The sequence below is a fragment of the Choloepus didactylus genome, chromosome 4 (genome assembly GCF_015220235.1).
Source record: "Choloepus didactylus isolate mChoDid1 chromosome 4, mChoDid1.pri, whole genome shotgun sequence".
NCBI classification, from domain to species: domain Eukaryota; kingdom Metazoa; phylum Chordata; class Mammalia; order Pilosa; family Megalonychidae; genus Choloepus; species Choloepus didactylus.
In genome coordinates, this window is record NC_051310.1 from 139,098,270 (window position 1) to 139,386,627 (window position 288,358).

Genomic DNA, 288,358 nt, shown 5'->3' on the forward strand with positions numbered 1-288,358 from the left:
ATAACTGTGATACAAAGATCAAAACTAAGAAATTAATCTTGGTACAATACTATTAACTACACCACAAGACTTTATTCTGATTTCTACAGTTTTTCCTCTAAGTCCTTATTCTGTTACAGGATCCAATCCAGGATCCTGCATTGCATTTAATTGTCATGTCCTCTTAGTCTTCTCCAATCTCTGGCAGTTGCACAGTCTCTCGTTCTCTCTCATGACCTTGACACTTTTGGAGAGAACTTGTCAGGTATTTTGTAGAATGCCCCTCAATTTGGGTTTGTCTGCTGTTTTCTCATGATTAGACTGAGGTTATGGATTTGGGGGAAGAACATCACAGAAGTGATGTGGCCTCATCAAATCATATCTGGAGGTACATGAAAGGGGTATGTTTTAACACAGGTGATATCAATATTGATGACTTGGTTAAGGTGGTGTCTACAGGTTTCTCCACCATAATGTTACTATTGTTCCCTTTCCATACACACAGAGTATTTTTAATCTGTGTGACAACCCTGCAAATTTGTCTATTCCTTTTTATAATTGAGGAACTCTGAAGCTATCTGCTCTATTTTTATAGTTACATCATGGAAAACTCAGAATTTTAGGATTCTGTCTCTTATTTAACAAGTGACGAAATTAAGACCCAGTAAGGTTAAATGAAATGGCCAAGATCACCGAGCCAGTTTACTGCAAACCCAAACTAGACCCTAGATCTCCTGATTTCCAGTGTAGAAATAAATGCATGACCAAGACTCCATTAATGTGAATTATGCATAAAGATCTCTGGGACTCTCCTTTCCTTACCTCTGATTGGAGAGGAATCCAACACCATCCACCCTTTTGGAAATAACTGCCAAGATGCAGCTGTCTAATTCTGGCTGGCATTGCTATGTTACTGCAGCCTTTAGCAAGGCTGATCATAAGACACACAGATCTGATTTCAGGTGCCACTGTCTCCCCTTCCTTATTTCTCCTAGAATGCTAGCTACATGGCTGCCACTGTCTGTGGTTAATATGGTAACCTATTTCCAGTGGAGCTGCTGAAGGCTTTCTACCCCCTAAACTGAGAAGTTATTTTAGTCTAGAGTGGCCTCTAGAATTAAGCTTAGAAGTAGAGTGCAAGCTTGGTATTGTCATAAGAATTTCGTTACTCAGAAGGCTTTTGGGTAGGATGGTCAACTATAAGCTAAATCATTAAGCTCCAGTTATTTGTGTGCTTTGACTGTGTTTATGCTGCCTAGCTCTATGATAACCTGATGTTGAAAAGGATGTGAAAAAGTGAATGTATTCTGCACACAGACCAAACTCCAGAACTATAGTCTTCCCTAGCTACAGGGGTCTGATAGGCTGGTTTTAGTAAACCAGACTACAAGGCTCTGCAAACTCTCAAGGCAAGCTCATGGCAACAGCTGTGCTTTCTGGTTTAGGGAGCATTTAGGAGAATGGCCTGATCTGGGATTGGCTCTGGTCACAGGACCATGACCTTGGAGTTCGTTTAGTTATGGTTCTGAAGTAAGCCGTACCCCCAGAACGTAATTAGTCCTACAGGTTGATCTTAAGTGAAACAAACCTCCTTGGTAAAGGAATGTCTTGGTATGTAGTTATATTGGCAGTTACATCCTGGGATCACTTCCTTTAGGAACTGTCCCCAGACCTACCATAGCCTGTATCTGAATGTCCATGGTGACCTAGACTTTGGAGAATAAAGAAAGTGACTAAACTGGCCTTCCATGTGCATAAGGACTTCCCTTGCTCACTCTATAGGGTATTTGTCCTGATTAAGTGTTAGTCATAAAAAGGTATTTCTTAGTGTGAACACCCTATTCCAGGTCCCCTGGTCAGCTCCTGGTCAGAAAAGACCTCTGTAGTGAAATAACACACAGTGGTGCCACAGTGTGTGCAGTGTTGAGTTGGGGGTTGATGGCCTGGTGCTCGGAGTACGGTATTTGTGTTCCCCAGGGAAGGGAACTTGAGTAGAGAACTTGGCTTGGCCTATCACTTCTCGGGAAGAATAATCTGATGAAGATTCTGAAATGGTCTTCAGCATCAGAAACAGAGAGATTCTCTTGTACTTGGTTCACTATTAATTCCATTTGTATCATCTAAATCCTGTTTACATACCACAGTTTATAAGCCTTCACAACAACAGAAATATTTTTTAGCTATTAGATACTATAGAGACATAGCCCAGCAGCTTTGTTTTCAAACTTTTTATTTTGAAATAGGTTTCAAACTTACAAGAACAGTGAAAATAAGAGCTCCTCTATACCCTTCACCCAGATTCCTTCCCCAATTGTAACATTTTACCACATTTTGCCTGTTCTCTATGTATATGTACATACATGCACACAATTTTTTTTCTGAACCATTTGAGAGGAAGTTATAGATGATGGCCCATTACCACCCCTTAATATGTCAGTGTATATTTCCTAAAAACAAAGAAACTCCTCTGTATAATGGTAACACAACCTTAAAAATTAGGAAAAACACATTTAATCAGAAGTTCCCATTCAAATCTTTCCAATTTATGGGTCCTGAACCCAACCTAGGATCACATATTTGCTGTCATTTCTCTTTAGTCTCCTTCAATCTGGAACAGTTCTTCAGACTTGTGTATCATGGCCTTCATGTTTTGAAGTGGATTGCTGTGTTTTAACTTTCAGTTAAATGAAATTACTCAGTAAAGATTTTATCAAAAATATATTTCTATTTTGATATATAATTATTTTTAATGGTTGTATAATATTCCACTGTATGAAAGTACTATATTAATTTAACCAATCTCCTGTTAAAGGACATTTAGTTTATTTCCAGTTTTCCACACTATAAACCACATTGCAATGGGAAGTTCTGATTCGTCTGAAGTGGAACTTCTGGGTCACAGTATGCAGATTAAAAATGTTGGTATCACCACATTGTCATCTTGAAAGAGGATACCTATTTATAATTCCACCTATGATGCATCTTGAGAATACCCGTTTCCCTATGCCAACATCAGCACTGGACATTTCACTTTTTAACCTTGGCCAATAAGGAAAAAAAATCATTTCTTTGATTCTGAATGAGGCAGAGCATCTTTTCATATGCTTATTTTGCGTGTTTAAATTTCTGTTATGATTGCATTTGCCCATTTTTCTGTTGGGGATTTTCTGTTTTTCAACTATTTGTCAGCTCATTCTCTGGCTTCTAAACCTTGAAGGAAAGGCACAGTATGCACTTATTTTAAAGCTTTGTTTGAATCCCTATTAAAGTTATTCTGCTTACATAAAATTCAGTTCCCTGAGAAAACACATCAAGAATTAGCCACAACCAGATAGCTAAACAGCTGTTGGGCTACATCAAGCCCACATAGCTCTCTGCTACAGTCTAAGAAATAGGAGGTGGGTAAAGTGTGAGAAGGAATAAGAGAGAACAATTAAAAATATTCAGACTATTTTGTCTCTACTCAGTGTCCCTAGTCAAGTATTTTAATATAGACCTGGGTCAAGACAGAACAGTTCCTCACTTACTTGCTCTAATAGTTCTCATTTTCTTCTCTCCTCCAAAATTTTTAAATGGAAGAGCAGACATATAATATTAACCTGAAGATAGGTCTTAATTATTCAGCTTTAAATGCTACTGAAAAACCATTATTTAGAGAAAATAATATATTAGGTCTATTAGGAAAATTTGAAGCTGGGAAATATGAACTCAGCTCAAGAAATAATGCTTCCTTGCTCCTTAATTGCAAACCTTATAGAAACAGGTACAAAGAATCCACGTGTCTATGTGAGCGCATATATGCTGCAAAGCTCAAATCTCAACTGATAAAATGATATGTGTCCATGAGGAAATGCACAATGTTTACTGTATTTGGAGGGTAGAGTCCTAGGTCTGAAAAGTGAATCAGAAGCAAATTCACTCAATTTTCATTTTTTAATCAATCAAATCCATCAGATAACCAATCATAGTCAATCATTACTAAAAGCAAAGTATAATGGTGCTCTGGCAGATACAACTATAATGTGCTCTTAAGGAGCACACAATCGAGTAGGTGAACAAGATAAACATACTTGACACATTAAAGGCCCATCCCTGACAAAGCTAAGCAGTAGAGCATATGTTACAACTCGGGCAAGCATTTCAGAAAAGGGCAGCATCACTGGCAATGGGCACAGGGGAGTGGAGATGTTAGGACAGTTAGAAAGGCTTCATTGAGGAAGGGGATTTGAGTTGAGCTTGGAAGAATGGTAGGATTTGCATAATGGAGGAAGGGGAGACATTGCAGCCCAGGGGAAGAGAAGGCACGAGGTGGCAGCTGGCAAGGTGCTTAGAAGAGAAAGCCTGATAAGAACATGTGCATGTTGGGAAGTGCTGAAGAGATGAGGTGGCCCCAAAAGGGGCCATGGGGTTGGGCAACAGGGAGTAACTGGAGGCTCGAGAGCACAGAGTGTCATGATGACAGTGGTGCCCTGTAATGTTCTATCCCATGACAAGCCATATTGGAGACTGAGACAAAGGGAAAAATCAGTAATACTGATCTTGTCTTTATTTAAAATTCTAATATTTTATTTATCATGGATTTTTGCTTTAATTTTGATTTTTAAAAATACTGCATTCAAATATTACCAAGATTGTGGAGTTTTTTGGAGTCCCTTAATTTTATGCCCAAGGGAAGTGCTTCACTCATCTCACCCTCATCCCAGCCGTGTTCTATTTCTGAAGTTTGGTGGTGGGGACATGGATATTTATTTCATTATTATTATTTATAGCTTACTCATGCTACAAATATTCTTTGGTTAGTAGACACTTTTTTTTTTTAATTTAAAATTACTTTATCAAATAAAAAAAAACATTTCCAAACAAAACAAAGCAAAGCAATGGGAAAAACAAATATCCTGAAATAACTTCATTCCTCTAATAAAAACAATTAAGAACAAGAAACTAGAGCTTTAATAAGATTAATTTGTAAATTTTAAGCCTGAAAAGCATGAAAGGGAAAAGACTTTGTGCTCCCAAGTTAAATCTCTAGGGGAGAATAACTCGCTGTTGCTGCTGAAAAGGGCTGTTGCGCCCACATCTGAGTGGGTGAAACATAACTGTGAGGGTTACCAGAGCCTTCCATCCACTTGGAGATAGGCCTGGAACAACTCAGCTGCTGCAGTCAGTTTGCCTCTGCTTCACGGCCTGAGTCAAGCCCAAAAAATGGGTCCCAGGAGGTGGGTTTGGTCCACATACTACATAAAACAAACCCCTCCAATCCTGCTCAAAGAGAGGCCATTCACTGGGCCACAGCATTTTACTTTGGCCCAAAAGGCAAAAGAAGATTCATGAACTCTATAAATGTCTCAGGACTTGTATTCAGGAGAAGAGGCAGTGTTTGACACAGTGTTATTAGTACTCTGAAAATGTAAAATCTGAAAAATAGTAAATCTATTGTTTATTAGCACGCTGTATGGTGACTTCACTATGAGCCAATGAAATCAGTCAGAGTGCAGCACAAATCTCAGAACAGGCCAGGGAAGGGGCGAGAGGTGCAGGCTGCTTCTTGCACTTGCTGGTCACTGGGGTCACTTCTTTTTTATTTGATGTGGACCTCCCAATCAGTGCCAATGTTTAGCGAGAGCTTCTCTAGACTCAGGGAGGATGTTTTGGCACAGTATGTAAAAGCCACCGTCTGTTCTTTCCCATCTAAATATCAAGACAATAAAAGAGAGAATATTTGATGAATATCTAGGGGGGAAAAAATCTTCTCTTTGACTCTGACGATGTTTTCTGACCCTATCATAAAACCCTTCACCCCATTTAGGAGAATCCAAATTAACACCTAGCTCTTTTACACATGGATTTCCAAGAATTTTTTTAAACACCAAACACTTCATTGTTTTGAGTGCAAGATTGGTTGAAAAGAAACCATAAAGAACACAGTGACTTGTTTAAGAAATTCCTAAGTAAGAAAGGATGTAAATCCCATCCTATGCCCTTTAATAAACTCCATAAACATAGACATGATTCTCCAGGGCTTCAGATATCTATATTCAGAAAAAACATTCAGAAATGCTACAATATTATTTCAAACCCCAAACAGCTGCTCTTAGAAAAGTATTAATAGCTTATAATAGGCAGCAACATCAATTCATGAAGAGAAGCAGGATTGCCTGGCCCAGGCTGGAGACTAGTATGTTTGATCTCTATGCTTGGACTAAGCATAGTACATCAGCTTGGGACTATTCATCTCCTCACTGGGGATATTCTATGTTTACACACACACACACACACACACACACACACACACACACACACACCAAAACAAATAAGCAAAAAGGTAAGAATAGCATGTTTCCTCACCAGATGAGTAGGTAGTTATAGAAGATGGCTGCTTCCTAAAGCCTAGGACCAAGATCTGCTCCACCACACACTTGCTGGGGTAATGAGCACTCTCATTGGCACAACTGGAACAGACATAAATGGTATTAGGAGAAGGAGAGGAATGGACATTGGATTTGTCACTAGGTCAACATGCTCAGCCTTGTCAGTTCTTCTATTTGTCCCTATGCAGGCATGAACTATAAAAGTGTCATGTTTAGAAAAGAAGATGAAAAGATGAAAAAATATAATTCTATATGCCAAGGAATAGCTAACCAATGGCCAAATCAATCTCTTCTAGCAAGCCATTTGGAGAGAACACTGAAGGACAAATGTGACTTGGGCACCTTGCAGTCAAATTGTAAGAAATTGGATACTTAATGCATTACCAAATGGATGAATGAGTGGAATTAATGCGAGCTTAGATTGTGTCCTTCTTTAGTTTTTAGAGAGAGTGGGAGAAAGGAAGATGTAAATAATAAGGAAGGGACATTCACAGTAAAGTGACTGAAAAATACTCTACTAATGTCCTTCATGATTCCTTTCTTTAAATGGAACCCTAAAACATCAGCTGTGCATTGCGGTTGAGGATTCCAAAAGGATAGCATAATTTATTTAAGAAAGCACAGAGGTTCTTTAGTTGCCATTACCTGTTGATCAAAACACCTGAACAGAATGAAAATTTCCTGTGTAAGAACTGCTTCTTGTGGAGGTACTGGAATGAATGTCCATCATCAAGATATAACTCACCTTCTGCAGAACCCTGGAAAGTGAATCACAGGTAGAGAATGTGCTTATAGCTTTATAGGAAAGGAACAACACATTAAAAAATTGTGAAAAATTATGTCAAACAAAGCTTGATATTCAAGCTGTACAAAGTAGTCAGTCTACAAACATATACATTGAATACCCAATCTCTCCTGACTAGATAGTGAAACAATATGAATAGGGAGTTCATATAAGAGGAGCACAGAATTAGGTATTGCTGAAAGAAATTTAAACCATAAAGCATGGTCAGTAGCATAGGCAGTTTCCCTGAATATACCATGCTAGAATGTGGCAATAAGGTCAAGAAAAGTTCTCAGAATGCTACAGAAGTTAAAAAAAAAAAAAAAATCAGTATATAATGGATGAGATCACCTATTTCTAGAAGACTCTCCATTTAAAGAATGGTATCTGGTTCCTACTGTTTTAAGGAGGACACCTTTTGCATATCAAAAAATGTCACAGCACTCCATGTCACAGACAGTGCTTGATGTTTTTGTATTCATTCCGTGGACTCTCATGTATCTGAGGCCCATAGCTTAGCCCTGAGAAGACATGCCTAGGTGAAACTGATGGAAAAGAAAATTGTAACTTAATTATTTTACAATATTTGCATAAGGGTAAAAATTTGTGTGTGTTTGGCTCTGTACTGTCTTTAGCAAATGAATAGGGACTAGGAAGGAGTCTGCTTTAGGGCTCATTTGGCTCAAAAGATCTTCTCAAAAGGATGATGAGTTCTGAATCCTCCCAGACCTTACCCAAAGAAACTTGAGTTGTCTGAGTCACCTGATAAGAAAATAAATCATTGTGTGGGTGCCCCTGAAATGGTGCACAGGCATCCTTTTACAGAAGACTGGTTTCAGGGCTAACCCATGTGGACTGGCTGCCTCTGGTCCAATAAGCTTTCAATCCTGTAGTATTCAATGCCAAGCTGCAGAGTGCCAAGGGTCACAGTCCCCCAGAAGGACATTTTTGTCATTCTGAGATCTCCGAGTTCCCTTAAGAACAATCCCAGAAAGTTGGAGAAGCTGGGTAATGATTCAGAAATGATTCAAAACCTTGATTTTTAAATAAACATCCGAAATAACTATCTCAGAGATGGGGTTCCCCACTTCTACATAGTTTCCCACACTCAAAAGGCTATCAGTGTAAAGAGATACAGGAATAACAAATGAGATGTGCAAAGGTAATAGATTTTCCAAATACCTTAGTGCTTAGAGCAACCCACAGTCCATATGGGGAATCAGTCATCCACCCAGCGGCTTTTCCTACTGTTGTCTTTACCGGTATCACACTTCCACCTCGCTGAAACACTGGTATCTGTAACAGAGCAACACTCTCATGGAAGAATATTCATACAAAGAAATTTCAAAGTAGAATTTTTAGATGTTTCATTGTACAAGACCCATATTCTTTACAAGTACAGACTTAAGGGCAAAATGAATTTGTGGGCACGAAGATGGCATTTCCAAATATGGATGCCCTGACATTAAAAGGAAAAGAGTTCAAACGATTTCTTTTTTTAAACTGTTAGGGAAATTTTTCATCCTTCATTATCCATACCTCTCTTTGTTGTTTTCTTCTATTAAATGCTGAACTATATTCTACCTCATTTATAAGTGGCCTTTCCTATTTTGTATTTTGTAATTCTCCTGTCAATATAGTAAACATATTTATTTTTAAAGCCCTGCCAGATAGTGAATTTTCCTGTCTGTGTAAGTGGGTCCATATGTAAGTGTGTATGTGTGTGTATATAAAAGCTGGTGGTTTCTTGGCTTAGAAAGACGACTTTGTTCTTGCAGCCATATTCTTCTTGTGCCTGGTTTCTCTGGATCTTGATGGTCTCATTTCTGAGGGAAAATCTGTAAACAGCTTCTGTTATGGAAGCCACCATGGGGGGCAATAAGTGACTGTAATGAACAGGGTTGTAGGCATGGGCATCCCTATGGATCTTCTAGAATGGACTCCTTCAGCAGGGAAAGCCCAGTAGGTTCCTGTCTCCCAGTATCATACCCGATGAGGAAGCTGTATGAATCACATTAGGACTTGCACTTTGCTCTGAGTAAAGTACAAGCTGGGAGAAGAGTACAAGAACATATGTGAAGGAGGGGAAACTAAGATGGCGGCTAGGTGAGACCAGACAAAAAACCTCCATGAAAAGCTCTAGATAAAAACCAGAAAGAGACCCAGAATACCGGTTACAGCAATGCACCAGCTGGACGAGGTCTGCTAGTTCCCAGGGGCCATATACTTGGTGAAACCGGGAGTCGGCATTCTGAAACGAGTGAGTAAGCTGGCTGGAAGACCCGCAGCCGCGCGGCAGTCTGGGGAAGCCAGGGTTTGGTGTTGGGAGACCGATGGGCTCTTTTAAAAAAAAAAAAAAAAAAAAAAGGGAAAAACCCAGGAGCGCCTGCAGCAGCGATAGTGGGAACCATGCAGTAAAACACAGCAAGAGGGGGCTGGGCCGGCCTCTCGGTGTCTGGCCTGGAAGATAGCCCGATGCAGATACCCTTGGGGCCAGGGGAATGGACGGGGGAGCCGAAAGCAGAAAGAAACCCCGTGGCTAGCAGCTGGCTCCCCGGAGGCCTGGATAAACTCCTGCCCGGGGCCGTGCCCACAGCCCAGAGCCCCACCAGTTGTCCTGGAGCTGGGAAGGAGGAACTGTGTGAGGAGGGTGGTGTTGAGACGCCCCGTTCAGCCATTTTTGCATCAAGCTGAAAGCGCCCCGGTACGGCCAGCGGCCCGGGGCTTCCCTTCAGGGACGGCGCACACTGGTGACATAGCATGCCATTCCCTCGGCAGAGGCACTGGAGGATCGCGGCTAGGCGGGGGGACCCGCTCGGAGAACCCAGGGACACTACGCCAAGTCCGGTGGTTTGTGGGACAGCGAGAGAGAGGGTCTGGGGCTGAAATGAAATGAAGGCTTAGACTCTTGCGGTGGCCTTTAATCTCTGGTAACCTGGGGTATTTGAATATTAAAGTTGTCCTTCCTCCCTGGCCACCCGTACACATGCCCCACATTCAGGGCAGACGGCTCCAGCAACACACCCAAACTGAGTTCTTCAACCTAACCCCACAAGAATCATTTCCCCACACACCGCAGGAACAAGGTTGAGAACTGACCTGAGGGGTATAGGTGACTCACAGATGCCATCTGCTGTACATCACCAAACTGTTTCTGAAAAATTAGATAGGTATTTTTTTTTACCACTTGAAAGAACCCTATCAAGCAAAACAAATGCCAAGAGGCCAAAAACAACAGAAAATCTCAATGCATATGATAAAACCAGATGATATGGAGAATCCAACTCCAAACACACAAATCAAGTTATCAGAAGAGACACAGTACTTGGCAAAATTAATTAAAGAACTACAATCGAGGAACGAAAACATGGCAAAAGATTTAAAGGACATCAAGAAGACCATGGCCCACGATATAAGCGACATAAAGAAGACCCTAGAAGAGCATAAAGAAGACAATACAAGAGTAAATAAAAAATAGAAGATCTTATGGAAATAAAAGAAACTGTTGGCCAAATTAAAAAGACTCTGGATACTCACAATACATGACTAGAGGAAACTGAACAACATCTCAGTGTCCTAGAAATCCACAGAACAGAGAATGAAAGAACAGAAGAAAGAAAGGAGAAAAAAATAAAAAAAAATTGAAATGGATCTCAGGGATACAATAGATAAAATAAAACATCCAAACTTAAGACTCATTGGTGTCCCAGAAGGGGAAGAGAAGGGTAAAGGTCTAGAAAGAGTATTCAAAGAAATTGTTGGGGAAAACTTCCCAAACTTTTTACACAATATAAATACACAAAGCATAAATGCCCAGCGAACTCCAAAGAGAATAAATCCAAATAAAACCAATCCGAGACATATTCTGATCAGACTGTCAAATACTGAAGAGAAGGAGCAAGTTCTGAAAGCAGCAAGAGAAAAGCAATTCACCACATACAAAGGAAACAACATAAGACTAAGTTGTAACTACTCAGTGGCCACCATGGAGGCAAGAAGGCAGTGCCACGACATATTTAAAATTCTGAGAGAGAAAAATTTCCAGCCAAGAATACTTTATCCAGCAAAACTCTCCTTCAAATTTGAGGGAGAGCTTAAATTTTTCACAGACAAACAAATGCTGAGAGACTTTGCCCATAAAAGACCTGCCCTCCTTCAGATTCTAAAGGGAGCCCTACTGACAGAGAAACAAAGAAAGGAGAAAGAGATAAAGAGAATTTTAACAGACATATATAGTACCTTACATCCCAAATCACCAGGACATTCATTTTTCTCTAGTGATCATGGATCTTTCTCCAGAAGGGACCATAAGCTGGGACATAAAACAAGCCTCAAGAAATTAAAAAAAAAAAATTGAATATACTCAAAGCACATTCTCCAACCACAATGGAATACAAATAGAAGTCAACAATTTTTGAACTGTAACTCCACTATTTACTTCCTACATGATATAAAATACACAAACTCTAATGGCAAATCAGTGGTTTTGAACTCAATGTAAAATATGTAATTTTAGACAACTATATAAAGGTGGGGGAATGGAGGAGTATAGGAGCATAGTTTATGTGTCCTATTGAAGTGAAGGTGGTATCAAAGAAAAACAAGATTGATATGGATTTAAGAGGTTAATTTTAGGGCCCACAGTAAACACAAAGAAATTATCAGAGAATATAACCATAGAGATGAAATGTAGAGTTTGGGTTAAGAGAAATGGAGGAAGGGGCAATGGGGAGTTCAGAAATGAGTGCAGAGTTGCTGTTTGAGGTGAAGGGAAATTTCTAGTAATGGAGGGTGGGAAAGAGCATTATAACATTCTAAATGTGATTAATCCCACTAATGGAAGGCTAGGGAGGGGGTGGAATGGGAAGATTTAGGCTGTATATATGCTTCCACAACTGAAAAAAAAAAAAAAAGTCTAAATAGATGACAATTGAATGCCAAGAATGAACTTGGATGGGATTGCAGGATAGAGGACAGGTGGCTCAAAGGGACACAGATGAGACATAAGGTAAAGGAAATATAGAATGTAAGCTTTATATCATTGTTGAATCTCTTGTACTTCTTAGCTGCGCTTAATGGGATTGCATAAAAGAATGTTCTTGTTCATGGGAAGCGTATATGTGAATTATAGTGTATGTTCAAGGATGTGTGCAGCTAGCTCTCATATGTTCAGAAGACAGAGCAATAGATGATGGATGATAGATAGGGAGGGAGTGAGGGAGGGAGGGAAAGAAATAGCGATGTGACAGCATGTTAAAGTTGGTGGATTGAGCTATCGGGGGAGGGGTGTCAGGGTATGCTGGAATTCTGTGTATGGGGTTAGTATTGTTTTTGCAACTGTTCCTATAACTTTGAATTTATTTCAAAATAACCCCCCCCCTCCGAAAAAAAGGAACATATGTGAAGTTGGGAGTGATGGTAGAGTAGTTAAGATGTCTACCTTCCACTTGACTCACAGTTGGCAGGAAGAAGTAAATTATACCTATCTACCTCCTCAACCCCCTCCCTGCCCCACTCCCCCCAGCAAATCTTCTTCCCCAAAGAGTGGAATGGGCTCTGGAGTGGGAGTCCAGCAGACCTGGGGGTTTGTCTCAATTCTGCCCAAATCCAGCTGTGACCCTGGACAAGTAATTTAACTTCTCTAAACCTCCATTACTTCACCTGTAGGTGTGGGGGATTAGAGTATATGATTGTTAAGGTCTCTTCCTAGATCTTAAAGTTGATATCTAAAATAACTTTCTTTATACTGAGTTTCATATTGCTGCTCATGATTTTTTCTTTTTAGTTATTTAAATGCAATGCTATTGAGATATATTCACACACTGTTGTAGTTTGCTAATGCTGGTGGAATGCAAAACACCAGGAATGGATTGGCTTTTATAAAAGGGGGTTTATTTGGTTACACAGCTACAGTCTCAAGGCCATAAAGTGTTCAAGTTGGGTACCTTCACTTGAGGATGGCCAATGGTGTCCGGAAAACCTCTGTTAGCTGGGAAGGCACGTGGCTGGTGTCTGCTCCAAAGTTCTGGTTTCAAAATGGCTTTCTCCCAGGATGTTCCTCTCTAGGCTGCAGTTCCTCAGAAATGTCACTCTTAGCTGGACTTGGGATATTTGTCCTCTCTTAGCTTCTCTGGAATAAGACTTTGCTTTCAATGGCTGTCTTCAAACTGTCTCTCATCTGCAACTCCTGTGCTTTCTTCAAAGTGTCCCTCTTGGCTGTAGCTCCTCTTCAAAATGTCACTCACAGCTGCACTGAGTTCCCTCTGCCCATCAGCTCATTTATATGGCTCCACCGATCAAGGCCCACCCAATGGGCGGGCCAACACTCCATGGAAATTATCCAATCAGAGTCATCACCCACAGCTGGGTGGGGCGCATCTCCACAGAAACACTCAAAGAATTACAATCTAATCAACACTGATAACGTCTGCCCACACAAAATTACATCAAAGATAATGGCGTTTGGGGGACACAATGTATTCAAACTGGCACACATACCATACAATCCATCCAAAGTATACAATCCATGGCTTATTATCACATAGTTGTGCATTCATCACCACAATCAATTTTAGAACATTTTCATTACTCCAAAAAAAAAAAGAAAAAAAAGAAACAAAAAGAAAAAAGAAAACCCAAAACATCCCATACCCCTTAAACCCTCTTATTATTATTTTTTTCCTTGCATACTTTATTTTATTACTCATCGAACCATACATTGGATAAAGGGGGTGTCAGTAAGAAAGTTTTTACAATTACATGGTAAGAAGATAAAAGCTGTATAGTTACACAATCATTAACAAAGATCAAGGCTATTGGATTAGAGTTCAACAATTTCAGGTACTTCCTTCTGGGTATACTGATACACTAGAAACTAAAAGAGAATATCTATATAATGATTCTGTAGTCATACTCATTTGTTAAATCCTAACTTCTCAATTACAACTCCTCCCTCTCATTCGATCATTCTCTCAATCTTCAGGGATATCTGGGCAATGACCATTCGAACTTCTTCATGCTGAAAAGGGGTGTCAACATTACGGTGTAGAGGAATGAAACTGCTTGATGTTCTTGGAGAGACTGGTATGTCTGTGTTTCAGGGCTTATCTGCTCATGACTTTTTAAAATAAGATCATTATCTATTTATCCATTTTCACATTACTTAGGACCTGTGATAATGGTTGTGTCTGAGATGCAGGAGAAAACTTTTCTTTAGAAACTCAGACAATTTGGATGGACCAGTCTGATTCTAACATCATAACTGATAACATTCCCTTGGGCCTAGAGGCCCAGGTGGAGGACACTCTGTATGATATATGTGGTAACCACCACCACGTTTTCCCTCTGTTTTCAATGTCATTATTTTTCTCAGACATTCAAAAGTAAACACATGAGGAAGGGGTGTGTGTTCCCTAATGTTTCACACTGTGAAATCACAGTATATACTATTTTTAACTTTTTTCCACTTTAACATAAAATTTGCAATATTAACCATTTTTAAGTGTACAATTCAGTGGCATTATTACATTCACAGTGTTGTGCAACTATCACTACTACCTGTTTCCAAAACTTTTTCATCATACCAAACAGAAACTTTCCATATTAAGCAATAACTCCCATTCCCTCTGCCCACAGCCCTTAGTAACCTATAATCCACTTCCTGTGTCTATGAATTTGCCTATTCTAGATATTTTATAAAAGTCATCTGTACCAGTTTATATATATTATGTCCCCCAGAAAAAGCCATGTTCTTTGATGCAGTCTTGTGGGGGCAGACATTAGTGGGGATTAAGTTGTAATTCTTTGAGTGTTTCCATGGAAATGCACCCTACCCAACTGTGGGTGATAACTCTGATTGGACAATTTCCATGGAGGTGTGGCCCTTCCCCTTCAGCATGGGCCTTGATTAGTTCACTGGGGCACTATATAAGCTCAGACAGAAGAAGCAGGATTGCCACAGCCAGGAGGGACACTTTGAAGAATTGCACAGGAGCTGAGAGAGGAACTGCAGTTTACAGAGACATTTTGGACATGGCCTTTGAAAGTGGACTTTTACTCTGGAGAAGCTAAGAAAGGACAAATGCCCCAAGAACAACTGAGAGTGACATTTTGGAGGAAGCAGACGCCTAGAGAGGACTGTCCTGGGAGAAAGCCATTTTGAAACCAGAACTCCGGAGGAGACACCAGCCACGTGCCTTCCCAGCTAACAAGTTTTCCGGACACCATTGGCCATGTTCCAGTGAAGGTACCTGATTGTTGATGTGTTAACTTGGACATTATGGCCTTAAGACTGTAACTGTGTAACCAAATAACCCCCCTTTTATAAAGCCAATCCATTTCTGGTGTTTTGCATCCCAGCAACACTAGCAAACTAGAACATCATCCTTAAGTCAATCACACAATATTTGTCCTTTTATGTCTGATTTATTTCACTTAGGATAATGTTTTCAAGGTTCATCCATGTTGTAGCATGCTCAGAACATCATATCTTTTTATGGCTGAATAACATTCCATTGTATGTATATATCACATCTCGTTTATTCATTCATCTGTTGATGGACATAGGTTATTTCGACCTCTTAGCTTTTGTGAATAATGCTGCTATCAACAATAGTGTACAAGAATCTGTTTGAGTCTCTATATTCAATTCTTTTGTAAATATACCTAGGAGTGGAATTACTGGGTCGTATGGTCTATGTTTAATCATTTGAGGAACTGCCAGACTATTTTCCACAATTGCTGCACCTTTTTACATTCCCACCACCAGTGCACAAGGGTTCCAATTTCTCTACATGCTTGCCAACACTTGTTATTTTCTGCATTTTTGAAAATAGCAATCCTAGTGTGTTTGAAGTGGTATCTAATTGTGGTTTTGATTTGCATTTCCCTAACCACTAATGATGGTGAGCTCTTTTCATATGCTTACTGGCCATTTATGTATCTTCTTTAGAGATATGTCTACTCAAATCCTTTGTTCATTGTAAAAAAAAATATATTTTGGAAAACTTTCAAATTTATAGGACAGTTACAAAAATACTACAAACTCCATACACAGAACTCCAACATACCCCTACATCCCCAGTGTTCCGGTTTGCTGATGCTGCCATTTTGCAAAACACCAGAAATGGATTGGCTTTTATAAAGGGGGTTTACTGGGTTACACAGGTACAGTCTTAAGGTCATAAAGAGTTCAAGGTAACTATCAAACTACAACCCAGAACCCATGAATCTCGAAGACAGTTGTATAAAAATGTAGCTTATGAGGGGTGACAATGGGATTGGGAAAGCCATAAGGACCAAACACCACTTTGTCTAGTTTATGGATGGATGTGTAGAAAAGTAGGGGAAGGAAACAAACAGACAAAGGTACCCAGTGTTCTTTTTTACTTCAATTGCTCTTTTTCACTCTAATTATTATTCTTGTTATTTTTGTGTGTGTGCTAATGAAGGTGTCAGGGATTGATTTAGGTGATGAATGTACAACTATGTAATGGTACTGTAAACAATCGAAAGTACAATTTGTTTTGTATGACTGCGTGGTATGTGAATATATCTCAATAAAATGATGATAAATATAAAAAAAAAAAAAAAAAAAAAAAAAAAAAAAAAAAAAAAAGAGTTCAAGGTAAGGCATCAGTAATAGGGTACCTTCACTGGAGAAAGGCCATTGGCGTCCAGAAAACCTCTGTTAGCTGGGAAGGCACATGGCTGGTGTCTGCTTGCTCCTAGGTTGCGTTTCAGCTCCTCTCTCAGCTCCTGTGCATTCTTCAAAGTGTCCCTCGTGGCTGCAGCTGCTCTGAGGTCCCTATGTTTGTGAGCTCTTTTTATAGGACTCCGTGAACTAATCAATATACAAAGGAGGGACATTTATAAGATAAACATCCCCACTGTCATAAGGAGAAACTGAAAGGAAAACAGGGCTTAAAGGACAAAAACAGTTCCTAAAACCTGCAGAGAAAACTTCATTAGATTTCAAAATCTGAGAGTCATTTACACAATGATGTTTTATCCTTGGGACTTGGGAGACAAGGAGTCCAACCCTTTCTAAGGGCCTCTGTGGCAGCCCTTTTCTGTCCAAACACTGTTGTGGTGAGTGCTCCAACATATTCACATACTGGGGAGACCACCTTCTTCTCAGCTCCACCCTCCTTAAGCTTCGGGGTGCCACCCGGACTCTGCCTCTCTGGGGAAAAAAGGTTCTCCCCTCTCTGAACAGTGGAGTGGTGGACAGGCTCTCCCCAGTTCCCAGGGAATGTGCTCCACCCTCTCTGGGGCCTGGGATGGCAGCACTGTTTCTGAGCACGGAACCCTGTTTTCCTTTCAGTTTCTCCTTATGGCAATGGGAATGTTTATCCTATGAATGTCCCTCCTTTGTATATTGGAAGCAGATAACTTGTTCTCAGTTTCACAAAATTGCACAGCCAGAGGGGAATTTTGCTTTTGGACAGACCAAGCCTGTGCCTGATTTTGACGAGATCTTGTACTTACCTATTGTTACTGAAATGATTTATTTAAGTTTTTGTGATATTGTGATTGGATGAATGCATTTTGTATTTGGAAAGAATATGTTTTTCTGGGGTCCAGGGGGTGGAATGAACTGGTTTGTATATATTATGTCCCCCAGAAAAAGCCATGTTCTTTGATGCAATCTTGTGGGGGCAGATGTATTAGTGTTGATTAAGTTGGAACCTTTGGATTAGGTCGTTTCCATGGAGATGTGACCCACCCAACTGTAGGTGATAATTCTGATTAGATAATTTCCATGGAGGCCTGGCCCCACCCATTCAGCATGAGCCTTGATTAGTTTACTAGAGCCCTATATAAGACTCAGACAGAAAGAGCTGCTGCTGCAACTTAGAGAGACATTTTGAAGATGGCCGTTGAAAGCACAGTTTTGCTGACGCTTTGGATGTACTAGCCCAGAGTTTGCCTCAAGAGGCTGATACAGAGACACTTTGGAGAATGCCACTTTGAAAACACAACCAGGAGCAAGCAGACGCCAGCCATATGCCTTCCCAGCTAACAGAGGTTTTCCAGACGCCAATGGCCTTTCTCCAGTGAAGGTACCCTATTGCTGATACCTTACCTTGGACAATTTATGACCTTAAGACTGTAACTGTGTAACCAAATAAACCCCCTTTTTAAAAGCCAATCCATCTCTGGTGTTTTGCAAATGGCAGCAATAGCAAACCAGAACAGTAGCTTTCTTGTGGATTCTTTAGGATTTTCTATATATCGGAACACATCATTTTCCATTCTTTTAATTTTTTAACAGCTTTATTGATGTAATCCACATGCCATGCAATTCTCACCTTTAAAGTGTACAATTAAGTGGGTTTCAGTTGTTCTAGTTTGCTAGGGTGCCAATAGCAGATACCATAAAATGGGTTGGCTTTTAGTAATGGGAATCTGTTAGCTTACAAGCTTACAGTTCTGAGGCCATGAAAATGTTCAAATCAAGGCTTAATCAAGATGATACTTTCTTCCTGAAGACGAGCTGCTAGTGATCTTGGACTCCTGTGTCACATGATAAGGCATCTGCTGGTCTGTCCTTTCTCTTCTTGGTTTCTTTGCTTTCAGGTTCTTGCTTCCCTGGTTTTCTCTCTCTTTGTCTGAATTTCATTCTCTTATAAAGGATTCCAGTAAGAAGATTAAGACCCATCCTGAATGAGGTAGGTCACACCTGAACTTAAGATCCTACTCACCAAAAATCCTACTTACAATGGGTCCACAGCCACAGAAATGGATTAACTTTAAGAACACACTTTTCTGGGGTACATATAGCTTCAAACCATCATGTTAGTATACTCACAGAGTTGGCAACCATCACCACAATTCATTTTTAAACATTTTCATTACTGCAAAAACCCTCTACCCATTAGAAGTCACTCCCATTGTTCCCCAAATCCTCCCCATGCTCCAGTCCCAGGCAACCACCAATCTACTTTCTGACTCCATATGTATGTGTTATGATGCAGAACACTAACATCCTTGGTTCCTTCTACATAGGTGCAATAGGTAAAAATAATAGCCTGAAAATAACTTACAGTGTCCAAAGTTACTGGGATCATCACAGTGCATGCTCCTTCCCAATGAGAAAATGTCTTAGAGTCATACCAGATCTAAAAAGGAAGAGACACAATGAAAAAGAGTATGTGTGCAACTCTGCTCACAATTTCATTATGTAGTAAAATATCTACTTATTTGGATTTCAAGTAACCTGAAAGCTAAAATAACCGTCATATATATATTTATATAATCATCTTTGGCAGAAGTTAGGAAGAATATATCCTCTTAAGAAGATTCCCAAAGGACTAACTAACCAAGTATCCTGACTGATTAATTTGACTAAAAGACCATTCATTTCTCCATCCATCCACACAAAACTTTTTTTATTGAACACCCCTTTATGTATTAGCTCCATGCTACATGCTGGGTATATACGAGTGCATAGAAATGACATAGTTCCCTCCCTTATGGATCTTACAGTCCAGTGTCCTCATGAAAATCTAACACTTCTAGCAGTAGAAGAGGGGGTGGAAAAGAGAAAACAACCATTTTTCAGGCAAATAATTTTACAAATATACAGGAGAAAAGGAAAACCTCAGAGAAGGAAATAGATCTCCTGGGAGAAAAATAAACGGAAAGTTAGTCATAGCAAAACTACCTTAGGTTACTACTATGTATCATTTTTTTTCTTTCAGAGTACAATTCAGGTGTACACGGCCCAGGGATTTAGTCGATGAGGGACCAAAAAGGTCCCACGATGTAATTTGATAGCATAAATCCTTAAGATACCATCAGAAGCAGCCAGAAAACAAAAACCCTCTTTTTTCTCTCTTCTAGCTCAGTACAATTTTTGGCAGCCACAGAGTCTGTTTCACATTTTCACCTCCTAGGATTACTACATACTTTATATAGCAGGTTGCTGAGTCTGTCACTGTCTTGCTGTGAATGTGACAGGGCTATGACTTGGCTATCATTAGCTACAGTGAACTTTTAAATCAACAGGATTAACCCTAATTTGGTCTTCATGTATTATCTTTGGTTAGATTCAATTTGTTAGTGTTCTGCCAAGGATTTTTGTGTCTATGTTTATAAGGGATGTTGTCTAAGTTTTTTTCTTTTATAATAATTTTCTCTGGTATCTCAATCTATTTCTCTCTCTCTTTTTGGTCAATTTCAATAGCTTTAGATAAAGAGCTGGTGGGAGTAGAAGGTACAAATTTGGTTCAAACAAAGTTTGGGGATCATCTGTCTGCCATTTCCAGAACTAATTAAAATGAGAGGTAAATGATATATGCTCTGGTGTCCAATAAAAAGATCTGTGGCCTATGAAGGTCTGAGATCTGGTACAAAATACCATGTGATCAAGGCTAGTGCTCAATCACTAAGCTCCTCATTCTGCAAGTACTTAAGTACTTACAGAGAGCCTACTATATGCCAGGTACCCATCTAGATACTGGGGATTCAGCCTTTAACATAAAAGATAAAAATCACTGCCCTTAAGGAGCTAACATACTAGCAGGAGAGACATATACTAACCAACAAAAATAAGCAAATATATGGCATGATAGAAGGTGGCAAGTTCTGTGGAGAAAAATAAAGTATGGAGGAGGGCTATTCAGCACCAGAGGGCAGTAGGCGTACTTTGTAATTTTAAATAGGTGGTCAGAGAAGGCTTCACTGAGGAGTATTTGAGCAAAAACTTGAAGGAGGTGAGAGAAAGAGCCATACAGAAATGGAGGCAAGAGTGACAGTGAGGGACTTCTGACAGCCCCTTTGCATGGTGTGATGTACTAGCTAGATAACTGAGGTAAGGGACAGGCCTGGCAAGAAACAAATAGTGGCTCTTTTATCTGGGGTTTGTGGAGATGTAGCAAGAGAAACAATCATAGAACACTCTGGAAAATAGTGCTGAAGGAATATCATACAAAGTCACAAAAATGTGCTTGCAGTGATAATAGGTTATTAGTTAAAATTTGTAGCCAAGTAAGAAAGGGAACAGGTTCCTCTTAATGGAAGCCTACTGTTTTGACACAACCTTTGTTGGAACTGACTTGAGAAACTCAGCAGAAATGCTAGGTAGGGCAATTTATTTAGCTGTTACTGTATTTAACCTCTGTCTCAGTTTCTACTTGGCAGTGAAACCTGTGCAAAGAGCCCTCATTTCAGAACTACAAATTCCTGGAGAAACCAAGAGGAAAGGACAAAATTCATTAACATTCTGGAGAAAAGCTTGGTTACTGTCATAGCAATAATGACAACTGTAGTGAGCCGAATGGTGGACTCCTCAAAAAGATAAAATTCACTTCCTAATCCACGAACCAGTGAATATTACCTTACATGGTAACAGATTTGAATGAGTTAAGGATCTTACAATAAGGAGATTATCCAGGATTATCCAGGTAGGGCCTAAATGCCATCACAAGTGTCCTTGTAAAAGAGAGACAGAAGAGGAGACAGACACACAGAAGAGAAAGAGATATGGAGGAGATGGAGGCAGAAAATGGAATGATGCGGCTACAGGCCAAGGAGCACCAAGGACAGCAAGAAGAGAGACATTGGAAGAGGTTTTCCCTCAGAGCCTCCAAAAGGAACTAATCTGGTTGCCACTTTGATTTTGCACTTTGAGCCTCCAGAGCCGTAACAGAACAAATTTTTGTTGTTTTAAGCCAACAAGTTTATGGTAGTATGTCACAGGAATCTCAGGAAACTAATACAATAACCAAACCTGTAAAACTGGATCAAGGGAGAACACTGGCACTGCACATGGTTTCATGTATGTTGCCATCCACTGCTTGATGGTATTGAGCAGGGAGTGTGGCCTGGTTCAGCTACCTCACTGTTTGCTTGGCAGTCCAGGAATACCTTGACACAGCGGTCAGTTCCACATCAGCTCAGAATCCTTCACGGCTTCTGTCTCTTCCTGCTGAAGCCTGGGGTAAGGCCAAAGGGCTCAGGCACTCTCTCCAAGGCCTGTCTCCTTCCTGCTCTCCATTCCACACCCTCTTACCCTGGTCTGACACCCTGAGTTTCTGCCTTCTCTCTCTCCTGGTCCCTTTGGATACATTCTTGGCCTGTCTCTGGAGGCCGCTGTTTTTATTTCCCATGGCTCTCTGCCCTGGTGCCCTGACTGAGTTTAGAGTCCTGGGCTTCAGCAGGTCCAGGATGATATTTCATACAGTGACAATGCTCAATGACAAAAACTAACAAAAGGGCAGAGGAAAGCTGGAGGGGCAGAGAAGGAACTCACCATTGTTACTTTTTATTTACTTTGGTGGTTTTCTGAAGATCATCTTTTGATAGCAGCAACTCTCAGGATTCAGAGAAGGCCAGAACAAAAGAATTCGATACCTCATAGTAGATCCTCTTTGGGGTCATCATCTATACATCTCCCTGTCCTCCATTAAGTATCTTGACCTCTGAGGACACTGGTCATGACTTACAAGAAATCTTCAATTGTTACAGTCATTTGGGCTATATTAACAACTGCATGCTTAAGAAATCACTTTTCTACAAGGAGCATATTCATCAGAATGAAGGGATGAGAGACAGACATATAAGCTATGTGGCTGTATTTTACTCTTACCTCATTGGATCCTGGTAGAAACACATCAACAATGGTGGCTTTTGGTTGTGTGACTGGATGAACCAATAAAGCACTTCCTAAAAAGTGAAGAGAAAGAAATACAGTTGAATATCAGTATAAAAGGTCTGAGAACATTCTTCCTCTTTAATTGAGAGCTCCTATGATTTGAAAGACTACTTCATTGTGAGCTTCTTGACGGTGAGTTGAACAAATAATTCATCAGAGAGGCATTGTTAGAAAGAGGAAGGGTGCTCAAAAAGGTGACTATTTTATCACCTGTCAGTAATCCACTTACGGCATATTAAGATTATGGGAAGGGGCCCTGACACAGTCTACCGCAGCCTCATTTTGTGCATAACTGCTAGCATGCCTATAGTCTGAAAGCACCATGGTACCTCTCCAAGTGCTTCAGTGTTTGCTGTGAGTGACTCTGATGATGATCAATCAGCCCACAACTGTTATCCAAAAGTGTGGTCAGTGTGGATGCTCAGAGTCTCTTGCTTGGGCAGGTATCACTGGGAAGGCTGCAGTCCCCTCAAAGGCAATTTGGGTTATTAATTTTGTTTTGACCTTGGCATCACATGTATGTAAAATTCATCCACTTATGAATTCATTCTTTTATTCAACAAATATTTACTGAGTGCCTACTGAAGCCAGGCATTGTGCTAGGCTCTGCGGATACAGTGGAAAATATCACAGACATGGGTTCCTACCCTTATGGAGTTTATAGTCAGTAAAGACATATTAAACATAATTGCAAATTAATTTGAGTTATGAGAAATACCAAAAAGGCAAAAGTACAAAATGAGATGAAAGTTATAGAGAGAAGGTACTGACTTTGAGTAGGGTAAGAGGAATTAGGTACAAGCAAGAAGTGATGGGGGAAGGTTTCTCTAAGGAAATGATAATTAAATTGACACCTAAAGGATGAGCAGACTTAGAGACTTTTTTTTTTTTTAATATTTTGGGGGTTTCATTGTTTAGAAACAAGGTTCACCTTCGGGAAACTCTTTGTTAAGCCTGGCTTCTCCAGCCCTGCTCCCAAGATGACAAATCCCCATGTTCTAGACTTGATGATTAATTCTTGTTAAAGAAAAGACCAACCAAAGAAAGGTTCTATTATTGCATATGAAATAAGCTCTTCTGGGTCTTTATTATATTCATCTGATCTGCTTTTTTTTATTTCCTGTCCTTGTAGTGGTCTCACAGGGCTTAGGAGTGAACAGGGTAAGAATTCATCCACAAATAGAATCGATTTATTTGAAGCTAATGAGAACATCATTATGAGATGTGTTACACCACAACAAAATAGTGCTATGATCCCATTAATGCAAATAGGTACTAGGAATCTGGGGACAGAATTTCTTTTATTTTTACTTTTTTTGCTTTCTTGGGATTAGGGATTTTTTTTTTAGTGCTTTTACACTATAAAATGTAATAAATCCTAATTACAGTTTTATTCATAAATAAAATTAATTAAGAAATGCTTACCCAGCATGTATTCATCTTCCACATCAAAAGTCTCTAAATCATCAGGGAACTCCACCCACAGAGGCCTGGAGAAAGGAAAAAAAAAACATTTCTTACTTGAGCACCATTAAATGTTTTAATTACAATTCAATGACTTTTAAGTTTTATAACTATTCAAAGGAAACTGGAAAGAGCCAAAGAGCCAAGACTCTTTTTCACATTATTCAAGATTTTATAAGCAATTGCTATGATTACTATATATTTTTCTTATGTGAAAGAGCTATCTATTAGTTCAAATATTCAGTGAAGGATTGAGAATTCTGGCAACTGCAACTTTTACTTCTGATTGCTGAGCACTAAATACTATTCTGATAGGCAGAATCAGAGCTTTGTGTGTCTCTAAAGGTCTAACACCTTTGGTATAAAACAAATTAAATATTTGTAAAACAGTATTTTACAATGATGATAATTCTGTGCCAGTTTTCATGCTGTCACTGCCTTTGATGTATCACTTAATCTTTACCTGTTTAAATGACAAGAACTGGCCTTGTTCTCAAAGCTGACACATTTTTGGAGGGTTAAGAAACTGCTGTGTGTACTGTTTTGATTATTGTTACTGTCACAGCTTTCTAGGAGGTATTGGCCTTATAGAAATAACAAAACTCTCATTAGCAATGTATCTGGATATGAATTTAATGGTTATAATCATTTTCTCAATTTCATGAGGGAAAGATAATTTTAGTAAGAGAAACTTATTTTTAGTTTATTCACTAGCCTTTGAAATAATATATTCCTTTCCTACTGAATGGTAACAAAGGAGTGGTCTCTAAACCTGGCCGATGTCTAGAATTACCAGGGAAACTTCTAACAAATATAGATACCTGGGACCTACTTCAGGTCTGGAGGTAGCCTTCAGACTTGTATTTTAAAAAATCTTCCTAGGTGATTCTGATCTGAGCCAGGTTTAGGAACTACTTGATCCAGAAGGTTTAGTGAATTATGTATATCTCTGTGTACATGGTTCTCTAACCTAGAAGGTTTTCATATCCTGACTTCAAAATAGAATTAGAATATAATTTACACACCAGGAAAATGTTCACCTCAAACTTGGAATGGTTTAGCCTTAAGGGTAAGGTAAAATCCAAGACTGGGAGAATAAATTATTCTTCAAGAGAGGATGCCAGTGAGTAAAATACGGAATGAATTCAGTTATAGTCAATTACCTTTTCTTTGAAATATTTCTATTTCTGTTTCTTATCAAATATTAACACTTAAATCACTGAGTAGGAGGGGTCTAGTTTTAATCTTCTGGGTCTCCTTGCTCACAGTTTGTGCTCAATAAATGGATTGAAACTATTCTTCCCTTTTTCTCTTGAAATCATTGAGGAATCACTCTGCTTCCCAGCCACCCCTCTGTTATAGACTGGTTGCTGAGGCACCTGGTTGGATGAAGCTTTTTTTTTTTTTTTTTTTTTTTTACCTCATGACAGGTTCAGAAGCCACATGTGCATGGTAGAACAGAGAGTACCAATAAGGCAAAAGGGTGTAGCGTGCTCTGATGGCTTCTCGGATGAGCCGCGTGTATTCCTCTCCAAAGAGCCAGGGTTCTCGCCGCTTGGTGTTTTTGGTAGCATGGCCACGGAAGAAGGGCTGGTAAGCTCCAGCCTGGTACCAACGCACAAGAAGCTCTGCTTCTGGATTCCCGATGAACCCGCCTACATCAGCTGGTTAGTCAAAGAAAGGCCAAATGGGGCTACCAGGTTTCCAACAAATTGTGCACACGGGTAAATTAAGGCCTTTGAAGACTGACAGCAATCAATTTTGCATACTCAAAATGACAAGACAAAACTGCGGTCTCAAAGAAGGGAATGCATTCTAAAAAAATGCAGCCTGGTTGGGATCTGACAATACGCTCTTTGGATATTCACTTTGACTGCATGATCAGCATTCCTGTATGTTCCTGAACACAGATAATAACAAAAATTGCAAAATGTCTGCCAGATTAAATAAGTGTGCATGTATGATGATGATGATGGGATTGGCAATTGATTTCCTTTGAAAGAAACAGTTGAACTAAGATAAAAATTATAGAAAGAACTAAAGAAAAACAGATAATCAGAATTAGAGGTTTAGGTAGAATTTCATGCTAAGCCTTTGAGCAGAATATGTGTTCCTGTATTGTAATGTGAACCTATGCCATAAAAACTCATGCATCAGAAAGAGTAGATATTAAGTTACTTCTGTTCCTACAGAAGACAAGGAGTAGCCGAAACTGTAGTAACGCTAAGTACCTTCCATATGTGGATCTTTTACCCGAAGGGACTTACTAGGATGCAGGGAAGGCAGCCCTTTAGAGAATTTTAACTAAATTTATCTTTCTCATGAACATATCTTTTTTTTTCCCCCCACAGATAAAATATGTCATAGAATTTTAAACCTGCTGAGTGGACAGGATTTCTGTAAGGCTGACTTTTGATCTGCTAAATTCTTTGCAGTTCTCTCCATTTTTCTTATTTTCAAGAAGAAAAGATGTTTCAGGAAGAGAAATTCAGTTATCTAAATCATCTAAGGAGGAAGTGACAAGAGAATGAGGGAAAAAGCACTCTGGCTCCCTTTTCGATGGTATTTCATGTCTTTAATTCAGACAAGACTCAACAGCTCTGAAGCATCCTTTTCACTTTTTTTCCTCTAATCTACATCCCTTCATTTTCCTTCATTTTCTCTTTCCCCAATTTATTTCTGTCCAAAGCAGCTAATGAGAAGGGATCTGTGAACAGCTTTGACAACTATATCCTGGTTTTTAATTTTATTTCACTTCAAGTCTCAGGATAGGACTCATCTCACCTCCACAAAAAGAGATCCCAGTGATGCTGAGAGTGAGTAACATTGGTATAGAAATTTTCAGGTAACTCCATTTGGATCTGTTGTCACCTGTCCACACAGCACCTTTGATCACGGGCAACAAGGTATTTAAAAAAAAAAAAAATCACAAAGCAACCTATGCATTCAATTTCATATTTAGAGATTCTGATTTTCTACAATGAAAATGTAGTAATTTTCTAATTAATACATTTAAAAAGTTATTAAAACTTGTCACACAATAGCATTTTATGATAATATTCTGAAATTGTACTTAATTTTGAAGTGCAATCAAATCTGATTTTAGAAGCATTTTTAAAAACCAGGTTTATTGAGGAATAATTTACATACAATAAAATGCACCTATTTTAAGTGAAGAGTTTGATGAGTTTTGAAAAATGTATATACCCATATAGCCACAACCAAAGAAAAGAATATTTCCCTTACTGCAAAAGTTCCCTGTTGCTTCTCTGCAGTCAATAACCCCCACTTTAGTCAACCACTGATTTGATTTCTATCTATTCTAGATTAGTCTTTTCTAGAATTTCATGTAAATGGAAACATACAATAAATAATCTTTTGTGTTTTAGCTTTTTTCACTCAGCATAACGTTTCTGAGATTCATCCATATTGTAGCTCACTTGCTGAGTAGTATTCGTGGTATGACTATACCACAAGTTGTTTATCCATTCACCTATATGGATTCTTTCCTGGTTTTAGCTATTATAAATAAAGTGGTTATAAACATTTAGGTATAAAACTTCGCAAGACATATGTTTTCATTTCTCTTGGATAAATACCTTGAAGTGGAATTGCAGGGTCATACGCAAATTATATGTTAAACATTTTAAGAAAGTTCCAAACTGTTTAGCAAAGTGGTTGTATTATTTTACATTCCCAACAGCAATTATGAGGGCTCCAGTTGCTTTATATTTTTCTCAACACTTGGGAGTGTCAGTCTTTTAAATTCTAGCCTTTCTAATGGGCGTACTGGTAACTCTCTGTGGTTTAATTTGTATTTCCCTAATAACTAACGATGTTGAGCGTTTTTCATGTGTTTATCATTCATTCATATATCTTCTTTTGTAAAGTGTATATTCAAATTTTTGCACATTTAAAAATTAGTTGTTTGTCATTTTATTGAGTTGTAAAAGTTCCTTATATATTCTGGATATGAGTCCTTTAACAGATATATATGTAAAATATTTTCTCTCTCTGCTTGCGTTTTCATTTTCCTAACAATGTCTCTGAAAGGATGGAAGTTTTTGGTTTTGATAAAGACTAGTTCATCATTTTTTTCTTTTATAGTTCATGCTGTTTGTGTTCTATCCAAGAAATCTTTGCCTATCTCAAAGTCACAAAGACTTTTTCTATGTTTTCTTCTGGAAGGTTGTTTTGTTTTGTTTCAGTTTTAGCTATTATTGCTTAGACCTATATTGCATTTTGGGTTAATTTTTGTTTATGGTGTGAGGTAATGGTCAAGGTTTATTTTTTTCCATTTTTGTTGAAAAAATCATCCTCTCTTCATTGAATTGCCTTGGCAACTTTGTTGCAAATCAATTGCTCATATATGTTTTGGACTACTTCTGGATTCTCTATTCTGTTCCATTGATATATATATATTCCTCCCTTCCCCCCAAAAAAAACCCTCTAAAATTTGAGAAGAGTGGTACAGTCCATACTGGGGAGACAAAACAACAGTCTTAATAACAACAGCTAACATTTATTGAGCCCTTACTGAGCCAGCATGTGCTAAATACTTAACTTCGATTATCCTACTTAATTATCATGACAACCCTATCAAGAAAATACTATTACTGACAATATTTTTATAGAAGGGGGAACTAAGGGAAACAGTGGATATATATAATCTACCCAGAGGCACAGTTATTAAGTGGCAGAGCCAGGATTTGAACCCAAGCAGTCTGATTCCAAAGCCAGTGCTCTTGCTCACTGTATGAGAGTTTGTAAAGACAGATTATATAACACTAAAAGGGATCCATAAGGGAAAAAATCCTTATTTTACTAAAACTGGATTACTCCTGTAGCATTTCTGTCTATCTCCTACCAAAATAGCTTTGGTGACTACTTTTGTCTTAATCTTCCATAGAAATTTTAGGCTGTGCTATGGCCAGAAAAGAAACATATTTTCAAGGGGCTGTTCTTTTTAAACAGTACTATAATAATTTCTCCTTGAATTCAAGTGAAATATGTATATATCATCAACATTATGGATTTTGAAATCCACATAACATCTTCACCAAGAAAGAAAGTTCATGTGAATATGCAGGTGCTTTTATGTCTCATATGGTTGTTTCATCGGAAGCTCTGTCTGGTTATTTGTCTCAGTTTATGACTTAACAAAATAGTGTTCTTTGTAATGCCCTGCTATATGATGGGACAAAGCTGAGAGCTTGACACAGAGTACTGAAGGCTAGGCAGTGGTCCAACATTTAAGACATCAAAGATAACTTAGTATTCATATCTTATGTTATCTTAACTATTGATTGTAAATGTTTTCATCAAAAATACTTTATAATGATTAAAAATGATACTTAGAATGTGGCAAATAGAGAAAAAGAAGAAAATTAAAATCACTCATAATCCTAAGGTACTGTACTTTCATGTATTTTATCTAAATATCTACCTACTTACCGATTTAGATTAATACCTAAATTTTTTTTTAATTGGGGTAATATATAAATACTTAGGCATTCTGCTTTTTTTTTTTTTTTTCCCATTTCTTGTCACATTTTCTCATGCAATTAAAGCTATCATTTTAAACAGTCTTATGATGGTCTATGGTTACACAATACTTTTTTTAAACCTATTCTCTTATTGTTAAGTATTTAGATTTTCTTTTCTTTCTTTCTTTTTTTTTTTTTTTTTTTGATTTTAGGAACTAATGCTTTGGGAGTGTCTCTGGACATGAATCTTTGCCTGAGATGACAATATTTTGGCTTTTTCCATGGTACCCAGGGGCTGGTATCCAGGGATAGGTAGAGTGGGAGACCTAATGTCCATGGTACAGTAGAGGCTGAATTCTTTAAACTAGAACCTAAGCTCCCAGTTATTTGGGCAAGACCAGGGTACTTAAAATAGCCTTCCTGCCATGGGGTGGTTTCATAGAACTATATCTGCAGTAGCTAGTACATCAGATTCAGTTATAGATGACCCTGCCCACCAGCAATAGCTAGATCGATTATTCTAAGCCATATTACTAAGTGGAACAGGTGGGCAAGAAGTGGAAGGGATGTGCTAGAAGTATATTTTTCCTGGTTTTGATAAATCAAACAGATAGGATCAGAGATAATCATCCCAGCAAACTGAGAACTTTTTAAGTCACTCTCCCAATGACTAAGCGGCCAGTGCATCAGTGGGAAACAAGTAACCACACATTATTCAAATTGGTTTATTCTGTCTCACAGGACAAAACACATACTTCGAGGCACATTACTCTGTATAAGCTAAGGCCTGCCCAATGGCTTCTGAAAGAGGAGGTATCAACACAGTAGCATAAATGGTAAAAAAAGACAGGTTGCCAATTTGAATTTTGAAGTCTGATAATATGAACTATTCCTTACCATACTTTTGTGATCCAGCAAAGAAAGAACGTGTAAGAACAAAGGGTCTCTCTTTCCCCTTAGATCGCTGTATCAGTCCTTCTGCAGTAGCCATTTGCTGTAACGTCAAATTTCAAAAGAGAAATAACTGGATTAGGGCATTGTGCAGACATCCCCAATAAGCGATTTAAAATGCAAAAAGCAAACAGTAGATGGGATTAGGAAATGGAAAATATTAAAATAAATCCAACAAAAATTTTTCATGATGTAGTAAAACTACTCTAAATTCCCCTATTTTATTAACAGTAGCAATGAAAATAATAGTAAATAATAACCTAAGCTAGCACTTATTCAGTGGTTACTATTGCTAGGCATTTTGTAAGATTTCTCTCGTATAATCTATACGACCTCCTTTGAGATACGTGGTTTTCACAGATGAAGAAACTGAGATTCAGTGAGGTTAAGTGACAAGTCCTGACCTATATAAGAAAATTCTCTAAATAAGCAGTTTGCAATTATAGCAAAAGGCTATTACAGAAGTAAAAAAATACTATTGGAAAACTGTGCTGTATGTAGCCAGTAGCTCACCCTGGAAATACCAATTGGTGAGACGACCATAGGAATAAAATTACATTCTAAAAAACCATTTGTATAAAATTAGGACAAATGACTGCCAAATCTTTCGGATGTGGCTGGCAAATGGCAGACAATTCTCCTTCTTTCTTTGAGAAGGCTAAATACTTAAGGAAAGCCTTATACATTTAAAAAGTATATTTATTACAATGCAAATGGTGATCCCTAATATAGACAATGGACAACAGTTAATGGTATAATTATAATATTGTTTCACTCACTGTAACAAAGGTACCATGCTAATTCAAATGCTTAATAATAGGGAAAACTGTGTATGTGTGAGGGAGGTATATAGGAACTCTGTGTTTTCGGCATGATTTTTCTGTAAATTGACGACTTCTCTAACAAGAAGATTACATTTATTGAAATCGTAGATCTGTGTTCTAAATCTTGCTTCCCTGGTATGAATGTAAGAGTGGAATTGAGAAATAATTGTTTTAATTCCCTTTGTTCTTGTATTTATACACTGCTTACTTCAATATAAGTTTTGAGGTAGTATCCAGCACCACTTACTAATTGCTCCTATCAAGGCTGAAGTTTCTGTCTTATCATTAGTTCCACAATTTTTGCAAATTCATCAAACTCATTATGGAGGGAAAAGAAGCAAAAGGAAATGTAATAAAAAAATTCTTGTATTAGCTACAACCTGGTAAGACTCCTTGTAGTTACTGAGAAAGATACACAAAGGAAAATGAATAGTATAGTATGGCTATTACAAAGCAAATAACTTTCAGCCCAAAAAGCAGGTACAGGTGACTTTTTTTTTTTTTAAGTTCAATTTTATTGAGATATATTCACATACCATGCAGTCATACAAAGCGTACAATCAGTTGTTCACAGTAGCATTATATAGTTGTGCATTCATCACCAAAATTAATTTTTGAACATTTTCATTACCACAGACACAAAAATAATAAGAATAAAAATTAAAGTGAAAAAGAACAATTAAAGTAAAAAAGATCACTGGGTGCATTTTTCTTTTTTTTTTTTTTTTTGCCCCTGTTTTTCTACTCATCCATCCATACACTGGACAAAGGGGATTGTGAGCCACATGGCTTTCCCAATCACATTGTCACCCCTCATAAGCTACATTGTTATACAATTGTCTTCAAGATTCAAGGGTTCTGGGTTGTAATTTGATAATTTCAGGTATTTACTGCTAGCTATTCCAATTCATTAGAACCTAAAAAGGGTTATCTATATTGTGCGTAAGAGTGCCCACCAGAGTGACCTCTCGGCTCCTTTTGGAATCTCTCAGTCACTGAAACTTATTTCATTTCATTTCACATCCCCCTTTTAGTCAAGAAGATGTTCTCCATCCCACAATGCCGGATCTACATTCCTCCCTGGGAGTCATATTCCAAGTTGCCAGGGAGATTTACAACCCTGGGTGTCAGATCCCACGTAGGGGGGAGGGCAGTGATTTCACCTGCCAAGTTGGCTTAGCTGGAGAGACAGGGCCATATCTCAGCAACAAAGAGGCATTCAGGAGGAAACTCTTAGACCCAATTGTAAGCAGGCCTAGCCTCTCCTTTGCAGTAACAGAGGTGACTTCTTTTTGACTAATACTTCTTACCTGGTAAAAACCATAGATGTTGTGAAGTTCTCTGTGCTCCCAATTGCCATGATGAATGGCATTCTTCTGCATGGTTTGCTCTGGCCCTCTAAAGACAGAGGGTTCATTCATGTCGTTCCATATGAAGAGGATGTCAGTGGATCCCTAGCAAGTAAATTTTATAATAATAATCTCCCAGTGATAATGTTAACATGGTAGTTGCTCCCATTCCTCTTTCCTACTCCATTTAATTTACTTATTTATTATGTTTATTATCTATCCTCAGTCCTTCTGCTCTGCTGCTAGAATATAAGATCCACAGGGCAAAGAATTTTATCTACTGTGTTCACTGATAAATCCCAAATGCCCAGAACAGTACCTGGCCTGCAGAAGGTTCTTAATAAATATTTGTTGATAAATGAAATAATGCTGTATTTAACTGTCTGGTAAATATATATTGCCCAGCAAGTCCACTCTGAGACCTACCCTAAAGAATCCCTATGGGAAAAGCTGTGAGTATTCTCTACATCATCCGTCATCTGCTACAACTTTTAACTAAAAGCAATTATAGCTATACATGGCAAGATTCTATCTTCTCTATAATATTTTGAAAGATACTTGTTTGTTAACATGATGATCTACAGTTTGTATTCTAAATAGAATTGTTTAATTTAGAGTGAGAAGAGACAGTTGAGTCATCTAGTTAACATGGTATTGCAACCCCTTTTATAGAAGCACTGGTCTCTCAGCATTTGACTGAATAGTTACAATGACAAGGCAAAATTCTGTTATTTTCGGAAAGTCCTGCTCCTTATAACATACCCTCACAGGTCCTAGCTTGCCTTCTGAGACACCAAAGAACATCTGCTTTCTCACCCATACAATAGTTTTTCAAATGCCTGGAGTGGCTTACATGTTTGTTTGTTTCTACTGTTTCTAAATATGTGTGCTTCCATGAATATGGCTATATTCCAAATATTTAATTACCTTGTCTGCACTTCTTTAGTACTCTCTAAGGCAGGATTTGGCAAACTTTCTCTGTAAAGGGCCATATGGTAAATATTTGTCTTTGCCGGCCATATGGACTCTTTTTTTCCATCTACTCAACTCTTGCCACTGTAGTGTAAAAGCAGCCATAGAGTATAGGCAAATGAAAGGGTGTGATCCAGTTTGGTCCAACGGTTGTCTATCCCTGCTCTGAGTTATTTATTGGTATCCTAATACATGATGCTAAGAGATTAGTGCTAGGCTCTAGGCTCTTAACTAGGGTTAAGAGCTGGGCTTGGCAGACAAACACACCTGAATTCAAATCTTAGGCCTAGATGGGAGACCTTGGAGGAGTTTTAAACTCTTCCGTGCCTCAGTTTTCTCATCAGTGAGTTAGAGTTAACTACATTTCCAACTTCAGAGGATTATTGTGAATGAAATAGTATAATGCACATAAAGTGTTCAGCACATAAGTGCTCAAATAGTATTTTGCAGTAACATCATCATCATCATCATGACTGGCTAAAAACAGTTCTCCAAATGTGGCCTCTCTAGTTCTCTCTGTGGTTCTTAGAAGATTTTAATAATTGATGTATTAAGATACTTTAATTTTTCTGACACATTATACTTTGCAAGATATATTTACATTATGCCACCATCTTTAAATAATAGTTGTAGAATAATATTTTATATAAAACTTTATATAATAATTTGAAAATATAATAAATCTCTGTTGTAAGGTACTTTGATATGAGTCTATTATAACAGATGTCAAAATCACAGCTTTTGTGCATTTGGTAATAGGCATGGCACTTCTTCTAGCACCACCAAATCTGTAATGTGTATGCCATCCTCGTCTTTTCATCTAGGCATTATTTATCAAGAGCTACTCAAGGGAGCAATGTACTTCTATTCAATCACTTTTCTCCCCCTTCTTTCATCTTTTCAAGTAACTAGGAAAGAGCAAAAGAATAAAAACAAACCTGATAAACAGGGAAGGCAAAAAGACCTGAGTACCACTCTCTGACCTTGGGGTTGGTGAAATCCAGGTAAGAGGAGAGACCTATAGAGGCAAAAAATAGACAGCATGTCAGGAGCTGTGGTCCTCATGGTAAGATGTGTTATAAAAAAGAATACCAGTGCGAGGGCTGGCTAATCAATGCATACCTTATATCAAACATAAAAAATAGCTGATACAGAGGTATGGTGTAGGAAGAAGTGAATGAAGGTGATGTGGGACTCCAGTGACAATCATTAGACCTTTCAACACCAGGGGAATGCCAGTAAATGTGTCAGGATGAAGCTTGTCCCTCACTAATGGCCTAAGATATCCCAAGTAAGGATGGCAAATATCCTGGAGTAAACCCTCTGCTCTTAAAGAGAATGGAGAAACGTTTTATAAGTGCTGTAATGGGGAAAAGGTACTTTTCTATGTGCATGGATTTATGATAGAGTGCAACCTAGAAATTAAAATCAAATCATGCCTTTAGGCTATTTCCTTTCATCCTTGGAAGAGTTTCTAACAAGGCTTTAAACTAATGAACTTTTTAAATGAAGAATCTGGAGTTGCTAGAAGCAGCTGAAGTCACTTCAAGAACTTCATGGAAGGCTGAGAAGTCAAAGCTATGGACTAAAAAAGCAGAGGAATCACAAAGAATGACACTGCAGGACCCCTTTTTGCCTTTGTCCTCCTCCCCTTTTCTCAATTCCTGTCTTTTAATCACTATTTGCTTAGAGAAATAGCATGCCACTGAGGTTTGCTTGTTTATTTTTCATTCATTCATGTTCTTTGATGGATAAATATATATAAAGCACACTGTAGCAGGAATTACAAAAGACTCTAAAGGCAATATAATCTCTTCCTTAAAGGAGCTTACAATGTAGCTAGAGGAGCAAGAGATATCCGTAAGGAATGAGAATAATAGCCATGTGACCTTCATTAATTGGGAATGAACAAGCAGAAATAATAAGTGCATAAAGTGGTATCTTACCAGGCCAGCATATCCCTTCAAAATCTCCCCCTTCATGATTCCTCACAAAGAAGCCCTGCTCTTTGGCTTTAGCATACAGGGCATAGTTGGGATCAATCTTGATGTGGGGGTCACTGATGACCACCAGCTGTCAGGATATAAAGGTTTGAATATATTGTCAATTTTATATGGGCCATATGTGTACCTATATGTTTTCACTGTAGTTTTGGGATTTCAATTCTACTAAAAAACAACTACTACGAGTACTGAAAGCTTTCAGACACCATTAAAACCGTGTAATCTTTCATGTGCTTATGGAAATGTAAATTGATATTAAAATTAAAGCCAATACTCTTTTATAATTATTGCTGTCCAACCAATACATGTTCTTAGATGTCATTTATTACACTTCAATCTGTATGTGGTGCTAGGTACTATGTATTAAAGGATTAAGTAGGCAGGGTCCTTATCCCATAGACCTATAGGCTAAGATGACACTGACAAAAGGAAACATTAAAGAAAAAAAGAGAATAATATGTTAAAAACAAACCAAAAAACCAAACCCAAGGGTACAGGCATATTTACAAAGGAGGTTTGATAAAAGCTGTGATCCACAGGCCCATGTCTTGGCATCTCTCCTTGTCTTTCTATTATCAACACTTCCACCTAGCCTAGGGCCTCAATATCACCTTATTTTACTAGAATAGCCATCTAATCATCATTCTTCATCTCTATTCAAATTCATCCTACATACTAAAGTTTCCTTCTCCATTGCTTAAAAACTTCTAATGTCTTCATATGCAGATAAAGAAACCTACAAAAAAGAGCCTAATCTTTACAGCCAGATTCCCCACTACTCACCTGCACATGCCTTATTTGCCTCATCAAACCAGCCTGCTGGCTTCTTTCCAAACACCCCTGGGTGCTTTAGCCCTTGGCTGCATTCTTTCCCCCCAACCCCTTCCTCTATCTCCTCTAATCAGAGATTCATCTTCAGAGCTCATCTAAAATGTACCTCTGGCACAAACCCTATTTGAGTCTTCCAGCAGGATACAGTTTTCTTTCTCTTGACTGGCCCCCCACCCGACCTTTTTTTGGCTCTTATGTTACTGCCCTGTATGGTGGCTATTGTGTACTTGCCTTTCCCCAACTCACTGTAAGACCCTGCGGGAGCTCCTCTCTGCACCCCCTTCAGCACCAGCACAGCATCTTGAGCATCAGAAGACCTCAATAAATAACTCCTCAGAGTTAGGCAGGTCAGGGTTCAGATTCTTGCCCTGCCACCTAACGGGCTGTGTGTTTTTGTGGAAACTACCACATCTAAGACTCAGTTTCCTCATCTGAAAAATGATGGTAACTTACAGTTTTGTGATAACTGGATGAAATGTGTGTTTTATCAAGCTGACTGGCCCATTGTAAATCCTTGATAAATGGCAGTTGTTTATTAATTGAGAAATTAGGAGTTAACAGGATTGGCTCAGGTCACCTGTGAAAGGCCTGGGTATCAAAGCAACGGGTTGAAAAAGCAATTTTAATCTCACAGAGAGGGACTACAGGGATCCACTTTCAGGTATGTATGGGTTCTCCCCCCCTTCTCCTATCTCCATTTTCTTCATTCCCTCCCTCTTTATCATTAGTATTTCTACCATCACCACCCTGGGACAGGAAAGCAGATTTATACAATGAATTTTCAGTGGCTTTTCCCCCCTCATTTTCTTTTCCAGTTCTTCCCTTGGCCAGATTGATGGGTAGAGTCTATCAGGGAAGCCAGCATGAAAAATGGTGTAATAAAAAAACTCACATAATGTTTGACTGCTAAAAGCTTTCAAACCCCACCGCTCTCCAGAAGGGTAACTTCTGCCTACATCTGGGCAAACTAAGAAAGTCCTGGTGTTTATTCATTTTGTGCTAGCAGAAGTTCAAACCATGTAAGCCTGGCCCATGCTCAGGAATCCTCACCCCAGCCCCACCCCCCTAACCACCATAATAGCTGAACTAGTCTCCTTTCTCAGCAATTTCAAACATTTTTGGACCAGCTTGGGAGCCAGTCCTTCTCTTTTCAGAAAACCTCATTATATGAGTAATAAACCTTTTCATATTCTCCTAGTGTATGTGTGATGTCTCAACATTGGAACCAAATGGGGGGTGGTGGTGGTGGTGGTGGTGGTGGTGATCTGTCTTGTTACTACAGGGTAGCCACAAAAAATGGGACCGGGATGGGACTGGGAAGGCTTCTCATCCTTATGGGGACCTGACGACCAAGACAGGGATGGATGGAGTTACCGTCTATTATCATAGTTATGATTCTATTTGAAGACACTATCTTCATGGTCAATTTTTTTAATCAGATAGTTTTCCTCAATCAGTATGCCAAGGAAAGTTTAAAACATTTAAAAATGCTTTGTAATTAAAAGGTGCAGAAGTGTAGACTTGTTTTACCTTACGTTTTTTGCTCCTGAGCAGCTCTTGCAACCTTTTGGGGTTTGGGAATCTTTTCTTGTCCCAGGTGAAGTACCTCTTGCCATTGGTGTGCTCTATATCCAGCCACATGACATCATAAGGAATGTCATATTCATCAAATCCTGCATCCACTGCTTTTACATCCTGTTCATCTTCATAGTTCCAGCGGCACTGATGGTACCCCAAGGAGAAAAGAGGGGGCATGGCTTGGGTACCTAAAAGTGGAAAATGACACTGAGCCATCTACCACAATGATCATTAGTAATTCAATAACCATTTCTAGGCTGAATATAGTACTAAGCACTGAGCTTAGTTCTTAGAATATCAAGGAAAAGAAGACACAGCCTCTGCTCTCAATGAAGTGACAATCTGGCTGATGAGGCAGGAAGGGAAATAAACCGCTCTGATCTGAGGTGTAACTACTAAGTGAAAGGTATCAGTCCAGTGCTAGTGGAGCACAGAAGGGTTAATAAATTCTACAGGCAGTGAAATGTGGAATATTGGAAGGCTTTACAGAGGAAGTAACATTTGGTTTGGACCTTGAGGAATGAGTAGTATGCCAGAGGTTGAGAATGGATAGGGCATTCCAGGCACCAGGAATAGAAAAGACACAGAGGCAGAGAAGTACATGGCAGACTTAGGGAACAATAAATATTGCAGGGTGGTTACAGTGTGAGAGACCAATAGATGAGAATGAAGAAGGTATGTTTGTAAAGGACCCTGTAGTTTAGGCTAGGAATTCTGAATCTTCTTTTACAGGAAGCCATCAAAAGTTTGGCAAGATGTAACCTTAGCAGATCTATGTTTTAAAAAATTAGCCAGGGAGCAGTGTTGAGACTGACTCAAGGGAAAGAGATTGAAGGCAGAAAGAACTGTCAGGAAATTATCATCAAAACATTTACTGCCGACCAAAAAAATAAGGAGTATTGCATCTTAGCAGTGATTTTTATTCAATCTTGTTTTCACAAACTGTATGTCTGCCAGGGCCTTAAAAGCCATCATGTAAATTACCAGTAAAGTAAAACATATGCAAACATAACAAAATCACTTCCATAGTGACGATACTCCAACCATATGGTATTAGTCAAAGAAAACTAGAAGTTTTACGAAATTTTTTTAAGGTTTTTTTCTTTTTGGTCTAGTCCGTACTTAAATATCGATTTTCCTTTTCTGCCTCTTCCCTTAAAATTATATGTATTAGTACGTTTAATAGAGAAATGTATGTTTTCTATTCCACTGTATTTTTGTTTTATTTTTAAATTATTGTTTATATTTTCAATTATTAAATGTATAATTTAATATACATTTAAACATTTAAACTTGTATATTTATACATTTAAACTTGTATTTATACAAATATAAATATTTATACATTTAAACTTGTATAAATGTATACAAGTTTCCTAAATGTGTACCTATAACTGCAGCAGTTCACCTATTTCAAAAATTTGGAATTGTTCATTTTTTATTCTTAAGACCACCTCAGATTTAAAGGCTACCTTATTGTAAGTTTAAAGTGTATTATAATAGGAAAAAAAAACAAACATTTATTGCAGACATGGAGGACTTCTGGTCAACCACTTGCACTTATCTCCTTCCTTTCCTAAAGTTACACTAAAATCACAGTAAAGAAAAAATAAAAGGAATGAATCCACAAGAAAAAAGAGAATGAGAGACTAGACTTTAGTGGATGAGTAATTTCAACAAAATTTTGTAAGGCCACAGGCAGGGGTAGGAGTGGTAACTGTTGAGCAAAGCCAGTGAAGCTCTTATCAGAGTGCCTATGAGGGATGGAGGGACTCAGGAGGTGGAGGCACCAGGTAAGGGTGAGGAATGGGGCTGAAAATATGGACTCCTTCCCGCACCCCCATTCCTGCTCTCAGAACACTAGCAGCCAGGAGAACACTATTCAGCCACTCCTCCCTCCCCCATCCAATACTAGCTTGTAAAACTCATCCAGGCACACAAAACTTCTAGGCACTTATATATGAGTGATGTGCCAGTTTGGATGTATTATATCCCCCCAAACACCATGTTCTTTGATGCAATCTTGTGGGGGCAAACTATTAGTGTTGATTAGGTTGGAATTCTTTGATTCAGTGTTTCCATGGAGATGTGACTCAATCAACTATGGGCAAGACCTTTGGATAATTTTCATGGAGGTATTACCCCACCCATTAAGGATGGGTATTAATTGAATCACTGGAGTCCTATAAAAAAGTTCACAGACAGAAGGAGGTGCTGCAGTCAAGAGAGACACTTTAAACAATGCATAGGAGCTGAGAGTGGAGCTGGAACACAACCTGGGATCAGCAGATGCCAGCCACATGCCTTCCCAGCTAACAGAGGTTTTCTGGATGCCACTGGCCTTCCTTCAGTGAAGGTATACTTGGGTTGATGCTTCATTTTGACATTTTCATGGCCTTCAGACTGTAACTTTGTAACCAAATAAACCCCCTTTATAAAAGCCAATCCATTTCTGGTATTTTGCATAACAGCAGCATTAGCAAACTGGAACAAGTGGATAGCAAGGATCACAAGATATTTAAGGAAAAGTCTCCAAAATTAGACAAGGACTCAAATAAAGAAATAAAACAAAACGATTTCTGAGAAAACAGGGAGAATGCAAGGAACCAAAGAAAACATCAAAACATTATCATGATTGTATGATGTGTAACTATCTCAATAAAATTGCATTAAAAAACATTAGCATTAGTATCTTCAGGAAAAAAGAATAGGATAGTACAAAACAAATATAAGATATAACAAGGAACAATCAGAGGATAAGAAAGCGCTCTTGGAAATTTGAAAAATGATAACAAAAATGGAAGGCTTGGAAGACAAAATTGAGAAAACTGCTCAGAAAATAGATAAGAAAGGGGAAGAAAATTATAAAATCAGTGTACAAAAAAGAGAAAAAAAAAGAAGAAATTATCAAAGGAATAATACCAGGTTGTTTCCCAGAACTAAAGACACACCTCTCAAGATTGAAAGGATCTGCATCTAATAGCTAGTGCAATGATTATAAAAAAGACCCACATCAAGTCGTTTCATTGTAAATTTTCAAAATTACTTTTCTAACAAAGTCCTTTGATGCATAAAACTGTTCAATTTTGAGGCGATCCCATTTATCTATTTCTTCTTTCATTGCTCACACTGTGTAAGATCTAGGAAACCACCTCCTATCACAAGATCTTTAAGATATTTCCCCAGGAAGAACCCAAGATGGTGGCTAGGTAAGACAGGGCAAAAAAACACCTCCGTGAAGAATCCTAGATAAAAGCCAGAAAATGACCCAGAACACCAGTTCCAGCAATTGCTCCTTCTCTTCAGTATTTGAGAGTCTGATCAGAATATGTCTTGGAGTGGGTTTATTTGGGTTTATTCTATTTGGAGTTTGCAGGGCATTTATTTATGCTTTGTGTATTTATATTGTGTAGAAGGTTTGGGAAGTTTTCCCCAACAATTTCTTTGAATACTCTTTCTAGACCTTTACCCTTCTCTTCCCCTTCTGGGGCACCAATGAGTCTTAAATTTGGACATTTTATTTTATCTATCATATCCCTGAGATCCATTTCGATTTTTTCAATTTTTTTCCCCATTCTTTCTTTTGTTCTTTCATTTTCCGTTCTGTGGTCCTCGAGGAGGCTGAGTTGTTGTTCACCTTCCTCTAATCTTGTATTATGAGTATCCAGAGTCTTTTTAATTTGGCCTACAGTTTCTTTAATTTCCATAAGATCTTCTGTTTTTTTATTTACTCTTGCAATTTTTTCTTCATGCTCTTCTAGGGTCTTCTTTATGTCTTTTATATCCTGTGCCATGCTCTTCTTCATGTCCTTTATATCCTGAGCCATGCTCTTGTTGCCTGTCTGTAATTCTTTGATTAATTGTGCCAAGTACTGTGTGTCTTCCGATCTTTTGATTTGGGTGTTTTGGTTTGGGTTCTCCATATCGTCTCATTTTATCATATGTTTTAGGATTTTCTGTTGTTTTTGGCCTCTTGGCATTTGCTTTACTTGATCCCTAATTTGACAGAACTGCAGCTTGGTGGCGTACACTTTCTCTATCTAACCAGCAGATGGCGTCCGTGAGTCACCTATTCCCCTCAAGTCAGTTCTCCCCCACTTTGTCTTTGTGGTGTGTGGGGGTCTGATTCTTGTGGGGTCCAATTGGTGCAACAAGTTTGGGTATGTTGCTGGTGCTGTCCGCCCTGAATGTGGGGCGTGTGTCTGGGTGGCTAGGCAGGCAGGGCAGCTTTAATAATCAAACCTCCTAGGTGTTCCCAGAGATTTAAAGCTGTTCTCTGCCGCTGACCCACAAGTCCTTGGTATTGGTGTAGGTTCCCTGGGATTTCCGAGAGGTTCCCTCTTCCCAGCTGTGCTCCTCCAGGACATCTGCTGAGGGAGGGCCGCGCCACATCACTAGTGCACGCTGGCCTCCAGGGAAGCCCTGGGTCGCTGGGCCGCACAGGGACAGTTCCAGCCCGCTTCAAAGATGGTTGAATGGGAAGCGTTAACTTCCCCCTTTTTGCACAGCTCTGCCCTCCCAGCTCTGGGACAATCAGCCGTGGGTGTATTAAAGGCCACTGTCTATGGCTGATATTGTGGCTTGTGTGTAGTGCTGTGGGAAAGATTCCCCATCACACTGGGTTTCTTGGCGTGGCTCTGGGCTGTGGGTCTGGCCCTGGGCAGGAGTGTCCCCTGCCCGCTGGGGAGATGGCTGCAAGGAATGAGGTTTTTTTTTCTCCTTTTGGCTCCCCTCTGCTCCTCTTGTCTTGAGACAATCAGCAGTGGGTGTGGGAAGGGGTATCCTCCACGCCAGACACCGAGGTGTTAGCCCAGCCCGCTCCCGCCGTGCTTCACTGTGTGGCTCTCCCCGTCGTATCTGCAGCCACTCCGGGGCTTTTTTTTAAAGAACTAGTCCATCTCCAAATGCCAGCCCACCGTTTCCCCACACCGCAGTGCGGCCGCCAGACTTTCAGCTGGCTTACTCACTCATTTCAGAATGCAGGCTCCTCGTTTCACCAAATGCACATTCCCTGTGGATTTAGCAGACCTTGTCCGGCTGGTGCATTGCTGGCAGTGGTGTTCTGGGTCACTTTCTGGCTTTTATCCAGTATTTTTCATGGAGGTGTTTTTTTGCCCTATCTCACCTAGCCGCCATCTTAGCTTCTCCTCTGCATAGTTTTTAAGATACACAGAAAGTACTGTTTCTACAGCATCCCCACCCAGGACTCCAAAACTCTTTGACTCCAAAACTTTCTTGAATAACCAAGGGGTGTCATGTTAAAAATGTTTCAACTTAAATGAAATTATTTGTCCTATGAAAGATAACTGATTCTAATGTATGAGTCTTAGTATTTTCATATAAAATAAACTCAGCACCACAAATTCTCTCCTGAAAAGGGAACTGAATCAAATTCCAATCATCTTCTGCTTTTCTTTAAATTGCAGCTTCAAAGGTTTCTTTACTTTCCAGATGCGCCAGGATTGACAGATTAGCTGCTGCGGAGAAAAATTTAAACCTTTTAAACTAATATTTAAGACCTTTACCTTATTCTGTGCAAGGCTACTCTTGGACCTAAAAAGACTATTCATATCTTATGCTGTAAATTGACATTTTCTTTGCTGATGAGAACAAATAATATTTTTGATGCCTTGAATTGGACGAAGTACTTTGTTAGCTAACTAATTAGGCTGAGGAGAAGGTTCCAAGTAAGATTCAATGTCACACCACTCAATTTTCTCTCACAAATTAGATTCTTTCTGTTCTGTTTTCTGATCTTCATTGTAAAGCGTTATCAAGTCTCTGATTGTTTTATAACAAAACAAGATTTTTAAATTTAATTTTCTGAAATTAATGCAGTACTCAGTTACTTCCTACAATTTTACTAGTTTTTTTGAGAATCCTTTCAGAGGTATTTTATGCATACACAAGCAATTCTGTATAAATATTGTTACTGTTTTTTTTTTCCCCACAAATGGTAACAAACTATATGCACTGTTTTGTACCTTTACCTTTTCTTTTTCACTTAATAATATATTTTGGAAATCTCTGAAATCCATATTACTACAAACAGCATCCTCCTCTCTCTTTTTTTTTTTTCCTTTACAGCTATACAGTATTTTAGTATATACCATAACGTATATAAGAGAAATCTTTTAATGGACCTTTAGGTTGCCACCATTCTTCTGTAAAGAGCCTGTGCCTTTATTCATCTGGAATATAATTCCTGAACCCCAAGACTTGTGTTAATTCCAAAGCCTATATAACACACTTTAGAAAATTTCAGGAAGTATAAGAACATGTCTATTACTCCAAATAGCTCATGAAGTATGTCTGTTATTTATGCACTTAAGTCGTAAAGAATTTCACTAGTGGGTTTTTCCTCCTTTTCTTTGCTTCTCTCTCTCTGTCTTATGTATGTATGTATGTATGTACATGTATGTTCCCCACTCTGTGAAACCTTGGGTTAAAGAGAGAGTAGTGTAGTTTGCCTTGCTCTCTGACCCTGTTTATATCAAGATTGAATGAAAGGTACCTCTGGAATTCTTGTGAATCACATAAACTTTATTTCTTCCAAAAGGATGTGTGAGAACACAGGAATTTTAGTGATTATTTTGTTTAAAAATAACATGCTTTAATGAATTCACTGAACTCACTGCAATTGTGTATATTTGTATATTTCCTTTTACATCTTTTAAAGAGAAAATTCTTTAGTATTGAAGCCAGTAGTATATTTTAATGAAGACAAGAACACTGGCATTGGCTATCTGAGATAAGGGTAGGGAAAGCCCAGGAGCTATAGCTCCAAGGAAGGCAGATGGCAAGTATTAAGGATTAGAGACTGAAGAATTCTAGACACAGGGTAACATTTAACCAAGCTGAATGGGATGAGGCTGAGAGCAGGAAATGCTTGATTCTTAAAAAGCTTCTTAAAAATTTGTTTGTAAATTCTACATGGTATATGTTCTGGTTTGCTAATGCTGCCGTTATGCAAAATACCAGAAATGGACTGGCTTTTATAAAGGGGATTTATTAGGTTACAAGTTTACAGTTCTGAGGCCATAAAAGTGTCCAAACTAAGGCATCAACAAGAGGATACCTTCACTGAAGAAAGGCTGATGGTGTCTGGAACACCTCTGTCAGCTGGGATGACACATGGCTGGAGTCTGCTGTTCTCTTGCTCCCAGGTTATGTTTCAAACGGCTTTCTCCAAAACATCTCTGGGCTTGTTTCTCTTAGCTTCTTCAGCTCCTGTGCATATAATCGTTGTCCTCTCTTAGCTTCTCTGGAGCAAACTCGGGGCTAGCATCTCCAAACATCTCCAAGCAATTCCAAGCATCAGCAAGTGTATGGGCCTGTGTGGCTCTTTTTAAAGGACTCCAGTAAACTAATCAAGACCTATGCTGAATAGGTGGGGTCAAATCTCATGGAAACATTCAATCAAGAGGTCACACCCTAATCAAAAAGATTAATCAAGCTGCTCTCACAAGACTGCATTAAAGAATATGGCTTTTTCTGGGGGACATAATATATACAAACCGGCACAGTGTATAACAAACATTAAATTATAGACTATTAAATTATATACATGGGATAGAGGAAATATAATGGAACTAGAAAATGGACCTTCTATACATCCAAGTACCTGTAAGGTGGGAGTACTGCCTGAAGACATCAGAGGGTGTAGGTCCTGTCAGCAGAAAAACATCAATGATTCCACTCTCTGACATCCAGCGTACATCAGTTTGAGATTTGACATCTTGTTTATTAACAACTGAGTCCATCTGGGTCGGTGTGCTCTGGAAAAAGAATGAAATGAAAATCTGAAAAACTTCCCTCTAACCTGGAACACCCATCCATCAGTATTCACTACTTACACTGCAATGCCTTTGGTAGCAGAGAATTCCCACTACAAAGACGAGAGCTACAACTACAATGCAGTGGTTTTGTTTCCTGTATAAACATGACATACAGTAAGATCCACAGCTCACCTCTACTGCAGGCTCTGTGTTGATCTCCACTAGTGTTTCTGAGGCATTCAGCCAGAAAATGCCTACTGTCCTGCCCAGTTTGTGGGCAATGAGATATGGCACTGAACCATATACACCCATTTTGTCATGTATCTTATATCCATAAACATCCAGGTTATAAAGACGGTAAGCATCCCCATCACTGAAACACACAAATAAGGATTATCATCAATTATCATCACAAATGTATTATCAATGAATAGACTATCTCCATTCTCCACCACAAATACTTAGGTTTCATGCAACTTTCAAAGCTCAACTCTCACCACTTCCATAAAGGTTTCCTGACCCAACTTGGGTGAATGTGACCTTCCTACTGACTCCTATGGCATGCCCTCATTAGGACAATTAGCATGCCTGATCACATATTTTAGATCTCTTTTCTGAATATTTCTTGTGAGGGAAGGATGGTTCCCTGTGAATCCTCCACAATTGCAAGTACACAATAAGCCTCTGCTGACAAATTCTGAGTACTTCTGGGCAGCTAAAATAGATGGATGGTGTCCTAACAGGCTTCCACAGTGCTGAGCAGGGAAAGATCAGGAACTGAATTGGGGTGAGAGGCACAGAGCTCAGGCCGGTGTGAGAGCAGCAGGGTTTCTGATTCATTTGTCACCATGCCTACCTTCAAGTAACCAGAGCCTGAACTTGGCAACTTTGATCAGACTCTGTTTCTCTTTGGTTTCCTGATTAAGGCTCCCTTTCTCTCTAAGATGGCATATGTCAGTAGTGTTAGCCTGAAATGATCTCCCTAAATGAAGCAAAGGCGATGTGAGATGTCACACTTTTCCATTCTTTGGCTCATTGCCCCCATTTGCTAAAAGTATTTTTCTAGGTCAGTGATTTTCACACTGCATTCTTGCAGTTTCCACAGGCCTTGAGAGGCAAAAGTGGCAGTACTGAAGATTCCATACCTACTTCAACTACAGCAGCTCCATATTTTTACTTCCTCTATTATTTTTAGGTTCAGCATTACAGTTTTTTAAATTGTCTAAGTTTTGCCAAAAAAAAAAAATTAAAAACCACTGCTCTGAGTTATCACTAAGGGAGGCTCTTAAATTTCAACAAGCATTATCAAGGAGGAAAAGGTCAGATATATTAGCACTGGTTCAGATATCTCACATGTTCACTTCAAACTTTTTCAATCCAAAACCAGAGCCACCTGCAAGAATTCCTGATTTTACTTTACCCAGTATTTTTAAGTTTGTGTGATTCTGCATGTTGTGGGATCCCGTAAAGATGCTCAAATCCATGCAAGGAGAAATCCAAACCAATGGAAGCAGGACCTGTAGGGACAGCAAACTTGAGTTCTGCATCTCAATAGAACAATAAATTAAAAAGAGATTCAGTTAGCTGTGAGTGTAAACAAAATCACCAAATAAGGAGTATTGACTATCCGTAAGATGTTACATTAAGGTGTTACGGGGGAATACAAAAATGCATAAGGCAAAGTTCTGGTCACTTATTATGTTTCCTTAGCTGTATTGCTGAAGCTCTCTGTGTCCTTGTTTATAATTAATCTCTTATCCATCTGTAAGACATGGTTAAAAATTCTTAGATATTTTATCCTAATCAAAATTTTCCTAAAATACATGACATGCTTCTTTGCTTTAGGAAGCAGAGGATATTGAGCAATTTCAATCTTCACTAGATGAATGACTGGATGTTTTCAGCTTGATCACTTATTCTTTGTGCCAGGCTTGTCTGGTGGTGACTGCCTTCAGGGCCTGTAATTTCCAGGGTACCTGAAGGTCCTTTCATAGATACTCAACATACTTCTCCCCTGTAATCATAGATATGTAAAATTCCTTTAACCAAAGACAAAGTCCTTTTTTGTTAACAATCATTTTAGAAATAAGGGAAAAATATAAATAACTCAGGAGATAACACTGACCTAAATTCAATCTTAGGTAAAATATATTTATGTCATCTAGTCTTTATTTGTAGGAGTTGGTGAAAAGGGAGTGTTACAGAGAAGGTAAGGAAAGATTACAATGTTACAGAAAGGAGAGCCTGAGGATACCTCTAACTTTTAAATGTTGGGCATATTGTCAGCCCTGATCATTATCCTCAAGGAGTTAAGAGAGGGTTTGTCATTCTACAGGGTAGAGAAGAGGAAAGAGAAAAGTGAGTATTTTTTCCAACTATAAAAGCCCCTTATCCCACCACCTATCACTAATCCTAGTGAGAAATGTCAGAGATGGGTGTGTGTTGTCCATGTGAGTGAGGGAGGCCTGGAATGTTGCAACTGTGATGTTGGAGCTGATGAGCTCTAGAACTTATTTTCTTGTCACTTTACTCTTACAAAAATGGAATGCAAGAAAATGTAAATGCCTGATCTAGTGGATAGTGCAATCAGTAAGACCATAAGCTCCAAGAGGCCTATACTTCTCTTACATGCACCACAAAAGACATATAATCTCTATTTCTCTGTTGCAATGCATTACTGGAGGATAGGGGACCCAAATCTGAGATTTCTGTTCACTTTATGGAAGTCATTTGTTTAGGTGCAAAGTTCAAGGGACTTTTAGATAAACACAGTTAGCCATTTAGGAAAGACCTGTTTACTACTATATCAGTTTCAGCATTACCATTGGGTTTGATATCTACAAATTTTCGGAATTTCTCCTCCCATAGACCAAGATCCTGTTGATATTCCTGTAGGAACAAAAAGGGAACAAATTGAGTTTATAAACTACAACAAATGTGGTATATCTGGATTATCAAAAAATTACACTGAAAAAGTGAGTTCATCTTTTAGAATAACAGTTGCTGTCAATACACTTAATAAATGAAGTCTATTCTAAATATATTTCAATAATGATCATTATGAACCATAGTGGACATGAATATCTTTACATGAGCTAAAATGATGTGAAAGCACTGTGAAAAAATTCAGTCTTTACATATACGGAAGAACTTGTATTATTTTCTCGTCATTCCCAGCCCCCCCCCCCCCCTTTTTTCTTTGCTTATAAACATGAGAGGCAAAACATTTGGAACCAAGTAACTTAGGTCTGTTTTGGGAAACCCTAGGCAAAGATTTGTTTTGCTGAGTTGGATATTTTTACCCCTGCTCCAATTAGCCAAGCTGTTGACTATACTCTGGGTGTTGGTTTGAGAAGTTAGGTCAACTGGGATGGAAATGATTACACAGGTCCATAATCTTTTGATCTGGAGCCATACACTTTTCCAGCTTTACAAGTCTCTTTTTCCCTAGTGGAATAAGAAAGTTCTTCTAAAAAAGTGTGTGTGTGTGTGAAATACACATATCTCTAAAATGAGCTCTTTGACCATTTCTAGGTTGTTTCTTTATAATTAAAGCTTCGGTAAAGTAAGAATGGGTTCCCCCACCTCCACCTTTCTCAATCACATCTGAATCCTTAATTTAGGGGATATTAACCCAGGGTTCAAGGATGGACTTTAGAGGCTGTGAACTCTCACACAGTATGGATCTTTTTTCTAAGGAGATAGGTCATAGTTTCCATGAGATTCTTGCAAAGGTGTCTATGACTCAAAATCACTACATTGGCTTTTCCTCCTTTGGGGAATGCTGACTCTTACCTTCTTCAAGCATGTACTTTTACTACGTGTTAAACTTTTCTTGGCTGTACACATTGACTAGTCCTTGAATTCTTTCCTGTGACTAAATCAAGAACTGTCACAGTCTTAGTCCCTGGTTGAGGTCTTGACCTCTCTGAGAACTCCTGGGGGCTCTCTGGCATCAAACTTGGCAATCATGAAGGGACCATGCCTCCTTTTTTTTTTTTAATTTACTATGTCTTGAGCACTGATATTGAAAAAAACAAACAAACAAACAAAAACCCACATCTGGCACAAACTGTAAAACATTGTCTGAAAACACTGGAAGAACTTGGAAAGTAAATAAGATTTTTTTTTTTTTTAATTTCCTCTAAGTAATCTTTAGTAAAACAAAAGGTGATCTTTGGCATAGATTCATACTTTAGAGGCATTAATATTGCATTTATATCAGGTAAGCAACTATACAAATATGCTGAGGACCTTGAAAATAAGCTTCACTAAAAAAGAAACAGGAAGCCTGAGTGTACAGGATCAACTTAAGACAAGTTTTATACATTCAGTGTTGAGATCTAATACAAATAAAGGGTTGGAGGGAAAGACATTCAGACAATGGTGCTTATTCCTTAACTCAACTGGTTCTGGCTTTGGGAAGAATTATGTCCTTTCACATGCCAGGGAACACTTTGACAGCAAAAAAAAAAAAAAAAAAAAGAAAAGAAAGAAAGAACAATTGCCCCCCTCTTGCTTTGCCTAATAGGAAATTTATCCTAGCGATAATTAAACATTATATCCTTTTTTCTCTTGAACAATTATATTGGATATGAGGAGGAAGCAGAGGGCTTGGCTACAGTGGGGGTAGTATTTCCCACTGATTCATCATTTAAATCCCCAGCAGTGCCAGAATGTTGCTCTGTCTTTGTCCTCCTCTCTTCTCCACCCACAGAACATAATCTCAGCACGCGTGTTTGACCATAGCTCCCTTCTTCCTCGGAGGGTGGTGGAGGACAAGCTCCTGGCACCGTGTAGCTTCAAGGGTTAAATGAGTAAAGGCTGACTGTGTTCTTTGGGGTTTGATTGGAGGAGCCCCAGTCCAGTTGTGCAGGAATTTGCTGGTCTGTCTATGTGCTATGCCTTAGCCTTTCTTTAACACTTTCACACTCTATGATACTCGCCCTTTTTTCGCCTGGGGATTTGACCTTTGTTCTGGGGTCAAGTACAAGGGAATTCTTCTGTCACCTGTGGGGCTTCCACTGTCCCACTCATAACTCGGGAGGGTGGGGGGGGGGGCTGGGCTCTGCTGCCTGTGTGGGAGTCCCAGGACAGGATGTTTTTATTCCAGGCTATGGATGTCACATTTACAAGGCTTAGATGACCCTCTCGTTGGATGCTGGATGTTTCTTTAGGCACCTCCTACTTTTCTGGATTCCCAGTCCAGCCAGGGACCTAATTTATGGTTCACATTTACACGGCATCAGACTTCCACCCCTCACAAGACACAGTCCCTCCATAACCTTCTATACTGTCTAGAGAACTACCCAAATACCTTTGAAGACTCCCTTTGGGGATGAGTTCTCCTATGGTGAGGACTTCCTATCCTGTGCTCACCTACTTATGAGCCACGTGACTCCTGGGCAATGGTGGATCTCTGGGGATGTCCAGAGATCGCGTCTGGCAAGTCAAACTGACCCAGGACTCTGAGTCTAGGACCAGGCTTGTGTTTCTCAAAGAGACTCAATCGGGAGCCTTCTGTGAAGACCCACTTCTCCTTAATACCCTCCTCGTATTCTGTCCTTCTCTCTTTTTCTCCCTTTCATAGACAGAGACAAAACCAGCAGAACAGCAAAACATAGGTAATTCTTCTATCCCTACCCAACTCTCCCCTTGGATGTCTCCTGAAACACTGGGACACATTCCAGCTTGGCCTAAAGAGGAAGAAGCTAATTTCCTTCTGCAACACAGCTTGCCCCCAGTATAAATTAGAAGATAGAGAAGTTTGGCCAAAAAAACATCACCCTAAGGTTTAACACCATTCTGAAACTAGACCTCTTTTGCAGAAGACAAGAGGAAGACTTGAGAAGAAAAGAAGACTGAGAATCCATACTCCAGGCCTTCATGACCCTTTACCAAAACGCTAATTTGCAAGGGACCTGATGCCTGTGTTACGCCTACATCTCTCATGACACTCAAGCAGACATTCTAGGCAACCCGCTCTTAAGCACACCTCCCGCTAACATGGGAACCCCTCCTGCAAACCCTGAGGCTGCTCCCTTAGTGGTCCATGAGGCTGCCAAGCACCCTCCCACTGTCCCCCAGCCCCAGCCCTTCAGCTCTCCCTCTCTAAGACTGGGGCAGAGAAGTCCTGCCAGAATTACCAGGAGTGCAACCTCCTACCACTCTCCTCCTGACAAACTTCTCCCTCTCCAGGAGGTGGCAAATGGAGATGCTGGGGCCATCTGGGTACATGTGTCATTTTCTGTGACTGACCTGGCCCAATGTAAACAAAAATTAGGGCACTCTTCAGAAGACCCAGCCAAATTCACCATGGAATTTCAGTCTCTCTCACTCTCCTCTGACCTTACCTGGGGAGACATTCACATCTTCATATCCACCTGCTGTACCCTGGAGGAAAAACTCCATATACAGGCAGAAGCCCAAGCCCATGCAGATAATCTGGTGGCAGCCCAGCCAAACCAGTATCCAGTAAGAGCTACTGCAGTCCCTAATAGCGACCCTTGAAGAAATATACCAACATAGACCCCAACTCCAAGGAAAGGCAGATTTTATTAAGGACTGATTTTATTAGCCAATCATACTCAGATATTCAGAGGAAACTGCAAAAATTGGCTATGGGACCATGGACTCCCTTTATTCAAATGCTAGACCCTGCCTTTAGTGTTTTTAATAATATAGACAGAGTTGAAGAACTGGAAAGAGCCCAAAGGGGTCGGCAACAGGACAAAAGGCAGGCTCACTTGATAGCAGCAGCCGTAAACAGCGCCCTCCACCCTCAGGGTCACCCTACAGGTTGGATGGTTCAGAAAGCAGCTGTTTTAAATGTAGGAAATCAGGACATTGGAATAGAAAATGTCCTGGCCTGGAGGGACCACTGGGACCCAGCCCTCAGTACAAACAAGAGGGTCACTGGAAAAGGGACTGTCCCCGGCTCCGAAGGGAGAAGAGGAGAAATCCTGTACCAGGGATGACCCTGAACAAAGACTGAGGAGGCCCGAGATCCCACATGGCTCCCAACTCTTAGCTGACCATTACCATGGAGGAACCTCAGGTGACCCTTGATGTGGCAGGTAAGAACATTGTTTATTAACACAGGAGCCACTTAACTCTGTCCTTAGCTATCACTCTGGAGCTCTATCCTCAAAGACTTGCACCATGGTAGATGGAATCCAAGAACCAATTGCTTCACATCACCCTTAAGTTGTAGAATAGGGGATGTTCTTTTAAGTCATGAGTTCTTTGTAGTCCTTGGGTGCCCAACCCCTCTACTAGGCAAGGATATCCTACAAGCCTTAGGCTTTATATACATCCTTTACCTTCTTTTTACTCACATGCAGACTCAACCTTAACTTAGCGTTGTCCAGCATGCAGCTGATCTCTTTAATCTATCCTCCTGCTAGATATGTGTCCCTCATTCTGGGCAGTCTGAGGCGTGGCCCGCTGATGTGAAACTCTAGGTCTCTGTCCACCTATACCCCTCAGCTACACATGAAGCTAATAAATCCCTTTGCAGGGTCGCCGCATGCTCTTGATTACCTCCTTTATCTCCTGGAGAAATCCAACATCACCCCAGCACTTCCTGCTATGCCTGTTGAAGGTATTCTATCCACAAGTACCCACATATCACTCCTAGTAAAGACAGTAACCTTCCGCTTATATGCTAACTCCATACATCCCAATCAAGTAGATCTAAAGAGCCTTAATCCATCACTCTGCAACTACATCTTTTAGATCACTGAGGACCCCACCTCTGTCACTATCAACACTGGCCACAATACTATCCACCAGAAAGAAGGCACTATCATATATGACAAGGGGCACATACTCACCATCTCTAAGTTCCCCAGGAAAATTACACTCCTAGGGAAAACTGTCACTCACTCCTGGGGTGAGGTCAACCCAGTTTCTGCCAGGGTTAGCCAAGAGACAGATCCAAATCTCCCATGTTATCTTCAGACTTTTGTGTCCAAGGCTTGCATAAAAATCTATGACCACCTGACAGGAACGCTGGGAATGGTCTGGGATAAAAATCAAGGCATCATATTCGACTCTAACAACAACTTCCTAGGGCCCTGTCTTTCAGCATGCAATGGAGCACAGATCATCCATGAGTGAAAAGAACTCCAGCTGGCCATACCAGCCACCAGCAGTACCTCATCTGGACCAGCAGGCAATCTAACATTCACTGTCTCTCTAGACTCCAAGGAGTATTCTTCTTTTGTGGGCATAAAACCTATCTTAATCTACCCCCATGGTGGTCAGGGACATGCACTTTAGTATATGTGGCCCCAGTACTCAAGTTTAACGGTAGAAATGAGCCGTTTCCACTCCCAGCTCCCAACCTGTTATCCCAAACTGCAGTCGAAGAGCAGTCCCATTCCTAATCCTACTCCTCGCTACCATCGGCATTGGGGAAGCTGTAGCTACTGAAGCCACAGGAATAGTCCACGCAGAGTGGATCCACCATAATCTCTCCCTTGAACTATTCACTAGCATATCAAATGAACAGCCTCCACTTTAGCCCTTCTTCAATTCCAGGTAAGTTTGTTAGTTGGTGTCATCCTCCAAAACAGAGGAGCCCTAAATGCCCTTTAAGCAGCCCATGGAGGAACATGTGCATTCCTGGGAAAGGACTGTTGTTTTCATATTAATCAGAGCTCAAAGTTAACATAGGATATTAACTCCCTTAGAGACCAGCCCACTCGATTGTCCCCCGAGTCCCAAGGCCTTCCATTTGATTTATTCAATTTCTGCCATCCAGGATAAGTGCCATTCTTTGCTCCATCCTTTTCTGTTTAATGGGGCTAGCCATCCTAGTTTTCCTTGGCTTTGTGGGCTTTTGTCTCTCTCTCTTAGAATGACGCACCTCGACAGTAACAGCATGAGTCACAGTACAGATCGGTCTCCCTTATAAGATGTAGACAACTAAAGGGTCACGCAAGAACAAGAAAGATGCAAAAACCCCCAAAGCCTCCCAGAAGAATTGTTAGATATGATAGCTAGAGAATTCCGCTCCCATTATAAGCAGGGACAATGCCCCCTCTTTCAGCAGGAAGCAGTTATAGGAGACTTGACCTACCCTCTTCAGCCCTTAAGATTTAGGGACTGAATTCTCTAATAGGGGAATGAGGCAATTAGATAAGGAAGGAAGGGGGGAGAGTGACCCCAAGACCCATAACAAGAAGTTTCTTTTGACACTGCATGCCTAGTCCTCACTCAGGTCGGCGCCCTGAAAAGAACCAATGAAAATAGCTCATCAATCCCTCATTAGCATAATCAAAAGAGAGGGGCCCCTCCAGTCCTTATAATGCAGGAATCCCACCCTGGAGTGCGTCTCCTCCTTTGGGATGCCTCCGCTTACCCTCTACAAGTGTGTACTTTTGTTAAGCATTAAACTTTTCTTGGCTGTAAAAAGATCACTACACTCATGGCTCTCAATAGGTTGGCTCCCAAAAGCTGATTTGACTATGGTCACAAACTTTGTAAGGCAATGTCTTAGTTGCCCTTATGTGCTTTATTTGGAAATGGAAAAACTGTTCTCTCTCTCATGCTCATCAGTATGGGTCCATGTCAACAAGAGGAAGAAGCATTTGTCCTTACTGCACTGAGAAAAAAAAAAAAAAAAAAAAAAAATATATATATATTATATATATATATATATACACAACACACCACACACAAACACATATATATATAACAATTTCTGGTGCTCATAGCTACAATCAGAGCTCCTATAAAGATACATATGGAGCTGGATGAAGGAGAAAACTTCTGGAGTGTCCATTCTCTATGGTGCAGCTAAAATCATCTTTAAAAAACAGAAATTTGACCAAGTCTGTCTGCGGCTTAAAAACCTTCCACAGTTTTCCTTGTTCTTAGAATTTAAAGTCCAAAAAAGCCTAACATGGCTTAAAAGAATGTAAGCTCCATGATAAAAGAGGCTTTGATTTGTTCAATGATGTATCAACAATTCCTTGAACAGTGCATGGCATATAGGAGGTGGCTCAACAATACCTGTTTAAAAGAATACCAGACCTTCCACACAATTGCCCTGCCTCTCTGTCTAGCCTCAATACACACCACCCTTCTCATTCTTCCCCTTTTTCTCAGCTAAAAGAATTTATTTTTTCACTTCTTCAAATGTGCTTTTTCCTATCTTGGGTTCTTTGATTACACAGTTCCTCTACCTGGAATATTCTTTTCCCCACCTTTTTGACTAGCCAATCTCAAAACCTCAAGCTTCAGGTTTCAGCTTTAACATTATTTCCTTTGGGAGGTCTTTCTTGACCCTTATCTTGGTCAGGTTTGGCAACATTCTTCACACTTGTAATTACTTAGTTAATGTTTGTTTTTCTGAAAAGATTCTAAATTCCATCAGGACAGGTTTGGGATTTGTTTTATTCACTACTGATTCTCTTTTGCTTAGCACAATGCCTGGCACAAAGCTGGCACTCAGAAAGTATGGGATTTATAAATGAATGAATACATGAATGAACACATAAATGAAAGAATCAATAAGATAAGGAGAACAAAAGAAATAAGTGTTCTCATTTATACATGCTAGACGTTTGACAGGTACATGCTTGTAGAGGAAGGAAGGAAGAGAACTCACTATATGCCACATAATGATATGATGGTGAAGAAGATAAAAAAAGATAAATTTCTTAAACTGGATTACCTGAGAGGTGTCAACTGGTACATCATTCTCATTTTTCCTTTGGTAGCTCTGTTTTAAAAATAAAGTAGTTTCATTCATGGTGAGTGATAGAATTTTGTATAATGATGATGAATTTCATTTCAATTTTTGAGAATGCATAAACATATTATGTTCTTCTCTTTGCAAGAAGAAAATAAGACACTTTTAATTAAAATTTAAAAACTGAATAAGCTGAAACCCAGAAAAATATCACTATGTGGGGAAAATGAATGTTGAACGCTTTCTCCAGATATATGATATGTCCATTAATTTTGATAAAAAACAGATCACAATCACAGACTGGAATATTTAAAAGCAACATTATAAAAAATGGAAGAACTGCCCCCTTCATCACCACCTCCCAATTCATGTGTCCCTCTCCCCACTCCCAAACAGCTTTGATCAAGTGGTTGGTCTCCGAAAATTTCCCAGAGAACTATTCAAGTCTAAGGTAACTCATGTTATTATAAGGAATGAGGTGAAACTCTGAAGATATTTTAGTTCACCTGAACATTTATTAAGTCAATACAGTACTTTTTGGAGGGATGTGGAGGATAGAGGATGGCACCAGGCAAACACATAACACATGTTAAGAGTGTCACATTCACAGAAGCTCAGGAATCCTTCTTGTCATCAAGCCTGAATTCATCTGCACAGGCTAAATAAAAGGTGAAATTTTTCAGAACAATACTCCAGCAAATCAGGCAAACCAATTTTTATAAAATAACTTTTTTATTAAAGAAGTTGTAGGTTTACTGAAAAATCATACAGTAAATACAGAGTTCCCATATATCTCCCATTATTAACATTTTGCATTACTGTGGCACTTTTGTTACAATTGATTAAAGAATATTATAATAGTTGTACTATTAACTACAGTTCATAATTTACATTAGAGTTCACTGTGTGGCACAGTTCTAAGATTTAAAAAAATTTTTATTCTAAGAACAAATATACAACCTAAAATTTCTCCTTTTTTTAACCAAACACACACATATAATTGAGTGGTGTTTATTACATTCACAATGTTGTGCTATCATTACCACCATCCATTACTGTTTTGGTTTGCTAAAGCTGCCAGAATGCAAAATACCAAAAATAGATTGGCTTTTACAATGGGGTTATTAGTTCACAAATTTATAATTCTAAGGCCATGACAATGTCCCAATTAAGGCATCAATAGGACAATACCTTCTCTGAAGAAAGGTCGATGGCACCTGGGGATCCTCTGTTACACAGGAAGGCACATAGCTGGAGTCTGCTGGTCCTCTCCCAGGGTTAGGTTCTGGTTTCCGTAGCTTTCTCCAAAAGTCTCAGGGCTTCTGTCTCTCTTAACTTCTCCCAGGGGCAAACTCTGGATTACATATCCTAGCTTCTCTGCTTGTTTCTCCCAGAGCGTTTCTGTCTAAGCAAACTGGCAACTCCAATGAAGGTGTTCAATGAACTCCTCAGGAAATGCTTCTCTGGCTACCCGAAGAAGTGGTGAAGGTCCTACCTGTCTTGCTTGAAAGTCTTCAACTGATTGAATTAAATCCACCTGATTGAATTCTCTCATTCCCTTCATAGATGCAATCAATCACAACTGCAGCCAACTGACTGATGATTTAATAAACCAGCCATCTGGTTTACTAACCAGCCACAAATGTCCTTGCAGTAATGGTTAGGCCAGTGCTTGCTGGACCAGACATCTGGACACCATCACGTGGCCAAGTTGACACATGAACCTAACCATCACACCTGATATCCTTTTGTTCTTTCCCTGTGTTTTCCTTTATCTTCTTGAGCATACTGAGAATCATTAAAAAAAAAAAAAGTCTTTGTCCAATACATCAAAGTCTAGTCTTCTTTAATGATGATTTCAGGATTTTTATCTTTTTCTTTTGGATAGGCATCATTTCCTGTTTCTTTGTCTTGTAATCTTTTCTTTCACAGGGTACATTTGGTATTTCAAAGTATTAACTCTAGGATTTAGTCCCTGGGCTGTTTGTTCCCTACATTTCTATCTACCTAGTGACACAACAGAGATTTCCTGGAGTGCCAGGAGCTAACAAAACCAAACCAATACATAAAACCCCCTTGTAAGTTGGTTCTTTATGGACTGATGCTCTCCCTCAGAGTTTAGTCCTTCTATAGAGAAAATCAGCCCAAGACATATGTAAAGTGCAGGGTTCTCTGTCTTTCTGAGCCTGGGTCTTGTCCTGGGCTTGTGCTTGGTTTGTGGCCTTAGGAATTGCTCCATTTACAGGAATTTGAATGTTTCCCATACCCCCCATGGAATACTCCCTCCCCCTCCTGGGTTCTGTAGTGTATGACTTAGAATAAATAATCCTTTGCCCCAGGCCACTTAGGTCTTAATTGTTTCCTACATTGCTTTAGCTGTCCAAAAGCTGCTTCTTCCTGGAAGGTAAGTTCTGGGAGAGTGAGCCTGAGATAAGTTTCCCGGTTCAGTCTTTCAGGTAATGACTTGACAGATTGACACTGATATGCACAAGGGTTACTCTGCTCTGACTGGATCAAGACCAGGAACCCAAAATGGGAGTGCAGGCCAAGTCCACACAGTGCTGGAGAGAGGTTGGGGAAAAAACCCACAAAGGTGCTTTGAGGTTCTCCTACTGTTTTTATAATTGGGCTATCTGTACTATTGTCGTTGAGTTGTAGGGTTTCTTTATATATGCAAGATATAGTCTCTTATCAGATACATGGTTTCCAAATATTTTCTCCTATTGAGTTGACTGCCTCTTTACCTTTTTGACAAATTCCTTTTAGGTACAGAAGCTTTTGATTTTGAGGAGTTCCCATGTATCTAATTTTTGTTCATTGCTCGTGCTATGGGTGTAAGGTCTAAGAAGCAACCTCCCAATACTAGGTCTTGAAGATGTTTCCCTACATTGTCTTCTAGGAGTTTTATGGTACTGTCTCTTATATCGAGGTCTTTAATCCACTGTGAGTTAATTCTTGTATAAGGTGTGAGGTAGGGGTCCTCTTTCATTCTTTTTGTTATGGCTATCTAGTTCTTCCAGCCCCATCTGTTGAAGAGACTGTTCTGTCCCAGTTTGGTGGATTTGGGGACCTTATAAAAAATCAGTTGACCGTGTATCTGGGGATCTATTTCTGAACTCTCAATAAGTCTCTTTGGTCAATATGTCTCTTTATGTCAATACTATGCTGTTCTGACCACTGTAGCTTTATAGTAGGCTTCAAAGTCTGGAAGTGTAAGTCCTCCCACTTTGTTCTTTTTTAGGATGTTTTTGGCAATTCGAGGATCCTTTCCCTTCCAAATAATTTGATAACTAGCTTTTCCAAGTCTGCAAAGTAGGTTGCTGGAATTTTGATTAGAGTTGAGTTGAATCCATAGATCAGTTTGGGTAGAACTGACATCTTAACAATATTTAGTCTTCCTATCTATGAGCATGGAATATTTTTCCACCTATTTAGGCCCTTCTTTAATTTCTTTTAGTAAAATTTTGTATTCTATGTAGAGGTCTTTCATGTTCTTGGTTAAGTTTATTCCTAGGTACTTGATTTTTTTAGTTGCTATTATGAATGGAATTTTTTTTTTTTTATTGCCTCTTCAGTTAGGTCATTACTAGTGTATAGGAACATTACTGACTTATGTGCATTAATCTTATACCCCACGACTCTGCTGAATTTGTTTATTTGCTCAAGTAGCTGTGTGATTGAACTCTTCAAATCTGGTGTTAGGTGTCTGAAGAGTATTTTCAATTTGGTCAGCAGTATCTTTTATTTCCATAAGATCCACTGTTTTTTTATTTTCTCTTGCAAATTATTCTTTACGCTCTGTGCCAGTTTGAATGTATTATGTCCATCAAAATGCCATAATCTTTGATGCAATCTTGTGTGGACAGAGTATTAGTGTTGATTAGATTGTAATTCTTTGACTGAAGTGTTTCCATGGAGATGCGACCCACCCAACTGTAGGTGATAACTCTGATTAGATAATTCCCATGGAGTTGTGGTCCTGCCCATTCAGTGTGGGCCTTGATTAGTTTATTAGAGCACTATATAAGCTCAGACAGAAGGAACGAGCTTGCTACAGCCAAGGGGGACACTTTGAAGAATGCACAGGAGCTGAGAGAGGAGCTGCAGATGAGAGACAGTTTGAAGATGGCCGTTGAAAGCAGACTTTTGCTCTGGAGAAGTTAAGAGAGGACAAACACCCCAAGAGCAACTAAGAGTGACATTTTTGAGGAGCTGCAGCCTAGAGAGGAATGTCCTGGGAGAAGGCCATTTTGAAACCAGAACTTTGAAGCAGACCCAGCCACGTGCCTTCCCAGCTAACAGAGGTTTTCCGGACACCATTGGCCATCCTTCAGGGAAGGTATCCAATTGGTGATGCGTTATCTTGGACACTTTATGGACTTAAGACTGTAACCTTATAACCAAATAAACCCCCTTTATAAAAGCCAATCCATTTCTGGTGTTTTGTGAAAAGGCAGCATTAGCAAAATTTGTTTGTTTGGCTTGTCCATATCTTCTGTATCCTTCAAGTGCTTCAGGGCATTTGCTTGTCTTGATAGGGTTATTCAGGAAAGTGCAGAATCAATTGAGTATATATAATTTGGTTTGGTGGAGTGCAGTTTCCCAATCCTACCAGCAGGTGGCACTCTTGAGATACAGCTTGCTGGACTGCAGTTTCCCTAACCCACCACAGGTGGCACTCTTGAGATACAGCTTGCTAGAGTGCAGTTTCCCTAACCAACCAGCTGATGGCATTCTCAAGCAGGTCTTCCCTGAACTTCTGTGTGGGGAGGCAGAGTCCAAACTGGATGGAGAACCAATCAGTGTACTGGATCACTGTGTGTGCTGGGGAATCCGGGTCCTGGGGCTGCAAAGTGGGACCCAAGCAGGTAGGCAGGGAGCCTGATCAAGGGTGCCCCGCAGGTGAGATGTGGGCCCTGCCTGCCGGTTCTCTGCCTGGGATGTGCAGTATGTGCCTGGGATGATAGCCAGTATGGTGCCTCTCCCTTCCCCACTTCTCGCTGTTGCACTCCCCCCCCTCACCACCCGACTTACATGGGGGAAGACAATCACTGCCCACCAGGTTCCCTCACAGAAGCTCCCCAATGTCTGGCTGTGGAGGATCACGCCCCAGGAAATTGTCAAGGTAGGTGAATGGGAGTAGAGAGACACTGCTAATTCCCTTGCCTGGTGGTGTTTTGCTGCTGCTGGCCTGGGGTGGGAGGGGGTGGTCCGGATGGGGAACACACTCACTGTGTCCTTCCAGCCACCATTTCTCCTCTGTTTTTGTCAGGTGTCCCATCCACATACTGTGGGGGACACTCCATGGCCGGTCACACCCTGAAACTGCGGTCCCTGGTGTCCTCTGGCCCTTTCTAGTTACTCTGACGGAGGAGAAGCCTGTTCCACCTCACCTACTCTGCCATCTTCCCCTCTCCTACTGTTTTTCAAGCTGTTTTCTTGATTCAGTGCTTGCCCAGCTATTGCGACCCTGTAACTGTTTTCAGGAGTTTTGAGAAGGATGACTCTGCCAGTTTTTGTTAGTTGTTCAAATATTTTGTGGGGGAAGAGAACCCTCGAGCCTCTTATGCTGCCATCACGGTTGACTGCACTCTCTAGACAAACCAATTTTTTATGGTGATGTTATCTATTCACGCAACTGGTATTCATAAACAGGTTTTAAGTTCTTTAAGCATCAAGTAATGTAAATAAATACCTTTGTTTTGGAGGAATCTGTAGGTGCTCAAAGTATAATTGGCCTAAGGAGTTTATGCTCATCACAACCTCTTCTGCAGATACCAAGTCTATCTTGAATGGGTTTGCTGTGACATGAAACTTCAGATCTCCTTTTCCATATGCCAATACCAGACTGTCTGCATCCCCTGAGCATGAAATTAGTCTAAAATATGAAACAGGAAGAGAAAATAAATTTTATAGATTTACTTGGCTCTATGTGATTCTCAATTTAAAGTAATTAATTAGTAAATCAATAATCAAGTAACATAGCATAAATAAGACAGTACAGAGCTGACAACAAGAGCATGGGCTTTGGAGTAAGAGAGCCTGGGAGTGAACATTGCTCTACCAAGCACCAGGGTGTAACTATGGACAAGTTAATTAGCCTTTCTAGGTCTCAGTTTCCCCAACTGTAAAGTAGAAATAATTAAGAAAAAAACAAATAGAGTTTTTTGAGAGAATTAAATGACATCATGCATGTAAAACACTTGGCACACTGTTTGACATATAATAAACTGTCAATAAATGTTAACTATTATTATTAAAGTTATTACTACCTTGGTTTATACAGCTTAGAAACAGCTGCATAGAATCTAAGCATTTTGTTTTACTTTCTCATTCCAATTGTATTCTCAGAAACTGAGGAATACCATGGATTTGATTACTGACCCATTAAGTATACAGTGAGATGGAACCAGGTCATACTTTTATTTATCCATTTATTGCCTGACTTCCATTAACCCCCACTTTGACAGATGGGCTGTTGTGTTTTGGATGCCCAGGGATTATGTTGGCTCAGAGCCAGTACCTAAAATCTGTGAAAGGTCTAGATATTTCCTTTTCTCCAGTGCATAGTCACTTTGGTAAATGGTCAAAGAACCCTTTGGGGAAGGTTAGGAGGATGAGTATATATTCCTGTTAGTCCTTGAAGAGTTCTTCTCCATGGATTCCTGGCTTCCCCTTCAAGCAAAGGCTCAGAATCTGGAAACTAACACTGTCTGGGGTTGGTTGAGAGGCTCTGTCTCATGTATTCACCAAATACAGCCTGAGTGCTTTTGGTCATTCCTTCAAGTAGGATCTTAGTCATTCATTTCAGACCAGTGGACCTATGATGAATTCACTGCCCTTAGGGTTAAACCATTTTGATTATCATATGGGTCCTGCTGCATATTATGGAACCATGTCTACCCTGCCTCTGGCAATTAAATGCTGCTGCCTGTCCTCTGCCACCTGAAGTCTCATCTTCTCCACTGAAATCAGGGAGCTCACTTCAATAGCATCATTTCCCACCATTCTCCCCAGCCTTAAGAAGACATCCACAATGCTTTTTAAGTGTTCCCTTCATCAATGCATTTTTCCATGAAGGCAGCATCTTTGGGGTCCTCTTGGGGGATTTAATGAGCTGGCTGCATATCATAAATTCACTTCAACTATCTACCTAAGTGTATGGATTCCTCCTACATTGTGCCAAAGAATTGCTGGTGTGTCTGCTTCATTCAGTAAATTCCATAACTGAGTCCAAATAACAAATTGTGGCCCAACTTTATGAGATTGGGCCTTATCCTATTACTGAGGGCTTTATGAAAAAGAAGCCACATGGAGGAATAAGAAGCTGGAAGTCAATGGAAAGGAGAGGATGTGGCCGTGTGCATTGCTATGTGTCAGAAAAACCAAGGACCCAAGGATTTCTAGCAGGACACCTCAGAACATGACAGTCTTTGGAGAGAAAGCATTGCCTTGCTAACATCTCTATTTTGGACTTCTCCTAGGCTCAAAATGGTGAGCCAATAAATTTCTGTTGTTAAGTCAACTGTAGCATGGTATTTGTCTTAGCAGCCTTGTTATTAGATTTTCATGGAAAAACAATCTATATAAAACCATGGTAATGATGTAGTGAAAATCAAAGCATCTGGCATAATTTTATATTTCCTTAGAGAAATTATATGGAACAAAATAACATAAATCCAACAGGCAAAACCGAGTTGAAATATCACTGGAATGTGTGGGTGAGAACTGATGAAGATTTTACAAGTATTTGAAAAATGCTTTAGTCCCCAAAGATTTTTTTTTTCACCTAGACACTGATTACTAATTTACCTCTGACACTAAGTAAAACTGTATCTAATGTACTTCTGAGACTACCCTTAATTAAAAGTGAGTCAATCCAACTGTATAAATTACTGTAAGCATGGGAGTTTGGCTAATGCATTAGATCTCTGGAGCCCTGCTGCTAATTTGAGTGAGCAAATTAAATAGCTCTCCTTATACTTGCTTCCACAGTCTGGATGACAAACAGCTTCTTTCTAAGAAGTAGGACAGAGATCAATAGTTCTGCCTCTCCCCATTAAAAAGGACTGACGAGTCACATGTGGATGAAAAGAAAACAGAATGGAAAATATACAAAATGAATTAACTGATCCCCAAATAACTGAAAACTGAAAATGATGGTAGCTTTGAACAGACAAAATAGGAAGCACATAATACTACTCAAGGTATTAAAAAAAAAAAATCACATTGAGGATTTATCTAAGATATCTTATTGCTTGGCTTACCTGACAGTGCTTGGCTTGCTTGTCAGGACATCAGGAACTTCATATCTGGGCTTCAGAGGAGCTTCTTCATTGATTTTAAGCCTGAAAATGTCTCCCTCTATACCATAAACTTCAGCCGAGAGAGGAATCTAGGTATAAACACATGAGATTAGCTATAATAGGTTACCCCAATAATGGTCAGTTCTACACAAATTACAATCTTTAGAAAAATAATTGTTTAAATTATTACAGGCTAAGAAAACTGGAGAACAATGGCAATAATAAAGGAAAAAGCTTCTTAATCTATAAACGGACTTGCTTGGCTATACCTGTGGTAGGGACAAGAAACACCTTCCATATGGCTAGGGTAAATATAAAATCTATTGTCCAAAACCAGGATATTTAGAGAATAAAAAGGGTCTCTATTAATAATTTCACTGTATTAATAAACTGTAACTGCCCTTGGAAAATTGGGACATGTAGCCACTAAATATATGACAAACTACAGATATCTTAAGAACAAGAGTTTAGCTACAAATATTAGCTATCCAAAAATTTCACTGAAACTTGAAATTTCACTTTTAATATGATGTTTATCTTGAAATACAAACACCCCCAGAAGGTACTAAATTGATTCCTCATTTTGACTGGGGCAGCAGAAAGATGACTGGTATAGAAGAAGGATCCAAATCAAGAATTGTTAAAGACAAATTTTCTGCACTTTGATTTTGCTTGGAGTTAGTCCTCAATGAGTGGCAGAGAGTTGTCTGCTGAGAAAGGAGAGAGGGAAGGCAGCTTCTGAAAAGATAAACATTTTCCAAAGCCATCATTTGGAGACCAGGTAAAACACCCTATGGGAAACTCACTGTATTTGGAACTAGGTAGGTTCCCTTCTACTTATTTGAGAACCAACAGTCCCAGAACAATGAGTTTTGTTTCCACTGCACTGGGATATTTCTCTGCAAGGTTTCAAACTGAGATCATACAATGTTACCTCCCCCAATGGGGTCTTAAAAGAGAAACATCAGTAAAACACATACACACACATACCTATACACACACACATACTTATATTTTTGAAATAAAGAATATGTTAGTTCTCCATTTTAAAATTGCTTCATATTTTGTAATTCCTCTCTTTGTCAAGTTATGAGTTAGATGTATTGAGAAATTACATCTATATCTATATATATAAAATTAAGATTTCTAGAACAAATCCAATTCCACTTTGGGGATTCAAGTGTGGCTTTTTGTTGTTGGTGTTACAAACATTGTCTATAAATAATTAGAGAAAGCTGTGAATAAGATACAAATTTCTGGAAGAAATAACTAGCTTTAGATTTCTAAATTACAGAGCACAGTCCTTTTTCTCTATCAAGCCCTTTCAAACATGTCATACTCTTCAAATTAATCAGTGCAGTCATCTTAATACTATATTCAAAAACAACAACAAGAGTTTAGGTGTTAAAACCAGAATAAATGGATTCCAAATGAGTGAAAGATGAAGGGTAACAGGCCACAGAATGAATAGAGTAATATGGTGATCACTGGGGTCTAGTGGTAGATGAAATAAGGCTTGCTGCCCTAAAATCAAGGAATTCCTCTTTGGAGGGTATAAGTCTTAGGGAAACAGTCAAGAACTGCTTTCTGAAGAGCCTGGGCAGTTTAGGTAAAATTCCACCTGCAATGGGATAGGGAGGCAACATAGAACTATGAAGAGAATACAGAATTTGAAAAATAAATCAGCAGCACAAAAAAACCAAAGGAGAGTAGAAATGGCTGGATTCAAGTTACAAAACAAGGCATCTAGAGGGAAGAATATTTTAAGATAGTGGTTTTCAACTAGTGTGCCATGCCATACTGGTCTATTGCAAACCCTTCATAAATGTGCTGCCTAATTTTGGTTGCAACAAGATTAGGTACATGTTACTGTAATGTTTGTTAAATGAAAGGCTAAGCTGGGCAGGCTGTGTTAAACAGTCTAGAATAGGTATAATGTGGTTTAAGAGGTAGGAAGCATGGCTAATACCAAGCTAGCACCAAAAGAAGTTACTGACACTTTATCTTTTGGGAATACAGGAGTGCAGTCAGGACACTTAATTAGCGACATGATACTAAAGCATGGCCAAGGAACTAGCGCTGTGGCTAAAGATCCTTTTACTCTAAGACAGGGTTATGATAAAGTAGTGATCACATTGTAATTACTGCTTACATTTAATGTTCTTTTGCATATTTGTTACTTCAAGCATACCATCACAATTCTAGTATTTTAAAATGTGTCAAATGAAAATAAAGCTGAAATCCTATTAGATTATATTTCTCTCTCAAGTTAGACATATACTTCTAATACCCTTTCAAAGTCAATTCAACTAGCATTTCTTTGGCATCTAATACTGTGATGTACTGTGAAAAGATGACTAAACCCTGAGAGAGAGACTGCAATTTAGAGGTGAAAAAACAGGTACACAGGAAGCAGTTTATGATAAATGCCGAGAAGACAAGAACAGTTCTGTGGGAAAACAAGGAATGGGAATATTAATGATGAATGTAAACTGAAGGGTACTGGGATGATTCTCTGGAGGAGGGACAGGGACTTCAGCAGGGCCTTCAGGGATTAGTAGGACTTTGGGTAGGCAAAAATGGGCAAGAGCATTCTAAGCTGTGGGCACAAACTTTGCCTGCCTATATACGATTAACAAATTGCATTTAGTTTGTGCCCTCTGAGATCATTCCACTTTTAGTAAAAGAGCTTTCTTTTTAATAATATCTTTTGTTTTTTTTTTTGTCTGTTTATCCTGGTCTTGAAGTTGCAGCCCAAGAAAAAAATCCTAATTATATAAGAGGAGGTAGCAATAATCCTGCTTTCACCATAATGAACTAATGTAACCAAATGTACAAAGTTAAAGTTCCATTTTGTTTTAACTTTTCAATTTCACAAAAAAATTTTTTTCCAATAGGTGACCTTTTCCAAAGCCTATATCTAAATTTATTTCTATCTCTTATTATCACCAACGTAACTTTCATATTCCAAGCACATAATTTCCTTAGTCCTTAGTATGCATTTGCTCCCATGATCTGTTTTTTCTATCAGCTTAAAAAAATTTTTAAAGTGGCAACACCTCTTTCTCCAAGGAAAACTGAAATAAACACAAATCCAAGGAGCCCAATAAATAAAGCTACTTGGGTTGAAGGCAGTAGGGAGTGGCTCAGAGCCCCTACTATTTAGCCCCCTCCTCTCCCTGAATTGACCCACCTCCATGGAAAGCGCCCCCTCCCCAACCCCCAACCCTGTGGATGATGGTTTAAAACCACTTCCTTGGGATTTCTTAACTGCCAGTTGTTGCCCAATCTTTTCACCAAAACCTTGCTGTTTCAAAAAGTCTTGGCAAGAATGTTATATTCTTCTATCTAACTCATGTAAGAATTTCTAGCTATTCTTTTTCTTCTCTAGGAACCCATTTGGACATTTTTGAAAAAAATAAAATACAAATAAATTTCTGTATCTCTTCCTATTAGAAAGTGATGATTAGAAATGACAATGAAAAAATACGTTAAGCAGATATAGAAGTTGGATTGCTTAAACTAAGAATTGACAACAGTAGTTACACTCAAATTGCAGTAAGATAGATTTATGTTAAAATAAGCAAACATATAATTAAACATTTTTAATAGACTGATATCAGAAAGCTCAGGTTTTGCTCCCTCAGAAATATTTAAGACAGGTAAATATCTACCTATACAGAAAAGCAGAGATAAATCCTCACAAAAAGGAATAAATTTTGGAGGTTCTTTTTAGTATTAAAAGTCTCTATTTGGTTTTCCACAAATCTGTACTCAGAGGCCCATCTCCCATAGTTTGGGAAAAAGAGTATAAATTCCCATTTCTATCTTATTTCTCCCATAGTCAATGGAAACAACTAAAACCTAGTAGCTGGACACATGGGGAAAAATATCAGACAAGCTGTAAAAGTCACAGTGGTACAAACAGCTTTGTCTATGTATTCAAGCAGAACATCATTATATTAAACCAAAACCTTTTATTCACCCAGGACTAGAAGTCACAACTGGTAGAGACTCTTAAGACAGCCCTAGAACTCAAATTTAAATGGCAGTTAAGTGTTAAGAAGAAAATTATGATGCTATCAACTCCTCTTTGATGGGTATACCTTGTTTTCCCTCTGCATCCATCTCTCCACTATAATTTAAGGAAGAATTAACACAAAAGACCTAGAAGAGTGAGCTCCACCTCTCCCAGCTATTGATTAGGACCTCCCAGGATTCTAAGAATGTTGTAAGAGTTCATTAAATCGCTGCAAAGTACCAACTGCCCCCTCCACAGCTGGAGCCAGTTGGTTTATTGCAACCATCTATTCTCTACAGAGAACACTGGTGATTTTACACAGGACATTAGCTCGTTCCCCATGGACAATTAGTCTGTCGAGGTGTGCTTCTGGTTGTCTGGCCAGTTCCCAAGTTAGCTGCCTATTTCTGATCATTTCTGCAGAAACAGTACTGGCAAACAAGCAGTACTTAAGCCTCATCTTCCAAGGCGATGGCTGATTGGGAGAAGCCCCATTTTCCTCAGGCTTACGTGAAGAGGCAAGGGGTAACTTCATGGAGGTGCTCTGAGATATCCCTGCATCCTTGGAGAAGCTATTAGAAGTGTTGTTTCTAGCAAAATCTTGCAGTCAGTCTGCAAAAGTAAATATGTTGTCATATGGTCATTCAGGTCATGAGAAAGAATCAAAATTAGCAATATAAAATAGGTTGAAGACAAAGGTCTATTCTAGATAGCCTTGCCAGCAGTGATCTTTTTTTAAATTCAGTTTTACTGAGATATAGTCACATACCCTACAATCATCCACAGTGTACAATCAATTGTTCACAGAACCATCATACAGATGTGCATTCATCACCAAAATCAGGTTTTGAACACTGAATAAAATAAAATAAATAAAATAAAAATACAAGTAAAAAGAACACCCAAAATATCTCATGCCCCCAATCACCCCCTATTATTCGTTTACTTTTTGTTCCCATTTTTCTACTCATTAGCCCATACACTGGATAAAGGGAGTGTGAGCCACAAGGTTTTCACAATCACATGGTCACATTGTGTAAGCAACATAGTTATACAATCGTCTTCAAGAATCAAGGCTACTGGGCTGCAGTTCAACAGTTTCAGGTATTTCCTTCTAGCTGTTCTAAAACACTAAAAACTAAAAAGGGGTATCTATATAATACATAAGAATAACCTCCAGAATGACCTCCTGACTGCATGTGAAATCCCTCAGCCCCTGAAACTTTGTTTTGTTTCATTTCTCTTCCACTTTTGGTCAGGAAGGCTTTCTCAATCCCCAGGAGCCACGTCCCACGTCACCAGGGGGTTTATGCCCCTGGGAGTCATGTCCCACACAGGGGGGAGGGCAGCGAGATTACTGCAGAGTTGGCTTATAGAGACAGGCCACATCTGTACAACAAAAGAGGTTCTCTGGGGTTGACTCTTAGGCATAATTATAAGTAGGCTTAGCTTCTCCTTTGCAGGAATAGTTTCATAAGGGCAAGCCCCAAGATTGAGGGCTTGGACTATTAAATTGGTAGTCCTCAATGCCTGTAAGAATATCAGGAATTCCCCAGGTGGGGAAGTTTAATTTTCCATACTTTTCCACAGTCCCTCAAGGGGGCTTTTCATATACCTTTTTATCCTCTGCCCAAATTACTCTGGGATGTACCAGGGCTTCACACTAACCCGTACAAACAAACCAGATCTCACTCCCTATTCAAGGTGCCATGTAATTATGGTGCTTGAATAAACTGACCATTCAAGTTATATAGCATGCTACAGAAAATACAGATTTTCAAACAAATAAATATTTCTTCCTTTGGTCTCACACAGAAGTTGAAGTTTTAGAACACAGTCAATATCATCCACACCCTTTAGTCTGATTTACCTTAGTCCTAACCAAGGCATTTCATTCATATCTCTAATTGATGTCTGATCTCTTTTTCAGCTTCTTTAATATTTGCTGTATGGGGTAATGTAGACATTCATAGCTACTGAACTCTAACTCTACATCGCAGGTGTCATACACATACCCAAAGTTCCAGGGACCAATCAGGTTATACACAAGAGCTCAGCATCTCAGAATCTAGAAATAACTGTTACAACTCAGGAATAGAGGTAACTGCTCTAAGAGCTTACAATCTAGGACCCATTACAATAAGCCTTCCCCTGACAACCTATGCTCTCAGATTCAATTCTGAGTTTGCACATTATAGTTAGTCCATATCAATGAGGCACTATAATGTTTGTCTTTTCATTTCTGGCTTATTTCATGCCACATGTTGTCCTCAAGGTCCATTTACCTAGTTGCATACGTCACAACTTCATTTCTTCTTGCAGCTGCTCAATATTACGTTGTATATATGCAGCAGATTTCACCATTCCATTTATCAGTCGATGTACCCTTAGGCCACCTCCATCCGTTGCGAACTGTGAATACTGCCGCCATAAATACCAGTGTGCAAATGTCCATTTGTCTCCCTGCTCTCGGTTCTTCCAAGTATATACCCAATAACAGGGTTGCAGGACCATACGGCAACCCCATACTTAGCTTCCTGTGGAACCATCACACTGCCCTCCAGATGGGAAGAGCAGTGATTTTTAACAGCTAGATTTGGAGGACAGCATAATGTTCTCTGCTCCAAAATCACAAGACTAGATCTTCTCTGTTCTTCAAATCAGGTCAAATTTTCACTGATTGAACATTGAAAATTGAAAAGAACAGTTCTATAAATGCTGTCAACACTTTCCTGATCACTCCTTTCTTTTAAGGTTTTGTTCAGGATGCTTCTTTATCAAATTTCCACCTGATTATTCTGTCATCAGTAGTAATAGGCTATACTGTGACCCTATGTGAGAAAATGCATGCATCTAAACCTACAAACTTTTCTTCAAAGTCTCGAAGTCCTGAACCAGTGGTAACACAAAGGTCAGCACTTCAGCTTGTTTGGTAACATTACTGTGTCCCAGAAACATCATGTTGAATGAAGCCTCATTCTGTTTCCTGGTTGTTTATTAAGGGCTGATTGAGGTCAGGGGATGTGAAGGGACTTCAAAAATTAATAACAAATTATGACAATTCAAAAATTACTGCTTTTAGGAGTTTAATTGTGTGAGAGCCAACCGGCATTTAAGAGTGCTGGGTTTATCAGAATCTGCCTCATCAGTGAAACCTGAGAATTGCAGCTGTGAGGTGAATATGATTCTCTTTGACTTTGGGCTCTGTCTCTCTGAAGCTGTCATTCTGACTAAATGGATGTATGTAGCTTGTTTTAAATCTACAGACCACCCTTGTACCATATCCTAATGGGAAATCTCCCTTGAAATACCCATCTCATTTCAGGAACAGGCTACAATGGAGGCTCCTTGTCTCTACAGTAATTTGGATACAAGATCCAGACAATTTGAAAGATTACTGTCTGGATTTTCGTTGTCCCTATCAGGCTGACAATGCTGCTCTTACAGAGGGCATAAAATTTTAAGTCCCTATTAGTCATCTGAACTCCAAATGACAGGGAAGACATTAAGGTAGGTTCGGCTCAGACGGTGACCTCTAAAAACATATGTATTTGCATGCATTTGTCTGACATCAGAACACTGCCGATTCCCTACGCAACTCTGAAATTTCCAATACCTGACAATGGAGTTTGTTCCAAGGGGTTCTCAGAGTTCTCAGTCATGGGAGCTATGTTGCTGACATCCTGGATAATTTGCCCTTGCTTGTTGGGCTCCTCAGCTCCCATCTGAGTTGGGTGCCAACTTGTGTTGAGATCCTGTGGGTCCTTCTGGACTGTGGCTCCTGTTCTTTCGAAGGCATCCAGATCTGCTAGGCTCTGATCCTGGCACCTTACCTGCACAGTATTGTCCCTCGAGTTTTCAGGATCCAAGGAGAGATGTGTGCAGAGAAACTGGTCTAGGGTATTGTAAAAGGCCAAGTGATGTGGAGTCCACTACTAACTGCACTGGCATCAAACGGCATTGAGAATTTTCAATTTGCCCCACCACTGGTATTCAGGATGCTTCTGCCTCATTCACTTTGCTTCAGCATATATCCTTATGGCAATGGATTGTCCAGATGTTCAATATATTGTACCTCTGCAAGGACAGAAAGGTCTGTTCATGTTCTTGCCCAGCCATGAGACAACTACACCTCTCTGGGGTTAGGCACAAAGGAAGGGTTTTGGTGGACTTGCTATATTTCCTGGAGACCACTGCTTCTGCTGACCCTTTGCAGAGGGGTTTGGCTGGATGTCAGGCTGTTAGCCCAACTTGCTTAGAAGTCAAAACTGGCAGATGGCTCTCTAGAAGGAAATTAGTGCCGCCCCATTTTTTCCCAGGAACAGTTCTCAAACTAGGTTACAAAAGGATGTATAGTATAACTAGAGACCTGGATCAGCAATACAAGACCTATGACTTTGAGGATACAATGAGCTGAGAATGCAAAGGAATCACAGATGCAAAGCATGGAGACAAACTCCTCCAGAAAAAGGACAAGTAGAAGAAACTGCAGCACTAGGTTACGGAGAAAGGCTAACCATTCCATCTGCGCAGCTAAGAGAGGTGAACTTAAGTGTACTGCCACCATAACTACATCCTTATATTACTAGAAGTTGGGGACAGGAGAGGTAGATAATGAACACAGAATTGTTAATATGATTCCTAGCCCCTACTTCGTATTTGGCCAAGAAAGCCATGGTTGAGGATTCTACAACTATTAGATGGCTAAAATCTAAAACTTCATAAGGAAAGTTGCCTTCCTGATTTTGCAATTTTCGCATATGTGGGAATTAAGTTGGGACCCCTTCTAAATTAAAGGCTTACAAATGTATAGAGAATCCTATATAGGGCAGTTTCTGTTCTTCTTCTCTAATGAGTTTTCTCAGTCCAGAGTTACAGGGCATGAGCTACGGTAGTCATAAGGAGACCTCTCAGAGCTCTACAGTGGAAGGAGGGACTTCTTCTCAGCCTGCTTCCCAGAAATGGGATTTGTTAGAGGTAGTGGAGTTACTATCCAAGCTTTTAGGGACCTAGAGAGCATGGATTTAACTTTATCTTTCAGTCACATAAATTACCACTTTAGCAAGGCTGGTCTGAGTGGTCTTAAAGCATAGGATGCCTTTAGGGGATGAGGGAGAATCAAGAAGTAAGGGTCACACTGAGAGCATTAGGTACTTGTGTACAGTCACACTTCTTAGTTCTGCCCACAGGATTTCCTCTCGGACTACCCCTTCAGTATGGCACAGGTAAGAAAAAGTACTGATGATATTCTGCTCTAATCCTTTCAGTATGATAATCATTATGGTGACTTGCTGGTCAAGCAGCTCAGGAGAAGGAACAGTTGCGACTTGGGTTTTCAACTGTATAGTCCTTTTACTTATCCCCTTCTCCTGTGGCCTTCCCATGTTTTGAGGAAGTCACTATGTACCTTGCTCAGGTGACATGCTCCACTGTGCAATAATGCTAGAAAGAGCAAGGGTGTTTGATAGCATCTAACAGATGCAGGCGATGATTCTGGTTATTAGCTGCGTGACTTTGGACAAGTGATTTTCTAAAATCATTTAATTTTCTAAAATCATTTCATTTTCCTCATCTAAAAATTGGGGATAATACAATGTACTTCTTAGGGTATTAAGAAGACTAATCAAAAGGAAATAACATTTGCAAAACATCTAGGAAAGCATCCGATATGCAGGCAATCTGTATGTTAACATTCATATTATTAAAGTAATAGCGTAGATATGAGAAAAATGACCCTCCTTCTCTGAGTTTATTTTTCAAGTAAATATAGTTGGTTAACCTTCATGGAAACTTATTTCATTCAACCCAAGTTAATGTGGAAACAAATAATCCTCTGTAGAAAACATTCCTCTTACCTTAGTTGCTTCATTGATGATTTGGAACCTGGTGCTGTCTTTGTCTGCTGTGACTGAGTCTAGTAATGCCTGATAGGTAGACTTCTTTGAGAGCTGCTGCTTCTGACGCCTACAGATATGAAATACACAGATGTTTGAGAATTATTGGTGATTGTCAGCATCCAATAGATTATATTATCAAGTGGAAGCCACGTTAAATTTACTATTATTTTAGTTGATTTGGATACAGAGTATTTTATTATTTGAGAGCTAATAAAAAAATCAGTACTAGCAAGAATAATAATGAAATTGTTCACCATAACATTGTGCAAGGATGGCATCCAGTCTCCTTTATCGAGAAGGTGGGGCAATTTTCACAGATGACATTTATGAGCTTGTTAACTTCCCTGCCTCTGTCCATGAGACAATATATTCTAGTGGAAGCTCAATATATTCTAGCGGTTTAACAAGGTGATCAGTTGTTCACTACTGAATTCTAAGGTAACTGCTCAGAATTAAAATGATATGATTTTCTTCCTCTAGAGCACAGAGTGAATAAATTAGAAAGTTATAATATATAATACAATTTTTGAAGATTTTCAGGATCACATAGTTCTTTTTTTAAAATAATGATTTTTAAAAAATCTTTATATGAGGCTTCAGGAAAATAAACACTCTTTATCTGGTGGTGATGGGAGTAAAAATGGTATAAACCCTATAGAGGAAAATCTGGTAATATTTAAAAAAATTTCAAATGCATTTACTCTTTGACCCAGTAATCCCACTCCTGGGAACCTCTCTTATCCTGCATGTGTAGGAAATGACATGTGTATAGCTCTACATTGTGACAGTGCAATTACAGCAAAAGATGGGAAAAAACTCAAGGTTTCTGAGGATGGACTGAATAAATTATAGTACATTTACTCAATGGAATACTATGCAGCTGTAAAAAGGGAGAAGGATGCTCTCCATCAACTCATAAGCAGAGATCTTCAGGATAAACATGAAGAAGAAAAAATGAGGGATTCAACAGCACATACTGAAATCTACTTGGGGTAAGAAAGGGGTGGATTTTAGAATATATAAGTATTTACAAAAAGAAAGACTGTAAGGATAAATAACAAATTAATAAATCAGATTACTTATAGGAACAAAATGGGAAATGGAGTAGAAAGGCACAGGAATGGGAGCAACATTTTTCAGTGCATATCTTATTACATTATTTGATTTTTGAACCCTGTAAAAGTATTACCTTTTCAATGACTTAAAATTTGAAAATAAATTTACAAACATTTTGGCATTAAAAAGAAAATATCTATTTATTGAAATATTAAAAAATACTGAAGTATATAAAATTAAAAGTCAAAGGCCCCTTTCTGACAAACTCCTCAATCATTAAATTTCCTAACTCTTCCCTTCCTTAGAAAGCCTTCAGTTCTCAAAAACTTAGTATCAATTTTGAAATATTTTCAGAAATGTTTTGATCTAGATAATACATTTTCTTTCCTTACCTGTAAAAAGCAATCTTGCTGCAGTCTTTGAAATTTTTTTTATCCACAGCCTCATCTTCAATGCTAAATAAAAAGACATAAGAAAATTATTTTACACAGGGTTTCTGAAATAAATTTGTGTACCTTCTTTAACTACATTATGAACATGGAAAGTAAACCTTTGAAGTCTATTCTGTAATGCAAAATTGTGTCGTGGACATAACATCATAGCATTTGTGCTGCACTGCAAATCATCCAAGGTAAACAGCAAAATGCCAGGTTCTGGGATTGCCCTGAAAGCAATGGAAAAAGAGCAGTGCCTGTATCTTGTGAATTTGGCTCAAAAAATTACAACTTAAGGAAGAGCTCTTTCAAAAATTAAAAATAATGACTAAATGCTATGGCTGCAACAGGAAAATCTGAAGTAGCAAAACTAATAAACAAACAAACAGATAAAAAACAACTACCTTACTCAACAAAATTTTTTTCAGAAAATTCTAATTGGATGCTGGGCTCTGAGGAAGATATAAGAGCTGTATCCCAGCTTTCTGCATTAGAGAGCCTGACCAACAACCACAATGCTATAATAAAATATATTCAAGGAGCTAAAATAAGAATAAGAATACATACAGAAGAAAATTCTCTTGCTTTTAAGATGATGCTGTCAATCTAGAGGTCAATTGTTTTTTAAAACCAAGTTTCCAGAAGAACTGTTTCTGGAATAAAACATGAACAAGATGTATGTATACTGCTACTTGAGTTTATGTATTTAAATTAGCCTACATCTGATTAGACAACTATACACTACATAAAGAAAAAAACATTGTCATGCAGAAGTGTGGCTGTACACATTTTAAGTCAGCATGTCCTAGATTATGTAGGAGGCTATGACTGACCACAAATTTCAAAACATTATGAAAAGCCCAGAAAGATACGCTTGGCTATACTAAAAAAGTATCATGGAAGTAAATCATGTACTTCATCATCACACTCAGTCTTTGTCACTGTTCCTTTGTCACTGTTCTTGGAGTCCTAGACTTGAAGAATGAGTTCCAGAGTGATACAGGAAGAGATGTGTATAGCTGAACCCAGAAAGCTTGTAATTCATGTGTTAAGGAAGTTCTAATCACAACTCTTCCACCACTATGTTATTTAAGATTCCTGAAAGTATTTTATGAAGAACCAGTTATAATCAACTAACTCCCTGGGGAACTGAGAAAAAACAATAAACATTAAGTGCATAAATATAAAACATACAAGAAAGTGCAATCAATCAATCAATCAAACCCTCAAAGCCAAAATGTTGCCGTTAGATACTTGCGGGTACTACTACCTGCTTCCGTGGGCCCTGAAGCCAGCCCCTGCAGGAGCACTGGGCCTTTACCTGATTTCCTCTTTTACGGCTGCTTCCATGGTTTCCAGTCGTCGGGGCCAGCTCCCTGCGCTCTGTCCAAGGATGACTGCTCGACTTTCTAAATTACAACTAACATTTCAGGTACCTGGGAACTCTCCAAGTTCTTAATTAGAGACGAATCTTGCCGCTTGCTCCTGGGATTTCTGGGTCCCAGCTAGCATTTCTACAGGGATTTAGGTAGAAAGTTTTTGTTGCTGATGAGCAATGTGCTCGTCCGCTGTTCTTGCAGCGGAAGGGGCGTGTACGCGATGAGCCCTGGAGAATAAAAATAAAAAAGATTAAGAAGCAGTTGTCTGGGAAAGTATCGAGAAGGCCTCTCTGATTGGGGTGAAGCTTCCGCATCTCAGTGGCGCTTATGCCACAGATGGAGGAAGCTGACTCGCTCTCAACCCGTTGTTAGTTTTGAGTGGGGGAGTGCAGGCCAGGTCTTGTAGCATCATACTTCTCTGGACTATAAGAGGCCGAGGAATCGCCATCTACCCGCCCCCCATTCCAGCCTTTACGTAAATACCTCCGAAAACAGAGGGCTCACTACCCGCTCTCAATCACGGAGCCAGATTTAACAACTTTCCCAGCCCTTCAGCCCGCGCATCTGACTTTGACTTAGAAGGGAGGAAGAGCTGGGGCGAGCGGGAAGAGAGAATCAAAGGCGGCACGGAATGACTGCCTGGTCCCCAAATCCGTCAATGGCTGGGAGAGAGGGTAAGAGTAGACAGAAGCCCGGGGTGTTCTTGGAGCTCATCCTAACGCTCCAAAGTGACCAGGTACAGCAAGACGACGCCTGCGCAAAACGACCACAAACTCAAACGCACAGGGAATGACTGGCGGAGGGTGGAGCCGTTGAGTCGCAAAACAAACAAGCCCCGCGAGCTTTCGAGGACCCGGATGATCCCGCCCCGAAAGGAAAGCCGGAAGAGGGCGGGACGGACCGGAAGAAGGTGAAATGCTTTCGGTAGACACTCCATGGTTGTGAAGATGGCGGTGGCTGCGTGGCTTCAGGTGCTGCCTGTCATTCTTCTTCTTGGGGCTCAGCCGTCCCCATGGTCACTTTTCGGTGTAGGACCGGGGACCGTCTCTGCTGCCGATCGATCCAAGTGGCACGTTCCGATACCGTCGGTGAGTGTTCACTTCAGTAGCGACTGAGCCCAGGGAAACAAGGGGTAGGGCTACGGTGGCCCACGGGGTACACGAAGTTTCCTCTAAAGTCTGCTCCCCAAAGAGGTGGGATTGCTGGGAGCGTCTGTGTTGCTGGCCTGCAGGGACCCATCTCCCTGGAGCAGTCTTGAGCTTATGTGGTTAGAATAGTCACTTCAGGGAAGGAGTTGTGGAGCGGTTTCTTTTCAGGAAACTAAAAGAACTCTTAAGTGCCTGACTTGGGATGTGTAAACTTGATGTTGAATGGAAGTGGAGAATGGTCTTAGCCCGAAGTTTCACAGAATCCAGCTACCCGGGCTTGGATGAGAGGGATATATAAATGATAGCGTCTTCATTTCTGTTTCTTTTATTTTTTTTCCTTGCATTTTTTTTTTGTTGTTTCTTGGTAATTTTATTTTGAAGTAGTTTCTTAACCTCAATTGAGTAAAAGGTATAGCTCTGTGAGTAGACAAGAACCAGATGCAGGCAGGAAGTGCCGAAAAGTGCTAGACCTGTTTAAAGCACGTTGGCCTTTTCGTGTCATTTTGCTCTGCTCACTGGCTGTATTGCCCACATCTTATTTGGTGAGCTTTATACCTCTTGTTCATTTGGTGAAGATCAACAGGTTCTTATTTTTATGTTTTTACCTGTTGTTACTAAAGGGGTTAATAGTTAAGTTCTTTTAGATTTAACCGGCTCTCTGCTCATAGACGAATTCATTTGGAAAAAAAGAAGATTGGTTATTCCAGACAGTGATAAGTGAGCAAAGGGAATGAACTGATTAAGGGAAACCTTCCATGGTGATTTAAATTAAGTTGGGATTTTTAGCAGCTTCCCTTCTAGAGTTCTTGCTTCACGGCCTGTGGAAAAACAATCATGTCCTTGCACCAACAAGCAAAATCATGCAGATTGGATATGGTCAAATTTTACTAAAAGGAGAGGCATTGATATCTTTTTTTGTTGTTAAATCTGATTTGAACATTTTTTAAAATACAGGTTTTCATATCAGCCATAATTCTAATATGCCTTGGGCATTAAAGTGGTCCAATGCTAATTATCTTTCTCTGCTTTATTTTTGCAGGGGAAAAATTATTTTAGTTTTGGAAAGATCCTCTTCAAAAATACCACTATCTTCCTGAAATGTGAGTTTGTGAATTTCATGAGGTTTTTATTAGAGTTTTTGAGTGATTTTTAAACTTTTAAATTACTTACGTTCTATCTCTGATCTGCTCTCAACATATTTTTTTAAGTTCTGAAATTGAGTAGTCTAGCATGATCTAGGATTATATTAACACATAGTATAACAAAGGTCCTTTCACTGATTAGTTTCAGAATACTTATTTATTTCTTTCTTTGTTTTCTGGTGTTTACATTATGTGATTAAGTTAGACAATCACATCTCAGTTGAATTCAGTTAAATATGTAGATCACTTGCATGGTGTTTTAAGCTGTTCTGAGTCATAAAGATACAACTGTTTTTACTTTTGTGTGCTTGTTAAATGTTTGCTGAACACATGACCTAGCTTTGTCAGGCCCTTGACTATGAATGAATATATTCAGTAAATCTTTTATTTACCAAAGGAGTACTTTACCATCTGGTTCTTTGGAAGAGGATCCTCAAAGATATTATCAGGAAATAGAGATTAGGTGGAGTAATGCCAGTCCATCCAATGGGAAAACCACTGCATCTGAATAAAGTATCCCATCGTGTACTGAAGAAAAGTCATGAAACTGGTTTCATTTTAAAGAATGAATGATCATGGGCAGTTCTGTTTAGAAATTAGGGATGAAATGTGTGCGTATGCGTATCTGTCTCCATAAAAGTGCAAATCTATAAGTCATAGTTGGATGATTAATCATTTAGTAAGTAGTTATTAAATACCTACTGTGTGGAAGGCACACAGGAAAATGATAGAAAATGGGATCAAGGAGGCAGTTAGAACTTCTGTCAGCCTCAAATCTACTCTGGACACACTGGCCTTTCTTGTAAGGTTGATTTACTAGATAAACGTAGCTTTTAGGGACAGCAGGAGGTTGACTTTTGTAATAACCTGTCAAGTAGGTAACTGTGTTTTCTTTTCTGTCCTTTAATTATGTACAGTCTTTTCTCGTCTGTATTTTGATCTTATGGTGTTTCTCCAAGTTACACAAGCTGCATATTTTGAAGTGCCTACAGTTCATTGTTTCTGGCGGATTTGAGGCTCCTTGATATTTACATGAGTTTTCTCTTTGTTACTTCTTTGCTTTCCCATATTTATTAATTGTCTCTGGTTTTGTAGTTTTGTAGCTTTACAATCTTTTGATTGAATAGGCAGACCATTTTTATTGTTTCTTAAAGTCTTCTGTTCAAAGTTCTTAAATCTCTTTTAGCGTAAATAGTAGTAGATTTTTGCTCCCAAGTTTCCTTGCAGATTTACTGTTTAGAGGATGTTTTCTTACTGGCTTTTAATTAATTTATCTGATCTCTAGTTATTCTTCTGAATAGTTCTTAGCAAGATTGTAATATCCTTTTTATCATTTCCATAAATTCTATTCAACATGTCCTGTCATTTAAAAATGTCCTGGTCGTTTAAAAATTAGTTAGAGAAAACAATTTAAAACAAAAATAGGGGAAAACTTATAATTAGATATATCTCTTTTCTTAAGATCCAAAAATAGGTTCCTTCATTGTTCATCTTTGTCACATTTGCATAAAGTATTTAGTCTCCAGTGTATATTTTCCTTTCCACATGAGGAAGCAGAGAAAAAGGGATTATTGACTTTCCTAGTTGATACAGCTAATCAGTCAGATAGTCAGAATTATATGCCCATGTCTTCAGACAAATGCCTTGATCCACTAGAAAATTGCATTTCAAACTATAATTATATGGAACTTCAATGATTTCATGAGGTTCCTTGAGGCTTCTCTTAAAGTGGGCTTTGAAAAAAGTCTAATACTCTTTATTGTTACTCTTGGTGTTCCTAATTTCCCTAACCAGGTGTTAGATCCCAGAAAGAAAGGAACTAACATGTAGAAGGAGTTTCTAACCCAGAGGCCCCGCAGGTTATCTCACAGAAAACAGGCGCCCCATAAACTAAAGAATGAAGGCTGTTTAAGGCTGTCCCTGCCACAGTGGTGCCCCAACCCCAAAAGGCGGGTAAAAGCAAGATCAGATATTTCTGTAGGACAAATAACTGAAAAGTCCTGCTCTCCCTAGATAGATAATGTAGCTGCTTTTCTGAGAAGAATAATGGGCTAGAATCCTAACAACCTATCAGCCTAGAGGTTGACAGACACCCACCCAATGGAGGCCCAGAACACACTCAGCAGGACCCTTCTCCCCCAACACCCTTCCCTCCCCACTTGGGTTTTTCCTTTAAAAATGCTGCTCTCAGATAGAGGGCTGGAGCCATTTTTCCTTTCTTTCTTTTCTGATGGCTCCCACCTGCTTTCTTCTGCTTTCTTTCTCTAATAAACCTTAAACTCTCTACTTAAACCATGACTCGCTGCGTTTGTGTGGATTCTTGAACGGCTCTGAACCTAACACCAGGCTTGCTTTCTGTTCTTCCTATCCAGTCTTGTTATCTTCAAGGTCCAAGCCATGAATTTTTCTGTCAGTGGAACTACTATTGATGCCACCACTTGATAGTCATATGAGTATTTCCTTGTGACATCCCTAATGTTGTTATTCCTTCTTTTCCAACTGGAGCTTAGCCTTTTTAAGGGTCTTTAACAATTTGTTTTCTCTCATTCTCCTCTTTGGCCTAAAGCTACGGAGTTAGTACCTTTGTTCACTTAAGCATTCTGCTCAGTAAATGTTTGAATGATAGTAGATGTGTTTTAACTTAGGACTCTGTTATCACTTCCAGGTATTTCCCAGTAGAGAACCAGAAATAGAGGTTTTAAGGCATAAAATAGAGCCACAGTTTCAAAAGCTTAAAACTGCTTAACAGGTATCTTTCTTTCTATGAACAGAAATACTTTTATTTGAAGAATGTTCGATTGTTTTAAAGGGTATTACTCCAATACCTTATGTTTAGAGAAGGGATGGTCTTTGAGTATCTCAGTTTAGGGCAGGAAATAAATAGGATATGTGGGAAAATGCTTTGTTTGGGAGTTATCTTTTATTCACAAAGATTTATTTATTTATTTTTTATAGTTGATGGAGACTCTTGTGCTCTATCTTTGAATGTAACCTGGTATCTGAAAAGTGCTGACTGTTACAACGAAATCTTCAACTTTAAGGTAAGGATCATAATTGCAGACTTTTCTTGGATCTTGGAGATCATCTGGTCTCAACCTCTTAATTTTATAGAGGAAAGAGTGTCGTGTAGTAATGGGGGAGCAGAGATGAAACCAGAATCCTTGCTTACCGATTGCCAGATCTACTGTACTAGCAGTTCTCAAACTGTTTGGTCTTAGAATTCTGTTACATTCTTAAAAATTGTTGAGGACTCCAGAGATCTTTTGATTATGTGGGTTACTGTATTAGAAATTTAAAAATACAGTATTTATTTATTTATTTTAAAGCAATTATAAATGTTTTACATGTTAGTGTAATATATTTTTAATGAAAACCATTTTTCAAAAAAAATTGAGAAGAGTGACATTGTTTTGCATTTTTGCAAATCTCATCAGTGTCTAGTTTAATAGAAGAAAGCTGGGTTCTTATATCTGCTTCATTCAATCTCTTGTGATGTTTTATTTTGGTTGAAATATGTGCAGAAAATTCAGTCTCACGTAGATACATAGTTGGAAAAGGGAATGATATTTTAATAGCCTTTTCAGATAATTATCGTTTACTTTGATTCTAACACCAAAGCTCAACAAGCAGAGTTTCTTTGTAGCAATGTGGAATCTGAAACCACATCAGTGAACTTTTTTGTCCTCTATTATATTAAAATTCATTGTGTATCTGCACTTGGAATGGATCTTTTACCCATGCATGATTTTGTAATATCATTTATGAGTAATTTTGAAAATATTGGTTGACTGAGTCATATAAATCTTTGAAATGCTAACTGATTTCATTTTACAATATTAAAAAAAAATTACGTTTGTTACAATTACCTCTAGTCTCATCAGGAACTGCTTAAGTGTTGGGAAGCCTTTAAGCTCACAGTGGCAGACAAGTTTCCCAAAATTCCAGCTTTTGCTTATAAGCTCAAACTTTATCATTGGCATGGAAAACTATCAGTTGTCTTCTCTGAAGTGACTTACTCCCTTTGCCAATTTCCAAGAAAATGTCTAGTTTTCTTGTTGAGTAACCATAGTTTATCAGTCATTCTTTCTAGTAAATATGTGTTCCATGAAAAAAAGTGGCTAGTTCAGCTTGCAAGTCAAACAATTGTGTAAGTGCTTTTTCTAGAGGTAACCATCACACTTTTTTTGCTATTTTGTGTATTTCCCATTTTGTCATCTAGAATATTTTAAAAGGCACATAGTCAAGGGTCCAGATTTAATAACATAAATAAGTTTTACTGCTTCATCAAGGGCATTCTTAGGTGAAATTGGCATTTTTTTTTTTAAACTACTAGTTTGTGGTGATAAAGAGTATAACAACAAGTACAGTTTGGTGCCATTGACTTGATTCCTGCTAAGGGGCAGTAGTTTTACTTACCTTTGTTTTGTACTGTTAGGGAGAAGCAAGTAATATCCTGTTATTATTATGAAAATAGTTTTGGCTTCTCAGACCTCATGAGAGAGATCTTGGGAGCCCTCAGGGATCCATGGACCACACTTTGAGAATTGCCATACTATACTCTATTTCAGCATTGAAAATATATTGCTCCATATTGGGTTTTTCAGGCTTTTTCCATTCTGTTTCCATCTCTTCACATTGATTTCTTTTCTTTTTACGACTCCCCTGCTATTTTTAAGGTTTCTTCCCAAAGATAGTTTAACTGGTCTTTAAAAAATGCTCACTGTCCAGCCATCTCAGTTTTCAAAACCCAAGCATTTTTAATCTTTTCCTAGTACTAGCATTTTACATTATGTCAGTGCTGGTGATTGTTTTTTGCTTTTGTTATATATAAACATTGGATAGGATTGCTTTGATGGGGAGGATAGAATGAACTGAAGAATTTAGAGAAGTGATAACATCTTCAGTATACAGTTGAAGTATTGTTAGTGTTTTTCTTTTAATTGATTGCTAAAAGAATTTATAGCAAAACTTCATATATTTGCAACTTGGGATAATCTGTTCAAGATGTTAGCAGATCCTGTCTTCTTAGGTAGTGCAAGTTAAGAATTTGAAGATTATTTCAGATTGCCACAGGACAAAAGTGTAGAAACAACAAGCAGACAGTTGGAGACATGAGACTGGAGCTTAGAAAAAGGAGGGCAAGGTTAGATATGGTAGAAAAATCACAGAACTGGTTAGGTGAAGCCACAGAAATAGATGAATTTTTTGAGAGTATCAGTAGTGACTACAGTGGCTACAACAGCTTTGTTCTCTGTCTTAGCTTATGAATATGAATATGTATTTTTGTTGATATTGTTAATTAGGTAAAGTAAATCTTGTAAATTTATTTTAACGTGACAAAACCCTCTGAATTTTGACAGTTTCCCAGTCTTCCTGAATTGTTAGAAGAACTTTACTTTGTTAACAAAACATTAGAATTCTGTACTTTAAAGTCTAATTATTTTAGATTCTTGGAGACTAATATGTAGAGTCTTTATCTGATGTTTTTAATTTTTAAAATAGCAAACCCCAAATTTTATTTGTATTAAAGGTGATCTCTTTGTTATCTTCTAAATATCTTGTTTTTGAAACCTAAGTTAATTCTTTATTTTTCTCTGTTTTTCCAGCCAGAAGAAGTAGAGACGTATTTGGAAAACCTTAAGGAAAAAAGAGGCTTGTCTGGGAAATATCAAACGTCATCAAAATTGTTTCAGAACTGCAGTGAACTCTTTAAAACACAGGTAGTGTTTGGAAGTTGTTGGAGGGGAATAGAAGGGATAAACAATGTGATGTCTGTATTTTTGGCTACATCTACTTCTCACTCCTCAATTACTTATTCTGGCAGAAGTAAATTGGAAGCATGTTCTGATATGTACATATTCAGCCACTTATATGTTTATCTCATAAGAGAGAGGATGTGGTTTCCTTTGTACATAAAAAGCAAACCCAGATTTAATTGTTTTTTTTTCCATTTAGTATAAAAGAATATTTGAATTCTTGTCCTTAGAAACTATAAAGACTATACATGATTTGGAAATGAGACTGTACCAATCAATGGCCAAAGAAGAATCATTCATTCTATGCCTTCTCTTTTCTGTGGTCACTCGGGAATATGTTATCAGCTATGATTGTTGTTGCCTGTCATCTCCCATTGTTTTTTCCCGTGTATTCACCATAGTCTATTTTTCCTTCCACATAAATTCATGACCCCTTCTTCACATACTGATACGCTAACTCTCTGAGGCCTGGCTGGAATACAGATATTCTGTGCCATGTTGTTTTTTGACTGACATCACCCATTTGGTATGCTTCACTTTTCCCTGATCACCGCATCTTATTTGTTGCTAGAGAAAATGTGACTGGGTTTTTTCCTTCTGCTTGTCTCATGACAGGGTCCTGACCCACTCGCCCATGTAATTGCACACGATATAGAGATCTTTCAAGAACCAAATTGCTAGCTACTTCAGACTCATGTCTTACAAATTGATGAAGTGCCTGTAAGACAGGTCTTCGAAACATGGTTTCTATTTTCTTTTCTTAATCTAATATGTGGTCTTTTCCCACACCTAATGCTGTGGCCCCCACAGAGAAACAGTTCAGGTGAACCGGTGATTCAGGGATCATGCTAATTCTTTTAAAATATAAATTTTTTTTATTACAGAAGTTATAGGTTTACAAAAAAATGCGGAAAATGCAGTTCCCATATTCCTCACCCTTTTTAAAATGCAACTTTATTGAGGTATATTCACACACCATAGAAACCGTCTGAAGTATACAATCATTGGCTCACAGTATCATCACATAGTTGTGCATACATCCCCATGATCAGATTTAGGACATTTTCATTACTCTAGAAAAGAAATAAAAATAAAAAAGAAGACCCTAAGTCTCCCACACTCCTTATCCTCTCCCCCTCCATTATTGACCCATAGTATTTAGTGTGGTACAGATGTTACTGTTGATGAAAGAGTATTAAAATATTACTGTTAATTATAGTCCATAGTTTGCAATAGGTACCTATTTTCCCATATACCACTCTATTATTAACTCCTTGTAATAGTGTTGTACATTTGCTCTAGTTCATGAAAGAACATTTTTGTATTTATACAGTTAATCACAAATATTGTCTACCACAAGATTCACTGTTATACAGTCCCATGTTTTAGCCTCCAACTTCCTTTCTTGTACCACCCCCCTTTTATTAATACCTTGCATTAGCGTGGTACCATTGTTACAGTTGATGAAACAATATTATTATAATTGTGCTATTAACTATAATCTGTAGTTTACATTAAAGTTCACTATGTTGTACTGTCCTATGTTATTTTAAATAATTTTTATATTAGTAACATATAACCTGAAATTTCCCCTTTAATCACATTCAAATATGTAATTCAGTGTGATTAATTACATTCACAGTGTTGTACAACCATTACTACCATCTGTTACTAAAACTTGTCCACCACCTAAATAGAAATTCTGTACCAATTAAGCATTAACTCCCCATTTCCTACCCCACCCTGGCCCCTAGTAACCTGTATTCTAGTTTCTTACTCTTTGAATTTACTTGTTCTAATTATTTCATATCAGTGAGATCATAGAATGTTTTGTCCTTTTTGTCTGCTTTCTTTCACTCAACATGATGTCTTTAAGATTCATCCATGTTGTCACATGTATCAGAACTTTTTTCTTTTTTATAGCTGAATAATATTCCATTGTGTGTGTGTGTATGTGTATATATACCATATTTTGTTTATCCATTCTTCTGTTGCTGGACACTTGGGTTGCTTCCATCTTTTGGCAATTGTGAATAATGCTGCTATGAATGTCAGAGTGCAAGTATCTGAGTCCCGCTTTCAGTTCTTTTGGGTATATACTTAGAAGTGGGATTGCCAGGTCATCTGGTAATTCTAGACTTAACTTTCTGAGGAATTGACAAACTATTTTCCATAGTGGCTGTACTATTTTACATATCCCTCCATATCCTGTCCTACATTTGTTATTTTCCATTTTTTAATAGTAGCCTTTCTAGTGGGTGTGAAATGGTCCCTCACTGTGGTTTTGATTTGCATTTCTCTAATGTCTAATGATTTTGAACATATCTTCATGTGCTTTTTGACCATTTGTATATCTTTGGAGAAATATTTATTCATGTCTTTTGCCCATTTTTAAAATTTGGTTGTCTTTTTATTGTTGGGTTGTAGGACTTCTTTATATATTCTGGATATCAAACCCTTATCATATATGTGATTTCTGATATGAAATTCTGTTTCCTTAGAAAAAGGTTCTAACACCAGTTTTTTGAGAGAAAGGAAATTATTTTATATATATTGAAAGTATTTATTGTGACTAAAGCCTTTGCTTTGTTCTTGCTGCATTTAAAAATTACGAACGAATATTTAGCAAATTGCTTTAAAGAGGCAAGCAAGTCATGGGAAGCTAGATTTTCTGCTTAGTTATTGGAATTAAAGTTTATTGATAATGAAGACTTTAATAATTTATTGAAAAGTAGGTGAGGTAATTGATAATTGGACTATAGGGATTGAGTACTTGTCATAGCTGAGGTTTTATGGACTTGTAGGGAAAAGAAAATAGCTTAAAATGTTGGAGGAATAGTAGAAAAGGAAAGCTAGGAAAGATGTAATATTGAGTAGTTGCTATGATTTCTGTTGATTCTTCAAATTTATCCTCCAGGCTAGGAGGATTGGTTGGCCCTTTAAAAATTTGATTATGGAAAGCTACAGGCATACCTCGTTTTATTGTGCTTTGCCTTATTGCGCTTCACAGATACTGCATTTTTTACACATTGAAGGTTTGTGGTAACCCTGTGGCGAGCAAATCTATTGGCACCATTTTTTCAATAGCATGTGCTCACTTCGTGTCTCTGTGTCACATTTTAATTAAGGTATGTACATTGTTTTTTTAAACACAATACTATTGCACACTTAATAGATTACGATATAGTGTAAACTTTTATATGCTCTGTGACTTGCTTTACTGTGATATTTGCTTTATTATGGTGGTCTGGAACTGAACCCGCAATATCTCCGAGGTATGCCTGTACTTGTTGCATCCTGCTGCCCAAGGTTTACTGCTTTTAGATATGCTATAATCCTTCCAGTGTCTTGGCATATGTCCCTTTGGTAAGATTTTCTCTCCTCCAGTCTAATGTAACAGACTTAAATTATACACTCTAGTAAGGAGAATGCTTCATCTACTGATAACTGGTAGGAAAGGTAATTAGTGTAGTTTATTTTTACTGGCAGGGAGTGTAATGTGGTGGAAGGATCAGTGAACCTAAGAGAGGAATCTTAGGTTCAAATCCCATTTCTGCTTCTAAAGTTTTAAGAGCTTTGAGCCTCAGTTTTCTCATCTGTAAAATTAGAGGGAACTTGTCTTGAGATCCCTTTATCATAAGCATGTATCTTACGGTTAAGGTCTTGTTTGTCCTAAATGTCTATAATTCTTATAGAAAAATTGTGTGGGCAATTGGATTTGATATTTTTTTAGTTCCTGGCAGGGTTTTATTTACTTATTTGTGGTTAATTGGAAATGCTAATGCCTATGCCATATTATTATATTTACTGTTAAAGTATTATGTTTTGCTGTAAGCATTTCTATGTTTGTTTTTTTAAATTCAGTTTTATTGAGATATATTCACATACCATATAATCATCCATGTTGTACAGTCAGCTGTTCGCAGTACCATCATATAGTTGTACATTCATCACTGCAATCAAGTTTTGAACATTTTCCTTACACCAAAAAGAATGAAAATAGGAATAAAAAATAAAAGTTAAAAAAAAATGCCCAAATCATTCCATCCTCACCATCCCACCTTATTTTTCATTTAGTTTTTGTCCCCATTTTTCTACTCATCCATCCATACACTGGATAAAAGGAGTGTGTTTTGAGCTATGCTTTTTGCTAGTATTATAAAATTTTTCACTAATTTTAGTTTATATTTGTTTTATAGAGCTTTTCTGGCGATTTTGTACGACTGCCTCTTTTAGGAGAAAAACAGGAGGTAATTCTTTTTCTGGTTATCATGAATTTTTGACAGTAAAGTAACAATTCTGAATTCCTTTTTTTTTTTTTTTTTTTTTTTTTAATATTTAAAGGCTAAGGAGAACGGAACAAATCTTACCGTTATTGGAGATAAATCTGTAAGTGTATTTGGGAATTTGGGGTGGTGAACAGATATTTCAGTTTTCTTTTGTTTGTGTATTTTTAAATTATTCTCTTAGTGTGCTAACATTTAAAAAGTAACTTAGAGAATGGAAGTTATACACCAGAAGGCTGATCATGATGGTTGTCTCTGGATAATGCTATTATGAGTGATTTTAGTTTTCTTCTTTGTGTTTTCAGTATTTTCTGTATTTTCTGCAATAAACATGTATTGATTTTGAAATTATCTCTCTCTCCTTCAATAAATGTTATTTGTAAACAGGAAGAGACTTATTAAAAGAACCTTCAACTCCACCTAAAAATATTTTGTGTTTAAATATAATTGGGACAAAGTTTGTAAAACTGAAATAAGGTTGAAGCCTATGCTTTAAATCTTCACAAATACACATTATATGGATGTTTATTTCACTTTCTAATTCATAATAATGTATTCCTCAAAACTTTGCCAGTTAAAAATATAAAAGAAGAAAGGTAGGGAGGATGATAATTTTATTCTACAAGTTATCCATGTTGGGTCATGCTTTTTAGAAAATGATCAAAGTTTTTAATTGTCTAACAGCTTTATTAAGATATAATACATATGTCATAAATTTTACCCTTTTGAAATGTACAATTGAGATCAGTTTTTATCTTACTTATGCTGTCATGTTGCTAACCAGTGAAACATGTTAAAAGTCTACTGTGTATGTTGTGTGTAGTGTCACCACATCCATTACCACAACATTTCCATCATTCCAGTAAAGGAACCCTGTTTATTTAGAGCTTTTTGTTGTTGGGTTGAAGGATTTCTTTAAAAAACAAAAACAAAAAAAACCTTATTGGCTGTAAAATGTACAATTGAGTGGTTTTTAGTATGTTCATAGAGTTGTGCAACCACCACCACTAATTCCAGAACGTTTTCATCACACCCCCAAAAAATCTTTTTACTCATTAGCCATCACTCCCTATTCCTCTCTTACCCCAGCCACTGGCAATTACTGATCTACTTTGTATCTCTATGGATTTGCCTGTTCTGGACATTTCATATAAAAGGAATTGTATACTGTGTGGCCTTTTGTATGGCTTAATTTACTTAGCATAACGTTTTCCAGGTTCATCCATGTTGTAGCATGCATTAGTACTTCATTCCTTTTTATGGCTGAATATTATTTCTTTGCACAGATATATCCCATATTGTTTATCCATTTATCAGTCTTTTGAGTTGTTTCCTCTTTTTTGGCTATTATGAAAGTGCTGCTGTGAACATTCAAGTTTTGTGTCGATACATGTTTTCACTTCTCTTGGGTGTATACTTAGGAGGGGAATTGCTGGGTTATAGGGTAGCTCTGTTTTTAACTTTTTGAGAACCTGCCAGACTTTCACAGCAGCTTCACCAATGTTTTGTTCCCACCAGCCAAGTATGAGTGTTCCAGTTTTCTCCACATCCTCATCAACACTTATTTTCTATTTTTTTTTAATGATAGCCATCTTAGTGGGAGTGAAGTGGTATCTCATTTGGCTATGATTTGCATTTCCCTAATGACTGATGATGTTGAGCATCTTTTCATGTGCTTGTTGGCCATTTGTATATCATCCTTGAAGAACTTTCTGTTCAGATCTCTTGCCTGGTTTTTAATTGGGTTGCTTGTCTTTTTGTTGTTGAGTTGTAAAACTTTTTAATATGTTCTGGATACTGGATCCTTATCAAATACTTGATTTGCAAATATTTTCTCCCATTCTGTGAGGGTTTTTTTTTTTTTTTTCCTACTTTCTTTTTACTTTCCTTTGCAGAAAAATTTTAAATTTTGATGAAGTCAAATTGATCTAATTTTTATTTTATTGCTTGTGCTTCTTTATCTAAAAAAACCATTGCTTAATCCAAGGTCTCGAAGATATTTACCTCTAGGTTTTCTTCTAAGAGTTTTATTGTTTTAGTTCTTAGATTTAGGTCATTGATCGTTTTGAATTAATTTGGTATATGGTCTGAAGTATGAGTCCAGCTTCGTCTTTTTCATGTGGATATCCAGTTTTCCCAGCACCATTTTTGTTGAAGAATATTCTTTTCCCATTGAATGGATTTAGTACCATTGTCAAAATCAATTGAATGTAAATGTGAATGTTTCTTGATTCTCACTTCTCAATTTCTTGATTCTCAGTTCTATTCCGTTGATCTTTATATCTATCCCTGTACCAGTACCACCACACTGTCTGGTTGTAGGTTTGTAGTAAGTTTTGAAATTGGGAGATTTATGTCCTCCAAATATTGTGGCTATTCTGGGTCCCTTGCATTCTATAAGAATTTTAGAATTACCTTATCAATTTCTGCAAAGAAAGTCAGTTGGGATTTTGATAGGGATTATGTAGAATCTATAGATCAGTTTTGGGGAGTTACTGCCATTTTAACAATACCAAGTGTTTCCAAACCATGAACATGGAATGTCTTTCCATTTATTTCAACCTTTGTTAATTTTTTTCAACTATGTGTTTATAGTTTTCAGTATAAAAGTCTGTCACCTTATTTGTATTATTTCTCAGTATTTTATATTTTTCTATACTAAGTGTAATAATCCTTTTTTCCAAGTATATAGAAATGCAGTTGATTTTTGTACTTTGATCTTGTGTCCTGCAGCATTGCTGAACTCATTATACTAATAGTTCGTGTGTGTGTGTGTGTGTGTGTGTGTGTGTGTGTGTGTGTGTGTATGTGTTTTTAGGAGTTTTTAGGAATTTGTACATACATCATCAACTGTGAAGAGAGGTAGTTTTACTTCTTTTTTTCCAATTTGGATGCCTTTTATTTCTTACTTGCATAATTGCCCTGTCTAGAAGCTTCAGTGAAAAATTGAATAGAAGTGGCAGTAGTGGACAGCCTTGTCTTGTTCCTAATCTTAGGGCAAAATCATCTAATTTTTTACCATTAAGAATGATGTTATTTGTATATTTACCTAAAGGGTGTTGAATTTGGTCAAATGTTTTTTCATTTATTGAGATGATCATGTGCATATCTCTGAACTCTCAATTCTATTCCATTGGTCTCTACTTGTGCCAGTACCATGCCTTTTTGAGCACTATATCTTTGTAATATGCTTTAAAGTCAGGAAGTGTGAGGCCTCCAACATCAATCTTCTTTTCCAAGATGGTTTTGACTATTTGGGACCCTTTACCCTTCCAAGTAAATTTCATGATTGGCTTTTCCTTTTCTGCAAAGAAGGGTGTTGGAATGTTGATTGGGGTTGTGTTGTATCTGTAAACCATTTTGGGTAGAATTGACATCTTGACAATATTTAATCTTCCAATCCATGAGTATGAATGTCCTTCCATTTATTTAGATCTTCTTTTAATTCATTTAGCAAAGTTTTGTTCTTTTCCATGTATAAGTCCATTACATCCTTGGTTAAATTTATTCCTAGATATTTGATTCTTTTAGCTGCTATTGTAAATGGAAATGCTTATAGTTTAGGGACCCTTATGGTAATGCTTCCCCTGATAACCTGTGCTCTAAGAGTCAATTCTTAGAGGTTGCACATTATAGTTAGTCCGTATTAGTGTGGTATTATTATGTTTGTCTTTTCGTTTCTGGCTTATTTCACTCAAAATGCTGTCCTGGAGATCCATTCACCTAGTTGCATGCCTTATAACATCATTCTTTCTTGCAGTCGCTCAATATTCTATTGTATGTATACACCACAGTTCACCATTTTATTTGTCAGTTGATGTACCCTTTAGCCATCTTCATCCACGGCAGAACGTGAATACTGCTGCCATAAGGTGTGTATGCTTGGAAGTTCTTGAGCACCTTGGATGTGTAGATTTATGTTTTGTATCAAACTTCGGAATTTTTCAGCCATTATTTCTTCCAATATTCTTTCTGCCCTTTTCTCTTTCTTATTTCCTCTGAGACACTCTGATTATGCTTATGTTGGTATCCTGAATGGTCTTGAGGCTCTTGTTAATTTTTCTTCATCATTTTATATTTTCTTCCTCAGATTGGATAATCTCAATGAGCCTCTCTTAAAGTTTGCTGATTCTTTCTGCTGCTTGTTCACATATGCTGTTGAGTTTTTCTAGTTAATTTTTTTTTTTTAAGAAATTTTATTTTGAAATAAATTCAAACTTACAGAAACAGTTGCAAAAACAGTTCAAACCCGATACATAGAACCCCGGCATATCCCGACCCCCCTCCCCTGATATCCCAATCCACCATCTTTAACATCCTGTCCCACCACCATTTCTTTCTTTCCCTCCCTCTCTTCCTCTCTCCCTCCCTCCCTATCTATCATCCATCATCTATTGCTCTGTCTTCTCAACATATGAGAGCAAGCTGCACACATCTTTGAACAAACACTACAATTCACATATACCTTTCCCATGGACAAGAACATTCTTTTATGCAATCCCATTAAGCGCAGCTAAGAATTTAAGAAATTCAACATTGATACAAAGCTTACAGTCTATATTTCCTTTATGTCCCATCTATGTCCCTTTGACCCTCCTCTCCTCCATCCTCAGATCCCATCCAGGATCATCCTTGGCATTTAATTGTCATCTATTTAGACTTTTTTTTTTCCTTTTTTTCCAGTTGTGGAAACATACATACAGCCTAAATCTTCCCATTCCACCCCCTCCCTTGCATTCCATTAGTGGAATTAATCACATTTAAAATGTTACAGTGCTATCACATTCCCACCGTCCATTTCTAAAAGTTTCCTTTCACCCCTAACAGAAACCCTACACTCATTTCTTAACTCCTCATTGCCCCTTCCCCCACTTCTCAGAACCCCTACTCTACTTTTCATCTCTATGGTCATATTCTCTGATACTTTCTTTGTGTTTACTGTGGGGCTTAAATTTAACATCTTAAATCTGTAACAGTCTTGTTTTTCTTTGATACCATCTTAACTTCAATATGACACGCACTATGTTCCTTTACTCCCTCATTCCCCCACCTTTATGTAGTTCTTGTCAAAAATTACATATTTTACATTGAGTTCAAAACCACTGATTAATCATTAGAGTTTATGTATTTTAGATCCTGTAGGAAGTAAATAGTAAATCAAAAATACGGTAGTATTGGTATTTATATTTACCATGTGTTCTTTACTGGTTATCTTTATTTCTTCATGTAGTTTCAGTCAGTTGTTCAGTGTCCTTTCCTTTCAGTCTTCTCAGCTCCCTTTAACTTTTCTTATAGGACTGATCTACTGGTGATGAAGTCCCTCAGCTTTTGATTATCCGGGAATGTTTTCATCTCCCCTTAATTTTTACCCTCTAGGTGTTTGTGATTTCTCCAAGTCTCTGATGGTTATTGACTTCTATTTGTATTCCATTGTGGTCAGAGAATGTGCTTTGAACAAATTCATTTTTTTTTTTTTCTAATTTATTGAGGCTTTTTTTTTTTTATGTCCCAGCATATGGTCCATTCTGGAGAAAGATCCGTGATCACTAGAGAAGAATGTGTGTTCCAGTGACCTGGGATGTAATGTTCTATATATGTCTGTTAAAATTCTCTATATCTCTCTCTCCTTTCTTTGTTTTTCTGTCAGTAGGGCTCCCTTTAGTATCTGAAGTAGAGCAGGTCTTTTATTAGCAAAATCTCTCAGCATTTGTTTGTCTGTGAAAAATTTAAGCTCTCCCTCAAATCTGAAGAAGAGTTTTGCTGGATAAAGTATTCTTGGTTGGAAATGTTTCTCTCTCAGAATTTTAAATATGTCATGCCACTGCCTTCTCAACTCCATGGTGGCCACTGAGTAGTCACAACTTAGTGTTATGTTGTTTCCTTTGTATGTGGTGAATTGCTTTTCTCTTGCTGCTCTCAGAACTTGCTCCTTCTCTTCAGTATTTGACAGTGTGATCAGAATATGTCTTGGAGTGGGTTTATTTGGATTTATTCTATTTGGAGTTCACTGGGCATTTATGCTTTGTGTACTTATATTGTGTAGAAGGTTTGGGAAGTTTTCCCCAACAATTTCTTTGAATACTCTTTCTAGAACTTTACCCTTTTCTTCCCCTTCTGGGACCCCAATGAGTCTCACATTTGGACATTTTATTTTATCTATTGTATCCCTGAGATCCATTTCAATTTTTTTGATTTTTTTCCCCATTCTTTCTTTTGTTCTGTCATTTTCTGTTCTGTGGTCCTTGAGGATGCTGAGTTGTTGTTCAGCTTTCTCTAATCTTGTATTGTGAGTGTCCAGAGTCTTTAATTTGGCCTACAGTTGCTTTAATTTCCATAAGATCTTCTATTTTTTTATTTACTCTTGAACTTTCTGTTTTGTGCTCTTCTAGGGTCTATTTATGTCCTTTATATCCTGTGCCATGCTCTTCTTCATGTCTTTTATATCCTGTGCCATGCTCTTGTTGCCTGTCTGTAGTTCTTTGATTAATTGTGCCAAATACTGTGTGTCTTCTGATCTTTTGATTTGGATGTTTGGATTTGGGTTCTCCATATTGTCTGGTTTTATCATATGCTTTAAGATTTCTGTTGTTTTTGGCCTCTTGGCATTTGCTTTACTTGATCCCTAATTTATCGGAACTGCAGCTTGGTTTCTCTAACTAACCAGCAGATGGCGTCTGTGAGTCACCTAATCCCCTCAAGTCAGTTCTTCCCCACTTTGTCTTTGTGGTTTGTGGGGGTCTGTTTCTTGTTGGGTCTAATTGGTGCACCAAGTTTGAGTGTGTTGTTAGTGCTGTCCACCCGGAATGTGGGGCATATGGCTGGGTGGTTAGGGAGGAAGGGCAGCTTTAATAATCAAACCTCCCAGGTGTCCCCGGAGATTTAAGGCTGTTGCAGGAGCCTAAGCCTTCATTTCAATCTTTCCACAGATTGTCTCTGCCCTGACCCACAAGTCCTTGGTATTCGCGTAGGGTCCCTGGGGTTTCTGAGCGGGTTCCCCTTCGCAGCTGTGCTCTTCCAGGACCTCTGCTGAGGGAGGGCTGTGCCACGTCACAAGTCCACGTCAGCCTCCCGGGAAGCCCTGGGTCGCCGGGCCATGCAGGGGCATTCCTATCCCGCTTCAAAGATGGTTGAATGGGACGTGTTAACTTCCCCCTTTTCGCACAGTTCCGCCCTCCCAGTTCCGGGACAATCAGCTGTGGGTGCACTAAAGGCCACTGTACATGGCCGATATTGTGGCGTGTGTGCAGTGCTGCGGGAAAGGCTCCCTGTCGCACTGGGTTTCTTGGTGCGGCTCTGGGCTGTGGGTCTGGCCTGGGCAGGAGCATCCCTTGCCTGCTGGGGGAATGGCTGCAAGGAATGTGTTTTTTTTCTCCTTTTGGCTCCCCTCTGCTCCCCTGGTATCGAGACAATCAGCAGCGGATGCAGGAAGGGGTATCCTCCACGCCAGACACTGAGGCATTAGCCCAGCCCACTCCCGTCGTGCTTCAGTGTGCGGCTCTCCCCGTCATATCTGCAGCCCCTCCCGGGCTTTTTCTTTTTTGTTTTTTAAAGAACTAGTCCGTCTCCAAATGCCAGCCTGCTGTTTCCACACACCACAGCGTGGCCGCCGGACTTTCAGCCAGCTTACTCACTCGTTTCAGAATGCAGACTCCTGGTTTCACTGAATGCACGTTCCCTGTGGATTTAGCAGACCTTGTCTGGCTTGTGCTATGCTGGAAGTGGTGTTGTGGGTCACTTTCTGGTTTTTATCTAGTGTTTTTCTCAGAGGTGTTTTTTTGCCCTGTCTTGCCTAGCTGCCATATCAGGTTCTCCCTTCTAGTTAATTTTTATTTTCAGTTGTCTTACTTTTCAACTCCAGAATTTCTGTCGACTGCTGTATATTCTGTGTATGGGCCACATTTTCTTTTTTCTTTGAATACCTTGTCATTTTTTGTTGATATCTGTGCATTTAAAATAATAAAATATGGCAACTATGGAAATAGCATTCCCCAATTCCGAGGGTTTTTTTGTTGCTGTTTGTTGGTGTTGTTCCTGTTTGTTTAATGAAATTTTATTGGAATAATTCTCTAAAATCTGTACTCTTTGCCAAGTGCAGCTGCTAAAGTCCTTCCTCAGTTTGCTTAGAAATGCTACTGATTGCACAGAGATTTCCTCAAATGACTTTTAACCAGTAAGTCTTCCAGCTTTTGCTGCAGGGCTCTATGTGTGTCCTGCGGCCCTCCTTCAAAACACCTGAGGCTCTATTTTGCCTTTACTTTCTGCTTTCACAGAGCCTCAAACCAGTCTCAGTTGAGTGATTAAGACCTATTCAGGTCTGTGCTGGGCATGTGCACAGCCCTGGGCATGTGTATATATTCCTGCACTATATGAATGTCCTTTTATATTTCCAGGAATATTTTGGAGCTATTCAGAGCCCCTATGGATATACCATTCTCCAATTTTTGATTTTAAGTTTTGGGCCCACTTCTTGACAGTCCCAACACTGCCTGAAGCACCTGTGATATTTAACAATTGCCACTAATTTTTTTCATCAAATGCTTTAAGGATTGGATTGTTTATACAGAGTAAACTGAGTTAGATCAAATAAAGACAGGCAGTGAGAATGGAGCTTCTCAGCCATCTGCCAGATACCTCTGGCAGTTGAGCTTTTTGGTAGCTACAAACCTGTTCTGTATTTTCCAGTGGCTGCCAAGCTGCTGGTTTTTACAGCTTTCATAGTTGTGAGGCCACTGACTTCAAAGAACTTGGGTGAAGAGGATGGTATTAGGGTAAGCTAAAACAACATAAGCCTGCTTTTCTTGCCAAAATTCGGCTGCTGTCCTTAAATAACTTCTGTATTGTTACAAGCTTTTAGTTAATTTCAATAGTTTGTAAAAAAGTTCATTGACAGTTTTTGCCAGTGTTCTTTTTGCCTTTATGAATAAGTTGAGGGAACATTCCAAATGACTTTTAACCAGTAAGTCTTCCACCTTTTGCTGCAGGGCTCTACGTTTGTCCTGTGGCCAGAACATTCCAAAAATGTTCCCACTCCCGCTACCTGATTTTAGTTTTACGGCATTTTAACTGGAAAATGAGTTAGGCACGGAGTGTTCATTAATTTTTCTTCTGGGAAAAAAAACTAAAATAAATACAAGATTTCCATTGGCTGTTTTCTTATTAAAATACACAAAAGATTATATAAGATAAAAAGAAGAAAATAGTCGTCCATAGTACTACCACACTGAATTACTATATTTTCTAGTGTTTTATCTATGTGCATATTTAAAAATGGGTATCCTACAGTACTTATAATCTTGCCACCTTTATTTTTTAAACTTAGCAGTATAACATGGGCATCTTTCTAGTTCAGTAAAATGTTGTATTGCTCCATTATTCAAATGTCTGTATAGTAGTTTTTCTACAAGCACATTGTAATTTGTTAACAAACTCTATTTGCATGTTTCATTGTCTTGCACTTTTAAAGCAGTGAATATTCTTGTAACTACAATTGTTTTTAAGTATTTTTTTATTTCAAAAGAATTCCATGCTAGTTAGAATTTTCCATTCTGTATCATAAAAGTAAAAATCCTTTGTTATTTTATTTTCTAGCAGTTTGGTTTGATAACACAGACCACATGCATATTAACCAAGATGGGTTCGTATTATGCATACTGTTGTGTAATTTTTTCCTTTTATTTAACAAAATGTTTTTTTCCAAATTGGTACATAGAACACGACCTCACCTTTTCATGGTTGCATAGTATTCCATTTTATCATGATTTTTATAATAAAAATCCCATTTGATAAATATTTTAGTTCCCACATGTTAACTGTTACGCATAATGTCATATTCATAATGTCTAGTTGTAGCTTAAAAGTCTTTTTCCTGTGACTTGTTGAATTGCTCTTCAGAAAAGTTGTTGCATATTATGGTCCCAAGACAGGGAGAGTGACTGTCTTTCTTCACCAATAGTGGCTGCTATTGTTTAAAACAGATTTTATACAATTTGTCAAATAAAAGTAACAACATGTTCTTATACGTTATAATTTTTAAAAGTTTTGGTGACACTGAACATTCATTTATATCAATTTTGTCTGGTTGTATTTGTGCTTTATTCTCTTCTATTCTGGGCATAATATACTTTTAAGTTTTACTCAAAGCTTGACTCCAGTTTCTAGTGCTCAAAGCTGACTGAAAGATGAACCTGTGGAATATTACAACTAATACTTAGAAATATTTAGTTAGATTGTAGTCGAAAGAAGTCAAAAGAATTATCTGTCCTTGGTCTTTTGTTTCTGAATATTTGGCCTAAAAGGAGAATTGCTTGTAATCCTATTTAAAGGATACCCAGAAGTTCGTTTCCCTTACTCCATTTTTTAAAGCTCTTATAAAATATATAAATATGAGGAGAAAAGGTCTTCTCACTGTCGCTTTCCTGAAGAAAAGTTGATAAAAGAGAAAGCTTTTACTCATTTGTTTAACTCAGTTTTCTAATTCAATTTAAGCAGTATTATGCTGTGTTTATCATCATGATCTTGACACAGGAGTGCTTAATCAAAAATATAAGCTAAATGTATTGGGAATAAAACCACCTTTGTAGTGTATCCTTCTAACTGAATTACCTATAAAGCTTGAATTTTCTCACCCTACTAAATGCTGATGGGGTTAGAAAAAGTTCTCTTGAAGGGAAGTTACAATTTTTGCCTCAATTATCATGGAGACAGAGTGTAAATAACTCATAGTTAATACCATGATAAATATACCTTGCATAATATTCTGTTTTATCATTATTTTTATTAGAAAATCCTAAGTGATATAAATTTGAATTCAATATGCATTTTAAATATCAGTGCCAAGATAAATAATATCAAGTTTGGCAGTTAAAAGCACAAGCTTTGGAGGGAGAAACTAAGATCGCGGCTAGGTGAGACAGGGCAAAAAAAACACCTCCGTGAAAAACACTAGATAAAAACCAGAAAGTGACCCAGAATACCGGTTACAGCGATGCACCAGCTGGACGAGATCTGCTAGTTCCACAGGGGCTGTATACTTGGTGAAACTGGGAGTCTGCATTCTGAAACGAGTGAGTAAGCTGGCTGGAAGACCCGCAGCCGTGTAGCAGTCTGGGGAAGCCAGGGTTTGGCATTTGGAGACCAACTGGCTCTTTAAAAAAAAAAAAAAAAAAAAAAAAGGGAAAAACCCAGGTGCAGCTGCGATAGTGGGAACCACGCAGTAAAACACAACAAGAGGGGGCTGGGCCGGCCTCTTGGTATCTGGCCTGGAAGATAGCCCACTGCAGGTACTCTTGAGGCCAGGGGAATGGAGAGGAGAGCCGGAAGCAGAAAGAAACCCCGCGGCTAGCAGCTGGCTCCCCGGAGGGCTGGATAAACTCCTGCTCATGGCTGTGCCCACAGCCCAGAGCCTCGCCAGTTGTCCCGGAGCTGGGAAGGAGGAACTGTGCGAGGAGAGGGGTGTTGAGACGCCCCATTTGGCCATCTTTGCATCAGGCTGAAAGCGTCCCTGCATGGCCCGGTGGCCCGGGGCCTCCCATAAGGGATGGCGTGCACTGGTGACGTAGCACGGCATTCCGTCCGCAGAGGTACTGGAGGATTGCAGCTGAGCAGGGGACCCGCTTGGAGAACCCAGGGACACTATGCCAAGTCCAGTGGTTTGTGGGACAGCGAGAAAGAGGGTCTGGGGCTGAAATGAAATGAAGGCTTAGACTCTTGCGGTGGCCTTGAATCTCTGGGTACCTGGGGGATTTGAATATTAAAGCTGCCTCCGTGGCCACCCGTACACATGCCCCACATTCAGGAAGGTTGAGAACTGACTTGAGGGGTATAGGTGACTCACAGACGCCATCTGCTGATTAGTTAGAGAAAGTGTACGCCACCAAACTGTGTTTCTGAAAAACTAGATAGGTAATTTTTTTACAACTTGAAAGAACCCTATCAAGCAAAGCAAATGCCAAGAGGCCAAAAACAACAGAAAATCTCAATGCATATGATAAAACCAGACGATATGGAGAATCCAACTCCAAGCACACAAATCAAGGTATCAGAAGAGACACAGTACCTTGCACTATTAATCAAAGAACTACAATCGAGGAACAAAAACATGGCAGAGGATTTAAAGGACATCAAGAAGACCATGGCCTAGGATATAAGTGACATAAAGAAGACATTGCAAGAGTAAATAAAAAAATAGAAGATCTTATGGAAGTAAAAGAAACTGTTGGCCAAATTAAAAGGACTCCGGATATTCACAATACAAGACTAGAGGAAGCTGAACAACATCTCAGTGTCCTAGAAGTCCACAGAACAGAAAATGAAAGAACAAAAGGAAGAATGGAGAAAAAAATCGAAAAAATCGAAATGGATCTCAGGGATACGATAGATAAAATAAAACATCCAAACTTAAGACTCATTGGTGTCCCAGAAGGGGAACAGAAGGGTAAAGGTTTAGAAAGAGTATTCAAAGAAATTGTTGGGGAAAACTTCCCAAACCTTCTACACAATATAAATACACAAAGCATAAATGCCCGGCGAACTCCAAATAGAATAAATCCAAATAAACCCACTCTGAGACATATTCTGATCACACTGTCAAATACTGAAGAGAAGGAGCAAGTTCTGAAAGCAGCAAGAGAAAAGCAATTCACCACATACAAAGGAAACAACATAAGACTAAGTTGTGACTACTCAGTGGCCACCATGGAGTTGAGAAGGCAGTGGCATGACATATTTAAAATTCTGAGAGAGAAAAATTTCCAACCAAGAATACTTTATCCAGCAAAACTCTCCTTCAGATTTGAGGGAGAGCTTAAATTTTTCACAAACACATGCTGAGAGACTTTGCCAATTAAAGACCTGCCCTACTTCAGATTCTAAAGGGAGCCCTACAGACAGAGAAACAAAGAAAGGAAAAAGAGATATAGAGAATTTTAACAGACATATATAGTACCTTACATCACCAGGACACTCATTTTTCTCTAGTGATCACGGATCTTTCTCCAGAAGGGACCATAAGCTGGGACATAAAACAAGCCTCAAGAAATTAAAAAAAAAAAAAATTGAATTTACTCAAAGCACATTCTCCAACCACAATGGAATACAAATAGAAGTCAATAATTTTTGAATTGTAACTCCACTATTTACTTCCTACGTGAGATAAAATACACAAACTCTAATGACAAATCAGTGGTTTTGAACTCAATGTAAAATATGTAATTTTAGACAACTATATAAAGGTAGGGCAATGGAGGAGTATAGGAGCATATTTTATGTGTCCTATTGAAGTGAAGGTGGTATCAAAGAAAAACAAGATTGTTATGGATTTAGGAGGTTAATTTTAAGCCGCACAGTAAACACAAAGAAATTATCAGAGAATATAACCATAGAGATGAAAAGTAGATTTTGGGTTAAGAGAAATGGGGGAAGGGGCAGTGGGGATTTAAGAAATGAGTGTAGGGTTGCTGTTTGAAGTGAAGGGAAATTTCTAGTAATGGATAGTGGGAAAGAGCATTACAACATTCTAAATGTGATTAATCCCACTAATGGAAGGCTAGGGAGGGGGCGGAATGGGAAGATTTAGGCTGTATATATGTTTCCACAACTGAAAAAAAAAAAATCTAAATTGATGACAATTGAATGCCAAGGATGAACTTGGATGGTATTGGAGGATAGAGGACAGGTGGCTCAAAGGGACACAGTTGAGACATAAGGAAAAGGAAATATAGAATGTAAGCTTTGTATCATTGTTGAATCTCCTGTACTTCTTAGCTGCGCTTAATGGGATTGCATAAAAGAATATTCTTGTTCATGGGAAGTGTATATGTGAATTGTAGTGTATGTTCAAGGATGTGTGCAGCTAGCTCTCATATGTTGAGAAGACAGAGCAATAGATGATGGATGATAGGGAGGGAAAGAAATAGCAATGTGACAGCATGTTAAAGTTGGTGGATTGAGCTATTGGGGGAGAGGGCTTAGGGTTTGATGGAATTCTGTGTATGGGATTAGTATTGTTTTTGCAACTGTTCCTATAACTTTCAATTTATTTCAAAACAAAACAAACAAACAAAAAAAAACCCACAAACTTTGGAGTCAGATGCCCCAGATTCAAAATTTAACTTCACATCTTCCTATTTCTCTTGGAAAACTTACTTATTTTCTCATGCCTTGGATTCTTGCACTGTAAAACAGAACTAATAGGAGTGATGTCACTGAAAATGGTGCAGTAGCAAAATCCATGGCTTCATTCTTCCACAAAAGCAGTTAATGAGCTGGCAAAAACCATCAGACTCAACTGTTGCAGATCTCTGGAATCTTGTCAGGACTGAGGGGTAAGAGCTGGGACAACAATAGACAGACCAAAAAACCTGAGAAGGAAGAAATTGGGAAAAGAAATATGTGGGAAAATAAGGGCTTTTAAAGTTCCTTCATATACTAGGGAATTGAGAAGGCCATGCACATGGCCAGGGCTGGATGCATGTTTAGAAAAGTCCTAAAAAGACCATAAGCTTTTGCCTCTGGTTGACCTTTGGGCCCACGCAAGCAGGAAGTGAGAGATAATTCAGAGTTGTAAATGGCCTGGCTAAGTGCTGAAGGAGTGCTCCAACACAGAACCAGTTTTCATACTGGCTGGGAGAGCCTTATTTTCTTTTTTGGCTTTAGGAGTTTAAGGAGCTCTTTTATTAAAACACTAGCTGACAGTTAAGCTAATGGACTACACAATTCAGTGGACACACACAAGAAAAAATATCTGATTTTACAAAAATAATTTAGGAAAGTCACTAAACTAGAAAACAACCCACAGTAAGTAACAACAAACCCTGGAGAAAGGGGAGAATCTGATTTCCACAGTTGACACATTGTAATACTCAAAATGTTCAGTTTTCAACAAAAAATTATAAGGAATGCAAAGAATCAACAAAGTACAGTCCATTGACAGGAAAAAAAAAAAAATACTGCTCCCAAGAAAGCCCAGGCATTGAACTTATTAGACAAAAATGATAAATCACTCATGTTAAATATGCCACTGAGCTATAAGAAGCAATGACCAAAGAATAAATGAAATCAGAGTTCTCTGTTTCATCACATAGAGATGTTATAAAAAGAAACTGTTTCAGTTTGCTAAAGCTGTTGGAATGCAGTATACCAGAAATGGGTTGGCTTTTACAATGGGGCTTTATTAGCTACAAATCTACAGTTCTAAGGCCTTGAAAATATCCAAATTAAGGAATCAACAGGACGATAGCTTCTCTGAAGAAAGGTTGCTGGTTTCTGGGACATTTCTGTCACGTGGGAAGCCACATGGCCGGTCTGCTGATCTTTCTGGACCAGGTTTCATTGCCTTCAGCTCCTATTTCCAGTGGTTTCCTCCCTGAACTTCTGTGGGACCTCTTTTAGCTTCTCGGGGGCTTTTCTTTATGAACTTGTCTTAATTTTATTTCTTAGCTTCTGTATGTGTTTTGTCCTCTTATGAAGGGCTCCAGCAACAGAATGAAGACCCACCCTGAATGTGGTGGGTAACGTCTCAATTGAAATAACCTAATCAAAAGGTTCCACTCACAATAGATGTATACCCACAGTAACTGATTAAAAGAACATGGGCTTTTCTGGGGTACATAATAGCTTCAGACCACCACAGAAACCAAACAAATTCTGGAGCCCAGCAAGTACAGTAATTGAAATGAAAAATTAACCAAAGGGGTTCAGCAGCAGATTTGATAAGACAAAAGAAAGAATAGGCACTTGATTTTAGGTCAATTTTGATTGTCCAGTCTGAGAAGCAGAATGAAGAAGAATGAAGTGAGCATAAGAGACCTGTGAGACACCTTCAGGCATACCAACATATGCATAATTGGAGTCCCAAATGGCGAGAAGAGAAAGAAAGGATTAGAAAGAATATTTGAAAAATTCCCAAATTTGATGCAAAACATTAATGTGCACATCCTAGAAGCCCAGCAAACTCTAAATAGGATAGTCTGAAAAGATGCATTACTAGACACATCTTAGTAAAAATGTCAGATTCCAAAGAAAGAGAATCTTGAAAGCGGCATGAAAAAAATCAGTTGATCATATGGAAGGGATCCTCAGTAAGAGTAACCATTGATTTCTCTTCAGAATCCATGGAGGCCAGAAGGGACTTGGATGACAGTTTTAAAGTGCTGAAAGAAAAACTGTAAACCAAGAATTCTATATTCAGCAAAAAACTGTCCTTCAAGAATGAGGGAGAAATTAAGACATTCCCAGTAAACAAAAGCTGAGGGAGTCCATTGCCAATAGACTTGCCATACTAGAAATGCTGAAGAGAGTCTTTCAGGTGGAAATGAGTGTTCACTAGAGAGTAACTCAAAGCTAAATGAAGAAGTAAAGAACAACCATAAGGTAGATACATAGCAAAGTATAAAGTTTTTGCATTTTTGTTTGTAGCTTTCTTCCTATGATTTAAAAGAGATATGCATAAAACAATATTATAATATATTTTTTTGACAGGAAGTGTAAAAAGATGTAATATGGGGCAACAACAGCATAAAAGGGGGAGCAGAACTGTAAAACAACAGAATTTTTTTATGCTTATTGAAACTATGTTGGTATCAATCCAAATTTGATTGTTATAAAGTTAAGTTAATTGCAACCCAAGAGATAATCCACTAAAAATAATCTTGTAGATAATATACAGATAAGGAAATAACAGGGCAACAAAATAGAATACTAGAAAAAAAATCAGTTACTCAGAAATTCAATTAGGGCAGTAGTGGAAGTATTGAGGAACAAAAAAGATGTGACGTGTATATAGAACACTAATGGCATATAGCAAAAGTCTTTCCTTATCAGTAATTAACTTAAATGCAAATGGAACAAAGTTGCCAATTGAAAGACAGATTGGCAGAATGGATTTTAAAAATTGATCCATGTATATGCTATTGAAGTCACTTGTAGGTTGAAAGTGAAAAGATGAAAAAGATATTCCATGGAAATAGTAACTAAAGAGAAAAGGTATAGCTATACTAATATCAAAGTGACTTTAAGTCAAAAATTGTTACAAGAGACAAAGAAGGACATTTTCTAATGATGAAAGGGTCACTCTGTCAAGAAGATATTAACAATTACAAACATGTACATATCTAACAACAGAGCCTGAAAATACAACAGGAAAGAGGAACAGAATTGAGGGGAGAAATAAGACAGTTTTACAATAAAATTTGGAGTTTTTAATACTCCACATTCAGTAATGGGTAGAACAACTAGACAGATTAAAAAAAAAAAAAAAAAAAAAGCCTTGAACAGCACCAACTAGACATCACAGACATACATCAAATATTCCACCCAACAACAACGGAATACACATTCTACTTAAATGTGCATTGAACAATCTCCAGGATAGACCACATATTAAGCCACAAAACAAGTCTCAGTGCATTCAAAAAGATTGAAATTATGCAAATTATCTGCTCTGACTATAATGCAATGAAACTAAATAACAGAGAACTAGAAAATTCCCAGATATGTGAAAATTGACAACACATTTTTAAACAACCAAGACCAAAGAAGTTAGAAGTGACATTCGAAAATACTCTGAGATGAATGAAAATGAAAACACAACATAAAACTTATAGTATGCAAGGAAAGCAGTGCTGAGAGGGAAATTCTAAAAAGAAGAAATGTCCCAAACCAAATTCTTAAGGAACTGGACAAAGAAAAGCAGGCTACACCCAAAACTAGCAGAAGGAAATAAATAATAAATATTAGAGAAGAGACATATGAAAAAGAAAATTGAAAAACTATAGAGAATCAATGCAACAAAAAATTGGTTCTTTAAATAGATCAACAAAATTGGCAAACGTTTAGCTAGAATGACCAAAACAAAAGAGAAAAGACTCAGATGACTAAAATCAGAACTCTACGTGTGGATATTACTACAGACCTTACAGAACCAAACAGGATTATAAGAATACTGTGAATGCTTGTACATCAGTAAATTAGGAAATCTAGATGAAGTGGAGAAATTCCTGGAAAATTGCAAACTACCAAACCTTACTCTAGAAGAAATAGAAAATCTCAACAGCCCTACAAGAAAAGAGATTGAATCAGTGATCAAAAAGCTCCCAACAAAGAAAAGCCAGGACCAGATGTCTTCAATGGTGAATTCTACCAAACATTTAAAGAATTAACGACTTAGAGCCAGGTATCTGAAACCAGATAAAGACATTACAAGAAAAGAAAATTAGGTTTCAATATACCTCATGAATATAGATACAGAAATCCTCAACAAAATATTACAAATCAAATCAAGCAGCATATTAAGAGAATTATGCATCATAACCAACTGGGATTTATCACAGGGATGCAAGGGTGAATAATAGAATGAAGCATGAAAACCACACCATCCTCTCAATAGATGCAGAAAAGCATTTGATAAAAGCCAACACTCTTGCATGATAAAAAACAATCAACAAACTAGGAATAGAAGGGAACCTCTTCAACCTGATGAAGGGCATGCCATTTACATTCTTTTCTTACTAAGGTAAACTAAAAAATGTGTAGCTGAAGTATTGTTTCATCTACTTAGTTTGACACTTTGGATTTGTATCGTGGGAAAATGAATTTAGAACAGTTAGTCTTTTCTTCGGTTGTTGAATCTTTTGAGATTTGGCAAAAGGTATGGCTCTCCAGGATAATTTATAAATGTGCAAAATTTGGTATCCACTTTGAGGGATTTCATAGATCATTGTAGCTGATTTAGTTTCCTAGGTTGCTTAAAGCAAATGCTATGAAATGGTTTGGCTTGAACAAAGGGAATTTATTAGCTTACAGTTTTGAAGCTGAGAAAATGCCCAAATAAAGGCATCATCAAAGTGATGCTTTTTTTCCAAAGACTGGCTGCCAGCAATCCTTGGCTCCTCTGCCACATGACATGGCACGATAGTGATGTCTGCTGTTTTCTTGCTTCTCTTCTGGGTTTCGTTGATTTCAGCTTCTTGCTTCCATGGCCTTCTCTTTGTCTGAATTTCATTCTGCTTATAAAGGGCTCCAGTAATAGGAATAAGACCCATCCTGAATGAGGTGGGTCACACCTTAGTAGCCTCCTCAAAAGGTCCTACTTACAATGGGTTTATACTCACAGGAACGGATTAGATTTAAGAACATATTTTTTGGGGATACATACAGCTTCAAACCACCACAGTAGTTTATCCAGAAATCCCTACATAAATGCTTCTCCTTTTAAGAGCAGAAGATAAGTTGCAAGTTTTAAGTCAGTAGTACTTCCTTTGAGTCATTAGGAAGAAGACACCAATTGTTTTCTAGGTACCTTTCCTTTCTCTTTGTATCTTAGTCTTGTGGTTGTGAAGGTCAGTAGTCCATCCCTAGCGTGTATGGCAACAGATCCTTTGAAGGGCTTTTGCTAGAGCTATGCATAAGCTTACTGACCTTGAGAGATCAAATTCTTCCAGAGTAGCCAGTTCTATCAACATGGAGGGTGTTAACTTGACTTTCTTAACTTTATGGGACAGTGACTCTTGCTTTACACATATACTAACCCAGGACTAAATTTTGGATGTACATGTAAGACCTTGTCAGCAGAAATTCTGTTAGTTTTGGGGAGGGCGTTGAGCAAAGGGAATTAGATTCAGGAATTGATGTTCATAATTCCTGTTTATTGATGTCATTATGGATTTTCTCCTTAGTTTGTTCAGGACATCTGTATAAAATATAACCTGATATCCTGAATGGTTTAGCTAAACACAACTTTGACTTAATGGATTTAGTTGGGTTTTTCCCAATAATAAATATAGTAAAATGTATGTTTTTGTGTTAAACAAGATATGAAATGTCTTGGCCTTCAGTAATTTATCATCTAACCTACTTTATTATATATATGAGATTTCTGTTTTGTTGTGTATACTGTTTTAATGGATGAAAGTGAAGAAATCTACCATGTTACAGGAGATTTCTAGAGCAAAGTTTTCATATTGTATTATTAACCTGTGTTCTAAATTCTTAAGACTTGAAGGTTTGATCTCTTTTTTCCTCTCTAGGCAATGCATGAACCATTGAAAACTTGGCAAGATGCACCATACATTTTTATTGTACATATTGGTATTTCATCTTCAAAGGAATCATCAAAGGAAAATTCACGAAGTAATCTTTTTACCAGTAAGTTCAGTTTGTTTCATTTAAACATCTGTGTTGTTATAATCTAGTTGTGTCATGGGTAATGGGTAGTGTAAAATTGCTTTTAGAGAGGGAATAACTTATTATGAATATTAGTTGTGAAGTGGTGAAAATGAGGGAGAGGAATTAACATTTTTTTTCTGTACCTAGTATATACCAGGCACAGTCCTAGGCATTTCACATATGCTTTCTACTAATGTATTCCACACACTAGATTTTGTTTTCCTTCATTTGATCTCCTGGACTTTTTTTTTTTTTTTTCTTTTTTAAAAATTAGGATCATCTTCCCAGTATTCTGAACTAGGCTTCTCAAAACCTAGTGAATTGTGCTTGCTTTCTTAGCACATATACTAAAATTGGAATGATGCAGAGAAGATTAGCAGGGAGAATGTGGTTACCAAGTCAAAATTTAGTAATTTGTATTGTTTTTGTTTTTTTTATTAGAGCATTTGTTGGTTTACAGAAGAATCATGCAGAAAATAGACAGTTAAAACTTAAAATTTTAAAATTATTTAACTTTCTTAATTTTTTAATGTCTCGAATTTTTTTTAGCTTCTCCTTTCCACCATTTCTAACCAGTTCATGAAGTCATCACAATCATCTCTTACCTGGATTTTTGCAATAACTTTTAAACTGGTCTTATTTTCTGTGGTATCTTTTTCGTTTTTCCTTCTTTGCAGTTTCCTTTCCTCCCATGGTTTCCCATGTACAGTATTGCCTAGAAACGGTGGTGGCAGCCATTGTTATCTTTTCCCTGACTTTACTGGCAATATTGGTATTATTTCTTCACTAAGTATGATGTTTGCTATACTTTTTTCAAAATATTCTTTATTTGATTAAAGATATTCCTTTCTATTTCTAATTTTCTAAGAGTAATTGAATTGCCTTTTTATTATTAAAAATGAGTGCAGTTTTATCAAATGCTTCAGTTGTATCAGTTATAGCAATTCAAATAATCATGTAGATTTTCTCACTTAATCTGTAAATTTGGCACATTGTATTAATTTGTTTTCTTATGCTAACTATCCTTGAATTTCTGGAATACCACTACTTGGCTTTGACGTACAAAAACACATCCTCACTCACACTCATATACATACATACACATTCCTGGATTCTATTTTTCTAGTATTTTATTTAGAGTTTTTTAGTCTCTGTTCCAAAGTGTGATAGGCCTATAATTTTCTTTTTTCATGCATCCAGGTTTTGCTAGTGTTGTCTAATGAAATGAGGAGTGTCTTCTCTTTTTGTATTCTTTGGAACAGTTTATGTGAGATATGAAGACTATCCATTCCTTGAATGTTTAGTAGAACTCACCTGTAATACTGTTTGGGGGTCAGGGGGGTGTTTTGTACTGTTTTGTTTTGTACTGTTTTGTTTCCATGCAGATTTTAAGCATTTGATTTATTTTTGTTAGTAATAATAAGTGTACTTAGGTTTTCCAGGTGTCTTTGAATCAAAAAATGTTTATTTTTTTTGAGAAATTTTTCATGTCATCCAAGATATAAAATTTATTAACATTTCAAACTTTTTGGTTTAATTTTTAAAAATCTGTATCTGTAGCCTTTTTCATTCTTAATATTGCTTTTTTGTCTTCTCTTTTTGATTTGCTAAAGCTTTCTAGAATTTTGTTTTATGTTTAATCTTAATGAACCAGCTTTTGTTTTTGTTAATTTTCCCCGCTGTTTCTTTGTCTATTTCAATTAACTTCTACTTTTATCTCCATTATTTCTTTGCTTAAAGTTTATTAAGTTTCCTGTTATGTTTAAACTTTTGTTTTTTGTGGTTTCTTGCTTTGAATGCTTGACTTCCAATCCAGAAAAGGGTCTTATAATACCTCATAGGATATGGGGGCGTGTAGCAGATCTAGGCCAACCAGTGTGTGGCCTGGCACAATTTGTCATCTCGAAACTATCTGTGTCTTCCTGTCTATGTAGGCCCATTGCTTTCTATTGATTAATAGTCCCAGGTAGCATTTGCCAGCATTTTTTTTTCTTATTGTTCCCAACCTTTCATGGATCAGGATGGAACATAAGCCCTGCTCCATTCCAGCCCTATGTTAGCCTCTTTATTCATCCACCCTGGCTCTGGTCCCCTTTTCTTGGATTCATACTGGTTTCAGTGACCCTACAGGAACTGAACTCCCAAACACCACACCCTACTTTTGGGCTCAGAGTCCAACATGACCATAGATACAGTTTTATGCACTGCTCGGTTTCTGTTCAGCAGTGATTCATGGAGATGTTAATCTTGGCTTTGAGTTTAGGTCCTTTTGGTTTTTCTTATTGGTGTTTAATCCCATCTGTTGTTTGGAGCTGGCGGGGGTGGGGGTGGGGGTACATTAAAGCATGGAATTAACTATTTACACCATCTGAAAGCCCTAAAATTATTTTTCTAAAACAGCTTTATCATCTTACTTCCCTTCATTAAAACCTTTGAAGGCTAACATTGCCTGTAAAATGTCCACATTCTGCAACAAAGCTTATAAAACTCTTTACAACCTGACCAAGTTTGCCTATTGCTGCCTTGTGTCAGGACATCACTGTATGTTACCGTGGACAGTCTTGGATTACACGTTCTTTATTTTATTATTATTTTGTAATGCATTTTTAAATTGTGAACTTTAACAGATGTACCTAACAGTGATAACTTTCAAAATACGATGTAACAAGTAGTTAGAAAGCAAGTTTAAAAGAATGTCATGGGTCACAGTTCCATAACTTCAGTTATTGCCATTATTGTAAAATATAACATACATACAGAAAGGTGTTAACTTTTGATGTACAGCTCAACAAGCAGTTATGAGTTGCCATTCCACAGTTTCAGTTCTTTCCTTATTATGCAATATAGGATATATGTAGAAAGGTGAAGACTTTCAAAGCACAATTAAACGAGTAGCTGTAGAGCAAATTTCAAAGCATGTTATGGGTTACAGTTCTACCATGCATTTACCTCCTTCCAGCTATTCCAACACCCCAGCATCTAAATATATATATATATTTATTTATATAACTTTATATGAAGTTTCAGTATTCATAGACCTTTGTTAATCTTACCTTGTTTGTTGCTGCCCCTTCCTCTGAATCTCTTTCTCCATCTTCAGGGATGTCTAGGCAGTGAGCACCCTAACTTGTTCATATTGAAAGGGATTGTCGACAGAATGCATCTGATTGTTGTTCTTAAAGAGGCTGTTGCCTCTGGATTTTAGGACTTGTCTGGCATAGGAGCACTCTGGTGGACTTAACTTTCTGAGAGATAAAACTTAGTGAATGAATCTTTTACTTGCTCTTTACATGTTCTTTTATTATGCCATGTACTTTCACACCTGTCTTTGTTTATGTTATTTCTTCTGCCTGGAAAGCTTTTTACTTTTTCCTGGAAAATGCATACTCATCTTCTGGGTCTGGCACAGAGGGACAGTTCTCTGTTGCTTTCCAATTCCCTATTAGATGGTAATCCCCTAGAGAGCAGAAAACATCTTATTCATCCTTTTATCTCCTGTGTTTTCCATAGAGCCTCTTACATAGTTAAAGTGTATGATATATTTTATGATCAGGCAGAAGTTGGAAAATTTTTTCTCAAAGGGTGAGATAGTAAATATTTTCTTTATGGCAGCTAGTCAACTATGCCACTGTAGTACAAAGGCAGCCATAGACAGTATATAAATGAATGGGTGTGCCTTTTTACAAAAAAAGTTTTGTAAATTTTATTCACAAAAACAGGTAGAGGCCCTACTTCACACCTTATACAAAAATCAGCCTAGAATGGACGAGAGACCTAATTATTAGATCAGAACTATCATACTCCTAGAAGAAAATGTTAGGGAAGCATCTTCAGTACCTTGTGTTAGGCAGTGGTTTTTTAGACTTTACACCCAAAGCACAAGCAGCAAAAGAAAAAGTAGATAAATGGGACTTCATCAAATTAAAAACTTTTGTGCCTTAACGGACTTTATCATGAAAGTAAAATGACAACCTACACAATGGAAGAAAATATTTGGAAACCACATATCTGATAAAGGTTTAATATTCAGAATATATAAATAAATCCTTCAACTTAACAAAAAGACAAACAACACATTTAAAAATGGGCAAAAGACTTGAATAGACATATCTCCAAAGAAGATAAAGAGATGACAAGAAAGCACATGAAAAGATGCTCAACATCATTAGCCATCAGGGAAATGCAAATCAAAACCATAATGAAGTTACCATTTCACACCCGCTAGAATGGCTGCTATTAAAAAAAAAAAATGAAATAACAAGTGTTGGAGAGGATGTGGAGAAATGGGAATACTCATTCATTGTTGGTGGCAGTGTAAAATGGTGGAAGCAACAACGATGGAAGACAGTTTGGCAGTTCCTCGTAAACCTAAGTATAGAACTACCATATGACTCGGCAATCCCACTACTAGGTATATACCCAAAATAATTGAAAACGGGTTTCAACAGATATTTTGCTCACCAATGTTTATTGTGGCATTATTCACAATTGCCAAAAGATGGAAGCAACCCAAGTGTCTATCAACCAATGAGTGGATACATGAAATGTAATGTTTTTCAGCCGTTAAAAGGAAATGAAGTCCTTACACATGCAGAAACATGAATGAACCTGTTAAGACATCATGTTGAGTGAAATAAGCCATACACAAAAGGACAAATATTGTATGATCCTACTGATTTGAAATAATTAGAATAAACACTCATAGAATCAGAATCTAGAATTTAGGTTACCCAGGGATGGGATGGGGATAGGGAATGGGAAGTTAAGGCTTAAAGACATACAGCTAAATGAAAAAATAGAGTGGGGTGGGGGGATGATTTGGGTGTTCTTTTTTACTTTTATTTTTTTATTCTTATTTTCACTTTTTCTGGTACAAGGAAAATGTTCAAAAAATAGATTGGAGTGATGAATGCACAACTATATGATGGTACTGTGAACAATTGTACACTTTGGATGATTGTATGGTATGTGAATATATCTCAATAAAATTGAATTTAAAAAAAACATACAGTGTTCCTATTTGGAATGATGGAAAAGCTTTAGTAATTGATGATGGTGATTGTAGCACAACACTGTGAACATTATTAACAGCACTGAAATATCTGAATATTATTAAAAGAGGAAATGTTAGATTGTATGTATGGTAACAGAATTAAAAAAAAAAATCCATGGAACTACACTTCACAAACAGCAAACCCTAAGTTAAATCATGGAGTATAGTTAATAGTACAATTCTAAAAATGCACTATCATCAATTGTAACAAATATTCCACACTGCAAGGTGTTAATAATAGGGTGGTATATGGGAATCCTGTATTTTATGCATGATTTTTCTTAAACCCACAACTTACCTATTAAAGAATTTTTAAAGGACCAAAAAAATAAAACAGGTGGAGAGCTGGGTTTGGCCCATGTGCTGTATTTTGCTGACCTGTGGCATAGAGTAGAATAAACATAGAATTTGACACAAATGTTATTTTATTTGCCCTTTTATTAAATTAAGAACAATTCTGCTATGAAATTATGATTGCTATTATGGGATGCTCTTTTTGTTCGTAAAATTATTGGGTCTAGTTTGCTTTTAATAATGGCATGTCCTTTTTGCCTAATAAAAGCTGGTGGGAAATTTTTTTTAATGTGCAGTTATTGGTCTGTCTCTGGAGATCATTAATTATCAGATACATCAAATTTTTATTTATTAATCATACCTAGAGTTTAACCAGATACTTTTATCAATTATAGACAACCTTAAAACTGTCAAAGTTTGCTTTAGTGAGGCAAATCTGTCTTTCAGATTTGTGTGACTATCACTTGTTCTGTTTTACTACTTTGTTATTAACAGAGTATTTTAAAAATGTTAACTAGCAAGTTTTGGGGAATGCCAATTTTGTGTTTATTGGTTGGTGATTTGCTTCAGTCTGATATTTTGAATTTTCATTTTGGAGTGGGGATCTATAGGGTACATGATTTGGAAACTATATTTTCCCATATTTTATCAGGGAGAGTACACTGTGAGTTAATATGAATTCCTAGTTGTTGTTTTCTTTATTTTAATATCTCATTCTGAAAAGGATCTAAGGTGGCTTACAGAGATCCATGAAAATGGCAAGATCATGTAAAAATTTAAGTAGGTAAAAAAAAAAAAAAGCAAAAAAAAACAAGCAATAGGAAAATATGTAGGTAAGAGGGATAGAAAACAAAGGTAGAGGCAGAATGAAAGAATGAAGTCCTGTACCTTTCAAAGGATATTAGTTATGTAAAGAAAAAGTACATATGAATTGTATTTGGCATTTAGAGGAGGTAGAAAATAGTTCCAGTTAGGAAGCTCAGCGATGGAGGGAATAGCATTCAATCTAGGCTTGAAAGATGTGAGTAAGGGAACAAAGTCTTTTCCACTTCAGATACTGACAGGAGCAAAGGCATGGAGGACTATGTGGTGAGAAGCACATCCTGTGGAAACACTTAATGAATGTTGAAGTTCTGTACGATTATAATGTAATGTTCAACGGGATTTTATTTATTTTTTAAATTAAAGAAGTTGTGAATTTACAGTACAATCATGCATGAAATATAGGATTCCCTGTACCACCTTATTATTAACATCTTGTATTTGGTATGGTACATTTATTACAATTGATGAAAGAATTGTACTTTTTTTTTATAATTGTAGTATTTACTATAGTCCATGGTTTAACTTAGGGCTCACTGTTTGTGTTGAGTAGTTCCATGGATTTTTTTTTTTTTTTAATCTTTATTCTAGGACCATATATACAACGTAACATTTCCCTTTTAACCACATTCAGGTATATATATTTTTCATTGCTGTTAATAACGTTCACAATGTGCTGACATCACCACCATCCATTATCACATGTGTCCATCATTCCAAATAGAAACTCTGTAGAGGCATACCCTAGAGATACTGTGGGTTTCGTTCCAGACCACTGCAATAAAGTAAATATCGTAATAATGCGAGTCACGTGACTGTTTTTGGTTTCCCAGTGCAAATGGTAAATGAGCACTGGCTTCAACTTAAAGTCACCGGCTGTATTCACCCCTAACAAGAGAGTTAACCTGTCCTCGAAAACTTTGAAACCAGGCATTGATGACTTCTCTCTAGCTGTGAAAGTCCTAGATGGCATCTTCTTGCAATAGAAGGCTGTTTCGTGTACATTGAAAATCTGTTGGTTCGTTTACCCACTTTCATTAATTATCTTAGCTACATCTTCTGGATAACTTGCTGCAGCTTCAGCGTCAACACTTGCTGCTTCATCTTGGTTGCACTTTAATGTTATGGAGACGGCTTCTTTCCTTAAACGTCATGAACCAACCTCTGCTAGCTTCAAACTTTCTTGTGCAGCTTCCTCATCTCTCTCAGCCTTCATAGAATTGAAGAAGATTATGGTCTTGCTCTGGATTACGCTTTGGCTTAAGGGAATGTGGCTGGTTTGATCTTCTATCCAGACCACTCAGACTTTCTTCATACAATAATGCTTTTTCACTTTATCATTCAGGTGTGTCACTGCAGTAGCACTTTTAATTTCCTTCAAGAACTTTTCCTTTGTATTCACAGCTTGGCTAACTGCTTGGCACAAAGGCCTATCTCAGCTTCCAACTTGCTCACTAAGTTTAATCATTTCTAGCTTTTGATTTAAAGTGAGTGACATGTGACTCTTCCTTTCACTTGACCACTTAGAGACCATTGTATGTTTATTAACTGGCCTAATTTCAATATTGTTTGTCTCAGGGAAAAGAGAGGCTGCAAAGAGGGAGAGAGACAGAGGATTGGTCAAAATACACGCATTTATCGATTAAGTTTGCCATCTTATATGTGCATGGTTTATGGTGCCCCCCAAACAATTGCAAAAGTGACAACAAAGATCACTGATCACATATCACCATAACAAATATGATAATAATGAAGTTTGAAATATTGTAAGAATTACCAAAATGTGACAAGAGACATGAAGTGATGAGCACTTATTGTTAGTAAAAGGGCACTGATAGACTTGTTCAACACAGGGTTGCCATAAACCTTCAATTTGTAAAAAATGCAGTATCTGTGAGGTACAGTTAAGTGAAATGCAAGAAAATGAGGTATGCCGTATATTTTAAGCCATACTCCCTATTTCTTTTGCCCATCCCATCTCCTGGGAATCTGTCTTCTAGATTGTTATTATGAATTTGCTTATTCTAATTATTTCATATCAGCGAGGTCATACAATATTTGTCCTTTTATGTCTGGCTTATTTCACTGAACCTGAAGTCTTCAGATTTCATCCATGTTGACATATGTATCAGAGCATCATTCCTTTTTATGGCTGAATAATATTCCATTATATGTGTATGCCACATTTTGTTTATCCATTCATTGGTTGATAGATACTTGGGTTGCTTCCATCTTTAGGCACCTGTGAATAATGCTGTTATGAACATTGGTGTGCAGTGTCAGGATATAAGTGGTTTAAAGTAAATGATCCAATATAGTTTTCATTACTTTCACTAAACAAATATAAGATAATGCTCGTTTACTTTCTGCATTCTTTAAATTAATTCTGAGGATTTTGTTTTGGCAGTGACTGTTGAAGTCAAGGGTCCCTATGAATACCTCACTCTTGAAGACTATCCATTGATGATTGTAAGTGAGTTTATGTTCTTTAACCTCCATATTAAATGAATTTAGCTTAAAAGAATTTGTACCAATTTTCTTTTTAAAACAATTGTTCCCGAGAAGTTCAGAAAATAAATATTGTTTGTAGTTCTGAACTTATTTCTTATTAAAATTTGACCTAGGGAGGATCAGTGAACCTCTCTGTACCTCATTTTCTCATATAAAATGAAGGTGTTGATGACTTACGGAATTTTAGATTTGGAAAGTACCTCAAAGATCATCTCATATTCTCTCTAGGATCCAAAGCCAGGGCATTTCTTAGTACAACCTTATAATTTCTGATCCCACTTAAATAATTAAATGTTGAAGTTTCCTTGTTTTCATTGTTGTGTGTGTGTGTGCATGGTATCTGTGTTCTGTTTATCTATTATCTATTTGTGTGTTAGTCTATTTTCTGATTTTTGGTTTTTGTTCATGATTGTTTTGTTTTTGTTCTCCCTTTCTCCTTTATAGTTTTCCCATTTTGTTGTGTTTCATTGCCTCCAGATGTATCCAACCCTGCCACGCCTATTTTCTTCCTCAGTGTTGTCTTCATTTATGCATCTTTAGGTTATGAGCTGATAAAGCTCCTTTAATAAAGAAGAGCAGTCACTGTTCAGAATAATTCCTTATGATGTCTCCCTTTGCTCAAGAGGAGACAATTCTTCTGTGTTAATTAGTATTGAATTCCAAAGAAATAAAATGATTATTTTTTAATAGAAGTTATGTTTATTTTTTTGTGGTTTGGTAAGACTATATAATAATACTAAATCTAGAAACATGGCTCTTAGCCCTAATTCTCCTTTTTATCTTTTATCCACTTGAATGACAGTTTTTCATGGTGATGTGTATAGTATATGTCCTGTTTGGTGTTTTGTGGCTGGGCTGGTCTGCCTGCTACTGGAGAGATCTCCTGAGAATTCAGTTTTGGATTGGTGCTGTGATCTTCCTGGGAATGCTTGAGAAAGCTGTATTCTATGCAGAATTTCAAAACATCAGATACAAAGGAGAATCTGGTATGTAACCCAAAAGGCTTACCATTTTGTGAGTGATGGCAGGTGAGACAAGTGAAAAGTTTCCCAAGGTCAGCAGTCATTAAATAGGTCTAGCTTTAAAATTACTTAGTTATTAGAATAACTTCAGCAGAATCACCACGATTGTGACTTTTGCTTTTTTTTTTTTTCTTTCAAAGTGTTAGAAATTTTATTGAAGCCAACATTCCATAAGGTCATACTCATACAAGTCAAACTGCAAGAAATTCTAGACACACAAACTATCATCTATGTTAACAGGCCATGTTTCTTCTCCAAATGTCAAAATGTACTTTGTTTTAATGATACAAAAAGTCATTAAAAGGCAAGTCTGCTGTCCAGTTGTGTTGGGTAAAGTATGTTTATTTCATGGAATCCATGTTAAAAGAACCCTGTCATGATTGTATATTATCACAGCACTTGTATATTAATCCATTTCCTCAATTCCTGAAGTTGAACAGCCATCTTGATTTCTCCTTGGTTGGTTCCATTGGAGAATCTTTTTTTTTTTTTTTTTTTTTAATTAAATTCAGTTTTATTGAAATACATTCACACACCATACATTCATCCATGGTATACAGTCCACTGTCCACAGTATGATAACATAGTTATATGTTCATCACCACAATCTATCTCTGAACATTTTCCTTACATCAGAAAGAACCAGAACAAGAATACAAAATAAAGTGAAAAAAGAACACCCAAATCATCCCCCCATCCCACCCCATTTGTCCTTTAGTTTTTATCCCCATTTTTCTACTCATCCATACACTAGATAAAGGGGGTGTGATCCACAAGGTCTTCACAGTCACACTGTCACCCCTTGTAATCTACATTATTATATAATTGTGACTTTTGCTTTTAATCTTGTAACTTAGGTGTTCAGTGATATAGTGTCATTTTACTGAAATATGTTCTTAAAAGTTATTTTAAGCAGTAGCGGTCATTTTGGGAAGGGCTATTATCATCATGGAATCTCAGTCATTATTGATTTGCAAGGCACCATTGTTTTATAAATCTAAGAAAGAAACACTGCCAATTTAATTATAATTATGCCATTGATTGTAAGACACACCCTTATTTCAAAGATGTTAAAATGTGGTGGGAAAGTGCATCTGTGGATTGATAATGCACAGTAATAATCAAGAAAAATAGAAGGATGCTTATGGGTTACTAAGGTAATTGGTAATGATAGAAATTATTGTGTTGTGAAGTTTTTGTGATTTTCAGTTCCTTCTCATCGGACAGTTTCATTGATAATAATCATTGTTCCAAGATATACTAATTAATCTTTTTCTGGTCTTTGAAAGGGATTAAAAATAGTAGATGTGAAAACTGAGTTGAAAACTACGTATATTTCTGTTCTGTGCTTTTCTATGTATACCTATATTTCACAGTTTTTTTAAATGGGGAAAAAAATTTCCTGTCCTATGCTATAACCTGTCCATACAGGGAAGGGTATTCTGTTTGTTTTTTAGTGTAGGGTTGGGGTGTGGGGGTGCTTGTGAATTGAGCACAGCAGATTGCTGTACAGGTGAGCAAGATCACAAATGGTGTCAGCTTGTATACTTGTAAAAATTGCAAAAGAGGTTTTTGTTTATTTGTTTGTTTTTAAAATTAGGACTAAAACCAGTGCAAATTCTGAAGAATGTTAGGGATTCTCCTTCTGGCAGTAGAATCATGCCTTTTGCCAAACCTAGATTACAGTGCCCCTTCTCCTTTTCTTCTTTCTGGTAGTCCAAGGTGCCCTGATCCTTGCAGAGCTGCTTTCAGCAGTGAAACGCTCATTGGCTCGAACCTTGGTCATCATAGTCAGTCTGGGCTATGGCATAGTCAAGTAAGTATTAATTCGTATATGAAAGAGCAAAGTGAAGTGCTGATTAAATTGAAACAGTGTTGTAGGTTCCCAGTGTAGTACTTCTGAAAGACTTGCTATACGAAATAGTTAAATCATAGGTTTATAAACTTAGGAAAAGAATTAGTGTTTCGTTTTACTCGTTAGAACTCAAGGAGCATCTGCAGGAAATGAATGACATTGAACCACCAAACTATTAGTGATTTTACTCTTCCAAAATATTATTACAAATCAAGTTTTTCTATGTGATTCTAAAGCATTCTGAAAATTTTTTTATTCAAAAATGCTACATACTTAGCATTGTTCTAGACCCTGGGGAATACAGCAAGTAAACAAAAGACTTGGAAATTACATTTGTGGAGGGAGGGGCACAGACAGAAAGAAGTAAGTGAAATATCTAACATGTCAGTGGTAAGTGCCGTGGAGCAAATAAAGCAGGGAAAGGGGATGGGAAGTGCTAGGCAGGAGGCAGAGCTTGCAATTCTAAATAGAGTGATAAGGTAAGGCCTCACTTGCTGACATTTAAACAAAGATCCAAAGGAGGTGAGGGAGCTATATGTACACCATGGGAAGAGGTGCTGAGATGTGATTAGAATCTGTATAGATTTTGAAGGTAGAGCCAGTGGAATTTGCTGAGGGATCAGATGTGTTGTGAAAGAGAGGAGAATCAAGGATGATGCTAACCATTTTGGAATTAGCAGGTGGAAGGATGGAATTGACATTTACTGAGTTCAGGAAGACCTTAGGTGGAGTAAGTTTGGACCAGGGGCATGATTAGGAGTTCAGTTAGACATCCGAATAAATATAGGAGAAGTGAGGGAGATAGGTTGGGTGTAGATATAAATTTGGTAATCATCAGTTCATAGACTTTATTTAAAGCCATTAGACTGAATGTGATCTCCAAGCAAGTGACTGTAGGTAGAGAAAAGGTCCAAGGCCTGAGCCCTTGAACATTTTCTGTTATTTAGAAATCAGTGAAATGAAGTAGAATTAGAATAAAGGTGATTCAGAAGGAGTGATCAGTGAGGTGGGAGGAAAATTTGAATAATGTATTTCAAGGAGGGAATATTTAATTGTGTCGAATATTCCTGATAGGTCAATTAATATGAGAATTGAAATTGACTGTTGGATTTAACATCCTGGAAGATACTAGTGACCTAAGCAAGAATGGTTTCAATGAGGTGGTAGGGACAAAAGGCTGATTAGAGTAGATTAATGAGAGAATGTGAGGAGAGGAGTTGGAAACAGCCAAGTATAGAAAGTTAAGTTAGTTCAAGGAGTTTCATTTGAAATAGTATTGAGAAAAGAGTTTTGTTTTTTTTTTTATATTTATTCATTCAGCAAATTCTTGCATACCTCTGATAGATCAGGAAGTATTCTAGGTATTTAGGATATACCAGTAGGAGGTGGGGGGAAATCCCTGCCCATTTGAAACTCTTCTAGTGTATAACAAAAAATTTAAGAACAAATATGGCTAAGGCTTAGGTAGACATGATCTAGGACAGTGCATCTCAAACTATAATGTACTAATGAATCATCCGGGGATCTTACTAAAACGTAGATTCTGACTCAGAAGGATTTTGGATATCAGGGATCCTGAGGTCTTTCCTCCTTCAAGAGAAGTTGCTCAAAAGACTTTTCATATTTTGTTGGGTTTTGAGCTTGCAAATGCACTATTTACTTAAAATGCAATAGGACATTTGATGGTATTAAGGACTTAACTTTTTTAGACTTGATGATGGTATTATGGTATGTTAAAAAAATAGTCCCTATCTTTTAAAATTATGCTCTGAAAATATGCAAATAAAAAGATTAGGATATTTGGGATTTGCTTCAGGATAATATGGGAGGATGGGAAATTGATGGTGTGTATGGGGCAGGATTGGCTTTGGCTGTATTTCCAAATTCTCCGTAATAAAAAGCTTAAAAAAATGTAGTAACCAAGGTCCAGATATAAATTGTTCACTGTCTTGTTTTAAGACCATAATAAGTTCTTGTGACTTTTTTCTCCCAGGTGAATCAAGTGTTATTTAGCTCTGTAAAGTATTGATTTGAAAATTTAACATGAGTTCTTGTTTCTTAGCCTGTCTTGGGTTTTGTCGCATTTGCACTCAGCTATCTCTTTGCTTCCTCTTTAGGCCTCGCCTTGGAGTCACTCTTCACAAGGTTGTGGTAGCAGGAGCCCTCTATCTTTTGTTCTCTGGCATGGAAGGGGTCCTCAGAGTTACTGGGGTCAGTACCGCTTAATTGGAGTTTTTGTGGTCAGTTTAGATGTATTCTTTTCATCTTCATAAAGTGGATTGGAAATATTGATGGGCTTCTTTGCTGTTTTCTCTAAGTCAGCTTTGGACTCTAATTTTCAAAATGTAGCTTTAATTCATTTTTTCATTTTAATCCATCTATTAGAGCTTTATAAATTTAATGGGGGGCTGGGAATGAATGCTTTCCCATCTGTCCCCAAATTGGTAATTACTTAGTTCCTCCTTCCAGACAGCCTACTCTCTTCCTCATATAAGTAACAAACTTTGGAAACATGTGCTTACTGGTTAAAAGAACAAGTGCTCTTTGCTTAACTGGCATTTGCATTTCAGAGCCTTTCTAAAATGCAGGTGATTAAGTTTTATACCATTCTTGAGAATTACATAATTATTCCTTTCATCAGTGAAAGAACCAAACACTGAGATACAAGTGATTAAGAAAGTTATGTTCGAGTTAGATTAATGTGAAGACAAAGTGAATCTTCTGGGCCATTCCAAATTTTTCTATTTAAAAATTTGTATTCTATAATAGCCTGCTAAATTCAAGTTGTAAATGCTATATGCTTGGCTTTGCCCTCAAGAAAACAGGGCTCAGTAAGTTTTGCAATAAATTGCCTCTTAAATAAAGCACCTTATTGGATGCAATTTTTTTTTTTTTTCAAATCACTCTGTCCTCTGTATGTAATTTCCTTAGACTTTTAGCAACTCTAACCCTCTATCAATTAATTTTCTTCCTTCTTCTGCTGTAGTATTTTTCTTATACCTTGGCTTTGATAGTAAACGTGACCCTCTCAGCAGTTGATGCCTGTATTATTTTATGGATATCCTTTTAATAAAGCCCTGGTCGTTGGGTAATTAGGGTTATATACAATAGTATCTTCTATATTATACATTTATGAAAACAAGCAGCATAGTTTTGGGAACAGATAATTGCCTTACATTTTGGGGGGGGCGCTAAGCGCTTGTTTGTAAAATCCCATTGTATTTTAATTCTGGACATCAATAACTTATATGAATATGCGGTAATTTTTTTTTTAATATGAGAAGGATCTTTTTAGACTTGTATCCAAAATTACGATAGGAAAGTATTGATAGATGGGGCTTCTAAACATGGTAACTTTTTCGGTGTGTTCACTTTTCAACATGATCTTAATATGCATTATGGTTGTTGCCTCTTATTAGTTAGCAGCATGTTTCATTGTTTTGAGATCGTAATTGATAATCTGTATGACATACTTATAGCTATATATTCCAAGTGATGGTTTGTCAGAAGGAAAGAATGATATAGGTGCCAAGTGTTATTCCTTTTTATTTTATTTTTTTAGTTCTAATGCTAACCATTCCAGATGATTTTATAAATGCAGAATCATGTGCTGGTTTCTTCTCTGTGCCTTGCTAGACATCTCTTTTTCACCACCTCTTTTTCTTTGTCTGCAGGCCCAGACTGATCTTGCTTCCTTGGCCTTTATCCCCTTGGCTTTCCTAGACACTGCCCTGTGCTGGTGGATATCCTTCTCATTGGCTTATTTGATGGCGGTCCATTTTCTTCCTTGGGAATGGGTTTCCATTGATCTTTCTGCAAAGGGTTTTTACCAGTTTTTTTGATGACTCCTTAGTGTGGGAAATAGGGTATTTTAATTCTAACAACCTGAGGGCTCAGGTAAGCACTTGTTTTGTTGTTGTTTAAAATTACATCAGAAGTTGGTGACTGGGAACTTAACTTAGCAGAAGATACAGCTTCTGTCTTTTCTTTTTTAAATGAGCATTTCACTTTGATTTTCGACTTATTTGTGCACCCCACTTAGTGTTAAAATCACTGGCTGCTCTAGTTTTACTCTTTATTTCAGCCTCTAGCAATTATTAAATGCTTTGAAAATTATGAAAAGAGTTTGAATCTTAAAATGTGGTTTCAGGAACTACATAGGTTGTTTAACTCTTCTAAAAAGATATATAGGCTTAGCAGGCAAATGTTTTTTTTTCCTTCTCAAAAGCTGATGGAATTGTCTGAAGACTTACACCCTTCAAAATAAATATTGATTCATTTGCAGGCAAAGTCTTCCAGCAGTTAACAAACAAATTTCTATTTGAACAATCTTTTCTCCTGCTTCTTAAAAGTAAATATTTGTTTGTTAGGGACTTGGCCTGTTTGGTGAAGGATTCAAGTTTTTTGACTTATCTTTTTGAAGGTTATTTTGACTTTTTTTTTTTTTTTGTATTTATTTGGTTCTATGTGCAGTTGTGCAATCTTATTGTCTTGATAGACTGTTAACTGTTGCAAAAATCTGAATGCGAACAAAAGTGTGTAATTTTGTGAATTTGAGTGGACTTCTGAAATGTTTGAAGTTGAAGTATCCTGTGTCCAAATGACCAAAACTTTTCTAGGTCAGTATCTTTCCATGTGTGTGTTGTGAACTACTATGATGGTTGGGAGGAGTGGAGAGAGGTAGGTGGGACTGGCCCATTCGAAGAGAAAACCCATTAACTAGGTAGCAGCCAAGGCTCTGTCAAAGGGCAGAGTAAGTTCCAACTCCCTTATTTTCATATCTGCTCCTTCTTCTGAAAATTGGATATGAGAGCAGAAATCCTCTTTAGTTGTCATGGTTCTCCTTTTCTCTTTTTCTGACTATTTAGGAGAGTCATTGCTTTTGGAGCCTGACTACCTGGGATTCTCAGACAATTGTAGGGTCCTCTTAATTCAGGGTAGCACAGGCAGTACATGACAGGTTCCTTAAGATGGCATAAGGGAACTGAGTGTAGAACTCTTAGGTGGTAGGCACAAGTGTAATTATTGCCCTAGGCCAGATTAACTGGGACAGTTGAGAGCAGAGTCACCCACATTTAAGGAAGAGAGAAGATGGTGTTGACTCCTTGTCCCTTGCCTGTTACTCATTTTCATTTCATCTTCCATTTGCCTCTTTCTTTTTTTATCTTTTCTGTTGTTTCTTTAGAAAGCTGCATCTTGTCTTTATTTTTCTCCTTTTAATTTTTTTCCCTCTTATTTTATGCAGTCTTATTTTCTCCTGGTTCTGTCTTCTTTTCAATGTCTCATCAAAATTGATGGCTTTCTTACTATCTTCATGAGGCTTGAGGGTGTTTGTGAGCTTGAGAATAAGAGAGCTGTAAGGCTCTAGTATCCATAGCTCTATTAGTATGATCCCAGATCCTCAGAGAACTTAAGGATTAATTTACTGGTTTATTGTTTTTTTCTGAATGTTGATTTCCTTGACCTGCAAACACATATTTATTAGCTTGACTCAAACAATGAAGCTATTAAAACTTCGGAGGAACATTGTAAAACTCTCTTTGTACCGACATTTCACCAACACGCTTATCTTGGCAGTGGCAGGTAAGTCAGGAACTTTCTTCCTTCTTAAATGAGTGCCTTCTGGAACAGAGATTCTTAACCTGCAAGGCCATGGGTAGACTTTCCAAAATTACATAAACAGTTTTGCATATTTCACTTGGAGAAAGGGTCCTTAGCTTTTGTCAAATTCTAAGAACCATTTATTTTTTTAAGTATATATCTCTTGGGGCGAGTTAGCTTGAGGGTCAAATAGGGTTTATATTCTTTCTTTGAAGACAGTAGCCCTTGCTTATTTGGGTTTATTGAATAGCTATAGAATTTAAGATTAGGGTACGTTGCTAGTATATAGCTTTTATGTATGTCGCTAAGAGTGCATAAAATATCGACATTAGGTAGACCATAGCCAAACTGGGCTTCTTTATCTGCCTCTTGGCCGTTGTACCAGCAATAATGAGGTCTGCCCTATGAGTGGAACCAGTTCTTCTGTTTGTGTTGCAGTTATTTTATCAACCTGTTTATCCTGTTTTTCATCTGACTAGACAAAGAGAAATTATTGTTACTATGCTAAGGATAAAGGAAGGAAAAAAACCCAATAATATTAGTCAGGAGTGGTTAACAGGAGGCCCTTAACTTTTCAAGTGTTTCTGGATTACCATTTTATGTTATTGATAATACTAGAAAAAGCCATATTGCCAATAACTTGTTTTATACTGAAGCAGCAAGATGGCAGACAAAACTGTTCTTAAGCACAGAAAGGGTTGACAAGACAAAGTGGAGTTTTACTCAAATAGCTTTCTTTTTCTCTATAATTAATATTTCAGTATGTAGCATGGACGTTGCTCATAGTAGGTGTTCAGTAAATTTGAAAATTAAAGAAAATTTATTGTAAATTAGTAAATTTGGTAAATTTGTATTGAATAGATTTGTTAAAATAACTGATAGAAAGTGATTTTTGATGTATTAGGGGCTAGGGGTGTGAGGACTTCTACTTAACTGGAATTAGAGAATATAATTGGGGATGTAAACAAACATACTCTGACCAGGTTTTTCATTGCTTGACAGCGTCTATTGTGTTTATCATCTGGACGACCATGAAGTTCAGGATAGTGACTTGTCAGTCGGTGAGTCATAAGCACATGCATTAATGAATAAAGTAAGGTATGCACCATATACAAAGTTAGTGCTACATATCCACTCTGAGGGTTTGATAGCCCTTCCTGTACTCTTATGGTGCTTGGTATTGTAGGGATTTTTAAATTTTTTCGTTTGACTACATATCCCAATACTGAGAGAGAATTCTGCATTTCTGTCACAGTCTGTCATAATCCTCTTTTGCCTTAACTAAAAATTCTCGGACAAGAAATCCAGAATACTGAACATTAAGCATGTGCAAATAATGCTAATCTCAGTAGAAACCGTGTCCTTAAGATCCGAATACAAAGACTGTGGCCAATCAGGTAAAGACAGTGTAGCATTTCTTTGGTGGCACCTAGGGCTCTATTTTGGGGAAAGAAAGAAAGAAAGAGAGAGAGAAAAGAAAGGAAAGGAAGAAATAAAAGAAAGAAAGAAAATAAAACAAAAAATAATCTCATGTTACTTTTCCTTCCCTGTATAAAAATCCTTCTCTAAGAAGTCTCAGAGCTATAATGAAACTTTGACAAGTGCTCGGTTTAGTTGGGGCCTTTTCTTTAATAAAATAAGCACTACAAAGGAAAAAAAAACTATGTTTATTCATTCTGCATCCCTCAGCACAGTGCCTAGCACATAGCAGACTTTTAGTAAATATGAGTTTGATGAATGTATAAGTGATTCTTGTTCTGTGGCAAGGGCTTTGTGGACAGAGTGCTAACATAAAGTATATAAATGAACTTTTCCCCTTTTGTTAGGACTGGCGAGAGCTGTGGGTAGACGATGCCATCTGGCGGTTGCTGTTCTCCATGATCCTCTTTGTCATCATGGTTCTATGGCGACCATCTGCAAATAACCAGAGGTTCTTAGACTCTTTTTGTTTATTGAACACTGTATAGCCATGACATCAATTGAGGGTGGGGGACAGTGTCATATAGTGGAAGGGACACTGGTTGTGGATTCAGAAGAATTAGGTTCCTGTTTCAGCTCTGTTACCAATTTGCTTTGTGAGTTTTTGGCATGCTGCTTCTTTTCACCTCTCTGAGCCTTCGTTTCCTTTTCATATAATGAGGGGGATTTAACCAATTATATGAGCTTCCTTTCAGCTGTGGCATCTTCTGATAATACAAGTATTCATATGGGTAAATAAGGAAGGTAGATAGATTGTCACACTTGTAATGAGTGTCTCTCCTGCCTAGTGTCCAGAAGGGAAGAACAGTTTCTAAAGTCAGCAGCCCATCTCATTTGTAATGGTAGAGAGGATTAAATGAAAACTTATGTTACTGACTTTGGAATTAAAAATCCATATGCAAATTTGCTTTGTCCAACTGTTGACAAATCTCAATTATTTAGGAACTGGCTGTCTTTGGTGAATATCCATGCCTTTGTTTCCCTTGTTTTTCCTCTTTTGCATTTAGACAGTTAAGTGCTGATATAAAGCAACCCAAACTCCAAAGAAGGAAAAGAGTGAAATGGTGTAACTAAACAGCTAATTTTATACTCAGGCATACCAGTAAAAGATTTGGAAAGAAAATAGGTGAGATCCTTCTCTTATCCCGTGAAAATAGCTTTGTTGTCTTTTCAGACTGTAATCTAGATTCATCGAAAAATAATTAAACATTAGAAAAAAGGTGTAAAAGAAAATAAAGGAGATCAGAAATCACACTGTTCAGAAAGAACCTTGACATTCTGATGACTCCTATGTCAATATATTATTGCTCTGCTGCTCATTCAATATCTATAATATCTATATAAAAATTTTCCCTTTTTCAGTCTTTTATTTTTCCTTTTGCTTTAAGCCCATCTTTTTTCTCTCTCTTTTCTTTTAAAACATTGCCCCTGTTCCCAGTAACTCCAATGTTAATAGCCTAATAGGGTATATCCTTGCACATTTTACTCCCTGTACATTCTTGTATAAATAAATAGGTTTGTTTTGTCATTTAACAAAACTAGAATCTTATTTACTCAGTAGTATGTTGTGGAAATTTCATCCAAGGCAACCAGTTTAAATTGAACTCATCCATTTTCATGGATGGCATATTACATGATACAGATGTAATGTGGTTAATTCAGTTTTTCCCCTATTGATGGCCTTTTGGAGTATTTCCGGCTTGGGGTGTGTGGGGGTTCCCATGGCCACCCATATGTTCATTAATTCACTGGAAGGACTAAGCATATAATTGCACTTATGGGTAAGGTTTATTACAGCAGAATCGTAAGTCAGCAAGGTAAAAAGACACACACGGTGTTCTGGTTTGCTAGAGTTGCTGTTATGCAAAACAGTAGACATGGATTGGCTTTTATAAAGGGGATTTATTAGGTTACAGATTATAGTTCTAAGGCCATGAAAGTGTCCACACTAAGGCATCAACAAGAGGATACCTTCACCGAAGAATGGCCGATGGCATCCAGAACACCTTTGTCAGCTGGGAAGGCACGTGGCTGGTGTCTGCTGGTCCTTTGCCTCCTGGGTTATATTTCAAAGTGGCTTTCTCCAAAATGTCTCTGAGCTTCTATCTTCACTCCTCTCTCTCAGCTCCTGTGTGTCCTTGCTTCTTTCTCCTAGGGCGTTTCTCTCTAAGCATCTGGGGGTCCTCTCTTAGCTTCTCTGGGGTCAACTCTGGGCTTCGTCTGTTAGCTTAGCATCTCCAGACATCCCTCTGTCTGCAACTCCAAACATCAGTGTCTGTGTCAACTCTTGAACTCTCTTAAGTATGCCAGTGAACTAATCAAGACCCACCGTGAATGGGCAGGGACCATACCTCCTCGGAAATAATTTAATCAAAGGTATCATCCACAGTTGGGTGAATCACATCCCCATGGAAACAAAATGTTCCACCCTACAAGATGGGTTAAAAGATCATGGCTCTTCAGGGGTCCATAACAGTTTCAAACCGGCACACATGGAGTCTGAAGAAATCCGTATTTTCTTTCCTTATGTTCTTTCCCTCCTGTGAAGGATTTCATTAAGCATGCTCCTTTCCCCAGCAGTAAAATATGCAGTAACTCACATGCCCATTAGAGACTAGGCCCAAGGTTAATGGTGGCTAGTCACATAAGCACCCTCTGTCTAGTATGTACCAAAATTCCAGACCCTCAGAAGGAAAGCAAGCATTCCACATAAATCACATTGTACAGTCTAGGCATGTGATATACTCATATTAGTTAGGGAACAGGTTAAGTGACAAGTTCCCAGACACCAGCCATGGACGAGCTTTGCAAGTAAGCCCTTCTAAAGTCCTGCTGTATTTTTTCTGCACAGAGGATATTAAAATAGGAACAGGCTGCAGTAATGTATTAAATATTCTTTTGTATCTATTCTTATGTACTCCAGTACTCCCTTGCCCCATTCTATTTTTCCCCCATAGTATTTATTACCTCCTAAATCCTATTTATTTATTTAGTATATTTATTGTACTACTATACCCCAAATCCTGCCCCTACCCCCAAGCAAATATAAGCTCCACAAGGGCAAAGAACTGTTCGTGGCATATGATGGATGCTCAGTAAATGTCAGTTTAATGAGTAGGTTTGTGATTGCTGGGTTAAAGTGTGTGTGTATTTGTAATTTTAAAGTATAACTAGAATGCTTTTCAAAAAATGGAAACAAATTACGTATCTACTAACAATGGTATGAGAGGTACTCTCTTCTTTCCCCTACACCTCCCATTTTATTTAATTTTTGCAGATCTGGTGGATGAGAATTAATGTTCAGTATTATTTTGATTTACATTTAAGGCCAAGTTGCTTTTCTTGTCTTCATATATTTATTGGCCATCTACAACTTTTTCTACTGTGGATTAACTTTTTATATCTTTGACTTAATTTTTATTGGCTTATTGATCATTTTCTTATTGATTTGTAAGTATTTGTAATATATTTTGGATGCCAATATTTTGCCTGTTTTAGGCATTGCAGATATTTTCTCCTAGTTTGTTGATTACTTTTTTATTATTTTTTTTATGGTATTTTTGGTCATACAGAAACTTAGAAATGTGGATTCAAATTTTCATTCTTTTCAGAAACTTAATGCTTTAAATATTTTATGTCTTGTTTAAAAAATCCTTTTCTAGCCTGAGTCATAAAGTTATTCTCCTATAGTTTCTTTGAATAGTTTTACATTTATTTTTCATAATTGAGACTTTCATCCATAAAGAATTGTTTGATTCTGAGCTCTCCATTCTCTTCAAATTCATCAGTAGCATTCTTTCTTCATTATTCTAGCTTTCTGATAAGTCCTGGTATATGGAGGTACTAAGACCCCTTTTATCATCTTTTTTAAAACCAGGCTTTGCTATTAGGTCTTTGCTCTTTAATATTAATTTTGGATTGTTAATTCTAGGGAAACCATGTTAGGATTTTGATTGGAATGTAATTGAATTAATGAATTGATTAGGGACATTTATATTTTTTAAATCTTTTAAAATATGACTTTTCTAAATATGTATAAGAATGCCACTGATTTTTGCATATTTGTCTTATAACCATCGACCATCCTACATTATCTTAACTCGAATAGTTTCTAGAGTTTCTCAACAGAGAAAAATAGTCTTTTTGTTTAAGGTAATGAGTGTGTTGTTCGTTCCTTGTCAAATAATCTTCCGTCCTCATTTCTGTTTCTTGTATTACCTCATGGGCAAGAATTATATTGAATAAAAGCAGTGAGAGTGCACTTCCTCATCTTATTCTGATTTTAAAATAAATACTCCTTAAGTATTATCAGTAACAATGACATTTACATGAATTTTTGTTAGTTACCCTTTAATAACTACTATTCTTAGCTTATTAACAGTTTTAATCATTAAAGGGAGATTCTCAAAACAAGGTAGAATGAAAATAGTTAGCAACAGTAAAATGAAAAGTGCAGAGTGAGGTCAAAGCTAAAGCATTTTAGGAATTACCTGTCTGGCAGCTTCTTTGCTGAGTCTCTTAGAAGTTGGGAAGGAAAGGCAGGGAGGTGTGCAAGATCAGACCTTCATCATCTCAGGTTTCCACTTGGAAATTGAGATTTTAAATTACCTGATACACACAAGATCAGGCCTCCATATTCTTAACTCCCAATTTGAAGGCTAAGATTTTAAATTACATGAGAATTTACTTATCTCTGTATGATTCATATTCTTATAAATGAACATTTATTGAATGCTTACTATGTGTCAGGTATTGTTCTAAGTACTTTATTTGTAACTACTTATTTAATTTTCACAAAACACCCCTATGAGTTATATTCTATTATTATCTCCATTTACAGATCAGGAAACTGAGGCACAGAGAAATTAAATGGTTTAAAATAATATATGGTGAGCCTATGCTCTAAACATGATAATGTCCATGAAAATGTTGATATAATAAGCAATTGACAGTTTTCTGAAGGGGAAGAATATTTCATAATTCATTAAACTGATTTTTGAATGACTAATTGCAGTTTCAGTAATTAGTCCTGTAAAATCCAAATAATGGAGGAGTTTAGCAGTTTTCTGATTTTTTCCCTTCTATTCTATGTTTGTTCTGCCAGGTTTGCCTTTTCACCATTATCTGAGGAAGAGGAGGAGGATGAGCAAAAGGAACCTATGCTGAAAGAAAGCTTTGGTAGTGATAAAATTCATCTTTTATTTTTGCTTTACATATTCTTTTCTGGTTTATACAAATAAAGTAAGTATGACATTTGTGGTATCAAAATCAAGATACTTTGATACAAATACATTGTTTATTATTTTACAGAGTATCATTCCTCAGTTTGGTATTTGATGAAGTTAGGGTGAAGAGAAAATAAGGTTATGAAACTTCAGATAAAGCCAGAGTAAATTCAGTAAATAAATGCATATTAAAGGTTGAGTTTACTTGATGGAGATGAGCTGAAAATTTAGCTTTGAACTTTACGGCGTAAATTTAAAGATGGAGAAACATTTGTATAATCAGTCAGTAACCTTAAAAATAAAGTTCTGAATCCATTTTTGCAAGTTTTGCTGGTCTGTTAACGTTGTTTTAACCAATCTACATTTTTTTTCCTTCCACAGAAGGAATGAAAATGAGGAGTACCAAACAAGAACCGAATGGAAATAGTAAAGTGAACAAAGCAGTAAGTATGACTTCTTTTCTGCTTTTGTCTTTGCCCTGTCTCCCAGCCCTTAGTGAATCTCATCAGTTGTGTATAGGCCTTAATGATTTTTGTACAGACACTTAAAATTATGCTTGTTTTAGAAATCGTTTTTTATATATGTCATTTACATTTTTACAAACAGACAAAAGTGATTCTAAGGCCTAGTAATCTTTAATTAGATGATTTGTATTTGGAAAAGTACTAGACAGATCTGATGGTTCTGTTTGTTGGTTTTCATCAACAAAGTCATAGTTTCATTAACAATGCCCAAGGTTCTTTTCAGTCAGCAGTTATTATAGAGCTGTATGCATGCACCCTACATTTAAAAGCTTTAGAATTTATCTCAGTTTTAAAGAACAAAGCCTGCCTGAAGCAAATGCTTGGTGTTAGGCCATTGAGAAGAGAACATTTGATTATGTAGAACATCATTTTCTATTTCTGTTATATGGTTTTTTTAATTAGATCGACTTTTCTGTTAACAGTCCCATTTATGTGACTATACTATTTCAGAGTGACAAAAGATTAAATTTAAAGATTTTAAGACTTCTTTAAATCCTTACTTGAGAGGTATTATTTGGTGCATTTTATTACAACTGGTACCTGTATGTTCCCAGCAGGAAGATGATTTGAAGTGGGTAGAAGAAAATGTTCCTTCTTCTGTGACAGATGTGTAAGTTTTTTAATCATTACCACAAGAATCTTATATTATAGTTAGTACTGTTTTTATTATTAAACATACATTGGCTGAAAAGCATACAAATGAGAATGCTTGTAATTAACTTTAAAAGAGAACTATATAATTAAAAGATTATAAATGATAAATGGACCAAAGTATATGGAATTAATTGTTCAGATGATATTTCTGCTTAGAAAGATTTAGCTGTGTCTTCCTAAAATCAGTGGGACGATTCTTTTAGAATTTTTTATTTCCCTTCCAGGGCTTTAATTTTCATGAAACGTTGGTCCTATTAGAATGCAGTGTGTGTGTGTGTGTGTGTGTGTGTGTGTATTTATAATATAATATATATATACACATACACCATATATACAATTACTATATATATTATATATATATGTTACATATATTTTACTTTTTCTTCCTTCTCTCCTGAAAGGGCCATTAATAAGATGTAAATCTTAGATAATTACAAAAAATTTTCATATTGCACTCATCATTCCACTGTCCTTTATGAACCATTTATGGCTCTATTTTATATTGTCCAATTTGATGTTTTGTCTCCCTGCAGAGCACTTCCAGCCCTTCTGGATTCAGATGAGGTTAGTAATCAAATCATGTCATTATTCTCTTCAGATAATTAGAATTATAGTTAATACCACTGATATTTATGTTGACTTTTAATTTGCCTCCACACAGTTCATTTAGGAGGCTTCAGATGAAGTCTTATGTAAGAACTGTAGTCTGGGTTCATGAGAACTAGTTCTGGACAAATTCTGAATAGTTGGTTATTCTAGAACCTCTTGATTTCAGAAAGCCTTTTAGGGGAAGCATCTTGCCTGATTCATATTCAAGGTGTTAGGATTGGTTGTTATTAAAATGGTTTATGCATCTTGCATCTTGAAGACGATTGTATGAAAATGTAGCTTATGAGGGGTGACAGTGTGATTGGGAAAGCCATATGGACCACACTCCCATTTGTCCAGTGTATGAATGGATGAGTAGAAAAATGGGGGCAAAAAAAAAAAAAAAAAGCACCTAGTGTTCTTTTCTACTTTAATTGTTCTTTTTCACTTTAATTTTTATTCTTATTATTTGTGTGTGTGTGTGGTAATGAAAATGTTCAAAAATTAATTTTGGTGATGAATGCACAACTATATAATGGTACTGTGAACAATTGAATGTACGGTTTGTATGACTGCATGGTATGTGAATATATATCAATAAAATTGAATTTAAAAAAAAATGTTTGTGCATTTCCCACTGGCCTGCTATGTGATACAGGAAACAGTGTCACATTTCCTTCACTATTGTATGCATTGAAATAATTTAAAACCCCTATCATTCAGAGTTAAACCTACCAATATAATATTTTGCTTTCTGTGGTATGTTCTGTAGTTCCCAGATCATCTTGTACTGATATATCTGTAGTACTTCTTTTGGGGCTCTCCTCTGCTAATTATTTTTGGTGCTTCCCTATGGCTTTAGCTCTATATTTCAGCCAGAGAGGGCTAATAGGTGAAACCCAATTGTGCTATTCCTGGAAATACAGGTTTACTGTACTACTTTTAGCGGCACTGACTTTACCCATCTGTTCATATTTTCCTGCATGAAAAAGCTATGCAAGACTTTGCAAGTATACCCAGTAACTATAAAGTCCTTTCTTTTTTAAAACTGTAAAATAACTTAAATGAATTACAATAGAATCAAGTTACATAAAAGACCAGGAGTGAAAACATCATCAGATTCTTTAACAGTAAATTTGGAAATTAGAAAATAATAGAACAATGTTTTTGAATTGTGAGGAAACTTATTTTCAGCCTGAAAACTATTTCAATATGAGGGTAAAATAAAGATGTTTTCACACAGGAAAAAAAAAATCTTAGAAATTGATGTCCTCTGTGTACTTTCTCAGGAAAATAGTGGAAAATGTTCTCTACAAAACTGAGGAAATCAACTAAGAAATAAGAATGCTTGAGACCTAGGAAATAAAGGATCCAACACAAGACAGAGGCAAGGATAATTCTGAAGGTGGCAATATAAGAAACTCCAAGGGTTGACAGCTGTGTGACAGCTTTGACGACCAACCATCTAGAATGGAGCAGGAAAAGAGAGTTTAAGGAGGGGTATTTGTAAGAAAAAGTGGGAAGGATACATTATCTGATATGATTAATCAGATTGAAAAGGGATTTACATTTCAGTTGGAGTTTGGGATAAATCTGTGCATAGGTACTTAGCAAAAGAATAAATGGAAAAATGAAAAAATTAATTGTAAGGTTAAAAATAGGACAAGAAAGGAAATGGTAGTGCGTATAATTTTGTTAATGGAAAAAATACTGTAAATACTATTTTATAATCAAATGTGATTTTAATAAGTATATATTTCATTGTAAGGGTATACCATCCATTTGTTTATACAGTCCTGTATTTTTGGACACTTACTTCTTTCTCATATTTTTCTGTAATGCTGACTGAGTGTTTCAGTGAATATGCTTGTGGCTATATTTTTGCCCATATCCTTAATGATATCTTCAATTTAAATTCTTCAATCAGAGGAGGTACACATTTTTACTTAAGCTCAATTTTAAATAAATATTTGTCACATTATCCTAATTGACTCTAAAATATACAATTCCATTTGATTTGTGGTTTGATGTCCAGAGGCTTAAGAGATTTTGATTCAGTTGTCTTGTGTGGGGCCTGGGCATCTGTATGTTTCAAAATCTTCATAAATGGTTAGGAACCATTGCTCTAAATATTTAATTAACCTAAATACATACTTCTGGAAAATGTGTGTGGAAGATATTTGGAATGTAGATGGTTTTAAATTAATATACTTAGAAGTAACCTTTTCTTTCTTCCAGGAACGAATGATTACACACTTTGAAAGGTCCAAAATGGAGTAAAGATTGGGGATATTTGCAGTTGAAGATGGCTAATATCAGGGAAGAGATCAGCTTCTGTGTCAGGTTTCTACGACTGTTCCACGGAGTTAAAGGAGGCAATGACATCCTGATCTGTTCCTTGATCATTTGCATTGGAGCTGGCGAGAGATGTCAGAACAAGGAGAACATTGTTGAAAACAAGTTCATAGGATGAGAAAAACCTACAAGTTTCCTATATACAGCATTGATGCCTCTTTCCCTCTCATACTCTGACATGGATGTTTATGCAACTTACGTGTGTTGTTCCTGAACCTTCTATAATGTTTCAGTTGTTTAATCTGTCAAACTAAAAAATTTAACATCTTCTAAAGGACGATGACATCAAGACCATAATATGTAATCTCCAGGAGCAACTGCCTATGATTTTTATTTATTTAGGGAGTTTAGTAGGTGATAGGAGGAAATTGTTAATTGTCTTTTCAGTTTCCTGGCAAGCCAGGGTTTACAACTTGCAGAGGTAGTTTTCAGAATAAAGGGCCCTTCTGAGTTAAAGAGCCATGTTTCTAACAGTGATTAAAAGAAGAAAAGAGAGCGAGACAGAGAAAGTGTTACAGTGTGATTCAGATGATCTTAAAAAAGCAAAATCAAGTGCAATTTTGTTTACAAATGGTGTATATTAAAGATTTTTCTATTTCAGATGTAATTTAGAGAGAAATATTAGCTTAACTCTTTCGACATCTGCTATTGTGACACATCCCATTGCTGGCAATGTGGTGCAAGTGCACACTCCAGGACTTTTAACTACTGTTTTGTAAGCCTCCAAGGGCAGCACTGTGGTGTCGTAGGCAATGCCATTCACTGTAGGTCCAGAGAGGCACTCCCATCTAGGTGCTTATGAGTGAGCACCCTGCTAGAGGGACTGTAATGCTTTAGAAATGGGAACTTACTACAAAGGAAACAGGTCTTTCTGGCTTAATTTAAAATTATCCCTGCATAAGATGGTGTGGAGGCCCTGGACTGCTGCTCATTCTGTAGGATTGACTGTCCTCGTAGATAGTGTTGGTTAATAAACTGTTTATAAGAGGCATCACAAGGTGATGGGATTCATTTGAAACATTGTATTTCTGTTTTAATGGTTTTATCCAGTTTTGGCTTCCCAAGATTTTTGTTCTACATAAAAAGTTCATGCCACTTTTTAATATAAAAAATTTTAACAAAATGATATTTTTTCTCATTTTTTTCACACTATTCTCTAACGATCCTTCTTTCTCCCAAATTCCTTCTTGAGGAAATTTTCCTTCCATGACTTTTATTCTAGGTAGTCCTATTTTCCGTAGAATCCAATGACCGACAACATTAACTAATGTCCTAACTCATACTCTAGTGAAAGTGTTAACATTTTATGTAGCATTTCTCTATAACTTTCTGTTTGATGGTTATTTTTTAAAAAAGTCACCTAGGTTATATCTCTAAGGAACAAACAGTGTGAAGAACTGACTGTATTCTCAGCCAAAGGCTGGTGTTATTGTCATGTATACTTCTGCTGTTGCATATTCTAACTTAGCAAGTGAATAATAGTTATAATGCCATAGGAGAGTTGGTTCAAATATTTTTTGAGGCTGGTAAATGTTGACTTGAGACTAGGAAAAAAACCTACTATGTCAAATAGGTTTGAATGGTACAACTTCTATAGTTTTCTCTCAGGGCATTCTTATGGATATAGCGTCGTATCACTTCTTAGGACAGGTTCAGAAGGAATTTATAGTCTCACTTTGACCTATTACCTTCGAGTTTACATTGTTTACATAGGTCTTGGCTTTTGAGCCTGGAACTAAAAGGTGTTAGGCTTTCTTCCAGAACAGTAGCTGGCAATTCTAAATTTTCAAGAAGGCGATCAACTATGATGAAAATCAGCCATAACAAGATTTGTTTAGCATTCTCTGCCTTTCTCACTACTTGAAAATATGTTATTTGATTCTCACAAACAGTATTTGGTAATGATGGGATAGGTATTCCTGATGTACAGATAAAGAAACTGACATTGTGTACAAATAAAGTGCACCAGTACCGGTTTTCTGACTTCATATCATAGACTACCACCCTTTTTTCTTTTCACATTTTGCTTTAATCCCAAATGCTTAATTTTGTCTTGTGCCTGCCGTTTTCTTCAGGGGAAATTGCCAGTTACAGATCATTCTTGCAGCTCAGACTTAGTTTTGTTGTTGTTGTGCTTGTTTCCTTAAGTCTCCAGGGGGAATACCTCATACTGCACAGGACCAATAGGAGGAAAGAGCTATGTCCCTTACCATCTTAAAAGGACTATCAGGATGTAAGACAAAGCTTGAGAGTCAAACTGGTGAGAATAGGAAGAGCAATTTAAAAAGCGGTTTATGTTACTGAATCCCAAGGGTTACTGAATCAACTCTTGTTACTCAAAATGTGATCCAAAGACCAGTAGCATCAAAAACACCTGAGAGCTTGTTAGAATTGCTCAGTGAGGGCCTTACCCTGAGCCTCCTCAATCAATCTACAGTTTAACAAGATCTCCAGGTGATTTGTATGCACATTAAACTCTGAGAAGCATTGGCATAAAACATTGGCTCTTGACTGGAGTTATTTTGTCCCCCAGCAATATTTTAGTGTCTGGAAAAATTTTCAGTTGTTGTAACTCGAGGGAGGATGTTATTGATATCTAGTGGATAGAGGCTAAGTTGCTGCTAAACGTCCTACAATGCACAGAAAAGCCCCTCACAACAAAGAATTATCTTGCCCTAAATGTCAGTAGTGCTGTATTTGAGAAACCCTGGCCTAGAACAGTAGTTCTCAAGATTTAGAGGGCATGCTTTCACCTTAGTGATTTATAAAACACCAATTACTGGACTCCCATTCCAGAGACTTTAATACAGTAGGGCTAGAATGAGGCCTGGAACTGAATTTCTGGCAAGTTTCCAGATGATGCTTGTTTACAGAGACCACACTTTGAGAACCACTGGCCTAGAACAACGTTGAAAATACATGGTAAGGTACTTAACCTAGTTGGGATAATAATGGAAATACTAACAGTTACCATTTATTGAATGCTTAGTGTCAAGCATTGCCAAGCGCTTACAACACTAGGTAGAAGGTAATTGACATTACCGTCATTTTGCGGGTAAGGACTTGAGAGACCAATTTCCCAAGACATCTGCTTTCCTAAATGGCACCTCTCCATCCCAGGTCTGGCTGACGCCAAAGCTCACGCCACATTACCTAAAACAGTTCTAATATTAAAATCTCTGGTCCTCCTTATTAAACCCATGGGTAATAGGGCCTACGAGGGAGGAGCTCTGGGTCTAAAGGAGAAGGTAATCCAGAACCAGTTCGTGTTTTGACGGTCCATTGGAGCCAGGGCGGAAGGGGAGAGGCTTCGGCGGCGGAAGGGGCGGGCTTAACCTAGCAGGAAATCCGGATTGATGTCTGCTCTGTTGCTGAAGGCCTTTTAGCTGTCGGGGGATCCCTGGCCGGATCCGGGTCTACCCTACCTGGGCCTGGTGTCCGCCTCTAGCCCGGCCCGACCCCCACGGGGTGAGGCGGCTGCGGCGCCGACTCTTCTCGCCGCCATGCATGACGCCTTCGAGCCAGTGCCTATTCTAGAAAAGCTGCCTCTGCAAATCGACTGTCTGGCTGCTTGGGGTGAGCCAAGGAGCCATGGCGCGGTAGTGGGGTCAGCGCGGGAGCGGTCCAGACCTTTAGCGATACTGCGAAAGTGGTTTCAGGCGTCTGGCTATGTGGGCTCCGGTCGAACTCTGTCCGAGAGGGGCCTGGGATGAGGGATGGCGGAGAAATGAGCACAAGCTGTAGACAGCGAGAGCGGTGGGACTGCTTGGGAGGTCCCTCAGGGACCCAGGCATTTTAGAGACGTTCCACATGCCCTTGCAGAGTGGAGCTTTCCTTCTTAATGGTGCTCAGCTTTGGCCCATTTCGATTTCCAAGAAGTCTTCAGTTTGGAGGGACAGTGCATTGGGAAGTTCTCAGCCTGTCAGGGGCCTGGACTTATCCAGATAGTTGTATTGTTTCTAGGTGAAAGGCGACACTGTTTTTGTTATTGTTGTTTTGGTCGCGGAACAAATTACCACCATGTGCGTTTTATCCCTCTCTTAGTAAAAGATCATGGTTCACTTCACATTCCTGTGGGTAACTCACGTTAGTCTTAATCTAGGCAAGTGGTTGATTACTTTATATCCAAAGTGCCCAAGTTTCCTAACTCTGTAGGTAGGACATCATTCCGCAGTCATGAGACTCAGCCTATAAAAACTTGCATAATCCTTTTGGGATTAACCAGTGCAGAAAGCAGGATCAGGCATCTCTTGTGTGCTCTGGTATACAAATGAAGGTTTCAGGGGTCCAAACCTTGATTTTTAATTATCAACACTGTTCTCTTACTGTGTTCTTATCTATGAATGGTTGTGTCTGTTACAGCCATCAAGACCAGAAATAATTTAAATCTTTCCTGTCAGTGTCCAAGTCCTAGAAGAGAAGGACCTTAAAAAAGAAACTCTGAACCCTTAGTGGGATTCTATACTGAGTTAGGAACCTACAGTAGACCTGGTGGAAGCTAGGTGGTGGCTGGCATCCCTCTGCATCATCTGTTGACAGTGCCACTCAGTCATACTCTTCTGTTGGATTTTTCCCCGCATATCTTCATGTTAGTTTTGCCCCTATCTTCAGCAGCCTTAAGAGTCTTTAAAATCAGATCTCCACAGTAAGCTGTCCTGGTCTTTTGGGTTAAGGAGAGAATCCTGCTTCCTCTAGACATCTCAAGAAAACCTTCATTTCCTGTCATTAAGTGTTCTCAGTAAAAATTAGAAATAAATAGAGCAGAAAAAGAAATAAAATGAAAGACCTGACATTATAGAAAGAGATTTATTCCTCCATTCCTTCATCAGATATGTATTTCGTGCCTACATGGACCCATCTCTGCTTGAACAGGGATACAAAGATGAATAGGAGACAATAACTGTGCTCCTGGAACACACATTGGGGGACACAGGTATATGAACAGATTATGATACATGATAAATGGTACTAGAGATATGTGCAGCCTGTTTTGGTAGCACAGAGAAGGGGCACCCGACTCACCTTAGGACATATGCTTCTGAAAAGGAGTGATGCAGCTGCTTAGGACACTTGGCTTGGCTTATCAAATTCCTGATGTGTATATAGGAAATTCTCCCCTAAAATTGCTGCACTACTCAGTACCTTCACACCAATACCCTATGGGGCCATTATTACAGCTATCTCTTAGCCTCTCTCACCAACTCCCCTACATCACAGTAATGATTTCCTGTGTATGTTTTTCAGGAACACAGTTTTGAAATGGCAGGTAGCTTTTGGCCTTCCTTGATCTCTCACCAAACGAGAAATACCCTTTGCCTCCTAGGGTGCTGTGGTTGGTATTGGGCTTCAACAGGCCATTTACTGCCTCCTACCTGTGAACTGCTTTATTTTTAGACTCGAGCAGCAACAAACATTGCTATTTCTAGTCATCACCCCTGTTGTCTAGTTGCACCCTTAGATGGAAAGTTCAGCCAGGAATCTCCAAGAGCCAGGTCATGGAGAGTCAGACAATATTTGAGCGCAAACACTCCTTAGAGTGGGAGATGGAAATGAGGAGCACACCAAACTCCAGACTTGTATAAAGCCAACTGCCTTTTCAGCATCTTCATTTAGATGTCTAGTAGCATGTCCAAAATGGAATTCTTGATTCTACTTCCCCCCAAAACTGTTTCTCCCCCAGTATTCCCACATCTCAGGAAATGGCATTTCTACTTACCCAGTTGGCTCAAGCTGAAAAGCCTTGGACTTATTCTTGACTTCTCTCATTCCAAGAGAAAATCCTGTCTGCTCCACCTTGAAAATAAATCTAGAATCCAGTCACTTCTTTCCATCTCCATTAATGCTACTCTCAACAAAGTCATCCTTATCTCTCACTTGAATTACTGATCTCCTGTGCCTTCTAATCGATCACCCTGTGTTTGCCTTTGTGCTGTTTTCACTTTTTTATCCACACAGGGATAGAGCGATCCTTTAAAACTTAAATCTGATCACATCTTTCCTCTGCTCAAGACCCTCCAGGGCTTCACATCACAACTAGGATAAATTCCAAAGTCATTAGCATGGCTGACAATGCCTGGTGTGATCTGGCGTCCCTGAATTTACTTCCTATGCTGTTAACCCTTGCTCCTTTTGGTACCAGACACACAGTCTTCCTTGCTGTTTCATGAACACAGAAAGCACAAAGCTACCCCAGAGCCTTTGCACTTGCTCTTTCCTCTGCCTGGCACTCTCTTCCTCTAGATAACTACATGGTTCACCCCTCACTCTTCATGCAGGTCTCTGCTGAAATGTTACCTAAATCAGTGAGACCTTCCCTAACTATCCTATATAAGAGAGAATGCCACATCCACCAACGCTCTATTCCTTTCTTCAGCCATTATTTTTCTTCTTACCATGGATCACCACCTAATGTTATTTCATATATTTAATTATTTATGGTCTCTCTCACTCCACATTAGAATGTAAGTTCTTCAGAGCAGGAACTTTATTTTGTACATTATTGTTATCTGCAGTGCCTAGAACAGTTCTTCCTTCATAGTGGGTATTCATTAAATATTTGTTTAATTAATGAATGAATAATGATATTAATAGTAATAATAGTGATAGTAATAACAGTAACTCCATTTTACAGAAGAAAAACCTGAGGCTTAGAGAATTTAATTTTTCCGAGGTCTCATATCCAGTAAACCGTGTCTGATTCTAGAGCTTAGTTCCCAATCTCTAATGTATATCAGAGCCTGTAAAAAGTGCAGATTTTTTTTCTGTGTGTGTGTATGTTTATATTGTGTGTATACGATATTTCTTATATTTTCAAAAGAAGCAATGGAGGGATAAACCAAATGGATAAGCCAGTGGAAGGATAAACTAAAAATTACTCAAATGACAGTCTAAAGGAGAAAGGAGGGATCGGGGTGGAATGTACAAGGAAGGAAGCTAGACTTCTTATAGCTTTTGTTTTGGAACTAACTGAATGTTTCATATAACTAAAAACAATGAAAATTAAACTTGAAAATGTAGATTTCACTCCAGAGTCATTGAATCACAATCTCTGGGAGCAGTGCCCAGGAACTTGCATTTTTTCATAAGGTGCAGTGATTCTGATGCATGGGCTCGTGCTTTGAGAATAACTGTTCTTTGTCATATGACGCAAAGAAGGGAAGTGACCAGGGCCTTATTCATCTCTGCGTTCTCTGCAGTGGCCAACATTGGGCCAGGAATGAAATGGTTTATTTCATGGGTTATTTCATGTTGCATTGTTGGATGAGCTTTATTAGGTTGATTATGAGTAGGACGGTCCACCCTTACTTCCCAGGAGGGATCACATCCAACCCTGTGCTCAGGATTAGGCCACCAGAAATTTTCTTGACTTCATTCTGTGCGTGTTACCCATTTGTGGAGTGTTCCACATACTGATATGAAGCTTTGTCCATTCTGCAGGCTTGTCCTTCTCTGTGCTGTGCATGTACATCTATGTTATATGATGACATGTCTTAGAGAGTAGAGGACCCAAAAGTTCCCACTGACTTCCATAACCAAATCAAACCCCTTCGAGGTTCTGTGCCATTAGTACATATGAATGACACACTGTTTTTCCTTACACGATTGAAGATCAGGAATGAGTATGTGTGTGGTAATTGTTTTAAATACTCTGTATCTGTAATAAATACCTTTTTCCTCAGCACCACCAATGAGAGCTTGAGGAGGATCCAAAAAAAAATGTACAAGTTTAACATGTATTTTTTTAATTTCAATGAATCTAATCTATCTGATTCCCTTTTATGACCTAGTACAGTAGACATTTGGTAATACAGATGTTGACAAACATTTCAATAAAAATGGAAAATAGACTGAATCTCCTGCTTAAGAGTTTGACTGCATTTTTTTGGTAGTGCACTCTCAAGAGGATATTTTTAAGTCTGAGTGTGACAGCCTCAGAGATATGTTGTAAGATCACTGACGAAGTGGGAGAATGTACAGGGAGAGACCAGTGGGGAGGCTGTCCCAGGGGTCCATTGAGAGATTAAGGGAGGGGACTGTTCCATGCAGAGGTAAAATTGATAGATCTTGGCAGATTTGGGAAGAAGCTGAGGTTGTTAAAAGAGATAGAGAAAAACAGGAACTGGAAGTGGATTGGGCAGAGTGCAGAGGAAAGGATGGAGAAGATGGTGAACTTTATGTTGGCTTTTTTTTTTATTATGGATTTTTGTGTATTGCTATAAGTGAAAAATTTTTAATTTCCACTTCATTTTGTTTTATATGAAATATCATTGGGTGTCTTAAAAATCAACTTTAATATTGCCAACTGCTCAATATGATGATATCTATAAATAGAGTTCTAAATATATCATTTTAAAAGAAAACATTGGGAACTGAATTTTTTTTTCATGTTCTTCTCAAACATAAATCTTTAGCAGTCCTTTGGAGCTAGTGTTATTTCTGACTTCCACTTATGTCATTAAATGCACACAGTGTCATCTGGCGGTTCCTTAGAAAACTAGATATTGAGTTACCCTTCAATCCAGCAGTTTCATTCCAGAAGATCTGAAAGCAGTGACACAAACAGATATTTGTGCACCAATGTTCATAGCAGCATTATTCACAATTGCCAAGAGATGGAAACAATGCAGATGTCCTTCAACAGACAAGTGGATAAATAAAGTGTGGTAAATACACATGATGGAATACTATGCGGCAATAAGAAGGAATGAGGCAGTGAAACATACGTGAAACATGGGTGAACCTTGAGGACATAATGCTGAGTGAAATAAGCCAGGCAGAAAAGAGAGATATTGTATGTTACCACTAATGTGAACTTGGTGAAAAATGTAAAACAAATGTTTTATATTATAGAATGTAGAGGACCTAGCAATAGGCAGCAAATAGTGAAGGGGGAACAATAATCTAATAAGAACAGATAAGTTATAGAGGTTAATCTTAATGTTATGGGAACAGCTATGGTTTGTTAATTTTTGGGGGTATGGTAGGAACATGTTAGAAGCAATGTAGCTATTTCAGGTTATTTGTTTTTCTTCTTCCTTTGTTTGGTTATAGTTGATTTTCTTGGGGTAGGGTAGGAACATGTTGGAAGCAATGTAGTTATTTTAGGTTATTTGTATTTCTTATTCCTTTGTTTTAGTTTTGTTTGAAATTTTTTTTTTTAATAAGTAAAGTTTTTTGATTATTTTTGGGGAAAAAAAACACACACCTCTTACCTCCTTTAAAATAAAATAAAATAAAAGAGAATCACTATCTTTTTTGGTACACTAAGCATATCAACCCAGAGAAATTTTCCTAATGAAGATCCTGACCTGTTTTTATAAATGTAACTACCGCCTTTCAGACAACCTCTGGCCAAGACCCACTCTTGACATGGGATGCTGTTCTGGTTTGCTATAGCTGCCTAAATGCAAAATACCAGAAATGGATTGGCTTTTACAATGGGGCTTTATTAGTTCACAAATTTACAGTTCTAAGGCCATGAAAGTGTCCAAATTAAGGCATCAAGGGGTAGATACCTTCTCTGAGGAAAAACCAGTGGCATCCGGGGTTCCTCTGCGACATGGGAAGGCACATGATTGGCTCTGCTAAACCTTCTTTCCTGGGTTTAGCTTCTGGTTTCAGTTGCTTTCTCCCAGATGTCTCTGGACTTCTGTCTTAGCTTCTCTCTCTCAGTTCGTGTGCATCTTTGCTTGTTTCTCCCAGGGTGTTTCTCTCTAAGCGTCTGGGGGTCCTCTCTTCTCTGGGGCAAACTGAATTTCATCTCTTAGCTTCTCTCCTGGTTCTGGTTTCAACAGCTTTTTCCAAAAGGTCTCTGGGCATTTTCTCTTTAAGTATCTCTCAGTTCTCTTCAACATATCTTTGCCTTTTATCCTCTCATAGAGGATGCCAGTAAATTAATTAAGACCCACCTTGAATGGGTAGGGTCACATCTCCATGGAAATAATCTAATCAAAAGGTCTCACCCACAATTGGGTGGGTCACATCTCCATGGAGCAACCTAATCAAAAGATCCCACCCACAACAAGTGTTATGTGGGGTGCATAATAGATTCAAAACAACACAGATGCCTTAGTAAGTGCATCACAGCATGTGGTTATGACTCAGACTGAGAATGAATCTAGACACTTATTTATACCCTAGGCCTCAATTTCCTCATTTATAAAATGAAGATTAACAAAAAAGACCTACCCCAAAGGATAGTTGTAAGGATTAAGTAAAATAACATGATATGTGTTTAGCACTTTCTGCAACACAATGCTTGCTCAGTAAAGGTTAGCTATTTGTACCATTATCCAATATTTTGTTTTACAGTGGATTAGGAGAGTTTGAAAAGAATGAGTAACCTTTATATTTCATCATCAGAAGTTGAAGAAGTATCTGTACATGCTTAACTTCCCTTAATGATTTAATATTGATGTGTAAAGGTAATTATTTAAACCCTTTCTGAACATCTTTATTTTTAGCCTAGACCAGGGCTTTCCAAAATGTAGTCCCTAAACCAGCAGCAGTAGCATCGCCCATAAACTTGTTAGAAATACAAATTCTTGGGGACCTACTGAAACAGAAATTATGGGTGGGGCCCAGCAATCTGTTTTAACAAACCCTCACATAATTCTGATATACCCCAAAGTTTAAGAACCACTGGCCTAGACTATCTTCTTATTTTTTTTATAAGACCTTTATTGAGATATAATTTACACACCATACAGTTCACCAAAAGTATATGCTTGGGTGATTTTCACTACATCCACAGAGTTGTGCAGCTACCACCACAATCAATATTAGAACATTTTCATTACCCCAGAGAGAAATCCTGTACATATCTGTTACCTTTCACTCCTTATTTACTCCCAAACTTCCCAGCCCTGGGCTTTCTGTCTCTATGGATTTGCTTATTCTAGACATTTCATTTTAATAGAATTATACACTACATAGCTGTTTGTGTCTGGGTCCTTCACTCAGCATAATGTTTTTAGGTTCATCCATTTGTAGCATGTGTCAGTACTTCATTCCTTTTACAGCTGAATAATACTCTATCATATGGCTGTACCGCGTCGTTTTTATCCATCAGTAGATGGACATTTGGGTTGTTTCCACTTTTTGGCTATGATAAATAATGCTGCTCTGAGCATTAGTGTACAAATTTTGTGTGGACACTTGTTTTCATTTTTCTTGGATATATACCTACAAGTGGAATTGCTGGTCCATATGGTAACTATGTTTAACCTTTTGAGGAACTGCCACACTATTTTTCAAAGTGGCTGCATGATTTTTCATTCCTACCAGAAATTTCTCCAAATCCTCATCAACCATTGATGTTACCTGCTAGAACATCTTTTGAGATAATGAATTCTGTAAGCTTAATATCCTGTGGCATTTCTTATTTTCCCTAAAGTTAAATCATTAAACCTTCAAGAAATGTCCCTTAGCTGTTATTTCTGAGATTCGGTACTAATTTCATGTTTATACTGTCTGTTTATTCATTTTATGATTTCATAAACTTCTAACATTATTTTTAGCTGCTTCCTTAGAACTATATATATATATTCTTCTTAATAAAGAAGCCCTTGTATTGTTAAATTAGATCAGGGGACGTTTTTAATCCTGTAAAATGTCTAGCCTAGTGATTGTTTACCAATTTTTTTAATTGGTGGATTCCAAACCATTTCTTGAATACATGCATTCCTTTGGTTTGTAAAACACATGCCATCAAAAGCAACTCATTTCCTTGATCCTTTGATTTCCAATTACAAGTACCAGCTAAAGAAATAGGGTTTATTCAGGCTGATTGGCCTTTTTCACAGCTATTTTCTTTTCCAGAGGAATGGCTTCTTGTTGGGACCAAACAAGGACATCTTCTTCTCTACAGGATTCGAAAAGACATTGGTGAGTAGCAGACTTCCCAGAACTAAGAAAGAGGTGGCATATAGCTCATGAAAAAGAAAAAAATTTTTGATAGTCAAACTAATATACAACTGTAAAATGAGTGATTCCTGATTAAAAGAGTGATCAGGGGTGAAGGGTTGTGCAGTTGGAAGATGGGGAGAAATCAGTGAGATTATCTAGGGTTGTTGTTGTTGTTGTTGTTTCTCTCTTCAAACTGTATTCCCCTATCCCTGTCTGGGAGGTGGGGCTGCATGTGCTCCCCTCATCATTTCTTGGAGATTCAATGCCAGTAAAGAAATATTGCTGATGGAAATATGATTCCTGTGTAAAGGGTGTAGCAGGAGAGAAAAAAATTAAGAACCATTGATTTAAAGGATCTTGTTAATTTATGAGGGGTAGACTGGAAATGAGAAGCCCTGGCTTTGAGTCCCAGCTTCACTTCTCCTTGGCCAGTTTCCTTTTCTATAAGCTGCCTTGCCTGTCTCACAAAGTTGTTGGGGTCAGATGCACTATCGTGCTTGAAAGAACTTTGAAAAGTAAAGCTCTAATCAAATGTAATATTGTCAATAATAATGTAGTATGATGTCTAAAAGTATTTGAAATTTATTCTGTTAAAGAATGTCCTCTATATGGGGAAAAGGTACCTCATTCCCTTTTCCTAATTTTCTCTCTGTGCTCTTTTATGAAAAATTGATGTGTTTAGATATTATGCCCTAGAGCCCGAGAGTCTATGACAGTCTGCTGTTAGTGTCAGAGTAGGTTAGTAGTAGCTTGAAGCATATGAAATTTCCATTATTTGACAATATTAGACCTACAAAAAGAGCCATTTCATAGCTTTCAACCTAATATATAACTTTCCATAGTAAGTAACTTAAGGTAAGACTGGAGATAGAACTCTTTTCTTTGGAACCTGGAACAAGGGTAACAGTGGGAAAAAGAAAATCCTACTGGTGCAATAGGAAAAGAGGAAGGCACGGTCGTCAGGTTCTAGTGGTTGGGTAGGAAGAGAAACCAGAGAACAAAACAGAAGTTTCCTTTCATTTCTAAGTTTTTAACTTTCCTTTAAATCAGGGGTCAGCAAACTTGTTCTGAAAAGGGCCAAATAGTAAATATTTTAGGCTTTGTGGGCCAGAAGATCTTTGTCTCAACCACCCAGTTCTGCTGTTGAAGCATGAAAGCAGCCATAGGCAGAGTGTAAATGAATGGGTGTGGCTGCGTTCCAATAAAGCTCTAAGCTCTATTTACAAAAACCAATGGAAGGCTGAATCTGGCCCATGGGCAGTAGTTTGTTGATCCCTGCTTTAAATCTTCAGTTCTCAGAGATAGATTTTTTGCATTCTGTGACATCTACCCAGTATATAATTTAAAAGTTAACCTTGACTTGCATTTTATTCAGCATTCAATAACTGTTTTTGTTTTGTTTTGTTTTTTTACTGTAGTATGGGCTCAGATACAGTTTAGACAAGGGGATAAGAGACCATAATATTCTTCACCCCATTCTTCACCCCTAATAGTTGAGAATCAGTTATCTGTGCCATCAAATACTAAATACTACAAGTGCAGTGAAACTTGTTTAATTCATAATTTCTATGCAAGTGGTGACAAATTGAAAATTATACGCCATTTTCAGCACAGTATAGACTCAAACTGGTAATCTTAGTTTTAATCTGATTTAGAATCCTGGTGGTGACTGTTCCTTGACCTGTGCTCTATTCACTATGTGACTTTTGACAAGTTAGTTAATCTTTCTGGGCCTTGGTTTCCCCATAGGTAAACTTGAATAGCTGTACTAACCAGCCTTAGACAATTAGAAAATCAAACTCTGATTTGAAACTTCACTTCTTTCTGTACCGTTAGAGAGCACTTCAGTTCTGGCTTGGTCCTGGCCTGGTATGGGCCAGAAATAGACTTGGACCTCCATGTATCAGCTCTAGATCTAATTCAGTTTTTAAATTTGAGATATTCAAATCTAGGTAGGGTTGTGACTAGATTTTGTTTCTGAGGAAAGGGAGGGGTTGGTAAGGTGTCATGGAAAGACTGGGATTTAGGGGACCTGGGTTCTGATCTGATCTGAGCCATTTTCCGTGATCTCAAAAAATGTTTCTAAATCTCACTGTACTCACATCTTAAACAAAGTGATTAGCTTGCTTAATGTCTGAAGCCTTAACAATGTTAGGTTTATTTCAGTGGTGTAGCTCCCCTAGAGCAGCTGTTTGCAAACTGTGGTCTAGGACCACTGAGGGTCCCCAAGATCCTTTAAGAGGATATACAAAGTCAAAACTAAATTCACAAATTTGTTTTTTTCACAGGATTGACATTTTCACTGATGGTGTAAAAGTAATGGTGGTCAAAACTGCGGCCTCCTTTGCATAAATCAAGGCAGTTATTTCACACTGTAGTAGTAGTCATTGTGTTATTCTCCTCCATACACTCATGGTGTGATTTTTTTAAAAGCCTGTTTCATTTAAGAATGTTCTTAGTGACTCAGTAAAAATTGTCAATTTTATTAAAACTTGATCCTCAAGAACACATTTTTAATAATCTCTGTGATATAATGTGAAGTACACATAAAGCACTTCTGCTGTGTAGCCAGGTATAAAGTATATCTAGTTATCTCTTGGAAAAACACTTGTAAGATTGTCTGAGTTACAGGCTGAACTAGCTGTGTTTTTTATGGAACACCATTTTTACTTGAAAGAATGACTAACAGACAAACTCTGGTTTTTGAGACTTGAGCATTTGGCAGACAATTTCTCAAAAAAATGGACAAAGGGAGCCTGTCATTTCAAAGGAAAAAACTGGCAGTATCTGTTGCTAATGATAAAATTAGAGCTTTCAGGAGAAAATTAGAATTGCAGTAAACTTGGATCCATCCTCATAAGCTTGACAGCTTTTCAGTACTCACAAATTTTTCTGATGGGATTGGGGATGATAATAATGAATTATTTCTTTTATAATCTGTAATGAAATGTACCAACATTTGTAAAATCTGCTATAGTTTAGAGAGCCAGTACTTTCCAAATGACCAATGCCTGAAGTTTCTAAATCATACATAAGTAAAAGAGCCTCCCAAAGAACAAGAAAGATTATTGGATTTTAATGTAACAGAATATAAAAAAATTCATCAATAGGTCTCAAATTCCATAATGCAAAACACTCCACTTGTCAAGTTTTAGTATTAGTATCAAAGAAGAATATCCACAATTATCTGAAAAGGCTGTTAAATTACTACTCCCTTTTCTAACTATGTATATCCATGTGCGGACAGATTTTTGTCATGTACTTCAACTAAAATAAAGTATCACAACAGATTAAATGCAGATGTCTTGAGCTACCTTCTATTAAGCAAGCCAAAAGAGATTCAGTAAAAAATGTAAAACAGTACCATTTTTCTCACTAATTTTTTTGAAAAATCGTTATTTTTCATTAGAATATGTTATTTATACTAATATATAATAACTTTTTAGTGTTATTTTTAAATGACTTAATAAATACATATTTTTAAAACGTCTCAATTTTAATTTCTAATATGGAAAATATTGCTATAACCCACATAGACGTTATTTGGGGTCCTCAATAATTTTTCAGATTATAAAGGAGCCCTAAGACCAAAAAAATTTAAGAATTTCTGCCCTAGATAATTCTGCTTATAAATAGAATTGGTAGATGTAATAAAGAAAGCCCTTTTGAAATAGAGAACTCTTTATCAAGCAGGAAGTGGCTAAATTATTTTTTTTCTTGTTGTGAAATATAACAGTAGAATACCAGGACACATTTCTCAGTCTCCCCTTCAACGAGACTCTCTCTCTCACCAGCTGCTAACTAACTGCTTGACACATTGTTTCCCTCGAATATGAAATTAGAATAATAATACCTACTTCTCAGGCTAGTCATGAGAGCTACTGAAAAAAAAAAAAAAAATATATATATATATATATATATATATATATACACACACACACACCCACACACACACATTTTTATACTCAGAACATACATCTACTTATCGCTTAGTTAAATGATAGCTACTGATATTATGATAATTATTCTTCTTGGCTCTTTGGTGACTTGATACTGAATGGTTTTGTCATCCCTAGTGAGGCTGGATTATAATTAGATTTCCGTATGTTTTTATGGTATATAACTTTTCTCCCCTTTTTTGCAACAGTGCCAGCAGATGTAGCCTCACCTGAAAGTGGCAGTAAGTGTAGATGCATTAAATTGCTTTAGCTCTGGGGCTGGTGATGAGTGATTGCTCTTTCCCACGATGCAGTAATAGGGTAGCTGCTGGGATTTAGTTGGTTTAGATCTGAGGACGCTTTGGGCTGGGTTTCATTGCTTGGGCTTTTATATTTGAATATTACTTTTTACACTCTTCCCTGTGAGACACCTTGCCAAGGTATCTTTTTTAGGGTAAGATCTTCTGACTCACAAGTACCTTGCAGCTTCAGTAAACTTCTGTGGTGTGATCCTTTTTGCTGATGCCAAGTGAAGGTGCATGTTCTGATATTGGAGTTGAAAGCAACTTACTATGCTCTATAAAGACAGTCAGCCCTTGATCTCTGACTTCTAGCCGTTTAGGAATTTTTAAACATTCTTGTAGGAAAGCAATATGAGGCAGCATTTTTTGTTGTAATTGATTTTATATGTATCCCTGTGTTTCCAACTGACTCTTTCTTTCTTTTCCAATAGGTTGCAACAGGTTTGAAGTAACACTAGAGAAATCCAATAAGAACTTCTCAAAAAAAATTCAGCAGGTAGGTAGTGATGGTGATCACTATGAGAATATTTGGTTCATGAGATCCTATCAAAGTCAGAACTTTGGTAATGTTATTTATTAGAACTTTGAATCCTCTGCTCTCTGTACTTCCATTTATGCTCATGAATCTCTCTCCATACATCGTGTGCCTGATCACAAGTAGAGCTATGATTGCACATAAAAGTAAGTCAGATCCCTGTAATTGGTATAGGCTCTTCAGTCTCCTTATAGTACTATAATTAAATGAACTTTGGCTAAACTTTGTTAGAAATGTTTAATTGCTCTAATGATTTGCTGTTTTCCAGATCCACGTGGTTTCCCAGTTTAAGATTCTGGTCAGCTTGTTAGGTAAGAAAAAGAGATGCATTTGTATTTCATGTATTAAAAAACAAAAGCTGTGCCTAATTAACTCTTTCATAGTCAATTTGGTAGTAGTTACTTAACAAAGAGCTTACATGTTCCATAGCATATGTGGCAGATTACACAGGTAATAAAGGCAATAGCATCCCTTGTAAACTTGTACTCTGTTCTCCAAGGAGTGTTACTTTGTTCATTCATTCATTCATTGCCCTATCAAATATATACTGAGCCCTACTTTGTGCAAAACCCGGTCTAGTCATTGGGAATAACAACTTGAATGAAATGTGGTTTCTATCTTTGAAGCTTACTTTCTGATTGTGAAGACCAAATTAACAAAAAATTATCATAATACAGTGTGGTAAGTTACAATGGAGATTTATAAAAGGTAATTAGAGGGACTCTGGTGTCTAGTGGATGATTAGAATTGAGGCAGGAAGAGAGATGCAGGCAGAGCAATTCTAGGCAGAGAGCCCAGCTTGAGCAAAGGCTCTGAGATGTGGCAGTGTGTGGTTAGCAGGCCACTGTGGCCAGATTTAGAATATGTGGTGGAGAGTCACAAGAGACTATTAAGGGCCTTGTTTGAAAAGCTGTGGTTTTTACTTTTTCCTGGAAGGCAATTAGTTAGTCCTTTGCTTGACAAAGCAAAAGCTTCTGTAATATTCAGCCCAGGGGCCCTATAGTAGAGTCATTCTATCGGTTCCTAGGTCCGGAGGTGAACAATTAAGGTACCAAATTGTCATGACTAAAACTAGGTAGTAGGCCCAAGTGAAATTATTATTTTACTTTCCTAGAAAAGAAATCCTTGCCACAGGTTTATACAGTGGCTTTCCTTTTTCTTATTGGAGCCTTCTAATGTAAGTAGCTTTGAAAGCCATTCATTGCTTATACAAGTATTGCATCACACATTTTCCAGGAAGACAGGGTATAAGAGTGCTTTGGATGTGAGAGAAGAGCTCTTTTACTCAAGTCCAGCCCAAATTTCTGTTGAATGCAATATTGAAGTTCAGAAGACTGAGTTACCTTTTAAATGCTTTGTACTGAACAGACCAGAATGAGACATCGTTATTAGTGATGGTACATCTTCCACAAACATTTGCCATTTTGTTTTTTCAAATGTTACACAGCTTTTGGTCTTGAAGGTGGCTCTACTAGAGAATTGTGATGATATATACTGGTGTTATACTTTTCTCCAAACAGAAAATAACATTTATGTCCATGACCTATTGACATTTCAACAAATCACTACAGTTTCAAAGGCAAAGGGAGCATCACTGTTCACATGTGACCTCCAGGTAAGTGTCAGCAAGATGAAATTTGGCTTTGTGCTTTAATAAACACAGTCTTTCCTACATCATTCCTCCCATTAGATGGGAATAATGACATTGATAACCCAAACCTGGCAGAGACCTCAAACAGAATATTTGAATAGGAATTTCCCCCTCAGTATGTGTGGTCTGAAATTGAAACATTTGCCTTCCCTATATATGTGCTAACTACCAGTGTGACCTACAGCAGCAGACATCTGTATGCAGGAGGCAGCTAACTAAGGGTAAAACCATTAGTGAGAAACCAAGACTGTAATAGTATTATGAACATAATTATAGGACATTAAATTGACTCTTATTTGAAACCTATGACTGTGATCTTTGTCTTTAGGGAGTTTTCATTATTCAGAAAATACGTCTCTCCTCGTTTCTGCCAATGCATCATTCTTACATTCTTCAGAATCTGCCTCACCCCTCTACTCTACTCTGATCACTTTTTAGCATTTATAGTCTACTTTGACACTACATTGTTTTATACTTAAGCATCTTCTTTCCCTGCAATCCTTTAAAAGGTTGAGAATGGGCCTGTGGGCCAGCAACTGACGCATGCTCATCCCTGATGCAGCATGTCTTGGTAGCCATGAGTGAGAAACAGTTAAGATAAAAAGGAGGAAGCAGTTTGTAAGCAAGAGCTTGCCCCCAAATTTTCCTCCCTGAGTTATGAATGTCTGCATAATTTATTGGTTCTGGGGTCTGTGGCTGGATGCCCTTGGGGTGAATGGTGTTCTTCTGCTCAGCTTCCCCCCACACACACGTGCACTACATTGTAACTTCATATCACAGATTGTGTAGCCATTTAAAGGTGGAAAATTTCTAATTTAGCTGTAATTCAGTTATGGAGTCATATGCTTGCCCTCATTTGTTCCGGGTGTCTCTTCCCAGCACACAGAGACTGGTGAGGAAGTGTTACGGATGTGTGTGGCAGTGAAAAAGAAGCTGCAGCTCTATTTCTGGAAGGACAGGGAATTTTATGAATTACAGGTAAAAGACCGTGTTAGCTGGTCCATGGGTTGGGATGGGAGTGGTTGCTGTAGTTGACCCACAGCTGGAAAGCCTTCTTGTTAATTTCTAGTCAAGTTCAGGATCCTAATCTTATAGTTCTCCCCAGATGAAGAAGACTCTGGTGTGAAGTACATGAGAACTTGTTCATGCCCTCTTGTCTAAGTCTTGTAGACTCTGGAGGCAGGGGTAATATAATTCTATAATTTCCATTCAGATTGGTTTATTTCAGAGTGGGCTTAAACACCTTCACCAAACGTACGTTGTCTAATTTATGGATGGTTTATATCTTCATTATGGATGCTATCCTAGCTTTATGCTTGGAGAGTTGTGTTCTAAGTAAAGTAATGGTGATTTTGCAAAAAGAGGTGGAAAAACAAGAAAGTCATGATTTTTTTTTTTCCTTTTAACATCTTTCCAGTTGAATTCTTGCTGTCTTTTATCAGGGAGACTTTAGTGTACCAGATGTGCCCAAGTCCATGGCATGGTGTGAAAATTCTATTTGTGTGGGTTTCAAGAGAGACTACTACCTAATAAGGGTAAGACCTTATTATCTTTCATATATTATCAGTTTATCTGGAGGAAGATGATGAGTATACTGGGAGGGATGATTATTTGCTTCTGAATTTAGGTCAAGAGAGTCCCTTAAATAGATCCCTTTGGCATAATAAGGTTTGGGTTTGTGTGTTTACTTTCATACTTGTAGGGCTCTCAACTTTTTCCACAAATAAGATGTCTGACTTAGCCTGTCAGGCAGAATCAATTCTTATGTCCCTAGATAATGGATTACCCACATCGTGTGTCTAATTATTGGGTCAGATATAACTCTGGACTGCTTGCCTATGTCCAATAGCATTGTCATGGTCTGCTCTCTGGAAGCTTCAGTGCCCAAGAATTATAAACCAATTTTAGTGTTAAGTACTTTTAGGTCTTCAAGTTTCCTGCCCCCCAGATCTTTTAGTATAGTTGTTTAAAAATTACTTTTACTGTTTTTATATTTTAATTTCAAAAGCCATATGTGTTAGCATAGAAAGTAAGAAAATATAGATAAGGAAAATAAAGGAAGTGCAAACCATCTATAGTTGCCCTCACTCAAAGACAATCACTATTAATGTTTTGGTTTATGGGCTTTGTTCTAGTTTGCTAATGCTGCGGGAATGCAACCAGAGATAGATTGGCTGTTATAAAAGGGGGTTTATTTGGTTACACAGTTAAGGCCATACAGTGTCCAAGGTAACACATCAGCAATTGGGTACCATCACCGAGGATGGCCAGTGGTATCCGGAAAACCTGTTAGCTGGGAAGGCACGTGACTGGGTCTACTCCAGAGTTCTGGTTTCAAAATGGCCTTCTCCCAGGACATTTCTTTCTTGGTCGCAGCTCCTCTTCAAGATGTCATTCTCAGCTGCTCTTGGGGTGTTTGTCCTCTCTTAGCTTCTCCAGAGCAAGAATCTGCTTTCAGTGGCTGTCTTCAAACTGTCTCATCTGCAGGTACTCTCTCAGCTTCTGTGCATTCTTCGAAGTGTCCCTCTTGGCTGTAGCTCCTCTTCAGAACGTCACTCTCAGCTGCACTGAGTTCTTTCTGTTTGTCAGCTCATTTATATGGCTCCAGTGATTTAATTTAGACCCACCCTGAAAAGGTGGCATAACACCTTCATGGAAATTATCCAATCAGAGTCATCACCCACAGTTGGGTGGGGCACATGTCAACAGAAACACTCAAAGAATTACAGTCTAATCAACACTGATACATCTGCCCACACAAGATTACGTCAAAGATAATGGCATTTTGGGGAACATAATACATTCAAACCGGCACAGGCTTCCACCTTACTTAGAAAAATATCAAGTTACTCACATTGTTTTATAACCTGTTTTTCTCTTAATGTAAATGATAAATAGCTTTCTGTGACTTTATTTTCTCCAATATGCAGACCATATATAGAAAACATTGATATATATCATTAATTTCATAGGCTTATTTAAATCTTTTATATCCACAGCCCTCTCACAATCCAGACCTGATGATTCTAGGGCTGTTTCACCCCACCTGCTGTGAGAGCTCTTCCTTGTTTATCTAAGTAATATATTTGTTCCATATTTATATTGTTGGGATATCCTAGCTCTATCAGCATCAGAGTTACAGACTCGTAGAGGAGTCACTGGTGTCCGACTGACTGAATAGTATCTAGGCATATAGGTGCTAGTAGAAGTCTGCAGGGGGTGGTGGGGGGCTGAAGCCAAAACTGGAGTAAAACTCTCATTCCTCTGACTACCCTGGATGCTGTCATCTCTTTCCTGGGGGCAGAATCTTCTGAGGGTGGGAAATCTTGGATTAGAAATGGTTCTTTTAAGAATTATTTATTTATTTTTAAATTTACACACAGTAAAATTCATTCTTTTTGGTGTACAGTTCTAAGTAGTATACCTCCCATCACAATCCAGATTCAGAACAGTTCCATCACCCCCAGAAATTCCCTCATGCTGCCCCTTTGGAATCATCCCCTCCCCCTTCTCCCCAGCTTCTAGTAACCACTGATCTGTCCTTCACCTCTTATAGTTTTACCTTTTCCAGAATGTCTTATAAATGTAATCATACAGTATGTTGTCATTTGAGGCTGGCTTTTTTCACTTAGTATAATGCATTTGAGATTCATCCATTTTGTTGTGTGTGTCAATAGTTTATTCCTTTTTATGGCTGAGTAGTATTCCACGATACGGATATTCCACAGTTTTTCCATTGGGTTGGTTGAAGGACATTTGGATTGTTTCCAGGTTTTAGCAATTTTGAATAAGGCTGCTATAAACTTTTACATACAGGTTTTTGTGTAAGCATGCTTTTATTTCTTTTGGGCAAATGCCTAGAAATGGGATTGCTGAGTTATATGGTAAGTGTATATTTGAGTATAAGAAACCAACAACCAACCAACAAAATGGCTGTAGCATTTTGCATTCCCACCAGCAGCATATGAGAGTTCTAGTTGCTCCACCTGCTTGCTAGCACTTGGCAGTGCCAGTTGCCAGGCTAGATGCTTTTCTCTATGTTAGAGAAAAATAACTGGTTCTGCATCATAGTGATAAATTGTGTCATAACAAACTGTAATAGTTCCTCATGCTGAACAAGGAGTATTTTTGGCTTCTCTAGCTTTTGTGTTTTGTCTGGATTTTTTCCAGACTCTGGGCAGGGAATGCTGGCTAACTCATTTGTGTCTTCCTGTAGGTGGATGGAAAGGGCTCTATCAAAGAGCTCTTTCCAACAGGAAAACAGCTAGAGCCCTTAGTTGCACCTCTGGCAGATGGTAAAGTGGCCGTGGGTCAGGATGATCTCACCGTGGTGCTCAATGAGGAGGGCATCTGCACACAGAAATGTGCCCTGAATTGGACAGACATACCTGTTGCCATGGGTGAGGACCAACAGTAGCTGCCATTTCCCACTTTCAGCTTGCGTTGTATGCTATCCCTGAAAAATGGAGTCCCCTTCACTAATTTTATAAGACTAGGTTGAGTTGTGTCATTCATTCTTGATTCTTCTTATAACTAGCCGTGTACTTTGGGATCATTAAAAACTGGATATTCTGTTTTTCTAGGAAGTTTTGCCCCAGAGAGAAAAAAATTTAAATAGAAATATACATTTTAGGAAGTGATTATCTACTGATATTTTTACTTCTTAGTTTTCTTCTTCCTCTACCTTCATTTTAATTGTTTTATTGTATCATGGGCCAAATAGATCACATTTGGAAATTAGTGGAAATTCCTTATTTGTTCCTAAAATGCACATAACTCAATAATAAAGGGTTTTCAATGTAGTGAGTTATTGCTGCTATTGTTTTTATAGCTTAGAGTTGCAAACTACATTTAGGTGTCAGTCTGTGTTCCTGCTCCTTAGATGTTTCTGTTCCCACACCTGCCTCAGGCTCCCAGATTTCCATGCTGATACTGCCTGGAAGCGTATGCCCACCCTTGCAGTCATTCATTTTCAGTCAGAAGAGTAAGCATTATTAAAATAGCTACTGCTGAGGCTTGGGGAATATGGGTATGCTTTCTGTTTTCAAGGACTCTAGCTGAGGAGACAAGAATTACATTTTAGCTAAAGAGAAGAAATATACCAGGAGGAAGATAAATCAGAAACACAGAGTTTTAGAAGGCCCAAGAATACACAGAGTAACAAGTTTAAGGAGCTGAACCTTTCACGAGAGGCTTCATGATGTTCTCATGGACCTTGTTTTCCTTTCAGAAAAGAGACCTGGTAGATAAGATGAAGAGCCATGTAATATTCGTAAAGTATGCTTCTGATTTCCCCAGTGTGAGAGTTCCTGTTTAAAAACCTTTGCCAGTGCCCAGGTGCCTTCAGCAGTGTTTCTCAAAAATGTTTCTGTGCTTTAACATACTGAAGGAGAGGACAGTCTTTGTAGGTAGGATAGGGAGAATCACCATCTTAAGGAGGACTTAACTTCTTAGAATGCTATACATTCTGAACTTCATTTACTTCTCTGCAGTCATCCCTTTGTCCTCGCCCAGGCTCCAGTCAGCTGGGCTCCCCTACCTCTGCCACTGTACATGCTGTTGCCTTTTTTTTTCCTTCTCTCCCCAACAACCTCCTGCTCATATAAGGCCCTGATCAGAAGCACTTCCTCTATGAAATATTCTCTCACCCTCAGGAAGAATTAATCATTTCCCCTTGGTGCTTCCATAGCCCTTTTAGGTATTTGTCACGGCACCCCTACCGTCACGCTAAACTGTGCTGAGTTGTCTTTCTCTTCTGCTCGCATAGGCGCTCCTTGAGGTCAGGATTCAAGTCTTAATCCACTTTGAATCTTTATTACATGATACAGTGTCTGAAACATCATAGCTCTTGATAAATGCGTGCTGAATAAATGAATTATTATCGTCAGGAGCCATTTATTCTGTTTACTGCACATCAGCCACTCCTACCAAGTTTTGAGGATTTAAAGAGATCCAGACCACCTCTGTGGTCTAGATCTGAACATACGAGAAGATGTGAAAACCAAAAGTGGTTTCTATTATAGATTAACTTTTTTTTCTTTATTAAATGAGATCTTTTAAATGGGCCACATTGAAACAGAGAAACTGTATAAATATTTATGCAAGTTAACACTAAAGAAAATTGTACTAACTTTTCAAAATGAGGCCAGCAAAAGAGAGAGAGAGAAAGAGAGAAAAGGGGGTAGAGAGACAGACACACACATAATAGAAAACATCCTTTTTATTTTTTGGTAGATATAAAACATCAGCATAATAATGACAATAACATTCAAATCAATAGAAACACTGTTTAGACCTCAGTTGCCTCATTTCTGAGTTCCCTTCTATCTTTGAAATTTTATTATACTATTTATTTAGAGTATAAATTGCAAATGTAATATAAAAAATGTTTTATCAGAATAATTAAGAAAAAATTATTAGCAAATTAACTTCACTAAGAAACTACTTTTGTAAACATATTCTTTGAGATTAAGTTTCTGTTGATAATTATGCCATCTAGTGGTTTGTTTTTTACTGGTTCTTGATATATGGAATACAGTCATAGAAAATATTTCTGTTATTTTTAAGTTGGTGAAATTAAATTTAATGTATTATATAAATAGTAACTTTATTTCAAAGTTCATTGTAAAGTAGATCCTTATTCAGTCTTATTCTGAGTTTTTGTATTTTAAAGGATTTATTTTGTGTTGCTTATTTTCTGAATTCCCTCCGTCTGGGTTAAATCTCCACCATACAGTCTTCCAAACAAAGGAAGACTTTCCTTGCAAGGATTTTATAGTTCTTTCAGCTCTGCTTTTCACATATTGACTTCTTTGTATTCTTATGGGATTATTCTGCTTCATCTAGCCTTCTAAGCTTTAGATGGTCATATGCCTGTCAAAAATTACAGTGAGAAAGAGTTGATGTAGTGAATGTTCTTTTCAAAAGTTAGAAGAAGAAAGAATGGGGAAAAGTGGTGTAACCCAGGAATTTAGACTGGATCTTTCCCAACAAGGGTACATTTTGGTCACAGATAGTTGAGTGAAAATGTTTCTTCAGATGTGTGTAATAGAGGAAAACAGTTGTAAGACTCACAGCAAGTATCAAGTAGGAAATAATTACCCTGAGAATTCCATCTAGCTACCTTCTTTATGAACAATTAAGCATCAAATAGATTTTTGTATCTTTTTCCTACGAAAATCTGAAGTAGAACACCATTGACTAGAAAGGTGAATTCTTTCTTTTAGCATAATATTAGGGATAAAAGAAGTTAAGTAACCATGTTCTCCCGCTACTGCATTGTCAGGAGCAGCTGCAGTTGGCCTTTTCTGGCTTAGCTTTGTTATGGATGAACAAGGAGCAAAAAAAAAAGACTTCTCTTATTATCACTCAGGCAAAGCAATTTTTTTTTCTTTCTGTATCAGTGTAGGATTTTGGCTTGGTGCTTAATAAGTAGACTTTTGGGGGATCCCATTTAAATGCAACTCAAAATTGCCACTCCATGAACCCAAAGCCTTAGACCAGAACTACATCACAATATGTTCTCTCTTGTACAGAGCACCAGCCTCCCTACATCATTGCAGTGTTGCCTCGATATGTAGAGATCCGAACATTTGAGCCGAGGCTTCTAGTCCAGAGCATTGAATTACAGAGGCCCCGTTTCATTACCTCGGGAGGGTAAGGAATGTCTTTCTTTACTGTGGTTGCCATATTATTCCAAAGCCTGTGTTCCTTTGCTAATATTTTTACTTCCACCTCCAGATCAAACATTATCTACGTGGCCAGCAATCATTTTGTTTGGAGACTCATTCCTGTCCCCATGGCAACCCAAATCCAACAGCTTCTCCAGGACAAGCAGTTTGAATTGGCTCTACAGCTGGCAGTAAGTCTTTGCCTTTCTAACTGTTCTAGAAAGTGGGTAATTTTGGTTTAGATGTTCGTATTTTGTTTGGACTAGTAGAATCAGCACAGAGCTGAAAGTCAAAGGGCTTGAATTCGGGGTCTGATTCTGTCACAAAATATCTATGTAACTCTTAAGTCATTTCACTTTTTCAGGTTGCTTTTCCATCAAATGTAGAATGAATGAATCAATTTTAATAGTACTACCTCATAGAATTATGGGAGAATAAGCAATTTAATAGATATGGTGTAGTCTTGAAAAATTAAAAGCAATACAAACATTAAAGTATAGTAGCAATCATAAATGTAAGGTTACAGCCTAGATGAATGCAATAACCAGAGGGCCTCCCAAATTCCCTTTCAATAGTAGGTTCCTATGTTTGGATCCATATTCGGCGGTTATGTTGAAATCTCCTCAGGCTGTTACATTCAACAAGACTGCAATCTTATGTTTATTATTGTTACTTCCCTTTACCTGAGATATTGTTCACAGCAGAGTAGTGACCATGCTTTTGTTCCTACAGTGCCTCCTTTGCCAAAAAACTTCTGGAGATTGACTTCAGAGTCTGTATCTCATTCTTTTGAACATCCTCAGTGATGACCATTGTCTTCCATTGAGGGTGGATTTGATTTTAGGAAAACAACCAAGTCATTCTGAGCCTAACCTAGTCATTGAACTGGTAAAAGAAAATTTAGGTAATTTTAGCTAATTTAGGTAAAAGAGAATTCATTTATATAACGATAGTAGTAGTAAAACTTAATTTTTAGGATAGGTTGTAAATTACTTCTGCAAGGGAAGTGTTGACCACATTTTTTAGAATAAATACATATATTGTCAGCTATAGTGGCTACTTTTGAAGAGCAACATTTATTTTAAATGTGTAAGTTCTGGATTTAAAACAAAAGTTTAGTCTTTAGAGTTAAATGTGTTTAATAGCCCATAAATATTATTTCTTTCTTGGAGCATTTAATTTCAGCATCTTACTATTCTTTTTTTCCCCTCATATGCATTGTCCTGTATTATTTTGATTTTCATTTTTCGGATGAATACCCATGAACCCATCATCCTACCCAAGAATAACAGTTTATCTCTACCTATGTGCTCCTCCCCACCCCATCCCTCTACCTTCCTTCCAGATCTATTATCCTGAATTTTGTGTTTATCATTCTCTTAAAAAATTTTTTTTGTTTAGTCTTTCACAGAAATATGTGTGCTTAAATATACTATTTTTGAACTTTTTAAAAAGGGTATCATGTAGTGTATAGCTTTTTTGTAACAAGAAGGTCTTGGTGTCTTTTCACTATCTTCCTGCTACAGATTGTCTGTTTAATCTTCAGTAGGGAAAATGGTAATGGGTTGCCATTTTTCCTTCTCTTTTCTAGGTTTGTAATTGCTATGTGCTCTGCCTTTCTTAGGACACAAGAGAGTTGGCATTATCTTAGCCCTCAAGGAACCTATCTTTTATTTGAATTGATAAAAGAGCATACTGAAATTTCCAGAGGGCCATTTCATACTAAACCTCTGGTATTAACAAAAATGTGAAGCAAAATGCTAGAGAAAGGGACAGTTCATTCTGGTCTGAAATAGGCATCCTGAGGTTGGATATACTGAGTAAACCCTTTAAGGAAGGGTAAGATTAGGACCAGGAGCAGGAAATAGGGAGAGCTTTTGGGCCTAGTTGAGGAGCATGAGAAAGTTAAAGAAGTGAAAACAAGTGTGGTAAATTTCAGGATGTTTGGAGTCCATCCTGACTGGAGCAGAAGGTGTGGTTTGAGGGTCTTGGAAATAAGCTTGAGGAGGAGGCTGATGTCAGGTTATGGAAGCCTTTAAAGACCCAAGCAGGAGACCTGAGACCAGCTGCAGCCACGTATTGATGATGGTCTGGACCAGGGAGGTAGCAGTAGCAAAGAAAAGGAAGCAAGGGAAAAAATTAGGAGACTTTTTGAAGAAGGAAATTAAATTTGGTTAAAGTTTGTTAAGGGGGATATAAAGGAACAAAAGGTTGTAAGGAAGAAACAAAGATAATAATCACTATCTTTTTTTTTTAGCTTTTTACAGTGAACAGCAGGGCCTTTTCCAAACTGTGCCAGTTATGCTGATGTCTTTCATTCCTTGAACATGGCATGATCTCTGTCATTTTAAGGCCCTATACAAGTGCTGTCCTATTTGCCTGCAATACACTCTCCTCTTCCCCTCTTATCTATTACATGACCAACTTCACCTGGCTAACTCTAGCTTGTCCTTTACATTTCCCCTGACCCATCGCTCAGATTGGATTGGGTACCCCTCCAACATGTTTCTGTCATCACTCTTGCTCTGTTCTGTTTTGTTTTTGTTTTGTTGTTTTTAAACAAAACTCCAGACTTTAAGATTTCAACAGTTTTTGGTTTTTTTTTTGTTTTTTTTTTTTTCCATTAACATCCTTTTTCTATTCCAGAATCAAATCCAGGATATTACATTGCATTTAGTTGTCATGTCTCCTTAGTATCCTCTGGTCTATGATAATTTCTAAGTCTTGCTTTATTTTTCATGACCTTGACAGTTTTGAGGAGTTCGGGTCAGGTATTTTAATTGCTTAGTTACTTGTCAGTCTTACAGTTAGATGGATAACCCTGTGAAGTCAGATACTATGTGACTGACTTATCCACTTTGGTGTTTGTAGCTCCTAGGATATTGTCTATCACCTAGTAGGTACTGAGTAAATATATGTTGAGTGAATGAGCCCTTACGTATTCTACTCTCTCACCAGGAAATGAAAGATGATTCCGACAGTGAAAAGCAGCAACAAATCCATCACATCAAGAACTTGTATGCCTTCAACCTCTTCTGCCAGAAGCGTTTTGATGAGTCCATGCAGGTCTTTGCTAAGCTTGGCACAGGTAACAAGTGGGTGTGGCCTTGGAATAAGGAACCGATGGAGGGAGAGGCAGCTGGGAAGGACAGAGAGAAATGATACCAGACTTCTAAGAATGGGAAAAGTTTACTCTCATCAAAGCTGATATTCATGCCTCAATATATGCCCTTGGGGTATCTATTCAGTGGTTACATATTTATAGTCCTGATCTTACTAATCTGGTCTCACCTGTGAATATGGACTTCCAGTTTTCCAGGATGATTTGCCCTCTACATTAAAGAAAGGTAACAAAAAAGCATTCAGTTCAGTAAATGTTTATTGATCATTAGTATCTATTGGATGCTGTTCTAGACAGATGTCCCTCATCTCAGCACAGTAGGGATTAAATAGTAGGTCATTTTTGAGAGCCAGTACTGGGAAGTGCCATGTTTCAAAACCCTTCCTTTTCTCAGTGTTCTAAAAATTCTCTAGACATTAGAGCTTAGTAATGAGGAACGGTATCCTGGAGGCAGTCTGACTGCCTGGCCTCAGGCAAAGTTACTCAACCTCTGTGCTTCAGTTTTCTCCTCTGTAAAATAGGAAAAATAGTAATACCTTCCTCCTGGTATTTGCTGTGAAGATTATGCAAAGTGCTTTGAATAGTGGTGTGGCACTTGATAAGTGCTATGTAAGTGTTTTCTAATATTATTATAACTTTTCATTTCTGTATATTCCATTTTTGTTAAATTTAGATCAATTTTTATATGCTCGGTTTTGACCCTGTATCATATTATTTATCTCTTTTCTTCTTTTCTTGGTCTTCTTTCCACCGTCCCTCAACTTTGGCCAATAATGAACTGTGGTAACTTCTATATCAGTTTAGGTTCTTGATTGTAAGCATGGAGGCCAAATCAGGATAATTTAAGCAGAGAGGTTTTATTGGACTATTATGGGAATGACAGAAAGAAGGGCTCACAAAATTGTTTGGGAGACCAGGCTCAGGAATGGTTAGGAACCAAGGAAGCTCTGAAGGATCTCCAAGCAGGAAGCAGGAAGTCGAATAGTAATCACTTTGTAACCAGGACAGGCCAGCAGTCCTCCACTAGCACAGCCATTTCCTTAGCTGTTGCCGCCATCAGTTCCCTTTGTGTAGCATCCTCAGTGAAAATTACCCTCAACCAGCTTGTATTAGCCATCTAATGCAACATAACAATTCACCCAAAATTTAGTGACTGAAAATAACAATAATCATCTGTTGCATAGGAATTTGGGAAGGGCTGGGCCTGGCAGTTCTTGCTTAGCATTTCTCACACAGTTGAAATTGTATGTCGGCTAGGCTGTTGTCACCTGAAGTCTTGCCTGGGATAGAGGATCCACTTAAAGTGGCTCACTCTTATGGCTGACAATTGGTGTTGGCTATGGGCTGACAGCCTCAGTTCTTACACCGGTGGACCGCTCCACAGGGCTGCTTAAGTGTCCTTATGCATAGCAGCTGGATTTTCCCTGACTGAGACATCTAAGAGACTTGGGTAGAAGACTCAATGCCTTTTATGACTGTCATTTCTGTAGTAGTCTATTGATCAAGGCATTTGAAAGGGTCCTTCCAGGTTCAGGGTAAGGGAACATAGACCTCACCTCTTGATGGGGCAGTATAAATGTTACATGAAGAGCATGTAAGATGGCCATTTTTGGAAAATACAGTCTGTGGTGCTGCTTGTCATCCTTGCATTACTTTATCAAGAGCAAAGGGATCTGATTGGCCTGGATTAGGTCATGGTCCAACCTCCAGACTGTACCAGGGGTGGGGAAAGAGGTCTGGCTCCCTTCTGCTTCTGAAGGCAAAGATAGATGCCTAGAGCTAGCACCCCACCAAGACTATATATACATAGCATGGAAGGAGGAGCTCACTGAAAGGAAATAGGTTGCTGTAAAGAAGGGGGATGGATGTGGGATAGCTTCAGATCATCAAATCGATAAATGCCTACCATCCTGAATGAACTCAACAAGGCATTGTTTTCAGCATACCACCAGCTCTTTGGGAAGACACTGGAATAGTGAGACAGAGCTGCCATAGTAACTTCACCCTTTTTCTATGTGCCAACCATACTTAGACCCCAGTCGTAAGACTTTAAAGTCAATCCTGTGGCTACTACCTTTTAATCATTTTTCGTTCCACAAATAGATACTAAGTGCTGAGAGACTACAAGAACACTCTACTGGGCCCCAAGCAACAAAATCAGATGGGAATTCTGTTTTCAAAGAACTGTCTTGTAGGGAAGATAAGGCACAGTTGAATCATTTCCAGCAGCTGGAGGAGATGTGTGCTGGTGACAGTGTTATCTAGTGGGGCATCTGGCTGTTGACAGCACCTCTGTTGACTGACTTTGGTCTAAGGTCTAACTTCAGTCCTGAGGTCATCAAGTCTAGAAGTGGATATTCCTAGTATACTCAAAGTTCATCAGACTACTGCTGACAGACTGACCTTGACCAAATCACATGAGACCAATATGTTAACAGAATAGTCCTTTATTCATTTACAGTAAGGAGGATAGATCCCTTTTCAATGACCAGAATATTGATGCACAGGACCTGGCCACCTTGTTTATCTGTACTGAGGTACAGTCATTATACAATGCCTGGTATGTGGTTCTGTATAACCTTACGTTCTATAACATATGCTCATGAAAGATAACAGCGCTTATGGGAAAAAATAAAGTTGAAGCAGACCACTCAAAACCTATGCAATTTTGTGAGTACTGTTTTAGTTTACTTGGCTGCTTAAGCAAATGCCATGCAGTGGTTTGGCTTAAACAATGGGAATTTATTTGCTCAAGGTTTTGAAGTTAGGAAAAAAATCCAAATCAAGGCATCATCAAGGTGATGCTTTCTCCCCAAAGACTGGCATTCTGGGGCTAGCTGCCGGTGATCCTCGGTCCTTAGATTGTCACAGGACAAGGGACATGGCAGTGTCTCCTGTTCTGTCCCTTCTCTTCTTGATTAAGTTGATGTTCAGCTTCTGGCTGCTCCCTCTGTGGCTTTCTCTCATGAATTTCATTTCCTTTATAAAGGATGCAGTAATAGGGTTAAGACCCATGCTGATTGAGGTGGGCCACTCGATAACTGAAGAAACCCATCAAAAGGTCCTACTTTCAATGGGTTCACACCAAGGGATGGGTTAAGTTTAAGAACATGTTTTTTTTCTGGGGAATATACAGCTCCAAACTACTATAAGCACTAATAAAACAATAACAGTAACATCCAAAAAAATTATATATCCATTGGTGTTTGTACCCAGCATTTATAGTCCTTTTCACTCCTAAAACCTTGGGTTATGCTTCCTCCTTTGAGATGTAGATCTTTGAGGACATTTGCTTCTAATAGAAACCAGTTTTCTCAAAATAAAAAATCTGATCCTGGGTATAGACTTCTTTATGAAACAAACAAATAAAAAATTAGCATGCTTCATTTGCACTTTTGGCTATCCCAGATGACTTAACTTAGTAGAAAGTGTAGTGGTTCTTCAAGCTGCTAAATAGCCACTACTTACACTAAAGGAGGACACTTCTATACGACCTTTAGCTCCTTTCTCTAGACTTTCATGTGTAGCTAAGGCTTTCTCATTAATTGTGTGAAAGCTGCCCCTGAGCATTTCAAAATATTAACAAGCCAGGAAAAATTGCACACAAGCTAACACAACTTTTGCCTAATATTGACATCATTCCCCCATTTATCAACTGCATGTTGATAAATGCTCATTCACATTAAAGAAACTCAATGTAGAGCAGAACAGAGTGTATCTGGGAAGACATGTCAGAAGATTGCTTAGGGAGTAGAGAATTGGAGCAAAAGGAAGTCGTGTGGAAGTGTTTGATGTGAGCCAGAGGGAAGCCCCACTGCAGAGAACAATCTCAAATGGCTGAAATACTCATGTCTACCAGGCCCAGTGCTCCTCCCCCATAGTGCAGGATGGACTGGGCCCAAGTTTGCTTCTTTGGCCCTCCCTTTTTTTTTAAATTCAGTTTTATTGAGATATATTCACATACCATATAGTCATCCATGGTGTATAATCACCTGTTCACAGTACAATCATATAGTTGTGCCTTCATTACCCCAATCCATTTTGAACATTGTCTTTACACCATAAAGAATAAAAATAAGAATAAAAAACAAAAGTAAAAAAGAACACCCAAATCATCCCCCCCCATCCCACCCCAATCTTCATTTAGTCCCTGTCCCCACTACTTATCCACACTTTACACTGGGTAAAGGACTGTGATACACAAGGTTTTCACCATCACAGTGTCACCCCTTGTAAGCTACATGGTTATACAATCATCTTCAATAGTCAAGGCCACTAGGTTGGAGTTTGATAGTTTCAGGTATTTACTTCTAGCTATTCCAATTCACTAAAACCTAGAAAGGGATATCTATATAGTGTATAAGAATACCCACCAGAGTGATCTCTCGACTCCATTTGAAATCTCTCGGCCATTGAAACTTTATTTTGTTTCATTCCGCTTCCCCTTTTGGTCAAGAAGATGTTCTCAATCCCATGATGTCGAGTCCAGGTTCATCCCCAGGAGTCATATCCCACGTTGCCAGGAAGATTTACACTCCTGGGAGTCAGGTCCCATGTAGGCGGAGGGGCCGTGAGTTCACCTGTCAAGTTGGCCTAGTTAGAGAGTGGCCTAGTTAGAGAGAGAAGGCCACATCTGAGCAACAAAGAGGCACTCAGGGGGAGACTCTTAGGCAAAGTTATAAGGAAGTTTATCCTCTCCTTTGTAGCACCGAGCCTCCGAAGGGCAAACCCCAAGATAGGGGGCTTGGCATAGCAAACCGTCAGTCCTCAATGTTTATGAGAACATCAGCATCAATCCAAGTGAGGAACTCCAACACTTCCACATTTTCCCCCAGCTCCTCAGGGGTGCCCTGTGTATATATTTTTATTCTCTGCCCGAATCACCCTGGGATGTGTTGCTGTTTCATGCTAACCTGTGCAAACCTACCAGATCTCACTTCCTGTTCAATGTTCCATGTAATCATGGTGTTTGAACAAGCTGACTGTACAAGTTAAATTGTTTAGTGTACCACAGAAAATATAGATCCTGCTCCAGATAGCCATCTCTTCCCTTGGTCTCACACAGAAGTTGAAGTTGTAAAAAACAGTATCATTCTTAACCCTTTGGCACGCTTTGCCCTAGTCCCAACAAGATCTCCTTCATTCATATCTCTAATTGAAGTCTAGACTTTTTCAGCTTTTTAAACAGTGGCTGTATGCACTAATACTGCCGTTCATATCTGCCGAGCTCTAGCTCTGAGCCTCAGGTGCCACACAGATACTCAAAGTTCAAGAGACCATTAATCATCCCTTTTGTGTCCCACAGATAGGCCCCTCATAGAAGTGTCACTGCTGTAGTTTTATTTCTGCCCCTTGTGAGTCAGAAAGAAGCTCTTGTCTCCTCCCGTCATATGTTCATTTCGTTAAACCTGGGGAACATGAGGCCTATGAGTAGGCTTTAGCAAGTCTGTGAACCACCCAAGACTAAATGTAAAATTTTGTTTATATATGCATTTTTCTGGAGAGAGAATCAACACTTTTCATCAAATTCCCTAAGATGTCTAAGATTCCAAAAATGTTTAAGAACCACTATTTTAGGCTTATTTCCTTATGGCAACCTACAGCTTATACATAAATAGTTCTGTTGCAAGGTAAAAAGTTAAGTGCTATAGGACTCTACAGGAGGACTTGATGTGAAGACTCAGATTGCATTGAAGCCCTGGGATTTGGGACGTCTTGGTGATTGAGTATGGATGGTGCAGAATGGCAAGAGTGTGAGTGAGATATTTATATTGCTTGGATCCCATATTTAGATCTGAAACTGAGCCTTAGACTGTCGAATTGGTTCTACTACTATTTTCATTGTTCATTTATTCTTTCACTCAGCAGATGTTTATAAGGCTTCTAACATGAGCTGAAGACTAGTCAAGGTGGCAAGTAATGGAATAAAATAAGACAAATTCCTGCCCTTATGGACCTAATGTTCTGATGGCGAGGGAGCAAATAAAATAAATACACAAAATTATCAGTGCTAAGAAAAATAAAGCAGGGAAAGGGGGACAAAGCATGCCAAAGGTAGGGTTAGGATAGGATTGAAATAGAATGGTTAGAGAAAGCCTCTCTGAAAAAGGGGCATTTCAGTTATGACCAAGAAGGAGGTAATTTAATGAACTTTGCAGACATCTGGGGGAAGAATGTTCCAGGCAAATTCTGTGGGGTTGGAAAAATGCTTGATATGTTCAAGAAACAGCCAGATCAGCATGCCTTAGCAGAGTTTATTTGTATCTTTTTGTTCAGCCTAAGGCGTATAATTTCATTTTAAATTATTATGTTTGTATTATTCTTGAATATGATGTAGTTCAAGGCAAGTCAGAGAAGCATCAACAATACCAGCTCTGTCTTCGGTCCTGGCCTTTATGAATGAATAAGAGATGTGATGTGTCCACAAAGAGCTTGCATGTAAAACCATTGAGATAAATGTGGATAAGTTTTCCAGGAGCATAGAGAAGTAAGTGAGTAGGTCTGCCTAAGAGGAAGGGAGAAAGGAGATGAACTGGGCCCTGAGGGGTGAAAAGGAAAAGTGGAATGTCCAGCAGTGCTTGGAGGCAGACGATGTATGTCATGTCTGAGGACCTGTGAACCAGAGGCCAGTGTGATATTTGGTAGTGAGGGATACATCACACTGGAAAGATACTTTAGGGCCAGATTCCAAAGGACCCTGAATACCACAAAGGTTTTTTGGCTTTGGTAGGCCTCAGGTGACATCAAGGGCTTTTAGGTAGATGGATGTGATTACATCCATGTTTACAGGTGCAAACCTTAGTGGCAGGAGGCAGATAAAGGCCTGAAGGAGGACCACAAATTCACTTATGATCCCCAGCAGGTGTCTTCTTTTCTCAGACGTTGCTTCTGTGCAGTTCCCATGTAGAAAACTGCCAACTTTCCTGTTGAGTTGCCCCTTCTCGTGAGTGTCTTTTTCAGATTATCATGACTCTCTGATCTTGAGGAACAGGGCTTCCAGGATGGGCAGAGTATTGTGACCTGATGCAGGTTGACTTGAAGATGATGCAAGGCTGTGTAGCATTTGTCTTCTGGTCAGCTTGTCTAGAACTCACATGTATCACAGAGGGACATGACCTTCCTTTGGCCCTCTCCAACATTTTTTAAATGAAAACTAAGTAATCCTAGCACTAAAAGGTTATAAAAATGTGAGGGAAAAAACTTCACCTAGATCCTACCCTAACTCTCATCTCATTTGTCTCTTCCTCATCCAAACCTTTCTACCTGTGTATATTTTAACAATAATAATGATATACAATTTAATAACTTTTGACTTAAAGTTGTTATGGGATTTTTTCACGTTGCTGTGTGCCCTTCATAATTATAATTCACAATGTTTGCATAATACTCATCATACTTTATTCTGCTAATGAAGGAATTCTGTGTTGTTTCCAAAATTGCATTGTTACAATGTTTTATAGACTTCTTGATAACATGTCATGATTTTTTTTTCCTTTTTTTTTTTTTTCCAGTTTATGGATTATTTTCTTAGGGTAAATTACTAGAAGTGGGATTAGTGGGATTTGAGGTAGCAGTATTTATTGCTTTAGCAGTGTAAGAGTGATTCAGTTTCATGGTATTGCTTGCACTGGGTAGTAGTATATAAAAATAACTTTTTCTCTAATCATGTGATATAAAAATGTCACCTCTGCCATTTTAATGTGTCCCACACTGATTCTTAATATAGTGAATATTTTCTCACTTAGTCAGCTGACAAGTCTTTTGTCAGTTGTTCACATCTGTTGCCCATTTATCAAATGACATGTTTTATTTACTAATTTGTATAAATTTGCTTTAAATAATCAACATATTAGCCTCTTGCCTGATATGTTGCAGATATATTCCCTGTTGTCTAATTTTGTTTTAGCAATATTCTGTTTTCAACATGCAATTATTTTTTATTGTGACTAAGTCTATTGATATTTTCTGCTTCAATGTCTTAGCAATTTTTCCTTGGAAAATTTTTCTCCTCTTTACCTTCAGGAAGTTGATAAAAATTTAATTCTGATTCTGTTTATGTGTATATGTCTGTATCTTGGAATGTGGGGCCATGCCATTTTTTTTAACATTTTAGTTAAATATATATATAAAAAAGTACTGAAATGATAAGTGTACAGCTCATTAAGCTTTCATAAACTCTGAGTCATTCCTTTTAAAAAGCCAGTCTGGAACTTATTTTGCTATAGTAATAGCCTTGTTTTGATTTATTTTTTCCTTAAATTGCTGGGCTCCCTTCCAGAGGAATCATGTTTGCCTTCCATGTAGATCCCACCCATGTGATGGGCCTGTACCCTGACCTGCTGCCCACAGACTACAGGAAGCAGCTCCAGTACCCTAACCCGTTGCCTGTGCTCTCCGGGGCTGAATTGGAGAAGGCTCACTTAGCTCTGATTGACTATCTGACACAGGTAGATATGATGCAGAGGTGTATAGAAGAGTTGACGTGGGAGTTCCAAAACCTGTTTCTCTATGGCAGGGAATTGAGGGCCTCTATAATGCCACAGGCATCCCATAAATTAATACTATAGAAGTCTGGGGTGGGACACAGTCTCCTGTTCCTTCTCCCAACCTAACAGCATTGCTTGGATAGTTTTTTGCCAAATCCTGATGTCAGGAAACACACCTGATTCCTAGGGACTTCACACTGTTCTCTTATGAAAACTTTAAAGGATAAATTTTAGTTGCTAGAAAATAAGTTTTTTTAAAACAAACTTTTTTTTAATTAAAAAAAAAGATGCTTGCCCTATACAGAAAACTTACAAAACACCAAAAAGTACAAAGTAAAAGTACAAATCAACTACCACTCTACCACCCAGAGATAAGTAACTAACATTTTAGTGTTGTCCTTCCAGACTTTTTAATGTATTTATGAGTTAGTTTCTGTTTATTTATTTATTGGTTTATTTATTGCAAACTATAAAACTATATATATTATATTATGGCTTACTTTTTATTTAGCCATATATTGTGGAAGTCCTTTCCTGTCAGTAAATAGTCTTCTTCAACATTTTTGGGGGGTATTTAGATATAAATTGTTTTCAATTTACTGTTAATGGATGGATAAGTGAAATTTTAAAGTCAACTAAAATTAACATCTCTATCCAAGCCTCTTAGCTTCTAATCTCTGTCACAGAAGGCTATTGTTTATTTCCTGTGGACCCATCAGACTCAGAGAACTTCATATTCTTCCCCATAAGTGTTCTGCAGAACTTTATAAGGGATGCCCTGGTAAGGCTGAGAAGCATTGCTTGGAAAATTGTAATGCTGTCTTCCTGTCACCTGCTTTTGGGTCAGTGGGTGTCCAGCATATCTGTCAGGCATGTGTAGCCTTAGCACTTCTTGACCTTGGACTCCAGGGGTATCCGGCAGCGACTGGCAGACTGCAAGGAGCACACAAACTCACCTCTGCCTGTGTGCTACTTGGCCCATGTGCCAAGTGAAAAGGGTTTCTGCGGCAGAATGTCTCCCAAGCCTGTGGCATTATAGAAGTTCCTGTATAACCAATGTCTTAGCTTTGGGAACCCAGATGTACATTGTTCCCTGGCTTTCCCCACTGATGTTTGGAATATGTGAGGTTAACTGGCTCTGGTGTTACGCCAGAGAGCAAGTAGAACATGTAAGACCATGGACTTTGCCACATCCAAAAGAGTACAAACTGGATGGTACCATTTACATAGTTTTAGAATAGGCAAAAACTAATACATAGTGATATAAATCAGATCAGTGGGGTGGGTGGTGGGGTGGGATAGTTTGAAAGGGACATGAAAGGACTTTCTGGGGTGATAGAAATATTCTAGTCCTTGTTAGAGGTGGTGATTACATGCATGTATACATCTGGCAAAACATACCTAACAGTGCACTTAAAAAGAGTACATATTTTAGTATGAAACTTGTATGCCTTGATAAAGTTGAGTTTAAAAATAAGAGATTATGGATGGAGGATTGTGGGAAGATGGTGGACTAGGAGGCTCCAGGACTAGGTCGTTACAGCCTACCCTGGCATCAGCAAGCTGCACCAGGAGCCTGGGCTGCAGACCCCGTTGCTGCCTGCCATGTGGGGGCTGAGGCATGGGGGATGATAGTCATTATACCAAGGATGAAATTCACCAGTATTTATTGCAGTTTAATGGGCCTGAACCTCCATCTCTTCCCTGGATGCTGCCATATTCCACTAGACTCCAGAGTTTCAAAATAGTTGATTCACACAGTTCCTGCCAGTTCAATAGTTGTTTGGATGGAGGTATTGATTCCTGGAGCTTCCTACTCTGTCATCTTCCCCCAGTCCTCCAGCAAACATCTGTTTTGATCCTTCATAAAAAATTGTATGCTAATGTGAGATCAAGGTGAATAGGTGTGAGGTGATTTGGACATATTTGAAGCTACCCAGTAGCTCAGTAGATAAAGGAAGACCCCCACATTTTTTGCCTTAATAGAAACGAAGTCAATTGGTAAAGAAGCTGAATGACTCTGATCACCAGTCTAGCACTTCCCCGCTCATGGAAGGCACTCCCACTATCAAATCCAAGAAGAAGCTGTTGCAAATCATTGACACCACCCTGCTCAAATGCTACCTTCATGTGAGTTTCCTGAACATTGAGAGGTACCGAGAATCCCCTATCCCCTAGTACTCTGGAAAAGTGGAAGAGAGAGCCTTACAGTTTAGGATACGTGCTACTAGTCAGAGTGAAATCTTTGATGAAGGGAATCACCTAGTCTTTGTCTGATGCCTGTGAGTTTCTTGAAATTAGAAAGATAAGGCAAAATATTGATCCAGAATCTCACAGTGGTAGAATTGAGGATAGTGCTACAAGGTAAACAAAGACAGTATTTCCCCAAAGAAAATACCCCCCCCATATTAAAACACAACATGAAAAAGACCATACATGTGCTTTAAAAGCCACTATTTCTGCAGTCCCCCAAAAAAGGTTGTTTTCTTTCTCTTACTTGTGTTACATCCTTGGCCTTGCAGCCAAGAGGGGGCCTCGGCTGGATTAGGGCAGGGCACCCCAGGAGGCAGTTTCCGCTGAAGTCCTGCTGCCTCTACAGACGAATGTGGCCCTGGTGGCCCCCTTGCTGCGCCTGGAGAACAATCACTGCCACATTGAAGAGAGTGAGCATGTGCTGAAGAAAGCTCACAAGTACAGTGAACTGATAATCCTGTATGAGAAGAAGGGGCTCCATGAGAAAGGTAACTGAAAGAGAGGGGGTTTCTTTGATCTGGAAAGCTCTCTTGTACAATGACAGGGGAAACTTACTGGGTGCAATATATCTTCCATGGGGGGGGGTGTACCTTCTGAAAGAGGCTTATGACCTTGTTCTTGGGCCTCATGGCCAGCTCTGCAGGTGCTAGTGGACCAGTCCAAGAAAGCAAACTCCCCTCTGAAAGGCCATGAGAGGACAGTGCAGTATCTGCAACATCTGGGTAAGTTCAGCTTTTGAAACAGGAATGGGAAAGGACTCATGTTTAAATGGTCCGACACTCCCTCCATTTCTGGTTCTGGTTGATCCCTTCCCTCCCTGTGTTCACCCAACTTTATTCCTCTAATTTGGGTGACCATGACAGCTCCTTGGTGTGTAGCTAGCTTGATAGAGGCAAGCAGCCTGGGTGGCTGGTGCTTGGACAGAGCAGTTCCCTCTGGAAAATAAATTCTGGATGACCTACCTGCCTGCCTGCCTTCTCTATCTCATGGGCAGGGTGGGCTTCAACTGCTGACAAGTCTCACTTCTCTCTCTAGGCACAGAAAACCTGCATTTGATTTTTTCCTACTCAGTGTGGGTACTGAGAGACTTCCCAGAAGATGGCCTGAAGGTAGGTCATGGTTGACCCTCTGACTCACCTAGGTGTACGCATTGCTTTTCCTGACTCCACTTGGGGTGGCAGTGGGTGAAGGGGGAGGATGGATTTGTGTCATTTCTCTGGTATTGAAAAGAGCAGAGTGGGAAACTTGAGACAACAGTGTGGTGTAGTGGAAAGAGCCTTGCACAGATACTAGGAGACCTGGGATCTGGTCTGTCACACACTAATGATAATAAGGACCTGTGTCCACATGCCTTCTTATACACCTTTCCCCCTCCAAAAGTCTCTGTTTGATTCCTACATTTCTGTGTGTGTGTGTATGTGTTTGGCAGTAGGTACAGCAGTTGGGTGGTTCTGCTCCTAGAACTGTAGTTTGTTCTGACAGATATTTACTGAAGATCTCCCAGAGGTGGAGTCCCTACCACGAGATCGTGTACTCAGCTTCTTAACAGAGAATTTTAAGGGTCTGGCTATTCCTTATCTGGTAAGATATTTTTTTGCTCTAAACGAAAAAACTTCAAACCCAGGATTCTGGCTTATACTACATGGTTCTGTCATTGGGTAGTTCCAACTGGGGTTTGTATGCCTTGGGCATTGGTAGACATATAAGAAAGAAGGTTATTTCAACTTCCTCTGAAGAAAGAAATCCCAGTAGATCAAGCTGGAAATGTTACTTTGGATGATGTCTTTTAAATCTAGGTAAAGTACAGAGTGATAGAAGAGAATGATGTTTGAGAAAAAAATTTTCAGAGCTACATTTGTACCGCCAAATTGAGCTGTCATCACAGGATATCCAAATAGGTTTTAAGTACTAGAATGCAAATATTTAACCTTAATTACATGGGATAATGTAATGGTGTGGAGGATTATGGGGTAAAATTAATTAAAGGAGTTTAGACCAAAAATCAAGAAAATAATTACTGACATTGCTGGATTGCATTATGCAATTTCCTGTGGTTTTAGAAGAGCTACCCTTTGGTAATCTTTGGAGCTTAATCAGGATATTCTGGAGGGGACCTGTTAGGACTTTAAAAATGTGAGAGAGAGACTGGATGACTGACCCAGGTCACAGCGTGGAGGGTACCGGGCAGAACTTTATCTCGCCTCAGGAACATGTCATCCACGTCTGGGAGGAGACAGGCTCTCGGTTCCACAACTGCCTGATCCAGCTGTACTGTGAGAAGGTGCAAGGTCTGATGAAGGAGTATCTCCTCTCCTTCCCTGCAGGTACCAGTTCTCATGGAAAGATGGGTCTTAGAGGCGAGCACAGCCCCAGCGTGCAGTGTCTGGTATAGGGAATTTGACTCCACCCTTCTCCATGGGTCTGGGTAGGGGGGAAGTTCCTGAAAGGAGCCAGGAGAGCTAAGTGATCCAGCCCCAAATGTCAGGTTCTGGAGCTCTCCTCTGGAACTGGGCGTCTCTGAGCATCTCTAAGTGTTACCCCTGTGGGAGGTGGGAACAGATCTGTCTGGAAGATGACAGGTGTTTCTCTGTTCAGCTTGTTTGTTTTGTTTTGTTTTGTTTTGTTTTACCTCAAGCTGATCTCTCAGGGTCATGTAGAAAACATAAACTAAGAGAAGCCCTACTGGAAACCCCTGTGGAGGCCCTTCTTGATCATCATATTGACATCATTGAATCCCATTCCTTTGTTTTGTTTTTGTTTTTGTTTTTTTGTTTTCTTTTGATCCCACGTTGCTACCTGATAGCATTTTTTCATTCTGAGCTTGGTTTTCCTTTAAGGCAAAACCCCTGTTCCTGCTGGAGAGGAAGAAGGTGAGCTGGGAGAGTACCGGCAGAAGCTCCTCATGTTTTTGGAGATTTCTGGTTACTATGATCCAGGCCGGCTCATCTGTGATTTTCCTTTTGATGGTGAGTGTCTGTCATCTGGCCAGGAGCCAGTTCAGCTGAAACAGCAAAGACTGCTGTTTCACATTTTTCCAGCTACCCAACCCTCCAAAAAGTTGGGCCTGGGAAATGCTTGATGTTTCAGGCCAGTGCTCCTGTTTTGTCCACTCTGAAGACTCCCCTTTGTACCATGACAGAGACAAGTCTCTTTTTTGGGTGTGAACCACATGCTACTTGATAGCCAGGTTGAAACCTGTTTATTGCTTCAGTGCATGTACTTGACCAGGTCATTGTTTACCAATTTTTGTAATTTGACATAATTTGTCTGAAAAAGTGATGTGTGAGCTTCATGAGAGCAGAGACCAAGTGCTTGCTTCCCTTTCTTGAAGTGCCTAGTGCATTGTAGGTGCCTGTTATGTATTTGGCTGTTGAATGAGTGTTCTTACCAAGTTTATAAGTGATCACAGAAAAGATGGGATAAAATCTCTCCCAAAACAGTTCTTTTCCCCTGTTTTTAAGTTAAATAATTTTCTCCTTGGAGAAAATCTCAAATGATAAAAAGAATAGTTAATCCCATTTTATCTTGCCCCCAATATTCATTGTTCTAAAAGCTTAGTTCTTGACCTTGTGCTGACATAATGGTGGTGATGGTTACTTATATTCCTTTTCTTTATAGGTCTCTTAGAAGAACGAGCTCTCCTCTTGGGGCGCATGGGAAAACATGAACAAGCCCTCTTTATCTATGTCCACATCTTGAAGGATACAAGAATGGCTGAAGAGTAAGTCGACCCTGCTATCCCCACTCCCAAGGGAACTAAAAACAGGCCCTACAGAGAGATGAGAGGTGTGAGAAACTAAGACAGCCATCTCCCCAGCACTCAGCAGCAGGAATGAGACCACCTCCTGGCCTGGGCCCCGAATGTGGCCTGCCTGTCATTAGGCAGCTCGTGGGTGGCACTGATGACCTCTCCTCTCCCGGTGCCCCCTCTGACCTTGTCCTACCACTTTCTGCCTTGCAGGTACTGCCACAAACATTATGACCAAAGCAAAGATGGCAACAAAGATGTAAGTAGTGGCCCCAGCCCCAGGGAGTGCTTGTGCATTTGCCTGCCCCCTTAGCATACCTAGCCCCATTTGCTTTGGCCAGCTGACATAGCCCATGATGCAGATCGTGGTTATTCTGAGCTGATTAATTTGCATTTGTGTTGTAAGTGAGAGGCCAAGTGGCAGGGCTTCTGGGGATAGTTACAGTTTACCAATCTAGCCTCAGTGTGGTTACTAATAGCACCCCTGCCCCTTTACTCTCAAAAGAGCCCTGATCTGTATCATAAAGTCTGTGGTCAGCCTAATGAGAAAGAACACCTGGCGGTTCTTGCAAGGTGCGTATATGTACTATATCTAGAATGCACGTAGACTTGTCAGTGCCTGGAGACATTTTTGATTGTCACAACGAGGGACGGTGCTACTAGCATCTAGTGGTTAGAGGCCCAGGATGCTGGTAAGCAATGCATGGGACAACCCCTAATACCAAAGGATTACCCAGTCCCAAGTGTCAGTAGTGCTGAGGCGAGGAACCCTGTGGTACTGGTACCAGTAGGAAAGACATCCTCTTGCCGTGGGTTAATCCTCACCTGCCAAAATGGAGACAGAGTCTCAGCTTTCAAAACCCAAAGGAAGTGAAACTCTTTTTGAGTTGTTTTGAGGTGTTGGCATTTTGTAAACTGCAAAATGCTAAACAAATACAAAGCATTTTTTTTCTCTCACAGAAAAAACAATCCTTAAGTTTTAACATCTTCATTTGGCTATTTAACTTTACCAAAATCTTTTAAAAGGTGAAAAGTGATGAGTTTTAGATGTTCTATGACAGCTGTTACTACAGACTAACCCTTCTTATCATTAGGTCTGGTCATTGCCAGGGGTTCTGGGAAGGGGACCAGTAGGGCCATCGGGGCCCTGACGTGCGTAGCCCATATCTGTGTGAGACAGGTGTATCTGTCCCTGCTTCGGATGTACCTGTCACCCCCCAGCGTTCACTGCCTGGGACCAATCAAGCTGGAGCTGCTGGAGCCACAGGCCAACCTTCAGGCTGCTTTGCAGGTCCTCGAGTTGCACCACAGCAAACTGGACACCACCAAGGTCAGGAGTTCTCAGGGAGATGGAAGACATGCATGGGAAGCATTGAATGAGAAGAAGGAATGGGGAAAGAGACTGGGATCTGGGAGCTCTGTAACTTGAGACGTTTCCTCAGTCTCATTCCTATTCCACCTCATCTTGTTGCCATCTGTGTCCTATTTCTAGGCCATCAACCTTCTGCCGGCAAACACTCAGATTAATGATATACGCATCTTTCTGGAAAAGGTCTTGGAAGAAAATGCTCAAAAGAAACGGTTCAATCAAGTGCTCAAGAACCTTCTCCATGCAGAGTTCCTGAGGGTATGGGCCTTCCATACTCTAGGGTGGGCTTTGGTTTTTCAGTTATCACATATCCCATTCGGACAAAAGCAGAGCTTGGTGTTCCTTTACATCATAACTCAAGCTGATCCAGCATATCAACTTGACATTTCATTGTGTTTCAATTAGTGGAATCAGTGCAGCCTCTGTCTTCTGTTTCTACATGCCGGACCATGGAACTTCTCCCCCAGTCTTTCCATTGTTTCCAGGTCCAAGAAGAGCGGATTTTACACCAGCAGGTGAAGTGCATCATCACAGAGGAGAAGGTGTGCATGGTGTGTAAGAAGAAGATCGGGAACAGGTGAGCCTCCTCCCCCACCTCTGGATGGGCATCTGAGCTGACATGGGCTGGTCCTACCTCAGCTAGCTGGAGACAGCAAGGCAAAGTCAGGTTCCCCATGGAGTAGATACTGCTCAGGTTGAACTTCTGCCCACTTGCCAAAGAGGACGAGCACTGGCTGCTGGCTCTTTTGGCTACTTTCAGTTCTTGAGTCTCTAGAGAGCTGTCTGTGTTATCTTTTGGAAGTGGGCTTTGAGAACTTACAGACCTGAAATGCATGATACGGGTCTGTTGACTGCTTGCCCAGAAAGCTCTTTCATTCTGGCTGCTAGAAGTTATGATATGTTCAGTATGTGTGTGTTGAATGTGGGCAGAAAGTCCTTATCTTTTAAGGAAGAGCCTCTAAAGCAAGAAAAAGATCTTTCAACCTCCTACCTCGTGACTTGAGTAAAATTGTGAGCTAGCATCATACAGTTTTAAGACATAGTCTCTGGTCTGTCCCCTTTCCTTCAAAGGAGAGTGATGTGTCCTTTTTCTTATATGGCTAGGGGAATCCTTTCCTTTAAAAAGACCCAACTCCTGGACTTTAGTCAGAAGTAATCTGGAACTCATTCTCATAAGCATTGTCAGCTCTCAGGGAGCCAGAGCTCGAACAGGGGCCCCTCGGCTGTGTGTTTTGTGTTGATTTCTTAAAAAGAAATATCCCCATGCATGCACGCTGTGTGAAACTCATCCTCTGTTCGTTTATTCAGCAATGATGTGGCTAGCTAAATCCAAAGACCTTGGAGGCAGGCTGTTCTTTGTAGTTAGGGTGGGCTGCATCTGTGATGGTTTCTGGGCAAGGTGCCTTTTTCCAGGTGCAGGAGCAGTGGTTTTCGATTAGAGATCCTCACTCCTGAGCCATTTTCTTTGCCTGCAGTGCATTTGCAAGATACCCCAATGGAGTGGTTGTGCACTACTTCTGTTCCAAAGAGGTCAACCCAGCTGACACCTGAGCCCAGCATGCCAAGAATTCAGCAGATGGACAGCTCGGTTATCCCAGAGAGATGAAGAAGCCCTGGCCTTAGGATTCGGGGGGCTGTCCCTGCACGGTGTCTTCTTAATAGGATACTACCAGATGCCTTGCACCTTAGGACGTCTCTGAATTAGTCAGACCCATGGTCTGGCATTGCCAGCTATTTGAAAGAAAAAGGGACTAGTTATACCTTATATCATTATGTTGTGGGCAGCTCCAGAGAATTCACTCCCTGCTTGGACAGGAAGGAGGAGGTAGGGGAAGTGCACCATCTTGCCTTTGTATGGCAATCACCTGAACAAGGAAACCTGTCTCAAGTGTAACTACGGGGTTGTTTACTAAGGGTTTTTCTATTAAGTTAAGTGCACGACTTCACTAGGACCCCACAGTGTGACTGACTAGAGAGTTCTGTGAAAAGAGAACAGAACAAGATTTACTCTAGCTTTGTAGACAAAACATCTAATTTTCTATGTAATGACAGTTATTTTTCCATTGTAGCTGTACCTTGTCCCCCACGTAATCCCCCCTTCGTCTCTTCATTTTTTAGCCTCCTTTTGCTTTCTCACTATTTATTTTCTTCCTTTATCTCTGCCCTCACTGCCCACCCATGCTTTCTCTCCCACTTTCCTGACTCCAGGAATAACTAATATTTATACAAGGCTAAAATGAGAAACCAGGAAAGGCTGTTTCTAGGAATACATTGATATTTGATGGTCAGGTGGATCCTCTTTGAACTGTACACTTTATGCCTAGAAGCTGAAGAGAACGGCATTCTTTGCTGGGAAAAAGGCCTTCTCCCTTCCCCAGGGCTGGTGTGACCATAGCTCCTATGACTGGGCCAGCACTGAACTGGGTAGATGGCCTCACAGGCGGACGCCCCTGCAGAGGCTCCTGCTCCTAATTCACTCACCAGCAGCTCAGGTCAGAGCGGTTTAATCTTTGTGAGCAGAGTTGTTTGAGCTTTGGGTGCCTTTCTCTTTTTTCTGGCTCCTTACCTTACATCTTGGCCTGGCCATGATTCTGCAGCTTTGTTTGGAAGGGGTTGGAGGATTGTGCTGGGATATCGTGGGTAAGTGGATCTCTGCTACATATAGGGAACAATCATATTAGGAATTTACAATGACATGGTCTCCAGTGTGCTTGTGAGGTGTCCGGGGACAGCGGAGACCAGCAGCATGTGGTCTCTGCTGTAGCTATTTTGTAAACATTACAGAATAACTTATAGCCCTGGGCATGGGTGGGGACTCTGCCTCCCATGGTGACCTAGAGAGGCACACTATGGCATATGGAGTTTCTGTACTGGAAGCTGAGGACACCCAGGGGGTGCGGTCCTGCCTCCTCCCTCCCCAGGGGTTTTATGGACTTCTCATCTTGCCACCGCAGTACCTTTAACAGAAGTGACAGTGGGTAATGGTGCCCCAGCTTTGGCACTGTTTTAGTGGCCTCTCCTTCACATACCATGATCCTTTCTAAGCGATAACATTGTGTTGTTTTCTGCCTCCCGTTGTAGGCAGACTTGCTAGGGATGCTGGCGGTAAACTAGGCACTACCAGCTCACCCTCTCTGAAGGGTCTGGGGAGACAGATTTTACAGCCTCATGACCATTCAGAGACAGGGATGATGCTCAGGTTGGCGAGACCAAGCAGTGCATCACAAGAGCCCTGCAGAGCAGTGCATGGAGAAAGAACAGCCCCCGTCCTGAGTGGCCATACCCACCCAAGCAGTGCTGCCCTGGGGCCCTCTTTGTACCAGATTGGACTATGCCTCCAAGCAAGAATAAAAATCGTGTCCTCTGTCAGCTTTGCAGCAGAAACTTAACCCACGATGTGATGCCTGCCTTCCTGGCCTGCTGGGTTTGTAGCTTCCATTCTCACTAATTGTGTAACAGATTTGAAGCAATGGGATAAAGAATATGTGCTTTCTTCCTTTTCTGGTATACGTAAACGACCCAGTGTTCCCAAACACCATTCTTGGTTCCCTAGACTCTCTTTGTCCTTCGTGGAGGCATGGGGAAGGCTGCAGATGAGGGCTTCACAATAAAGACTGATAAAGATCTCTTAACTGTTCCTCGAAATAAAAATAATAATAAAGTAAGAAACCAAGCCTCTTTGGGTCTCTTTCACTCTTCCTTGAAGTTTGATGAAAATAACAATAAAATGATAGTACTTTGGCTAAGAATTGAAAATAATAAATCAATAAGCTATTATTACCAAATATATATATATATATATATATATATATATATATATCACACTTCTATTATGTTTCATGTATTATGTCTAGATCTGTGTCCAATACAGTAGCTAGAAGCCATATTTTAATTAACATTAAACAAAATTTAAAATTCAGTTCCTTAGTTGCACTGGCCACAGTTTGCAAGTGTTCAGAGGCCACGTGTAGCTAATGGCTACTGTACTGATGACACAAATACAGAACTTTCCCATCATCACAGAAAGTTCTGCTCAGCACTGGCACTCCAGATAATCCAAATGGTTTTTCCCAGAGTAAGGCCTAGTACCTCTTCTTACTGCACATAATGACTAGAAGGCCATGTAAGGCATGGAGTTGGTGGGATTGAGAGACCCAGGGATGTTTGAGAAGTGGAGAAGTGTTGATCCACTTTGGCCAGCTCCAGAAAGGTGATTTGGTCCTTCTGTCTTGTCCCCCTCTTGAGCCTTTCATGGCCACCCTGATTTTCTGGAAATGAGCCACGATTTTATTTCTGAGGCACGGGGTAAATGACTTTCAGAAGAGTGTGGTGTATCTGAAAAAACTCTCAAGCCAGTCAGGAGCCTTGTATCCCTGGCCTGGCTCTGCCTACAACCAGCGCTGTGCCCCTCCCTCTCTAGGCCTCAGGTTCCTCTAATGTGGATCCATGGATCCTCTACTCATTTATAGAGGGGGTTGAACTCTAATTTCTGTGACCCCACCCTAGGATTTAGCTTCCTGTTCCAAATTAAGGAGAAACAAGCCCTCCCCTTGGGGCCCAGCCACTAGCAGTCACATGCCTTTTGTTTCAGGAGTTTCTGGTCTGAACTTGCCCTGTGGACTCAATGGAGTTGAATCACCTCTTTTTTGGATGTTCTTTCAGCCTCCAACTCTAGGCCTTGGGATGGAGAGTAGAGATGACTGGATGTTGGGTGAGGAAAAGAAATCTGTTTCCCAACAGTTCACTGCCCCAGAGATCCTTTCTTCTCCTGAAGACAGTGCCTGTCTCAGCCACAAAAAAGAGACATCACATATCATCTGCAGCCTGAGTTTTACCAAGGGGAGATCTCTAAACCTTTTTCTCTTGTAGGTTAAAGGCAGGCAGACCTGTTTTTTCCCTGCCCTTACCGATCCTACCCAACCATCCTGCACTCCTACCTCTGGACCTGGCCCACACAAATGTTTCCTCTGATCCAGGAAGAGGACCCAACAGAAGCCACAAGGAGCCATGAGCCTGACAATTTCTTTAGGGTATGGAAACTTCCACACCCTCGTGTTCTAGGGTTTAGCACAGATGTGGCATGTAGGAGGTTCTCAGTGAGTGAGTGAGTGAGTGGGGAATGAAATGAGGAAGTCCAAGAAAGATTAGAAACAGCTTTGAGTCCAGATAAAACTCTGAACCAGAGATTTTCATGCTCCTTGCTTAATAGCCCTGGAGAAGGTAAAACTTCAAAGGTTTTTTGACAGCTGTGGGAGACTAGTTCCCTGATCCAGCGCTTTCCAACTGCTGTTAAATGGGCTGGCTATGTCATCATCATCTAGAGTGCTTGTTGGAAATAGAAATACCTGGATTCCACCCATACCCACAAAATCAGATTATCTTGGGGTGAAGCTCAGGTAAATATTTTTTTTAAAAGCAGCCCAAATGATAACCAGGCAGCTGAGTTTGGGAACCAGAATGCTGGTTCCTGATCCTCTTGGAGAGGGAGTGAACTGCCTCCTGCTGAGGAAATTAGGCTCCAGTCACTTCAGACCCCACCTCCAAATCCAGCAGTCCAGCTCCACCCGCCACACCCCAGTGCCACCTGTCAGACCTGAGCTGCAGGGAGTGCAGCCAGAGAGCAGGGTGGCTCTGGGAAGCAGGCAGGGCTCCCTGCTGGGAACTGGGCTGCCCAGCCATGCTCCGGGCGCTCTGGCCAGGGTGGCTGGTGGCCAAGGGGCTGCCCCTCCTGGGGGCAGTACTGCTGCGGAAGAGAGAGAAGAGGGGAGCTCACTGGAGGCACTGGCGGGTAAAGTACCTGATGTTCACCTGGGAAATGTGGATTGGAGAAGTCCTGGGAGAAGCAGTCCCCTTTGAGGACTGAGGCCAGCCCCGGGACTGAGTTTTGATCCGGTGTGGGACCTGTCTGTTCCAGATGATCTTGCAGAGCTTAATTTAGAGACATTGGCTAAGTAAGTCTTTGGCTCATGAAAATAATCCTCCCAGTTAGGAAGTGAAGGTTGAGGTCATGTGGCACTTTTAAGTGGGTGGTTGGTTTTGCCAAGAATGCCCTAGTCTGGGTGTAAAGTCCACTGAGGGAAGAAGATAGGCACTTGCTGGGATTTTTGAGGGAATAGCTTCACTCTCAGGAGGCTGCAATCCCACATTATCTCCCTGAAGCCCAGGCTGCAGTCTCCTTAGTGGCTTATCAGACCAGTACAAACTGGGTGACTCTTGGCTTGCCTCCAAGGACCTGCAGCCCTGTGAGCTGTCTTCTGGCCTTGGTAAGCAGGGTGGATCCTGACTTTCTCTTTCAACAGTTAACTCCTTAAGCGCACTACTCCAGCTCTCACTTTTGCTCTCCAGCTACAGGGAGAGGGGAAGCACTGTAGTCTAAGGGGAGCTGCAAGTTTGTGGTGAATAGTAACAGTCGTTAGTAATAATGGCTACATGTATTGTGCACTTATGCCAGGCACTTCATACAAATTTTCTTTTAAAACTCACCACAACCCTATGAGGTTGCCATTATAACCCCGATTTTATAGATGGGAAATTAAAGCACAGGGAAATTACCTTGCCCAAGACTGTGGCTAGTCAGTGGTAGATTCTAGAGCTGAACCCAGGCCCAACTGATCCCAGGGCCCAGGCTCATCTTCAGTGTGCTAAACTCCTAAAGCCTGGCCCCTGCTACATCGGTGCCCCTGGGCCAGGCTGCTCCCCTAGGAGCCAGGGGAAACCTAAACTGGGCGCCACTGCGGGGAGATCGGTCCCCACCCACAACTTCCTGGAACTGAGTCCCCGGAGTTCTGTTGTTTCAGCGGGAAACTCACCCATACTATGACCTCCAGGTAAAGGTGCTGAGGGCCAGAAACATCCGGGGCACAGACCTGCGTGAGTCACTCCTGTCTCCACTCTCCTCTCCCATTTTCCCCTGGGGCTGGCCTGATGCAGTGTGTGTGTGTGTGTGTGTGTGTGTGTGTGTGTGTGTGTGTGTGTGTGTGTAGTAAGGTGGAGGGGCTGGTGCTGGCTTCAAGGGAGGCACCCTGGTGAGGGAGGGCAGGTGGGCTGGGGCTGGAAGAGAGAGCCATGCAGGCCCAGGACTCCTACGCTTCTGGGAAGTGGATGGCATGAACCTGGATGAGTGCCAGGCCCCTCTCTCACCTCAAGTCAACACCTGCTCTCCGAGAGTGATTTTACTGCCTGAATCAGAAAGTTCCTGGGAATTACTCAATGGTCTGTGTTGCCACCATGTGTTCTTTGCAAATGGCTGCTGTAGGATTTCTGGCTTTGTTCAGTGGAATAGGAGGTGTCAGAGGACACCAACAGCCCTCCCTCCATCTTCCCACCACGAGGGCAGCCTCCTCTCCCTGCCTCTGCTCCTTCCCCTCCTGCCCCAGTCTCCCCAGGAAACCTTTTCAACAATAAGAGCTTGAGGCTGAGGATCCCTCCCCTGTTCCCACCTGCAGTGTCCAAAGCTGACTGCTACGTGCAACTGTGGCTGCCCACGGCGTCCCCCAGCCCCACCCAGACAAGGACGGTGGCCAACTGCAGTGACCCCGAGTGGAACGAGGTCTTTCACTATCAGATCCATGGAGCTGTGAAGGTGAGGGCCAGTGAGGGGCTGGGGCTGTGGAAGAAGGCCTCCTCCAGGCTGCCTCCCTCCTGCCCTGCCTCGGGCTCCCACCTCCCACCTGCCCTGTTTCCAGAATGTCCTGGAGCTCACCCTCTATGACAAGGATGTCCTGGGCAGTGACCAGCTCTCCCTGCTCCTGTTTGACCTGAGGAGCCTCCGGCCCGGCCAGCCCCACAGGCACACCTTCCTGCTTGACCGCCAGGTGAGCCCCCCCACACTATGCCAGTGATGAGCCAAGCTCAAGGGCAGGAGGCTCAGGGTAGGGGCATCACCCATGGGTCTCCGAGGCAGCACAGGCCATACCTCCAAGACAGTCACTCCTCTGTCCTGCATGCAGCACTGAGCCTACAAGGGTTTCCCACAAATGCCTCCTCCCTGCGTGACAGAATGTGAGTTCCACGAGGGCAGAGCTTTTAGTCTATCTCAGTGCCTGCTGAATCCTTGGTGGCTAGAACAGCCTCTGACACATTTTTGAATAAATGTAAGTGTGAAGTGCTGTGTGGAGATGCCACTGCCCATCATGTACCCAGAAGAAGCCACAACTACACTTTCCTCTTTAGTGCCTGCAGCCAAGCAGGACCCGGGGACAGGGATGCCAAGGCTGGGAGAAGGGACGGTCCCTGAGACTTTTGGAGCCCTTTAAAAACTGGTGCTCCCCTGCTTCCTCCATGTAGGATTCACAGGAGCTGCAAGTGGAATTTGTTCTGGAGAAGAGGTGAGTTCAGCAGAGCTTGTGCCCCCCCACCATGTGGTCTGAGACTCACAGAGATGTAAGTCACGGCATCTCCCACCCCAGTCACCATGTCCTGTGCTGGCTTTGCAGGCCTGGCTCAAGAGGAGACAGCCTGGTGTGAAGCCCATCTGAGTGCTGGGGGACAGGCTCACCCCCATACCCAAATCCTGCCATGGCCTCCAGGCTCTTCCAGCTGCTTTGGTCACATTTTTATAGTAACTGCCATTAGGAGATGGCCAGGGAGGGGTCAGATGCTCCATGAGCTCCTCATCCTTTGCAGCCAGGTGCCTGCCTCTGAAGTCATCACCAATGGGGTCCTGGTGGTGAGTGCGGAAGGGGGGCTTGGACTGGCTGGGGTGGGGGACCCCATCATGCCCACTTGCCTCTTTACCTGCAAGGATGAAGGGCAAGAAGCTGCCTCACGCCTAGGTGGATGGCCCAGAACCCAGCCTTCCTACCTTGTAGTGATATAAACTACAATTTTAGTAGTTTGTACTGCTAAAGCACATTATTTATTTGGGATGCTGGCTGCTGAGACTGCCCAAGAAGTCACCATAATGGCCCTCACCCCTCCCTCTTTCCCATCATGGGCCACTTCCCCCGAGTCCTGGGAGGAGGGCTGGGTGCTACTTTGAGGCCTGCTATGGAAGACTCCTGCCTATGAGGGGCAGGCCCTGGGAAGGTTGTTGCCTCTCTCCGTCCTGGTTTGGGCCATGTGCAGGGTCCCTGTGGGCTGTCTGCCTCCCACAGGCCTCTACTTTCCTCAGGTCCAGCCCTGTCTGAGAATCCAGGGCACTCTCGGGGGAGATGAGAGAGCCCCACACCGAGACTATGGTAAGTCTGGTCACTGGCCTTGGGTCTTGCCCTCTCTCCTTGGCGTTGGCAGGTGCTTATTTCAGGGAGGTGGGTCTGGGGCATGAATTTCTTGAATTTTCCACTGGTCAAAGCTGACCAAGGATGGAATGGATTGCCCTCGGAAGGAGTGGATTTCCTGTCCCTGGAAGTGTTCAAGCACAGAGGTGGCATCAATCAAACTGTTGTTGTAAAACAACCAACCACAAAATCTCAGTGATAAGCATTCATTTAGCTCACACACCTGGCAGTTCAGCTAGGGGTTGGCTGATCTAGGCTGGCCGTGGCCGGGGTGAGCTGGCTCTGCATCGTGCGTCTCTCATCCACCTCCTGCCACCAGCAGACTAGCCTGGGCATGTTCTTAAGGTCATGGCAGAGGTACAAGAGAGCAAGCTCAATGGGGCAAAGGCTTCTCAAATCACATCATGGCCACTAACTTGCATTTCATTGGCCAAAATGAGTCACATGGTTGAATCCAAAGTTGGAGGGCTGGGAATATTAGATGAAGGAGCTGAAAAGTCACACAGCAAAGAGCCAGAATACAGGGAGGAGTGAAGGACTGGGGCCATGAAAGCAATCTAACACAAAAGGCAGCCACTTAGGAGGGGACTGTGTAATGGCTAAGGTCCCTTCCAGTGCAGTCTGAGCCTCTGGGATGAGCCCTGCCTGGGTATCATGGAGCACCTAATGTGAGTCAGATACTGGGCTAAGCATTTTACATGTTTTATCTTGCAATCCTCATAACAATTCTATAAGGTAGGTTCATTTATTATCCCCTTTTAATTCATGAGACTGAGACTCCAAGAAGTAACTTGCCCACAGCCAATAAGTGGCAGAGCCAGGACCAAACCCAAGTCTGTGACACCCCAGGGCCCATTCTCTTAAACACAACATAATATCAATCTCAGTCATAAACCTTGGTGTGAAAGAAGTCTCTCTTTCCTTATTTTATATAATTCCCTTCTGCCCCAGGGTTATGTCAAGTCTCAAGGTCTCACTTAGTGCCAGGGGGTATGTAGGGAGAGGCATCCCATCTGGACCTTTGATCCTGAGGGTCTCTGTCCCTGGGCCCTTTGGGTCTCTTGCTTCCATGTCATGCTTGGGGTCTGGAAATATTTTGCGAGGCTGTCTGCGGTCCCCTTTACCTCATGTCACACACAGCTCTTTCTCTCTGGGGTCTTTCCCCCTTCCTCGGAAAGCTGGTAGGAAGCGGGACAGCTTCCCTGCTGTTCCGTGGTGCACAGACCTCTCTCTTGGCCTCCTCCTAGTCTGGGGCTCACCTTCTAACCTGGACTGGCTCTGCTCTGCTTCTCTCGGTACGCATGAATTTTTTTACCGCCTCTGCAAATGCTCTAAGTTCTCCTGAGGTCTTATGCTTTTGGAAACAAAGGCCAGGTATAATTAACATTTAAATTAATTATATATCATATAACAAACTGTAAATTTATATATGATTGTATATTCATATATAAATATAATTATACATACACATATGCATATATAATTAACATAATCGTCTCACTGTCATCAGCTAGATAAGCTATGGGGCAGGGGCCCTCTCCCTCCCTACTCATGTGTGGTCTCCCTTGCCTGCCCTTCCCCCTTGCCTAGGCATTTATGTATTTCCCACCCTCTCCCAAGTTTGCAGTTCTGATCAGGGCAGATTATAGATCCCAAGAGTCCTTCCTGATGCCTTTACTATGGTCACAATATCAGAAAGTGAGCAGGGTGATGAGAATTGACATTTCCAGGGAGAGAGAAGGGAGTTGTTGTTACCACCATCATGAGCCTCACATCCCACCCCACCCTCAGCCCCTCACCTGGGCACTCACCTGGGCCCTCTGCTTTCAGGCTATAGGCAGATCCAGTTGGCAGTACCTGGGGCCTATGAGAAGCCACAGCTCTTGCCCTTGAAATATCCAGTAGAGCAGAGCCTCCCATCCACCTTTACCTTCCACGTGAATCCAGTGCTCAGCTCCAGCCTGGATATTGAGCTCTGGGAGAAGCTCATGGTCCTGCAGGTGAGTGAGCCCATAGCCCCAGCTAGGGCTGGCATTAGTCACATCCCATGGGAAAGGGCTGGATGATAGAATCAGTCCACCTGGAGGAACATTCTGGAATGACCCTGGAAGCCCCTTTTGCTCCACTCCGGGGAGCTACTTGAGTGTCTTCTTGTCTGCAGAGCAGTCCGAGTGCTGAGCTGGAGGCCCAGAACAGCAAGCTGGGCGAGGGAGGTATCGTGCTCTCCTCTCTGCCCTTAGGCCGGGAGGAACAACGCATTGTGGCCCTGGGGGAGGTAAGGCTCTGCCTGGGTGCCAGAGGGACCCCAGCCAGCTCTGTGACCACCAGGAGAGACCTGGTCACAGACCTGGGGGAAGGGCTAAGAGAGGTCAAGATCAGGCAAGCCTAGAGCTCAACTATGGTGTCTAAATCTGGGCCAGAGTTAACAGAGATGCAAGGGCTGGCAGGTGGGAGAGCAGTTTCCTGGGATGGGGCTGTTGTCTCTTTCAGGGCCAGGAGGTGACTCTGAGTGTGAAGGCAGAAATGAGGTGAGGTGGGGCTTCAGGAAGAAGGCCTCTTGGGACTCGTCTGGACGTGTGGGGAAATACCCCAATGTGTTCTCTTCTGCCCACTCACTTTAGGCCCTGGGGATCATCTCTTTTCTTCCCCATTTTGGTTCTGGTAGAAAGTCTCTTGGGATCTTTCTAGAGGGTTCTTCCTAGAGTATGGTGTGCTCCTTTGAAAAATTGCTTGGTCTGAGGATCTTCTCTGCAGAATAATCACCCAGTCCTCCCCTCCCACCCATATCTCTTCCCTCCGCACCTGGGGCAGCTCTGGGGACCTTGACCTGCGCCTTGGCTTTGACCTCTGTGATGGAGAGCAGGAATTTCTGGACAAGAGGAAGCAGGTCGTGTCCAAGGCCCTGCAGAAGGTGCTGGGGTTGAGTGAGGCTCCGGACAGTGGCCAGGTATGGAATGGAAGAGCCAGACTCTAGGGTTGCTGGGACCAAATCCAGCCTCTTCCTTTGACTAAGAGGTGACAGAAAGCTTGGAGGGAGCATGGGGAGCAGAGAAAGAAAAGGGCAGGCCTGTTAGCCTGAGACAACGGGCACACTCAGAAGAGTTGGAGCCCTGTAACTGAGGGCCGAACAGCCTTGGCCAAGGGCGCGTAAAGGGATTTAGAGGTGGAAGGTCATGGGAACCTCTGAGCAGGGAAACAACCAGCCTGTGACTGGGAGACTTAGAATAAGGCAGGAATAAGATGATGGCTTCCTCCTGGCTGCATGTTTTCTCAGGGAGTGGAACCTGTGTCGAGTGCTAACAAGGTGAGCAAGCACAGATGGTTCATTCAGTAAACATGAGTGCCTGTCCTGCCCTGTGCCAGATAGCCACTCTGCAGACGGAGGGTGAAGAGGGCAAGAAGGCACTTTTAACTGTATGATCTTGGGCACATTCTCTAAACCTCCTTTGCCCCAGTTTCCTCATCTGTAAAATGTGGCCCTCATTGGGTTGCTCTGAGGATTAAATGAGATAATCCATGTAAGGCTCTTAGAACACTGCCCAACATATAAATGTCAGTGGTAGTTGTTGTGTTGTCATTGTTATCACTGTGCCCCAGGTGCCTGTGGTGGCTGTGCTGGGTTCTGGGGGTGGAACTCGAGCCATGTCTTCCCTGTACGGCAGCCTGGCAGGGCTGCAGGAGCTCGGCTTCCTGGACACTGTGACCTACCTGAGTGGGGTCTCTGGGTCTACCTGGTGAGTTGGGACTGGGTGCAGAGTGAAGGAGACCCCTGGAGGGCAGGGCATGAACCTGAGGAGGGGCTGAGATCCGCATCCAGAAGGATTAGGAGGGACCAAGTGGGGTTGAGTCCCAAGGGCCTCACTGAATGGGTGATACGGGGCAGTGGGTGAAAGTAAGGGGACAGAAGGGCTCACAGACTTCTGAGGTCCTAGTGGCCTGCATCGCTCCCCTCCCCTAGCTGTACTCCCTGCCCCTGACTCCCAGGCACTCCCCCATCCCCAGGTGCATCTCCACAATCTACAAGAACCCAACCTGGTCCCAAGTGGCCTTGCAGGGCCCCATGGAGTGTGCCCAAGCTCGGGTCTGCAGCAGCAAGATGGGGGCATTGTCCAAAGAGCAGCTACAATACTACGCCCAGGAACTGGGGGTCAGGGAAAGCAGTGGCCACAGTGTTTCCCTCATCGATCTGTGGGGCCTCCTCATCGAGTACTTCCTGTACCAGGAGGTAAGAGAAGAGCAGGCTGTAACATGACTCCTCCATCCCTGCTCCGCCAAACCTTATCCCCAGAAGCTGAGATCTGAGATTTGCAAAGCTGGCCCTAAAGTCTCACCTCCCTTGGGGTGGGGTAGAGGAGATGTTAGTAGTAATACTGATCAAAAGCAGTGGGTTCTCTGCCCTGTGCTCTCAAATAACCAATTCCTGAGACACTGGGGGTTTCAAAGAGAGAGAAAGAGTTTATTGCTAGGCATGAAGCAGGAGATCAGATGGCCTATCAGCCTAAAAATCTGTCTCCCTGAGTATAAAGAGTTCAAGGTTTTTAAACAAGGGAAGGTAGAGTTGTTACCATTACAATAACAAGCATAAGCAGCTACAATTTACAAATGTAAAGGAGTGGAGCTATGCTAGAAGAAAGTCAATCATTACAAGAACAAGTCAATGATTAGTTCTGAGCTGACTCAATTTTCTTCATTAACATTAGGGGATTGCTTTTGTGTTTATAAGACTCTAAAGTTGAAAAACCAGATAAAGGGGTATGAGTGAGGTTTTTACCATCACAAGGTCACAAGATTAAGGCTATATAGTTATACAATCATTATTATAGTTCAGCAATTTTAGGTTATTTCCTTCTGGCTATTCTAATACACTAGAAAGTAAAAAGAAATATCTGTGTAATGATTCAGTAGTCATAATCATTAGTTAAATCCTAACTTCTTGATTACAACTCCTAGGTCTCATTTGATCATTCTCTCAATCTTGAGGGATATCTGGGCAATGACCATTCTAAGTCCTTCATGCTGAAAATGGGCATTGACATTCTAGGGCAGAGGAATGAAACTGGTTGATGTTCTTGGAGCAACTGTTACTTCTGGGTTTCAGGGCTTATCTGGCATAGGAACAATTCAGAGGCTTTGAGTCTCTGAAAACTAAACTTAAAACTTTTATAGAGTCTTAGATAGAGCCCAAGGTTTTCAAGAACACTGTTGGTTGGACCTTGGCATACTGTGCTGAAACTTGTATAAGACTAACCTCCAGAATGACCTCTCAACTGACTCTATTTGAAATCTCTTAGCCACTCTAACTTTATTTTATTTTATGTATTTTCTCCCTTTTGGTCAACTAATCCCGTGATGCCAAAACTCATCCTTGGGAGTAATGTCCCATATTGCCGGGGATACTTGGAAGTCATATCCCAGGTAGCGGGGAGGGCAGTGAGTTTACCTGCAGAGTTTGGCTTAGAGAGAAGGGCCACACCTGAGCAACAAAAGAAATTCTCTGGGGGTGACTTTTAGGCATTAGTTACAAGTAGGTTTAGCTTTGCCATTACAGAAATAAGTTTCATAAGGGCAAGCCTCAAGATTGAGAGCTTGACTTATTAAATTGGGAGCCCCTATTAAGAAAATAGCAGGAATTCCCCAGGTGAAGAAGTTTATTGTTTCCACTTTTTTGTCACCAGTCCCTCAAGGGACTTTGCAAATACTTTTTCGTTTTCTGCCCAAAATACTCTGAAATGCATCAGGGTATTACATTAACCTGTACAGAATATCAGGATCTCATTCCCTATTCTACTTTCTGTGTCAAATGAAGCTGAATTACGTTGTGTAAATAAACTGACCAGATGGTTAAATTAGATAGTGTGCTACAGAAAACATAAATTTTGGACAAAATAAATATCTTCTCCTTTCAACTCACACAGAAATTAAAGTCTTAAAATATAGACAATATCGTCCTTTACCCCATATTCTGATTTACCTTAGTCCTAACCAGATAGCTTCATTCACATCTCTAATTGAAGTTTGATCTCTTTTTCAGCCTCTTTAACAGTTGCTTTGTGGAGTAATGCTGACTTAAAGAGCTGGAGTCTCAGGTTGCTAACTCTGAGTCTCAGGTGTCACACAGATACCTGTCAGATTATACAAAGAGCAAAGCATATCAGAATTTAGAAATAACAGTTAAAGCTCAGGAATAAATTTGACTGTTGTAAGAGCTTATAACCTAGGCCCTAAATTTCTTATAGGCATTTTCTAAATGAAGCTATTTTCAGAAATAAAAACATTTGACAGTTGACTTATATTGGGGTCATCAATCACAAACCATAGCAGAAGTTTGGCCTGTCTCACTGTCTCACTTTTACACATTTACCAGGGATATGTTAATTAACAGGTAGAACATAATTTGAATACTTGTCTTACTTCTCTTTTAAAGTCCTTTTTGTTGAAAATGAAGTTCTGACTTATAGTTGACAACATATACTTTTAGAGAAGCATTAGACCAAAATAGTAATGTAAATTTGGTTGCTTCCATGATCTGTAACCTATTTCTAAGAATAACTAAAATGACTGACAATCTCATACTGTTGTCTAACATCATGCAGATCAGTATCAGGATGTAACAGACAGTGAGAATGTTGTCAAGTCTTTAGGAATTTCATATCATCTCTAAATATATGAATAATGTTCTACCCATCCAAATTTAGTTAACGATAGGGTAGAAAATCCCTTTTAATTATTGTAATACTTCCCAATCACTTCCCATGTAATATGTTAAACTATTTTAGCACCTCCCTTTTACTAGGTGAAAGAACAAATCCTTTGTAACAGCTTTCCTTTAAAAGTGAAAAGACTTGTCTTCAGAAATAAAGGATGAAAGGTCAACATAAACATCAACAAGGAAACTATTCTGATATGATATAAAATCTTCGTCTTGTAGATAGAGTACTCAGATGGTTAAGAAAAACTTTTTATTCCCTTTCATTAAGAGCAGACCAACAATCCACAATACTTTAACAGAGAGAAAACTAAACCAGTTTTGTATGAATACATGGTTTGACACAAAAGCTCTTTTAAAAATATTATAAACAGGCCTATCAAATTTTGGTCAGCATTGACTATGACAGACAGAATTCACTTTCGCAAAGTTTCTATAACTTTCCATACCCATTCAGGTCTTGTCTTACCTATTAAAACTGGCCGTTTTACTTTAGGACAAACCATACCCCCTTAGACAAGCTTATCAAATTTTAGTCAGCAACAAACAAAATTCACTTTCACAAACCTTCTGTATCCATTCGGGCTTTGTTCTACACATCCAGTCAGATGTCTGGACTTGGAACTGAAAATGGTTTCTCTCTTTGAAGACTTTTAAGGTGTCAAGGGCCTGGAGTGCTAGCAGAACATAGAAAAACCCAGTTGCCAAGCCTCTAGACTAAGAATCTAGTGGCTGCAAAGGCTTGATTATTGTGTTTGCCTGTCCTTCTGGGGCTCCAGAACCTCAGGCATTCAGACTCCTTGCTTCGTAGGACCTTTTGTCCCATCTGGGTCACCAAATCGATACCAATCAAAAGTGGTGGGCTCTCTGCCCAGTGCACTCAAATGACCAATTCCTGAGACACAGGGGTTTCAAAGAGAGAAAGGGTTTATTGCTAGGTGCAAAGTGGGGAATTAGATGGCCTATTGGCCTAAACATCTGTCCCCTCAAGACAAAGGAGGTCAAATTTTTTATGCATTCAAATAAGGGGTGATGGAGTTGTTACCATTACAATAACAAGCATAAGCAGCTACAATTTACGAATGTAAAGGAGTGGAGTTATGCTAGAAGGAAGTCAGTCATTACAAGAACAAGTCAATGATTAGTTCTGAGCTGACTCAAGTTTCTTCATTAACATTAGGGGATTGCCTTTGTGTTTATAAGACTCTAAAGTTGAAAAACCAGATAAAGGGGTATAAGTGAGTTTTTTACAATCACAAGATCACAAGATTAAGGCTATATAGTTATACAATCATTATTATAGTTCAGCAATTTTAGGTATTTCCTTCTGGCTATTCTAATACACTAGAAAGTAAAAAGAAGTATCTGTATAATGATTCAGTAGTCATAATCATTAGTTATATGCTAACTTCTCAGTTGCAGTGGGAGGGAGGGTGAAACCCCAGGTGGGCTGACACCACTCATCTTTCCTGGGTGAAACTGCTCTTCACCCCCAGGGAGGGGGAGCCTGGCCTGCAGTTTTCTGCTTTGTCTGCATATTTGAATCCCTTGCACAGCTTTTGAAAAACATGCATACCTGAGCCCCATCCCAGATACAGATTTTAATTGGTTTGGGGTAGAGCTGAGCATAGGTATGTTTTATTTTTTTATTTATTTCTAAATGGAATATTGCCTTCCCATTTGACTTTTTTTTTTTTAATGTAATTTTATTGAAATATATCCACATACCATACAGTCATCCAAAGTGGGTATGTTTTTAAAGTAGCCCAAGTGATAGCCTGTGCCACTGAAGCAAGCCACCCTACTCACTGGCCAATAACTCCATGACCCCCACCTCCTGCTGGCTGCTCCTAGAACTGCAGGCCAGGCCTCTGTTGGGAAATGAGGATTCAGAGCTGAGGTTCTTTCTCGACCTTGGGAACCTGACCCACTGGTGTGTGGCTATCAGTTGTGGATATATCATTTATCATTTCTAAGTAAAGAATCCGTTTAATGATTTACTTTTTAAATAAACTAGGCTGCATTTTGAGTTATTCCTTTAAAAATGTCACTGACTCCCTTGCATTCTGACGTGCTTTATTGAATGGGGAAGAAAGGGAGGGGGCGTTCCATGGCCCCTGGAATTGCACAAAATCCACAGTGGCCTGCCTTGCCTCCACTGCAGCCTGAAGCTTGTCCCTTAGAGACCTATCTCTAGAACACTGGCCTTGGTGACCCCAAGTCTCTCTTGTGGGCATGCCACACCCTTGGCCTCACGCCATGGGGTCGGGGAAGGGAGCTCCCAAAAGGCCAAGCTTTGCCTCCCTTCTTTCCTGCCCAGGAGAATGCTGCCAAGCTGTCTGATCAGCAGGAGGCCGTCAGCCAGGGTCAGAACCCTTACCCCATCTATGCCAGCGTCAATGTCCGCACCAACATCAGTGGGGAAGACTTTGCAGGTGCCTGGGTTGTGGATACTTGGAAAGGAGGTGGCAGGAGGAGTGTAAGAGGCCAGGGCTATCAGAGCACTTATGGGCAGTGGCCAAAAATGGGGGGCTTGGAGCACAGCGGGGTTGCTACCTCCTGCTCCTGGCAAGGCACAGATCTTGTTCAGGCACAAGGGCTAGGGGGATGCCTTGGGTCCTGGTGAGAGGTCCTTGGTGACTTCCCCTTCCCTCCGGGCCCCCAGAGTGGTGTGAGTTCACCCCCTATGAGGTTGGCTTCCCCAAGTATGGGGCTTATGTTCCCACCGAGCTCTTCAGCTCCGAGTTCTTCATGGGGCGACTGCTGAAGCTCCGGCCTGAGCCCCGGATCTGCTACCTGCAGGGTAAGGATGTCTGGCGGGCTGGGAAGGGTAGGGTGCATATCAGACCTGGGCCTGATACGGGGTGTAGGGAGAGGCTGGGAGGCGTTGTAGGGGCCTGGGGTCCTGCCTGTCTCCTTAGGTGTGTGGGGCAGCGCCTTCGCCGCCAGCCTGGATGAGATCTTCCTGAAGACTGCTGGCTTGAGCCTGGGCTTCCTGGACTCACACAGGGGCAGTGTAGACATCACAGGTAAGGGCAGAGACCCTGGCCCCTTCCCACATCACTTTTCAAAATGGAGTCCTGGCAGAGATGTGAAGAATGAGGGAGGGGGTGGGGAAGGACTTAGTTGTCCCAATGCATTTGGAGAAGTCCATGACAGCAGTAAATGAGGGGTAGGAGGATGGGGAGGCTGCATATCAGAAAACCCAGTGGAAGTTGTGAGTTCTGCATGATAAGGCCATACTTAGTCGTCCTCTGTTTTGGGCTCAAATTACATCAACTCAGTCACAGACCATTGGGTATCTGTTTGACACTCTGTTGTCAAAAGACAAATCAGAGTTGAGTTTTCAGCTTATGGCATTTTATCTGGGACACCAGAAGTTTTGCTGCAGCAAGGATCATTTGAAAAAAATAATGAAAGCAGTTTCAAGCTTCTATAGATGGCAAGAGATTTTTTATAGCCATGAAAAGGAAGTTAGCTTGACTCCTTTTGACTGGATAGGAGTTTGTCCGTCTTATGGGGGCAGATTTAGGACAGGTGGGCTTTATTTTTTACTGGGTCAAATGTAATAAACTAGGGGTTTGATTGGCTATCTGGCTCAGCTGCCTCAGTGGTGATTTCAAATTTCAAAAGCTAGAGGGAAATCAAAGTGGAATTAGGGCACAGCTTTTTGTTGGTGGTGGTTTTGCTCTGAGGGGGTCCCCGGGACTTTCTCCATATACTCTTACCACTGTCCATACCGTTTCAGTGGCTCCCCTTCAGCCTGGTCCCTAACATGGCCTAAGAGATCTCAGCTTCATAGGATAAGCTCAGATCCAGCTTTCATCCCTGGATAACTCTTGTTCAGCTTTTAAGATTCTGCGCAGACATTGTTTTATCAGGAGGTCTTCTCTATTCCACCCCATCCCTCAAGGCTGATTGAGGATCTTCCCATTGTGGCCCCATAGAACCATATACATCTCCCATCACTGTCCTTCCTCGGGCATGGCTTGTTAGGATTTATTATCTCTTTATGCAATTCCTCCAAGTAGGCCCTGAGCCCTGGAGGGCCAAGGCCATGCCTAATTCACCTTTGCATTCCCTGTGCCTAGCACAGTGCTTGGCACAGAGTAACTGCTCAGTAAGTGGTTAACGGATGAAATTCTGATTATATGGATGTACAACTTTAATTTTTCAAAAGGGTGGGAGATAAACCAATAAATGCAACATTATAGGCAACTTTCAAAATATAGTGCTCATGAAAGAAAAAGTAATTCAAAAGGAATTCTTGTGTTACGTAGGTGAAGCAGGTAAAGCAGCGGTCAGAGGCCTGGGAGGCTGGTGGGGGAGGGAGGAGCGAGCCGGGTAAGGGAAGACCCCGCTTCCTGCTGTATGTGACTGGTCCCCTCTTGCCCTAGACGACTGCCAGAAGCTGCAGCAGCCTGACCCTGCCCGGCTGCGAACAAGGCTCTTCACGCCCCAGGGGCCCTTCTCCCAGGCTGTCCTGGACATATGTACCTCTCGCTTCACTTCCGCGGAGACCTTTAACTTCACCCGGGGCCTCTGCCTGCACAAGGACTACGTGGCTGGCAGGGAGTTTGTGGCCTGGAAAGGTGGGGACCACCCTGGGTGGGAGGCAGATGGGGATGTTAAAAGAAAAGTGATTGATGCAATTTAGGATCTCACAGCTTTATTGAGCTTTATTGATTCAAGAACGAGGCAGCATCCCATTCAGAAAGTACAAGGGAGCCCCACCAAGGGAGTGGAAGAGAGAAGCTTATATAGAGCACACACAGAAACAAGCGAGGAAATGTTCTGACTGGTTGACATAAGTTGCCACTTGACATGGGGGGTGGCTCTTACAGAGTGGGGAGCAGATATACAGTAGTATGGTAGTAAGATATCTCTCTTGGACCAAAACTGATTTATCTTCAGGTGTTGCTTAGCTGCAGTTCTGTAGGGTATGCCCCATTGTTCCATTTTCCTGGAAAGCCCCCACAGGTCTATTATTTTGGTCTTCTGGAAAATCCTTTCTTGGAAACGGGTCCCTCCCTGCAGTGTCCAATGCAGGTGACCATTTTATTTTACATAACAGGGGTCCCCCTTCCTGCCCATGCCTCTGGCTCACTGGGGGCCAGTGAATGCTGCGCTTTGACCTGGAGTTGAGGTGGGGTCTCATGCTGCCTCGGGCCCCATGTTGGGGGAAGGACTCTGATTACTGTGCTGCAAGGCAAGGCCAAGGGGTTGGGGCAGGAGACCCCACAGCAGTCATGAGAGAGACGACTGATCTACACAGAGGTCTTTCAGAATGGAAGAGATGTAGGTTGTTGTCAGACAGCGAGCATTTGTCTACCTTGCAGACACACACCCAGACGCCTTCCCCAACGAGCTCACTCCCATGAAGGACTGCCTGTACCTGGTGGACGGAGGGTTTGCCATCAACTCTCCATTCCCTCTGGCTCTGCTGCCTCAGAGGGCTGTGGACCTCATTTTGTCTTTCGACTATTCCTTGGATGCCCCTTTTGAGGTAAGGGGGCAGGGGGTCCTGAGATGAGTGGACAGAGAGGAGGGGAGGGAAGAGGGGAGGAGGTCTCTGTTGAGCAGCCTGGCTGGCTGTTTGGGAGTGGCCTTTCTTGGAAGGCCTGGGTTCTAATCTGTGGGGCCCCAGCAGGGAGCAGGAGTGGGGTGTCTGCTGAACACTATTAGCAGTAATGGTTTTTGATAGTTGAAGAAGGAGAATTGCTGAGATGGTGGGAGGGACAGAGTGGGAAGAGGAGGCCAAACAGTGTCCTCAGGAATCTTCAATGCTGGTTAACAGACCATCTGTTCTAGACCCTGCTCATTCATTGTAGGATTCCCGGCTCAGTTCTGGGTGGGTCTGCTGTACCTCACTTATGGTGACAATAGAGCCATCTGTATTCCTTCAGGGAGTCTCTAGCAGTGACTCCCTCAAATTCTGATTCCTCCGGAGGCAGATTCCACCATATGCACGGGGGGTTCTGGCCGAGCTGTTGGACCAGCCCTTCCCTCTTTGGCCTCTTTCTCTTCCTCCTCCTCCTGGGTCAAATGAGAGTCTGGGATTGAATGATCAATAAAGTATTTTCCAGTGCTGACATCCCATAATAATTTAGTCTTAACCTTGTGAAATTGAAATCAGCCCCCAAATGGGGGGCAAGGAAGGGTCAGAAAAGGGAGAGCAGTGGGTGGGTATGGGGAAGATGATGGTGAGAATGATGGTGACATAGGTACTTCCAATGATTATTGTTAATCACCACAACTCCACTGGATTGTTATTCCCATATTTATATTACGAATGAGGAAATTGGCTCAGAAAGGTCGTGTCACCTGCCTGAAGTCACTCAGCTAGTAAGAGGCAGAGCTGGCATTGAAGCCTGGGTCTGGGTGAGCCCAACACTCTTTCCTCCCCTGACCCCCACCTGCCATGTCCCAGTGAGAGCTTGCCTCCCTGCCCAGGTCTTACAGATGACAGAGAAGTACTGCCGGGACCGAGGAATCCCCTTCCCCAAGATTGAGGTGTGCCCTGGAGACTTGGAGGAACCCCGTGAGTGCTATTTGTTTGCTGAGGCCGAGGATCCCCGCTCACCCATCGTCCTGCACTTCCCCCTTGTCAACCATACCTTCCGCACACACCTGGCCCCAGGTAAAGGGGAACTCTGGCCCTGGGTCTGGCCAACTGAGCCCTGGGGTTGTGATGGGGTGCTGTTCACAGAGTGGAGCTCCTGGACAATGTCCCCCAGCCTGCTTCCTGGAGTGCCTGGGCAGGCCACTGCTGCCCCTGCTTCCTGGATCTCAGTGTTCACACTGGGGCCCCATCTCCTCTGCCAGGCATAAGAGCAGAGATGTGGTCCCCAGGGCCCATGCTTAACCAGCCAGATGTCCTGGGGCAAGGGTGGTTTAAGAGGTGTCAGATCCCAGCCAGCTCCATTGAGTGCCCCAGCCTGGCCTCTCCTCCATGTTCCCACCCCACAGTTGTAGAGCGGCAAACAGCTGAGGAGAAGGCCTTTGGGGACTTTGTCATCAGTGGGCCAGACACGCCCTATGGGATGATGAACTTCACCTACAAGCCCGAGGAGTTTGATCGGCTGGTGGCCCTGAGTCGATACAACGTACTGAACAACGCGGAGACCCTGAGGGGTGCCCTCTGCCTGGCTCTGGACCGGCGGCAGGCTGGGGGCTGACGCAGCCTGGAGTCTGAGGACTGTGACTGAGATGAGAGGCACTGGGCTCTAAGCCAGGGCCTGGTGGAAGGGAAGTGATGGATTTTGCAGGGTCTTCTGCTTCCTGTCTTCTCAGGACCTGCCCCGTGGTCCCCCAGGCTCCAGAAAGCTCTTGCAGAATTGCGGCTTGGTCTTGAGGCATATGTGTAGAAACATCCTAGAAAGGATAAGATGGGAAGTGGGGAAGGATGGCAGAACATCTCCCCAGGGACTGCTTGGGAATGCAAGGCAGAGGCAAGAAGCTCATATTTTACATTAGGGTGTTTGGAGGGAATCAGTGGCGACGATCTGTCCATAGGGCCCATCCCAAACACAAAGAGACCTCAGAGGGCCCAGGTCTTCAGACCCCCACCAGAATGGGAGCTGTGAATGCTGAGGTGCAGGCTGCTCTCCTTCAATTGAGATCAAAAGCAAGGATGCATCTATCCACGCTTCCTGCAAATGACCAAGCTCCACCTGCTCAGCGCATGGATGCAGTGCTCTGGAGAGTAAAGAGAGGCCACATGGATTCTCAGGCTGGGTCGCTGTCTCTATCGTCCTGCTTGCTAACTCCACTAGGGCCTTGTGGCCTCCCCTGGCCCTTCTCACAGCTCACTGCCCTCTTTCTCAGCTTCCTGAAGGCTGCGGAGTGATGGCCAGTCCTGGCTGGGCCCTAGCTGGTAGCTGTATACAATGTATCCCTGGAGCTTCCCCTCTTTAAATTTGGCCCACATTCCCTGCTCATATGTACAACTGCCATTAAGCAAAATACCAGAAATGGATTGGCTTTTATAAAGCGGGTTTATTTGGTTACAAATTTACAGTCTGAAGGCCATGAAAATGTCCAAATTAAAGCATCAACACAGGTATACCTTCAATGAAGGAAGGCCAGTGGCATCCAGAAAACCTCTGTTAGCTGGGAAGGCATGTGGCTGGCGTCTGCTGATCCGGTGTTGTGTTCCAGCTCCTCTCTCAGCTCCTGTGCGTTCTTCAAAATGTTGCTCTTGGGGTGATCACTCCTCTCTTAGCATCTCTGGAGCAAACTCTGGGCTAGCATCTCCAAAGCGTTAGCAAAAATCTGCTTTCAACAGCCATCTCCAAAATGTCTCTCTAGGCTGCAGCAGTGAGCTCCTACTGTCTGTAAGCTCTTTTATAGGACTCCAGTGATTAAATCAAGACTCACACTGAATGGGCGGGGCCACACCTCCATGAAAATAATTCAATCAGAGTTATCACCTACAGTTGGGTGGGTCACATCTCCATGGCAACAACTTAATCCAAAGATTCCAACCTAATCAAGACTAAATACATCTGCCCCACAAGATTGCATTAAAGAACATGGCTTTTTCTGGGGGATATAAAATATCCAAACTGGCACATTCTACCACCTGCACCCCAGAGAAACATGATCTTTCCATATACAAAATACATTCATTCTATCACAATATCACAAAAACTTAAATCATTTCAGTAATAATAGGTAAGTACAAGATCTCATCAAAATCAGTTACAGGCATGGTTTGTCCTAAGACAAAATTCCCCTCTAGCTGTGGACCTGTGAAACTTAGAACAAATTATATGCTGCCAATATACAAAGGAGGGACAGTCATAGGATAAGTATTCCCATTGCCATAGGGAGAAATTGAAAGGAAAAGAGGGTTCACTGGACCAAGACAATTCCTAAAACCCTCAGGGCAAACTCCATTAGATTTCAAAGCCTGAGAGTCATTTTTAGAACGATGTTGTATCCTTGGGGCTTGAGAGAGTGGGAGTCCAACCCTATCCAAGGGCCTTAGCAGCAGCCCTTTTCTTTCCAAATGCTGGGGTGAGTGCTCCAACATATTCATACACTGGGGAGACCACCTTCTTAGCCCTACCCTCCTCAAACATCTGGGCGGCACCCGGACTTTCTTCCATCTCCGGGGCACACACTCAACCCCTTCAGAACAGTGGGGTGTGGCCAGGCTCTCCCCAATCCCCAGGGAATGTGCTCCATCCTCTCTGGGGCCTGGGGTGACAGCACTCTTCCTGAGCATCGAGGCAGAAGGTCCGCCCTCTGCGTTCAGGGCAAACACCCTTTCCACGTGCATGGGCTGCTCCACTCTCCCAGCCCAAGACCTCTTGACTCCAGGCCTCAACCCCCATGGCTCTGTCTTTGAAGAAATATTTCCTTCAATTTGTCCCTTTCTCCATCCGCTCCAGTCCAGACCAGCTGTGGTTCCCATTTATACAGATCTTGCAAAAATTCTGTAGGCTTTGCATGCAGTTTACAGGTGTCAAAACCATCAGACAATAGGACTTTCCACAAATCCTTTCTGTATAACTCCATCTCCAATCTTGGCTTCTACTGAAATGGCAGTCGGGTTCCATGTTTGCTTAAATCCTCACTTAGGGCTGTAGGGTCTGGGGTCTCACTTTCTGGAAGCCCAGAATTTTCCAGACTATCAGTTTCTGGTTTCTTTGTACCCAAGAGTTCATTTCTCAGCTTATCTCTGTCCTGCCGTATTTTACTATAAGCTGCAAGGAGAAGCTAGGCTACATCTACCACACGTAGTCTGGAGATCTCCTCAGCTAAGTATCCCAGCTCACCACTTTCAAATTCTGCCTTCCATCCGACACCAGGACTCAATTTTGCCAAATTCTCCACCACTTTAAAACAAGGATTGCCTTTCTTCCATTTTGCAATGACATTCAATATTTCTGTTCAAGGCCTCATTGGAAGTATCTTTAGAGTTCATATTTCCACAGTCACTTCAAAGCTAGCTGGGCTTTTTCTATCAAGCTCCTCACAATTCTTCCAGAATCTTCCCCTTGTCCATTTAAAAAGCCATTCCAACATGTTTGGTATTTGCAAACTCAGCAGCACCCTACTTGTCTGGTACGAAAATCTGTTCCAGTTTGCTAATACTGCCATTATGCAAAACACCAAATGGATTGGCTTTTATAAAGGGGGTTTATTTGGTTACAAATTTACAGTCTGAAGGCCATGAAAATGTCCAAATTAAAGCATCAACACAAGTATACCTTCAACGAAGGAAGGCCACTGGTGTCCGGAAAACCTCTGTTAGCTGGGAAGGCATGTGGCTGGCATCTGCTGACACTGGGTTGTGTTCCAGCTCCTCTCTCAGCTCCTGTGGGTTCTTCAAAATGTTGCTTTTGGGGCATTTGGTCCTCTCTTAGCTTCTCTGGAGCAAACTCTGTGCTAGCATCTCCAAAGCATTAGCGAAAGTCTGCTTTTGCAAATGGTTTATAATGTAGAATGTAGGGGAACTAGCAATAGAGAGCAATTAAGGAAGGGGGAACAATAATCCAAGAAGAACAGATAAGCTACTTAACGTTCTGGGGATGCCCAGGAATGACTATGGTCTGTTAATTTCTGATGGATATAGTAGGAGCAAGTTCACAGAAATGTTGCTATATTAGGTAACTTTCTTGGGGTAAAGTAGGAACATGTTGGAAGTTAAGCAGTTATCTTAGGTTAGTTGTCTTTTTCTCACTCCCTTGTTATGGTCTCTTTGAAATGTTCTTTTATTGTATGTTTGTTTTCTTTTTAACTTTTTTTTCATACAGTTGATTTAAAAAAGAAAGGAAAGTTAAAAAAAAAGAAAAAAGAAAAACAAGGAAAAAAAAAGATGTAGTGCCCCCTTGAGGAGCCTGTGGAGAATGCAGGGGTATTCGCCTACCCCACCTCCATGGTTGCTAACATGACCACAGACATAGGGGACTGGTGGTTTGATGGGTTGAGCCCTCTACCACAGGTTTTACCCTTGGGAAGACGGTTGCTGCAAAGGAGAGGCTAGGCCTCCCTATGGTTGTGCCTAAGAGCCTCCTCCCGAATGCCTCTTTGTTGCTCAGATGTGGCCCTGTCTCTCTAGCTAAGCCAACTTGAAAGGTGAAATCACTGCCCTCCCCCCTACGTGGGATCAGACACCCAGGGGAGTGAATCTCCCTGGCAACGTGGAATATGACTCCCGGGGAGGAATGTAGACCTGGCATCGTGGGACGGAGAACATCTTCTTGACCAAAAGGGGGATGTGAAAGGAAATGAAATAAGCTTCAGTGGCAGAGAGATTCCAAAAGGAGCCGAGAGGTCACTCTGGTGGGCACTCTTATGCACACTTTAGACAACCCTTTTTAGGTTCTAAAGAATTGGGGTAGCTGGTGGTGGATACCTGAAACTATCAAACTACAACCCAGAACCCATGAATCTCAAAGACAGTTGTATAAAATGTAGCTTATGAGGGGGTGACAATGGGATTGGGAAAGCCATAAGGACCACACTCCACTTTGTCTAGTTTATGGATGGATGAGTAGAAAAATAGGGGAAGGAAACAAACAGACAAAGGTACCCAGTGTTCTTTTTTACTTCAATTGCTCTTTTTCACTCTAATTATTATTCTTGTTATTTTTGTGTGTGTGCTAATGAAGGTGTCAGGGATTGATTTGGGTGATGAATGTACCACTATGTAATGGTACTGTAAACAATCGAAAGTACAATTTGTTTTGTATGACTGCGTGGTATGTGAATATATCTCAATAAAATGAAGATTAAAAAAAAAAAGTCTGCTTTTAACCGCCATCTCTAAAATGTTGCTCTTGGCTGCAGCAGCGAGCTCCTTCTGTCTGTAAGCTCTTTTATAGGAACCCAGTGATTAAATCAGGACTGAATGGGAACAGGGCCACACCTCCATGGAAATAATTCAGAGTTATCACCTACAGTTGGGTGGGTCACATCTCCATGGCAACAACTTAATCTAAAGGTTCCAACCTAATCAAGACTAAATACATCTGCCCCACAAGATTGCATTAAAGAACATGGCTTTTTCTGGGGGACATAATATATCCAAACTGGCATAGCTTTTATAAAGGGGATTTATTAGGTTACAAATTTACAGTTCTAAGGCCATGAAAGTATCCAAACTAAGGCATCAACAAGAGGATACCTTCACTGCAGAAAGGTCGATGGCTAGAACAACTCTGTCATCTGGGAAGGCACATGGCTGGCATCTGCTGGTCCTTGGCTCCGAGTTCTGGTTTCAAAGTGGCTTTCTCCAAAATGTCTCTGGACTTCTGTCTCTCTTAGCTTCTCCCTCTCAGCTCCTGTGCATTCTTGCTTGTTCTCCCAGGGCATTTCTCTCTAAGTGTCCGGGGGTCCTCTCAGCTTCTCCAGGGCAAACACTGGGCTTCTTCTCTTAGCTTAGCATTTCCAAACGTCTTTCTGTCTGCATCTCCAAGTGTCTGGGTCTGTGTTGGCCTCTGAGCTCTCTTAAGGACTCCAGTATATTAATCAAGACTCACCTTGGATGGACAGGGCCATACTTCCTTGGAAATAATCTAATCAAAAGGTCTCATCCACAATTGAGTGGGTCACATCTCCATGGAAACAACTTAGTCAAAAGATTTCACCCAAAATAGTTCTGCCCCCACAAGACTGCATTAAAGAACATGGCCTTTTCTGGCATACGTAATAGATTCAAACCAGCACACCATCTCTATTCAATTCCCAACCCCATCTAAGATGGCTAGAAATAAGTTTTGAGGCTCTGAATTTGACCGGGTTGGAGGAATTTGACCAGACAAACATACCTGTGACCTTAGTTCAAACCCTAAGACTTGATCAAAACACAGGAGCAAGGGGCATCATTCCTCAACCTGTCAGAGCCCCTCATCATACAAGGGAAGAAAAAAGGTGGCCACCAAAGCTGCTGCAGATAACTGCACAGGTTGTGCCCTCCACAAGTCCAGGGGGTGCCATTCATAAGAACTGATGATGTGAACTTGCTCGCTGGAGTTTTGCCACATTGCAGCCCTGGGACCACAGTCTCAGCTCAGAGAGTGTGGAGACAGAGGCTGACTCAAATACCAGGTTATCTGGCTTCCTCAGACCTATCTCTAAGCATTCACCAGGGTCTCCTGCTCCCTGCAGAAAAAAAGGAAGGATCCTCCCCATGCTTGGAGGGTATAGCACTAGGACGGGGCCTCAGGTGTTGGCAGACAGCTGGTTGGCACAGGCGCACCCCTACCTCCTTCCAGGCCTAGCCCATGTAGCTCATTGCCCCCCACTCTCCCAACTGATGGGTGCCTTTAAATGAAACCTCCTTCATTTCAGAATGAACTGTTCTTGGAGAAGAGGAAAGAAGATTTACCCACAAAACCCTGCATCTATTTTTCCCCAACACTCCTGTCCTATGAAAATCCACAGGGACACAGAACAAACTGGGCAGGGAGTCCAGGATTCTTCTCCATGCAAGACAGAAGGGCTTGTACTGGGGTGGCTGTCCTGCCATGTCAGTGAGGCAGGTCATCACTGGAGTTCAGGGGCAGAGACTGATTTGTTTCCTATTAGGACAAATGACACACAGGAAATATAAAGCAATTCAGGGCCCACACACATATTTTAAAAAAACACTTTAGTTAGATCTAGGTTTTGGTTCTGAAAAAAATATAATAGAAAACCATTTAATATTCTAAAAAGTTGAATTGCCAACCCTGGGTAGAGAGCTTTGGAAAAGTAAGTGGTAAAAAGAAGAAGTTGGGGGGTGGGGCAGGATTAGAAAAAAGATAAAGGGAAGAAGAGATGAATAGGGCAGAGGAGAAGGGAGATGGAGCTACCCCGAGAGGGCAGTCCAGCTGGGGAGAGAGTGGGTGGGCTGGGAAGGGAGGTAGGGCAACTGCTCTTAAGATAGACTCCTGCTGATCAGCTTATGAATGGTTATTTACAAGTCTTCTAGCGTTCCTTATCCTTTGACTTTCAGATCAGTGGTCCTCAACATTGGCTGCACACTCGAGTCACCTGGTAGCTTTAAAAAAGCCTGATGTCTGGGCTGGCTCTATTGCAGGTGTATTTCTCATCTCCTTCCCCCCTACTCTGTCCCTCCAGACTTGGGTACAGGGTGGCACTGTCCCCCAGTGAGGCCCAGGTACCCTTTTCCCTTTGTTTCATCTCATTCAGTTGGTACCACCTAAGGCTCCTCCAGCTTTTCCTGTCTCTCTCTGGCCTCTGTCTCCCTTGCCCTCCCCACTCCCTAAACACTGCTGGTATTTTATGAGGCTGTATCAAGGCCTCTAAGAGACCATTGGGTTTCAGTTCCACCTTGAGGACAGGACACAGCTTCACTTCACCCCTTCCTTTCACTCCCTGCCACCGCCACTCCACTTATTTTACCATTAGTTGGTTTCACAGAAAGGGTCCTCTTGAGGGATTGGAAAATAAGTTCTGTTTCTTGAGTTGCAATTTATGGGAAGCTGCTATCTGGGAGAAGACTTGGATATTTCTTTTCATTCTTGCATACACAGGGGTTCAGCAATATCATCAAGCAACTACCCGACCCCAACCCCTTTTTCTCAAACTGTGCTCTTATAGAATGTCTCAGCTATGTGCTAGGTCTGGGTCTTCTCCTTGTGGAATATCATCTGCTAGTATACAGAGTTATATACTTCCTTATTTGCAGTCAACAGGGGAGAAAAAACGCTTTTCATGGCCCTCCTTTTATGAGAACCATATGAAATTGCCAATAATTGAGTATCTTTTACTTACAGAAATGGCAATTTCATATGGTTCAGCTAATTAAAGCATCTCACTTCCCTCACATCATATCTTATTCATTCAAATTGGGCCACAGGCTCATTCTTGAACCAATCACTGGAAGGAGAGATGGAATTATCATAGACCAACTAGGCACATTCTTGGAAGTGAGTACTTAGAAGAGAGAAAAGGTGAATGGATGCTGGATGGGCAAACAGCAGTATCCCCTTCAACATAGTATGAAACACTACATTTTATTTAGTCATTTTCATATTGTGGAACATTTAGGTTGTTTTCAATTTTTTGTATGATAAATGTTGCTGCAATGGGCATTCTTACATATGCCTTCTTCGCATATTCTGAGAAGGTAAATGTCTGAGTCAAGAGATTTGTACAATTTAAATTTTAATAGTACTCCCAATTTGCCCCCCAAAGTTTCTGAACGCATTTAAAATTTTAATAGCCATTTTATTCAATAAACCCAAAGACACATCATGGTCAAACTTCTGAAAACTAAAGACAGAAAAAATCTTTAAAGCAGCCAGAGAGAAACAATGCATTACCAATAGGGGGAAACCAATTTGAATGGCAGTGGACTTCTCATCAGAAACCATGCAGGCCAAAAGGACGTGTCACAACATTTCTTGAGGGCTAAAAAAAAAGAACATTCTAGAACTGCAAAATATAATATCTGAAATCAAGAATTCATTTGGTGGATTTTAAGAAATTGGATAAAGCAAAAAATAAGATGATTGAACCAGAAGATAGGTCAATAGAGAGTAACCAAACTGAAGCACAGGGAGAAAAAGAAAGGGGGAAAAAAAAACTGAGCATAAGAAACATGTGGAATATAGCCTAAGTTTCTAATATATGTGTAGTTGGTACCCTGGAATGAAAGAAGAGAGCAAAACTGATAGAGGCAATATTTGAAGAGAGAATGGCTGAGGAGTTCCCAAATCTGATGAAATTCACAAATTCAAGATATTTTAGTGAACTTCAAGTAGGATAAATATAAAGAAAACTATATCTAGGCACATCATAAGCAAGTTGCTGAAAATTAAAGGCAGAGAATATACTAAAAGTAGCCAGAGGACAGTAAAGATATATTATCTTCAACAGTAAGACTTTCAACTAATTTTTCAATGGGAACTATTGAGGCCAGAAGACAAGAGAATGTCTTTAAAATGCTGAAAGGAAAAAAACAAAAAACAAAAACCCTGCCAATGTAGCAGTCTATATATGTCCAGTGAAAATATCATTCAGAAATGAAAGCAAAATAGATTTTTTATTTCTTCCAGAATCCTGAATTTCACCCTACTTGCAAGCTAAATGTTAGCCTGCTACTGTTTCATGGATGCTGGCAGAAGACACGAGACTCCTGGATCAGAGACAAAGACCTTTTGATACTCAGCAGAGCACGCAGCAGGGGCACAATGGTTCTGTCAGTTCCTCTTGTGCCCCACATTCCTTTGGGGCATGCATCCTAGCTGAGGGACCCTGAAGTTGGGGGGTCCTTCTCTTTTATGGTAAGTGGTAAGTAAGATTGCTGTTGGCCCAAGTGGAGACATGACCTCCTTTCTCAAGTTTGCTTCCTAGCCCTCATTGTGGGAAAAGAGTGGTCAGGATCTTGCACTCTCAGCATACTCCACAGGAACATGCAGGGACATACACACACACGCACACACACAAATGTAAAAGAAAAAGCAAAAGCTGCACCGTGAGAAATCCTAATGAGAGTCCTTTGGTTTGGACCAAAGGAAAATGACTCTAACGGGAGCACAGAACTATAGGAGGGAAAAGGAGAACATAAAAATATATACTTTTGTAAAAATTAAAACAAAAACAAACATAATAGCAACAACAAATCTCATAACTCATTTTTCTGGATCTTGGAGAATTTTCTTCTAATTTCGTAGTCCTTATTAAAATATAATTCCTTTTGGGGAAAGTTATAATGTGATAAAATAACAATTTTGTGTGATAATATATGTAAAATTCCTTTCACATTTCCTGGCATTGAATAAATGTGAGTTCACTTTTATCCCTCGTAAAGAACCCTGTGGGACTGGAACACAGGCTATTTTCTTGTAGTGTAGAGATGAAGGCAAGGTTCCAGTTGTGTGGGATGCCCTTTGGGGAAAGAGGAACAAAAACAACTTTCTCTCCTTTGCAATTTTATCTAGCATCAGAGGTAGGAGGTGTTAGAATATAATATATCATTTAGAGTTGAATTACATAATCGACTTGAAATCACCTCATCTGTCAATGCCAAAGCAATTCCACATGAGTTAAAAAGTATCTTCTTTAACACTTCAGGGAACTTTTTAGCATCTGTTACAGTGATTATAAAAGTGTTCAAAAGACTGATTTATTAGAATATATCTGCTTTTCATGGACACTAATACCAAGGGTTTATATCAGTAACTTTCTGTGTCTCTTAGTGTTAGTTTGTTTTCTTTATCCAGGTTGCTGAGGCAATATTTTAATGTATATTCCCAATATATCCATTAATAGTCTAATAATACTTTCACCCTTAGTATATTTTTTAAATATTTGCCTGGTTTAACTTCTTTCTCCACTATATTGGCACATTTTCAGGCAATGGGCCCAGAAAATGGACTAGAGTATTAAGGCCTTTGGAGGGGGTCAGACTTTGCTATTGTCATTGTATGGTCTTCCATGCTTTAAAAATGGTATCAATTTTCATTCATATTGGATTTAATATATATTTTTTAAAAATTCATGTAAAATAAGTACTCCTAAACTAAGTAGAAAAGGCAAAAAAAAAAAAAAAAAAAAAAAAAAAAAGTCCTCTCACTCTGACCTGGAATTCTTTTAATAACACTGTTTTTTTATACCCAGATGATAAATGAATTTATAGTTAGTGTAAACCTGTAAAATATGCTTTTCTTAATCAGCAAAAGACATAGTGTTGAGAAACCTAAAATCATAGACTGTAGGAAACTTTGCTGTTTGAAATCATCACAGTAGAAATAGAGACTCTGAGTCACTATGACACAGAGAAGCAATGCAGAGCTTCAGACAAGGAGTTTCCAACTCAATATTCCGTATTTATTTTAACTCTGAAATTTCCAAGGAAACAGGACCCTGAGACTAATTTCTAGCCTAGGCCTCATGTTAACCCCTTAAACTCAACCTTGTTTGGATTTGAGCCTATCAAAACACAGTTTCATTTAAATCTTACCTAAACTCTATCCTTCTCTAAAACCTATTATAACCCCATCTCTTCTTTTGTTTAAAGAGAGTAATCCAGGAGAGGCTAGGCCTCCCTATATTTGTGCCTAAGAGTCTCCTCCTGAATGCCTCTTTGTTGCTCAGATGTGGCCCTCTCTCTCTGGCTAAGCCAACTTGAAAGGTGAAATCACTGCCCTCCCCTCTATGTGGGATCAGACACCCAGGGGAGTGAATCTCCCTGGCAACGTAGAATATGACTCCCGGAGAGGAATGTAGACCCGGCATCGTGGGACGGAGAACATCTTCTTGACCAAAAGGGGGATGTGAAAGGAAATGAAATAAGCTTCAGTGGCAGAGAGATTCCAAAACGAGCCGAGAGGTCACTCTGGTGGGCACTCTTATGCACACTTTAGACAACCCTTTTTAGGTTCTAAAGAATTGGGGTAGCTGATGGTGGATATCTGAAACTATCAAACTACAACCCAGAACCCATGAATCTCGAAGACAGTTGTATAAAAATGTAGCTTATGAGGGGTGACAATGGGATTGGGAAAGCCATAAGGACCACACTCCACTTTGTCTAGTTTATGGATGGATAAGTAGAAAAATAGGGGAAGGAAACAAACAGACAAAGGTACCCAGTGTTCTTTTTTACTTCAATTGCTCTTTTTCACTCTAATTATTATTCTTGTTATTTTTGTGTGTGTGCTAATGAAGGTGTCAGGGATTGATTTAGGTGATGAATGTACAACTATGTAATGGTACTGTAAACAATCGAAAGTACGATTTGTTTTGTATGACTGCGTGGTATGTGAATATATCTCAATAAAATGATGATTTAAAAAAAATAAAATAAAATAAAGAGAGTAATCCCACAGTTCCTCTGGGGTGCCCCTCTGTGCCAGTTTGAATGTATTAGGTCCCCAAAAACGCCATTATCTTTGATAAAATTTTGTGGGGGCAGACTTATTAGTGTTGATTAGATTGGAATTCTTTGACTGAGTGTTTCCATGGAGATGTGACTCAATCAACTGTGAGTGAAACGTTTGGTTGGATAATTTCCATGGAGGTGTTACCCACCCATTCACAGTGACAACTGAGAGTGACATTTTGAAAAGGAGCTGCAGCCAAGAGGGACAATTTGAAAAATGCGCAGAAGCTGAGAGAGAAGCTGGAACACAACCTGGTATCAGCAGACGCCAGCCATGTGCCTTCCCAGTTAACAGAGGTTTTCTGGATGACATTTGCCTTCCTTTGGTGAAGGTAAACTTGTTGATGCCATAGCTTGGACACTTTTATGGCCTTAAGACTATAACTTGTAACCAAATAAACCCCCTTTATAAAAGCCAATCCATTTCTGGTATTTTTCATAATGGGCAGAATTAGCAAACCGGAATACCTTCCTTGTTGCAGTAAGCTAACAAACCAATTTGGTTGGGCTCCCTAGTGTTCTTCAGTGAACAGAATTTAACATTGCTTTTTGTATTTACTACTGTATTTTTTATGTGAAACAATTTGTAGGTACATTTGCGAAGTGTTTATCCTTAATAAAATTCTTGTCAAGATATTTGAAATTCCTATGATTTGTGGGCGCCTGTTATTATTTCTAAGCTGTTGTCCCAAACTACCTATTATTTTACTCTCTTTTTCCCCCTCTTAACCTTCTCCAAATCATTCTCCACACTGCAGCCAGGGTGAACTCACTAAAAGTCCCTTCTTAAACCTTTCAATGACTTTCATAAACCTACGAGTTAAGTTCAATGTTATCAGTGTGAGAAGCAATTTTCTGCCACATGCTCCCGCTTCTAGTAAAACTAGCCCCTGCTTATCTTTTGTGTTTCCTCTTCATCCCCTCCTCAAATTCAAACAGAACTGTGGTTTCCCAAGGACCCAAGCTATTTCCTGTCTTTGATTTTGCACATACTGCCCATCAGTTCTCCCAGCAGCAGTAACTTCTTTATTTTTACACACAAGTATATGGAATAGTGTAATGAATGCCCATGTACCCCAATAAATTCATTCAAATCTTAAAATTGTGCTTAATTTCCTTCTTTTTTTTTCCTTTATTTCAGATATAGTTGATGCTCTCCATGTAGACCACCTTCATTCCATTCTCCTCCCCAAGGAAATCACTATTGTGAATTTACTGTCAACATCCTGGCCTAATACACGATCAATAAGCATTTGAAAAGAATGTGTATTCTCTATTGGGTATAGAACTCTTATATGTATCTAGTAGATCAAGATGGTTGATTATTACTTCTTGTTTTCTATCTACCATGCTTTTTCTTTATTTTCCTCCCCTTTCCTTCATTATGAGATAATTCTCTCTTTTTTTCCCACTATCCCTCCTTTTCTAATTTGAAAGTTATACATTTTATTTCTGGTATTCTGGTGGTTCCTCTTGTCAACTTTATTGGAGTATAATTTGTATACAATATAATTCATCCATTGTTTAAGTATTCAATGAATTTTGACAAATTTATGTACTTGTAACCACCAGCACAATCCATCACCCCATAAAGTTCCCTTGTGTCCCATCCAGTCAATCCTCCCACACCTGGTCCCAGGTAACTTCCAATGTGCTTTCTGTCACTGTAGATTAGATCTGTCTTTTCTAGAGTTTCATGTACATGGAATCAGACAGCATGGGCTCTCTTGTGCTTAGCTTCTTTCACTCTGCATGATGCTTTTGTGAATCATCATGTTGCTTTGTGTATTAGCTCTTCATTCCATTTTATTGCCAAGTAGTATTCCGTTGTATGGATACACCACTATTCATTTATCCATTCATCTGCTGATGGAAATTTGGGCCATTTCCAGTTTGGGGCTCTCCTCTCAAATTTTTAATATCCATACTTAATCTTTTATCTTGAAAAAGTCCTATGTAAGTCAGTCTCTCCACTTCTTTCTCCAAACAAGACAAGAACTTTAGCATGCTATTACTTTCTTATGTTCCCTGCCTTACTCACTGCTCTCCTACCCACCCAAACTTTCTGCTACCTAGTGGCTTCTACTTGAAATTTTATTTCATACTTATTAAATACTTAAAGGCAGACATACTTATTTCAACTTTACAATCCATTTTACTGATTTATTTGCTTGCCATTGTTTCTTATTCCTCCTTTTTGAGTTGATTTTTCTTTTTGCTGGAATATATAATTGCATGGTTTAATAATAGATGGTCTTTGGAAGGTAAATTTTCTGTGTCCTAATATGTCTGCAACTGTCTTTTCTTGACCTGACTTACGAATAATAGTCTGGCTGAATATAGAATTCTTGGCCAACCTTGTTTTTACTTTGATTTTAATGCCTTCTTGCATTTGCTATTGCTGATGAGCAGTCTGTCGTCAGTTGCATTCTCATTCCTTTGTAGGTAATTTGTCTTTCTCTAACTATTAGAACTTTCTCTTCATCTTTTATTTTCAGAAATTTCACTATGATTTCTCTCAAGTATGAGCCTAAAGAATTATCCGTGAGCTCTTTCGATTTCTGGATTCACGTCCCTTTGAGATTCCAAAACAAATTATCTGCCAATTTTATTCAAACACTGATCATCTTCATTCTCCTTCTGGAACTCCTATTAGATGGATCTAGGAATATCTGAACTGATTCTCATATATTCCTAAATTTTCCTTTTATATCTTCTATCTGTTTATTTGGACTGCATCCTGGGGGATTTTCTTAGCAGGATTTTCCAGCTCACTATTATAATCATCACCTGTGTTCAATCTGCACTTCTCTCCATCTTTAGAAAGTTTTAAAATTTTTGCTATCATATTTTTCATTTTCAAGTTTTCTAAGAGGACCCTTTTCAAAACTATCTGTTTTTATTTCATGGATCTGCTTCACTCTTTGACTCTGATGATTTATTTTAAGAAATTTTTATGATTTCTCTATGAACTATTTCCTTGTGGGTAGATTGCTGAGTTTGCCTTTTTATATATTTGGTAGTTTTTTGGTTGTAATCTCATCTCTAGAGAGTTCCCCTATGCATGCCCTGGGCTGGTATGAAATAGGGGAAATAGGGGAAATGATGGTATAACTGTAGCAGCCTCGTCATTGATGGCGGCCTTATAGCAATGGCAACCTTTGGTTATTGCAGAGACTTCCTACATACGTCCTTGTTTAGGGTTGCCTCAGAGTTTCTGATCCATAGAGTTCCCTTTCTTGTTTTGAAGCATGGGTTATGAATTTATTAATCTGTTTTTATATCTTTTGTGTCAGTAATACAGGTTTAGTGTTAAGGGGTAAATAAAATATTACAAGGGAGAATTTCAAGTTTCCAAATGAAAGATCTAGAGAGTGACATTGACAACACAGCATCACAAGATAGCCCCTGAAAATACCTCTGCAGAGATTCAGTGAATAAAAGGACAAATCCTTTTGGATGGTAGAGACTGGAGAAAGACTTCACAAATGTTGAATCTAAGAAAGAGAAAAATATCAAGTAGTGTCATGGGTTGGTCTCTTTACACCTCAAACCTGTGATCTCTGTTAGAAAAGGCCTGAGCCTTATCGGGTGGTGATTCAGTCAGTTTGAGCTTTATTCAGGCAACCTCCTACTCAAATAAGAGTATAGGGACAGACAATAGTTTAAAAGTAAAGAGCACTCTAGACAAGAATTCAAATTCAGCACATTTTTATTAAGGGAGCACATAGGGTTAAAGGAACAAGTTTACAGTGTTAAAAATAAATTGATACATTACCAAGCCTGAGGACTTCTGCCCCTTCCAGATGCAGCTGGACATGAGATCAGAAGCCCCCACCCACCCACCCACCCAAGTCTAAGTTACGAAGTATTTATAGAGCCTTTGATTCAGGATACAGTCAATTAAATCAAATTCTACTTTTTTTGTTTGAACCACTGTGATGAACTACAGTTTGTAAACTACAGGTGGTAAACTTTACACGTGGTGAGTTACAGGTGGTGAATAACAAAAGAGAGTATTTATAGCATTATCAGAGGTTCAAACTTAACCTTGAAGTTTGCAAAACTTTACTGAAAATATTTCTGCTAATTAAGCTATGTCTTCTGTAAGAACAATATAACACACCTTTTACTTAAAAATTAGATGAGATTACTATTATATATATCTAACTTATTATTATGGTTTTCTTATTTCATTCTGTAATTAGTTTAGTCATTATACCATATTATGTCCCTCACTTCCTCCTTCCCTACTTGGCCCTGTTTAGCCCCTCCCTTAGTACAATCTTCTAATACAGGACTTGAAGGATATGAATCATCTGTCCCAGTTATTACTGTAAAGCCTTTCATTCCTGATGGAGCCCTCCTGGCTAGTCTATTTCAGCTACCTGCAGACTTGTTCATTTACTGTATTGTGCCATATATAAGTGTTACTGCTTTATAGGAGTGCCAGAATTGGGGCCATTTGGCCATCATTAGCAGTAGCATTCTGGAATTACCTGCTGGGGCCAGCAGCTATGAGGGTGCAGCCTTCACACAATCCCCTTTCCCTGACCTTGCCAGGCTGGTAAGAAGCTCCCCAGAGGCACCTGCTGAATTTCTTTCTTAGTAGAAGCCCCTATAGATCCCTCCTTCATCACCACCACCACCCCTCCTCATCTGTGCCCTCCCTCTGAGCAAGGATTCCCACAGGCAGGCTGGCTTTTCAGGTCTCCCTTGGTGTCCCATACGCTGGCTATAGATGGTCCCACATGTGGCCAGGGTCACTATTCTAAGGCTCCTTGCCTCGTACCCAGACTTTGTCTGGCTTCTGGGGCCTTGACCCTGGGATTCTAGGCCTGAACCTGGTCCAGACAAGCAGCTCTTGATTGGAGCTCCCAGAAAATGCTTACTTTGGGGCCAGACTGACCCCCAGGAATCTGTGAAAGAGGGGCAGTTTGGGGCCCCAAGGATCTTCTTTCATTGAACAGCTTGCCAATGTATCCTGTCAGCCTGAGGTCTTGCTGTTTTCAGCTACTCCAGAGAACCTCGTCCGTCAGCAGGTGGAAGTGTCCTGCTAGGAGGAGCCCAAGGCTGAAGGACTGGGGTGGGAGGGCAAGAGAACAACTAGGGAGCAGCCTGGGCATCCAAGACTGTTCTGGACTGGCTTGTTGGGTGCTCTGACTCAGGCAGGAAGCTACTTGCTTATGCTACAGGGCTCTCAGCTCTGTCTGCAGTACCCATGCCTCTTCTCGGACACCCCCCCTTTCCAAACACCCTCACTAACAATTGATTGGAATTTACCAGCCAGGGAGGGTGGGAAATCTGCTCAGGTTCCTCTTCCTGCAGAGGACTCCATGGTTATAGTCATATTAGCGGTTCCAGTGCCCACTCACTCTATCTCAATCCCAGAGCTGGTTGAGAAGCCACAGGGGGATTCCCTGCTGGTGAGCTCAGCATAAGTGGGAGTAGAGATGCAGGGAGCCAGGGGAGAAGGTTGAGTGTCACTGGCTATGTGGCATTTATGGCTTTTCCTGTGATTCTGACCATCCTTTGAGGGGAATGGAGAATTAGGTGCCTTTGGACACCGACCCAGCACCCAGAAGACAACATCGGCAGGTCTGGGCACCTGTGCGGAGCGAAGAGGTGGTTCCTGGTGGAGCCAGGACCTCCTGACCACGTGCTGTCCCATGTGCTGAACCAACAAACCTCTTCCCCTCTCCCCCGCAAACTCCTACTCATCCTTTAAGTGTTAGTTTGAGTTTTAACCATCATCAAGGAAGCCTCTTGGCCTCCCTGGACCCATAATACCCTTTGGCCCAATGTCCTTGAGTGGGTGACAGGGAATGGGACGTAGAGGGTAAGTGGATGGATTGGCCTTAGATAGGAGATTGTTGTTTCACCAATAGTTACAGAAGGGGGGGCTGGGTACACAGCATGGATAAAGATGGCTGGGGGTGGGAGCTTGGGGAAATTCTTTTCTAATTGCTTTTGTTCACCAGCTGAGAATTTGGATGAACTTTTGGAGGTTTGGGGATAGAGAAGAATGTATGACCTAGTCATTTAAGAGAGTGGGAGAGGAAGTGGAGTAGGGACATGTACTAGGTCTGCTGGATAACACAAGGGCCCACTTCAGGTTCTTGGTCATGAATTTAAAAAGAGTCTAGTCACCATTATTATATTCAGCTATATGAGTGCAGGTGCCAAATGGTCCAAGAGTCAGATTTTAGCAGGGTAGGGTGTTGCCAAGGGGGTATAATGAAGCAAGAGATGGGCAAGGGGATTGAGGGTGCATGTCAGTGGGTAATTATCATGATGGACCATGGAGTTAATGATAAGGATGATGATGATTGTTCTCATTATTCCTGGGCAAAGGAGACAGCAATGGGTCCCTTTGGGTTCTCAGGAGGGGATCCCCAAGTATTTTCAATTCCAAACATGAACTCCAGGCTTTGCCCAACCTCTTGTCTTACCCAGCTGCATGGGGGGCCTCTGTGACTGTTCCTATCCTCCTTCTCTCTGCCCTGAGGCAGACATCCAGGGCAGCCAAGTAAATATTTTTGACTTCTCACTCTATTCTTTGTCCTTCATGACGTTCAGGGGGAAAGGCTTTGACCACTTGTTGCACCTGCATGACTACAGCCCCCTGCTGCAGACCTTGAGGACCTCCCTGGTACACTGGGCCCTGGAGGTGAGGGGCAGTGGGACGTCTCTAGAGACTCAGCTCTTCCTGAGCTCTTGGGCCCTGCGAGCCACACTCTGTCCCTCCAAGGGCTAGGGGGCTTCACCCAATCCTCAGCTGGGCACCACCACAGCTCTCCCTGGGCTGGAGTTTCCCTGCTCTCCCAGGCCTGAGTCACAGCTGCAGGGGGTCTCACTGCCAGGGTCTGCATCTCACCTAAAGCTCTTCTTTACGTCCATGGTTGGTTTGAGAAAAACTGACAATAAACTCTTCCCCAGGCCTGTTGTAGAATACTGGATTGACCAAACAAATATTCCACACTAATTATTATTTTCATGCCTGAGCAGAATGGATTTGAGGTACAGGTTGGAGGTGTCAGCACAGGGAGTGGGGGCAGGAAGAGTCTGATCTGAGAAGCGGCTCCAGGCACAGGATGCAGTGTGGGGCATCAGGCATCATAGCATGTCCTGCAGACACCCACTTCCTACTTTCCACTTCCCATTCGAGGTCTGTGAACAAAGAATTGCATGTCACACAACTGTGGCTGCCCCGGCCCCTGGTGGATGTACAGTGAGAACTTGGGGCAGACTCTACTCTGATGACCCCTTGCAGGGCCCTCCCTCCAAGGAAGCCCAGCCTCAGGGAAGGGACTGTTTTAATTTGGACCCAATTAAACGAGGCCAAGATGGGACTATTTTGCAAGAGATTTATTGACGGAAATGCCTGGGAATGATAAAGGGAAGAGAGCAGCAGTAGCAGGGAGAGGCTTCAGCTCATAATGCTGTTTGGGCAACTATGAAAGGAGAGGGGGGAGGAAGGAAAATTGGGAAGAAAAAATATCAGACAGCAGCACAGTTCTAAGAAAACACAGCTGATGGCGAGTCCTGGGGCCAAAGTTGCCCGTTATGGGAGTCTCGCAGTCCACAGAAGTGGGTCGGCACTAGCACTGCTCTGTGCTCAGTTGTTGGCTGGGAGCAGCCCTGAGAAAGTGTGGCCTTAGCACAAATACAGTGGTGGTTCCTGTGGGTGGCCTCAGGGACCATCAGTCCCCTATGCACCCTGCAGCAGCTTCTCCTGAAGGAAGTTGGAGCGTTGCATTCCCACGGCCACCACAGGGCCCTCCATGGATCCCCTTTCCCTCTGTCTCTTCTGCCTTTATTTTGGTTTTCTGTCTGCTTCCCTATTTTATTACAACCTCTTGCTTTTAAGAATAATAAAAATATTATTATATATCTTCTACCGAATGCTTGTTTTGCACAAAATATTTTACATGTAAATTCTCCTTTATCCTCACACCAATTCTGAGTGGGATAGTAGTAGTATTCACATTTTACAGGTGTGGAAACTAAGGCCCAGAAAAGTGTTAAGTTACTCAAGATTGCTAAGCTCAAAAATGGCAAAACCAGAACGTTTAACTGAGGGCTTAAAAAAAAATTCCAACACCCAAGCAATTAACCATCATACTACCCTACATCTTTGAGCACCTACTTTTTAACATGCCCTATATTTTGGAGGGTAGATGTGGAGAAGAGACCCAAGCAGGAGAAAAAAAAGACTTTCCAAATCTCAATATGGTCAAATATAGGACCGAAATCTCCATTTTGTCCCCAGAGTGGGCTGGGCTGAGCCTCAGGGACAAGACTTGGGTGTGTGTCTGTCTGTCTCATCCTGACAGACTGTTGTTACACTCCAGGCCTCCAGTCCCCTGAGGACCCCAGCCAGCTCCACCCTGTCATGAGTGAGGAATGACTCCATCTGCTGTCAAGCCCCCACCCCATGTAGATTGCACAGGGTACTTCCTGCAGTCTGTAGGCCCATTTGGGGTCAGGCCCAGAGCCAGGTGGACAAGCTCCTGCTCAGGAGCTGAGCATCTCTCACCTCAAATGGGTACCAGTCTCCAGGGCCACCCCCAGGTCCAAGGACCCGGGATGTGGCCGGCATCAGGGCAGAGCCTGTGAAACACTCAAGAAGTCATTGAACAAGTTTAATGTTAGAAGACACTCTGCTCAAGTCAGAGCTAGCTGCTGAGGGAGCTCTACCACCTAGTGCTGGTGACGTGAGTGAGGAGACAGAGAAGGAAGGGGTGGTACATCCTGCACAAGAAGGAGACTTCGTGAAGGAAGTGGGGCCAAATCTCATCACAAATGAGAGTCAGAGGATGAGAAAGAGGCCATCAGGGTGAGAGCAGAGTGGGAACAGGTAGGGGGCTTGGGGAGACATGAGGAGAGAGTGAGAAAGGGGGTGGACCTTGGGGGCATGTGAAGGGAGAGGGTGAGAAAGGCGACATGAGTATGACATGAGGAGAAGAGGTTGCCCTGTATTTTGGGGGAGTGGCATGTGGATGTGCCGAGGAGGGCCAGACGCTGGAGGCCCTGAAGGGCTGGTAGAAGGACTTGGATTAGATGACACTGGTGCAACAGAAGTCTTTTATGTTCTTGATTGGGGGTGTGCATGCATGTGATGAAGATTGAAAATGAGGGAGTTGAGGAGGAAGAGAATGGAGACAGGGAAACCCTTTAAGAGGATGAGTAAAGAACAACGCCCAGAAACAGGTGATGGTGAGAACACAGAGTAGAGCATGCCTCTGAGATTTTTTCCAGAGGGATAAAAATACATGAGTTTGCGGCACATCAGATAGAGTCTAAAAGGGAGGTAAATTCAGGTCAGCCTGACACTAAAAGAGTAATGGGGTCAAGGAGAGAACTGTGGTGCTTGGGCAGGTGCCAGCCTCTGAGTGGTCCAGTGCCTACCAAAAAATTACAGATTTTTCCTGTGCCAGTTATCCATTTAGTGCCTCTTGGCAGCAAATGCATCCTTCTACAGATATGCCCTGTATGAACAATGAGATTCTTCTAAGTATTTCTCCTTAAAAGTGAACCTGATGCTAAGCTTTCCAGTGGAGGACACTGAAGGGACACTGCAGGAAAAGGAGGCTCTCCCGCCATTTCCAGCATGGCTGGGGCTGGACTGTGTGGGTGTGAGAACGTTCAGGGGATCAGAATGTGGTCCCCCAGCAACCTTGTGGCCTCAGCCTAGCCGATAACCTTTCTGCAGTGTTCGCAACGGGGATACAGACCTCCCGCCCCACCCAGTGCCCAGATTCCCTCTGCACACTCCCACCACTGGCCGCTCCCCACCTGCACTTCAGGGTGTGGCCTGGACCCCCTCTGCCAGCCTCTGCGAGCAGCAGCCTGTGCCCAGAGGGTCACACATCAAGATACCACTCCTTCTGCAAACCTTCCCTCTGCCTGCATGCTATGAAGGACTCCACCTCCAGCCTTCCCCTAACCCCCCCACTCACCTTGGCCCCCCACAACCCCCACTTCCACTGCCCCCCACCCCCGACTCCCATTGCACACCCTCACCACCATTGCCGATGTCCTGTTCCCTGCCTGCACTCAGGAGCTCAACCTGTTGTTTGTCCATCAACTCCAGGCCAGCTCTGGCCTGGCCAAGCCAGTGAATTTCTCTGCTATCCAGTGAACTGAACATAATTCTCCAACAAGGTCTGACCCTCTTCCATTTTGTCCTTCCTTCAGTATGCTCCCTCTGCCCTGGGGTGCCATAGAGAGGTTTCCTATATTTTATAGTTGCTCTTTTATCATAGTTAATTTTTATATTAAACTTCCTCTGTTTAATCTACTGTGTGGTTTCTATCTCCTGATTGGGCCCAGACTGCTACACATTCCCTCTCTGGTTAGTCAGAATTTTGCCTTTTGATTAAAATGAGAAGGAGTTTCTAGGATGCCATGAGAGCCTCTCATGTTGTCCCCTGTCAAATGGGCACAAAGTGCCTTGGTGAGGAATTGCATAAAACACTCCTTTTGGGAAAACAAATTACAAAGCAGTTCCCCCTCTGGGCTGATGGATTTCAAAGAGTTACCTCCCCTGAGCAGACAGACTAGAAAAACGTGCCCTTCCTCAATTCTGACCCAGCCATGTGCCGGAGGGCACCGACTTGGTAACTGGAGCAAGAGCTGGACATCACCCTTCAAACATCCCTCACTGGGTGCTTTTGTACAACACACAGCCTCATGGGCAGTGGAAATGAGCAAGACTGAAAGATTTGGGGACAAAGAAGATTGGGAACAAGGAGGTTGAGGGAAGAAGCATGTGAATGGACCTATGGGAAGAGGCACGAAGGTGAGCATCTTTGTGCTAATGACAATGCCTGACACTTGCAGGAGAGGGCTGAGCAGCCAGATGAGTAGGATGACTTGTCCAGTTGTTACCAGTCACCTCTATCCTCAGCCATCCCAATACTTGTGCAATGGGTTCATGAATGAGACAGTGATGGTGGCAGAGATGGAGGCAATGCATAGGCCCAAGAGAATGGGATCTGTGATGGTTTGGAGGCTTTATACACCCCAGAAAACTATGTTCTTGAAGTTAATCCATTCCTTTTGATTAGGTTATTTCAGTTGAAGCATGCCCCAGGTGGGTCTTAATCCTGCTACTGGAGATCTTTATAAACAGGATGAATATGGAGAGAGAGACAGAGAGAAAGCCACAGAAGCTGAGAGAGAAAGCCATGGAACCAAGAAGCTGAAAGCAACAAAACTCGGAAGAGAAGAGAGACCAGCAGATGCTGCCGTGTGCCTTGCCACATGCCAGAGGAGTCCAGGATCACTGGTAGCTGGTCTTCAGAGAGAAAGCATTGCCTTGGTGTTGCCTTGATTTGGACATTTTCAAACCTCAGAAGCTTGTAAACTAATAAATTCCCATTGTAAAAGCCAACCCATTTTATGGGATCTGCATTTCAGCAGCTTTAGCAAACTAGAACAGTCTCCTCCTCTCCAAAGCTGACCTAGCTACTGCCACTGATGAATGTCTGACCTGCCAGCTACAAAGACCAACACTGAGTCCCAGTATGGTACCATACCTTGAGGAGCTCAACTAGCCACTTGGTGGCACACTGAGTATATCAGACTCCTTCTACCCTGAAAGGGGCAACAATTCATACTGACTGAAAGTGACACATATGCTGTATGTGGGTTTGGCTTTCCTCCTTATGGTGCCTCAGCAAGCACCACAATCCAAAAGGATTCACAGAATGTCTGATCTATATATGACAGCATAATATCACATCAGACTAAGATGCTTCATTCCTGGCAAAGGAGGCATGGCAGTACATACACACCATTCTGGTTTGCTAAAGCTGATGGAATGCAATATACCAGGAATGGGTTGGCTTTTACAATGGGGATTTATTAGTTTACAAATTTACAGTTCTAAGGCCATGAAAGTGTCCAAAGTCAGGCTTCAACAGAACGATACCTTGTTTGAAGAAAGGCCACCAGCATCTGACACCTTTGTCACATGAGAAGGCACATGGCTGGTGTCTGCTGGTCCTTCTCTCTCCCAGGTTTTGTTGTTTTCAGCTTCTGGCTTTAGTGGTTCTCAGGGCACCTCTGGGGGCTTTTCTCTAAGCTTCTCTGGGTGTTTCTCTCTCATAAAGGGCTCCAGTAAAAGGATTAATACCCATCTTGTCTGGCCTGGGTAACATCTCAATTGAAATAACCTAACCAAAGTCCCACCCACAATAGGTCTGCACCCACAGGAAAGGATTAGAAGAACATGTCCTTTTCTGGGGTACATAACAGCTTCAAACCACAACGTACACCACCCAGGAGCTACTGACTGATAGAGTAGTGGAGTGGCCTCTTGAAGGGGCAGTTGAGACACTAGCTCAGGGATGACACCCTTCAAGAATAAGGCATTATCTTCTGGATGCAACATATACCTTAAATCGATTGTCGTTACACGGTGCTGTATCCCGATTAGGTAGAATACGTGCCTCTAGGGACGAAGAGGTAAAAGGATGGGCACTACTCATCAACCCTCCAACTGGCACACTTGGGGATTTGTGCTGGAGGCTCTGGGGACTAGAAGTCCTGGTTCCCAGAGGTGTGAGTAGGGAAAAGCTTCCATCTGGTAATACGATAAGAATCTCACTAACCTTAAAGCAATGGCTTCTGCCTGGTCACTTTAGGTTCCTCATGCTAGCAGACCAGCAAGAAAAGGAATCAGGCCGAAGCTAGACTGCAGCTAGGACCATATGTTGGTTTAGTTTCTTTTTTTATTTTTCCCTACTTCCCTCACTCCCTGCCTCTTGTGAGCACTCTGTCTGTAAAGTAAGTGCACCCAAATCCTTTCTTCAGGCTCCGCTTCTAAGGAACCGAATTTAAGACACCAAGTATTTACAGAAGGTTAATCTTTTATATTTTAATGTAATGTAATAAAGTTAGTGGTTTTTGATTCTTGTTTAAGAAATCTTTCCTTATACTGACGTTGTAAACCTCATATATTTTCTTCTAAAAGTTTTAACATTTGTTTTTAAAATACATGGCTTAAAATCTGTTATTTAGGAACATGCAAGTTTCAAACTGTTATATTTTCCTGGTAAATTATTCTTTTTATCTTTACAAAGCAATTTTCTTGTTCTCTAATGACTTGCCTTAAAGTCTTTTTTATATTTACACCAGTTTTATTATGATCACTGTTTGCCTGGTGTGTCTTTTTCCAGTCTCTTATTTTCAACTTTTTGTGTGTCCTTATGCTTTCAGTGTCCTCTTACAAACAGGAATAGGTGGATTTCTAAACTAACCATCCCCCCTTTTAAAACTTTTTATTATAAAAAAATTTCAAACATACAGAAAAGTAAATCTATGTTTTTAAATTGATGAGTTTAGTCCATTAGTATTTATTGAGATTATTGATAGATTTGGATTCATTACTACTATCTTATTTTGTGCCTTCAATTTCCCTGCTTTTTCTAAGTTTTTTTCTTCTAAATTCTTTTGGATTCTTCTTTTTTCTCCCATTCTATTTTCTTTTTTAATTTCTATGTTCTATTTCTATTCTTTTAATAAATATCCCTGAATTGTAAGTTATTTACTAGAATTAACAAAGTTTAAAGTTAATTTCTGTACCCTCCTCCAGAACACCAGGTCCCTTGGAAAGCTTCAGCTGCAAACATCTCCCCCTATTTCACTTGTCATTGCTTTTAGTTTGCAGCCTAGTTCTCTAAGTTACTAACCCGTCCTCAAATTCCCCACCAGAAGTGTAAATCTCCTCTTAATATATCAGGTAATCATCAGTTTCATTATTTTCTCCTCTTCAATATTCTTCCCTTCCTCCTCCTCCTCCTCCTTCTGACACTTCCTTTATGTTCCAAGTTAAACTGATTGCCCATTAGGTAATATTCAGGATTTCCCTTCAGCATCATTCTGGATATTCTCTTCACTTGCATTTATGTTGGATCCTCACTTTCCTGGGTCACATTCCTTCCTCTTTCTTGGTTTATCTTCTCATTTTGGTGGGACACATCCTCTAGTATCTTATTTCTCAAAGTGTGATCTATGGGCCAGCAGCATTGGCATCCATTGGGGGTATGTTATAAATGCTGAATCCCAGGCCCCACCCCAGACCTACTGAATCAGAATGTGCATTTTGACAAGCTCCCCAGATGATCCCTGCACACGTTAAAGTTTAAAAATCACTTCTCTAGTAGTTCATGAGAAAGGTAAAAAAAAAAAAAAAAAAAAAAAAAAAAAAATTGAGACTTTACATTTCTGAAAATGCCTGTAATCTACTCTTACTTTTGGCTAATAGTTTGGGAATAAAATTCTAAGTTGGAAATCATTTTCAATCTGAATTTTCAAGACATTTTTGTATTGACTTCAAATCCCCAGTGTTGCTGATGATTTCTAGTCCTTTATGTATGACTTTTCATTTGTTTGTTTGTTTCTTCTGGTACTTTTCAGATCTTCCTGTTATTTCCAATATTCCGAAATTTCATGGTACTGTTCTTTGGTGAGGGTCTTTTAAATTTGTTGATTGTGTACTCAGAGAACCCTTTTAATCTGGAGGCTCTTGTCATCTGACTCTGTGATAGTTTCTAATATTATTTCTTTAATAATTTTCTCTAATAATTTCCTCCATTATCTGTTTCTGGAACATCTAATAGTAAGATGTTGGACTTTCTGGCATGCTCCTCTCATTTTTTTAAAATCTTTAATCTATTTGCATCTCTTTGTACTTCTGTTTAGCTTCTAGGAAGATTTTCTCAGTTTTATCTTCTACTTTTTTTTATTAATTTCATTTATTTATGCCTTCATATTTTTAATGTACAAGGATTCTTTATATTCTCTGAGTGTTCCATTTCATGGAATTCATTCTTTTTGCATAGATGCATCATGTTTTTATCTCACCAAATATATTAAGTTACACTTTTTAAAAAGTTTTCTTCTGTCCCTTGCATTCCCTCTGTTACCTCTGAGTCCCTTTATCTGGTTCGTAGTTTGATCTTCATTCATCATATTAAAGGCTCCCTTCAAATGTCTGGGTATCCTTGGCTGTTCCCATTTAAGAGGGAGGTAGTGTGCTGTAAAACTCACTGGCAGCTCTGTGGACAGTCTGACCCCGTTGAGTAGGGACTTCACTGTGGGTTGATCAGGCAGGGAGCCGGAATTGCTAAGTACAACCCTTACTTATTAGTACTGGTAGCTTTTTAATTCTCTTATGTGTTGGGTTCCCTGAAAGAGAATCCTCTGTTCTCTTGGCAGTGGCGATGATAGTGGCAGAGGAGATCTAAGGCTGGCTGCCAGCAACCTAAGGGCTGGGGGCATGGTGACTCTCATTTCAGCGTGTGGACTCCCACTGCATCTTCCTGGTCACAGCTTTGCCTGTTGTTCTTGAGTCTGCAGGGGTGGCCAGGTGATTTGCGGGACTAGCATTCTCCTGCCAACTTCCACCCAATCCTTCAGTTTTCAGGTTCACCTAAACCTTTATCTTTAGTGCTGCCTGAGCTTTTCTTACAGTTTTGAACCATGAATCAGTTTACATTTTACCTCTCTACCCCCACCCCTAATTGCAGACTCCTAGTTACTTTTAATCTTTCTTATTGAGTATAACTTATGTATAGTAAAGGGCAAGATCATAAATATACAGCTAGATGAATATTTACAAATACATACCTGAGTAACCACCACCAGATCAAGAGAGAGAACATCTTCATCACACCTGAGGATTCCCTTGTGCCTCTTCCCAGGAAAGATCCCCACCAAAGGACCCACAACTTCCGTCACCATAGAATACTTTCATCTGCTCTAGAACTTTGCATAAATGAAAGCATGCAGTATGTACTCTTCTCTGACCTGGCTTCTTTCACTCAACATTATGTCCATACAGATACTTTGTTTTTAGCCACAGGTCTGCACTTCTGATTCACCTTCCTTTCTGCTCCTGCTGCAGCCCTCCGTCCTCCTTACCCCTCCACAGAATGCAGTGCCCTCTCTGATCAGCCTCCCAAAGGCGGTGGGGTGATGGACCGATCCTGGCGTGGCTCCAGCTGGTGGGTGTGAGCAGTGTTCCCTTCTTAATTATCCACGGTCAGCTCTTTGAACTTGGGCCAGGTACAATTGTTACCCCATGAAAATATGGACTCATTGTTTCTAGAAGCTAAATGGTGTGTGTGTGTGTGTGTGTGTGTGTGTGTGAGAGAGAGAGAGAGAGAGAGAGAGACAGAGAGAGAGAGAGAGAGAGAGAGAGAGAGAGAGAGAGAGAGAGAGAGAGAGAGAGAGAGAGAGAGAGAGCGCTAGCCCGCGCACCTGGTCTGGAGTCCTGGTGCTTTCACAGGTGCTTCTTTTGCTCTGAGCAAGTCTGCTTCTGTCTTCCTCCTCTGTTTCTCATTCCCCCAACCCACGCGGATCCACTAAATTTTGAGAGCCTCTGCAGGGTCAGTAGAACTTAGGTTGGTGAAAAGGAGACTCATCCTGACACAGCAGTCTCATCCCTGCCCATCTCTGGCACGCACCTCAATTGGGAACCACCTGTAGCCCTTCACAGGTGCCCTCCTCCACAGCTTTTTGGCTCCTCCCATTGTATTTGGATATTAACATTAAAAATACATAATTTTGATTATTAACATAAAAAGTATATTAAAATACAGTATTAAAGTAGCAAATTAAACACCATATAAAAAGGTGAATTATTTAAGAATAAAAATTGAAAATTATTTGGTATGTTTATGTAAGTCAGGATATTGGTAAAGAGCTAGTTTGAAACTAACTCCAAATTTTCAAATTTCTACTTTTCTACTGGGTTCTTCATCTTCAACTAAGGCCACCCTTATTTGATAGCTTTAAGGAACTTCTTTAAAAAACTTTTATTATCTATTTGAAGAGATTGCAATCTTTTTATTAATATCTGGCTTTGTTTTTGTTTACTTACTGATTATCTTGGTCTTTAGTTTAACATACACAGAGGATATTCTGTTCAGAGTTATTGTTATTAATTTCGATACTGCCAAGTTCATATTCCAGGTATTCAGAAAATCTTCCAACTGGAGTGTATGTTATATTTTGCAATAGACACTTTGCCTTGTCGATTATAATTTTCTTCCTTTTCTTAAAGATTAAGGGGGTATACATAAATGCTTTTTAAACAGAATGTACCTTAGTTCGATTCAAAATTTTATTGCAGGGCCTGACTCTGTGTGCAGAGAAAAGTTGTTTTTGTTGTTGTTGTTTGTTTTTAAATTCAGTTTTATTGAGACATATTCACATACCGTAGTCATCCACAATGTACAATCGTTTACTGTACCATCGTATAGTTGTGCTTCATCGCCACAATCTTATTTTGAACATTTCCGTAACTCCAAAAAAAAAACAAAGTAAATAGAAATAAAAATAAAAGCAAAGAACACCTAAAACATCTGATCCTCCCCATCCCACCCTTTTTAAAATTAATTTTTGTCCCCATTTTGCAGAGAAGAGTTTTGTTCAGCAAGAATTTTCAGCACAAATGGAATAATGAGTCACCGATAGGTCTCGAGATGTGAAGCCTCCGATTTCGTGTTCTGATTCCAGGCTTCTTGGGCAGCCGGTCCCCTCCCTACTGCCTGAGGCCTCCAGGGATGGGGCCCCCATGGCTTCTGCTTCTGGGCTCCTCCTCTGCCCTGGAGGGGGGCTCTGCTGGGTGCCTGACTCTTCCCCATGCCTCCCGGGAAGCATTTGCTTTGGAGGCTTCTCTACTCAGCCTCTTTGGGGAGACGGAGGGTGGGAAGGGCTCGGTGATAGGATATGGGAAGGGACAGGGTGTTATAGGTGCTGAGTGCTGGAAAGGCCCTGGAAGGGATTGTGCTGAGACCGCCTTGGAAGTGGGGGTGGGGGTGGGGGGTGGGAGGGAAAGGGGGAGAGGTTACAGATAGCCAAGAAGGCTGAACGCAGCTACTGGATGACATCTGACAGAACATGTTACAACAATAAAAATACTGGCATGTTATTTTTAAATAGCACCAAATACTGTATATTGGTGTTGTGATAATCAGTAAACACTAACCCATCTTACAAGTCTCAACTTAAGGAATGTCTCCTTTGTAAATCTTTTTCCAGATTTCCTAGTTAGATTTCTTTTCTTTTTCTTTTTTTTTTATAACTCATGTCATCTTGTTTCCTAGCCCCTAAACCTCTGGATAGTTGTGTAGTGAGAATGTTGCAATAGGCTAGGAGGAATTAAAATTTGCCATTTAATGTTAATAAATTTTCGGTTTCATTTTGGGTAAACTCAGCCTCTTTTAGGAAACTCTCATTAAGAGATTTCTCCACTCCCACCCTTGTAGCCAAGATGGCAGCTCAGCATGGGGGGAGCCTCCGTGGCCTTGCAGGCCTGGTCTCGGGGCTCCTGCTTGTACCCACAGCTGAAACTGCAGCTGGTGGGAAAACTGTTCTATTTTACACCGGCCAGTCAGAGCTGGGTGCCTGGCCGACTCTGACTCACCTCGGCTCTCATGGGGGCTGGAAGTCCTCTGAGCCTGACTCTGTCCTTCCCTTGGCTCAGGCTGACCACCCACAGCCTCACCCCTCTCCACGGCAGCCCCAGGCAGGCCTCTGACTCCCAGCTTAGCTACCTTCTACACCCCCAGTGGGAGCTCAGGAAGACTTCTAGATTCCCTCCATACCAAAGGGGGACCGGGAAGGCTGCTGGGTGCCATCTCTAGCTCCTGCTCTGCCTAGACCCCTCTGTCAGTCATTTCATCCAACCACCCTGGGCATCACTGTGTTGCACAGGGTGCTTCTCTCAGGCAGCATGGCCTGTCCCAGAATGCATGTGTGGAAGAGGAGACCAAGCCCTCAGTTACAGGATTTCACCCAAATTATTCATTTGTGCACAATATCCTCTCAGGGTTTGGGCCTGGGGTAAGGCACTAAGACATGTGAATCTCTGAGCTCTGTTCCTTCTCCCTGTTCTCCCTCGTGGAAGTAGAGGGGCTTTTTCCTTCATCTTATATTGGACGGGCACTTCCCTTAAGTACTCTCTCTTCACAGGACTCAGACCAAAGTTCTGCTTATGATGTATAAAAGGAGAATTGTGGGGTTTAGAAAACCCTTTATTTTCCTCATGATGTCCAGCCTTCAAGCACTGGCTCTGAGACTTGAAGCAGAAAGAGGTTCCCTTCTTCTCATCTCCAGATTTAACAATCCATATGTACACATATATACATATATGTAAATATATATTTAAAATCTTGTTTTAAAAAAAGATATCAGCTGTAGCTGTTGCTGAGGGAGTGTCATGACTTGGGGTTGGACTTGATTTCAGGGCCCAGTTCCATCTCAAGTCACTGTATACTGCCTGGCTTAGTGCTCCGAAGGGAGGGCAGGCTCCTCGGCACTGGGAGTGGCTCTCAGGTGGGGGCAAGGGGAGCAGGTGGGCAGGGCCTGAGGCCTTGCAGGTGGCACAGCCATGCCACACCACCCTTCTGCACCCAGAGCAGGGATCATTGCCTCATGGTCCTCCCCGTCAGGGGTTATTTGTTTCTTGGGTGTTTACAGGACAGCTACCACATTTCAAATGAGTCAATGCTGGGTGGGGAGAGAAGGGTGAAATTGATACGAATTCTCGGCAGCAGAGCAAGTCCTTGGTGGCCCGAGACTTTGGACATGGGGTCTGGATTGAGGGTTCTCTTGCCAAATTTGGGGATGTGAGGGCAAAAGGGGAATGGAGGTCACCATGGGAATTTAGGGAAATATTTTTTTTTCTGTTGAGATCAACCAACCCACAGAAACAAAACTCATTAGCGACTACTATTCATGCTTAAACACTTTGATTTTAGGTTTGTGTTTTGAGAACATATAAATAGCTCTATTAATCTAATTTTTAAAATTATGAGCTGGAATATAAAATTCATAAACATGATAAATTAAAGACACACACACAAATTTCCATTGTGTGGGAGGTTTATGAAAAGAATCAGAGAAGAAAAGACTAATGGGGTAGAGTGTGGGCTGTGGACAGCCCCCTGGAGATGGGGAAGGGCAGACAGGTAGAGGCAAAGGAGAGCTGAAGGGGTTAGTCCAGGTACCTCAAGAGCTCTCAAGACGTGTTTCTATTATCTGAACTTATCCTCAAGCTCATGTATCTGCTACCACTACCTCCAGTCAGAGTCAATTACTGAGTAATGTTTGTTTACAACTCTTCCATGGCTCTTTACCTTGAAGCTAAAGTCAGATACCCAGCTCAGCACTCCAGGGCTTGCAGTGTAATATTCCAGGTTCTAAAACACAGATGTGTCCCTTGGCTGGGAGACGTGGAGTGGAAGGTGGATTGAATACTGGACAGAAGCTTCCTGAGCTGGGGATCTGGCCCATTTTTACTTGCCTGGCTCTCTGTCCAATATGTTAGACTCTCAATAAATTTTTGTTGAATGAATGAATGGATGGATGGGTGGCATATATCCTACCCCTTGCTCAGGGAGAGGCTCATCCTTTCCAAGAGCCCTGGAATGAGGAAGGAGCTGGTGCCCCTTTCCTGCTTGGTCCTGAGCAGCCCTGAACAGGAAATGATCACATGATCCTTCCTCTCTCCTCCACAGAGTGAGTCATCACTTCCTCGTGAGGCAAGAGGGCAGACCCACCAGGGCCTTGGTCTGGATGTGGCAATTGGTGCTGAAGCGTGTGTCATCCCTGCCTCACTCCTTGAGTCTTACCTCTGACCCGCCTGCTTCCGGGCCTTGGCCTGGAATTGAGGCTCAGCTGTGTCAGCCCCTGTGTCCTCCTCCACGCCTGTCAGCTGCCTCCTCTCCAGATATGGCTGTCGTAGGGGAAGGTAAAGGGAGGGGAATGACTGAACCCTCCTTTCCTGGAGTTTAAGTAGCTGGGGAGGGGCTGAGACCCAGCTGAAAAGACAGGGCCTTACATCCGCTTTCTTTAGGTACAGCTGAGCCAGACTCTCTCGAGCTCCCTCTTGCCTGCACTTCATCTGGAGAGAGGATCATGCAGAGCAGTTATGAACACTGCCTCTGGGTGACTAGGGGCAGTTCGTCAACAGATTCCTGCTTCAGTTTTCTCAATTGTAAAATGAGATGTATAATAATAGCACCTACCTCATAGGGTTTGGGTCATAAATAAAGATGTAATTTATATTAAGTGCTTTGAACAGGGTGCTGGGGGCAGAACCATGATCCACGGGGACCAAAGTTTATACAAGTTGATACAAATTTAGGTATTCAACCTTAAAATTTATATAGAATGATATTTATTATGATGATCTATTTATTTAGAATGATAAAATAGTAATAAAAGAAATCACACAAAAATACAAATATTAGAAGCTAAAAGACAGAAGCAACCCAAGTGTCCATCAGCTGATGAATGGATAAATAAAATGGAATATTACATAAAATGGAATATTATTCAGCCATAAAAGGAATGAAGTTCTTATACATGTGACAGCCTGGATGAACCATGAAGACATCATGTTGAGTAAAATAAGCCAGTCACAAAAGGACAACTACTGTATAATCTCACTGATATGAAATAATTAGAAAAAGCAAATTCATAGAATTAGAAACTAGAGTATAGGTTACCAGGGGCCAGGCTGGGGGTAGGGAACGGGGAGTTAGAGCTGAAACTGTACAGAGTTTCTATCTGGGTTGATGGTAAAGTTTCGGTAATGGATGGTGGTGACGGTGGCAGAACATCGTGATATAATTAACAGCACTGAATTATGTATTTAAATGTGGTTAAAGGGGGAAATTTTGGGTTGTGTAATTGTTACTAGAATAAAAATTTCAAAAACAAACAAACAAACAAACATAGGTCTATTCAACACAGTGAACCCTATTGTAAACTATGGACTATAGTTAAAGTACAATTATAAAAATGTTCTTTCATTAATTGTAACAAATTTACCACACTAATGCAAGGTGTTAATAATAGGGTGGTGTATGGGAAATCTGTATTTTATGCATGATTTTTCTGTAAATCTACAACTTCTCTAATAAAAAGAAATAAAAAGCTGACAAATGCCCCCCAAAATCACAAAATTTAAAAAATAGCATAGTACTTATATTACTCAACACTTGAATACACCTCTATAATGCCTTTTCCTTTATTTTTTGTTGCATACTCCTTAATTGCCTCTTTAAAAAAATAAACCTTTTATTTCAAAATAATTTCAAACTTACAGGGCAGTTACAAAAATAATACCAAACCTATACAGAGAACTCCAACATACTATTCACCACCCCACCACCCCAGATACCCAGGTACACCAACTTTTAACATTTAGCCACATTTATCATATCATTCTATCATCTCTCTCTCCCTTTCTCTCTCTCTCTCTCTCTCTCTCTCTCTCTCTCTTTCTCTCTCTCTCTCTCTCTCTCTCTCTCTCTCTCTCTATATATATATATATATATATATATCTAGGTCTCTATCTAGCTCTCTATCTCTATCTCTATCTCTAACTAAATCTATCATCATTTATCTATTTTCCAAACATTTGAGAGTAGGTTATATACATGATACTCCTTTAACACTTAACACTTCCTTGTACTTTTCCTAAGAACAAGAATATTCACTTACGTAAGCACCTTAAGAACAGTTATCAAATTCAAGAACTTTAACATTGATATAAAGCTTACAGTCTATATTCCAATTTTTTCATATATCCCACCAATGTCCTTAATTGCCTCTTTATTCAAAACCAGTTGTCTTAGTTTGCCAGGCTGCTGTGACAAATACCACACAATGAGTTGGCTTAAAGAATGGGAATTTATTGGCTCATGTTTTGAGATTAGAAGTCCAAAATGGAGGCATCAACAAGTTGCTTTTTCCCCAAATTCTGCAGCATTCTGGTCCAGGCTACTGGTGATCCTTGGGGGTCCTTGGCTTGTACCCCTGTCTCACATCATGTGGTGATGTCCTCTCCTTTCTCTTCCTGGTTCGCTGACTTCCAGCTTCCAGCTTCCCCCATGGCTTTCTTTCTGAATTTCTTCTGCTTATAAAGGACTCCAGTAATCTGGATTAAGGCCCACACTCATTCAGCTGGGCCACAGCTTAACGAAAATAACATCTTCAATAGATCCTATTTACAATGGGTTCACACTCACAGGGATGCAGAATAAGATTAAGAACATGTCTAAATTGGGGTATGTAATTCAATCTACTACACCAGTCTTGTAATATAAATTTCTTTAGAGCAAATAGAAAGTAATCTTTCCTCTAGCCTGATTGAAAAATTCTTTTAAATTATTGATAGGTAATAATAATTAATTATTGATAGTTTCTTTCCATGTCACAACTCTATTCATTGGTAATTATATAAAATTTTAGGATTATTAGCATATTTAGGAAAACCTGTGATTTAGCTACTATTGCTGTGTAACAAACTACCCCAATTTTAATGACATAAACCAGCAACCACTTTATTATGCCACCAGTTTCTGTGGGTCAGAAATTCAAAAATGGGCACAGCAGGTTTGATTCATCTCTGCTCATTAAGGGAAGTCTCAGAGCTGGGGGGTGGGGGTGGAATTATCTGAAGGTTTATGCATTTACATGTCTGGAATCTTGGGCTGGGAGCGCTTGAAGAAAGGACTACAGACTCCAGCATCTGCTTGTAGCCTTTCTATGTGGCTTGGCCTCCTCATAGCATGGCAGCCTCAGGGGAGCTGGACTTCATACTTGATGGCTCAGGGCTCTAGGTATGAGTGTTCTAGCCATCGAGGAGAAAGCTGCGTTGCTTTTTATGACCTAACCCCGGAAATCGAGCAGTGTTATGTTCTTTACCTTCCATTAGTTACAAGAGAGTCACAAGCCCACCCAGATTCAAAAAGAGGAGAATTGGACTCCACCTCTTGAAGGGGGGGAGTGGAAGGTTCTAGAAGAACCTGAAGAATAGGAGATATTGCTGCAGCCATCTTTGGAAAATAAAATCTGCCGCCATCTCTGTTTCAGTTTGCTAAAGCTGCTGGAATACAATATACCAGAAATGGATTGGCTTTTAACAATGGAGTTTTAATAACTTACAATTTACAGTTCTTAGGCCATGAAAATATCCAACTCAAGGCATCAAATTCTCTGAAGAACACCTCTGTCACATGGGAAGGCACATGGCTGGCATCTGCTGGTCCTTCTCTCCTGGGTTTCTTTGCTTTCAGCTTCTGGCTCCAGTAGCCTCCTCTCTGAGCTTCTGTGGGTCCTCTCTAAGTTTCTCCAGGGCTTTTCTCTAAACTCTTATCCTCTCATAAAGGACTCCAGTTAAAGGATTAAGACCCACCTTGAATGGCTGGGTCACATCTCAATTGAAACAACCTAACCAAACTTCCCACCCACAATAGGTCTGCACCCAAAGGAATGGTTTAATAGAACATGGCCTTTTCTGGGGTACATAACAGCTTCAAACCAGCACAATCTCTATCAAGTTTCTCTCAGATACGAGCTATTATAGATGTGCTACCTATTTGTAGAAGGAATTACGATAAATTCTATGTCTTGAAATTCCCATCAGAGGGAAAAATGCATTCAAAACATGAGTGAAAACATCCTTTCAAGAGATAACTTCTGTTTTGCTCAGGCATCAATGAGAATCGAATCCTCCGCTTGCAATTTTATGTGTCTGATTAGACAAACATTCCATAGACTGTGTATTTCAGATCTTGTTTCTCTTCCTCTACCCATTTCTTCTGGTGTCAAAGGACACAGTCATACCTCATACCACCTCTGGCCTTGGACCTTTGTGTCGTAATGCCAGATGAGTCGGTACAATGGCCGTAGGAGTAATCCTAAACCAGAATGGCTAGCAATAACTTAACCAAACATAAAACCAACTGCAAACCACATAAATATATCCCACTAAGCCAAAATCAATATTATCTCTAACTCAACTTCTTAACCAGATCCTAAAAATATCCACAGCCACATCAACACTAACAGAGGGGATATAGGAATTGGAAGTCTCAACCAATTGTGGTTAGAATAGCTTACTTCTGCAAATTTTTCTGAAACATATGAGCACAAGAACTTATTGCTTGGGCCTCTCCCAGAACCTTGGAAGGGGACGTGCAAGAAGAGAACCCAGCTTAAATGTCATTAGCTTCACGGTAAGCCTTCCTCTGCCCAGCACATAGTTAAGTATTGTTATGTGTTAACTATTATTATGGGCTCAATTTTCCGACAGCTTTTCCTCTTGTGGTGGCAAAATGGCTACATTCAGCAGCTTTATCCCAGGTTCTCATCCAGCAGGAAAGATAAAGCATCTCTTCAGTAGTTCATGCAACAGAATTTACTTTGGGCCACCCTGAGTCACGGGTACAATCACTGTGGCCAGGAAGCTTCCGTGCACCCACTAGCCAGCCTTGGGCCACAGGCTGCCTTCTTGCAGCTGGAGGTGGCTCAACACCACCCATGGGAACTGAGAGGGTGGAAGGGATGATCCCCAGAGGAAATCTGAGATATGATTTTACCAGCAGAAAATAAAGGAGGTGTGAATATCGAGTGAAATAACAACAGATGGCTCATTTTCTGTGAACAAAGTTTGAAAAGAGAGAGTGGGAGGAAGGTAGCGAGGGGGAAGGGATGACAGACTGGAAAACACAGTTGCCCACGAACTCCTCTAGCTTGTCAGCTGGAGTCAGCCCTGCTCTCGTGGGCCCTGCAGGCATGACCTTCCTCGGGGATCCCAGTGGCCTGTGCAAGCAGTATGTGGCCTCAGCCAGCCCAGAGGAACCTGCCAGCTTTATTCCAGACTGACAGGTCAGTCGCCTTTGGGTCTTCTCTGCCACCCTCCATCTTCTTGTTTTGTCCTTATTGCTTTGTCTCCTTCCCTGTTCCAGAATCACAGCCCTGGGGGTAGGAGGTAGAGAGTAGGGGTGAGAGATCTTCACTATTTAAACCTGGGGCCAACATTTTGCTTCCCTGCTCCTGGTCCTCTTCCCCTTCCCTCTTTGGGTCTCCTAAGTAAAATCATAAGTCTTGGAACATAATTCACGGGCAACTGCTGTTGGAGGGTCTTGATATTTCCTCTCACTCACGCAAACCCTGTGGCCCTCCAAAGTGGGAGCAGCCAAGCCTGACACATTGAGCAGTGGCATCTAATCTTTTTATGGCCTCTTGAAAATCTGATGAAAGCTATAGGTCTGTGCTCTCCAAGACAGCAACCACTGGCTACATGTGGCTCCTGAAGACTTGAAATGAGGTTATCCTGAATTGAACTGTGCTATATGTGAAAAAAAAAAAAAGAATATAAACTCTCTCTTTGATAATTTTATATATTGATTACATGTTGAATTGACAACATCTTGGATAGATTGAGTTAAAAATACATTATCAAAATAAATTTCACATGTATCTTTTTACTTTTAATGTGACTACTAGAAAATTTAATGACGTGGTTTGCGTTACATTGCTATCGGGCAGTGCTGTTCTAGACCCTTTTTTTTTAGAAACATTCACATACACACATAGCCATATGATTTTGCATATAATTCCAGGAACTCTTGGAACCTTAAATCCCATCCTTGAATCCTAGTCCCAAAGCAAGAATCTGAGTGGGGATGTCATGGTTTTCCCCAGGCCCAGCAGCTACTCCACCATCCCTGGACAGGTGGGGAAACTGAGGGCCAAGTTCTCCACCCAGCCCGGCTGGCTGAGCCCAGGGTCTGGGGTGGGGACGGGGGTGGTGGAGGGGAAAGTGGGTGCCTGACTGTGGCTCTGCCCTTCTAGGCTCCCCCGAGTCATCCCAGATGGTGCTCTCGTCAGTTCAGGGAGGAGGTGGCCATTCACTCCCAAGGGGATGCATTTCCTCAGGGCTCTTGATGTCCCCGATTGCTCTGGGACTGGCCCAGTTCATGGAGGCCACCAGGGATCAGGGCAGTCCTGGTGGATGGGCCCCAGGCCAGGCTGAGCCCAGGCTAGGGAGGGTGGACATGGGCTTTCAAGTCCAGAGAGGTCCATGTGTAAACAGCAGTTCCACCACTCACCACTTGGGGGACTCTGTGTGTGGCTTCAGTTTTGACTTTGGAATTAGTTGTTCTTCATAGTTTTCCACACTTTATATTTACTTTTTCACTAGCTACAAATCTGATTCATGCAAATTAGAAACATTTCCCATTCATTTATTTTTCACTTGCTTATAGACCACCAGTAATTTTCATTTTTGGCTGATTCTGTAATAATTTATTTTAGATTCATTTGCAATAATTGAGCACCAATTCAGTTTCATTTGCCTTGAAAAGCAAATCATTGTTAGATAGATTAGATAGTGAATTTCCTAAATTTATGCCATTTTAGGAAAGCATTTAGTGCTATTGTGCACAACGAATAAACAATTCAGTGACTTCACAAAGCTTTGATTTATAGTATCAATTGTTGAAATGTTTGCTGATTCCTCTTATCTTCATCAGGAAGCTTGTCTTTTGCTTCTAATAGAAATCCCTAGACTCCTGGGACCAGCGGAAGCTGAGGGTGTGAGGGTGGAGTTTGAGGGCAAGGATCCTGGAATCTAAGCCAAGCTCCGACCCTGACCCCATTGTAGCTCTCAGCTTCTGCTCTGGGGCAGGGGAGGATCAAGCCCGAATGCAGGGCCCCCCACTGTGAATGCTTATTGCTACACCCCAGACCCCGGCTGCACAGCTGTGTGGGGTTCCCAGGCGCTCTGCCCTCCTCCCCCAGACCATGGCTGAGCTCAGGGGTTTCCTCAGCTCTGCTCACCACCCCCCACCCCCACCCCAACTCCATCCTCTGCCCTCAGCCCCCAGGGGAAGCCTTCCTGCCACACTTCCAGGGACGTGTCTTCCTCCCCTGGCTGCGTCCTCTTCCCTGACGTCCCAGTTCAGGAAGGGGTGCTCCCCCTGTGGGTCCCGTGCTGGGGAAGTCCTGGACGCTCTCAGCAGCCTTCTCCCAGCCCGGCCTACCCCCACCTCCTCTTCTATTGCGTGCGGATGTTTCAGCATATTTCCATTCCACAGGGAGGAGAGGTTAGGTCTAATGAAAACACCTGACCGTACCTGAAACCCAGAAACCGGGAACAGCAGCCCCAGATGCTTTTCAGGGTGGGAACTCTCTGTGGCAGAGCCCCCACCCCCTCAGTTGTACAAATACCGCCTCCGGCGTGAAGTGGGGATGCAGAGCTGCCGTCCTCTGACCCTGACCTGAGCAGTTCGGCCTCCCCAGGAGCTGGCCATGAAGAGATCTCCTCCCCTGCTCTTTCGGACCCTCTGTGCTGTGTTAGTAATAAAGCCGTCACTTGCTGCAAGTTTCTGTTGTACCTGAGCCTGTGTTCCCACAGTGCACCAGGTGGCTGCTTGCCCCACAGCCTGGAGCTCTGCCAGAGGTTTCTGGAGGTGCTGGTTGACCCAGCCTCTTAGGGAAGAGGGGAAGGTGTTGGGCTGAGGGAGCGCCCTGGGGGTGGGGCTCTAACCTATTTATAGGATTGCGGCTCTTCTGAGGCTGGGCCCACTCACAGTTGGTCCCATCCCACTGGGATAGTTGCTGCCACCCAGCCAGGGAGCAGGCATCCTTGGCAGGGACCAGGCCTGGAATAAGATTGGCATGGAGCGCCCATCACCGAGGGAACCCCCTGGCCATCCTCACCAGGTATCAGTGTCTGCCGGGCCCATGGGTACCGGGCAGGGCAGGGCCTGGGACAAAGGTGCATCCTGAAAAGCTTGGCACAGCTGAAATCAGGGTGGTCCTGGTCTTCAGAGAGGGCCCGGGCCACAGACCTAGGCAGAGACAAAGGATGGGAGGCAGAGGGTGACAGAGTCCACGTTTGGGGATGTGGAGTGGGTGGTGATGGACAAGCAGGATCCACAGAAGCAGAGGAACAGGGAAACCCGAGAGGGGTCAGCCAGAGCCTCCTCTCTCCAACATGAGCCAGCAGGCTGAGCCAGCAGGCAGCAGCAGCCTGACATGCTCACATACCCACATCAGGGAACATAGGTGGCAACGTGTCATAGAAGGAGACCCACCAGGCCCACAGCCCACCCAGGGCAGTGACTTCCTGCAACCAGCCGTAGCCCAGGGATCACCCCGTGTGCTCAGGAGCTCTAGAAGGCCTGTTCCCACCCAACACCAATTATTTATTGGGCCTAAGAGCTATGCAGCTGCAACCAGGCCAAAGAGGTGATGAACTGCTCACCTCCACCCTGCCATTGTGCTTCCTCTCAGCCGAGATTTCTCATCCTTTGTCATCTGCCCCATCCAAGCCTCTCCTCAGAGCAGGCACCACGGCCAGCAAGGCTGGCTCTTCAGGTCTTTCCTGGTGCCCCAAACAGTGGCTATGAAAGGAGCTAAGTGGGCCCAAGTCACTGTCCTGAGATCCGGTGCCACATTTGCAGAACCTGCTGGGGTTCTGGAACCTTGGCTCTGAGTTGAGTCCAGACAAGCAGCTCCACACTGGGGCAAGCTAGACAACAGAGTCCTGGGAGCAGATAGAGAGGGAACCCCCTCTCCAGCCTGCTGCTCCAGCCTGTGTCAGCCTGAGGTCCTGAGGACCCATCCACAGGGCCGACAGCAGGTGGAAATGCTCTGATGGGGTCTGGGAGAAACCCCAGGCTGCAGGGCCAGGGTGGTGGAGGGGGTTGGACAGCTCTGACTCCATCATCTCTTCTTGGGAGCCCTGAGCTGTGGAGGTTTCTGAAGTTTCCTTCTCCATCCTCATCCCCCTGGAAAGACTATACCATCCTCTGCGTGCGCTGTGTTAGCAGTGGTCTTAGAGGTGAAGAGAACTGGGCTTTCACCTTAGGAAAAATACCCTGCCAGGGGATTGTGGGCTTTCTGAGGTAGAGAGGTGCCCAGTGACTGGTGGGAGAAATGGGCAATGATCTTTGGATTGGGGATAGCGACTGGCAAAAAGTGAGCAATTGGGGACACTTCTTAGTAAGCAAGTGGCTTTAAAGCTTCACCACAGGCTGTGGACTTGTGGCCCCCCAGCCTGGCTGGAGGAGCAGGGGAGCAAGGTGGGGCTGCCTCTGACCTCCCCCTGTCCTGAAGTGGGGTGCTGGAGTGCAACCCTCTCCTGGGCCCTGGAATCCTAGCCAGTGCCTTCTCCGGGCATGGGGAGGAAATAGATTCAGGTGTCTAAAAAGTCATTAAATCCCTGCCAGTGACACCCTGTGGCTTAAGGCCCATAGAGCTGAAATGTTGTGGTGTCACTGGAATTAAGCCCCAAGAAGGTAGAAACAAACACATGGGGGGATCCCGTGTGCTGTGCCACAAAGCTGACAGCAACGACAGGGATGCTCTGTGCCTCTTCCCAGCTCAGCATGGCTCCACAGGAGAGGCAGGATGCAGGGAGCCAGGGGAGAAGTCACGTGCGGCCTGGCTGTGGCCCATCGACCCTGAAGGTTCTCTGTGGGGAGGGGGCTCTGAGTTCCCTGTGGACTCTGAGCCGGCCCCTAGCAGGCAGCAGCAAAGGGTCTTGGCATCTGTGCAGAACAGAGGCCAGGTCCTGGTGGGAGTGGAGGGATGGAGGGGACATAAGAGGCAGCTGACAGGTTAGTGTGGGTCTAGCCTGATGGCAGAAGCCCCTCCCCCTGCAGGGTTTTTTCTCTCACGGGGTACTCCTGTGGGTTCTTCACCAGGGCTGCCACACTGCACAACTCCGGGGGTCACCATTTCACACACATCAAAGTGAGTGGTTCCCCTGGAATCATGTCAGCTTTGGCCCTGCCGTGTCCCCTCCTTGCTGGTGCCGCACAGGCGATGGTGTTTCCACGTCCCCCTCGGCCCCCGTTCTAATGGCCCACTCCACACAGGCTCTTCCTACTGGCACCATATGCCCCAGGGGTCATCTTGGGCAGGGTCCCTTCCAAGGCCAGCTGCCTTCCCTGGGGGTCCAGCCCACAGGAAAAGTGTGCCTTTGCCCTGCTGGACTCATTCGAGTTACCACAGATAGCAGGGGCTTACAAGATGCCTGTGCAGGGTACCCAGAAAAAGCCACACAGTCAGACCCCAGGGACAGCAGAAACCCAAGGGACCCCTTGGATCCAAGCAGTGACCCATGGCCAAAAGGACTCAGCCACACCCCTAGTGGTCTGTCTGCTTTTCCTCCTGCCGCCTACTCTCTGCTCGTCTTCTCTGTCCTCACAGCTCTGCTCACTCACAGTTTCTTTGACCTCATCACTGGGGCTTGCCTGGGGCCTGACGTGGCATGTCAGCATCGTAACATACAATGACCTTTCACCTGCAACCTTATCACTGCAATGGCCTGATGCTTTGAGAGTTTCCTAATTCAAACCCCTAGAGAGCACAGATGGGCTGAGCTCCAGTTCAGTCCCTGAGGATTTCAGACTGCTGGTCTCCCTTGAACTGGCGTCCACTTGTGTCCAGAGGGCTGGAGGGCAGGGGATGCTGGGCAGCAGGTCCAGAGGTTTGGGTGAGGGAATGAGCAGGAGGGACTTGCAAGTTTGATATTTCTCTCCAGGGGGAGGCCTCTGCCTGCTGCCGGCTCACCGTGAGGGTCCTGGAGGCGCGGAACCTGCCGCAGGCCGACCTGTGTAAGTGACCGTCGCCCGGGGGTCTGGGAGCCACGGGAAAGGCCTCGGGGCCTGGGGCTGGTGGCACAGGGGTCTCAGTGAGAACCCGGGGAGGCCCCTGGAGAGCCCTGGCAGGAAATTTCTCTCAGAAACTGCTCTCTTGACTTTGGTAGTGAGCGAGGCAGACCCATATGTGATCATACAGCTGCCAACCGCTCCTGGAACAAAGTTCAAGACGAAAACAGTCACCAACTCCAGTCACCCTGTATGGAACGAAACCTTCAGTTTCCGAATCCAGCGTCAGGTCAAGGTAAAGGCCAGGATATCCCCGGCCCGCCCACCTGAGGACAGGCCGTACCCCTCACAGGGAGGTTTCTGGGGGTTGAGCCACCTTCTTCGGGGCTCAGTCAGAGAAATGCTGGGGAGGAGGGTATCTGCGTAGCCCGGCCCGCGGCACCTGGCTGTGTGACCACCTCCGGCGAGCTGGTGCTCCTCCCTAAGCCCACCTGTAAATCCGACAGTAAGAGCCTCTCCTGACTGCTCTTGTGGAGTTAAGATCATCCATGAAAGCCTCCTAGCAAGGTGCCTGGCACATTTGATGCTTTGAGGAACCAGCAAAGGGGTGGGGTCGGGGGGAGAAGGAATTATTTGAAATAATTTTATTTTGGATCAGAGCAAAAATTAGGAGAGGGAAATTAGGAACTTTGTTGGATTTCCTTATATTTCTTTTAGTTTTATGGTTATTTTTATTTCAAAGTACCAAGGATGGAGGCCTAATAATCTCTGCTGGCCCTGGGCATTAAGTAAGTGTTCAAAAGATGGGAGCTACAGTAGCTATGAGTAGACGATGGACTCAGTTACCATTCTTGGATCCCTAGAATGTTCTGGAGCTGAGCATCTATGATGAGGACTCAGTCACGGAGGATGATGCCTGCTTCAGGGTTCTCTATGATGTCTCAGAAGTCCTTCCTGGCAAGCTGCTCCGGAAGACCTTCTCCCTGAGTCCCCAGGTGGGTGGGGAAGTCCCTGTAGGCCCCTGGCTGAGGAAGTTACTGTTTCCCGTGGAATGCTGCTGGGTCAAAGTCACTCACAGAAAGATGTAAACCCCTCTTGGGTACATTTGCATTTTAATAAGAAGCGAGAAGGCTTAACTTTACCATATAGTCTGAATCACTTCATGAAGGGATTTTAATCAACTCCAGGATGAGGATTTTGGGTGATGGAGAACTTCCTAATGCCCCTCAGATCACAGCTCAGTGTAACCAACCCATCGCTCCCCACTGCCTCAGAACCCCCCATGGTGCCCAAGGCTCCCTCGTGAGCAGGTCGAAGGTCAGGGGGTGGGACCTGGGTTCCCCTAAGGAAGAAGGTGAAATGGGTGCTGGGCATCCTTAAGCCTCCCCTTTAGACCCAGGGCGGGAAAACCCATTCTCTGAACACTTACCAGCTCTGGATAACTCTGCATTCTCTTTCCCTAAGCGTCAGTTTCCTCATCTGTGAAAAGGGAATAATTAGAATACAGTGCCTCCCTTAGAGACTGCTCAAGATGACGAAATAATGCACATGAAAGATTGTGTCAACTCTAAAGATGTATATAAAAGTTCATGACTTGCTCCTGCTCTGTGATTTCAGGGGCAGGAGGAACTGGATGTGGAGTTCCTGATAGAGGAGATGTGAGTAATATCACACAGCCTGGGTTCTCAGAGCCCAGGATCTAGCAAGGGAGAGAGTCTTCCCTGACCTGACCCAGATCTCCCTGCTGGTCAGACCAGCTAAGATTCTGTCCCTCATCTCCCCACCCCACCAGGGAGGTCTGGGTGAGAGATCCTCATTGAGAAATGAGGAGATGCAGGTCAATGTTTTCTCTGCCCTACTTTTTCCCCTCCATCTATCATTCTTCAGGAGCACCTTCTCCTCCCCTGAATCTTATCCAGCACTTAGAGAACCCTCAGGATCACCCAGGGAGACCCTTATAGGCTGGAGCCTCAGCTGAGAGGGGGGCAGGTCGATGCAGGAAACATTTGCTTTTGCAAGGCCAGACTCTGGATGGTTTGATTTTTCCAGGTCGGACCACCCAGAAAACCTCATCACCAACCAAGTCCTTGTGGTAATTGCCTTCCCCGAGCTCGTGAGGATGAGATGAAGAGAGGGGCCCCAGAGCAGATAGTGGGGTGGGTTGGGTTCAGGGGCAGCTGCTTGGGGTGTGGACCAGAAGGGGCAAGGCAGGGATGGGGCTTCATGTTAAAATCACCCCTGGCCTCCAGCTTGGTGGTCACCTGGGCCTATGGAGCTTGGAGATGCCTGGGCCTCAAGAGAGCGTGGAGAGAGGGGAAGCCGAGGGTCTGTTGAGAAGAGGTTCTGACTTGAAGCTGGAGGGCTGAGGGACTGGGGGAGGGGCATGGATCTGAGGTGCTTCCTGGTGGTGTTTATTCACATGTGATAAACTGGAAAGGTGGTGAAGTCATGCAGGCCGGGTCCAACTTCAGGTTGTCAACACTGAGGTAACTGAGACCCAGAGGGAGTTACCGGTGTGGTGTGCTTCCACTCTAGGAGATTTGGGGCAGGGGCAGGGGGTGATCAGCTCCTCTTTGGAACAGAAGATAGTCCTGGTCAGCTCTCCTAAAAACAGTAGGTTCATGGAGGTACCATGAGCAGGAGGGCCACAGCGGGCAAGCTTTCCATTCAGGGTGGTTCTGGGACAAGCAGCATCCGCATGACCCAGGAACAGGCCTGGAACTAGGGTAAGGCAAATGAGGAGCCTGCGTGCAAAATGTAAGGAGGCACTCGCTCTCAGGGTCATGCAAGTGCCTGTTTGATGGGCTAGTCTTACTGGTTCAAATATCCATTAGAGTAAAGTCCCAGCTATGGTAGCTGTCTCTTACCAGAAGGATGGAGACCAGCCATGATTAAATTCAACAGTTATAGAGGGGAAGGTCTGTGGCAAGAGTTCAGTGGACGGTGGGCATCAGCTGGCATACTCTACAGAGAGAATGCAGAAGGTTCATCAGTCAAGCCAAGGACAGTCAGGAGATATCCTAGTCACCAAAATTTTAAATGTTCTTCTGGTACCCCAGTCCATCATCCTGTAGACTGGTGGTTTGCATAACCATTGAAGTAGAATATGTTGTGGAGAATCGTAGCGCTTAGAGAAGAAACAACCATGCCTGAGAGCCTAGGTCTTCCAGAAATTCCTGAAGTTTGGCAAAGCCAGGAGAGCTGGTGTGGGGAATGGGGTGGGGTTCTCCCGGTTGTTGCAGAACATCCAGGTGGGCCATCTGGTTGCAGCGGATCAGAGATGGGGTATGGGGTAAGGGGTTTCTGCGTCCAGTCCCACGCTAGGGCCCACTTCTCATTCAGTGTGTGGTGGATTGGGGACAGAGAGGCTTGGAGGGCTGAGGTTGAGGAAGCTCAGCTTACCCAGCAGAGCTTCTGCCCATGACATGCTCTGCCCCAGGCCCGAGAGCTGTCCTGCCTGGATGTGCATCTGGACAGCACCGGGAGCACGACTACGGACTCAGGTGAGACCTGAGCAGAGCTCTGGCTGGAACCTGTGGGTAGGAGTGGTGTAGTGGTGGGAGAGGAGGGCTCCTGAGAAACCTGCACAGGGTGGGAGATGAGCAGGTAAGGTAGAGCGCCACAGTTCTCCTCTGGGTAGGAGGACCCCCTTGCCTGGGGGAAAGCATGTCGCAGGAGGTGGGAGTCCCACAGGGTTGTGGGGATTGGCAGGTTGGGGAGGCCCCTTTTTAGAATCGTATGGACCTGGTAACATGCTCCAGCCTTCCAGGCTGCAGCCACGTCCAGGCATTATGCCCTGTTTCCTGGGTCTGAGCTGCGGTTCTGGGCTCCTGTTCCCCTCATGCTAGTAAACATGCAATCCCCTTGCCTGACCTGTCCACTCTTTTCCCCCAGATCAGGACAAGCTGGAGTTGGAGCTGGTGGTGAAGGGGTCATATGAGGACACACAGACGTCTGTGCTGGGCCCAGCCTCTGCCCTCTGCTTCCACTACCTGGCAGCCCAGGGGACAGAGCTGAGTGGGTGCCTGAGGGTGAGTCTCAGCCCTGGAGCTCTCCAGCCACAACCTCAGCCTTTGGCCAGCTCAGGCTGCTGCAGACCCCTCCCTGGCCTTCCCTGCAGTCAAGACCAGGCCCCCTGTCGTCCTTGTCAGCCTCCTCCAGTTAGGCCCCAGGCCCTTAGCCGCATACAGGGAGGATCACCAGAAGTTGCGAGGGAGTGTTACAGCCATGTCAGTCTTTGTTTACACTCTTCAGTGGTTCCTCCAGTGATGCTCTCAGAATAAAATCTGTTGTCTATGGCCCACAAGACACTGTACAGCCCGGCCCCTGCCCACTTCTGCTGCCTCATTTTGCCCTGTGTTCCTTCTCATTCACGATGCTCCAGCCACGCTTGTCTTCTCGCCTTTCCAACATGCCAAGTGCTTTCCCTGTCTTTGTCTGACTCCTTCCAAGGCTGCCTCCTCCTCCACCTCTTTTACATCTCAGCTTAAATGTGCACCTCTTCAGAGAGGCCTTCCTTGACCCTCACCTAAAATAGACCCATATAGCCCACCTCTGGTTACTCTATCACATCACATAGCTTATTGCCTTCAAACAGTCACATCAGCTAATGATCCTTTTCTTTATAAATTATTACATGCAATTCAGTTAGAGCAATGCTTTTGCACTAAATAAATGTTAGCTACTATTATTTACACGATTATTAGTGAACATCAGGGGAGGACTGCATCTGTCGGATAGCTGTGTCTGTCTAAAGACTCAGTAAGGACTTGTGGAATGAATGAATGAATGAATGAATGAACTAATGTTTGAATTTTTCCTTCTAGAGTGTCACAGGCAATGGCTGGAACCCAGAGAGCTTAGAGGAGCACCTCACTGTTCCCCTGAAGTCTCTGGCCATGGGGGAGGAGGTGACCATCGATGTCCCTGCCCCTCGTGTAAGTGATTTCAACCAGATGGGCAGTGCCAGAAAGAATGAGGATGAAGTGAGTTCAAGGTCTTCAGGGGACACCCTTGTCCCCCTCAGGGTCCACGATATTCTGAACAGGGTCTCTTGCCTTAATTTCAGGCCCCAGGAGTGAGGCTACAGCTCAAGGCAGAGGCCTGGTAAGGGACATCCATATCAGTGGGGGAAAGACAGGGAAGGTTCATGGCGGGGGCAGGGAAGTGGGTTGTAGAAAAGGATGTTCCTTGGGGTTGGGAGTAGGAAGCTCAGTTGGCAGCTCACTGAGGACTTGACCAGCCTGTGGCTGAGCTATGCAGGTGCCACCCTGACCCCTGGATCCTCTTCTGTCCCAGCCCCGAGAAGCTGGCTGTACACTTGGGCTTTGACCTGTCTGCAGAGGAGAAAGCCTTCCTGAGGAGGAGAAAGCAGGTGGTGGCTAAGGCCCTGAAGCAGGCTCTGCAGCTGGAGGGAGACCTGCAGGAGGATGAGGTTTGGAGGGGACCCAGGGGAATGTGGGTGCTGATACCCTGGACTGGCCTTAAGGGAGCGCCTGATTCCCCTACCCTCTCTAGATGCTCCTGCCAGCAGAGAAATGGGGTGGGCATGTATGGAGAGATATGGGGGTATTAGGGTTCACACTCCCTCTGGGGCTCTGTCCTGGGCTGAATGCTGTTGCTTCCTGGGGAGGGACTGGGCTCTAGCTCTAACCCTTTCTTTATTAGGCCCCAACTAGGAAGCCCCTTCCCGTGGAAGCAGGGGCTGGGATGGGTGCCTGGATGAGACAGGAGGCAGCTCCGTCCTTGTCCTCTGTTAAGCCAGCCTGTCTCTGTGTGGTCCAGGTCCCTGTCGTGGGCATCATGGCTATAGGAGGGGGTGCCCGGGCCATGACCTCGCTCTATGGCCACCTATTGGGCTTGCAGAAGCTGGGCCTCCTGGACTGTGTGACCTACTTCAGTGGCATCTCGGGCTCTACATGGTAAGGGTCTTGGGATTGGAGGAGAAGCAGAGACAACCAGGGCTCAGGGGGTTTCTGGCTGCCCTGGCGTGGAGTTGGGGTGGACACCAGAGGGACCCTCTGTATGGAAAACTGAGTGATCAGTATGATCTGATGGGCCCCAAGAAGTCTTTCTCAAAAAGAAGAAAACATTTACAGAGGCCCTGTTATCAGCAAGGCGATGTAGGAGGTCAGTTCCCAGATGCTACTGAAGAGGAGTAAGGGAGGCATCAGAAAGAGCTGGGTTTGAGTCTCAACTCCACCACTTACTGCCTGGGTGACCTTGAGCAGCTCACCTCCTTTGATTCTCAGTTGACTCATCTCCAAAATGGGGACAATAAATACTTACTCCAAGGGATTGGAGCGAGATAACCCAAGTAAAACATAGTACCTAATGCCTACATGTAATGGGAGCTCCAAATTGGTGACTGTTTTTTCTTTAATCCTCACACTCTCTGGAGTCATTTTTCTTATTGTCCCTAGAAGGCAACTGAGATTAAGGGAAGTTATTTCTGCCTAGGAACAATATTGCCTCCCTACAGCTCCCACCCACCTAAGATGAGTTGGAACAGTTCATTGTTAGAGATTCATTCCTTTGAATCTTATTGAAATGTGACTTTAAGGAGTAAGAAGTCAGCTAAAACCTCAGTGGAGTTTCGGTGACAGCTGTTGACAGGCCATGTCTTAAAGGGTTTCAGGAAAGACCTATGAAGATGGGGAAGCAGGGTCTAGAGCTATGCTGTCCAGTAAGGTAGCCACAAGCCACGTATGGCCATGGAGCACTAGAAATGTAGTCAGTCCAAATTGAGATGTGCTATAAATATAAAATACACAGTGAATTCTGAAAAAAAATCATTTTTTGAAAAAAAAAATGCAAAGTATGTCAATAATTTTTTTAATATTGATTACATGTTGAACTGATAATTTTTTGATATGAGTTAAATATATTATTAAAATTAATTTCACCAGTTTCTTTTTACTTTTTTAATGTGGCTACTAGAAAATATTAAATTACACATATGAACTCACATGATCTTTATATTGGACAATGTCTGATCTAGAAGGACAGAAAGCCCCAGAGGCATGTTTTCCAGAGAGGCGGAGCCATGGCGGCTGGAGCCATGTGCTGGGAGAGAGGCTCGAGGGGGGAAAGCGGCGTTCCATCGACCCCTGTCGGGCTCAGCCTCCTACTGACCCTGTCCCCTGTTCTCCAGGACAATGGCCCACCTATACGGGGATCCCCAGTGGTCGCAGCGGGACCTTGAGGGGCCCATCCGACACGCCCGGGAGCACCTGACCAAAAACAAGCTGGATGCCTTCTCCCCAGAGCGTCTGAGGAGCTACCAGCGAGAACTGGAGCTGCGGGCCGAGCAGGGCCACCCCCTGACCTTTGTGGACCTGTGGGCCCTAGTGCTGGAGTCCATGCTGCACGGCCAGGTACGGCGCGTGGCCTGTGCGCAGGGGGGCCGGGCTGCGGCAGCCACACAGCAGGCGCGGGCGGGCACGTTTCCTGCAGGGCGCGAGAGGCCGGGACCGGTTTTTAAAGGACGTGGGAACCACCAAGTTCTAGGGTCTGCCCAGCTTTGCAGGATGCTTCCTTTCTGAGTCAGGCTATTCAATTAATGCCATGAAGCAGAATTTTTGGATCTCCTAAGAGCTAGAGACCAGTCAGTGTCGCAGTAAACTAAGCAAGCAAAGCTTTGCGTTGTGTTTAGGACCCAGTGAACTTCCTAGAACCACTTCTTAAAATTTATACTGCACTTTGAAATATATTATTATTCTTCATCTTCAGGGTGAGGTTAAGAGCACAGACTCTGGAGCCAGAATCCCTGGGTTCTGACCCCAGCTCTGCCTCTTACTAGCTGTGTGTCCTTAGGCAAGTTACTTGACTTCTCTGTGCCTCAGTTTTCTCATCTGTGCAATAGGGGTGAGAACAGTACTTACCTCATAAGATTGTTATGAGCACATAAATGGTGCTTTCTCATCATATAAGCATTATCCATGTATTAGCTATTAAATTTACTATTTTCCTAACACCATCAAGACAAAACTGAGCAAACAATTTTTTAAATACATTGCTCCATTAAGGAAGGCTTAGTAAGCTTACTACTCCAAGTATCATTTATGGAACTTTGTCCACTGATCTGCATTGCTTTTTCTGTCATATGTTAGGCTTCCTGTACTCCTGAGCTCTCTACTCTGTTCTAGCAGGACTGATTCTCTATCTCTTTGCCAATATCATGCTGAAGTAGTTACTGTAACTTTGTACTAAGCTTTGGTCTCCCCATCTTGGTTCTTCAGAATTAGCTTGGCTACTCTGGGCCCTGTGCTCTTCTTTATACATAATGGAATCAGCTAGTCAAGTTTCATGATAAATGCTGTCAAGTTTTTGAATGAAATGGCATTGAATTTATAAATATCTTTGATAAATTGGTATCTTCAAGCAGCTGAGCATTTCTATCCATAAAAGTGGTATTTTCACCATTTATTTAAGTCCTCTTTAATATCTTAAATTAAGATGGGTTTTTTGTTTGTTTCTTCAGCAAAGAATTGTGCATCTGTTAGATTTCTTTCTTGGTACCTTAAATTTTTGTCACTGTTGTTGTTGCTAATATCTATTGTTTTATCCTCCTTTTCTGATGTTATTTATTTTGTGTCTTCTCTTTTTTTTTTTTTTTTTGCTCGATGTTGCCACAGATTTGTCTATTTTGTTAGTTTTCTCTAAGAACCAACTTTTGCTTTTTTGACCCTTTATTTTACCTCGTTTTGTATTTCACATTTTCTCTTATCATTATTGTCTTTCTTCTGCCTTATTTGTTATTACCATTATTCTTTTTCTAATTTCTTCATCTGAATGTTTACCTCATGTATTTTCAAATACATGGATTTAATTCCATACATTTTCCACTGAAATAATTTAGCTGCCTCCCACAAGTTTTAAGTATCATTCACTTCTATTTTCTAATTTCCATTAAGTTCCTCCTTTATGGATTATTTAGGGATGTGTTTAAAAATTTTTAAATGTATGAGTTTTTTTAAAGTTTGTTTTTGTTACTTATTGATAACTGAATTTTATTGTACTTAAAAACATGTTGCAGGTGTGCTTGAAAAGACTGCATTCTCTAACTATATCTGTTCAATAGATTGAGCTTGCTAATTGTATGGTTGAGACCTAAGTTTTCATCTCTTTGATCAATTATTGATTGAATAGTCTTAAAATCTCCCACCATGATTATGGATTTGTTGATTCCTCTTTGTCATTTAGTCAAGTTTGCTTTCTCTGTTTTGAGCTTTTGTATTCCTTGTATATAAGATTAGAACTGTTATATTTTCCTGATGAATTGTTCCATAGTGACCTTTTTCATCCCTAATATTGTTTCTGCCTTAAAGTCCATTTTGTCTGATACTATTAAAGCCACATGGATTTCTTTTGGTCATATTTTCATGGATCATCTTTATCTGTCCTATTTTCAACTTTTCTATGTCTTTATGCTTTAAGTACATCTCATAAATATTTTATAGCTGGATTTTTAAAAATTCAATCTACCAATTTCTTTTTACTGGAGTAATTAGTCCATTAGCATTTACTGTGATCATTGATTTATTTGGATTTACTTCTACCATTTACTTTGCGTAATTTATTTACCCTGATTTTTCTTTTTCCTGTCTTTTGTTTTAATTGATATTGTTAACTGTTTTCTTTTCTGACTTTACTTGTTTAGAAATTACATAAACTATTTCTATTTTATTGGTTTTCCTTTAAATATGCAAGTGTATGTAATTTAACAAAAACTAAAGTTAACCAATTGCTCTATGTTCTTCCCAAACAATATAAGTACTTTAGAATACTTTAACTCCAATCACCCCACATCATCTTACATATTTTAATTGTTCAGTCTTCAATTTATCTTGTTTTTTAACCCCTAAACATTTACCCAAATGCTCACCAATTTTTTGTTCATTAATTCTTGCATTCCAGTCTTCACCTGTAGGTTCAATTCCCTTCTTATGAAATTTCGTCCTTCAGAAGGAATCTCAGTGAGGTTGGTTGATAGTAAACTCTCTAAACTCTCCAAATATTTATCTAAAAGAAGTCTTTATTTTACGGTAACTTTTTTTGTTTGTTTGTTTTAGTGATAGTTTACATGGGCATAAAATTCTAGGTCAACAAAAGGACATTCTCTCTGCACTTGAAGATATTATTCTTCCGTTTTCTGTTTTCCTTTATAACTACTGACAGAAATTTACTGTCAGTGTGACTGTCATCCCTTTTAAAGTGCTCTGGCTATTCTTTCTTGCTGATTTTAAGATCTGCTCTCTGGCTTTCGTGTTCTGCAGATTCACCATGATGTAGCCAAGACTGAATTTATTTTAATTTTTCCTGTTTGGGGACTTCTTAAATAAGAGTATTCACATTTTTCATCAGTTCTGGAAAATTCTTAGGCATACTTTGTTAGAATATTCTGTGTAAGTTTTTTTAACTTTATCTTTAAGATCACTAATTCTTTTTATTAATTTTTTTACTAATTCTTTTTTATGTTATGTGCAGTCTGTCTTAAATCCATCCACAGAGTTTTGAATTCCATTATTAAAATTTTTATTTTTAGAAGTTATCTTTGGTGATTTTTCACACTTGTCTGTTTGCGTCACGTTTTTAGGTCCTCCTTTTGTTTATTGAAACATTTAAAACTTACTTATTTTATATTCTATATCCAGTACTTCATTCTATACTTACCATTAGGGGTCATAAGATGCTATTTATTACTTTTAGTGACTTTCTGTTGGTGGCTTATTCATTGTATCTTTTCTGCATTTTTCATTGTTTAGTTAATCTTTAAATATTTTTAATTAAGAAGTAGAATAGTATATGAACCTTCATGTACCGATCACCCAGCTTCAACAATTATCAATTTATGGCCAGCCCTGTTTTAGGTATAAACTCCCTTTCTCCTAAACTATTTAGAACCAAACTTGCACAATATAATTTCATCCATAAATAGTTCTGTATACGTTTCTAAAATATAGGGACTAGTTGTGTTTTTAATACAACCACAATTCCATTGTCTCACTTAAAAATAATAACTTAATATCATCAAATATCCAACCAGCGCATACATTTTCCGTTGTCAGCTGATCTTACTCTATAAAAAGCCTGTGAGGCTGGGGTTTAAGGTTGAGAGAGGATGTCTAATTGCTTCTGCCTGGTATCCCCGGTTGCTACCAACCAGGGAGCACTTTGGGTTAAGTTTTTGGCTTGCGGTTTCCTGGTAAAGGCAGTTTAAATTTAAATCTCAGAGTGGAGGGAGGAGCAGGTCTGTGGTTACAAATTCTCAAGACTTTTTTCCATCACACAGAGCCCAGGCTGAGACAGACAAGTTTCCTTTCATTCTTTTTTTCTTTTTTTGATTCTCTGGTACACACGTTCATTGATGGTTTATCCCTTTATGAGCCCCACCCCCCACTTTTTTTTTTAACAAGGATCTCGGTTCACCTGCCTAGAGGCCCGAAACCTTGGCTCCCATTTGTCTATGGTTGTTGAAACCCAGGCGTCTTGGCGATTGAAATCAGCACACAATCTCAGCCAGTATTTCTAGATGCTTCGTGGGGTGGAAGGGTGAGGGCCATGGGAGACAGACTTCAGGACATGGAGACGACCACGCTTTGAAGAACTTGCATTCCTGCCCATAGTTCTAATCTTTTTTCCCTGAGTTAAGAGAGTTTATATGTTCTTTGTCAGCGTTTCCTCCTTTGGGGGTGTGTTTATAGATTTACTTCTACCATTTACTTTGCATAATTTATATACTCTGATTTTTCTTTTTCCTGTCTTTTGTTTTAATTAATATTGGTAACTGATTTCTTTTCTGACTTTACTTTCTGATCCGAATCTGCATACAGTTCACTATTTGCTAGTGTATATTTTCATATTCTGCTATGTATTGCTGGTCCAACATATTAGCTATGAGCCTCCTTGTTTCTTCAACAGTATTTAAATATTGTCTGTTAGCATTACTGTTAAATTCAAGCAAGCAATTATTATAACTATTAATAAGTTACTTGGTATAATTAATCTCTTTATTAAGCTACGAGCCATAGACCATTGGCCCCAACTTTCACTTCAGTGTAATTTGCTCTAATGAGCTGACTGTACTACCTATCATTCACCCATATAGAGTGTGTTTTAGTTTTCTAATGCTGCAGAATGCAAAACACCAGAGATGGACTGGCTTTTATAAAAAGGAGGTTTATTTGGCTATACAGTTACAGTCTTAAGGCCATAAAGTGTCCAAGGTAACACATCAGTAATCAGGTACCTTCACTGGAGGATGGCAAATGGCGTCCGGAAAACCTCTGTTAGCTGGGAAGGCACGTGGCTGGCGTCTGCTCCAAAGTTCTGGTTTCAAAATTGCTTTCTCCCAGGACGTTCCTCTCTAGCAAGCTTACACCTCTTCAAAACGTCACTCACAGCTACACTGAGTTCCATCTCTGAGTCAGCACGTTTATATTGCTCCACTGATCAAGGCCCACCCTCAATGGGTGGGGCCACACCTCCATGGAAATATCCCATCAGTTATCATCCACAGTTGGGTGGGGCGCATCTCCATGCAAACAACCTAATTCAAATGTTCCAACTTAATCCCCACTATTCTGTCTGCCCCACAAGATTGCATCAAAGAATATGGCTTTTTCTGGGGGACATAATACATTCAAACTGGCACAGAGTGTAAGCCGTTTTCTAAGAAAACTTGGTTGTGGTGGCTAAAAACATGAATTACAATGTTTGCCTCTGGCTATCCAAAGATGAAAGGTGACATTATGGGGTTTTTCTGCCTCCGTGTTGTAAGGCACGTGAAAGGCCATCACGTTTTTAGAAAGATTCAAGTTTTTTAAATACTAATGGGACCATTCAAGAAAGCATTTCTGTTTAAATCCTTCTTTCTTCCTTTTTTTAAAATTCAGTTTTAAATCCTTCTTTCTTAATATGTGAAAATATAAATTAGATAAAATTCATTATTTTGGCAGTGCCAGTTGTTTTTTCAGTCTCTTTTGCAAATCTTCCTTGACTTTAGATTTAGAACCACTCTTTCTATTTACTAGAAAGAACGAGCCATTTGCTAGCAAGGACTGGGTGAGCTCACTGACAGCCATGTGAGAGGTTGACGTTATCAGTAGGTCACACTCTTTCTTTTTCTCTTTTTTCATTCGGCAGGACTCAATAAAAGAGAGAGTGGAGGAGGAACAATGGTTTTGAATAATGTTTTTGTCTTTTTCCTTTCAACAGGGGAGAGGAATTAGTAGTCTTTCTCTCTTGCTTGCTTTGAAAGCCATCATCCAAAACTCAATTGTCAGTTGTACAATGATCAGAGATGGATGTAGAGATGAAAAATTTTGGATTATCAGCTATCAGGTCTTGTGAGGCAAAAGTTTGTGGTCGCCGAATAGTAGGCAAGAATTTTCTGTCCTTCAGAGTAAAAGTTTCTGACCTCGTTTGTGAAACGGCTCCGACTAAACCCTGATGGGAATTTGATCTCCAGTCTGTAGACCATCCTCCAGCTCATTTGGGCTGATTAGCATTTGTGAATTGAAAACTTTATCAGACTTTATCAGTGATTTGAGATAATCTAGTTTGATAGTGTCTAATCCAGGATAAGATTCTCATTTTGGTGTTTTATTAAAGTTAGGCAAATTTTGGTTCATGTAGTTACTCTTTTAAGCTTTATAGACGTTTTACAATTTGACCTGTGAAGGTGAAGTTCCCAATCACGATGAATGGATAAGAATCCCAAATCTGGAAATAAAGTACGTTAAGAAGTCTTCTTACTAACAATAACTATTGTGGATGCACTGTTGCTTATTTTTAAGACATACAAATTATTAACATATTTGTATGAGTAGTATTTTCTGAATAAAGTCAACCTAAATACAGTACTAGTTAGCTACTGTTTCTTCAGATATGGTCGCTGCTCAGTCTCTCTCTCCTCTCCTTATGAAACATCAATAAAACATCTACTGAAACTTCTCCCACTATTTTACATGTTATTTCAGCATTCCTCCACATATTACATCTTTTTATTTCTTAACTCCCCAGCTGCATTCTGGATAATGTCTCATGACTGTATTCTAGTTCAATAATTCTTCAGCTGTGTTTAATTTGCTGTTAAACTTTCCTATTGAGTTTTAAATTTTGGTTATTTTCTTTTTTATTTCTAGAAATCTTATCTATTTCTCTTTCAAATATGATAGGTCATTTTAATAGTTTCTTGTGTCTTACCTGTGGATATCGTCAAGCTGGTCTTATATATCCTTAAATATATTACACATAGTTGTTTCATAAATGGTGTCTGATAATTCCAGTATCAGAAGTCTTTGTGAATCTATTCCTTCAGTCTTTTGTTTCTAATGGCTCTTACTCACTGTGCTTTGTTTCCTTGTGTGCATACTTATTTCCAACCATGGACTGTTCAGTCGCCTTGGAAATTTATTTGTGGGACTTTTTTTGAGGCTAAGGATGAAAGAGTCCTCTTCAAGAGAGGATTGACAGCTTGCTTCTACCAGGTACCTGGAGTCACTATCAGCTGGGATTACCTTGAATCAAGTCCATGGCTTGAGGATCCCTGAATCACCTAAGTGATAAGAACTCAAGTTGAATATTCATGTGAAGCCTGCTCTATGGCCTGGATTTCTCTCCTTACCGTTTACTCCCTGCCCCAAAGGCAACACCTATTGCAGTTTTCTGGAGTTGGGGTGGAGAGGATGGGTTTATTTCAGGTTCTCTCTTACCTTTAGTTCCCCAGCCTAATGTGTGATCAAGCACTGGGCCTTGAGTTCTGTCCCCTTTGCTCTGTGGTCATGCAAAACTTGAGGCCCAAATTTGCCAGGGATGACAAATGCTGTTGGGGCGAAAGTGGCTTTTGTGGTCAGGTACTCATATATATTTCTGGGTTCCCATTTTCCTTTAGATTTTGACCTGATGGTTCCTTACTCTTTGGGCTGCTATTCAATGTTTTAAAAATATTTTTAAAATTTTATATCTAACTTTTTTAGTATTTTCAGTGAAAGGGGTAGTCTAACCCATTCCAGAAATTAAGTCTTTATTTCTTTCTTTTCACATCTTGACTAAAACCAACAATTATTTGAAATATTTCTATTTTTTAATATGTCTGATATATTCTTTGGATCTACTGTTTACATAGATTAGTTCGGTTCAGTTCAGTAGGTATTACGTTTTAATAACAGACTTTTCTAAGTGATGGCAGCAATTAGTTACAATAGAGAAGGAAAAGTTTGTTTTAACAGTTCACTATGAGATGCTAGAAAATACAGTTTGATCCTAGGCTATAAAAAAAGACTTTTATATAATTACCATTTGAACCATCAGTAATGGCTTAATGCAAGGTTTAACACACAGGTTTATAGTCATTTCTTAAAAGGCAAACCTAATTAGTTTTTTACTGTGCACAAGAATGTCATTGGACATTTATGTATTCTTAAAAATGAGCTCCCATATGGTTTTTAAAATTTCAAATATGTACAGAAGATTTTCAATTTATCATTTTCTTTTTTCTTGTTTATCACACCTTACCTCTTCATTCATTATATGCATTTTAAAATAATGTTTTATTCAGATAATTTTGATGTTAATTTGTAATTTTTAAGTCTTTGGATAAAAACAGGTATTTATTTCTTCTATAGTTTACTAATCTAAAGCATCAAAAGTCATTTTTAAATGTTAGCAAATACAACTCCATTAATAACAAATTACAATTTAATTAATATTAAGGATTACTAGAGAAATATTACAGCCTGAAACTTTGCTCAGAGCAATTTTATTAGTCTACATACTTGTATAATATTGCATGGGTTTTATAAAAAATCCACTTGTAAAATACACCAGTTATAATCAATACTTCTCAAACTGTCTCTTTGAACTTTTTTCTTACTCTTCTCCCAGCAAGTACTGAACTGCTTAGAATCTGCTCACCATTCCTCAAGGAGAAACTCGTAGTTTTTCTTTTATCTTTCCCTGAATTAAGAATGTCTTACATGTTTTTCTTCAACTCTGGACAAAAGGTTTTATACCCCCTTTAATCCCACCACGTTCAATGCCCAAACCATGACAACACACTGCCGATACTGCCCCAAGCTCTGACATTTCGGGTGGGACTCGTCGGTCATCAGAATGGTGATTTGCAGGGTTGGGGACACTCATTTGGAAACTGGGGGGCTGGAGACCGAGAGTCCTGCCTAGGCTTACTGGTGAGCTGCTGAAGAGAATAGTGGGTGCTGTTTCAATAGAGGGAGGGCTGTTCTGACCCTTTTCCAAACTTTTCCCTAGGGCAGAAATTGTGCAAGTGTAGTAAAAGGACAAACTTTCCCTCCTCATCTATATCAAAAAAGTAAGCAAACAGGATTCTGAAATAAAAAGACTTCGGGAAGGGAATTAGAGGTATTATTCAAACCTCCTCCCTCCCTGATGCATAGACACTCTCATGCCTGCAGGACTGACTTGCAGATCTAACATCATCAGTGCCAGGGGCTTGAATCCTGTTTGGGTGCTTTCTGGAGGATTCCCTAGCACTCGGGTCATACTGGGGACCACTGAAGAAACTGGGGCAAAAGGTGACTGTGGTTGGCACAGGAGCCCTCTCTGGATGGGACAGAAGGGCTGCTGGGGAAGAGGGAACTCTGCTCTGGGTGGGGAAGGGGCTCCTCTTGGGACTGTCTGGACTAGAATCCTGGGTCACACACCTGGCTGATGTCAATCACCTGGGGAGATTAAAAAAAAAAAAAAGGCAAATCCTGAGTGGCTTTCATATGCTGATTCTCCAAAGACCCCTAGTAATCTGTATACTTAACAGGCACTGTAAGTCTGATGATAGGGGCTGCTAGGCGGGTTGGGAACCTTCTAGGACTAGATGCTGAGTAAGGTTCCTTCCAGCCCACGGAGCCTAACAGAGGGAGGACACACTCGTGGGAGGGAGGATACACTTGTGGTCCCCGCTGCTCCCTCAGGACCTCAGCCAAGGGCTGATAGCTTCAACCCCTGCTGTGACAGCAGAATCTTTCCCAAAGTGGTGCTCCAGGCACCCAGCACCATGGACCTTGCTGATGCTTGAGATGAGCCCTATTTGAATCTCTGGTCCAGGTCGTAATGAGAACTTTCTATGTCCTAGAACTTCGTGAGGCTCAGGGGAGGCTCCCAGAAAAGGCAAGCCACAGTCCTGGCCATCCAGGACAGATGGCATTTTATTGAAGAGAAAATGAGGGCCAGAAGGCAAGACTAAATAATGGGATGCAAAGTCATACGGTGTGAAGCAGGGAAAAGGGGGGCCATGAGGGGGAGGCAAGGATGGCAGGAAAGCATCTGGAAGGGACCGAATCCTGAACTGCATCAGGGTGACCCAGAAGGGGCAGCCCATCCAGTAGCATAGCTTACAATGTATACTGAAAGGGGATTCCTGTGTCCTTTCTGGAAAGCAGTATGTGTGTGTGTGCACCCATGTGCCTTTGTTTCTGTGTGTCAGTGTCCACATCCATTCCCCTCTTCAACCCATAAAGACAGAGCCGCTGAAACTACCATCCCCTGTGAACGGTGCTCCCTGGAGATGTGCAGTGCACGACCTGTGTAGCCCTACATGACGACCCTGTACACGGGGCTGGTCAGAATGTGGGGGTGGGAGTGGGAACTGAATGCGCACACCCGACCCATGACCCCCAGATCCTTCCAAATGAAGAGGAGGCCCAGTGGAGGGGCTGCCTCCTCACCCCAGCCTGTACTCCACCCTGCCCCTGTCTTGGTGGACTTGCTGCCCCTGGGTGCTTTCAACCTCACTCAGGCCCTCATTGAGCCCCTGTCCCCCCAACTCCAGGTGATGGACCAGAAGTTGTCAGGACAGAGAGCTGCACTGGAGCAGGGGCAGAACCCTCTGCCCCTCTACTTGAGCCTCAATGTCAAAGAGAACAATCTGGAGACCCTCGACTTCAAGGGTACAGTCCTGGACCCTCTACCCCCCAACACCCATCCTCCCACCCACCCAAATCCTCTGGACCCTGAGGGTTCCCAGAGAACTCAAACATGACTCTCCTGTACTGATTGCCCAGTTTTCTGGAAGGATGGCGGTTCTGATGGGCTCAGGAGCCGTCCTGGGGTGGGGGTAAGGATGTGCATGAGGGGCTGGGTGGGGCAGGGGTCAGCCCAGGAACCTGCATCTGTTGCATCTGCTGGATCGATGCCAGGCAGGAAGGAGGCTAAGCCTGACGGGGGATGTATCTTTGGTCTTTTTCAGAGCTGGGGCTCCCCCTGGGCCACCCTGCTCACATTCCTTCCTCTCCCTCCCGCCCCATTAGAGTGGGTTGAGTTCTCCCCCTACGAGGTAGGGTTCCTGAAGTACGGGGCCTACATCCCCCCTGAGCTCTTCGGCTCCGAGTTCTTCATGGGACGGCTGATGAGGAGGCTCCCCGAGTCCCGGATTTGCTTTCTGGAAGGTGAGGGGTGGTCACTCAGAAGGCCCTGGTCAGCCCGAAGCTGGACCTCTCTGCCTAGACCTGTCTCCTACAGCTCAGGCCTGGGCAGAGGCCCAGGGTGAGGGGCAGAGGGTGGGCTGTGGGGAAAAGCCATCACAGGGGCAGCCCCGTCTCCCCCTCCCATTTTCCATCAGCACCCAGGGGTGGACAACACTGGCTACCTGGCAGTGGGGATGGGGAGGCCACTGGGGTCCCAGGACTGACTTCTCTTCAGGTATCTGGAGCAACATTTTCTCCCTGAACTTGCTGGACGCCTGGTATGACCTCACGAGCTCTGGCGAGACCTGTAAGCAGCACATCAAGGACAGGATCAGGAACATGGGTAGGCAAGAGAGGCTGGAGGGGAGCCCAGCCTGAGGCCACTTCCCCTTCAGATGCTGGTTGGTGGCCAGGGGTGAGAGGGGAAGAAGGGTCAAGGGCCAGGCATGTCCAGGCCCCAGCTGGCCCAACATCTCTTTCTCCGGCTGCAGAGAAGGAGGCCCCTGCCTCCCCAGGGACCGCCTCGTGTCTGGAGGCCTCGTGGCTGCAGCCCGGCACGGCACTGGCCCAGGCATTTAAGGGCTTCCTGACAGGCAGGCCCCTCCACCAGCACAGCCCCAACTTCCTCCTGGGCCTCCAGCTGCACCAGGATTACTGTGGCCAGAAACACTTCTCTACCTGGGCAGGTGAGGGCCATGGCCGTGTGTCCCCCAGGTAACAAGGTTGGGCTCCTGGTGAGGATGGGCCATGGCTAGATCCTGGCAGAGAGGCCTGTGGGGTCACTGCATCCACTTCTCCTGGGGTGTGGCCTGGAGAAAAGCCCACTGGAAGGTTTCAGAAGGGGCTGGGTTACTATGTGCATTTAGGGCTGATGCGCAGTTTTGGGAACCCCCTGAGGCTGGGTGTAAGAAGGAGATGAGGAGGCAAATGTGGTATGAAGCTGCAGGGTGGACAGTCTGTGGCAGAGAGGCTGCCCCTGACCACCCCTGCCCCCCCCCCAGACTGCCAGCTGGACGCCACCGCCAGCCAGCTGACCCCCCAGGAGCGCCAGCTCTGCCTGGTGGACACCGGCTACTTCATCAACAGCAGCTTCCCCTCCATGTTCCGCCCGGGCCGCAGGCTGGACCTCATCCTCTCCTTTGACTACTCCCTGTCCTCACCCTTTGAGGTACCTCCACCCACCCCAGAGCTGCCATGGGAACCCCAGACCCTCTGTCCAGCCAGGCCAGGGCCAGGCCGCGAGGGGCTGAGCCAATGGCGCGGAGCTCCTGGGTCCCCTAGCAGAGGGAAGGCAGAAAGGGTGACAGGCTCTGACCTACAGACTCCTGCCAGGGTCCTTGGATGGGAAGGACCTGTAGTGGCACTGGGGCCCTGGGCTCCCAGGACATGTGAACAGGGAAAAGCCCCTTGCCTCCCTAAGGGGATCAGCCTGGGCATTGCCACACCCATTCCCCAGGAGTTTTGTTAGGGGCAGGGCCGAGACGCAGAAGCGTGTCTCCTACTGAGGCCCTTGAGGCTCTGGGCTTTGAATCATCCAACAACCGCCATCCAAAATAGGGCTGGGTGTGTCCCCCACCTAAAGATTTTAATCAAACACCATTGCACAACCACCCAGATCGTCAGACTCCCTCCCAGGCACGGTGCAGCTTAACTGGGCCACCAACAGAACCAAACCAGGCTGTTGTCTTGACCAGAGTGGGCTGGAACCACCCTAGCCTGTTCTGGACCACTGGCCTGGCATGACCAGAGTTCCCTCTGGGCCACGCTCTTCCCCAGGTGCTGCAGCAGACCGAGCTCTACTGCCGGGCCCAGGGCCTGCCCTTCCCGCGGGTGGAGCTGAGCCCTCAGGACCTCCGCCAGCCCAAGGAGTGCCACCGCTTCTCGGACCTCGCCTGCCCCGAGGCCCCTGTCCTGTTGCACTTCCCACTGGTCAACGCCTCCTTCCAGGAGCACTCAGCCCCGGGTGAGGCTGCTCCTCCCCTCCCTCTCAGCCTGGCAGCCGGGGCCCCTCTGAGGCCCTGCCCTGGGCCCCTACCCAGCTGCCCCTGCAGCCGAGCAGAGGGTGGAGAGTCTGCATGGAAAAAGTTAAACTGGTCCCACCTGGTCCAAAGACCGTCCAAAGACGTGGTGCTCTGGCCTCGGTGCCCGTATCTCTGCAGGGGTCTTCTGTTTGCAGGGCCATATATTTGTGTACATCCTGTCATATGTCCCTTGGCCTCCCCCAGTTCCCCTTGGCTACATGGGAGGTCCTCTGCTCTCCTGCTCTGTGTGTCAGGGGAGAGGGACATAGGACTCCCCAATTTCAGGGCCCATCTGTATTTTCACTACCTGTAGCCCTCTCCACCACTTCTCAGGCACCATGTTGGAGGATTTCCTAAGGGCTCTCCAGGCTAAACAGCCATGAAGGAGAGGCCTCGGCCCCTCTCTCTCAGATTCCCCTAAACCTACCAGGGTTTTGGATGGCCTGTCCACCATCTTACCCCAGCCCAGGCTGGATCCCCTTCTTAGAGAGCCAGGTCTCTACTCAGGGGCCCCCAAAATCTAAACCCTCTGCACACTCCTTCCAATCCTCTCTTCCCACCCACTGGACAGACTTCTGTCTCCTTCGGTGGGAAAGACTAATTTTTGCCTTTGTGCATTATTCCCCCTCACTCTATAGTCCCCCACAATTCTAAATCTTCCAGCTTTGCATTAACATGCTCAGCCCACATCTTGGAATTCTAAAGAATTCTTTCTCTCCCAACAAAGACTGGCTTTTGCAAAGCAAAAGCCCTGTGGTTTCAGACTCTTGTTTGCCACTTCAGCTCTAGGAATCCGTTCAGTAGCCCAGCTGACTACCTTGTTCTGCTGTTTCCCTTTCCCCTGAAGCAATATATAGAGATACTGGGGGCTGCCTGAATAGTGGGAGAAGTCTAATGGTACAAGGAAATGTGGGGAGAAGCAGACTCTTAATGTCTCAAAATAGCATCCTACTACGCACATTTATATTCCTGGACGAAGGCCACAGGGGGCTGGGAGACAATCCCCTTTGGTGGCGGTGGCCCCCGCCTGTGCCCAGCCCCAGAGGCCTCTGGGTTCTGCTCCTGACCCCTCCCACCCCTGGGCAGGTGTCCGGCGCAGCCCCGCGGAGCTCCAGGCTGGCCAAGTGGATCTCGATGTGGCCACCTCTCCCTATTCCCTGTTCAACATGACGTACACGGAGGAAGACTTTGACCGCCTGCTGAGCCTCAGCGACTACAATGTGCGCAACAGCCAGGCCGCCATCCTGCAGGCCTTGAGGAGCTCTCTGAGGCGCCAGGCCCCAGAGGTGATGCTTCCAGGGGCTCAGACATGAGGCCACTCGGGGCCTCGGGATCCTGAGGAGCACACTCTGCCTCTCCAGAGGCTGGGGGCTGAATCCTTCCAGCTCTCCCAGGCCTGGATCACCTCTGCTGGGAGTCTCACTGCCCAGGGGACTTTGTTCCCCCTAAAGCTCTCATTTAGGACACAACTTGTTTGAGGGGAGCTAGCAATAAACTCTTCCCAGGCCAGTGCATAGAACAGCTGGTCCAGCCAAACATTCTCATGCAATTATTTCCATGCCTGAGCAGAATGGATTTGGGGTGCAAGCCAGAGGCGTCAGACCAGGAGAGGGGACAGGAAGGGTGGAGAATCTCCTGGATAGAGAGGTGGCTCCAGGCATTAGGAGTCAGTGTGTCCTGAACACACTTACTCCTTAACCCCCATGCTCGAAGTACACACATACACATGCACACACACACACACAACTATGGCTGTCCTGGCCTCAGGTGTGTGTCACAGCTGGAGCCCCAGGACCAGGTGACCTCTCCCCAGGACGCTTCTTCCTCTGTCTCTTCTGTATTTGGCTTTATTTTGATTCTCTGCTTTCACTATTTATCACAAACTCATTTTTTAACAATGATGATGATGATATCTCCTGGCTATTGTGTTTTATTTTGTGCCATGCATTTTACCTTATTTCCCTTAATTCTCACAGCTGCCTAATGTGTGCCGTAGTATTTTTATCCCTATTTTATCAGTGATAAAATTCAGTGGAAAGAAAGGAAAAAGCACCTGGTTGCTGACCTGGCACTAGCTTCTGTGCCTTGGGGTTCTCCTGTTCAACATAAACAACTTCATGTAACATCAGCATCAAACAAGATCACCATCAACCTTGATAGAGCAAGGCTGAAACAAGACCACTCCATGTCATGCCTGAGCACAGAACAAAAAAAAAAAAAAAAAAAGTTGGCTGAAACCACAAAAATGACTGAACATTGCCCTCTTCCCTTTCATATGAGTGACTGCTGCTTCTTTATTAAGATACCCAATAATAGAATCACCCCCACTTCCTGATAGCACCCAATCCAAAACCTCGCTTCATTGAACCATTCCAAAATCACCTAACCCAATGCCAAATCTCACCCTAAACACCTGCTTCTAAGACACTCCACAGGTGCCCATTGATTGCAGTCTCCTTGGCTGCAACAATTACTAATAAACCCAAATTTTTTCAACTCCAGGGGTGTTCTTAGTGGTCTTTGGCTGGTGGGCTTCAACAGGAATTAAGCAACTTGCTTAAAATCATTAAGCTCAAAAGTGGCGAAGTGAGGTCTGGGAACTAGAGGCTTTTAAAATCAACGCCTGGGCTTCCAACCACACCACCCTGCATCATTGGGGGTTGCCTTGCACCCTGCCCTGTGCTTTTAAGAGTGTGAGCAGGAAAGATGTTTTCCATCTGGGGAATCTTCAAAGCCAGAGTCAGGACTGAGGAGGATTCTGTACAGCAGCTGGGCTGGGGCTCGGGGCAGTTCCTGGTGTGTCAGTGTGTCTGTGTAGGTGTGAGCATGTTTGTCTCCCACTGCCCCCACCTAATCAGCGGTGTTTTGCCCCAGGCCCCTTGATGACCCAGATCTGGGTGAGGACTGTGCCTCCTGCAGCTGCCAGCCCCTGACCCCATTCTCCCTCCATGAGGGAGAGCTCATAAAGCTCTTCCCGGGCCAGGTGCAGAACCAGCCATGGGGAAATCCCCGGGGTCCGTCTCATCCCTGTCCCAGGAGTGGGCTGGCAGTCTGGGCAGTGCCCACCACAGGGGGGCAGTGGGAACGGAGAGCAAAGGATGAATCTGAGAGCCCTTTCTTCCTCATCTAGTTGGATTTATCTAAACAATGTAAGAATGGTCTTATATCAGCAAATTTATAGATTTTATTGAACAATTTATAGACCAAACAAGAATAAAAATATAAAAGTAATTGCTTGATAAAATTCAGTGCAAATTTAGAATTTGTGAAAAACTCTTAATAAATTTGGGCTAGAAGGGGAATTTGCTTAACTTGATCTCAGGTGTGAAGAAGGAGGAGAAGGAGGAGGCCCCTGTCATTCCAAATGGTGAAAACTCAGATTCCTCTCCTTGAAGTTGAATAACAAGATCAGATGCCCACTCTCTCCCCTTTTTGACGATAGTTTCCTGCAGCTCCTTCAGTTTCTGTGGGTCTGGAATCAGAGTTGACTCAACCGATCCTCTGCAATCCAGCAACTGTTGGGGACTGTGATCCCCTCAAGCTCACTCCGGAGGCAGGCCCAGCTTCTCGTGGTGTTGCCCTCAGCTCCTGGCCCGGCCTCTCCCAGGGCGGCTGGCTTCAAAGTGAGCCAGTGAGAAGAGCCAGGGAGGGCATCTGAGAGGCATTTTAAAGGAAGACAAGGACCCAATTCTGTGGCAGGTCAAATGAAGCGGCTTGAGGAGGGGGAACCCTCCAAAGACTCAGCCATTTCCAGCCTGGAAGAGAGCCCTGAGGGGGGCTTCTGGGCTCCGCAGAGGGCTCAGTTTGAGTTTTCCAACGGTGAGCCACCTCGGAGAAGGCATTTCTTTGGACAAGAGCAACATGCTCACAGAGGCAACCTCAGAACCACCACCTGAACTTTTTGAGAAATAAAATAGGGCAACGTGTCGAGGACAGGAGGGTTCTGAAAGGGCCAGGCCTAGCTATGATTTTAAAAGGCACAAGAGTGACAAGGAGAGTGACAGGGCAGTCAGAGCCCACATGGTCAGAGTTCAAAGTGAAATAGGGCTCAAGAGCTCTCTTGCCCATCACCCCCAGTCACAGATAAAGACACAGAGACCCAGGGATCTGAAGGACCTGCCCAAGGTCACACAGCCAGCCTGGGGTAGGCGGCACACTCACTGTTTGGGGCTATCTTGTAGTCATTACCCATCTTTTAGGATCAGTGCCCCCACTCCCCTCTGAGGAACTCCTCCTCCCCCTTCTCAAGCTGCAAGGGGAGCTCCAACTGACCCCCGCCCAACTCCAGGGCTGAGCCTGTGGCTTGGTGGCAGCTTAGGGTTGGGCAGCTGACCAGCCAGAGCCAAATAGACACCGAGAGACTTTTTAGGGCTGCACAGGCATGGAGGGGGCTCTCTCCTACTGGACTTTTCTGAACCTGGTCCTGAGAAGGGGAAAGCCTGTCTGCAGATGGAGGCAAGGCCAGGGACAGACAAAGATACCGGGCCATGGCAAAAGCGTTGAGTCCAAGCTTAAACGGGCCACCTCTGGACTGCTTAGTAGTTCCACCCAAATACTGCGGCCACCCCTCTTATTTATGTTGAAGCTTCCTTGCATTGGGCTTTTTGTCCCTCATAATCATGAATCCTAACTAATACACAGGAAAACAGAGTTTAATGGAACTTACAGCATTGGATATAGAACTCAGAGATGGAAGGAAAACCATCTCTGAGTTCTATGGAGCAGGCCTTTACTAAAGGGTAATAAATAAAGATGTAGGATCAGGCCGATACCCTAGAGTAACTCATGTCCACAGGCACCGAGGCAGCACTGTTGGTTTGGGCAAAAAATCTAGAAACAATCCACATGGCCATCAATGGGGGAACAGTATTCAAACATGGAATATCCAGAGCAAGGAAAAATAGTGTAGCCTCACACACTGACATGCATAAATCTCAAAAACATAATGTTGAGTGAAAAAAGAAATTAAGTATGGTTACATTTGAACTAGTACCCAAATATCCAAAACTGTTTTAATAGATTACTTAGACATACATACATACAGAGTAAACACGCAACAAAAAGTGAGGAAAGGATCAACACAAGGTTCAGATTAGTTGTTATCCTTGCAGACAAGATTATGATTAAATGGGGACTTCAGAAGCTTTGGAATGTTCTATTTCTTAAGCTGGAGGTGAAGTGAGTACATAAGGTATATGTTTTATTACTCTTTGCATCGTATCTCTGTGTGTGCTGTATAGTCTTTTATATTTATGAAATATTTCATAATAAAAATCAATAAAAGACAGGATAAATACCTAGGAGGCTTTCAGCAGCAGAGACGTGAACAGGCTGGTGTTCCCTCCCACCCCCAGTTTGGCAGCTCTGCATACAAGGAACAAAGGGAAATGACAGTCATCTGTTGAGCATGACCCGTGGGCTGGACAGACACTCTCCTAAGCATTTGCGTTTGCTCACTCAGTCCTCACAACAGCCCAGTGAGGTAAGGGACTGTGCTAAGGGTCAGGTCCTGAGGTTGGAGTAGGTGACACAACTTGCCCAAGGCCACAGAGGCGGGGAGGATCTGAGCCCAGGCCACCCACCTGGAATTCAAATCCTAAGCCAATGTTTTCTTGACTCTAAAAGGAGTCAACAGTGAGCCACTTCACAGCATTGCTGAAAGTATTACACAGAATATTGCATATAAAGAACTTGGCACAGAGCTCAAAACCCACCTGCTGGGCCTAACCCGTCTTTAGAGGCAGGACAAGCCTCTAAAACCTCCAATGCCAACGGAGAGTTCTGGTAAATGTTGGATTGGCCAATAAGGCCGAAGCCAGGAGGTCTAAAGAATTCTCATCTTCCCACAGAATCTAGGACAACTGAATCTTGGGCCTGCAACTTGGGCCTGACTTGCCCAAGTTTGAAGGAGAGTCAACTTGTTCAGGACTTAAGGGGGTTCCTGGGATGTGAGACATTCTGTGCTAAAATGAGAAAGGTCCAAGGCTGGTCCCGGGACAAGCTGGTCATCCTGCCTGACACCTGGTCTTGAACAATGAAGCAGAGACAGAGAGCAGGTACAAGGTGAGGAAAACAGCCACAGGACTTCTGGCCTTTAAGGTACATTAACCTGACCTACTGGTAAAACGTGACCCAACCAGTGTCTTGAGGCTTCTGTTAGTTGGAAAAACAACCCGTCTCCTTATGGGAAAAGATGAGGGAAAGCAGGAGAGCATGACACTTCCTCATCAGCTGAGGGGGAGATATGAGAAGAGGGGCTAGAAGTATTTGCCTCTTGACAGAGAGCTCCAGGAAAGAGTGTGCACTCTTCTCCAATTTCAGCCCTCCTTGGGGAAGGGTCTGGTTTGGTGGAATGAAACTTGAGTGGGCATTGGATGGCCAGTTGCTTTTGGTGGGAGAAGGCAGAAAAGATGGTTGTGGGACAGGACTGGAATTCAAATCCTAAGCCAAAGTTTTCTTGACTCTAGAAGGAGTCCAACAGTGAGCCACTTCACATCATTGCTGAAAGGATTACACAGAATATTGCATATAAAGAACTTGGCACAGAACTCAAAATATAGTAGGTGCTCAAAAAATGCTAATTGTTATTATTTTTCACTTTTTTAATTAGAGAAGTTGTAGGTTTACAGAAAAATCATTCATAAATACAGAGTTCCCATTATTATTATTAACATTATTATTAACACCTTGTATCAATGTGATCCATTTGTTACAATTCATGAAAGAACGTTTTTATAATTGTACTATTATAACTATAGCTCGTTTACAATAGGGTTCACTATTTGGGTTTTACAGCCCTAGTTTTTTTTTTTTTTTTTTTTTTTTTTATTAAATTCAGTTTTATTGAAATACATTCACACACCATACAATCATCCATGATACACAATCCACTGTCCACAGTATGATAACATAGTTATGCGTTCATCACCACAATCTATCTCTGAACATTTTCCTTACATCAGAAGGAACCAGAACAAGAATAAAAAATAAAAGTGAAAAAAGAACACCCAAATCATCCCCCCATCCCACCCCATTTGTCCTTTAGTTTTTATCCCCATTTTTCTACTCATCCATACACTAGCTAAAGGGGGTGTGATCCACAAGGTCTTCACAATCACACTGTCACCCCTTGTAATCTACATTATTATATAATTGTCTTCAGGAGTCCAGACTGCTGGGTTGGAGTTTGGTAGTTTCAAGTATTTACTTCTAGCTATTCCAATACATTAAAGCCTAAGAGGTGTTTCTATATAGTGCATAAAAACGTCCACCAGAGTGACCTCTCGACTCCATTTGGAATCTCTCAGCCACTGAAACTATTTTGTCTCATTCTGCATCCCCCTTTTGGTCAAGAAGATACTCTCAGTCCCATGATGCCGGGTCCACATTCATCCCCGGGAGTCATACTCTGAGTTGCCAGGGAGATTTACACCCCTGGGAGTCGGGTCCCACGTAGGGGGGAGGGCAGCGAGTTCACCTGTCAAGATGGCTCAGTTAGAGAGAGAGAGGGCCACATCTGAGCAACAAAGAGGTACTCAGAGGGAGACTCTTAGGCACCATTACATACAACTTTAGACTCTCCTTTGTGGTAATGAGCTTCATAAGGGCAAGTCCCTTGCTTGAGGGCTCAGCACATCAAACCGCCAGTCCCAATGTTTGTGACAACATCAACACCAGTCCAGGTGAGGATGTCCAACACATCCGCACCTTCCCCCAGATCCTCGGGGCTGGGGAGGGGGAGGCTGTAAATATGTTTTTTATTATCTGCCCAAATTACTCTAGGATGTGTCACTATTTCACTCCAGCCTATACTAACCTACCGTATCTCACTTCCTATTCAAAGTTCCATGCAATTGTGGTGCTTGAACAAATTGACTGTAGAGTTGTACCGTTTAGAAAATTTAGATACTGTACCAAATAGATATCTATTCCCTTGGTCTCATATGAAAGTTGAAGTTTTAAAACACAATCACTTTCAACCTTTATCCTTTGGCCTGGCTTGCCCTGGTCTTAACCAGACCTGCTTCATTCATATCACTAATTGAAGTCTGGGCTCTTTTTCAGCTTTTTTTTTTTTTTTTTTTTTTGACAGTGGCTGTATGCACTAATACTGACATTCATATCTGCTGAGCTCTAGCTCTGAGTTTCAGGTATCTCAGAGATATGCATTGTTCCAGAGACCAATCAGGTTATACGCTAGGGGATCAGCATCTCAAAGTTTAGAGACAGGCCTTACAATTCAGGGATAGAGTTAACTGCTGTAAGAGCTTACAATCTAGGGACTATTACAATTATTGTGTCCACGTTAGGCTATGTTCTAAGATTCAATTCTGAGTTTACACATTGTAGTTAGTCCATATTGGTGAGGCATCATCCCTCTCACCATGTTTTCTCCAACACTTTTACTCCTATATATATATTCTCCTACAATTTTATAGAGTTATATTCACATACCATACATTTATCCACAGTGTACAATCAGTTGTTCATGGTATCATCATAAAGTTGTACATTTATCACCACAATCAGCACTTGAACATACTGATTACTACAAGAAAAATCATTTTTTTTTTAGCAATAAGAAAAAATGATAAAAAGAAAAATAACATGTCATACAACACAATATACTACTAAGGACAGCAAATAACACCACTACCAAGAATCCCATATTACTCCCCTATATCCCCCTCTCATATACATTTAGCATTGGCATATTGCCTTTGATACATTTAATGGAGGTGTATTACAATGTTACTGTTGCACAGTCCTAGTTTTTTAAAAAAACTTTTATTCTAGTAACATATATACAACTTAAAATTTCCCCTTTTAACCACATTCAAATATATAATTCAGGGCTGTTAATAATGTTCACCATGTTGTTCTACCATCACCACCATCCATTACCAAAACTTTATGATCAACCCAAATAAAAACTATATACAATTTAAGCATCATCTTTATTTTCCAGACAGTTATGAGATGGAGATAGAGCACTTTTCTTCACATAAATGATCACTGGTTCAAGTATAGCTTATATCCTGGATTGCGACGTGAAAAACCAGCACTTAACTTCGGCTGAGCTATGGCTGCAGTTCAGGTGGCCGCCACCAGAGGGCTGTGTTGCCAAGCGAATGATGCGAGGACAATGTTTCAGGCTCTCCCCAGGCAGGGGAGCATACTGGTCACTCTGTGAGATTTTCCACAAAATATGCTTTTAAACTATTTATCAAGCTCAAATATTCGTTATTAACCAGCATTTACATGTGTATTCAAAAGATAACATAATTCATAACAAAATTCAAAGACCTCCCTAAAAACTACAATCACAATGCAATCAATCTACTTGGAATTTTCCTCTTCATGGCCGGGATGTCCATCGACGGTAAAACAGAAAAATAGGTTATGGTGTAGGCTACGATGGAATACTATGCATCTATGAACATTATTAACACTCTACATCTGCACACAGCAGTGAACTTCCTATAAACGTAATGTTGAAAGAAGCCAGACATAAAAGAATAATCCTGAATTATTCCATTTACATAAAGTTCAACAACAGATAAAACTAATCATGATATTAGAAGTCAGGATAGGGTTTACATTTGGGGGTCGGGGGTAATGGCTGCAAAGGAGCATAGGAGAGTTTCTAAGATGCCAGTAATATTGTTTCTTGATCACGGTGCTGGTTATGTGGCATGTGTTCAATTGTGAAATCATCAAGCCATATACCTATGATTCATGCACTTTTCTGTATGTTATGTGTCAATTAAGAGTTTCCAAAAATAAAAAAAATAAAAATCTGGGGGACCTGCATCTATTTGTGTAGTGGGTGGTTGTAGCTGTTGACTTGTGCCTGCCAAGTCTGTTAACAACCCCTGCCCAGAGGCTTCGGAGAGGGGCTGTAGCCCAGGATTTCACAGTATACCGTCTCCTGTGGTGGCGGAGTTGGGAGCAGGAATCTAACTCAAGCAAGCTCATCCGGGCCCTTCCCTAGGATGAAGCTATGTGATGAAAGAATATCTCTTGATGCTAAAGTTGGGCTGCCAATGGTTCTGCTGCACCCAAGTACAGGCCCAGGGGGACTGTCTCCAAGAGGAGAGAAGGAGGCCAGGGGGAGAGAAAAGCAGAGGCCGAGCGGAAGAATGAGACAGAAAGTCCTAGCTACTTTGAATCCCAGCTTCTGTCCTTCCTCAAATTTCCAGGAGCTTCATTTCTTTCACTTCTGTGACAATTCGGTATCTTTTCCCAGTTAGGGGAGACAATAAATTGCTTTTTATGTTTCAACTCACTTAGTTTGGCTCCTGATACCTATAACTGAAAGAATCCTGGCTAATCCACTGAGCACCTGGGTGGATGGCAGGGAGATTTACTCAAATGGGCGACATTGGAGGTGGAGGGGGAGCATCTCTCCTGGAGAAAGTGTGAACATCACAGTGCCATCTACTCCAGGAGGAGCCCTTCTGGAGGTCAGGGAGTTGTCACGTAATCTTTATCTGTGCCGGGGGCAGTGATTAGTCCCCATTGTAAGGATGTGCAATCACTTCCCTAGCTTGGAGTCAAATTGAGATAATTTCCCTTTTATTTATCAACCTAGCCTCCGACCAATCTAACTTAGAAACATTTCTTTCCTTTTGGGATTTTCCTTCCGATGATAACCATAAACCCTCCAACAATGCTTACTTAATCTAAGGGGGTAGGTCCTGGCCTTGAGGAGAGAAAAATTGGACACTCTCCGTCTGTCAGCCAAAGTTGTCAGCTGACCTTTCGGCTATTTTTTACTCTTGATGCCACATGCTGTCCCTGTTGAAACACAGACGATCTTATCTCTCTGGTGCTGCCCCCACTCTCGCCACCACCTGGTGTTGATGATGAAATACAGAGGCTCCAGCTACTTGGTGGTGTCCTCTTCACCCACCGCTGGGGGGTCTGAGGAGACTGACAGTTGCCCCCCACCAGCGTCTGGGGATTGGGAGCCCTGTTGGTCCCTTAGCCTCTCTCTGGGCAGGTATCTCAGGGCTGATGCTGGACTATGGGACGTAGGCTGAGGGGGCCTTGCTGAGCACACACCCAAAGGGGCTGGTGGCTGTGGCTCATCCTCCATCTTCCTGGCTCTGACCAGCCCCCTGTTTACCCAGCCCGGTGTGGTTACCCCAGCCTCACAGCCACTTCCCCCAAAGCCTGCCGTGCCAGCGTGGCAGGGTCCAAAAGCATTTCTATCATGCAGCTTCGGCCACACACTGTGCCCTGAGTTATCTTTCTTTCCCTAGTTCTGCATTCAGGCCCCTAGAATGAGAGCTGCTAACTCGGACCAAGCTCTGTCCGTTCCCTGCTCTGCAGTGAACTCCTACGTGTGTGTGTGTGTCTGTGTGGTGGGTGTGAGGGGTGCGGTAGGATTGCTAAATGCCACCCTTAAAACTGCTTTTGAATTAAAGTTAGGACAGGTAGGGAAATGCCCACACTCCCCTTCATGGGATACAAAATAGACAATAAATCTTATTTTTGAGAGAAGAATAACTTGTATAGAGATAATTTTAGGAATGGCAACAGATCTGTAATACTCAAAAAGAATCAGTTCTGGTATTAACCTGGGTTATTGAAGCTACACTTTCTGTAATGGGGCATTGGGCAGAATGGGACTAACACTGAGAGCAGCCTGCTATTTGCTAGGGATTAATTTCCCACTTCTATAAGGTCAGTGTCATTACTATCCCTATTTTACAAATGAAGAAACAAAGGCTCCGAAAGGTTGGGGAACTTGCCGACAGTACACTGTAGATCTGTGAGAACCCTTCCTCTCCCCACAACCACATACACCAATTTTCTTGCACCATCTAATTCTTGACTTTTTTTTATTAGAAAAGTTGTGGGTTTACAGAATAATCATGCATAACAAATAGATTTCCCATATACTACTTGTTTTAGTTTGCTAAAGCTGACAAAATGCAATATACCAGAAATGGGTTGGCTTTTACAATGGGGATGTATTAGTTTACAAGTTTACAGTTCTGAGGCCCTGAAAATGTCCAAATCAAGGCATCAATAGGACGACACCTTCTCCTTGAAGGCCGGTTACCAGCGATGCGCACTCCTCTGTCACATGGCCAGGCACGTGGCACCGTCTGCCGGGCTCTTCCTTCTCTCCCAGGTTTCATTGCTTCCAGCTTCTGGCTTTGGACTTCCTCTCTGAGCTTCTGTGTGGGTGTTCTTGCCTCTCAGCTTCTCCGGCTTTTCTCTCCTTTTTCTTCTTTGTTGCTTCTTTGAATTTCATCTTTTAGCTTCTCTGGCTTTTCTCTTTGAGCGTCTTTTGGTTTCTTTTCTGTGTCTTCTCTTTTGTCCTTTTCTAAAGGACTCCCATAAGAGGATTAAGACCCACCCTGAAGGAGATAGGTCGCATCTTAATTTAAAACCCTACTCACCAAAAGATCCTCCTTACAATGGGTCCACACCCACAGGAATAAATTAAAGAACGTGATCTTTTCTGTGGCACATAACAGCTTCAAACTATCACACCACCCTATTACTAAAACCTTGCATCGGTGTGAAACATCTGTTACAATTGATGAAAGCACATTTTTTATAATTGTACTATTAATTATACTCCATGGCTTAACTTAGAGTTCACTGTTTGTGTCGTGCAGTTCCATGGATTTTTAAAAAATTTTTTTCTAGTATCATATATACAACCTAACATTCTCCCTTTTAACCACATTCAAATGTATAATTCATTGCCATTAATTACCTTCACAACGTTGTGCCCCCAACACCACCATCCACCACCAAAACTTGAATTGTCCCAAGGAAAAACTCTGTACACTTTAAGCCTGGACTCCCCACTCCCTAACTCCACCCTGTAACCTATATTCTAGATTCTGACTCTATGAGTTCACTTATTCTAATTATTTCATATCAGTGAGATCATGCAGTATCTGTTCCGCACCATTTAATTTTGAATCAAGCACTACTAGAGAAGCATCTTTCCTGATGTCACCCCACCCTTTTCCTACAGATCTGTAAGGAGATAGTCGCATCAATTATTGCCCTACCTGTATCCAAGGTTGAAGTTAAATCAGCTTCTTTTGGCAAAGTACATTCTCCCTTTTTTTTTTTTTTTTTTTTTTGAGCGAAATGAAGTGGGCTTTTGTTCCCTGAAACCCAAGTGCCTTGAATAGAGCTGCCCACACTAAATAATAGCAGCAGCTTCTGTCCCCTGGGTTTGCCAGGTGCCAGGCTCTAATTCTAAGCCCTTCACAAACCTAACCATTTTATTAAAGCATCTCAGCTCGTTCTGGGGTAAAGTGCAACAATTTTGTTTTTTCCCTGCTATTCTGTCAAATCTTTCTTTCCTGCTAGATACAGATATTTGTAGCGAGAGCCCTCCTAACAATATAAGACTGTAGCATTGTTAATTTAAACAACATATATTATTACTCTGTACATTATTTTTATGTTTGTAATATTTTTTTCTTTTTCACTTCCCTAGAATTAAAGGTCTATGGGAGGATGGAATGCTCATTAAGTCTTCATCTTCCAAAATCTAGAGACTCAGCAGTGCTCTCCACAATGAATTAGTTAACTATGTGCCCTGAGCCAATTCCAGAAACTGTGATTTAAACACCACTGGGACAGTGATTATGGAATGGCTTGACATCTCCGGTCTGTTTGACAACCTCTTTCTCCACATGATTTTCTCCCTCTGCTTCCCAGTAAGGGGAATTTCTTGGAGAACTTCCTAACTTAAAGCACCTGACCCTGGAAACGAATGCCTTTTTTTCTTTCACCTGTAGGACTTCCCACATTCTAAACGATTATTTTAATCTAAACGGCATCTGCCATTTTAACCATCCCATGGAGGGTGCCTTTCCTTTGCCATTGTTTTTGCAATAAACAAATGATCAGTTTTTTATCCATTTTGCGGTGAACATTACTTTTAGGAATAATAAATGCAAAATAAAACTAACATGATAAGCTTTTAAAGAATCATATCTTGGAGATAAAAAATTGACCTGGCAAAAACTACACTTGTTAAGAAATAGTGGCTACAAAAGAAAATTCACAAAAGTGGAACTCTACTAGGTAAAATTTCATGGTACATGGAAAAGACAGGACCCCAATGAACATAGTATAAAAAATAAACTGGATACAGCCAAATATCATTCTATTGAAAAGCGATCAAGAATTTAAATTGATTTAACTGAATTTTCTTTGGAAAACACCCCCCTTTTTTATTTTAAATTATACAAATAAAAAATAAATTCAGGTGTAAAAAGAAATGAAACAAAATAGAGTTACTACTGCTAGGAGTCAGAAGGTCATTCTGGTGGTTACTCTTATGCAAATCTCAGCAGATATCACAAACTGCCAAAGTACACAAATCAAGCAACAATGTTCCTCAAAATTCTGAGGACATCCGGACCCCATAAACAAATCACAAACAAAGAACTCAGCTCACTATCTAACCAGAGGGCCAATTGGAGTACCTCAAATATCCACCAAGGACAAACAATTTATGTAATCTACTTATTTTTCTTTAAAAATCCTGCCTGGAAGTGCCAAGACGGGACATGATTTGGGTTGCTACCTGAATCTTGTGCTCCCCCAATTGCAATCCTAGGACCCCATATAAATGTCTTTGTTGCTTTGCAGTTTAGTTTACTAATTCTCGGTTGACACCTCTTATAAAAAATTGGAATGAAGCAGGAATACACAGCCTCTCTTCACCCTTCCCAAATCCCACTGACCTCCCCTGTTATTGGTTTTTGGCTTTTTTCATAAAATATTTTCTAGGTAAAAATTCATCAGTATTAGCATAGTTCTTATTAAAATGTTTATATTAGACAGCCCAAAGTTCAAACTTCCTCAAGGTTATAGGACAAAGAGGACGTTAAAACATATACAAATCAAGGCCATGGATCACGGCCAAATATACTGTCTGTCAATCTACCCATCTCAGATGGTTCTCCAGCACTTCTCATCGCTGCATGTTGTTACTGCTACAAGTCATACTCCGGTTGTCTGCCTTGCCCCGTCCCTCCCTCCCTCCCTCCCTCCTCCCCACCCCTTCCCTTTGTAGGCACTTTGCTCACACACAGTCCTTGCCTCTGATGGGGGAGAGGAGAGAGACACTCACAAGCAGAAATGAGAAGAGCAAGATGAACACTGATGGGGTAGGAGGAGGGGTGTGATAAATATTTGATTGTGTATGTATATAAATTCAGAACACACACTGCATTAAGAATAATGCTGATTTAACCCTTCCTGGGTTACCATTACCAAGTGCCCCGGAGTTGCCTGGGAGTGACTGGGGGTCTGGCTGAGCCCAGAAAGCAGGGAAAGGCCATCTGCAGGGCTGGAGGGCAGTGCCCTGCGGTGCGGTGGGGGCAGTTCCAGTCCAGCAGTGCTCCCTGCAAGAATATTTATTAGGGTTGTTATTTTGGCTGAGGGTGAAGTTCCTTCGCGTAGCTTTATTTTTAACATGCAAGAGGTGGATTTTGCAGGGACTAAGCTAGATGAGGCCTGGGGACACCCCTTACAAACATTTCTACAGGAAGAACACATTCAGGTAGTTCCTGACACAGATCTGAAATCTAAAAATGGCCTTAGGACTACTCCCTGCTCATCCCCTCTGCCCACCAGGTTGAGAAATGGGAGCCCCCTCCCCTAGCTCTAAGCCCCTGAGGGTCTGCAGTGAGAAGCTTCAGGGGCTCAGGTATAAGGCGTTCCTGAGGGGCTGGTAGAAAACACACTGCCCAGTCACCTTCTGACTGGTTTCTGGAGAATTTAAAAAAGTAATGCCCACTGACCTTCATTTCACCTCGCGTTCATTTCAATGGCTTCTAATAAAAATGTTCTGATTGAACTGGCCCTCTGAAAAGGAGAACAAGCTCCCACCCTCCCTGAGGCCCCTGAAGCAAACACACAGACCCATGGCAAGGGCATCCAGCACTGCAGCTGATACGGGACTGGCAGGTCCTTGAGACACAGACACCGATGGAGGTGCAGCCAAAAGAGACCCAGACTCATCTGCATGTCAGCGATTCTGGGGGACAGGTTTTATTGAGAAGCAGTCTGGGAAAGTGGAGGCCATGGGGGTGAACAAAGTTTCGTTTAGATTTTCACCTACACTGAGGAATTCAGTACCTGCGCTATCTTCCTATTTTAGGTATTTCCTCACCGGAGCTGGAGCAGGGTCCTGAAATGAGAAACGGGCATGACAGGAGTTGGGATGGGGGTTCAGGGGTGGGGGTGGGGTGGCCTTCCAGAGGCGGGGCCTGAAGGAGGATGGAAATGTCAAGGGGGACTCCCCAGTCTGTCCCGGGGCCACAGCTCCTGCCTTGGAGCATCGCTGGCATCTGGATCATAGTTGGGGGGAAAAGGAGGAAGTGACTGAGGCAACGAGAGGGTCTGCAAGGGCAGGAATCAAGTAGAGAAAGAGAAGCACATCCAAGAGGCTGGAGAAGGAAGCCTGGCTCCCCTCTCCCCCTGGGCCCACACCCCGTCCTCCAGCAAGGCTGCTCTCTGCTAACCCTTCACCTTGCCCTCGGCCCTCTCCATCCGAGGCTCTTGGCTCCCGGCCACCCCCAGCTGGTACCAGGTCAAGAGCCGGGGCCGTGTGGGTGCAGCCTGAGGACCAGGTGGGCTCCAGGATGCCCTGGGCAGGGCAGAGGGCCTGGATGCTGGTACCTGGGCTTCCTCTCACCCAGATTATGCCCCAAAAGTATTTAGCAGAAGTCTCAACTACCGCATTCTAGTTTCTGTATTTCTTTCCAAAATTACAATCAGAGTAACATTTGGAGAAATGTGAACACCAAAGGTACAATTAGGTATTCACTTCACTAATTCTTCAACTATCACCTGTCAATCCTTAGTCTACTCCAGGTTTCCCTTCACAGTCTGAAAGTTCACCGAGAATCAGAAGTTCTTCTGGGCAAACGACTTTTGCTTTGACTTCAAGGAAGCCTGGCTTCAAATGCCCTTCTAGATTAGATATCTTTATCCCCAGAATTTTTTTCCCTCCAAATTTCAGGCTTCCTCTCTCCCTTTTGACAAAATGAAACGTAAAATATTATAGCCACATCCGGCATCTACACCTTTCCTCCATGAATGGTTATTGTTGCCTTTTTACCGAATCCTCAGTTTCGATGGCACTGCCTTCTGATAAAGATCTCCAGAAATGAGGCTCCTAAAAAAGGGAATAACATAAATGAATGTATTTTGTAACCTGCTAGATGTTGTGCTGGTAAGAGATCTGGCAATTGTTCAGGTTGCTTCTAAACTGCTTTTGCTTCATAAAGGTTTATCTGAGAAACGAAGAATTAACAATGATTATGACTACTGAATCATTATATAGATTTTTTTTCTTTCTATATTGTAGAATAGCCAAAAGTTAATATCTGAAATTATTAAAACTCAACTAGTCTCAGCCCTGTGTATACTTGCTATTGTCATGGTTATTCTAGCCTAATCTCAGCTCTGTTTATACTTTTGTAATTGTTATTCTAGCCTAGACTCACCCTTGTTTATATTTACTATTCTCAGGGTTATATTCCAGCCTGATCTCAGCCCCGTGTACACTTTCTATTGTGATGGTAACAACTCCATGCCCCCTCTTGAATCCATAAAAAACCTGAACTCCTTAGACTCTGGGAGACAGATTTCAGGGCCCAGAGCCATCTGATCTGCCTGTGCAGAGCCATAAACTCTCTCTTTGAAACCCTGGTGTTCTAGATTGGCTGTTGGGCGCATCCAGCAGAGAACCCTGCATTTGCTGGGTACCAAAGGGACCAGGTATACATTTCAAATAAACATCAACTCCTTTTATAATCATTATGATAATGTTTTATAATCATTATTATTATTGTCATTCAGGCTGATTTTTCCAAATAGTAGCACAAAAAAGCAAAAACTAAAAACCAACCCCCATATGCCTCTCCCACCCAAAAACATGATACATACCTTTGGCCAGTGGTCAGTCTGTCTGTGCGTCTGGCTTGGTTTCCAATAGGGCTCTGTAGATCAGAAACAATCACTGCTGTTTTCTGTGATAGCCCCAGAATAAAGGGTCTTGAAATGGAAGGTGGAAGGGGTGTGCCCTCCTGCAGAGAATGCTTGATGACTCAAAGCCAACACAGAGAGACCCAAAGATGCATACTTTTTGAATACACACTGTAAAACAGTTGTAAACAAAACACAAGGAGAGTTTGATTTTGTTTTTATTTTTGTATTTTGTTTTTAACAGAGTTAGTGATACTAATCAAAAGTGGTGGGTTCTCTGCTGGATGTATTCAAATGACCAATTCCTGAGACACCGGGGTTTCAAAGAGAGAGAGTTTTACTGCTAGGCACAAAGCAGGAGATTAGATGGTCTGTTGGCCTAAAAATCTGTATCCTGAACTGCAGTAATTCTGATAGTTTT

The 288,358-nt window shown here is 40.9% G+C and overlaps 5 protein-coding genes, 1 non-coding gene and 2 pseudogenes across 22 annotated transcripts; 5 read left to right on the plus strand and 3 right to left on the minus strand.

Moving 5' to 3' along the window:
- Nucleotides 1-4,507: 4,507 nt before the first annotated feature.
- Nucleotides 4,508-78,598, minus strand: GANC (glucosidase alpha, neutral C). The gene is made up of 25 exons (XM_037834218.1): nucleotides 78,304-78,598; nucleotides 77,763-78,047; nucleotides 76,400-76,462; nucleotides 74,910-75,018; nucleotides 64,995-65,122; nucleotides 62,423-62,605; nucleotides 56,710-56,755; nucleotides 48,848-48,914; nucleotides 47,446-47,542; nucleotides 46,218-46,398; nucleotides 45,872-46,025; nucleotides 38,200-38,435; nucleotides 35,782-35,908; nucleotides 34,774-34,853; nucleotides 32,825-32,968; nucleotides 30,637-30,733; nucleotides 27,038-27,139; nucleotides 25,674-25,917; nucleotides 24,215-24,279; nucleotides 22,724-22,800; nucleotides 19,179-19,253; nucleotides 8,314-8,427; nucleotides 6,993-7,105; nucleotides 6,325-6,428; nucleotides 4,508-5,667 (listed from the first exon to the last, which is right to left on the minus strand). The coding sequence occupies exons 2-25, from the start codon at nucleotides 77,789-77,791 to the stop codon at nucleotides 5,558-5,560; spliced, it is 2,745 nt and encodes a 914-aa protein (XP_037690146.1). The 5' UTR covers nucleotides 77,792-78,047; nucleotides 78,304-78,598; the 3' UTR covers nucleotides 4,508-5,557.
- Nucleotides 68,298-73,730, minus strand: LOC119530923 (annotated as a pseudogene).
- On the plus strand, nucleotides 78,474-140,772 carry TMEM87A (transmembrane protein 87A). 8 transcript variants are annotated; one of them, XM_037834211.1, is made up of 20 exons: nucleotides 78,474-78,908; nucleotides 80,008-80,068; nucleotides 83,066-83,151; nucleotides 85,717-85,830; nucleotides 90,066-90,116; nucleotides 90,211-90,255; nucleotides 110,174-110,291; nucleotides 118,889-118,950; nucleotides 119,795-119,978; nucleotides 121,731-121,830; nucleotides 123,987-124,080; nucleotides 124,856-124,927; nucleotides 127,344-127,452; nucleotides 128,473-128,531; nucleotides 129,297-129,400; nucleotides 134,054-134,127; nucleotides 134,556-134,617; nucleotides 135,256-135,308; nucleotides 135,886-135,916; nucleotides 138,179-140,772. In XM_037834211.1, exons 1-20 carry the CDS (start codon nucleotides 78,756-78,758, stop codon nucleotides 138,218-138,220), a joined length of 1,674 nt encoding a protein of 557 aa, XP_037690139.1. In that variant the 5' UTR covers nucleotides 78,474-78,755; the 3' UTR covers nucleotides 138,221-140,772. The 8 variants fall into 8 exon arrangements, with proteins under 8 accessions (XP_037690139.1, XP_037690140.1, XP_037690141.1 ...); XM_037834212.1 differs by lacking the exon at nucleotides 124,856-124,927 and adding an exon at nucleotides 125,544-125,612 and having other exon boundaries at nucleotides 78,478-78,908; nucleotides 138,179-140,771; XM_037834209.1 differs by having other exon boundaries at nucleotides 78,479-78,908; nucleotides 135,253-135,308; nucleotides 138,179-140,770.
- Nucleotides 86,168-86,608, minus strand: LOC119532121 (annotated as a pseudogene).
- LOC119533565 lies at nucleotides 110,636-110,739 on the plus strand. The gene has a single exon (XR_005216690.1). It is a non-coding gene; the product is annotated as a U6 spliceosomal RNA (small nuclear RNA).
- An 853-nt stretch (nucleotides 140,773-141,625) lies between the features above and the next one.
- VPS39 (VPS39 subunit of HOPS complex) lies at nucleotides 141,626-186,949 on the plus strand. Of its 4 annotated transcripts, XM_037834219.1 has the most exons (26): nucleotides 141,628-141,871; nucleotides 150,116-150,181; nucleotides 154,350-154,382; nucleotides 154,874-154,938; nucleotides 155,246-155,288; nucleotides 156,498-156,592; nucleotides 157,508-157,606; nucleotides 158,071-158,163; nucleotides 160,845-161,028; nucleotides 164,164-164,284; nucleotides 164,369-164,489; nucleotides 167,257-167,386; nucleotides 175,724-175,866; nucleotides 177,892-178,035; nucleotides 178,505-178,646; nucleotides 178,794-178,880; nucleotides 179,194-179,267; nucleotides 179,641-179,739; nucleotides 180,365-180,482; nucleotides 180,996-181,124; nucleotides 181,777-181,879; nucleotides 182,120-182,165; nucleotides 183,087-183,236; nucleotides 183,399-183,533; nucleotides 183,761-183,852; nucleotides 184,751-186,949. In XM_037834219.1, exons 1-26 carry the CDS (start codon nucleotides 141,799-141,801, stop codon nucleotides 184,824-184,826), a joined length of 2,661 nt encoding a protein of 886 aa, XP_037690147.1. In that variant the 5' UTR covers nucleotides 141,628-141,798; the 3' UTR covers nucleotides 184,827-186,949. The 4 variants fall into 4 exon arrangements, with proteins under 4 accessions (XP_037690150.1, XP_037690149.1, XP_037690147.1 ...); XM_037834220.1 differs by lacking the exon at nucleotides 154,350-154,382; XM_037834222.1 differs by lacking the exons at nucleotides 183,399-183,533; nucleotides 183,761-183,852; nucleotides 184,751-186,949 and having other exon boundaries at nucleotides 141,626-141,871; nucleotides 183,067-183,173.
- A 1,506-nt stretch (nucleotides 186,950-188,455) lies between these two features.
- Nucleotides 188,456-207,268, plus strand: PLA2G4F (phospholipase A2 group IVF). Of its 7 annotated transcripts, none has more exons than XM_037834226.1 (22): nucleotides 188,456-189,063; nucleotides 189,435-189,538; nucleotides 190,073-190,145; nucleotides 190,721-190,857; nucleotides 190,961-191,089; nucleotides 191,562-191,602; nucleotides 191,901-191,943; nucleotides 192,388-192,454; nucleotides 192,562-192,639; nucleotides 194,324-194,493; nucleotides 194,655-194,768; nucleotides 194,984-195,021; nucleotides 195,305-195,440; nucleotides 196,091-196,227; nucleotides 196,496-196,718; nucleotides 201,520-201,634; nucleotides 201,865-202,002; nucleotides 202,121-202,228; nucleotides 203,597-203,791; nucleotides 204,539-204,705; nucleotides 205,653-205,740; nucleotides 206,169-207,268. In XM_037834226.1, the coding sequence occupies exons 1-22, from the start codon at nucleotides 188,700-188,702 to the stop codon at nucleotides 206,375-206,377; spliced, it is 2,874 nt and encodes a 957-aa protein (XP_037690154.1). In that variant the 5' UTR covers nucleotides 188,456-188,699; the 3' UTR covers nucleotides 206,378-207,268. The 7 variants fall into 7 exon arrangements, with proteins under 7 accessions (XP_037690154.1, XP_037690157.1, XP_037690152.1 ...); XM_037834224.1 differs by having other exon boundaries at nucleotides 188,459-189,063; nucleotides 205,653-205,839; XM_037834227.1 differs by lacking the exon at nucleotides 194,655-194,768 and having other exon boundaries at nucleotides 188,459-189,063; nucleotides 205,653-205,839.
- Nucleotides 207,269-246,543: 39,275 nt separating this feature from the next.
- Nucleotides 246,544-271,803, plus strand: PLA2G4D (phospholipase A2 group IVD). The gene is made up of 20 exons (XM_037834232.1): nucleotides 246,544-246,588; nucleotides 249,419-249,491; nucleotides 249,644-249,780; nucleotides 250,349-250,480; nucleotides 251,103-251,143; nucleotides 251,535-251,577; nucleotides 252,925-252,988; nucleotides 253,380-253,516; nucleotides 254,312-254,422; nucleotides 254,554-254,591; nucleotides 254,784-254,919; nucleotides 255,270-255,406; nucleotides 256,639-256,861; nucleotides 267,292-267,409; nucleotides 267,770-267,907; nucleotides 268,161-268,268; nucleotides 268,417-268,611; nucleotides 268,927-269,093; nucleotides 269,702-269,888; nucleotides 271,033-271,803. The coding sequence occupies exons 1-20, from the start codon at nucleotides 246,544-246,546 to the stop codon at nucleotides 271,257-271,259; spliced, it is 2,457 nt and encodes an 818-aa protein (XP_037690160.1). The 3' UTR covers nucleotides 271,260-271,803.
- Nucleotides 271,804-288,358: the final 16,555 nt, after the last annotated feature.

Bases quoted from the DNA above. Each gene is read 5' to 3' on its own strand.
- PLA2G4F (XM_037834224.1), top strand. From the start codon at position 188,700: ATGATAACCAGGCAGCTGAGTTTGGGAACCAGAATGCTGGTTCCTGAT. The intron at 194,494-194,654 runs GTGAGTGAGCCC...TCTTGTCTGCAG, and splicing joins AGAAGCTCATGGTCCTGCAG to AGCAGTCCGAGTGCTGAGCT. The intron at 196,719-201,519 runs GTAAGAGAAGAG...TTTCCTGCCCAG, and splicing joins AGTACTTCCTGTACCAGGAG to GAGAATGCTGCCAAGCTGTC.
- VPS39 (XM_037834219.1), top strand. From the start codon at position 141,799: ATGCATGACGCCTTCGAGCCAGTGCCTATTCTAGAAAAGCTGCCTCTG. The intron at 155,289-156,497 runs GTAAGAAAAAGA...TTCTCCAAACAG, and splicing joins GATTCTGGTCAGCTTGTTAG to AAAATAACATTTATGTCCAT. The intron at 175,867-177,891 runs GTAGATATGATG...TTGCCTTAATAG, and splicing joins TGATTGACTATCTGACACAG to AAACGAAGTCAATTGGTAAA.
- TMEM87A (XM_037834209.1), top strand. From the start codon at position 78,756: ATGGTTGTGAAGATGGCGGTGGCTGCGTGGCTTCAGGTGCTGCCTGTC. The intron at 124,081-124,855 runs GTCAGTACCGCT...CTTCTGCTGTAG, and splicing joins GGGTCCTCAGAGTTACTGGG to TATTTTTCTTATACCTTGGC. The intron at 124,928-127,343 runs ATATCCTTTTAA...ACCTGCAAACAC, and splicing joins ATGCCTGTATTATTTTATGG to ATATTTATTAGCTTGACTCA.
- PLA2G4D (XM_037834232.1), top strand. From the start codon at position 246,544: ATGGAGCGCCCATCACCGAGGGAACCCCCTGGCCATCCTCACCAG. The intron at 250,481-251,102 runs GTGGGTGGGGAA...CTGTGATTTCAG, and splicing joins CCTTCTCCCTGAGTCCCCAG to GGGCAGGAGGAACTGGATGT. The intron at 269,094-269,701 runs GTACCTCCACCC...GCTCTTCCCCAG, and splicing joins CCCTGTCCTCACCCTTTGAG to GTGCTGCAGCAGACCGAGCT.
- GANC (XM_037834218.1), bottom strand. From the start codon at position 77,791: ATGGAAGCAGCCGTAAAAGAGGAAATCAG. The intron at 62,606-64,994 runs GTAAGCCAAGCA...TTCATATTTTAG, and splicing joins AGCAAGCCAAGCACTGTCAG to ACTAATTTCATGCTCAGGGG. The intron at 27,140-30,636 runs GTAAGGAATAGT...CCGTGATCAAAG, and splicing joins TGCTGGATCACAAAAGTATG to GTGCTGTGTGGACAGGTGAC.